We start from the raw sequence: 272,671 nt of genomic DNA, 5'->3' as shown, positions 1-272,671 counted from the left end.
TTCTTTTTGACCGTATCCTCACTTTACAGCATTTTTACACAAGTGCCTAAAATGTGCACCGTACTGTAGCTTTGCAGGTTTCTTTAAGCGTTTTGGAAGCATTGCCACAGTTCTTCTGGATTGAGTCTGTCTCAGTTTGTTCTGTTTCTTCATGTTATTCCAGACAGACTGATGATGATCAGATCAGATCTTTGTGTGGAGCACTGGCTGCTGTCAGGACTCCTTGTGAAAACAAAAATCTCCCTGGATTATTACAATTAATGGCAAATATAAGGTTTGGAAATGTAAACTGATATTTCCTACTGACACACTACAGGAAAAGATAGAAATAACTAACTTAAAAATTTTTGTTGGTGAAAATATTAGTTGTCTAAGACTTTTGCAAAGTACTGTGTATATATACGATACAATATTTAGTCTTGTTTCCTGGGTAAACAAGTAACATTATTTACCAGCGGGGTAAGAATGGAAACAAGATGATTTTTTTTTTTTTTTGTCAACAGGCCACTTTAATTTTCATCATGCAGACACGGAAAATGTGACAAATGCCTTTATATAAGAGATCCTTTAGATGAGGAAACTGCATTATTTCACAGGGAGTTACATTTATATTAGGAGAGGATTTAATTTAATTTATTTTGCCATATCAACATGCATTTTATTCGAAGGATACCATCATTAAATGGCGTTCACTTGATAACATCTCGTTGCAACCTCTAAGTAACCTAATAATTAAAATTTCCTTTAGGATTTCCAGTGGGGTTGGATGCATTGATTACACAGACATTCTCATCATCTCACCTTACAAAAATGATAACTGTATGGAATGGAAGGTTGCAAGATTGAGGTCAAGATATATGCCATAATCGCCACCACAGCTGTTAAATAACACTAATTATACACAATTTATTTGGTAATTTTTATGTTCTACAATTACAAAAGCAATAAATTATTATTTTCCCTATTGGAATTTAATTATTGGTATTGTGGCCATATCCTCTTTATCCGTCAGTGATGGTGCAAGTTGTCCTCCCATTTTACGAGTCCTTGCCTTCTTGCTGTTGGCTTCTGAATAGATTTCAAATGTTTTTCCATTAGCCTAATTAAGAAATATGTTGGATTAGAGAACATTTGATTATGTGAAAAAGCATTAGACTGTGGGAAAAGCTGCAGCACATTGAAATGGATGTACATTTGAATGATATTTATTGAATGCCAAATATTTGTAAAGGGTCTGTAATGTTAGCCTATTTCACGTTTTAAACTTTACCTGATTGAATTATGATTGAATTGTTTTTCCTTTTTTGCCTGAGAGATGCCATGAAGATGAATATTAAATTAACTAGATTTCACCTCTGATAACATTTGATTTAGAATTAAAGTTAAGCATTCTATAGTATGCAGAAGTGTTTTTGGCGGGAGCTGTTGCCATGGTGAATCATAATTTCAGAGCTTCATTGATCATGGCTTTTCATAGTTGTGATGTTCGCACTACTAAAAATCAACCTACAAAGAGTGGATTGAGGTTACTCTGTTCAGCTGTTCAGAGTTTCACAACTTAGGGTAAGTCAACTCAGAGTTCAAGTTTTAACTCTGAGTTTGTTGAAACTCCTTTCTGGAATACACCACAGATCTGTCAACAAAAGGCTCTATATTAACAATAAGGTATATCATCTACATTGATCTTCAGTATCCTACTTAACCTGAGGTACATTTCAATAATGTTCATCCAACTCGGAGTTGAAATTTGAACACTTGAGTTGACTTACCCTGAGATGGGAAACTCAGAGTTTTCCGTTTCAGAACAGCTGAGTTAAAGTTAGTTCAGTTGACTCTGTGTTTAGCTCGTGCACCAAGACTATGAAAAGCCATGGCATAAATAAAGATTTTAATGAAAAGTAATCATTTGTTTTGTTACATTCAATTGTGAGTTCATATTAATGGTCATGTTATTCAAAGAAATGTTTGCAAAAGATCGCTAATATTTGCTAACGTCATATCATCACAGAATGCATGATCCATTTTCTCAAATATTGCCTATTCGAGAGAGAGAGAGAGAGAGAGAGAGAGAGCGAAAGAGAGAAATGGAAGTTGTGTGTATTCGTGTCTGTGCATGTATCTTTTTAGAGTGAGTTTGCTTAAAAACAGCGATTGTTTCCTCTCATCGCTGGAAAATATAATGTAGCGATTCAGTATTTAAACTGTGTTTAAAAAAAGTTGTGGGGCAACGTTGACAAGTTTTTTTTCTCCTGGATGTTTGAGCTGTGCGATTTCCGATATATGTGTGTGTCGGGGTAGGGGAATAAAATAGAATTGGGATTGGGCTTTTAACTCTTAATCACTAGTATAATATCAAAGGTAAAATCTGGCAAAACCATAAATTAATAATATTGAATATATATATTGAACTAATATTCATGTTCATGGTATCCCACAGGTAAAAAATAAAATAAAAAACTTAAGACAAATTTTATTTACTCATTCTAGCAATGTACAGGATTTGCCTCAAATGATCAATCTATATGACCAGAAATTTGAAAGTGTCATGTTATAATTACTTAGATGAAAAGCTCACATTTAAACCCCATGTAGATAACTTGGTGAAAAAGGCAAGAAAGGAACTTGTTGCTGGTACCTTTTTATCTGTTGTAGACTATTGAGATATTCTGTACATGCATGCAGCAAAGTCTGTTTTACGCTCTTTGGACTCTGTATACCATTCTGACCTACACTTTGTCACTAAAGCTGAGTGTTTTACACATCATTGTAGTTTGTACCGCTTATCAGGTTGGCCTCCACTCTCAAATCGTAGACCGCATCACTGGCTTATTCTTATTTTAAGGCAGTGATAGGACGGTTGTCTTAAGTTTTCTCTTTTGTAGAAAACAGTAAATACAATCTTTGGTCTAAAAATAGCATTCATTTTACTACACCTGGTGTAAAAATCTGAATTTGGTAAAATCGCCTTCCATTACAATGCTCCTTCAACCTAGAAATGCTTTGGAAAAAAAACTGAATGATTTTAAATTGTCACAGAAACTTTCAGCTATAAGTCTGTGTACTTTCGTATAATTTTTAACATTTAATATTGAAATCTGAAAAATTAAAAAACGGAAAATATTCAAACCAAAAGAAAAATCAAGACTTTGGCTTCATTTTTACATTTTTTTACGTTCAGGGACAGAAAAATAATAACTTTACTATTCAATCTCTACATATGGGTGGGAATGAATCGCTCATCTTTTCTAATTGGTCAACCAAACATTACGACATAATGATAGTCCTAAAACATAATAAGAGTCCTAATCTTCTACATATTCTTAATGTGTGTTTATTTCTACTACATTTTCTCTTCATTAAACAGGTTTCCCTGATAACGATTGATCTTGGAGCTTAAGAGCGTTTTCTACAAGTCAATTTTGCGATCGTTCATTATTGTTGAAACCGGTTGAAATAATAACTTAATTGCAGTGTGGCTTTGCAATCACTTAACCACGCTGGGCACTTTGTGATTATAATTTATTTATATATAGTATAAAGAAAATACATTTACTTTATCCATTTTTTTTTCCCTGCTGGTCTTGCTTGGATGTCTTCTCACAACCTCGACTAGACGTGTAAAAGACGTCAGTGCACATCTATTCACAACCTCTTTAAAACCTCTTAAAAACATGTTGCACTTTAATTATTGCAGTATTAACCAAGGTATAAGCACAGCTTTTGCATATTCCACAAGAATTTCACAGAGGGTCATGATGATGGACGTGTAATACATGTGTAAAAGACGTCACCTAGTGACGTCCTCTCACAACTGATTCACGACAGGGTATATACCGTATTTTTCAGACTATAAAGCCCTATTCGGACGGGACTAGTTTTACATGGGGTCGTTAGAGAAATCTGCGTTTCACAGACGTACTTGGTGATTTTAATCCCGTCCGAATCTGCCACGTCTGTGTTTTTCTCACACAACCTCTGTGATAATTCCAGAGCAAATTACCTACCGTTTTTCAGCAAACTCAGTGATCCTCTGAGAAAACTAATCCCGTCCGAATCCGAATGTCTGTGATTGCCGGTGATATTTTATTTCACAACGCCTTTCCTTGTGTGTTTTGGCCAACGTGAATTACCGTAGATGCTCTTACCGCGCGGATGTTTGATAGATTTGCTTAGCGGCAAATAAATAATAATAAAAAATAATACAAATAATAAAATCAAGAGCAAGATCGCGTAAACTGTTAATACCGGCTATTGTAATATCAGCATCAGGTAAGATTACTCATGATCATTTATGTACTCCGTTACATAATGTTTAAATTACATTTAATAAAAAAAAGGAAAACAAGTTAAACTAAAGGAATCACACATTAACATGGTTTTGTTATACTAGCCATTTAGTATTTATTGTGTAATAATACTAAGGCAATCATTCTGAATGAATGCAATGCACGCATACAGAGCGCGTGATCTCTGTGACGCCCAGATGCACAAATCAGACCCTCCCACCTCTGTGATAAACACGGAGATGTTAGTCCCGTCCGAATTGGTACATGAAAATCACAGACGTCAGGTGGTAAGAATCGAAACTCAAACGTAGTTTAGAAAACTAGTCCCGTCCGAATAGTGCTTAAGTCGCACTTGAGTATAAGTCACATCAGTCCAAAATACGTCATGATGAGGAAAAAAACATATATAAGTCGCACTGGACTATGTCGCATTTATTTAGAACCAAGAACCAAGAGAAAACATTACCGTCTACAGCTGCGAGAGGGTGCTCTATGTCTTCAGTGTAGACTACAGGAGAACTGAGCAGCATAGAGTGCTCTCTCGCAGCTGTAGACGGTAATGTTTTCTATTGGTTCATATCTCTTGGTTCATTTCTCTCGGTTCATGTCAAATTAATTTTGATAAGTCGCACCTGACTTTAAGTCGCAGGACCAGCCAAACTATGAAAAAAAGTGTGACTTATAGTCCGGAAAATACAGTATTGAACTGCATGTAGCTAAAAGTCAAAGTAACAATTATACATGCAACCCCAAAGAACTATAGACATGTACAAACCTATCTGAATGCATTTTTAGGAAATGTTCTGTTACATATTTCTACCGTATTTATGCCATCCTACCACAACACTTTTTGGCCGGGGACACGATGTCGCCGTCGGACCAATGTTTGCTGGGTTATTGCTTTTGTACAGACAAATTCATACAAAATATGTCATTTGTTCGAAAAAAAACTGTCGGGGGTTTTAAGTGAAAATAAACAGTTGAGAAAGAAATTTGATGTGTATCATTATAATGGATGCATTGTCTCTCAAAGTGACTGTGCATAATTTACTAAATCTGCTGTCTGTGTCCTTCACTGCTCTTGACTGAATTACTTTGTAGTTTTAACCAGACTTCATCCACCTCCAACCAAAAATTCAGACACCAGATATAATTGTTTACATCGTTTTACTAGTGGGTGCAGGACACTATAGTTTAAGTATAGCAAAATAAAGTACTCCCATATTATACCCAAAAATTATTTATATTGTGCCAGTGACTACCAGTGAAACTGATAAAAACAAAATCAAATTTTGTATGTAATTGATAAAAATTAATTTTGATTTTGACAAATTTTGCATTTGAAATGCACTCCACAGACTGAACAAAGTTAAGCATTGCTAGGTAATTGTACAACAAAGTATTGATAGTTTTGTAAATTCTAAATTTTCATACTAACAGTTGAAGTTTTGGTTTATTTTATAATCCATTACATACCTTTCTATCAAAGTTATCTGACATTATCAAGATGAATTTGTTCTGACACAGCTTAAATCTGAGTTTAGTCATATTTTACAATAGCAAATAAACGGTAATAATGATACATTTTAAAATTGTCTGAAAAGATTTTGGTTTGACTGTATATTTTATTTTACATTTGAAAATTATGCAGTGTTATTTTATATTTAATTATTCATTTTCACCTGGATGCCTATAAACTTGAAAAAACTTAACCACTGTGTAAATAGCACAAACAAATAAATAGAATGGACACACAAATTAAACTATTTCAAGCAGGGCCCTCTGGTACAACCTGCACCGGGGCTCCTCTATAACCCCAGATTCGGCCCTGCACCATATAATGTTAAATAAACGTTACATATTTCAGTCTACATTGTACTTTTTCTAAGAAAGATAATAAATACATTTATTTGTTTAACTCAAAATGAAAAACAAAACTTAAAACCGCTTTTATGTTGGTTTAAAATTACAATTAAAATGCAAGCCTACTTTAATACATTTGCTTTCAATACAAGTGTTCCTGTACTGTTCAGAACTAGTCAGTAAAGATGTGGGCTCTTAAATATATTGGGTTATTTTGCATCTTTTCCAAATAATCAGCAACTCGTGAAAATGAAAATCTTACTGTTTAATCTATTTTGGGTGACCATTTCATACACAAGTAATTGTACCTTTATGGGGGGATTAAATGGTCCAAACATGGACTCTCTGACAGTTGAAAACATATTTGTACCTTTTTTTTACCCCCAAATGGTACATTTACAGTGTTTTTTAATTGCTAGCATCCGTTTGTCCAATCTGTAGTCACATTTTCAAAACACTATACACAATTAGCATATATTCAGTAAATTAACACATTTCTAAAATGCTAACATTTTATATTCACAATCTTACCCCATACCAAAATCAATCAATCAATCAATCAACTTTATTTATATAGTGCTTTAAACAAAATACATTGCGTCAAAGCACTGAACAACATTCATTAGGAAAACAGTGTGTCAGTAATGCAAAATGATAGTTAAAGGCAGTTCATCATTGAATTCAGCTATGTCATCTCTGTTCAGTTTAAATAGTGTCTGTGCATTTATTTGCAATCAAGTCAACAATATCGCTGTAGATGAAGTGACCCCAACTAAGCAAGCCAGAGGCGACAGCGGCAAGGAACCGAAACTCCATCGGTGACAGAATGGAGAAAAAAACCTTGGGAGAAACCAGGCTCAGTTGGGGGGCCAGTTCTCCTCTGACCAGACGAAACCAGTAGTTCAATTCCAGGCTGCAGCAAAGTCAGATTGTGCAGAAGAATCATCTGTTTCCTGTGGTCTTGTCCTGGTGGTCCTCTGACACAAGGTCTTTACAGGGGATCTGTATCTGGGGCTCTAGTTGTCCTGGTCTCCGCTGTCTTTCAGGGCAGTAGAGGTCCTTTCTAGGTGCTGATCCACCATCTGGTCTGGATACGTACTGGATCCGGGCGACTGCAGTGACCCTCTGATCTGGATACGGACTGGATCTGGTGGCTACGGTGACCTCGGAATAAGACAGAAACAGACAAATATTAGCGTAGATGCCATTCTTCTAATGATGTAGAAAGTACGGTGTTATGTGAAGTGTTTCCGGTTCCAGTTTACCTAATGAATGCAGCCTAAAAATCCTTTAACGGATTTGGATATTAAAAGCATATTAGTATGTTATGTGTATGCCAGGTTAAAGAGATGGGTCTTTAATCTCGATTTAAACTGCAAGAGTGTGTCTGCCTCCCGAACAATGTTAGGTAGGTTATTCCAGAGTTTAGGCGCCAAATAGGAAAAGGATCTGCCGCCCGCAGTTGATTTTGATATTCTAGGTATTATCAAATTGCCTGAGTTTTGAGAACGTAGCGGACGTAGAGGAGTATAATGTAAAAGGAGCTCATTAAAATACTGAGGTGCTAAACCATTCAGGGCTTTATAAGTAATAAGCAATATTTTAAAATCTATACGATGTTTGATAGGGAGCCAGTGCAGCGTTGAGAGGACCGGTATAATATGGTCATACTTCCTGGTTCTAGTAAGAACTCTTGCTGCTGCATTTTGGACTAGCTGTAGTTTGTTTACCAAGCGTGCAGAACAACCACCCAATAAAGCATTACAATAGTCTAACCTTGAAGTCATAAATGCATGGATTAACATTTCTGCATTTGACATTGAGAGCATAGGCCGTAATTTAGATATATTTTTGAGATGGAAAAATGCAGTTTTACAAATGCTAGAAACGTGGCTTTCTAAGGAAAGATTGCGATCAAGTAGCACACCTAGGTTCCTAACTGATGACGAAGAATTGACAGAGCAACCATCAAGTCTTAGACAGTGTTCTAGGCTATTACAAGCAGAGTTTTTAGGCCCTATGATTAACACCTCTGTTTTTTCTGAATTTAGCAGTAAGAAATTACTCGTCATCCAATTTTTTATATCGACTATGCATTCCATTAGTTTTTCAAATTGGTGTGTTTCACCGGGCTGCGAGGAAATATAGAGCTGAGTATTGTCACGGGGTGAAGAACCACTCGACAAGAGGTACGTGAAATCAAAAGCCCCGGAGGGTGGGTTTATTGAAAAGTGAAGGGTGCCTGGTGAAGTGTCCTGATCTGCTTTCCGCTGGTTGGTGCTCCCCGTGTGCTCTCCGTGCTCCTCTGTGCCAATCAAGGGGAAAGTGGGTGTCCAGACGTGCTCCAAAGGGTGTGGGCTGTCGGTCACTCGCTGCTTTCTGTGGGGATAGGAGAGAGGGGTTAGTCCAGCTTTGCGTTCTGTTTGAGAACCTCTTCTCAGTGCAACATGTGCTGCTTTTCAATGTGCTGGCTGATGGGGAGCAGCTGTGACCGATCAGCCGGTGACGAGGACGTGCAGGTGTTTTGGTTTGGTTTCCAGGGCGACGCTGATTCCTCTGGGAGTGCTCGTCACACCCCCCCCCCCTAAGCGTCGTTCTGGTCCTGCGAAGACATGTAGAAAGTAGGGGTGAGATTAGGGGAGGGTGGGGAATGACCCCTGACAGACCTGCATAAGCTGTCCAGATCCGGGAGAGGCCATCGGCGTTCGCGTTGGCGGCCCCAGCTCGATGGCGGACTTCGAAGTGGAAGTCCTGGAGCGCTAGGAACCAGTGAGTCACCCTGGCGTTGGTGTCCTTGGCGCGGGCCATCCACTGTAGGGGCGCGTGGTCGGTTACCAGGGTGAACTTGCGGCCCAGGAGGTAGTACCGGAGCTCCAGGACTGCCCACCTGATGGCCAGGGCTTCCTTCTCCACAGCGGCGTATTTCCTCTCGGCGGGGGACAGCTTCCTGCTGATGTAGATGATCGGATGCTCCTCACCTTCCTGAATTTGGGAGAGGACCGCTCCTAGTCCTGTGTCGGAAGCATCCGTCTGCAGCAGGAAGGGGCAGCTAAAGTCCGGGGCGCGGAGTACCGGCGAGGACGTGAGTGCTGCTTTCACCTGGGAGAAGGCTTCTTCCGCCGACGGGGTCCAGCATACTTTCTCCGGCTGCCCCTTCCTGGTCAGGTCTGTCAGGGGGGCGGCTAAAGAGGAGAAGTTGGGGATAAAACAACGATAATAACCCGCCAACCCCAAGAAGGCTCGTACCTGGGTCTTTGTCTCCGGTCTTGGTGCGGCGTGGATGGCCTCAACTTTCTTGTCCTGCGGCCGGATGAGTCCCCGGCCGACTTGATAGCCCAGGTACTTGGCCTCAGAGAGGGCTAGGTGGCATTTTCGGGGGTTGGCGGTAAGTCCAGCCCGCCGGAGCTCCGAGAGCACCCTCCGCAGACGATCCAGATGTTCGTCCCACGCCTCGGAGTGGACCACGACGTCATCCAGGTAGGCGGCCGCGTAAGCTTGGTGAGGCCGCAGGAGGATGTCCATCATCCGCTGGAACGTCGCGGGGGCCCCATGTAGGCCGAAGGGAAGGGTCCGGTACTGCCAGTGGCCACTGGGGGTGGAGAAGGCGGTTTTCGGCTTGGCGGCCTCGGAGAGCGGTACCTGCCAATAGCCCTTGGTTAGGTCTAGGGTGCTGATATACCGGGCCCTTCCTAGCCGGTCCAGCAGTTCGTCCACCCGAGGCATGGGGTACCCGTCGAATTCGGAGACTTCGTTCAGGCGGCGGAAGTCGTTACAAAAGCGGAGGGTGCCATCCGGCTTTGGGACCATCACAATGGGGCTGGACCACGGACTCCTGGATGGTTCTATTACCCCCAACTTTAGCATCTGTTGGACCTCTTCCTCAATAGCCTGCCGACGAGCCTCCGGGACTCGGTAGGGCCGTTGCCTAACGACGACTCCTGGGGGCGTCCGGATATGGTGTTGAAGCACGTTGGTCTGCCCGGGCTGAGAGGAGAACACATCCTGGAACTGACTGACCAGGTGCTGCAGCTCCGTCTTCTGGGCAGCCGAAAGGTGGGGGTTGATATCCACAACCACGGGCTCGGTGAGGCTTAGGGCAGCTACTTGGTCCCGGGTCCCCACCCATTTCTTTAGGAGGTTGACGTGGTAGAGTTGCTCCGCCTGCCGTCGTCCCGGCTGTCTCAGGCGGTAAGTGACCGGTCCAACCCTCTCGACGACCGAGTAGGGCCCCTTCCAGGAGGCCAGAAATTTGCAGGCGGAGCTGGGGACCAGGACCATGACGCGGTCTCCCGGTTGGAACTCCCGTGGCTGGGCTGTCCGGTCATAATGACGTTGCTGCGCTTGTTGGGCCCTGGTGAGGTGTTCCCGGACTAACGGCATCACTCGGTCGATCCGTTCCCTCATTTGCCGGACATGTTCGATGACGGTACGATGCGGGGCCGGCTGCTGCTCCCACGCTTCCCGGGCCACGTCCAAGAGGCCCCGGGGTTGACGGCCAAACAGGAGCTCGAAGGGGGTGAAGCCAGTTGAGGCCTGGGGAACTTCGCGGATCCCGAAGAGCACGTAGGGGATCATGAGGTCCCAATCCCGCTTGTCCTCCGCCGCCACACGTCTGAGCATTTGCTTGAGGGTCTGGTTAAATCTCTCTACGAGGCCATCAGTCTGGGGGTGATAAACAGTGGTCCTCAACTGCTTCACCCGCAGCAGCCGGCAGAGGTCAGCCATTAGCCGGGACATAAAGGGGGTTCCCTGGTCAGTCAGGATCTCTGAGGGGAGGCCGACTCGGCTGGCCAGCAGAAACAGCTCCTGGGCGATGGACTTTGCGGTGGCCTTCCGCAGGGGGACTGCTTCTGGGTACCGGGTGGCATAGTCGACGATGACCAGGATGTGCTCATGCCCTCGGGCAGACTTCGGCAACGGCCCCACTATGTCCATTCCAATCCGCTCGAAGGGCACCTCGATGATAGGCAGCGGGATGAGCGGGCTGGGGGGAGGAGTCCGCGGCGACGTGGCCTGACAGGTCGGGCAAGCCTGGCAGAACCGCTTTACCTCGGCGTCCAGGCCCGGCCAATGGAAACGGTCGCGGATGCGTTGGGCAGTATTGGCTGCCGCGAGGTGTCCTGCCATGGGGTGGGAATGGGCCAGCTCCAGAATGGTCTCGGTCTTGGCACGAGGCACAACTAGTAACTTTTTCTCCTCCCCCCTACGCTGGGCGACACAATACAGCAGGCCATTCTCTACGACAAAATGTGGGAGAGGGTGGGGCCGGGGGAGGACGTCCTCTCCATCCACGACTCGCACCTGGCTCCAACAGTGCTTGAGTCGGTCGTCCTCCCGCTGTTCCTTGGCGAAAGAGCCCCCTCCAGCGGCCTGTTGGTAGACATCATAAAACAGATTAGTAGATTGGGAGGGGGCCTCACCTTCTCTCCCACTGTCGGAGACGAGCAGGGCCGGTCGGCGGCGGGGTCCAGGCGGCCGCCTCGGTCTTCGACGGTTCCCCTTGGGGCGGGCAGGCTGGGTAGCGGCGGACAGCAGCTTCTCGAAGCCGGGCCAATCCCTTCCAAGCAGTACGGCCACCGGCAGGTCCTTCACCAGGCCTACCTCCACTGGCCAGGTGCCTTGGGGGGACGAAACGACCATTTCACGGGCCGGTACTTGACGAGTGTCTCCGTGCACACAGGTAATCGGTAGGAAGTTTTTCCGGCCGCTTCGCGGGGCGCACAGCCGCGCCTGGATGAGGGTGACCGCACTGCCTGAGTCCAACAGGGCCCGGAACCGTCTTCCATCCACCTTCACATCTGCTTCGGGGGCTCCCGCCGGCACCCGTTGGTGAAGGATGCAGCCTGCCAGCCAGGCTCGCGGAGGCGACGGTGGTTCGGCACTTGGCATGGGCTCATCTCGCGGTGGGGGAACCGTCGGCCTGCTGACGGGTCGCGCGGTGCCTTCGAGCGGGCGTCGCTCCTGGACCACCCTCCGGGGGAATGGCGGCAGCCGGTCCCCTGCCCCGCTGGGATGAACGGCATCCGCCAGCTCGATCGCCTCCACTAGTTCCCGGACGTCACGTGGGTCCCTCATGCCGACGGCCTGTCGGTGGGCGCGAGGTAGTGCGCGCAGGAGGCGATCGACCACCACTCGTTCCGCTACCTGTGTTGGTGTGGGGTTTCCTGCCAACAGCCAGTGCTGGGCGAGGCGGCTGAGTTCGGCTGCCTGGGCACGGGCTGGCACCCGGGGCTTGTATTCCCACTCGTGGAACTGCTGGGCGGCACTTACAGGGGAGAGGCCCAGCCTCGCCAGGATCTCTCGCTTCACTTCGACATAACTGTCGGCACTCGTCAGGGGGAGCGAGAAGTAAGCCCTCTGTGCTTCACCGGTGAGTAGGGGTGCCAGCGCACGTGCCCACTCGTCCTCTGGCCATCCCTCTCGGTGGGCAGTGTTTTCGAAGACCTGAAGGAAGGCTTCCACATCGTCATCGGCCGTCATCTTGGGCAACAGACGGGTGGCTTGTGCCCGAGGCTCAGGTAGCGGAACGCGCTGGGCCGCGGCCGCCCGGACGGCGGCGAGTTCATCCTCCGTCCTGCCCAGGCGAGTGGCGAGGTGTTCCGCTATTTGCTGCTGGCGGATGCTAACCTCAGCGAGGCGTTGTAAGACGTCCTCCATCGCGGGGCCGCGCGTGCCGCCTTCCGTGGTGCTGCTGACAGAAAGCAAAAAAAAAAATTAGGAGTTGGGGCGGTGACCTTGTCGGTGATTCCTCACTGTTCTGCCCGCATTCTCCACCACTGTCACGGGGTGAAGAACCACTCGACAAGAGGTACGTGAAATCAAAAGCCCCGGAGGGTGGGTTTATTGAAAAGTGAAGGGTGCCTGGTGAAGTGTCCTGATCTGCTTTCCGCTGGTTGGTGCTCCCCGTGTGCTCTCCGTGCTCCTCTGTGCCAATCAAGGGGAAAGTGGGTGTCCAGACGTGCTCCAAAGGGTGTGGGCTGTCGGTCACTCGCTGCTTTCTGTGGGGATAGGAGAGAGGGGTTAGTCCAGCTTTGCGTTCTGTTTGAGAACCTCTTCTCAGTGCAACATGTGCTGCTTTTCAATGTGCTGGCTGATGGGGAGCAGTTGTGACCGATCAGCCGGTGACGAGGACGTGCAGGTGTTTTGGTTTGGTTTCCAGGGCGACGCTGATTCCTCTGGGAGTGCTCGTCACAGTATCATCAGCATAACAGTGAAAGCTAACACCATGTTTCCTGATGATATCTGTGATCGATATGATACATCTTCATTCACTGCTACGAACTGATGGCGGTCATATAAGTACGATTTAAACCATGCTAATGCACTTCCACTGATGCCAACAAAGTGTTCAAGTCTATGCAAAAGAATATTGTGGTCAATTGTGTCAAACGCAGCACTAAGATCCAATAAAACTAATAGAGAGATACACCCACGATCAGATGATAAGAGCAGATCATTTGTAACTCTAAGGAGAGCAGTCTCAGTACTATGATACGGTCTAAATCCTGACTAGAAATCCTCACATATACCATTTTTCTCTAAGAAGGAATATAATTGTGAGGATACCACCTTTTCTAGTATCTTGGACAGAAAAGGGAGATTCGAGATTGGTCTATAATTAACAAGTTCTCTGGGGTCAAGTTGTGGTTTTTTTATGAGAGGCTTAATAACAGCCAGTTTGAAGGTTTTGGGGACATATCCTAATGACAATGAGGAATTAATAATAGTCAGAAGAGGACCTATGACTCCTGGAAGCACCTCTTTTAGGAGCTTAGATGGTATAGGGTCTAACATACATGTTGTTGGTTTAGATGATTTAACAAGTTTATACAATTCTTCCTCTCCTATAGTAGAGAATGAGTGGAACTGTTCCTCAGGGGATCTATAGTGCACTGTCTGATGTGATACTGTAGCTGACGGCTGAATGGTTGCAATTTTATCTCTAATAGTATCGATTTTAGAAGTAAAGTAGTTCATAAAGTCATTACTGTTGTGGTGTTGGGAAATGTCAACACTTGTTGAGGCTTTATTTTTCGTTAATTTAGCCACTGTAATGAATAAATACCTGGGGTTATGTTTGTTTTCTTCTAAAAGAGAAGAAAAGTAATTAGATCTAGCAGTTTTTAATGCTTTTCTATAGTATATGCTACTTTCCCGCCAAGCAATACGAAATACCTCTAGTTTTGTTTTCCTCCATTTTTCGGGCTGCTCTCTTTAGGGTGCGAGTATGCTCATTATACCATGGTGTCAAACTGTTTTCCTTAACCTTCCTTAAGCGTAAAGGAGCAACTGTATTTAACGTGCTAGAAAAGAGGGAGACCATAGTTTCTGTTACATCATCAAGTTGTTCTGAGGTTTTGGATATGCTAAGGAATTTGGATACATCAGGAAGATAACTCAAAAAGCAGTCTTTTGTGGTAGAAGTGATGGTTCTTCGATACTTGTAACAAGAAGTAGAATTTACAATTTTGGCTATATGAAGTTTACACAGAACTAAATAATGATCTGAGATATCATCACTTGGCTGAATAATTTCAACACTATCAACATCAATTCCATGTGACAGTATTAAATCTAGAGTATGATTTCGACAATGAGTAGGTCCTGAAACGTGTTGTCTAACACCAATAGAGTTCAGAATGTCTATAAATGCTGATCCCAATGCATCTTTTTCATTATCGACATGGATATTAAAATCACCAACTATTAAAACTTTATCTGCAGCCAGAACTAACTCGGATGTAAAATCACCAAACTCTTTAATAAAGTCTGTATGGTGCCCTGGTGGCCTGTATACAGTAGCCAGTACAAACATAACAGGGGATTTATCATTAACATTGGTTTCTCTGGATAATGTTATATGAAGCACCATTACTTCAAACGAGTTATACTTGAAGCCTGCCCTCTGAGAAATCCTGAAAACGTTGTTATAAATTGAAGCAACTCCTCCCCCTTTGCCTTTTAGACATGGCTCATGTTTTTAACAGTAATCTTGGGGGGTGGACTCATTTAAAATAATGTAATCATCAGGTTTTAGCCAAGTTTCTGTCAAACAGAGCACATCTATATTATGATCAGTTATCATATTATTTACAAAAAGTGTTTTCGTAGAAATGGATCTGATATTCAATAAGCCAATCTTTATCATTTGTTTATCCATATTGCATTTGTTTTTTATTTGTTGAACCTCAATTAAATTGTTAACCTTAACTTGGTTTGGACGTTTTTTGTATTTTCTAGTTCGGGGAACAGACACAGTCTCTATAGTGTGATATCTAGGTGAAAGAGTCTCTATGTGCTGAGAATTAACTGACCTCTGTGACGGGAGGCAGCTAGCAGACGGTCGGTTTAGCCAGTCTGTCTGCTTCCTGACCTGGGCCCCAGTTAGTCAAGTATAAACACTAAGACTATGTGCCATATTTCTAGACAGAAGAGGGGCGCCACCCCAGGAGGGATGAAGACCATCTCTTTTAAACAGGTCAGGTCTGCCCCAAAAGCTCGTCCAATTGTCTATGAAACCTATGTTATTCTGTGGGCACCACTTAGACATCCTGCCATTGAGTGATGACAATCTGCTATGCATCTCGTCACCACGGTAAGCAGGGAGGGGACCAGAGCATATTGCAGTGTCTGACATCATGCTTGCAAGTTCACACACCTCTTTAAAGTTATTTTTAGTGATCTCCGACTGGCGAAGTCGAACATCATTAGCGCCGGCATGAATAACAATCTTACTGTATTTACGTTTAGCATTAGCCAGCACTTTTAAATTTGCCAAGATGTCAGGCGCTCTGGCTCCCGGTAAACATTTGACTATGGTGGCTGGTGTCTCTATATTCACGTTCCGTACAATAGAATCACCAATAACTAGAGCACTTTCATCAGGTTTCACAGTGGGTACATCACTGAGTGGGGAGAACCTGTTTAATGTTTTGATCGGAACAGAAGAGCGGTGTTTTGACCCATGACTACGCTGCCTCACCGTCACCCAGTTGCCCTGCTGCAGGGGCTCTGCTGGAACCGGACAATGTACAGGAGTCCCTGATCTAGACGCATCCAAAGCCGTATCTAGAGCCCTAACATTCTTACTGTCCTCAATTAAAGTTTGGATGCGTGTCTCTAATTCTGAAATCTTCTCTGTCAGCCTAACTATTTCCCTGCATTTATCACATGTGAGTCCCTCATCAGCGACAGAGATAGATAAACTGTACATGTGGCAAGAGGTGCAAATAACGATAGTAGGCAAAGCCATTACTCACCGTGCTTGATGAAATATTCTTACTGCGGTTGTTTGATGAACTTGTGAAAAACTGGAGCGAGAGAGAGGAGAGGAGAAAAGAAAACGCTAATGACAAGCTAACGGGTGCTAACGCTTTGCAGGTGTACTGCAGTCACGTAAGAGTGAACGATCAAAGTTAATCTGATAAGATTGATTGATAATATCAGAAATATGGTGTGAATTAAGTTATATTTTACAACTTAAAAAACAAACAAACAAACAGACAGTGATAGTAAGAAAGATTATAGAGAAAAAATATAAAATAAAAACAGCTACACGGAGCTATGATTAGCTACAGAAGGCCAACAGGAAGTAGAGAAAACACTGTCCAACCATCATATCAAAAACATCAAAAATCATAGAACTTTATCTTTTTACAAATGCTTAAACACAGCATGACATAAATTTAAGATTTGGTATGGTTTTGGTAAGGCAGAAGATGTGAAAAGAAAATGTAAGCATTTTAGAAATGTGTTAATTTACTGAATATTGTGTGAAAACATGAATTGTTAAAGGTATGTTCACAACAGACTGATGTTGTGCTAATTGTGTTTAGAGTTTTGAAAATGTGACCACCCCTGTTGTCACTACTGGCATGGCTATGGATAAATAGGCACCGGGAGAACATGTCATTCACTTCTTCGTCTGAAGCTTGCGTCCGAAGCAGGGCAGGGAGCTAGAGGACACAGTGTCATTACATTGTCATTACAAATGAAGACCTAATGTTCCAAACATTAAATAAAGTGTAAAAACTATACTTTTGAAACAGCAGCAACTCAAACGTATTAAAATATCTCTATATAAAATATTGTAACAACTGATAAGCATTATTAAGTAACAGATCACTAAAATATTTAGAAATAGCTGATTCCAGTCTGGGAGGAATAGTCAGGTGTTGATGATCTTTCCATTAAATCAACATAGAGTAAAAAATACCTCTTTGAATTGGTTTTGTGGATGCAATCAACACAAAGAAGCAGAGAGACAAAAAAAATCATGCCTGGGAGTGGGAGAGGAATAGTTGGAGGGAGAAGAGAATTTGGATCAGAAGAAGATAAGTAAGGGAGAAGAGGTAAGGGAGGGGGAAAGAATGTGTGCTGGACTGTATATGTTTGTTTGTTTTTCCCTCTTACACACGTGGAACCTATGAAAGCTTTTTTCTGCCATGGAATATAAAGGGTAATTGTGACTTTTTGTTTTCATCTCGCAGTTCTGACTTTTATTTCTTGCAATTGTGAATCTAATAAAGTCTGAATTACAAGATGTAAACTAGCAATTCCAAGAATATAATTTCTTGGCATATCAAAAACCTCAGAACAACTTGATGTAACAGAAACTATGTACTCTCTCTTTTCTAGCATTTTAAATACAGTTGCTCCTTTACACTTAAGGAAACCAGTATGACACCATGGTATAATGAGCATACTCGCACCCTAAAGAGAGCAGCACAAAAAAATGGAGCGCAGCTGGAGGAAAATAAAACTAGAGTTATTTCGTATTGTTGGCGGGTAAGTAACCTATCCTACAGAAAAGCATTAAAAACGGCTAGATCTGATTACTTTTCTTCTCTTTTAGAAGAAAACAAACATAACACCAGGTATTTATTCAATACAGTGGCTAAATTAACAACGAATAAAGCCTCAACAAGTGTTGACACTTCCCAACATCACAGCAGTAATGACTTTATGAACTACTTTTACATTGACACTTCACTTCTAAATTCGATACTATTAGAGATAAAATTGTAACCATTCAGCCGTCAGCTACAGTATCGCATCAGACAGTGCACTATAGACCCCCTGAGGAACAGTTCCACTCATTCTCTACTATAGGAGAGGAAGAATCGTATCATAGTACTGAGACTGCTCTCCTTAGGCTTAACTTTTCCAGTCTTCTCTGTTTCCTCGATGACTTGTTGGTCTTCGCTCCATCTGAACAAGAGGCACTGAGGTGCTTGGAGATCGTATTTTCTCGATTGAGATCCAGCAACCTAAAGCTAGCTCTTAAAAAGTGTCATTTTCTGAGGAAGTCTGTAACGTTTCTGGGCCATGTGATAGATGGTACTGGTGTTTCAGTAGATGTAGAGAAAGTGAAAGTCACCTCTGCTTTTCGAAAAGAGGATCTAATGAATGAAGATGGAACCACACCTTCACACAAGAAAATCTGATAATTTTTCAGTATGGTCCTGTACTATCAGGCCTTCATTCCAAGTTGTTCTCGTATCGCCAGACCCTTATTCAACCTGACAGCTGGCCTGAAACGTTCAGTCAAAGGTGCTGGTGGTCGTAGAAGAGCAGGCACTTTTCGGGAGTTGACATCTCAGGACTGGACCCCGGACTGTGAGGTGGCCTTTGATAAACTGAAACGGGCCCTTGTCGATAGTGTGGTGCTGGCTCATCCAGATTTTGAGCGTCCATTCCTGCTCTGCACTGATGCCTCTTTAGACGGCTTAGGTGCTGTACTCTCTCAGATACCTGCAGGTGAATCGCAGCCAAAAAAAGTATCCTGCACACAGATTGGAATTCTTGGCTCTTAAGTGGCAGTGTGACAAGTTCAGTCACTGGCTTAAAGGCCATGAATTCACAGTGTGGACGGATAATAATCCGCTTACATATATTATGACCAAGCCGAAATTGGATGCATGTGAGCAACGCTGGGTCTCGAAACTTGCTCCATATTCTTTTGAAATCAAATATGTCCCTGGGAAACTCAACGTGGTGCCAGGTGCACTCAGTAGGGATCTGTTTGTCAGGCCAGTAAGTCAGCGGCTTCTGTCAGAGCCTTATTCTGAACTGTTGAGGCAAGTACACAGTGTTGAGGATGGAAGTGTGCAAGAAGTGTTCCGACTTACCTGCCAAACATTAAGGTCAGATCCATTTGATGTCAGGCTGGATACATCATTGTCTGCTGAGGACGTGTCCTCAGTTCTGTCATCCTGTGATAAATGGGAAATAGGAACTGAATGTAGAGCAGCATCATTCACAGAACATCTTAACTCTTTGATCAGCGGTGATGAAGTGTTTCATTCCCTTTCCCTTACTGACTTAAGAGAACATCAGCATGAAGAACCTGTCATTGCAAGAGTGTGGTATTATGTTGACAGAAAGCGCAGACCATTGAGACGTGAACGTGTCAATGAAAGTGTGAATGTGTTGCGGATTCTAAAGCAGTGGGATAAACTTTCAGTGCTCAATGGAATCCTGTACAGAGCTATCAAAGACCCGCTCATCAGGCACAAGAGATTTCAGTTTGTTGTGCCCGAAACCTTGAAATGTCAAGCACTTTCTGGTGTTCACAACCTAGCTGGTCACCAAGGGCAGCCATGTACTTTGTCTTTTGCCCGTTAGAGGTTTTTCTGGCTTGATATGGAGCATGATGTGCGTGACTTTGTGAAGAAGTGTACCAGGTGTGTCTTCAGCAAAACTCCAGAGCCTGCAGCAAGTGCCACCTTGGAGAGTATCAAAACCACAGCCCCACTGGAGCTCGTTTGCATCGACTTCTGGTCTGCTGAGGATCGGCATAACAAATCTGTGGATGTTTTAGTTATCACGGATCACTTCACAAAGCTGGCACATGCTTTTCTGTGTCCAGACCAAACTGCAAAAACAGTGGCCAAGAAACTGTGGGACGGCTTCTTCTGTGTCTATGGACTTTCCCAATGTATCCATTCTGACCAGGGGGCTTCTTTTGAGAGTGAACCATTAGCTAAGCTTCTCGAACTGGCTGGCATTGAAAAGTCTAGAACCACTCCCTACCACCCAATGGGGAACGGTGGTACCGAAAGATTCAACCGAACATAAGGTAACATGCTGAGGTCTCTTCCACCTAGATCTAAGCAAAAGTGGCCACAGTTGGAACAGACCATGACGTTTGTGTACAACTGTACAGCACATGAAACTACAGGTTTTGCCCCATTTTACTTAATGTATGGCAGAGTACCATGGTTGCCAGTTGACCTTATGTTCCAGAGTGTTCTGCGGGACAAGTCAGTTTGTGACTACAACCAGTACGTTAAATACTCATGGGTGACGCTCATCAGTGATCTCCAGTCTGCTATGTCAGTGGCGCAGAAGAATTCTGTTCAAGAACCAAAACACCAGTCCAACCAGTACAACAAAAGAGTTAAAGGCCTTCCTCTAGCCATTGGTGACCAGGTGCTCGTGGCTAACAAGGGTTGTAGAGGGAAACGGAAACTTTCTGACAGATGGGAGCCATCTGTATACACTGTCATTGCCTCAAAGCCTTCCATACATGTCTATAAGATCTGTGACAGAGCTGGTAATGAGCGAACAGTACATCGCAATCTTCTTTTGCAAGTGAACTTCCTCCCTTTGCATGATACGGACTCGGATAGTTCTGGTCAAGAGGATGCTGGAGCACCTACCTGCAGTGTCCCTTTGCAGTCTGATCCAACATGCTCTGGTGGTCTAACTGTCCAGACCCACAGTAACGCTTGTTCCTACGCTGCCGAGATTGAATCTGCAGATGATGAGCGGAATGACACTGAGGATCTCTCACAAGCAGACTCAATGTCCAACATCTCCAATGTAGCTATATGCGATGACGACCGCACTGCTTCATGGGTGCAATCTCAGTTGCCCTGCTAACAGGAGCCAAATTCACATCTTGCTGTGCCAGTGGCTGATGACAATACTGTGGCTGGTGCTGGTGCTGATCCTTTTCCCCAAAATCCTGTCTGTGACAGTGTACCTGTTATGCAAGGTCCTGTAGCTGGTTTAAATACTGCTGATCATTACTCTACCAGGTTTGGGAGAGTTATCAGACCTGTGCGCAGACTTATTGAATCCATGGTTCAACTTGAGACCCTGTTAGGTTTGGATTCTGGGTCAACAGTAATTCATGTTTGAATTTAAACTTTGTCTCATAAGTGCATGCAGTTTTTGCAACTTGCTTTTGTTTCTCCTTTTTCTAAGTAAAACTTGCCTTAATTGTGTATGTGGTCTAAGTGTACGAGGTGTAATGGGCACCTTGATGAAGTCTACAGAATGTGATGAAATTTGGCCAATTTCAAAACATTTTTATCCTTTCTTTGGGAAGCTTTTGATTGCTGCCTGCCTTCACTGATTGTTTAGAGTATGGACCATGTAATTCTTTGACCAGTGTACAGTTTTTCATGTTTTTGAATGTTCATTTCATATATAGAATTACACAAAAACTGTTCAAAATGTATACCTGAATATGTATGTCTGTGTGTGCACTTTCCCCTTTAAATTTCTGATGGAAGAATTGATTTTAATTTCCTGTCTTTGCGCCTCCTCTTCCCTTACTGCGCTGTCTGTGCATGGGAGAGGTGGGTTTCTAATTGGCTCTGATCAATCTAATTCCATCTTTGCTTTAAAAATCACTTTTATACTTTAATACTCATTTAAATCATATATTATATTATTTTACATGCATATTTGATTATTTCTGTATTTTCACTTAGTTTAATCAGTTTTCTGTGGATCGATGCACTTGAAGCATGTGCTAATTGTGTTCCACTTGACCTCCATTTAACAGAAAAGACAATGGCGAAAACACACTGTTAAAGACTTGTGATATGTTTTATTAGGTATGTTGTTTTGTCACTTGTTTAATTTTGTATGAAAATTGTATACCATTTTCTCTTCCCTTTCTGCGCTGTCTGTGCATTGGAGAGAAAAGACAAGGGCGAAAACACACTGTAATAGACTTGTGTTATGTTTAACAGTAAATGAAGAACCGTCAACTGATGTCCGACTTGTTACTAAGGAAAAAAAAAACCACAACGCAGATTACACCGGTCACACAGGGATGAACTGCTAATCATTTGGCAGAACACCCCACAGGATATTTTTCCGGATTTCTATTATACAGACGTTTTACTGAACATTGTTATCGGAGGAGCAGCGGCGCTGATCAAACGCTTCAGGACGCGCAGACGGGGAAAGCGAGCGGGAGCGCTCGTCAGACTCAGGAAGCGCGGATTTCGAACACCGTTGCCTAGCATCCATCTCGCAAATCTCCGCACTCTACCTAACAAAACAGACAATTTCCTTCTGCTCTCTCGGACAAATAAGGATTTCTCTCACTCTGCTGCTTTGTGTTTCACGGAAACCTGGCTGAATGATGCCATACCGGACAGCGCGCTCCATCTACCGGGCTTTCAGCAGTTTAGAGCGGATCGCGAAGCAGAATCAACGGGGAAATCGTGCGGCGGCGGGACATGCTTTTACATCAATGAACGGTGGTGTACTGATGTAACTGTGTTAAAGAAGATGTGCTGTCCTGATCTAGAAATGCAGTTTGTCAACTGCAAGCCATTCTATCCGCCGCGGGAGTTTCACTCGTTCATTCTGGTCAGTGTTTACATTCCTCCGCAAGCGCATGTGAGCTCAGCTTTACATAAACTCGCTGATTAGATCACAGACACAGAACAACAACACCCGTACTCTGTTTTAATCATTCTTGGGGACTTAAATAAAGCCAATCTCTCCCGTGAACTGCCAAAATACAGACAGCATGTTACATGTCCCACCAGAGACAGTAATATATTGGATCACTGTTACACTACAATAAAGGATGCATTTCACTCTGTTCCACGAGCAGCTTTGGGACGTTCTGATCACTGTCTGGTTCATCTTATACCGACCTACAAGCAGAAACTTAAATCAGCTAAACCCGTAGTAAAGACTGTGAAGAGATGGACCAGCGAAACAGAGCAGGATTTACAATCTTGTTTTGACCTCACTGATTGGAGTGTTTTTGAAGCTGCTACCACCGATCTGGACGAACTCATAGAGACTGTAACATCCTATATTAGTTTCTGTGAGGATATATGCATTCCTACCAGGACCATTCAACAATGATAAGCCATGGTTTACAGTAAAACTCAGACACCTTCGTCAGGCCAAAGAGGATGCCTACAGAAATGGGGACAGGGTCTTGTACAATCAGGCCAGGAATACACTGAACAAAGAGATTAGAATGGCTAAAAGGACCTACACTAAAAAGTTGGAAGACCAGTTTACTTCCAACGACTCAACTTCAGTTTGGAGAGGACTGATAGCCATCACAAACTACAAGACACCATCCCCTTGCACTGAGGCTAATCAACGATTAGATTTGATTATTGTAGATTTGAAACCCCCAACACCCATTCTGACCATCTCCCTACACATCCATTTACACCTCCTGCCATCCCCCTCTCCATACCTCCTGCTCTTTAAATCTGTGAAGATGATGTGCACCAGGTCTTCAAGAAGAACAAAAGAAGAAAAGCACCAGGCCCAGATGGTGTTACACCAGCCTGTCTGAAAACCTGTACTGACCAGCTGGCCCCCATCTTTTCACAGATCTTTAACAGATCCCTGGAGTTGTGTGAAGTGCCTTCCTGCTTCAAACGCTCCTCCATAATCCCCATTCCAAAGAAACCCAAGATAACAGGACTTAACGACTACAGACCTGTGGCTCTAACGTCTGTCGTCATGAAGTCGTTTGAAAAACTGGTTCTGGCTTATCTGAAGGACATCACTGGACCCTTACTGGACCCCCTGCAGTTTGCTTACCAAACAAACAGGTCTGTGGATGATGCAATTAACATGGGATTGCACTTCATCCTGCAACATCTGGACAAAACAGGGATTTATGTGAGGATCCTATTTGTGGAGTTTCGGCTTTCAACACTATCATCCCAACAGCCCTCCAGACGAAACTTACCCAGCTCTCTGTTCCTAGCTCTATCTGTCAGCGGATCACCAGCTTTCTGACAGATAGGCAACAGTTAGTGAGACTGGGGAAATTCATGTCAAACAGCAGCTCCACCAACACTGGCACCCCTCAGGGATGTGTTCTCTCCCCTCTGCTCTTCTCCCTGTACACCAATGACTGCACCTCTAAAGACCCCTCTGTCAAGCTCCTGAAGTTTACAGATGACACTACAGTCATCGGCCTCATCCAGGACGGTGATGAGTCTACTTACAGACAAGAGGTTGAGCAGCTGGCTGTCTGGTGCAGTCTTAACAACCTTGAGCTGAACACACTCAAAACAGAGATGAGATGATCGTGGACTTTAGGAGAACCCCCCCCCCCCGCACTGAAGTGGCAGTGGAGTCATTCAGATTCCTGGGAACCACCATCTCTCAGGACCTGAAGTGGGATAATCACATTGACTCCATTGTGAAAAAGGCCCAGCAAAGGTTGTACTTCCTTCGCCAGCTGAGGAAGTTTAACCTGCCACAGGAGCTGCTGAAACGGTTCTACTCAGCCGTCATTGAGTCTGTCCTGTATACCTCAATAACTGTCTGGTTTGGTTCAGCAACAAAATCAGACATCAGAAGACTACAGAGAACTGTTCAAACTGCTGAAAGGATTATTGGTGCTCCTTTGTCCACCCTTCAAGAAATGTATACATCCAGAGTGAGGAAAAGGGCTCAGAAAATAACTCTGGATCCCTCACATCCAAGTCACCCCATCTTTGAACTTTTGCCATCTGGCCGGCGCCTCAGAGCCGCAAATACCAGAACAGTCAGGGACAAGAACAGTTTCTTCCCCCAGGCAATCTACCTCATGAACAGTTAAATGTTCCCTACTTATGCTTATAAATGTGCAATATCCTTATATTTATTTGTTAACCCTCCATCCTAGAACATTCCTGCATCTCACTCAATCATATTCCATTACCATTTATAGCACAATTGTTTATACACTTATTTATTTGCCAATTTGTAATTCTCTTTTTTTTTCTGTGTGTTGTTGTCTCTGTGTACTGGAAGCTTATGTCACTAAAACAAATTCCTTGTATGCGCAAGCATACTTGGCAATAAAGCTCTTTGTGATTCTGATTCTGAAACTTTACACTGGATCTCAAGCAACGTGGATTGTGTGCCTCTCCTCTCTTCCTCCGGACTCTGGGACCCTAATATCCAAAGAAAATGCAAAATTTACTTTCATCAGAGAACATAACTGTGCACCACTCAGCAGCAGTCCAGTCCTTATTGGCTTTAGACGCTTCTGACGCTTGTCTGTTATTCAAGAGTGTCTTGACACAAGGAATGCGAAGCTGAAACCCATGTCTTGCATACGTCTGTGCGTTGTGGCTCTTGAAGCACTGACTCCAGCTGCAGTTCACTCTTTGTGAATCTTCCCCACATTTTTGAATGGGTTTTGTTTCACAATCCTCTCCAGGCTGCGGTTATCCCTATTGCTTGTACACTTTTTTTCTCTACCACATATTTTCCTTCCCATCGCATCTCTATTAATGTGTTTGGACACAGAGCTCTGTGAACAGCCAGACTCTTTTGCAATGACCTTTTGTGTTTTGCCCTCCTTGTGCCAGTGGTCAGTGGTCATCTTTTGGACAACTGTCAAGTCAGCAGTCTTCCCCATGATTGTGTATCCTACAGAACTAGACTGAGAGACCATTTAAAGGCTTTGCAGGTGTTTTGAGTTCATTAGCTGATTAGAGTGTGGCACCAGGTGTCTTCAATATTGAACCTTTTCACAATATTCTACTTTTCTGAGATACTTTGAGATTTTCCTTAGTTGACAATTGTAATCATCAAAATGAAAAGAAATAAACATGTCAAATATATCTGTCTATGTGTAATGAATGAATATAATATACAAGCTTGACATTTTGAATGGAATTAGTGAAACAAATCCAACTTTTTGATGATATTCTAATTATATGACCAGCACCTGTAGGCTACATAATAAATATACATCGTACACACATATTATGTAAACACAAACTTTTTAGAGTTTTTACATTAGGGATTGTTTGACTGTTATTTATTTAAAGAAAGCAGATCCAGGAGTAAGAAGAGTAACATGATTTGAAGAAAAAAAAAAGGTTATTGTGGACAGTTTTATAAATTGTAGATTTATAGATACTAATGAGATGTGAGGAATGATCAGGAAGATAGTTACAATAGTTTACCAGTTTAATTAGATTAAATTAGAATAGACAGGCAGACAACTGTGGCTTGGTCGCAAAAGAAATGAAAAGCAGGTTTCAATAAAGTTATAATAAATTTTTCCTTTTTAAATTTTTTTTTATTATTTTTTTTTTATGTATGTAAAAAAATGGAAACATTTGTCCATGAGTGGGGTGTGTGTCACTGCAAGCTGAAAAATACACTGGCAGTTCCCTGGCCATGTTCAAGTGATTCCAAACTCAATCCGGCTTCACTCTTCAGGACACATAACATCAGTAAAGCTCCACTCCAAACTGCAGCTCATGATTGTTCCTTCTGCACCGAATAGCCATGAATGCTACAGCCATGCAGAAATAGCATTGGATGACACAGAATTCCCCCACTGTAAAGCACTCTCTCTCTGGAGTCTCTGGACTCTATATCTAAGGATGTCTCTTATCTTAGGGGATCTCACTGGGCTGTCATTAGTAGCTTTGTTATAAAATGCTCCCTGGTATTTAATTCTCGTTAAATGTAAAGGTGTAACGGAACGATGCACTTTAAAAAAAAAAATCCTCTTTCAACAAAGGAAAAATTGCATTCAAATGAAGATCTAGCCTAAAGCTTTACAAATTATCTTTAATAATTTCCACCACCAAAAGAATAATGGTGATGTTTTTTCATTCACAAATAAAGATTCCCCCACTTATATGTCTGGTGCCCAAGTTAACACTTATATCATGATAAAGTTTTTTTATAACCACTATGAATTATGTATTATATATTGTGGAAATGCCTAGGTATTGGTCATCACCCAAAAAAGTATTTTAAATGAGTTAAAGTTAACTCATAATGATTTAATCCCAACTAAGCAAGTCAAAGGCAATTGTGGCAAGAAAAAAAGGATAGGATTTTGGTGGTAACAGGAGAAAAAATATATAATTTTGGAGTACCCAGGCTACACCGGGGAACTAGCTAAGCATTTTAAACAGTCAGTTTAAACAATGACAACAAGTGTCTTGAAGACTTGTTTCTGATGTACTGAAGCAGTCCATGTGGAACACAAAAGGGCATGTAGACAGCCATAGGTTTTGCTCTGGGGGTATTCCTTGGGTATATTTAAGGGTGAGTAACCAGATAACTTTCACTTTCAGGGAATGCAAGTAATGTTAGCAACTTATTCTTCAAGGTGCAGGGGAAAAGCTGTCCCTCTTCTCCTGCAGGACTAGACTATGGAGTTATCAAACTTCAAAGCATGCACCCACCTCATAGAGGTCGCTCTTGCCTGCATGACAGTGTCCAGGGGCCAGATATGGAAGTTCCAGAATATTGGGGGATAGATGCCACAGCCACATTTGGGCCAATCACTGAGACTAAGCTCAGACTACCAACTCTCGGTGGGTCACTCTCTTAAAAATAAATAACCATTTTTGAACCAAAACTATAGAAGAAACACTTAATAATAATAATTTTAAAGGACATTTTAAAAATCTAAAAAAAACTTTTTTGACTATAAAGAACCTTTTCTGGATTCAAAAGGTTCCATGGATGTCCAAGTTTCTTCATAGAACCATTGATGACAATAAAGAACATTTATTTTTTCAGAGTTCAATATGGCACAACCAGCAGGACCAGTGTATCCTCCTAAAAACATCCAGCATTGTTGGTCAAGTCAAGTCACCTTTATTTATATAGTGCTTTAAACAAATTACATTTCGTCAAAGCAACTGAACAACATTCATTTGGAAAACAGTGTATCAATAAAGCAAAATGACAGTTAAAGGCAGTTCATCACTGAATTTAGTGATGTCATCTCTGTTCCGTTTAAATAGTGTCTGTGTATTTATTTGCAATCAAGTCAACGATATCACTGTAGATGAAGTGACCCCAACTAAGTAAGCCAGAGGCGACAGCGGCAAGGAACCAAATCTCTATCGGTGACAGAATGGAGAAAAAAACCTTGGGAGAAACCAGGCTCAGTTGGGGGGTCAGTTCTCCTCTGACCAGACGAAACCAGTAGTTCAATTCCAGACTGCAGCAAAGTCAGATTGTGCAGAAGAATCATCTGTTTCCTGTAGTCTTGTCCCGGTGCTCCTCTGAGACCAGGGCCCGTATTCATAAAGATTCTAAGAATCCTCTCAGAAATCTCTTAATTTAGCTTCAAAACTTTTACGTAGGAGTCTTAGCTTAAGAGCGATTCGGGACCGATCTGAGAGCAACTCTGAGCAAGGAAAAGACAAAAACTTTAATCTTAATGAGGAGGTGGGGTTGACCCTGTTGCTATGTATGACACAATCTTTTGAAGACTGTGATTGGTTGGTTGTCCAAGAAGGAAAAAAAGAATGATTTTAAGTATAGGGTCTATTATAATTCTCACTTTGAATTTACATGAGTAATTTTTCTTATTTGACTGTTCTCTTTCTCACACAAATCCTTTTTTTTATTTACCATGCTTTTAATTTCCTATAATGTATTTGATTGGCTTAGAATGATAAAAACTGTTTCACTCTTTCCAATTACAATGATTGCTGTCCTATTTAAGTGGTGATTTGAATGTTGGTTTTAATGTATCAAACATGGAATCAAAACCAAGAAGGGCGAGAAAGCCAAACTGGACAGAAGAACAGTGTTTACTGTTAGCCCAGTTAGTGGATGAACACAAGGCCATTCTTAAAGAGTGTATAGCACAAACTATTAACGGTTCATTCCCTGCTTGTGCGCACCTATAAGCCTGCAATATTCATAAATGCAGTTTTCTGAGCCTGCAAGGTGTGAATGTGAAGTGGAAAATGAAATGAACTGCGACACAATAAGATGTTCTGAAAGTGCTGTAATTGTTTGTGTCATCACTCTGCTTACAGAAGGTTGTGAAAGACCCAAATCATCACTATTGCATTGTTGCATTTTCCCAGTTGCCAAATATAGTTATGTAGTGATTACTTTAATTTCTCGCACTATGGCATTTCACTGTGTCTGAGATGTTAGCACATCTCTAATAAAATGTCACAAACATGATCCCTGCATCATCTAATCTATAGCGTCTTATTAACTCCCTGTAGCCATTTTCTCCTCTGCTAAAGAAACTCTTAAGCCTTTTAAAAGTCCTCGTCTTTGCTCCTAACAAGTTTGACCTTAATACCTCTTTTAAGGGTTAAGGTGCTTTCTGAATTACTTTTTTCTTTACTAGGATTTTTTTTCTTTAATTTTAAGAGTAAACGCCCACATTTCTAAGAATTTTCTTAGAATTTTGTCACTAGGAGCTTTATGAAGATTCTTTATGAATACAGGCACGGATGGCTACGGTGACCTCGGAATAAGAGAGAAACAGACTAATATTAGCGTAGATGCCATTCTTCTAATGATGTAGCAAGTACCACATGTGTTATGGGAAGTGTTTCCATTTCCAGTTTACCTAATTAATGCAGCCTAAAAATACCATAACCGATCTGGATATTAAAAGCATATTTCAGGCAGGAACCACTTTGGCAAGTTTACTTGAGTTTATTGAAAACAATTTATCTTTGGCGGTATGGTTCCTTATTGGGGTTCTTGCTCCCAGAATAATTGAACATACAAGAGCTTTAACATTAACCCCCCGGAACCATGAATTTAGAAATACATAATAATTAAGACTTTTAATAAAGTCTTTAAAGCAAACGGTGATAATCATATAGATGTGGCAGTGGTACGTCTATCCTGTAGCCTGGTTATGAAGATGGGTGTCTCTCCGCAAAGAGGTCCATGCCAGCTAAGATTTTTGGAAGCCTTAGTGATCTGAAACAAACAAGACAACAGCCAGAAGGTGCCCAGTAATGTGCTCATGCATATAATGGGGAGGGAGGGAGGGTTGCGAGTTGTTGAGCATACTTACTGAGCAGTAGTGGCACGTATATATATGTCCCGTGTCTAATAGGAGAGATGTGGTGATTGGAGCGATTTGACAGCTGACCGCATCAGCTGTTCACAGCCTTGCCTCCGTGGCCTGACTGAACTGACGCTGCGCTCGATTTCAGGCAGGAACCACTTTGGCAAGTTTACTTGAGTTTATTGAACACAATTTATCTTTGGCGGTATGGTTCCTTATGGGGGTTCTTGCTCCCAGAATAATTTAACATACAAGAGCTTTAACATTAACACCCAAAACATAATGAGAGTATTACTGCCTGAAGAAGAACCCCCAAAACCAACCTTGTTCCAGTCCTGCAAAGAGAAAGACAGTGTTATTGAGATATCCTTAATGTAACCTACTGGCTAGCGAAGGGGTATCTCCCTTCTTATGAGGCAGAAAATAGCGGGCCTCTCTATAATTAAGGTAGCTGGTAATAGCAGCGAGGGTATTTTCTCCAGCGGGAGAACCGCAAACGAGCAGCATGTCCCTAAGCTTGGTATGAGTGGTAGGAGAGTAGCGTTTCCTTGTTTCCTTCCTGCAAAAGAGAAAGATAATGTTCTAGAGATGTCCTTAAGCAGCCTATAGTAGGAGAGGCGTGTTCTCATGTCTAAAGCGAGGGAGAGAATAGCAAGTCCCCTCTTATTTTAAGTAGCAGGGGTGTTCATCCTCTGCTGTAGGATGAACAGCAGTCCCCTGCAGCCATAGCAGCAAAGGGTGTTCTCTCCAGCTGGAGAGAACAGCAGGTCCCTTTCTTCTGAGGGGGAGTTCGTCCCTCGCTTGAGGGATAACAGCGGCCCCCTCAGGTATCGCAGCAAGGGGTGATCTCCCAGCAGGAGAAAACAGCAGCCCCTTTTCCTTTATAATTTATATATTTTATAATCTCCTTCTCATTCAACTTTGCCTTCTCCATCTCCATTAACAACACAGCAGCCCCCCTTTTTTTATTTTTATTTTTTATATATAGCAGTGAGGGTTTTCTCTAAGCAGCAGTTCCTTCCTCATTCTTCTCATTCTCCATTCCTTCTAATTCGCCTCCTCATTCTTTTCATCCTCCATCTCCTTCTTCTCCCCCATTTCCTTCTTCTCGTCCTCCTCCTCATCCTTATTATCCTCCTCATTTTCCATCTCCTCATCCTCTTCCATATCCTTATTATCCTCCTCATTCTTCATTTCCTCCTCCTCATCCTCCTCTTCATTCTTCATCTCCTTCTCATCCTCCTCCTAATTCTTCTCATCCTCCTCCTCATTCTTCTCATCCTCCTCCTCCTCATTCTCCTCATTCTCCTTTTTCCCTTGCGGTCAGTGTCGTATTTTATTATTATTAAATGTACGTAGTACAAAATATCCACTGGTTATAACCAACGCTCTTATATTTAGCTGTAGATCAGCTAAAAACATTACTCTGCTTCAGAAGCCTGTCCAAAAACGGTTCATAAGGAGAAACAGACATGTCTATAATCACATACTTATCACTATGAATTATAAAATGCAGATTGTCAAATATGCAGTCGTTTCAGAACATTTTGTGAGCACAAATACTCAACACTACTTAATACGGTGCCATAAATTCCAAGAATAAGGTCACTTGATATTTTTTTTTTTTTTTGGGATGACGTGTCTCAATACAACAGCTGACTACATGAACGCTCTTACCTTCAAAACGCAGAATTGTGGCCATTTTTTTGGACTGAAATGTTGAGTAACCCCGAAACATACGTGAACGTTGTCATGTGGTGAGTCTGGCCAATCGTGAACAGCTGTATTGTCATCGGTGCTCCAGCTGTCACTCTGGAGAAGTGCAGGCTGAATCAGCCGGCTGCTCTCGAACACTCTCGCGATACTTGATGGCACACGTCATGTGCGTCGGCGCAGTCTTAGTCAGACAATTCAACCGGTATGCACTGCTTCGTCAGATTTGCGATTGGTTTGCATGGTGCTGGTGAGTCGAACACACCTGAAGCTCATCGAGTCAGCTGCTCAAGATCGGATGCAGCCAGTAATTCTCACTAATGATTCCCGATGGTTTCGGAGGATGGTCATTGTCGCCCTCTGTTTTCCAAGAAGGTACACCAGGGTTCTTATGGCCTTGAGTAAATCCAAGCACTTCCGAGACATTTAATTTTCCAGCACTTCAGACTGGGTAAATTACCCTTTGTTTTTTTTTGTTTTTTGTTTTTTTTCTGCATAAATACTCTTACCTTAGTTAAGCAGTTAAGCACATGCACAGAAACCCAACGGACACCCTTACTTGTAAAACGTTTGGATTTTAAGGTGCATAAGCAATTTCATTGTTCTAGACAAATCATCAAATTACCAACAGGTTGCGCACTTGACCCGGTACAGCGGTTTGTATAGATGTCCTTCAAATAATGATGCCCTTAGATCTTGTCCCAATAACGATTAATGTTTGTGGGAGAATGACACATGTTCATACGTCCTTCGATATGTGATTTTGTAGCATGACAGATGGTTAATCCATTCGGGATTTAATTTACAGACTTGCACATTTCCCTAATTGATGACTGACGATTCCACTGCATTTTGCGGACTAGCCACAAATTAATTCTTGTTTACATTATTCCGCTGTTGTGATGACGATGTTCGAGAGAGTCCTGTCCAGTGACATGATCTGACACGACTGTAGCATTCAACACCATGTGTGATTATAAAATGGCAATAATACCTCCCTGATGCTGGGGAACCCTGCATATGATTGTATGCATTGCAGTCTTAAGGCGGGCGTACACGGTGCGAATTCGGATGGTCGGAAGATCGTATGTCCACGCACATGGCACGAGTGAGTTTATCTGAAAATCGTACGGACGAGATGATACGACACGATTTTACAACCTGCGAATTCCAGAAGCAATCACACGAAGTTGATAGACGCGTTCGGCTTGAAGCAGCGCTGCACGCACAGGTGATCATTCTGTGCGTGCAGCGATGCCTCAAGTGGATCGCGCCTAATATAACTGCTCTCCCTCTCTCATAACTGCAAATAAAATATTGATACGAACCGTGACTGTTTCCTACACGTACAGGTTATTTTTCAGCAATAGGAAACCGGGACGTTTGGTTACCCTGTGTGTGTGTTCTTGTATATGGTTTATAAATATCTGAAATGGGTATTAAAATTTAAACATGGTTTGTGAGGACAATTACTGTGCCCTCGTAAACCAAATGGCTTTAAAAAATACTATACGGTGTTTAATAGAAAACATTCATTTTTCGTGATGGATAGAGGTAGTGTATGGGGATATAGCCTACAGTATAAAATACCGTTACGTTTATGGAGAGTCCCTGTAAACTACATATGCGTGTGTGAGCGAGAGAGGGAGAGAGAGAGAGAACTAAAAATGCATTGGAATACGTTGCTAGAAACATCATACAGCGCTCGCTGTTCCTGACAGATTTCAGCTGCCGTCTTCGTATTTCTTCTTCTGTGGTTTTCCTAGTTCGTGATTGGTCAACTTCAGATAAATCAACAAATCGGCTCGTTCAACCGCACAAATGGCACGAATTCAAACCGATAGCTCACAAACTTTTTAGACATGTTTAAAAATGATCGGGAGGTCGGGAAGTGCTCGTAAGCCACTCTGCTCGGCTCGTAATTCATCGCAAATTATACGAGCCGCGACCATACGAGAATACGCGATTTCCACACGATTGAAAAAAATCGCATGCGAACTCGTACGACAGCAAAAATCGCACCGTGTACGCCCACCTTTAGAATGTAGTTTAACTGAGCAGGGAATTTTTTTTTTTTTTGCGTAATAGAGCACTCCACAGCAACAGGTGCAGACTCGAGCGGAGCTGCTTATAAAATGAACCATGGTTACCTATAAGAGCAAATATTAACTCAAATATGCGCATTTCCAGGCAATTATTGAATCCAAGCGCTTATACAATTAACCCTGAAAACACTGCATTAATTTCCAGAATTTTCGAGGATTCGAACACCGGTACTATGACCCTGTACGACGGCGAATGTGACGCGTATGAGCCAAAGAGTTAGCCAAGCATTTGATCAGGTGCGCGCTCAGTCAGCGGAGGCTCGCAGTTAAGCCGGCAAAAGCATTAATCCCTCCGATGCACGGCGGGACTAACACGTGATTTTGGACAATATAAAAACCTCACGAGCAAGCAGTCCCATATCTTGATAGCTTTAAACAAATATCTTCTTAGTGTGTGGAGTGGGGCGGGATCTCCCGCAGTCGGAAATAGGACTAGCGAAGGGTGCTCTTTAAACAGCTGAAAATCAGCGTGCACCTGTAAAGCAGGAAGCCCTTTTTTTTTTTTTTTATCAGACTTTAATTTAGGCAACAGCATAAACCCTTGTCGGATACGTTTTAGCATTTATATGAGCAGAATTACTATCTGTACATGTAGTATAGAGCACTTCGTTGTGTTGAGCAACAGCAAATCGCGGATTAAACCCAGTGTGTTGTAGTTGTCAGAGAAGTTTGATGAAGCATCCCTGAAGCAGCAGCCGTTGACCACAGATTTAACGAGGCTCGTGGGTATATTAACTGTGTTACCGGTGTGGTGATAGCATGCCTCACAACGAAACTGAACAACAGCTTTTCAATAACAATGTCTGAAGCATGTTCGCCAAATAGGACTAGTTTGTAAATAAGAAATACTTTGCTTAGCTTCGTGAAGACGTCCAAAGATGAATTAAAGTTGAAATGGTCAGTTGTTCGTGGATGCTTTGGTTTGTTGAATATATAGCTTCTTCCAGCGAGGAGTAGATCTCGTGTAGGTTGTGATTCGGTCGTATTAGTACACACTGACGATGAATCGCGTACTAAAAGTCTATATCAAGCTTACTTGTATCAATTCAGTCTGTTGCTTGACAAACAACACGGCGAATTCGCTTAAGTTCGCGACTGAAATCTGGTGAGATACTCTGTGGGAATCCTGCCAAACCTGATTTGACGCTTCGTATGGAGATAGGTTCGCCGTCTGATAGTTCCTGAGCGAGCAAAGGCTCTCGTGAGCAGTTTGAGCCTTGCGAGTTGTTGAGCATACTTACCGAGCAGTAGTGGCACGTATATATAGGTGATTGGAGCGATTTGACAGCTGACCGCATCAGCTGTTCACAGCCTTGCCTCCGTGGCCTGACTGAACTGACGCTGCGCTCGATTAGTATGTTATGTGTAAGCCAGGTTAAAGAGATGGGTCTTTAATCTAGATTTAAACTGCAAGAGTGTGTCTGCCTCCCGAACAATGTTAGGTAGGTTATTCCAAAGTTTAGGCGCCAAATAGGAAAAAGATCTGCCGCCTGCAGCTGATTTTGATATTCTAGGTATTATCAAATTGCTTGAGTTTTGAGAACACAGCGAATGTGGAGAATTATAATGTAACAAGAGCTCATTCAAATACTGAGGTGCTAAACCATTAAGGGCTTTATAAGTCTATATGAAGTCTAAGGCCCCATTTACACTGCATGGTTCAAGTGACCCAAATCCGATTTTTGCATGGATTCCGATGTTCTCAGATCGGATTCAGGCCTCATTCATATGTGGTAATAAATCGGATATGAATCAGATACGTGCATTTGCGAGTGCCATATACCCCAGTAAATGCGAGCCTTACATCATTAAAAAAGTGACGTCAACTCAGTTGGACACCACCAACTGAGATCACATGACTTATTATAGGCGTGATGGAGGATGAAGGACACACACAGTGGAGCAATGCTGAGGTTTCATGTCTTTTAAGTCTTTGGGGCGAAGAGATGGGGCAAAAATGCAGGGTTGTTACATAAATAAAGGGCTCTCCTTTTTTTCTCCGTCATACGAGACCAATGTTTTGCTGATATTTTTTTTTTTTTTTTTTGACTTTTCAAAATGTTGTGGAAAGCAAAACACTGTATGTATAATTTTATTTACATCTGCATCCATTGTATTTCATGCTGTTTTACTTCCTTTTCTGGGTCAGATTTTCTACGTTTGGTAGTTTCAGCAGTGTATAGTGTAAATGCAAAAATCGGAAACGGGACACTTTTAAAAGATGATGTAAGTGGGTCGTCAAAAAAATCGGATATATTCAGTAAACCGGATTTGGGCATCAAGACATGCAGTGTAAATGCAGCCTAAAAGTCTTTATAAATCTATACGATGGTTGATAGGGAGCCTGTGCAGTGATGACAGGACCAGGCTAATATGGTCATACTTCCTGGTTCTAGTAAGAACTCTTGCTGCTGCATTTTGGACTAGCTGTAGTTTGTTTACTAAGCGTGCAGGACAACCACCCAATAAAGCCTTACAATAATTTAACCTTGAGGTCATAAATGCATGGATTAACATTTCTGCATTTGATATTGAGAGCATAAGCCGTAATTTAGAAATATTTTTGAGATGGAAGAATGCAGTTTTACAAATGCTAGAAACGTGGCTTTCTAAGGAAAGATTGCTATCAAATAGCACACCTAGGTTCCTAACTGATGACGAAGAATTGACAGAGCAGCCATTACGTCTTAGACAGTGTTCTATGTAATTACATGCAGAGTTTTTAGGTCCTATAATTATTTTCAGAATTTAGCAGTAAGAAATTACTCGTCATCCTGTTTTTTATATCCACTATGCATTCCATTCGTTTTTCAAATTGGTGTGTTTCACCGGCCCACGAAGAAATGTAGTGTATCATCAGCATAACAGTGAAAGCTAACACCATGTTTCCTGATGATATCTCCCAAGGTTAACATGTAAAGCGTGAAGAGTAGTGCCCCTAGTACTGAGCCTTGAGGTACTCCATACTGCACTTGTGATTGATATGATACCTCTTCATTCACTGCTACGAATTGATGGCAGTCATATAAGTACGATTTAAACCATGCTAATGCACTTCCATTAATTCCAACGAAGTGTTCTAGTCCATGCAAAAGAATGTTGTGGTCAATAGTGTCGAACGCAGCACTAAGATCCAATAGCACTAATAGAGAGATATAACCACGATCAGATGATAAGAGCAGGTAATTTGTAACTCTAAGGAGAGCAGTCTCAGTATTATGATACTGGAGCTAAAGACCAGTTGCCCAGTGAAGCTAATTAGGGCTGAGCCTCGTCAGTACCTGGATGGGAGACTGTCAGGAGAAAATGGTTCAGATGATTCAGATGCGGGTTTACGCAAGGCTTTATTTAAAGCAGAGGAGGCAGATCAGATGAGTCACGTTCACAGGATTACTCGTAGTGACTGGAAGAATAGTCGAAGCAGATGAATCAAACCGATGAGTAACGTTCCACAGTTATTTGTATGACCGCTGAGACCGGAGGGATGACACTGAAGCTTCCAAGAGCTCTGCGCTGGGGAACAGGGGGCAGAGAAAACAGCTAAACACACTGGAGCCTGAGGACAAGACACGACAAAGGTGAGTGCCAAGAATAGCTAGAAGATCGGAGCTATTGATACGAGTAACAACAGTCTGACAATAGACAGAGAAACACGGGGACTGATAAGGGGAAAAAATTAGAAGAACATAGAAAACAGGTGGTGAGTAATTAGGGTTCACAACACTGAAACAAGGAGGGCGGGGAAAACTCAAACAGGTAGACGCGGTGAGCTGACAAGAGACCCAAACACACACAAAAGGCAGGTGATTAGCCCCGAGACCCGACAGGAGACCTCCTGAGAAAACTAGTTTGCTGCTGGAAGAGGTGCTAGTGAGGCAAGCAGGGGGTGCTCACCCTGTGGTCTGTGTGGGTCCTAGTGCCCCAGTGTAGTGATGGGGACACTATATTCTCAACGAGCACCATCCTTTGGATGAGACGTTAAACCGAGGTCCTGACTCTCTTGGTCATTAAAAATCCCAGCATGTCTTTCGAAATGAGTAGAGGTGTGACCTCGGAATCCTGGCCAAATTCACCCATTGGCCTCTGACCATCATGACCTCCTAACAATCCCCATATCTGCTGATTGGCTTTCATCACTCTGTCTCCTCTCCACCATTAAGTTGGTGTGTGGTGGGCGTTCTGGCACAACATTTCTGCCGTCGCATCATCCAGGTGGATGCTGCACACTGGTGGTGGATGAGGAGGTACCCCTGACAATGTAAAGCGCTTTGAGTGCCTAGAAAAGTGCTATATAAATGTAATGAATTATTATTATTATTATTATTATTAAATCCTGACTGGAAATCCTCACAGATACAATTTTTCTCTAAGAAGGAATATAATTGTGAGGATACTACCTTTTCTAATATATTGGACAGAAAAGGGAGATTCGAGATCGGTCTGTAATTAACTAGTTCTTGGGGGTCAAGTTGTGTGTTTTTAATGAGAGGATTAATAACAGCCAGTTTGAAGGTTTTGGGTACATATCCTAATGACAATGAGGAATTAATAATAGTCAGAAAAGGATCTATGACTTCTGGAAGCACCTCTTTTAGGAGCTTATATAGAATAGGGTCTAACATACATGTTGGTTTAGATGATTTAACAAGTTTATACAATTCTTCCTCTTCTATATAAGAGAATGAGTGGAACTGTTCCTCAGGGGGTCTATAGTGCACTGTCTGATGTGATATTGTAGCTGACGGCTGAATGTTTGCAATTTTATCTCTAATAGTATTGATTTTAGAAGTAAAGTAGTTCATAAATTCATTACTGCTGTGATTTTGGGAAATGTCAACACTTGTTATTTTTCCTTAATTTAGCCACTGTATTAAATAAATACCTGGGGTTATGTTTGTTTTCTTCTAAAAGAGAAGAAAAAGTAATCAGACCAAGTAGTTTTTAATGCTTTTTTGTAGGATAGGTTACTTCCCCACCAAACAATATGAAATACCTCTAGTTTTGTTTTCCTCCAGCTGGGCTCCATTATTCGGGCTGCTCTCTTTAGGGTGCGAGTATGCTCATTATATCATGGTGTCAGACTGGTTTCCTTAACCTTTCTTAAGTGTAAAGGAGCAACTGTATTTAACATGCTAGAAAAGAGAGAGTCCATAGTTTTTGTTACATCAAGTTGTTCTGAGGTTTTGGATATGCTAAGGAATTTGGATACATCAGGAAGATAACTTAAAAAGCAGTCTTTTGTGGTAGAAGTGATGGTTCTTCTATACTTGTAACAAGAAGTAGAATTTACAATTTTGGCTATATGAAGTTTGCACAAAACTAAATAATGATCTGAGATATCATCACTTGGCTAAATAATTTCAACACCATCAACATCAATTATATGTGACAATATTAAATCTAGAGTATGATTGTGACAATGAGTAGGTACTGAAACATGTTGTCTAACCCCAATAGAGTTCAGAATGTCTATAAATGCTGATCCCAATGCATCTTTTTCATTATCAACATGAATATTAAAATCACCAACTATTAAAACTTTATCTGCAGCTAGAACTAACTTGGATGTAAAATCACCAAACTCTTTAATAAAGTCTGTATGGTGCCCTGGTGGCCTGTATACAGTAGCCAGTACAAACATAACAGGGGATTTATCATTTACATTTGTTTTCTGTGGATGTTATATGAAGCACCATTACTTCAAACGAGTTATACTTGAAGCCTGCCCTCTGAGAGATCCTGAAAACGTTGTTATAAATTGAAGCAACTCCTCCCCCTTTGCCTTTTAGACGCGGCTCGTGTTTATAACAGTGATCTTGGGAGGTGAACTCATTTAAAATAATGTAATCATCAGGTTTTAGCCAAGTTTCTGTCAAACAGAGCACTATATTATGATCAGTGATCATATTATTTTAAAAAAGTGTTTTCGTACAAAGGGATCTGATATTCAATAAGCCCAGATTTATCATTTGTTTATCCGTATTGCATCTGTTTTTTATTTGTTGAACCTCAATTAAATTATTGCTCTTAAATTGGTTTGGACGTTTTTCGTATTTTCCAGTTCGGAGAACAGACACAGTCTCTATAGTGTGATATCTTGGTGAAAGAGTGTCTATGTGCTGAGAATTAACTGACCTCTGTGACGTGAGGCAGCTAGCAGATGGTCGGTTTAGTCTCTGTCTGCTTCCTGACCTGGGCCCCAGTTAGTCAAGTATAAACACTAAGACTATTTGCCATATTTCTAGAGAGAAGAGTGGCGCCACCCCAGGAGGGATGAAGACCATCTCTTTGCAACAAGTCAGGTCTGCCCCAAAAGCTCATCCAATTGTCTATGAAACCTATGTTATTCTGCGTGCACCACTTAGACATCCAGCCATTGAGTGATGACAATTCTTACCACAGTTGTTCGACAAGGTATGTTTTTCATGTGTCTCATGTGACAACAACATGCTTGGATTCTTGCTCAAAGCATTCTCTGCCTGTAGAAATGCAAGGTCTTACAGAGGGTTGAACATATGGCGACAGATCGGTGTGATGCGATGCATGCCACAGTGCCATGCCCATCTCAGTGCTTGAGTCTGAAGCAATCTCATATGCATCACAATTGGTTCCAACTCCGACCTGAGAACAGAAATGCTCATTACTGGGTAGAGCTTGTTCTTTTCCCACTTGACTTAAAGCCCCAACTGGGTGTGGTGTCTAAGCACAAGGACCCTGTGCACACACAATACATCTTGAGAGTGAGCTAGAATAAGCAAAATAAACGCAAGATTATGAGCTCTTTTCATAGTACAGTTAATAATAACTTGCAATTAATGCTGAATGTAACTGAATGTATGTGCTGTTCATTTCATCAAAGGCTGTGTGACTGTAAGTCAGTTGTATACAGGTGACCAGCAATGCAGGATTCTTCAGCAGGGCTTACTGGTATCCCTGGCCCTCAAAATCAAATGTTTAGTTGTAAACTAATGAATCCCTTTTTGGGGTTCTTGGCGCCCACCTAGTAAACAGGCTGTATTGCTTTCCTGCAGGCAGCTATGTTTTACCTCCTCTATCCACTGGATGGCAGTATCATATACTATTAGTTTTACACAAATACCATAACAAAATATATTTCAGCAGTTCAGACAGTTATATAAACCTACCATTATACAGCTGTTTATTTCATTGCTGTACAACAGGTGAATAACACATATCACTGGCCTGCAACAATTACAATAATTTGTAATATATATATATATATATTTTTTGTGTTTATTTTCCTATGCCTGAAACGTCTCATAGTTTGTAGTCAAATAATGGGTGATAGAACACAATGTACTCATAATATGGCTTTTCAGTGCTATGAACTATATGCCAGACCTATGGTGTGAAAATACTGATTATGTTTCACAAAAAAAAAAAAAAAAAAAAAAAAAAAAAAAAAATATATATATATATATATATATATATATATATATATATATATATATATATATATATATAATAATAATAATAATCTCAAATATTCATCTAAAGTTTTATTATATGATTAAGGAATGAATATAATCATTGTGATTCAACTAAGTCTAATATTGCTATTTATTGTATTACTAAATAAACTATATTATAATCTTCAATGCAGTCTTCTTCACTATTCACACAACAGTCATTCTGTTTCAAACAGCAATTTAACAGAATAATATAGCTCAATCTCCATTGTGCGTGCGTGTGTGTGTGCGTGTGTGTGTTTATATTAGCATTTAGGTAAATGTTTTGAGTCAATGTTATATCTGCTGATTCAGATGACATAGCAAGATACTTCTGGGGTTGTTTCCTCACTCTCCACTTTTGACGAAGCATCGCTCCATGGTCTGGTGATGAGCTGGAGACAGTGAGGATGAGTCCTGGGGAATCAGACATATGGACTGCTGTTGAACAGATATTGTGCAGAAATGAATGGAGAAAGGTCATACTGTGCTACATATCATTTTTCACTGATGTGCCTCAAAATATTTCTAATGGCTTAATGTTGATGGTTCTTATGTAATCTGACTTATGCATACAAAGAACTGTACAAAAGAGTCTGTGCTTCAAAGAACAAATTTGCCCCTTTCCATTAAATGTGCGTTAGAAATCTGGAAAAACTTTCAAATAATTTTGTAGCTGGCTTTTATGGATATGGTTAACATTCCTGTATTTCATGTTTACATAAAGGCACTAAGCCCAAGACATCTATAAAAAAACAGCACACAATAACATCAAAAAAATTATTTGCACTAATTGAAAGTTTAAAAAATGTAAATGTATATTGTGTTTTGAATGGACAGGTTTATATTTGAAATTACGTTTTTGTTAGTTTTCTTTTCATTGCAATCTTTCACTGTATTATAATAAACTGACACTGCCACATTGCTACATTGGTTTTATCAAATAACATACCTGAAAATCCATAATTGATTAGATTTTGCTGTGAAGCCCAATAAAACTATATGCAGAATTCTTCTCTTAAGAGTATTTCACTCAAATAAACCACTGAAAGCATTTCGTACCTTTCACATTTGTTGGAATTCCCAGCACATAATTTCCCTGTGGGATTGCTTATTAATAATGTTCATTCTACATTGATGCACTGTAGGGGGAACAACCATAAAATGCCATATTAAGGCATTCCAAGTCTGCAAAGTATTACTTGACACCCAGACTTATACTTCCAAAGCACAGGCCAGAGATTCAAAGAATGTTATAAGTTATGTTTCTATTTAATAGTATGGTCTACATATAAACATATCCATCTGCTGGTTAAATATATGCTTCTTTTTGGGAATCATATGCAGAAGTGGTTTTGGATTCTAGAAATTCCTTGAATCAGACCAATCTTTATCATCACCTTCACATTCGGTTGAAATAAATAAATAAATAAAAGTAGAAAAAAAAAAACAGAAAAGGTACTAGTGATTTGTGCCATGGCTTTATTTGTTAGATTGGACATCCTTTCATATTAGCACAGTGCATTGTGCCCTTTTTCTTAGATTGTGGAGAATGTGTGTGTGTGTGTGTGTGTGTGTATATATATATATATATATATATATATATATATATATATATATATATATATATATATATATATATATATATATAATTGCTCTTTTGTTGTTTTTGATTGCTTCCAACGTCCTCATTATTAAGTGTTTTTTTTTTTTCTGTTGTAGTGTACTTCAGTATGTGTTTTTACCATTTGTTGGTGTGGCAGACCTAAAGTTGTTCTTCACTTTTGCCGCTGGTCACAGTGAGATTCTGGGATAAACTCATTTGGTTACACAACCGGATTTGAGCTGAGCTCCGAGTGCATGGTAAGCAGTTCTGCCCTTATGGAGAAAAGGAATAATTGGCCAAAATGTTGCCAGCTAAGTGTTTCCTTTTCTTTTTTTTTTCTGGAAGTCATTCAGAGTGTTTTCTAGTTTCAAGCCCTGAGCAAAATAAAGGCTGTTTCTCAATCCGTGCACATGTTTGTCCCTGTGTTTATTTGTGTCTTACTGTAGGCTACCCAACTGGTTTTGGTTTAGATGTCTTTTCCTGTTATAGCTTTGGAGAAACAACAAACGGCTCAAAAATGTCTCACATTTAGTTTTCATACTAAAACGTTTTTGTCCTTTTACTGATATATTATTCTTCACTCTCACAGTGATCAGAACATATGTGAAAATTAAACTGTAGGCTACTAAAAAGGACACTATAGAGTCTGTTCTGTTTCTTTTTTTTATTAGTTTTTTTATGTAAAAAAAAAAAAAAGAGAATGTTTTCTGTGAGTGTGGTGTTTAGAGTTATGTTTAAGATAACAGAAAAAAGTTTGTTGCTACAGCTGTGAAAACATTTCCCCCTTGAAATATATGAATACAGTTGTAATTTGTACTTTGTCCTTAATATCATTCTCATCCTCATTAACAATAAACAACGAGAAGAACCATCGTTAAAGTGTAGCTTCATTAAATGTAAAATTCTTAAAAGTTCAAGTAGGCTATCACAAATATTGTTCCTTTGCTCAAAATAAGTCATTTCTGTATAACCACTTTTGGTGTTTATGTTCTTAAATTAGAGGTAAGCTTCAATGGCATCGTTAAAACTCTCAAAGTAGTCCGTTTCGCAATAATAAATCTCTAATCTTTATGATGCATTAGAGGTGTCGTATTTCTCTGCGTCGACTCAACGCATGCGGCGCTGATTGGACGAGACCCTTTTTCGACGTCACTTGAGCCAATTACGAAGCTCCGCGCTTGTCCATCGAGTAACAAGAGGATGGAGCTCTTCTACTGACGTCACACAGCAGCCAGTCGAGCGCATGATGAGAAGTCCGATTCATTCTTGTGAGTCGGTTCTTTCGAACAGTTTGTTTGATTGGACAAGTTAGTCGGTTCTTTTACGTCCACACGTGACATTTTCATGCTTCAAACATGTCGATAAATATATTTGTTTGTAAAATACGAGCTTGGCACTCAGTTATTGCCTCATTTTGTGGCAGACATGACTAAATGAGTGGTGCAGTAAATTTGTAGTTATATTATTTTATTATGATAGCTACAATAATTCCTATTAAAATGCAATAAAAACACGAACGGATTTATTTTTATTATTATTATTATTATTATTATTATTATTATTATTATTATTATTATTATTATTGTTATTATTATTTAAATAAAATGTGACTATAACATGATATTGAAGGGTTTGATACGTCCATGCAGTATGCAAATCACTTGAGAAACGGTCTTACAAGAGCAGCTGGATTTCTGGAACCGAGCTATATCCGACTCGCGATCCGGTTCACGAGTCCGAGCATCACTAGTTCAGGATTGGACCACACAGTTCGCCCAATCTGTGTTACCAGCAGCAACAGAGAGAATCGGCGCACATTCATAGGTGTCACTGGCACTGAGCGGAGCGCTGGCTGTCATCCTCAACAAAGGAAGGCTTTGAGCGCGCTGTCTCCATGGTGACTGATGCCGTGTATCAGACATATATCATCCATAGGTTGTGCCATGCATTCAAGGAATACGTGAATCGCGCGTGCCAGAAGAAGCCTTTTGCGCCAGTGTGCGCATTTGGAGAGGCGCATCAGCCGTGATCAGACTGCAGCTTTACTGGATCGTCCGACTTTGCGTTGCATTTATTTTGACTCTTTTGTTCCCGGCCTTTTCTTCTGTTGAAATATAATGTTGCGCTACACAGCTGGCAGGCTGCTTGTCGGATTGTTCTTTTTGATTTTTTTGCACACTTTGCAGGTGGTTCTTCCAGCAAGGGCAATAGATGGTGAGTGTATTCATCATACATCACACACAATTCAGCAACTGTTGCCGTGCATGTAGACATCATACTAATACAGAACATCCAAACTGCCTTAAATCGGAGTTTCTTTCGCTATCCGAACCGATTGTCACCAGTAAGAAAAAAAAGGTAGATGTCAGGTCTTAAAATGGATTAGATAACGGTTTACACTGAAGTAGCCAGCGCGTGCATCACATAACCAGCTGAGGAGTGCAGATACATTGATAATCAGTGGATGAACCATCACAGCGCACATGCCCAGAATACAACGTGTCACATGCAACTTTTTCACATCATGTGCACTGATCTGACGCCAGACAAAATGCCTTTTATTGACCATTTGGAGATGCAAATATATAAATAAAGAAAGTTTTGCAGAGGAGGCTTTGCCATGTCCAGCCAGTCATTTTGATGAGGTCTAGTCCTCCTTTAATGAAGGAGATTGTTTGTTTAGATGTGTTTAGTTGAATCAGAACTACATCTGTACATCTCTCCTTCAATGACCTATGCATTTGTACAGGAAAGGAAGAAATGGTGATCTTGGACTGAAGTGCATTTCGGATTGCTGCTTCTTTGAGCCTTCATGTCTCTTTAAAGGCTTTGCCTTCTGTCTGTTGCACATCATTTTCACATATGAGGTCTACTGAAGCTCAGAAGTTGAAATGCTTTGAGCAGACAAATGCAAGAGGCAAGATTTGTGAAATGGATATATTAGGAATCGTTACACACTGTCATCTTGACATGTTCTTCATTCTGCTTTTAGTGCTGGAAATACTGTTCTGAAGTCAACAAATTGATGATGAACATTGTTTGAACTTGTGTGCTCCTTCAAAACTTAAAAATGTACACCTTTTATTAATTATTTTGACATTAAGAACACCCCAAAAGGGAGCAGATTGAACTAACTTACAGGAATAAGTTTTTGTCTACAAAGTATCTTCGCATAAATATAGCATTCCATCATTTGCTCTGCAGTGAATGGGTGCCGTCAGAATGAGAGTCCAAACAGCTGATAAAAACATCACAATAATCCACAGCACTCCTGTGTGTTTCTGTCATGAAGATTGCTTATTTAAGGCTAAAATATTTCATAATGTTGCTTTTTTCAGTGAAACAGTTGTCTTGTCTGAATCAGGAGAGAAATATGCACAGTTCAAGAAGTCCAAAAACAAATATGTGGCTGAATTTTGATGTGAGAGGAAAGCAGGGGATGGACTTTTTCACTGGAAGAAACATTATTATGAATAATGAACCGCATAATAGCAACAGTTTAAATGTAAAATACCTTAATGATGGATTTATTTATTTTACTTATTTCAAACACTGCAGAGAAACCATTGGTGAACAAGTTATATAATGCTACATTTCTTCATGTTTGCAGTTAAAATGACTCTGACTATAACACAGTATTTTCTCACAATGGCTTTTACCGCTGTATAGAATATGCATTCTCACTGAGCTGAAAGACTTCATGTTCAGTTCAGCGGCTAAGCTCATCAAAGGTGTTAATTAATGGGCCACTATCAGAGAAGTACACAGAAGGTTGCTTTTGTCCCTTGGGTCCTTTGAGGTGACACACACTTTCATCTCCCTCTTAAAGCAACCTCTAAAACAAGGAATTAAATGACTACAATTCTTTCAAAAGTATCGTCTAGTTTAAAGCATGCCCTGATGACAGGCAAATGTATAGTTTAATTAAAAGTGAGTAATGACAGACAATTATTTTAAGATGATTAGTTGTGGCTCACCTGGCTGTGGTCCAAAATCTGTCGTCCGTAGATAGATAGATTAAAAAATATATGACACATTTTTAATGACTTTCGAATTAATATGGCATAAAATTGGTTTCACTTGGTTGAAAATGGAGCATGTAAGGTTAAAATACGTTGTCGTATCCCAGCTTAACTTGCAAGTATAAGAAAGCAATTTGTCCTCTGGAAAAAAAAATGCAAGTACTCTGACTCTGTAACACTATCTAAACATCCTGAGCAGCTCAACGCCAACACTGGCTCAACCCTGAGTTTGGAGAGCCTTTTGGAAAATAGTTATTTTTTTTGCAGTTCCATTTGCTGATGTTAGTGATGTGAAAATTGCACTTTATCTGTTATTTTAGCTATTTATTGTACAGCACAATTGCTCTCGTTGAATTGTGTTATGTATATTTTGCCATTATGTAGGCCATCCAGCCATATATGTTCTCCAGAACTGCTTATCCGAACCAATGGGACATTACAGTGGGTGCTTTGATTGAAACCGAGTAGAGATTAAAGGGATCATTTACTCACCGTTCTATAGATCTGATCTTATGGCTTTTCTTCTCTCACAAAAGACATTCTGCAATTACAGTGATAACATATGATGACTCAAATCCCTAAAGTTGTTCATACGACCCATGCGCTATATTTCAAGTCTTCTGAAGTCATATGGTTGCTTTTTTTACTGTTGTGGTTGGGTTGAACAAACTTGAGTCCATTCAGCCAGTTTCGTTTGCAGCCAGTGTCTTTATATTTCCTGACAGGTAACCCTCCCCCCGAGGAGCTTAAGCTGATAGGAAACTCTTAATAAGAGCTGAAGAGATATTATACTATACATGTTCTGCATAGCCCAGGAAAGACAGAGAAAGGAGGAAATAAACAACGCTGAGACAGACGAGTGTGTTCCCCACCCCCAACCTCCGTCTCCTTCACTCAACTGTGAAACACATCTGGATGGGGAAAGGTCATTTGTTCGGAAGCATACATGTGGAGAGGGTGGATATACTCCTAAACACCTTTTACACATTGATCGCACCCTTAGGCTCTTCGTGCATTTGTTTTGAAAAAGATGTTTGGTGGAGAATCCTGCAATCCCAGAAATGTAAAATATAGGAAGGAAGGAAGTAGCTTGGATTGGGGAAGGGTGCATGTGAGATCTTTGAGCTGAAGTAAGATGACAGGAGAAAGACTGAGCTGCACTTCCTCCTCTTTTATCCATCCTCCCCCTTGGCTGTGTGGGTAATGTTGCATGATGTGCTTTAATGATCTTAACTAGATAATTAGGTTTGGTGTGTGATTAGGGCACTTTGTTTATTCTATAGATTTAAAGCTAAACAGAAGAAGGACAATCTGTAATCACTAGCTCATTTTGTATGACTGTGTTTCTGTAGAAAGTGAAAAAAGGAGAAATTTTGAAGAATGTTCACACTTTTCTTTTCCACACAATAACAGCAGTAATGACCAGGGACTGTTAAGCTGTAAAACACACATACACATACTCGTGGTTTAAATACAAACTGTATTTTCTATCACCCTACACCAACCCCTTACAGAAAACTACTTTTGAATTTCATAAAACATTGTTTTGTATGTTTTTTAAGTCTTATGTTTTATGGGGACACTTACGGATGACCATCTCAGCCCACAGACAGCGTTTGCCATCTATAACGTGTTAGTGAGGGTGAAAACTGTTTTACCAGTCTTCATGACAACAGAGCTGTTCTTGGAGCTCGCAGAGCTGGAAACACTGAGCTCACAGGGCCATAGCTGTCACATTACTCAGCCGCAGAGATGGAGGAAAACACCGAAGCAGGAGCTGAGGGAACACTCATGCAGTGACTGTCCTTGCGTCCCATAAACGTTGAACTGTTTGAGATTTGGGATTGTTTTTAGCAGATAAGGCTGAGGCAGGGACTGAAAAAAATGTCTTCCTTTGAAAATGGGGTGTAAGAGTAGAGTGTGCTTAGAGGAAAAGCCATTTCCCATCTCGAGACAAGACACAGCACTTCTGCAGGGTCGTGGTAGGGGGTATTGATTCCTCAAATTACCACTGATTGGAAAGAGCAAACACACAGTAGTTGCTTTGGTAACATCCACTTTACAGCTGCTGGTTGTTCTTTCCCTGTCAATTGTGATGATAGATTTGAAATTCACTAATTTTCCACTTAATTGAACATTTAAGTTAATTACTTGCATGTCTGAAATGAAATTGTAATGTAAATTAGTATTGAATATCCATTGTAATTATATAGCTATTGAGTTAACCAGAATGCAACAATCCTGTCTCTACCTGAAGTTCAATGTTTAATCAGTTGCATTTTTTTATTTGGTTTTGTGTTTGTTTTATTTTATAAGGACAGAAACTTAACATTTTGAGGTTTAAAGTCCACTGCCAGTAAATACTTGACTAGACTAGACTGGTGTCTAAACAGGAGGCTATAATAGGTTTTTGAGACAGTCTGTTGGTTCTTGAAAATCTTAAAAATTCATTGGAGTAATCATTGTTAATTTGTGATTTTGGCCCATTCTTCTTGGCTTTGGATCTGAGTGAGTCTATGCCACTGTACATTCCTATCTCACTTGTAATGTGAATTTATTTTGGGGGATTATTGTCCTGCTGACAAATGAATTTTCTCTAGACTTGTCTTGTGCTATTCTCTGTATCTTCCACTAATTCCGAGCAGTTCTCACATAGCAGATAGTGCTGTTATTTTGGGCATAACTGGTTAATTCACATAACTGGATCACAATGCATATAGTTTCAATTAGGACACTTGGAAAATTTAGATGTAACCATTCACTAGAAAAGTCTGAGTTGGGGAGGTTTTTATTTTTTTGTGAAGGCCTATGACTGGGAGCTGCTTTCACCTGGTTCTCACTGAGTACTGGGATTTTTAACATCTTATGACGACCAATTCTCCTTAATGATCCTGACATAATCATTGGTTCTGGATATTCCTTATATGTTTTCATGAGATCACGCCCAAGCAAAACAACCTGAAATCATTTTTGAATGACATCATTTTTATCTTCCATTTCCTGTGTCACAGTGACTTATAGACTACTACAAACAAAAATAGTTAGTTAGTTATGTCTTACCAATGTAATTTGAAGAGTGTGAATACCATATACATGGACCACACGTGTTCTTTTAACAGTCTGGCGATCTTGCTCTTGCCATTCAAACAGTCATGATAATGAAGTTAAAAGACTGTATACATCTTTGCCCAGTCAAAGTCAGTAAGCCAGTCATTTTATCAGACTAGTCTCATGATAGAACCTCTATGTGGAAAACGTTTGTCTCACAACATTGTGTATTTGAGGTTTAATGTGTTGCCTCATTTACTTAAGCAAATTTTCATCAAAAATATCTTAATAGTCAGTGTAAATTGTTATAATGTCAGAAAGAAAAAAAAGTATATGCTTAGCATGCAACTAAGGCCCTACCTTCAATTGCTAAAATAAAATAAAATAAAATAAAATAAACTATATTTGGTCTTAAATGGTTAAACGCTATTGGAGAAACTTACTAAAGCATTTTAAACATAAAATGTCATGTGCTGTGAACATGCTGAGGAAGAAATTGATTCATTCAGATGGACTACGATTAAAGAGAAAGCCAGATAAAACAACTCGATTTCATACTGATCTTCAGGAATCTGATATAATGGTCTCTGTGAAACGAAACAGCCTAATAAAAAGCATGCAAGATCTCACTACATTTAATATTGGCAGCAAAATCATTTTGAATATATCATGACTATTCTGTCACACTAAAGGGAATACAGGCAAATACTGATAGAGTTGTCTAATCACTGACAGAAAAGGGAGAAATCATACTGTTTGAGCTGAAGGTTTTGTTCTGTGATGGTTTTAAAAATACTAAAGCCAAATTCTATAGAAATGTAATAAATCAAATAAACTTTAAAACCCCATCAACAGATTTTCCTGTGTCATCATCTCCAGCAAAAATAACAGGTTTGTTACCTCTGACGACTCAAATAACTCATATCTTGTCAAATGATTTTGGTCACGCCACCCAACCTTACTGTTCAGTATTAATGGGGATTTTTCTTCCAAAGAAGTATATTTGCACCTTCTGGCATGAGCGTCTGTGAGACTGTTTGCTTTTTCACACCTGTTCAGGCTGCAGAAAGATATTATCGGTTATTTTTCAATTTAATTGTGGCACAAAGTTGCCAGTACTCTCCTGTGGATCTGACGTGTGTGAACCTGTGATTCTGTTGAGTTATTGTTTTCCTTTGCCCTCGGTTCTTTCCTCCTTTTCTTTTACATTGTCTCCAATTTAGCATTGTCTTCATCAGGCAGGAAATTCACACCAAAGGTGTCTCCTGTAGAAGTGTGGCAGTTATTAACAAAGAGTTATATTTATCTAGCACAAATACAACAAGGACCAATATTTTTCATTTACTAAGCTATGGTATTTATATATATTAGGGGTGTGCGATATGACGATTTTTAACCGCGGACGATAAAAATGTCTCCACGATCTGCTTTTTAAGAAATATTGTAGTATCGTGCTACAGCGCACATTCTATCGGCTGCAGTTCTGGCGGCTCCGTCGTATATTGTACAACTGCATACACCCTACACGCACTAAAGTCTGTCAAACAGGGCCTGATTATTGACCTAAGTTATCTTTTTGTCATTATTTACTCACTGTCACATTGTCCCAAACCTGTATTAATTTCTTTCTTTTACTGACCAAAAAAGCAGATATTATGAAGAATGTGGGTAACCAAACAGTTGCTGGTCCACACTGAATTTGATAGTAGCAAAAAATACTCTGGAAGTCACTGTGGACCAGCAACTGTTTGGTTTTTCACTTCCTCAAAATAGCGTTTACAGGTGCTGGTCATATAATTTATTTCACTAATTCCATTCAAAGTGAAACTTGTATATTATATTTATTCATTATTCACAGACTGCTATATTTCAAATGTTTATTTCTTTTAATTTTGATGATTATAATTGACAACTAAAGAAAATCCCAAATTCAGTATCTTAGACACCTGATGCCACATTCTAATCAGCTTATTAACTCAAAACACCTGCAAAGGCATTTAACTTGCACAAGGAGGCCAAGCCACAAAAGGTCATTGCAAAAGAGGCTGGCACACCATCCACGTTGCTTGAGGTCCAGTGTAAAGTTTCCACAGTCAGTGATGGTTTGGGGTGCCCCTGACATCTGCTGGTGTTGGTACACTGTGTTTTCTGAGGTCAAAGGTCAACACAGCTGTATACCAGGAAGTTTTAGAGCACTTCATGCTTCCTGCTGCTGACCAATTTTATGGAGATGCAGATTTCATTTTCCAACAGGACTCTGCACCTGCACACAGTGCCAAAGCTACCAGTACCTGGTTTAAGGACCATGGTATTCCTGTTCTTAATTGGCCACCAAACTCACCTGACCTTAACCCCATAGAAAATCTGTGGGGTATTGTGAAGAGGAAGATGTGATATGTCAGACCCAACAATGCAGAAGAGCTGAAGGCCACTATCAGAGCAACTCTCATAACACCTGAGCACTGCCACAGACTGATCCACTCCATGCCACGCCGCATTGCTGCAGTCATTCAGACAAAAGAAGCCACAACTAATATTGAGTGCTTTACATGCTCATACATTTCATGTTCATACTTTTCAGTTGGCCATTTCTTTGTATTGGTCTTAAAGGGTTAGTTCATCCAAAAATGAAAATTATGTCATTAATAACTCACCCTTATGCTGTGGATTAATGCATATTAGCAGGGACGGACTGGCAGGGGCGTCGCACCCGTGGGGGATGTGGGGGTTTTAACACCCACACTTTTCCCGGTGAGAGGGTTCGACACCCGCACATTTTCTGCAGTTTTTCCGCAGTTTTGCACAAACGCCTTACTACAGTCGTTCCTCCGTTTCTCTGACCGCTCTGTGTCTGCGCTCGCCGCGTCTGCCTCCTCCCCCCTCCCTCTCAAACTTGACACCGGCTTTGAGTGTGACCGGCTGATGATTGGCTGTTCTGCCTTAAGTCCCGCCTCTCTTGGGGTGTTATCGGTCAGCTCGTGCCGAGGAGGCGGGAACTTATGGTTATTTACATCCCCCTTATCCAGGTACTTTGAATGAGTGTTTATGCTTTAGAGGTTTTTAAATAAGCTTGATATGTGTTTGGGAAGATGTTCTGTTAATCGTTTTGTTGACATGTCGAGTGTTTTCGGTATTATATTTCGTTTTTTAGACTAATGCTAATTGCTATTATTGGGTTATTGTTTGCATACCTGTTGAAGAACTATGAAATAAAAGTGTATATTATTTTAATGTTTAAAAACAGTAAATTGTTACATTATTTATTTCACCAGAGAAAAAGCTTTGTGTGGGCGTTTTTTTCTCCCCTTTTCTGATTTTGCGTTTTGTTTCTCCCCTTTTCTGATTTTTTTTTTCTTTTTTTTTTTTTTTAATGTAGGATTATTTTTTTCCCAGCCCTTTTTAAGCCCTGCATTTTGTACCCCTCTGTCAATCAATGTGTTCATAATTTTTATTGTTTATAAACAAACCACATCCATCCCCCACACTTTTGAAAAGCTTGCTACGCCCCTGCGGACTGGGACTAAAAAACGGCCCTGGACTTTGACTAGGCCCGGCCCAAAGCCATCGGCACGTGTAAACTCGACAACAACAACAATAACGCCTGGCATGAGTGTCACAAGACTTTAATTGTGGCTCATGATACTATACCATCCAAAGTATAACAATAGCACTGATGTTGACTAGATGTTGAGCTGGAGTGGGTGTTCTCTGCTCTTGGTCTAAGCTCAACCAGAATAAACAAACGATGGAATGGATAAAAAAAAGAGAAAAAAAAAGGTTTTATTCCATGCTTTCTTAAAATGAATTTATAACTTAATAATCTTAATTGATGCAGTAATTAATCTTACTGCACAGATAATAATACCACATCTAAATGAAAATAAACCATTACAAATGTAACTTCTGTATTCAAAATCGGAAACAAGTTATATGAAAAAGTTTGTAAGCATTAACTGTAATGTTACCAACATTTTTAAAAGTAAATGCACAACATATTTTTTTTTATATTAGCTACTGAATGTCATTTTACAGCTAAAATGTTGAAGTTTAGCTGTTTTAACTACTGTGATCATTAAAAATGTAGCAACCTGAATATCACTTCTTAACATCATCTCTAGCAAGTACCTCTCTTTCTCCTCTCATGTTCCATACTCTGGATCTGGATCTGCCTGTAGAACCAGCTCATCTTTCTGTTCCTCATCATCACTGGTGGCATGTTGCTGCATCTGTCTGGATCACTTCACTGCTGCTAATATTTAACTGTGAGGTGCTGCTGCTGGAAAATATTGCTATATATTTCAGTTCGTTTGGGACATTTAGCGGATTCAGTTTTTTACCCGCGGCAGCGTTATGCATATTGTTTGTTTGTTTGTTTCTATGCTTCTTCTATCTAACGTTAACGTCTTTGCTGTTCGTTTCTTCCTACTCTTCCACTTCTTTTTTCTTCTTACTTTGCGGCCGCGGCCAGTGCAGTTGGCATCCAATTTAAAGGTGCATTGCTGCCACCTACATTACTGGAGTGTAAAACAGATTAGTGGAGGAAAAAAACGGTGATGACAGCATGCTTGGCAGGTGGTGGGCCGGCCCGCTGGCCGCCCTGGAGTACCGGCCGTTCTGTGATTCTCCAGATCACACAGATGGCCAGTCCGCCCCTGCGTATTAGAGATGCGAACCGTTTAAAACGATTCAGTTCAATTTGGTGAACTGAATGATTCGTTCGCGAACCAGATATCACAAACTGCTTTGTTTTGAACTCTCTCACACAGACACGGAAGAGAAGACAATGCTGAATAAAGTCGTAGTATTTGTTATTTTTGGACCAAAATGTATTTTCGATGCTTTAAAAAATTCCAACGGACCCTCTGATGTCACATGGACTACTTTAATGATGTTTTTCTTACCTTTCTGGACATGGACAGTAGACCGCACACACAGCTTCAATGGAGGGACTGAGAGCTCTCGGACTAAATCTAAAATATCTTAAGCTGTCTTACATGTTTTGAACAGCATAAGGGTGAGTTATTAATGACATGATTTTCATTTTTGGATGAACTAACCCTTTACATAATATTCTAATTTGGGATTTTCCTAAGTTGTCAGTTATTAGCATCAAAATTAAAAGAAATAAACATTTGAAATATATCAGTCTGTCTGTAATGAATGAATATAATGTTTCACTTTTTGAGTGTAATTAGTGAAATAAACAAACGTTTTGATGATATTCTAATTATATGACCAGCACCTGTGTGTTCAGAAGAAGAAAGAAACTCTTTCATATTTAAAAACAGTTTTGATTGAGTAAATGGTGGTATAAAAACAAAACACTATGACAGAATTTTTTTTATTTTTTTTTTTATTATTATTATTTTTTTGGTTGAACTATTTAACATTAATAAAACAGCTGTTGAGTGAAGAAATTTAATGCAGTTGCTTTTTTTAAAGTGTAACCCAACTTTTTAAAAAAAGTTGATTAGAGCAAAATCTTGTCTAATATAGTGAATAGAATCTATAATTATGACTGATTAGTAACACATGGGTTCACTGTTAAATGTTTTAGGTTGTGGCAACAGAATAAAACTTTTGTCCAGTCAAGTCACCTTTATTTATTTAGCGCTTTTAACAATATAGATTGTGACAAAGAAACTGAACAGAATTAAAAAGGAAAATAGTGTGTCAATAATGAAAAAAGGCAGTTCCATCATTGCTTCAGTGATGTCATCATCCAGCTCAGTTCAGTTTAAATAGTATCTGTGCAATAATTTGCATTTGAGGCGACAGCGGCAAGGAACCAAAACTCCATCAGTGACAGAATGACAGAACCATTCAGGGTTTATAATTAATAAGCAATATTTTAAAATCTATATGATGTTTGATAGGGAGCCAGCGCAGTGTGGACAGGACCGAGTTAATATGGTCATACTTCCTGGTTCTAGTAAGAACTCTTGCTGCTGCATTTTGGACTAGCTGTAGTTTGTTTACTAAGCGTGCAGAACAACCACCCAATAAAGCATTACAATAATCTAACCTTGAGGTCATGAATGCATTAATGAATGTTTCTGCATTTGAAGAGCATATGTCGAAATTTAGATATATTTTGAGAAAGAAAGATGCAGTTTTACAAATGCTAGAAACTTGCAAGGTAAGAATAGCACACCTAGGTTCCTAACTGATGATGAATAATTAACAGAGCAGCCATCAAGTCTTAGACAGTGTTCAAGGTTATTGCATGCAGAATTGTTAGGTTTTGTGTGCATCTATACTACACTAAAAAAAAAAACTAATAAAACTACGAAAAACACACTAATTGAACCAAAACAGCAGTTTTAATATATATATTTTTAGATTGCATAGGTGTTTTGATTACAGATTATATAGCCTGATGTCCTGTAAGTCTGGAAACATGCATTAAAGTTGACATTTTTTCTAACTAAAATGACACATATTGCAGTTAAGTAATTATCTTTGAATTACAGGACTCTTTAATTATTTATATAATTTTAATTGTGAATCTGTATCTGGATTGCTATCGCAGTTTAAAGTCAGTTATTCATCTGTATTTAAAAGACATTCTCCGTCATTTCTGAACGGCACACATCCCTGATTGATTGCATGTGTGACATTCTCCTCCATTTGTTCCCTTCTATTATCTTCTCTTCATTGTTCTTTTCCTTTGCTCTGATCCAATTTTCTATATTCGTAATGTAATTACAGTCACATAGCGTCTGCAAACTACAGCCTATTACTCAGAGTATTATTCACTGTTCACCTACTTTACAGACTCCAGACGAGCCAATCATTGCTCACCCTTAAGAAAAATCTGTGATTGTTTTCTTCTATGATGAATGTCTTTGATTATAGTTAATGGGATCGCTTAGTTTAATTCAATCTTTATATTGCGTTGTAGTTAGAGCTGTTATATCTTCATCTACTTGAGTTCTGAGCTTGAGTTCTACCATATGAGCTTGCTATTGTTTCTTTAACCTTAGAATACTGAAGACTTGAACTCCTAGACATGTCATCCCTATATTAGAAAAAAAGTATACATACAGCAGATAATAATAATAATAGAAAAGAATATATACATACAGCAGATAATAATAATAATAGTAATAATAATTATTTAGAGAGCGACAATTTAGTCTTTATTTGTCTTCATTTTATTATTAACTTTTTCTGACGCAATGCATGCTTGGTTGAAAAATACTGTACTTAATGAAAATGAATGACTGAAAATAACAACTTTAACATATGTGTTATTGTGCTATGTGAGCTGTGTCAAAACATACTAATACTGAGTAATACTGAAACCAAAGAGAGTGTTGACAATTTTCACCAATGTTGTTGAAGGGCTAATTTAACCTCATTTATGAGTCAGGCTTTCTGAGGATGTGTTTAAGTGAAGTGTGGCAGATAACCTCCTAACCACTTCCTCTCTCTGGCTGCTGCTGGTTATAGAGTCTGATTTATGATGCCACGTAAATGCTCTCATTCACTCCACTGCCGTTCCAGCTGCTCTTCACTTTAGCACTGCGTACACACACTTCAGTGTGAGGAGCCAAGTATCACAGTTAGCATGTGTAAAGTCACTGAGGTAAAATGAACCAGAAGAACAGACAATCCATTGATGGCGTTAAGAGTCAGAACTCTGAATAATAATAGTTAAACGCAATGATCGTTTTCACTCTCATGATCTAGACAGTCTTCTTTAGTTTTGCGGTAGTCTGCACTTTTTCGTCACTGACAGAAAGCCTCATAAAGACGGCCTTCATGTCTTCGCAGCCCTGGAATGCTCTGAAATTACCAATGGTCAGGCTTGTTTAAGAAAAATATATACGGCATAACAAATAAATAAACACTGTGTGTGTGGTCACCTTAAAGAGAAACAGACATCTGGGAACTTTTAGTGTTTAAAACTGTGTTGGTTCATTTTAATTTCCTGCCACTAACATTTTTGAAACATTTCAGAATGTTCTTGCATTTTTTTGTCAGCATTTTATGTAATGTCATTCATTAGACATCAACAAACATTCACCAGTGTTATTTTTTTTTTTTTTTTTGAGATTTCAGAAATAAAGATTACTGAAGTATATTTAACAAGAAAATACTGTTTAAGTTTTTCTTCTTCAAAATACACATTTAATTAAGCTGTTCCTTGTAATTGTGTGAGGAATTTACTAACAATTTCTGAATGAAAATTGCTAACATGGAACTGGCAACGAACACACTGAAATGAACGTGAAATTTTTGAAGAAGAAAGACTGAAATAGTAATTTCTTGTCAAATGTACTCCAGTAATCTATAACGTAGAAGAGAATCTCACTGGACATCTTTTGAGCTTCCACCCTCTTTTCCTGCAGATGGGAAACTCAGGGTTGTGGAGGAAGTAGCAGCTGATAGCCAGCTCTGCTTTCCTTACTGTTCATGTCTGGAGGTACGGTGCCGATGGCAGACTGGAGGTTTTTAGAGAGCTTTTGAGAAGGTGGTCTGGAATGAATTCGCACTTGATTCCAAATACACGACCAATGAAAAGCAGTCACATTTTTTTTTGCTTCTTATGCACCTAAACCAGAACAAGATGTGCTTTGATGGCCTCTAGACTCGTTGCATCACTGGCACTGGTGTGGGAACACTGACCCGGATGTGTGGAAGCATGCGGGTCTGACTGCAAACACGGACATTCAGGAAAAGAGCGGGAAACTGCTCAACACAGACTGCCTGCTTTTCCAGTGGCTTTGCTTCTGGAAATACTTTTCCCATTCATTTTCTCCATTAGGCATTTCAGACATTTCTTCAATAAAGTGTACTAAACCTTGAACCAAACCAACTCTGAGATGAGTTCGTTATTACATCATATTAATATATACACACTCAGACTAGGGGTACATTTACACAACAACAGTGTAGTCAGAAACAGAAAAAGTTTTCCCCTTGCATTTTTTAAAAGTTTCACATATACACAACAACATTTTCAAAATGATTTGCATTAACACGTATCCGCGAAAAAAAAAAAAATGCTGTATTATATTTGCCAGGCCAGTAGTTGGCGCTGTCACCAGTAACCAGTACCTGCAGGAAAGTGATGATTATATGTTATATATGATGCGTCTCTGCTGTTGGTTGTAATATTGGTGAAGTAAATCCACACTTTGCTGAAGAAGCGTCAGCAAACTCTTAAACAGCAACAGCAGTGCCATGTACTCCGCCATTGCTGTGTATGTTTGTTCGCACTTGCCTTTAAAATTGACACGTACTGCGCATGTCTACATACCTAACACGGCATGACGCCACAGTTTTCAAAGATTTTTGGATGTTTACACAGAAACGTTTTTCAAAAATATATGTTTTCAGCACCTAAAACGCCATTGTCTTATAAACAAACAGGCAAAATGCATAAAAAGTTCCCAGTTTTTGGCTGAAAACATTGTGTAAACAGCCCCCAGAAAAGTGACAAGCAGTAATTTACTTATACAATAATGTTGAATTCTGAAATCACACTGGGAATCATTCTATTAATGAGTCCATCAATTTGACTGACTTTTAGTAAGAGTAGATTTTAGATGGTATTTCTTTTTTACTTATTTTGAGCCATATTGGACCAGAATAGAAGTCAGACATCAGCCTGGTAAGGGAAATGGTCAGGCTGGAGGGAAAACAGACAGGCTTGGCTGCGATTATTTTGTTTTGAAACAGGCATCAGCGCTTGGCGTCCTCGTATTCTGCCAAACTCTGGCCAGACCACAAACATTCTCATGGGCTGTTTGATTTCTAATGAGTATGGACACACATGTGTCACATATATGCTAATAGCTGAATGCATTGCCGAGACACCCACTCCTTCTTTGTTTTGCCTCTTCTTTTTTGTAGCACCAAAAACCTGCAGCCCCAAGCAGTTTGTTTGCCGGGATCAGGTGACATGTATCTCAAAGGGTTGGCGGTGTGACGGGGAGAAGGACTGCCCGGACGGATCGGACGAGGCCACAGATGTCTGTATGTATCACTGTTTCTCTGGCATCAGCTGCTTTCAGGTTTTATTTGCATTTTAAACCTTGAGTGCATTGATAGTCTCACAGGGCCTGTGAATAATCGTTGCAGTATGTACAGGTAATCACTGCAGTTTTGCATTTCTTTCTGTAGCATCAGATTTTCCTAGAAAATGTCTTCGGTTTGATTGCCAGCTGGAGGCCTTAAAAGTTTGCTCTCTGTGTGCTTTGGTCTGCTCTATGATCCAAAGACACTAAACTGGAGACAGTCGATAGGTGTGTGAGTATGTCTGTCTGTGTCTTATCCTTCCCAGAGATTAGCAACAGCATAGCATCCACAGGAAAATGGTTGGATGGATTTGGTTTTTAGATTTTAGATATTTCTCTGGAAGTCCCTTTAGATTGTTTTTTTTTTTTTTTTCATGAAAACACTAAAAAGCAACAAAACGCAGCAGAGCACTTGAGCACCTGCTTTATGCACTAAAACAATTTCCTCATGCACGCACCCAACGCATATGATGAAAAAACAAAAAAAAAAAAAAAACATTTTGAGGTACTTTTTTCAAACATGTAATTATTTTTCAGTTAAGTATATTTTTTTAATTAAAAAAACAAAACAAAAAAAAACAGAATGCCTGATTGCAATTAGTTGTTTTCCATAACAAAAACGTGCAAAGTCTATTTATATTTATATGATTTTTAAAAACAACTATATTGGTCTCAAACTATATTGTCATTAATAAATGCATCTTTTGGACCTCTTTGCCATATATATATATATATCCTTTTTTTTTTTGAGAGATATAGTGGTTTGAGATTTGAATGGAATCGGATCGTGTTTAAGTCCCATCACAGGCTGTACGCAGCTGTTACGTGTTTCTGATAGGAGCTATCACTGTTTGGTTTCTGTGAGTGGTCATTCTGTTTCCCAGATTACTTTGACCTGAAGCGCACATTCTTTCACTCTTCTTGTTTAGTCTGATCAGTTCTAATGACATTGACTTAATGTAGCCTTGTTGATATCTGTTTACGCTATCAAGAGTACTAGACCTGTTTTCTGATTCCTTAAATTTTGTGCAACACAACAAATTTATATCACTGATATAAATAACACAAGCAAAATGCCTTCAGTTAACGGACAACCTCTTTCTATTATCCACATACCCACTCCAACTAGTATTTCACAGTCTGAGAAGAATATAATTGCTTTTTCCAACAAAATGAGACAGACTCAATCCACAAGAACTGTAGCAATGTCTCCAAGACACTTCAAGAGACCTGCAAAGCTACAGTACTGTGCAAGGTTTAGGCACTTGTGTAAAAATGCTGTAAAAGTTCAGTTCTTCCAGACAGACTGATGATGATGAGATCAGATCTCTGTGTGCAGCACCTTGTGAGAACAAACATCTCACTGGATTATTACAATTAATGACCAAATAATGAGTAACATTTAAACTGATATTTCCTAATGAAACACTGAATCAAAACATTGATATAACTGACTTACCATTTTTTGTTGGTGAAAATACTACTGGCCTAAGACTTTTGCACAGTACTTTATATATTTGAGTTAATAGTATTTTGAGTCCTTATGTATTAGATAATAAAAACCAGATTATATTTTGCTTTGTTAACGGAGAATACAATCTGAGGTGTCATTACCAAATTAAACATGCTCTTAAGGTCTGCTATACATCGTTAATGTATCCTGATGTACACTTGCTACAGAGCATGTTAAAACACTTTCACTCCCTTATTTGCTTACAAAATATTGTCTGGTGGCCAATTAGATATTTAGAGAGCTTTCAATTTTGCAAACATGCTTCTTTCCTAATAATGATTGCAAGTGTTAATGTACTTTTTGGCCAGAATAGTCATCATTGGAGCGCTGAGGTGATGGTGTTTTGTTTTTTTGTTGTTTTGTAAGCCAACATGTAAGTCAGCATCACCCTGGTTCCATTGACTAAGCCCCCATAGATTTTTCCAATTAATTTTGGATAATTGCAGAAAATATGCTCTAGGACTAACAAATGTCTATGATTCTTACATGTTTCGTACATCATAGTAATATTCAGAAATTAACACAAGTTTTATGAATTTTGAGGGCTAAATAATGTCAGCAGAATTAAAAAGGTAAACATAGGCTATAAATGAACTACACCATGGTCACATTTTCCCTGAAGGTTTGTGTTGAATAGTTCTGAAGAGCACGGTTATAAACACAAAGCTGTGAAATGGCTAGTAAGAAGATGAATTTAACTCTTTTGCCACGATGACATGACTTGCAGCACCATTTAGTCCCTTTTTCAAGACAAGTAGACGCGTTAAAGACATCACAGAGCAGTATTGCTGATGTATTTTATGTTGAATTAGAGAAAGCGAAGATCAATTTAACAACAGCTTCAAATCTCACGTCAGGGTGAAAGTTTTCGACTCTCAGTGTGCGAAGTATGTGAGTGTGAAGTATCTTTCCATTCACACCCTTTCTGGCAGGCCCACCTAATAGAAACGCGTTAAGCAGTAGTGTGCCGTCAGTTTATCATGGGGCGAGCGGGGGAAGGGGGCGACGTAATTAGAATTAACTCGCTACTTGAAATCTGGCCCTGGAAAACAATGGCGCAGTTCATGAGGCAGCATTAGGACTTAAGGAATGTTTGTAGTCCTTCGTCACAACTAATTACATGCTTTGAAATAATTTATCTTTCTCTAAAGAGCTGGCGTGGCTTCAGAAGTGTTGGGTAAGAGCAGAGCTGAAGTACAAGCAGTTCACAGAGACTGAATCCGCTCCATAAGAGGAGGAGAGGAGAAAGAGAAGCTGAGCTGCCTTCAGTCTGGAAGTCATTAAAACCCCGTCCAGAGGAATGGAGGAAAAGTGCTGTTTTTTCATGACCTGCTTTTCTCAGCTCAAAAGTTTCTCTCTCGCTCTCTCTCTCTCTCTCTCTACTTCTTCTCTCAACACACATACACAACTGACAACCTTCTCTTTAGCGTTCTCTATTTTTGATGTGCTACAGGGTATTGACTAAATTACGCTTTTTGCATTAAAATTAGACAGTCTTTTCTTAATACTTTGAGAGCCGATGTGACGTCTTACTCGCTGCTTTAGTAAAATGTTCCACTGCTCTGAAAAGGATGAACATTCTGTCATCGTTTATTCAACCTTAGTCGAAACCACTAGGATTTTATTGTGCCATTGAAAGCAAAAGATGTTTTGAAGAATCTCTTAGTTGCTCTTTTCTATACAAAAAACATGTTTAGTGACTAGTTACCTTGGGATTAGAATATGTGGGGAATACGTTTTACATATTAGATTGAGTTTTGTTAACATCTACACTTACCCCAACCATAAACATACCCCTTACAATATTGGGAATACAGTAATTATTCTTACAAACATTACTTGATATTGATGTGTGGATGCCCGGTAGCTAGGGCTGTGTATTTCCAAGAATTTGGCGATATGATTCGTATCACGATACAGGGGTTGCGATACGATATGTTGCGATACATTGCGATACTTTAAAGGGTAAGTTCTCCCAGACAGCAAATTTATGTAATTAATAACTTACCCTCATGTTGTTTCAAACCCGTAAAACCTCCGTTTATCTTCAGAACACAGTTGAAGATATTTTAGATTTAGTCTGAGAGCTCTCAGTCCCTCCATTGAAGCTGTGTGTACGGTCTACTGTCCATGTCCAGAAAGGTAAGAAAAACATCATCAAAGTAGTCCATGTGACATCAGAGGGTCAGTTAGAATTTTTTGAAGCATCGAAAATACATTTTGGTAAAAAAATAGCAAAAACAACGAATTTATTCAGTATTGTCTTCTCTTCCGTGTCTGTGTGAGTTCAAATCAAAGCAGCTGGATTTCCGGTTCGCTAACGAATCATTCAGTTCACCAAATCTAACTGAATCATTTTTAACGGTTCGCATCTCTAATACGCATTAATCCACAAATGACTTAAGCTGTTCACTTTTTTAATGTGGCTGACACTCCCTCTGAGTTCAAACAAACCAATATCCCGGAGTAATTCATGCACTCAAACAGTACACTGACTGAACTGCTGTGAAGAGAGAACTGAAGATGAACCAATAAAGCCCATTACAAATGAAGGGTTTGTGGGGACAAATGACTGATTATAATGACTTATACAGTCTTTTTACGTGTTGCGTTTCATATTGCGTCACGTAAACATAATACCAAGTCTGCATTTGTGATCAGAGAACCAACAAACAACAAGCGCTACTCTACACTGCTCAAAACTCACGTTTGAATCATCAGTGGTAAATTCTTTAAATATGAAAACATACTTACAGACTGTGAGTCAGAAGCACCAGACTGTCCTTGCAAAGTTGGAACTGCTCCACTTTGTAGAAACAACTCTCTGGTTCAGGAAACAGTCCTCTGTAATATGTGCTGCAAACATCTGAATATTACTGTTCTGGGACAGTGATGTAAATACAATTGAATCACTGATTTCTAGTTGTGTCCTCTTTTGATCAAACAAAGTAGTTTTGCTTTCACAACAAAACACACAGCAGCTCCACAACATGTCAGCAGCTGCAACAGGGAGAATAAAAGTTACGCCTTCTTTTTTTTACTGGAACATTTTGGTGGCTATATGCAAATCTTCCCACATTGTGATGTAGACATGATCCCTTTTAGGAGGGTGTGGACAAGTCTTTAGTTTTATAAAGAATATCTCTCTGCGGTTGAGACTTAATTAGTGAATTTGAATGAGTTTCTCACTTTCTTGAAACATCAAAGCATCATATGACCCCATGAAATCCCTAATACAAACAAAGCCATCCAGCTATATTTATAAGACATTATACATACAACGTATATTCCCTGTCTTTGGAAGCCATACAAGGAGCAGAGTTTTAACTGTAATTAACTAGAAGTTTGAACATGCTCAAAAATTCACAAAGGCCTATATTCAAATATGTTTCACATTTGGTTGTGAAAAACAATGCAACCCTTTTGGCAGCAAGAACCATTTTTTTTCACTCTCTAAGTGAAAAGGTTCCATGGATATTAAAGGTTCTTCATTGAATCACAGATGCCAGTAAGAACTTTTTTTTTTTTTTTTTTACTTTTTCATGATTTCATTATTAGAAAAAACAGCAGCTCAGATATTCTTTGAATGTTATATTTTGTGTTCCATGGAAAGCAGAACGTCTAATTTAGACTAACACTATGAATATTGGTCCGAATAGAATTTAAACAGAAAATATCACCAATATCATGCTTAACCAGGATGTGTGTGGAAACGTGCTCTGTTTGTGGATCCATCAGTGCAGATGCCTCAGATCATTGAAGATCTGCCCCATGAAAGAGGTTTATTTATTTACGTGGCTGGATTTCACTGTGTCTCTTGTGAAAGTGGCCACGGCTAGCATTGAAGTCTGTCGCTGTGCCCACTGCAGCTGCTGTGGATGTCCTCTGTGGACCACTGCAACACAATAGACAGCTTTGTACCACAAATCCTGAGCTTCAGTGAGATGAGGATAATAATATGCCTTTAGGAACAAAGTAAATATTATCCTTTTATCATCAAATGTCAAATGTGTACTTTATATAATAAAACATGCATTATGATTGTTTGTCATGGGAATATCTTTCTACTTGTCTACTTATCTATCCACTCATCTGTCGACTATAGAAGAGATCTTAAATGAGGTCTCACTCAAAAGAGGCCAATATTGTCAGTTTTCACAAAAGCAGAAACATATGCAATGGGTCTAAGCCATATATTGTATACTTTTCAATATATTCCATATTGGTTTTATGAAATCACATCATGAATATCATCATGAATTTAATTTACTTTTAGTTTGGTCAGGTATTTAAAGGGGGGGTGAAATGCTATTTCATGCATACTGAGTTTTTTTACACTGTTAAAGAGTTGGATTCCCATTCTAAACATGGACAAAGTTTCAAAAATTAAGTTGTACATTTGAAGGAGCATTTTTGTTCCAAAAATACTCCTTCCGGTTTGTCACAAGTTTTGGAAAGTTTTTTTCGAGTATGGCTCTGTGTGACGTTAGATGGAGCGGAATTTCCTTATATGGGTCCTGAGGGCACGTCTGCCGGAAGAGCGCGCGCTCCCGTATAGCAGAGCACTGAGAACACAACAGACTTCACTGATCAGAGCGAGAGCGTCACGAAATGTCACAAAAGAAGTGTGTTTTTGGTTGCCAGGGCAAGACAACCCTGCACAGATTACCAAAAGAGAAACAGCATTAAGGGAGCAGTGGATGGAGTTTATTTTTACAGAGCATCAACGGAGTTGTGCAAGTGTTTTTGTTTGTTCCCTGCATTTCGAAGATTCTTGTTTTACAAACAAGGCCCAGTTTGACACCGGATTTGCACATCGTTTATTTCTTAAGGATGATGCAGTCCCAACGAAAAAGGGTCACGATCGTGTGTTGGAACCACATGCGGTTAGTAAAACTGCTTCAAATATCTCTGTGTTGTTAACTTATCTATCAGCGCGTAAGCACATCAAGTAAACAACATGCGATGTTGTCATCAAACTGCACTTTCCACATTTACAGCTTAAAAAAAAAAAACAAAAAAAAAAAGATGACATAAAGTGGAACTTGGTCATTTTCCAAAACCGCTAAGCAAATATATACAGTTTCAGTACATACCACATAGAAGCCTACTGGCGCTCGTGATTCTTTAGCTCCGCCCACACGTCACGCCTCCAGCCAGTCGTGTTTTTCCGGGAAAAATCGGTACAGACTATCTTTCTCTTATGAACATAATAAAACTAAAGACTTTTTGGAGTTATATAGGATGCAGTACTACTCTATAGGTACTCAAGATTAACAGGATAGTGAAACAGTGAAAACGAGCATTTCACCCCCCCTTTAAAGACATTACTGGTAAACCCATTTCTTACCTCTGCCTTGTAGCACACTTCACCTGTACTAAGAAAGAGATAATTTAAAAGAGAGAATATAATTTAAAAATTTTATCTTTTTTTTAAGCATTTTGAATCTAATTGGCAACAATAGCTCTTCAGTTGAAATGATGGTTCCTCTGGTTAATCTTTATATAATTTTGAAGTATAATAATACTACTAATAATTTTTTATTATTGTTAAAGAGCCACACAGATGGGAAATCAAAAATTACCTGTATTACAGTGTATGATGTAGCTGTCCATCAGTGTAAACAATGTGCAAAGTAATTAAACCAAAAAGTACACTATTTATAAAGTTATTGGCTTTTAAAGGGGGGGTGAAATATATATATTTCATGCATACTGAGTTTTTTACACTGTTAAAGAGTTGGATTCCCATGCTAAACATGGACAAAGTTTCAAAAATTAAGTTGTACGTTTGAAGGAGTATTTCTGTTCCAAAAATACTCCTTCCGGTTTGTCACAAGTTTCGGAAAGTTTTTCTCGAGTATGGCTCTGTGCAGTGTTGGGGAGTAACTAGTTACATGTAACGGCGTTACGTAATTTAATTACAAAATAAATGTAACAGTAATCAGTTACAGTTACTAAGAAAAAATGAGTAATTAAATTACAGTTACTTATGAAAACTGTAACAATTACAAAGAGGATTACATTTGAATATTTACACACATCCACATACAGCTTATTTCTTTCCCAAATTGCACTAAGACATATGGCCCATGATCTCCGCGAGGCGGAGAACACATTCGTAGAATTCAGTCATAAAAATGGAATTCAGCCTATAACGCGGACGAAATATGCCACATTTTGGATGAATAAAGCAAAAGTAGGTCGTACACTTGAATAAAAACGCGATATGGACTGGTGTCTGTGATTATTAAGCCGCAAAAAGACTGAATATGAATCCTGCACGTCCTGCGTGTCTGTGGAAATCAGGCGCTGACTGGACATCGGGAGAACCGGGACTATTCCCGGTGGCCCGGCAGACGATTTGACCCTCTACTTAAATATTGTTATTGTATAATTGCAGGCCGAATATACTAAAGCGATTATTTCCGAATCTCTATTAAATCATGAATCGGCAATGATTCATGACTGGCAATGGTTGGGCTCGCGCGCTCTCTGCGCCTCCGCCGAACGGTTTGGATCAGACTCAATGCGAGAGAGAGAGAGACCGGAGTGAACTGTGTAAGCGCACAGCTGGAGCAGAAGCGACACTTCTGTTCAGGGTTTCAGGTATAGGTCAGTCTCATCTGTAAATATGCTAATGTAGTTTTGTCTTTTCGTCAAGCAACAGCAGCACATTGCTCACACTCACTCAAAATACTGTATAAACGACGTCATTATTATCTATTGTAATGTTACAGCAGTAATTTAGCAGACAAATCATCATATTTTATCATAGGTTTAGGGGGAGCTAGTGCATACAAAAACACAACCCTTAGGAAAATTTATGTAGCCTATGGTATGGTACTAAGCGTGGTTTAACCATGGACTTTGTAGTAAAAATAAATACAAGTGTTAATTTATTTGCCAAAAAAAAAAAAAAAAATGCACTTACAAAACATGGTAAAAGTCAAATAAAAATCTTCAGTATTAAAGTCATGAGAGAGATGGATGGATAATGAAAGATTTGGTTTCAAAAACAGTATCTATAAACTATTTCTTTTAATTTTAAATCTGCATTGAACTTCAGATCTCATTGAAGTAAAAGGCAGTACTAAAGTCTGATTGTGTGGTGGATGTGTTCAAATGTGATCATCTTAATTCAAGTGATGAAGGATGGTGAAAGTCTGACAGTATTGAGCTCTACTTTAAGGTTAAACCTGCCTGGTGTAAATAGTGGAAGATGATTAACAGTTGCAAATAAACATTCATTAGAAATTTATAAAAGTAATCAAAAAGTACTCAAAAGTAATTAGTTACATTACTTTTTTAAAGTAATTAAAAAAGTTACACTACTATTACATTTTAAATAGGGTAACTTGTAATCTGTAACCTATTACATTTCCAAAGTAACCTTCCCAACTCTGGCTCTGTGTGACGTTAGATGGAGCGGAATTTCCTTATATGGGTCCTGATGCACTTCTGCCGGAAGACCGCGCGCTCCCGTATAGCAGAGCACTGAGAGCACAGACATTCACTGATCAGAGCGAGAGCGTCGCGAAATGTCACAAAAGAAGTGTGTTTTTGGTTGCCAGGGCAAGACAACCCTGCACAGATTACAAAAGAAAACTAGCATTAAGGGACCAGTGGATGGAGTTTATTTTTACAGAGCATCAACGGAATTGTGCAAGTGTTTGTGTTTGTTCCCTGCATTTCTAAAATGCTTGTTTTACAAACAAAGCCCAGTTTGACGACGGATTTGCATATCGTTTATTTCTTAAGGATGATGCAATCCCAACGAAAAAGGGTCACGATTGTGTGTTGGAACCGCAGGCGGTGAGTAAAACTGCTTAAAATATCTCTGCCTCCTTGTTAGTGCGTCCGCCTCCCATCGGAGACCCGGGTTCGAGCCCCGCTCGGAGCGAGTCGTTGCTGCTGCTGCTCTCGTTCAGTTTCAGTCTCACAGCTGTCACAGCTTCCAAACGCTCTCAACGTAACTGGCGCTCGTGATTCTTTAGCTCCGCCCACACGTCACGCCTCCAGTTGGTCATGTTTTTCCGGGAAAAATCGGTACAGACTATCTTTCTCTTATGAATATAATAAAACTAAATACTTTTTGTAGTTATGAAGGATGCAGTACTACTCTATAGGTACTCAAGATTAACAGGATATTGAGTGAAAACGAGCATTTCACCCGCCCTTTAAAGTAAGGAGTCGACTCTGAATCGCTGAAACGAGTCGTTATAGATTTCAAAACTTTCTCCATCTCTATGTACGTCACTAGGAACACTTTGCATAATAATCTCCGCCTACCGTCTTGAGAGAAACGGAACTCTGACCTGCTCCACCCCCCCACACAGACGCTCTGTTTGGTGTGAGAGCATCATGTCGAGGAGACAGTATGTTTTTAATTGTAAAGGCAAGTTTGTTTTATTTTCACTGCCAAAGAATGAAAATCAGAAGAACCAATGGCTAAAATTCATTTTTACCACAATACCAGAGCAGAACAACAAATCCCTTTTGTTGTGTTCACAACATTTCACTGATGACTGCTTTTCTAATCTCGGTGAGTACAGCGGGATTTTCAAAGCGTTTGGCCATTAAAGAGGGTTCATTACCAACTTTATTTAGAACAACGAGCATCTCCGAATCACAACGTGAAGTATGATTATGAAGTTATGTGTCTGTTTTCTCCCGAGCGTCTTATCAGTATGTGTGCTGTCTGCAGCCCTTGTTTGTGCTGATCGTCATGTACAAACACGTCATTAAAATGAAGTGTAACTCCGTGAATACTCAACGAAGAGACATGAGAGAGATATCTATAGAAAGCTTGACATGTCTACTTTAAAACTAAACAAGTGCTGTGACAAGTGAAAACAGATATTCTGTGATAAAGTAATCCATATGAAAACAACGCGATGTCAGTTTTTCACGTCTCTGTGAACACGCCCCCGCGCTGAACGCACTATTCAGATTCAAACTGAAGCGCGCGGCTTGAATACACCCACACAGAAGAAAAAGCAGCGAGACTGTTCAAGTTTTTTTATTTTACTGTTTGCTTAGCGGTGAGAGGAATAAGACATAATTCACCCCAAACAAATGCTAACGCATAGTTTACCGTGGAGGTGTGTGCGGAACAACCAATCAAAACTATGTTAGTTGACCAATCAGAACACAGTATGCTACCGAAAGGTGGGGTTTAAGGAAACTGAATCTTTTGAACAGCTTCGCGCGAACAGTTTGGGGATCTCTGAGAATTGAGGTAATTTTAAAATGATATTTTGACAAAATGACAATGTTTTTTAACCTTGGATGGATTTAAACCTAATGTACAGGACTTATAAACAGTGATAGGAAGCTTAGAATTTTCATCTTACTGGCTCTTTAATAGTTATGCTTGGCAAATTAAAATGTGCCATATAGTAAACCACTAAAATTCTAATTGGATTTAATTAAATAATATAAAATTAGGAGATAGAACAAAAAATAGCTCTTATATGCAATACCTCGCACTGTACCCTTTACTAAACCTCACTTCATGAGGCTGTGAGCAGCCTATTGCAGTAACGTGTGTGCAAAAGTCATTTAGATCTGTCTCACGTTGAGAGGGTTGAAGGTCTGAGCTGTGATCTCACAGTGGAGCTCTGACCCGCTGTGCTGAGATGAGAAGAGTCTGTTGTTTAACATCTGACAGCTGGAAAAAATGAACCAAGGATAAAATATCAGCTATGTGTTTAGCTTTAGAGGTTAGATTATATGAAATGCCTAATCATTTATACACTACTTGCTTGGCTGACTGGTAGTGCATTGAAGAGTTCAAAATCTGTGCTATTAAAATGCAGAATTAATGATTTTCATCCTCTAGCACAAAGGGCGTCAGCAGTTGTCTTTGTAAGAGGTGGTGAATCTGCTTCAAATCAGTAATGCCTAATTAAACAGTTGGATAATTTTTTACACAGGGTATTTGACCTGATCTGTCTGGGATCTGTTATTGGTTTTTCTTCATCCTTTGCTTTTAATCTAGCAGTACTTGATCATGAACTGTAACTGGAGTTTTTTTTTTTTTTTTGCATAATACACTACGTTTTAGTACTCAAAATATGTATTTTTTAAAATCCGAATTACAAATATGACTTGCAGTCTACTTCCTCCATCACTGTGAAACCTGTTAAGATATGACTGCACCACAGCAACACATCAACGTCTACTACACAATATTGCCTTTTAATGCCTATTTACAATCATTATTTACATTTACACAGTGGGATATAAAATATTGATTGACTGACTGCAAAACAGTTCTGACCTATTAGGTCCAGTCCAATCCAATTTAAGCTTCTGGGGTTTTGACTTTATGTTGCTCTAGGTACACATACCTAAACATTTTATGTGATATATTATGGAGTCCCCCAAGGTTCAATGCTGGGTCCTTTATTGTTTTTTATTTTCATTTTTATTTTATTACAAATATATGCTTCCATCATTAGCAATTTTATTCGAAATCTATACAACTTAATTAATATTGAGTATTCTCAGATAAACATCTATTATGCCTTATGTAGACTCCTTGTCTCTGAAGCACAATAATCACATAAAAAATTATCATTTTCTTATTCTTAAATTCTTATTTAACATCAACTTTAGTTTTAAGAAACCCTCAACACTTTTTATAAAACAGTATATTATCATCTCGGTTGCATCTCTGAAGTATTCAAAATTCTCTCCCTACTGAAAGTGAGAAACTCATTCACACATTTATGCAAGACTTAACTGCCGCAGAAGTGTTTTGACCAGCTTATCAAAGAGTTTATGCATGAACACTGACTCATACTCGACTGAGGTATCACATTAAATCTCTTCATTGGCTACATGTGTCCCATGTTTTCATTCATTGTTTAGCTGTTCATAGGACATTTTTACTACATATTTTACTCAATTTTAGAACTATGAACACACACACACACACACACACACACACACACACGTTTGTTTCTGTGAATTGTGGGGACTTTCCATAGACTTCTATTACTTTTATCCTGACAAAATAATATTTTCTATCCCTTAACTCTAAACATACCCCTTACAGAAAACCTGTTTGCATTATTACACTTCAAATAAAAATAATTAACTATTTTTAATCATTTTTGTTCCCTCACAATGTCAAAAATTTCAGGTTTTACCATCTTTTTTGAGACATTTGGTCCTTAAAATTTAGCATAAATAAGTACACACACACACACACACTGTGATATATATATATATATATATATATATATATATATATATATATATATATATATATATATATATATATATATATATATAAATATAAGAACATTAAACTAATGTCATGGAAATGTTATAGTTGCAGTTTTTAAATGGTATTTTAAAATAGACAAGGTTGTCTGAGGTTAAGCATTCTGGGTTTCTAACGGGTTTAAGTGTCCCAGCTGCCTAAATACTTTGATGATCTCTAGAGAGTTGATCTTTAACAGGGGTCCAAAATAAAGATCCATTCTGACAGAATCTGACCATCAAACTGACCCCTTCACCGAATGATCTTCAGATTGATCCAGGGGCAAGAAGAATTTCAGAAGCATCCTGCCAGTTCACACTCTTGGATTGGCCTTTAAACATTCAGCCATGACGTTATGTGTCTGCTTTGCGTGATGTTGTGATTCATGATGTGAAATGGATTCTTGTTATGGATCATTTATTCAGCTGGAAACCATGGACAGCCAGGGAGGGATTGAGGAGAAACAACTCCCAAAGAAACACGTGTTAATAAAAGTTACTGTGGTATTATATTTTGCTTGGTCTTTCCAGAACACACGCAATGGACAGAAACTGTATTCTATACGACACAAACTGTTACTGTGTTTGTGATTGCTTATGGGATTTTTAAACAAAGGTGCCCTTCTGACATCAGTTAGGAAATGCTTCATGTCTGTGTATAACATTTTATTTGGCAAGAGAAGCTGTGATCACTGCTGATGATCCGTCTCATGCGTGGAAACATTCTCATGTTATGTTTGGGCTGCTTTGTAAGTAATGAACAATTAAGGAGAGTAGAAAGACATGCATTGATCTTATTCAAGCATGAATGCACCGGTGACTTGGAACAGCCTATTACCATGCTATTACATGCAAGAGTTGCCTGACATGGACAATTTGAGTTGGAGATTTCCTGTGATATGAGTCTTGGAGGTCAGGTGTTGTGATATATGCAGAAAAATATACATCTAGCTAAATTGTAGATTACTTTCACTATCGCTCACACTTAAGGTTAAATATAATCGTAAGTATTGAACTGTGATGCATAGTAACTCATCGTGCACCATCTGACAACCTAAAAAACGAGACTTGTTGAGAAGAAGTGCTATTTTGTCTCAAGACACACTGGCAGACAAAAATATTCCATTTATATTGAAGCAGAGACCTGAGCCATATCTACATGGCTTTATCACACATTTTGTACTCTAATGGTGTGTTATACATTTGAACAAATACATTTTTCACCAGATCCCTGCCTGCTACCCTGATAAACGTCATAGCATTATGAAAACTGGATCTGCCAAATCAGCATTGGGGCAATGACTCAACGCACTTCAGTTCACATGTAGCTGATTGAAGATAAGCTAATTACAGCGCTGGCCCTAGACATGCCATTGCTTACTGTAATACTGTATCTCTCATTGCATTGGGTTTAAATTGGTTGTTTTTGTTTTTTTATCCAGTATTAGGAAGGAAATGTTGAGATATGACAAAAATGAAAATCAGCTTTCTTTCAGGACTGGATGCCACACACTGAATTAGAATGCTGAGGGAGTAAAGCATAACTTTTTACTTACTGTTTTGAAAAGACAGTAGGCAGTATACAGTACAGTGCATGTGGGCCAGTATTCAGGAAGCAGTAAGATAGTATTCCATTCGGAACACAGCCGGTGCATTGTATGTCTGGCTGCAATATGGTTTGTTTTCCAGCCAGATGACAGTCAAAGATTTATTATATGGCTGACCGGTGGTGGGTTTGGGTTAGCCACAGACTGCAGAATAGACCAGTTCAGAGTAGACATCACAGTAACGTCACTTGCAGCTGCGCGTGCATAGTGGTTGCAGAAAAACTCTGGGAACTAGTGGTGGCTAATGGGTAAAATTCATGGAATAAGAGAAAAATAAATAAATAAATTGTGCCTTTTGATGTCAAGATTGGAATGCAAATATTTTTTATAGAATATATTGTCGTCAAAGATGACATTTGAAGCTAAACACAGATGTTTAATTGGACATACAGTACTATGGATAAAAACAGCTATGATTACTTTTAAAGCATACATTTGATTTAAACAATTTACATTTAAAGAAAAAAATTAAATCTAATCAATATAATCTATAATCTTTTTAAACCAAACTATTTTGTATGGTAGCCGTATAATTCCCAGGTTACCTGCATGCATCCTGAATGTTTAAAAACCTAGAATTGGTCTATAGAAACTAGTCTAAATTTGACCAGAATTCATACAGAGAAACTTCAGTGATACACCCTTTTACATTGATTGATTAACTGACTGCCCGATTTATCTTTTTATTTATCTATTTTTCTTTCTGTCAGTTTGTTTTACTTTTTTTCAGTCTTTTTAATGCTGTTAAAATGTGCATTGATGTGATTTTCATGTGATTTTTGTCATTTTAACAGATAATAACTTGTATTTTCTTATTAAAAAAAAAAAGCAAGCCTGAGAGGAGACATATATTTTTAGTGCATTCCAGTGAATTATTAATGGGATACTACGTAAATTAAATTGAAGGAACAGACCACCTAGAATACTGTATGTTGTCTTTTTCATACTATTACAGAGGAATGCAAAGGGGAAAAAGGAAATAATCACGAGCAAAAGAATGCTGAGACTGAAAAGAGCTCTTGCCATAGATATTCTTGTTATAACGTTATTAAAACATCAAGCATTACGTTATTCTCACAATGGCTGAAAATAAAGCTTGAAAGAAAATCGACAGCTCATTCAGTCAAATAGACGGATACGATTTATTTGTAGGGCAACCTTATGATTTGAAATGGAAGTGCCATACAATCCAAAATGCAGTAGGTTTGTCAGGAATAAGGTGGACACAAAATTACAAAACACGTGACAGCCTGATATTTAATACAAATAACTCTGGTATTAGAACAGAGTTCAGCCTTTCAGTTACAATCTGCATTCACTAAATATTTGACCCTTGTCCTATATTGCTTTACCTGGTTTGAGTTTTACTCAAGCATCTGTTATCTATAAATGAGAGAAATCAACTAGCTGTCAGAATGTGAAAACTGCACTAGTCTTTCTTATTTTAAAATCTCACTCTTTGCCTCATTTGTCAGAGTGGCATGTGGTCTTGTCACAGGGGCCCAGGTCACGTTCCCCATGTGATGGGTCTTATTCTAGAGTTTTCCATGTGGCTGAGGTTTTCTGACCGAGCGTTTCCCCTTTGACGAGAGTTTCCAGCTCCAGATCCTCTGGAACGCCACATGTGATCATAAAACAAGAGGCTTATGGTCTCAGCACACGCCTGTGCAAGGTGTCCACAATCCCTCACGCTTACAGGACCCCTGGGAGAGCAACAATGCCAAAGCTAGGCTTTCTAATGTCCCAGAACAGCTGCAGTTTTTAAGGTTTCAAACTATTTTGTAATATTATTCAAAGCTTCTCACTCTAAAAACCATTACTTTTTTTGTGAGCTTTTTTCCATAAACATCTAAAATGACATTAAAGTAGAGAGTGTGTAAAAGCTGCGGTAGGGAACTTTTGACGCTCTAGCGGTTAATAAACCGAACTGCTTGCGTCTTGCGGAAGAACATCGTAGCCGGAACTACTTCTCTCTGTTTATGTCTATGAAGAATCACAAAGGTACTGGGTTACTCCGCCGCGGTACCCCCGAAGCAATCGAAAATAGTCTGAATATAAACACTTATTATAGGTGCACCCCAGTGATTCAGGACAAGCTAAAAACACGGATTGGAAAATGGATTCATGGTGTACTCGCTTATTATATACATTTTGTAAATTTTGAACACAAACAAAGTTACGGACCGCAGCTCTGATTGGTTATTTTTTACCAGGAGCGATGTATTCCTGTAAATGGCAATAGGACACTGGGAGGAGCCAGAGGAGCTTGATTTTTTTCACAGATTATCTGGCTCATATTCTACTGTCAGGACATAATGACAGGTTTAAAAAATATGTAAAATTTTTTTACAAAAGTTACCTACTGCAGCTTAAAGTCAATGGGTGTAAACTTGAAAAAAATCGGTCTGGCATAAATGTATTCTGTGTTACATGTATGAACTAAATTATGAAGAAGGAGGCATTGAAGATGCTTTTTTGTTGTACATGAGTTCTGCAAGATATATTTTCAGTGGCTTTTTTTAAGTCAGTTTGGCAAATGACACTTGTGTTGTAAAGAACTTTTTCCTTTTATTTGCTATTATTATAGTTGTTGAAATTATATTTACATACATTTTGAAGAAGAAGAATTTTATGAATTGTACAAAGCATATTTACTTCTTATAAACTATAAAGGCAAAATAATTACACTTAAAATGGGCTTTTTTTGTGTGTGTAGGTATCACAATTGTGCCCGTGCCCGAGAAATCATGGAAATTAACAGATTCCTTTGACAATTTATGGAAACAACATTTAATACTATTTTTTTTTCTCTAGTTACTCTCTGAAATTGCTCAAATTTGCTGTTTGTGTAAAAGATGTGTTTTTCATTTAGTTTAATTAAAAAAATTAAAACGTCTAGGTAATTAATTGGCCAAAAGGTTGATAATTTAAACAAGTTAATTTACAAGTTTTACAAGTTTTGTATGGAGTATGTCAATATTCTTATTTTTTATTTTTTATATATAAATGTAACAATGTGAACTTAATTTAATCTAGTTCAATCAACAAAAAAGTGTGTATTGTGTGTATTAAGCTTTACTTAAAAATGATTTGTTCAGCCAACATTGTTGCATAAAAGTAACAGATTAATAAAACCAATACAGACTTGCATCTCATTGGCTGAGGATTTAGCAGTGTATTATGGGTAATTGCTGTCACCCTCTTGCAGAAGTGTAGCACCATTAGGTAGGTGAGCAGTAAATTGCAAAGTTTGAGTAAATTAACTTCTTTTGATATATTTTAGAACAAAACAAGCAAACAAATAAACAAACTGCTTGAAATTAATTGTTGTATTTCAAATATGTTTGTGACATGTTTGATAAACTGTAATTAAAAATAGGCTTATATGATGAGTTGTGTTGAGCAGCTGTACATTGATTGATTCAGCGTTATGGACTCATAAAATCCTTATTAAAGGGGTTGGTGTTTCTAAAATGGCATTATAAAAATGTTTTTGTAATCATTACATTTTTCCAGGTACAATTTAATTAATTGTCGTTTGTTGACTTTACTAAGGTTTGTTAAGTTTACTTAAACTTCTTTTGTAAATTGAAGTAAATTATTAAAAACATTTTCCAAAACATTGCAAATTAGTTGGGCTGACATTATTAAATTAAACTGTGCCCAACCATAATAAATAAGTTGAATCAACCTTAATAAATTAAGTTGACCCAACGTAAGTACATTAAATTGGAATAACAGAATTGCATAATGCTGAAATAAAGCAATTTAATCAAGTGGAAATCCATGATTTTTTATGTTAGTTCAGAGAGTTTTTTTTTTTTTTTTTGAGTGTATATGTGGTCATGAAGTCTTTTGATAGACTGTAAAATATCACTGGACCCTTGCTGGACCTTTCAGTTTCCTTTTGAACAATGCTAACCTTTACAACCCAGGTGTTTATGGAAGATCCTTTCTGTGGTCTTCAGTTTGCTGTCAACATTTGCATTTTGCATGAATGTGTTTCTAGCTTTGTACTAATGTCTGGACCTTTGAACCAGTAGCGTAGCCAGAAAAGAGACTCTGGGTGTGCATGTGAAAATCTGGGTGTGCCACATTTATTGTCAGATTAGTGTGCAAAATTATGGGATAGTATTTTTGTCGCACTGCTTCCGTCCAAACATACTCTTAGTGGTAATTTGCAGGTCGTGTCAAAATGTAGTTAATTGTTAAATGTAATAATTTTCTTCCAAATACGATAATTTTGAACTTCTGGTACGATACTTGGACATTTCCAATCTGGCAACACTGTCTGTTGATGTTGGGCCCGGGGAGGAAGAAACATCCTCATCAGGTGTAACGTTAGGCCTTGTGTCCGGCTGTCCATCAAGCCGAGGATTTTGCTAAACAAAAAAAATTAAGAAAGGAGCTCTGCGACATATTGCTAGCTAGCAATGTGCAATCAAAAATGATCTTTTAATATCATAGTCATAGACTGCTGGGGTCACAGTCAACTGCTGTGTGCTGATTGGTTGGCAGTCCGAATGTCGGCAGATATATTTTAACAAAAATAATTTAAAATGTAAATTACATTTTAACATTTTTTTCATTATTGCACCATATATTGGATTCTTATTTCTGTGCCCCTGAGAGTATGATTTAGAATGTTCAGTGACGTCACAGAACTGAACCAGATTCAAACAGCTTTCTCGCGTTGGCTGGCACTGAGCCAGAGACTGATGCACACAATGTTTAGTTTAAGTTTCATACATTTAAATATACATAATCACTAGTAAAAAAAATACATTGGTAGTTTGTAAAATACACACTGATGTCTATGGAAGCAGCAAAAACTATCTAATCAAATGTAATTTGCAGACGTGTTTTATTCATATATCAGACACACATAGCAGAACAATAAAGTTTAATCTATTCTTCGTCCAGTTCAACAGCCACTTACTCTCATGTATTTCGGGAGAAACTGGGGAATTCAAGTGATGTAACTGTACGTTAAATCCGGCTGACAGGACTCTGAACTGCAGCGTTCATCTCGTTATAGATCAAGATCATTTATAAAGGTTTTTAAACGAAGAATCGGAATATCAGATAGTTGACATGGTAAGCAAGTTTGTGTATATATTTTAATAAAAAATGAAAAATTAAATAAAAAGAATAACCATACATCTGTTAGTGGCTGCGTTGTGTCACGTGACAATCATGACGCGTCGCCATGGAAACAAGGGGTCAGTTAAAATATTTGTAATTTACGCGTGAAAGGGTTGATTTAAAAATATATATATTTTCTAAGTAAAAAAACAATAGCCCAAGTTTAGTAAACATTTTTTATTGAGACTATAAAAAATAATTCCGCATCTATTTTTAGGTGTGCCAGCTGCCACTGTGGGTGGCACAGGCGCACCCTGGCACACCTGTGGCTACGCCACTGCTTTGAACACTCTACTGTTGAGATCTTGTAGTTGATGGTCTATGGTCATCAGACCTAAAGCTTTCTGGTTTGCTTGACCACCAAGTTGGACAAAAAATGCTTTAACAGATCTTGAGGATTGCTGAAAGAAAGACTGGTGTCCCCTGACCCTCCTGCAGGACTTTCAGACCTCCAGAATGAGGCAGAACACAAGCAGAAACAAAGAAATCATTACAGATAGCACATTCCCAGATCTCAATGTATTTTGGCCTCTGTCAGGTGCTACAGAGCGCTAAGAACCAGAAGGACAACAACAACCAAAAATTGAGCAGCAGTGTTACCAAGTACTTTTACACTTTTTCTGCAGGTTAAATGGGTTGAATGCTATTTTGATGGAGTTGAAAACTTTAGTTTGAGAATGGTTTTGAATAGCAGTTGGGCTGGTTTTCTTTTGCAAACCTGGCAACCCTGGTATTTAAGTAGTAGTTAATAGGCTCTATCAACAAACACAACTACAAGACAAGTATACATTGAATGCTTAATTGTACTTTAAAGATCATATTTCAGTCAAAAAAAAAAAGTATAGGTCAAATATTTTTTCTATTTTTAGTAATATTTTTATTAAAATACTAATATTTTTCTCTCATAAAAAGGTATAAATGTATACTCTCTGTAGCAAACTTGAATAAATATCAAACATTTGTCACCCGTCTTATCCTCTGGAAGGTTAATATAATAAAATAAAGAATATGATTTGAGATAAAATTCATGTTGGTACTAGTGCCCTAAAAGTTTCATACTTTGAACATTTCCTAAATCTTTCCTTGTTTGGTGCTGAACTCATTGGTTGAACAAGAAGTTGACATGCTGCTCAAATAAACAGAGAACTATCCTGAAAGTGCCAAAGACTCACTTCAAGATGTCAATATATCAGACTGAAACTGGGATATGAGAATGTATTTTGACAGAAGACCGGACACATTCTCTCCCACACGCTTTTTAAAAGCCTGTGTCATAGAGTACTAAAGCAGTGACTTAATACAGCACTGCTGATATGTGTTTGTACTGGCACCGTATTCACCATCTCATCTGTAAACTAGACAGTCATGGAACATTTATTGTTTAAACTCTAGTGTGTTGAATTATCTTTCTGCAATAACACGTTTGCTCATTTCTGGTCAATAATTTGGAGAATTTTGGTCTATTTTTACTCCACACCCAGCGTTCTGTCCACTCCAGAGCGGATGAGAGCCCAGACACACAAACACAGCTCATCCAGTGACTCCGAAACAAACACATGACTGCACACTTATGGACACAGTCATAATAAAACCATAAACTGGGATATTTAACCAACTGTGTTTGAAAGCATGAAAGAAAATGACACAGATGCATCTTTTATATGAGCTTAAAGCTGCAGTCGTTAACTTTTGACGCTCTAGCAGTTAATAAAGAGAACTGCTTGCGTCCTGCGGAAGAACATTGTAGCCGGAACTACTTCTCTCTGTTTATGTCTATGAAGAATCACAAAGGTACTGGGTTACTCCGCCGCGGTACCCCCGAAGCAATATAAAATAATCCGAATATAAACACTTATTATAGGTGCACCCTAGTGATTCAGGACAAGCTAAAAACACGGTTAGGAAAATGGATTCATGGTGTATTCGCTTATTATATACATTTTTCTACATTTTGAACACAAACAAAGTTACGGACCACAGCTCTGATTGGTTGTTTCTTAATGGGAGCAATGTATTTCTGCAAATGGCAATAGGACACTGGGAGGAGCCAGAGGAGCTTGATTTCTTAACAGATTATCTGTCTCATATTCTACTGTCAGGACATAATGACAGGTTTAACAAATATGTAAAAAATATATTTTTACAAAAGTTACTGACTGCAGCTTTAAAAAAAGAAGTATTTTTTTTGGATTGTTACAGGAACCAGTTTCTAAAATAAGAGATGCTAGTAAATTGTAATATTCCTTCAATTTATTATCCCTACACTTAAAACAAATGAATTCTTGTTCCAGGGTTAATTAAAATGTGGCACATAATGCTACTGAGCCATTTCAGCAGATCACCTGGAGGTTTAGATGCAATCAAACATAGGATGCTGTTTAGTATCATCATCTTTATGCTTGTGTTTGATCTGCTCTCTCTCTCAGGTCCTCATAACCGTGTGTCGCGGTGTCCTCCTAATGAACATCAGTGTCTGGGATCAGACTTGTGTGTTCACATGAGCAAGCTGTGTAACGGCGTCCCCGACTGCACCGATGGAGGAGACGAGGGCCCGCACTGCAGAGGTAATGACTTCAAACACTGCTTGGTTATAAATTGCTATATATAATTGCTATAAATGCTATACTGTATATAAATATTACTAGTAATAATAATAATATCAGTCTTTCTGTGGAAAATAAAGCTTGGGGCCTGAAACAGATACTAGTTGAACTTCAAAGTTGAAATTTCCATCGAAATAAACCACAGGCCAAACAGCGAAAATGATACTTTAATAGATTTTCCAGTAAAAACGTCATACAAGATAAATGTACTTAATGAGCAAAACTGCATGAGACATTAAGGGTACTTTTTCAATGCACACTTGTACTATGCCCTTAAAGTAAGTATTCTTCACAAAAAGAACATCCCAATATTTTCCCTACTCTGTTACACACTGAAAAGTGTTGCGTGTCTCTCACATATCATCTTGTCACCGTAAACTGCCCTGTCAATCATCTTGTGACAGTTAACATCCTCATAAACACACTCCACATTCAAAGAAAAGAGAAGTAGCAGGCTGATCTTCCAGATAGAGAACTCTTTCCATGTTTTTGTGTACTAGTGAATACAAAAGTTAATGGCCTAACAAAATTCCTGTATCTAAATCTCACTCATCAGCTGCCAGTCTCATTTAGTTATCAGCACTTCCCTATAGAAAGAACACAGAGCTGGGAAGGCTCTATCAAAGTCTGGGCCTTTATCACCTCTGTTTGTGGATACTAGCCATGTTTCAGTCAAAACGTCTGATAAAAAGATGTTGATGCTCACAACGCTGGAATACATTAGAGAGGTATCTGTGAAGAGTCTGGTGTCCATCAGGTACAGTAGATAGCTGGAAGAAATTCACCACCATTCCTGAAAAAAAGTGACCATCCATAAACGCGAGATGTATAATATAATAATATTCCAGAAGGTCACAGAGAGCTTCAGGGTAACAAGGGTCTCCAGGGGTCTCTTGCATTGGCTTCAGACAAACACTGAACATGAATGATGTGCACAGCAGGAAACTCCAGCAAGAAGGAAGCCACTTGTTCCAAGAGGAACACTTATTGCCTGTCTAAAGGTTGCCAAAAACCACAAGGATAAGCCAGAAGACTACTGGAAGTATTGATTTGTTGATGGATGAGTCCAAAGTAAAACAGTTTGAAAAATTACATTTGGCAAAACCAACACAGCACATTCAATAACAGCAACCGCATCCCGACTGTAAAGCACAGGGATGGCGGTATAATTATTTGGTTTGTTTAATTACACTATTTGCTTTCCTGCCTCTGGACCAGGACAGATTGCCATCATTGATGAAACTATGAATGCTTTCTTATGTGAGAAATTCCTCTGATGAAGAAGACTGATCCACATTTACTGGAAACTGTGTGAGCATAACCCCAAATAAATCAATAAATAAACAAACAAATACAAATCTGCTGATTCCCCCCTAAAATATACAATGTTTAGTAGTTACACATTTTTGAGATATGACCTCAATATAGTTCAAATAGTGTATACAAGGACAGGAAAATTCTTAATGTGTTTTTATATTACGAATAACCTTGATTTACCTTTTGCACACACAGAGCTGTAGTCATACTTTTTAGAAATTCGTCTTTCGTTATTTAGGGATTTTTGATGTTGTAAGTAACACCTGATACGGTGATCATCTGTAACAATTCCAAAACTAAAACAGTCCTCCTCTCCAAGTTATTTTTTATTTTAAGTTTTAACATTTTGTTTTTGTGTAACACACACTTTCCCACAGTGCCACTCCTCATAGCTGTGGCTTTATGCCATATCCAGTCTTACCAGAGGGATTGCTTAAGATTTTGTTATTGCTTGTTTATTTGCTGATAGTGACATCAGAGCTGATAATTTTCCGTGCCTGCCTCTCTCTTAACTCCAGCCTCACCCACAGGTCTGTCTGCATGAGGAGATAAAATAAATATCTGAGTGAAATATCTTTAAAAAAACGATTTACACTTAAAAATGTATGGTGTTGACTGATAGATGAGTGCAGACAGTCTAGTCCTTATAATGTTTGCGTGGCTGAATGTAATGATGCTGGAAAGCACTTTGGTCAGTTGCAGTGGTTTTAAATGTGCTACAGAAATAAAATGTGTATAGTTGTATTGTATTGTAATGCACACCTCAGTAATCACCTTCTGTGTGAATAAGTATTAATATTAATGATTAATAATTTAGAATGACAACAGTTCATTTCTCAGTATGCACTTAGGTCTTTAAGTCCTGCACAGTTGCAAACTCTAGTATGTAATGTCCACTTTTCATGATCTAATCAAATGGATTGTTAATATAATTTCATATTGTTTCTACATTATGAGTAACTTTGTAAGCTGTAGTTGAGCAGTGTCTTCCCGGTGCTGTCCAGTGGCAGAAGCAGTGAAACTAAACTGCCTCCCTTCATAAAAGGCATTTTCTCCAAATTTGGATTGCTTGATTATCAAATTTGTGATTTGGAAACACTTTTAGCTCTGCACTGCTACATGTATGAGGACTTGTGTCACTTTAGATACTCATTAAAGAGTCGGTCCTTGAAACTGAAGACTATGTGGTCTGACCTTATAGCTTGAGGAACAGTGAACAGTTCAGTGGTCAGCAGAAGGTGCATTAGAATACTGGAACAGATGTTTGAAGACACTTTTAATCAAAGCTAAATCTGTAAATGTTTTGACAATATTCACGTCTCCTGGAAATCAAAATTCTGATGTCAAAATGCTGATTGTACACTCATTTTTTATTGCCATTTTGATAATGGTGAAACATGGAACTATTTAGCTTCATTTTGGGATGTAACCTTTGTGAAAAGTGTTTTAACCCATCATAGTACTTGTTACCATAGTGTGGGGAAGTGTGAAGTTAAGGCAAAATTTTTAGTACGTTTACACTCATCCACACACATACCTACTCAAAAATGAAACACACACTCATATACTTTATGTGGTAATTGTATATTGACACAGAATGTGTGTGCTGTTTGCTCTGTCACAATAGTCAACTACCTCACTGTCTACCAACAAAGGTGGTTGTCTTTTAAGGCAGCATCAGAAATGAAACCGAACCTCAAAAGCCTTAGCATATATAGGCTATGTTTGGACATTTTGGAGCAGTGTTCATGTCAGAAGTGGGCTTTTGATCCCTTAAAAGCTTCATACATAGACAGAGCTCACTGTTTGTGGACCAAGCATATGATTGGTATAAGGCTGTCTACATAAGGAGCTGTTAGCATAAACTATTAGATTAGCTTCTGCGAGCTGATGCAGTTTATCTAGAGGCTCACTTGTTTCTGACTGAAGGCTCAACGCCACTGTTGCCAACTCTCTCAAGACAAATAAGCAAAAAAATAACCTCAAGATAAAAGAAATGTCTGTAAGCCTAATGGATAATGTCCTGGCAGAAAATTACCAGTACCATTTATAAGCCTTAAAGGTACAGTAGGTAAAGTCTGGTTAATTATAAGACATCTTTAGTTAAAAAGAAATCCAAGTTTACTTGACCAGAAACAAATACCTAAAGAAGTCTTTATAAATTTTAAGTATACAGTAGTTAGAGATTTTGCATAATCGAAATGGGAATATACTGTATATAGAATGAAATACAAAAGTGCACTTTGGCGAATTATTGTATGTTAGATGTTAGCTTGATTCCAGTGTCTTTAGTCTAGCATGTCTTAGCATTGTCATTTAGCATGTGATGCAATTCTGTTATTACACTAAGTAAAAAAAAAACGTATGTGATTTGTATATCATATTCTTTTATGTGATATTTATCATTTGCGTTTTAGACCATGTAAGATATTTTCTGTTGTTGTTTTGAACTTTGCGGTAGTGAGTGTTGATGGGCAGTGTGAGTCTGTTTGGTAATAGATTGTGTGTTGTTTGACCTCTAGCCGTCCTCTGCTCTGATCTCTGTAGAACTGGCGCTCAACTGTACTCTCACTGGTTGCCAGGACAACTGTGCTGTCACACGCACCGGCCCCATGTGCTACTGCAAGAGCGGCTACGAGATCAGCCAAGATGGAAAGACCTGTAAAGGTCGGTTGCATTTACACACACTCTCATGATTATAGACTTCTATGAATGCAACAACATAGACTTACAGCGGAGAATGATAGAAGATCATTTTAATTGTATAATCAGTATGTATACTTAAAAAGATGAACAAAACATAGAATTAAGTAACATAAATCAGGTATTTTGTAAGGAAAATATACAGTCAGCCGGTCATTGTCACAAAATATTTTCCTATTATGCCATTTTAAGCCTTCTTTTTTTTAAGATTATGAAAGTCTGATTATACATTATTGTGCATATTACATGGCTACTATATATATATATTAATCTTATATCATTTCGTGTGGGTTCAGATTTTGATGAGTGCACGGTGTACGGCACCTGCAGTCAGACGTGCACAAATACAGATGGCTCGTACACCTGCTCTTGTGTGGAAGGTTATCTAGTTCAACCAGACAACCGCTCCTGCAAGGCCAAGAACGGTAAGACAAACATAACAGTCCAAGAAAACATTAAATATAGCTTCTCCATTTCTGTATTTACCTCACATATATGTATCCGCAGCAGCCAACACTTGAATTCATTACTACTGGGTGAACTGTTATTATATTTGAGATGAACCCGATCTCTTCCTCTGTCTGTAGTGCCTGTGGATCGTCTCCCTGTCTTACTCATCGCAAACTCTCAGAATATCCAGATCACATCTCTGAGTGGCTCCAGCAGCCCATCACTCTACATAACCACCAAACAAACCACAGCCATGGACTTCCTGTACACGCAGGAAACAGTTTGCTGGATTAATGTGGGTGATTCCCCCGCGGGCACACGACTGAAATGTGCTAAGATAACAGGCCTCAAGAGCTTCACAGATGAGAGAACCATCAACATCTCCCTCAGCTTACATCGTAAGTCACGCTGCTCTGATTCATTATACAATTCACATTCCTTACACAGGGTTGTAATAATTAAGGAAATTTATGCAAATCTTGGAAATGTTAATATAGTTCTTGTGGATTGAGTTTGTCTCAGTTTGTTTTGTTTCTTCATGTCATTCCAGACAGACTGGATGATGATCAGATCAGATCTCTGTGTGGAGCGCTAGCCGTTGTGCAAATTAGTGGCTAAAGGAATTTTTGGAAATGTAAACTGATATTTACTACTGACACACTACAGCAAAAGATTGAAATAACTGACTTAAAACCATTTTTTAGTTTGTGAGAATATTAGTGTTATTATTTTAGCCTCCACTGTATACCATGAACAGTGCATTTTCTAAAACATACCCATCCCATGCTGAATGTGTCATCATTATTGTTGCATTCAGCTTTAAAGGAATAGCTAAAGATTGTCTTTTTCCCTCCATTGAAAGTCCATTACACTAAAGCTTCCAGGTGTAAAAAGTTCATAAAGAGTTCTAAATCCAAATAGCTTTATATAATTTAATTTAGTTTTTTAATTCACAAATAAAAAATTATCAATGCACATGCTTAGGCGGCATAAAACATGGCAAACAGAAGCTCAAACATGCCTGTGCTATCTAAGTAGCCTATGGTTAATCTTCCATTGACCATATTTTATGTGTCTTAAAACCACTCAATTCATATAGATTACGTTTACAATGCCTTTTTTCAAGTAGGGATGCATGATATAATCGTAAAAATATTGTAATTGGCTGATAACAGCTTCAAACATAAACACAGACATTGGCCCGATATGAAAAAAATATATATAATAATGTTTATATTATATATATATATATATATATTATTTTATTTAAATGGGTTATGAAAGTGAAATACAAGGAGATCTAAAATATTTTTATTCTTAATACTCATTTGCATTAGACCATCTACAAAATTCTTTACCCTTCCCTTCTTCCCTTCCGTGGTAAAAGAAAGCAGACATTTTACTCTCTATACATAACAGTGTCACATTACATGGGGGCGAGGAGCAAGGAGATGCAGAAGAGTTCTTCAACGCACAATTTTAATTCAGAAGACAGAAGACATTTAACAGCTGAAAGTGAACTCAAAACTGGAACACTACTTATGCAGGACAAGACAATGTGAAAACGAGACACACCTGGTATCAAATGAGATTGCACGGGGAACACCTGGGATGAAATCAGTCAACACAAGACATAAACTAAGTCATGGAGAGAAAAACAAACACAAAATACGGAACAGAGTCTAACATAACAGCAAACACGCCAACATCCAATGGGGAGGGGAGGTGGGCGATGTGGAGGCCCTTTGTGACAGACACAAGGCAGCGGACCCCATTCAGGGCACCATGGGGGAGCAGGAGACTCGGGAGGCCATGGCGGAGCAAGAAACAACTGTTTCTCAATTCTGTCTGTCTGTCACCTGGCCTGATCAAGGTTTTGTCTAAGCCTTGTCTCCATTGTTCTGCCTTGCTGCTATCTGACCATGTATTGTCTGACTATTCTCAATAAAGCTGCAAATGGATCTAATGTCTTCTGATGTGTTACAAAAGAAGACTTCGCCACATAGCAATCCAGCAGCGATCATGCAACTATCTACGGAACTCTCTGCTCAGGTGTCTCAGCTCTCCCTGCACCAACACCAGTTAAACTGGCTCACCACACTAACCGAGGATCTGGTCGGAGCATTGGAAGGCCTCAGTCTGGCTCTAATTCTTCACCTGTTCCTAGCAACCCACTCCCGGCCCACTCCCGGTTCTGACACCCCCAGTCAGCCCACAACTCGCTTTCCCCGAGAGATTCGATGGAGAAACCGCTAAATGCAAGGGCTTCTTACTTCAATGTTCGCTATATACAACAGATTCCAGGCGCATTGCTTTTGTTTGTTCACTGCTGACCAAAAGAGTATTGGAATGGGCTACCGCTGTATGGAGGACTGATGGTTCATTCTTCTCCACCTTCAAAGCCTTTCTCAAAACTTTCTGTGAGGTTTTCTAATAACCGGCTGAGGGGAGAAGCGCACGTGACCTGTTATTAAACCTGACTCAAGGAAGGAGGTTGGCAGCAGAGTATGCTCTGTCATTCTGCACTCTGGCCATTCAAATTGACAATTTGATCCGTTCTCAATGTTCAGCTCGAAACATGCCTCATTCAGCCAATGAAGCCATCAGTGGGGCTGAACCTATGCCATTGGGATACACTCACCTCACACCTGAAGAACGAGAATGCTGTATGCAGAATCAAGTGTGTCTCTACTGTGGTCAGTCGGGGTCACTTGAAAATCTCCTGCCTGAACATTGACCGTGAAGACTCCCATTACAACCTCCATATCCAGCATAAACTTACCTGTTAAAATCCTTGTCAATGATGTTGCGATTAGCACCACCACTCTCTTAGACTCAGTTGCAGTGGGTAACTTTATCAAACGAATTTGTTCAGCGCCATTAACTGAAATTGACCCCTTGTTACTCTCCCTTGGCAGTGGAGGTGCTGGACGGATTCTACGTCGTCCTCTCACCCAATCATACCATTATCCTCAGACTACCATAGTTATGGACACACAATCCACTCATCTCTTGAAGGGAAGGACAGCTCACTCAATGGGGCACCACATGTCAAAAACAATGCCTTGTCAAGAGTTATGCGAACCTCCAGTAATGCATTTCTCTTTTCATCTACCGACACTAATACTTCACATCTGGCCCCAGAATACCCAGAACTTGCAGACGCCTTCAGTAAGAAGAAAGCATTACAACTTCCCACTCATCACTCTGTGAATTGTGCCAATCTGATGCCCGGCACCACTCCTCCTAAAGGCCGGATATTCCCGTTATCTCAACCTGAATCCGAAGCCATGAAGCATTATATTGACAAAGAACTCTCCAAGGGATTCATTCGGCCCTCCACTTCTCCTGCCTCAGCTGGGTTTTTCTTTAAGAAGAAGGATGGAGGGTTACAGCCTCAATGATATCACCATTGGTAGGGGTGTGGTCACATTCGGTCACATTCGGAGAAGCCGGCCCCTCGACCTTGTGGAAGACCCCTGCGACACCTGCTTCCTCACGTCAGGAGCAGCTTGCGGGGAGGGGCTCTGTTACAGAGGAGGTTCCTGTACCGCTGCCTCCTCACCACCAGAGGGATACATCCCCTGACTATTAACAAACTCTGATTCAGACTCCATTTCCCATCATTCCTCATACCTGGGACTGATCACTCACACCACACCTGACTACAATCACACCTCAACACTCTCCACACCTGCACCTCATTTACATGTGCGTGCACACACACACACACACACACAAACACACAAACACAAACATAATGACATATAAGCAGTCACCTAACATGAAGTCTTGATTTGGCCCGGCTGTCTCTTCTGAGCGTGATTGCCCGTGTTTGTTTTGTAGTGTATTGACCTTGGACTGTTTCTCGATTACCGAGTTTGTTACCTGCCTGCCCCAACTTGGATTGCCTTCTCTGAACTCTTATCTGTCTGCCGCCTGCCCTGATCTCTTGCCTGGTTAAGGTTCTGTCTAAGCCTTGTCTCCATTGTTCTGCCTTGCCGGTATCTGACCCCATGTTGTCTGACTATTCTCAATAAAACTGCAAATGGGTCTAACTCCACCTGATGTGTCACAACACTGTGTATCCCACAATTTCTTTATTTTAAGGTAATATTATGCCCATTGTTACATAAATCCCTAAAAGGGAGAAAGCACCACTTAACCTTCACCAGTACAAAAGACTGCATTCTCAACCAGCATACATCTATAAATGCAAAGCTGTTAGAATGGCAAACAAAATCAATACTGCTTTCCATGGGCATCACTACTGTAGTACATTAAATGCATCACTGACCTGTGTGGTGCAGTGTTACTTCAGCACATGTAGCAGCTAGCTGAACTGGTGTGCGTTTCCCAAAATCAACTATGGTTGCAAGTTCTGTCCTTACCAATCAAACTCAATGGAACTAACGACCATAGTTAGCTAAAAATGCTTTTGGGAAACACATCCCTGAACTGCAGGTGGTTAATGAATAAGATGTCCTTTTCATACAGAAATTGAATGCAAAAGAGTGACACTGTTTAGTAAATTCAACTCTGAGTTCTATGAAAGAGATGGAGTGAAAAAAGTCTGAAAGTATATGAAAGAAACATATTGAAAGATTTCTTAGGGAAGAGAACAGAAAAAGTTTGTATTGTTCGGGAAATAACTAGAAACTTGAATTGAAAAAGAGTTACATCATCAGAAATTGAAAGATGACCTGTGTTCCATATGCAAAAATACTTCAGATGCAAAGATGTTACTTAAAGTCTTAGGGCCCTATTTTAACGATCTGAAACGCAAGTGTCAAAGCGCGAAGCGCAAGTAACTTTGTGGGCAGGTCTCGGCGCTGTTGCTATTTTCCCGGCGGGATAAATGGCTCTTGCGCTCGGCGCAAATCTAAAATGGGTTGGTCTGAAGTAGCTTCATTATTCATAGGTGTGGTTTGGGCGTAACGTGAAATAAACCAATCAGAGCGTCATCCAACATTCCCTTTAAAAGCAGGTGCGCAAGTTCCATTATGGATTGCTATTATTATGGCGTATTTACCAGGCGCACGCCAGGAGTGGTTCACAGCCGAGGAGACTGGTGTTCTTGTAAGAGCAGTGAAAGACAGAGAAGTTGTGTTGTATGGGGATGGGAGAATAATTAGCCTGAATAATTTGTAAGCTAGATTTATGCCTATTTTTTTCACATCTTCGTGGCACACCACAATGATTTCCGTCATCTCATGTGTTAATATTTCTTTTAGTGTAACAATTTATGATTTGCAAAAATAACTGTTGCATCCGTGTAGATTACATGAGCAAAGTGTATGCGCGTTGTGCACGCTATACATTATGGTCAGGCATGCGCCCTTAAAATAGCATAATGAACAACGCGCATAATGAACAACGCGCAATGCGCCACTGACTTTAGACTAGGTTTTTTCTGGTCAGTGGCGCAATTGTTTAATGGAACAGCAAAATAGCACCAGGGATTGTTTGCGCCGGAACACGCCTCCTTTTTTGCGCTGAACCGCCCAGGGATCGTAAGTTCATTCACTAGTTTAGCGACGTGCTTCTGTGGAGGGAAAAGCGCGCTTTGCGCGGGTGCAAAATAGGAATGACACATGCGTCGGTGTACAAAGTCAATTGCGCTGGGTGCAAGATAGGGCCCTTAGTCTTAAAGGAGACCCCAACCATTTATTAAATAAAGTTTAATACAGAGGGCAAAAATAAAAATGGCTTTCTATTTATAATTGATGTCAGTTTTGATGTTAAAATCCTACTAACGATTTAAGTGCAATTCGGAAAACAAAAAATAAAGAATGCATTTCATGACATATACTTGTAAAAGATCTTCATTGGACTTAAACCAATGATACTGTTTTCTGTTAAATAAAGAATCCACCAACTTAACAATACAGTTATACTAATATACAGTACTTAAACCTGTGTGTGACAAAAAGTGATCAAGCACATGATGTCATCTTATGGTTTTAGACAAGAATATACCAAATAAATTATAATGATAATACTCATCATCATCATCATTTATATCAAAATTTTCACATTTTATCATTATTTTATGAATTTAATAATACAATTTTTAGAAGTGTTAAAATGTGTGCAATCTGTATTAATAATTTAACATTATAATAATCATTCATTGTCATTTAAATAAAAACAAGATGATTCCTGATTTAAACAATGATTGCAAAATAATTGTAAATGTTTTACCACTCTATAATCACCACTATAGGAATATTGTATTAGAACAACTTAGTTTTTGCTGTCAGCTGGTGCAGTTCCAGCATCAGTAACAAAGTATCAAAGATCTGCTGAGTAGCCGATTCATGCACTTATTTGCAACAAGATGTGGCTATTAGTGACAAGTGAGTGTGAAATCTAAGGCAGCACTTCCTGAATTCTCTTGTAATCCCAGAATGCACTGTAACTTTTGAAGTGAAAATAAATGTTTGAATAGAAGTATTTGTCAACTAAAACCACTCTTTTACTCAAATGTTTTTTTCTGTTTTGGGCCTGCTTTCTCTGTTATCTTCAGTAGTTGGAACACAGTTTTAACAGGAAATATTTCTGCTAACCTGGAGTTCATATTTTGGGTCTTACGACAACTCTGGCGCTCAGTTAACGGCCAGATGGAAATATAGGCCAGAAATATACTCTAGGCAAGGATGCAGACATGCAGAGTGTTTGTGTTCACATACTTTCTTAGAGTTCATTTCAGACCTGTCTCTTGTTGAGTTTGTGTAAAATGTTTAAGTGCTGGTTTAAGGTTTAAGTGCTGGTTAGTTTTAAAGCAGCCTCATTTTTCAGTGATTTCCATGTTCATGGCAGTTTGAACACGTTTCTTAGACACACGTTCACAGGTCAGTGGTCACAGGCGTGTCTGTGGCATTGTGCCCTTGCTAAGAGGGGATAAAGAGATCATTGGCTTCCTGTTGCCAGTTATTGAGTTCTTGCCCTCAATGTTAAAGATATGCCTGCCTGCTGTGCGTATGAGAGGAATAAAAACTAAACGGAGAATAATAATGAAGAGGTGGCATTTCTGACAGCTGAAGCATTCTGTAGAAGTGCCGTCATGAACTCGGGTTCAGATTTCTTTTGGCTGGTGGGTTTGTTGTGGCGGTCATACAGGAAATGTGTTTTTCTGTGATTCATGACCTCAGCGTGACACGCAGATGAGACGACCAGATGTTTTCCACTCTGCCTCTACTATTCTCTTTTATTTTTACCACACTGCAGGATAGTGCTGTATTCTGTATTTACTACAACATACTTTGTAGAATTCATCGAAATATAAATGTTAATGCATAAAGAATGTTTACCATGCTAGTTAGAAATCACAAATGATGACTAATATCTGTTAGATAGCAATATTAATATGATTTCTATAAATATATTGAGTTGAACCACTTATAAACAGCGTTTATAAGTTTACTATAGTCAAAACCTCTCTGTCAGGTATGGTAAACCTTGATCCCTGATAGAGGGAACGGAGATGTTGAGGGTACAAAAATAACGGTCGTTATTGAGAGCCCAAACACCTTAGGTGTGCAGAATTTGCATAGTTGGCCATGCCCATACATCTGGGTATTAATAGGCAAGCATGCTATCTGCTATCTGCTGAAGCTTGAAACACAGAGCAGCAGAGTGTGAGAAATCCTTATTTGTCTGGGAGAGCAGAAGACGTTCGTCCATTTTGTTGGGTAGAGAGTGGATATTTGCCAGATGGATGCTAGGAAACGGCATTTGAAATCAGTTTGATCAGCGCCGCTGCTGGGGAAGCACAATCTGGTTATTAAGTTCCTCAGAGGTGCCCGGAGGTTGAACCCTCCAAGGCCATGTCTAGTTCTCTCTTGGTATCTCACTGTGGTCTCGCAGGCCTTATAGAAATATCTGTTTGAGCCCCGTCAGTCAGTTGAGTTCAGTGTCCTCTCTATCAAGACAGCCCTCCTGACTGTGCTCACTTCTGTCAAGGAGGCCTACCTTGCCCACTGGGAGTGAGGGCTCCCTCTACCAGAGACATGGCTGCACGAGCAGCCCTGGCGAAAAGGCCCTCTCTATGAGATATCTGTAGAGCAGCAGGTTGGGCTACACCTAATACATGTGCTAGATTTTATAATCTACGAATGGAAATAGTTACCTCTGGAGAAGTTACTACTTTGGGAGACTGGCAGGGTGTAGAGCTTGCTACCAGTGCTACTCCCCCAGGGTAATTATTCCATTCATAGATTATAAAATCTAGCAAATGTATTTGGTGTAGCCCAACCTGCAGCTCTACAGATATCTGATAGAGAGGCCCGTTCGCCAGGGCTGTTGGTGCAGACATGTCTCTGGTAGAGGGAGCCCTCACTCCCAGTGGCAAAGGTATTCCTCCGGCCTGATAGGCTGTTAGGATCACATCCACAATCCAGTGGGAGATCCTTTGTCTGGAGACAGCATTCCCCTTCTGCTTTCCTCCAAAGCAGATAAAGAGCTGTTCAAAATGTCTGAATCTCTGAGTGTGATCTAGGTATGTGTATAGGGCTCGCACTGGGAGCAACAATGTTACCACCTGTCCCTGAGAGGAGTGGTGGGAACCTTGGGCACATATCTAGTCCGAGGTCTCAGGACAACGTGAGAGTTTGCCACCCTGAACTCCAGGCATGTTTAGTTAATGGAGAGGGCTCTGAGATCCCGCACCCTCTTGACAAAAGTGATCACAGTCAGGAGGGCTGTCTTGATAAAGAGGGCACTGAACTCAACTGACTGACGGGTCTCAAACATATATTTCTATAAGGCCTGCAAGACCTCAGTGAGATACCAAGAGGGAATTAGACATGGCTTCGGAGGGTTCAACCTCCGGTCACGTTTGAGGAACTTAATAACCAGATTGTGCTTCCCCAGCAGCGGCGCTGATCAAACTGATTTCAAATGCCATTTCCTAGTGTCCATCTGGCAAATCTATGCTCTCTACCCAACAAAATGGACGAACTTCTTCTGCTCTCCCATACAAATAAGGATTTCTCACACTCTGCTGCTCTGTGTTTCATGGAAACCTGGCTGAATGATGCCATTCTGGACAGCACGCTCCTTCTGCTCAGCTTTCAGCTGTTAAGAGCAGATTGCGATGCAGAATCAACTGGGAAATCAAACGGTGGTGTAGCATGCTTTTACGTCAATGAAAGGTGGTGTACAGATGTAACTGTGGTTTGAAGATGTGTTTTACTGATCTAGAAGCACTCTTCATTTACTGCATGCGCCGTGGGAGTTTCACTTATTTCATTTTTGGTAGTGTTTACAAAGTGTTTACAATACATTGACTCTGTTTTTATCATTCTTGGGGACTTTAATAAAGTCAATCTCTCATGTGAACTGCCAAAATACAGACAGCATGTTAAATGTCCCACGAGAGACAGTAATATACAAGATCACTGTTACCCAGCAATAAAAGATTCATGTTCTGTTCCAAGAGCAGCGTTGGGGCTGTCTGATAATTGCCTGGTTCATCTTATACCAACCTACAGACAGTAAAGATTGCATAGAGATGGAGCAATGAAACAGAGTGGGCTTTAAAAGCCTGTTTCGACCTCACTGACTGGAGTGTTTTTGAATCTTCTACCTGCTATCTGGACGAACTCACAGAGCCTGTAACATCCTATATTAGTTTCTGTGAGGATATATGCATTCCTACCATTACTTATCTAAAATTCAACAAAGATAAGCCATGGTTTACAGCAAAACTCAGACCAAAGAAGATGCCTACATAATTGGGGACAGAGTTTTGTACAGTCAGGCTAGGAACACACGGAATAAAGAGATTAATTTAAAATTAAATTAAATTAATTAGATTAAATTTATGCATTTAGCAGACACTTTTATCCAAAGCGACTTACAGTACATTCAGGCTATCAATTTTTACCTATCATGTGTTCCCTGGGAATCTAAAAGTTGGAAGATCCAGGCACAAGAACAGCTTCTTTCTCCAGGTAATCTTCCAAATGAATAGTTAAATGTTCCCCACTTATGAAATAAAAATGTGCAATATCTTTATTTATTTGTTACCACCTCCATCCTGACCTGAATAGTGGTATTCACCACTGCTGGTGAAAGATCTGAGTTCCTCCTGGTTGTGTATAGGGACCAAATATGAAGGTTCCAGAGATCCGGGCACGGATGCCAAATTGTGCCCTTCCCCTGAGAAAGGAGGTCCTTCCTCAGGGGCATTTGCCAGGGAGGAACTGATGCCATGAGCACGAGCTCCAAGTACCAGATCATGTTGGGCGAATAAGCGGCCAGAAGCAAGAGCTTTTCTTCGTCTTCCCTGATTTGCACAGTGTCTGTGCAATGATGCTCACTGGGGGAAATGCATACTCGAGTAGGCCATTACATCCGTGCCGATGGGTGCCTCGGTCAGGCAGTACCACAACTGGCAATGGGTCTAGTCCGACAAAGCAAACAGGTCCACCTGTGCCTGGTAGAACCGACTCCAAATCAGCTAAACTGTTTGGGGGTGAAGCCTCCACTCGCCCATGAGCGAGACCTGTCGCGAGAGGAGATCCGCTACATGATTGAGGTTGCCCAGGATATGAGTGGCATGCAGAGACCTGATTCTGTGCTGGCTCCAAAGAAAGCGATGGTGGGCAAGTTGTGACATGTGGTGGGAGTGAACACCATCCTAGTGGCTGATGTATGCAACTATCGCTGTGTTGACTTGGATCAAGGGTTGAAACCTCCTCAAAGCCAAAAGCACTGTCAACAACTCCAGGCTATTGATATGCCAATGCAGCCGAGGGCCTGACAAGATGCCTGATGTTGCATGCCCATTACACACAGTGCCCTAGCCTGTCTTGAGAGCATCTGTTGTAACAACAATGCATATGGACATCTGTTCTAAGGGCACTCCTGTCTGTAGAAAAGATATGTCCTCCTAAGGACTGAAGGTACGGCGTCACAACGGTGTGATGTTCATGCGGTGTCAACCATGACGTCATGCCTATCTCGGAACTTGGGTACCAAGCCAGTGCTAAAATGGTCTCATATGCATCAGTCCCAGCAGTGTAACTGTGGGCTGAGAGTGCCATATGCCCCAGGAGCCTCTGAAAGTTTTTGAGGCACCGCTGTTCTCTGCTTGAGAGCCCTCAAGCATTTCAGCACTGACTGAGCACCATCCTGAGCGAGGCGTGCAGTAATCTAAACCAAATCCAATTCTACAAAGAGAATAGAGATGCTCTACACAGGGGAAAGTTTGCACTTTTCCCATTTGACCCAAAGTCCCAATCGGGCTAGGTAATCAAGGACCATGTCCCTGTGTGCTTAAACCGATTCTCGCGAGTGAGCTTGGATCAGCCAGTCATTAAGGTAATTGAGAATACAAATCCCCACTTCCCTAAGAGGGGGAAAGGGCAGTTTCAACAATCTTCATGGCAACCTCTGTCTGAAGAACAGCCACAATCTCGCCTCGTGCTGAGGAAAAAACAATGCCCCTGAACTTGTGCATCCGCCTGTCAAACTAAATCGCATAGCTGAGCTGAATGGTTCTGAAGACCCATTGGGAAGGATTGGAGAGGCTTAACCAAGCATCCAGATACCCTGCCAACTAGGGTTGTGAACCTACACTTGTCTCACGGTTCGGTTCGGGCTACGATTATCATGTCATCGATTTGGTTTAATTCGATATCACGATGCATCACAATGCATCACAATGCATTGACAATGCACTGCAATCTAATTTTTAGTTTTTATTTTACTTTACATTTATAAAATTTTGTAAAATACAAGTATAGATATATAAACTGTTCATGACCTGGTTTCCTAATTTAGTGGTATTACCCCCTGCTAGTGATGTGAGATTTGAACCAAGGCATCGGAGCTTGTGTCGAGAATAAATGGGCATGCCTGATGAAGCCTTGATTCGAAGCTTGTGTTGTGTTGTTAATTGTCACAGTAAATCACGTGAACAATAACAGAATAAAACACCTTCTAAAAGCCCTATTTGCCCTATTTTTTTTTTTTTTAGTACCTTGAGGGTCTGGCCAAAATTTCAATTTTATTATGATACTGTAAGTACAGACATTTGATGCAACTAGATCATTTTATGCTAAGTAAAAGGTTACTATTATTATGTTAATAATTTATCAAAAATATCCAAAAGGGTTAAAAATGGAAATTGTACTTTATAGGAAATCATGGGACAGCGAAGTGTACCTTATTTGTGGAAAGTGACTGATTGTTCCACCCAAGGGAATTTAATTGGCTTTCTAAATCACTCTCACACACTTGTGCTCAAATGTGTGGCCCGAATCTGCTGGGATGGGTTAAGTTGAGCCTGTAAGATACAGCATGCACTCTTCCGGAAGCCATTATCCGTATGTATATATGTCTCTATATTTATGTGTGTGTTTTATGAGTGGTTTTTGTAGGTTGCTGGGGTTTGCTGCAGCATATTTATATTCTGTTTTGTGGAACATTTTCCAGACACTGTGGTCGGCATGTAGCGACCCAACCCCCACCACCACCATCAGTCTGCGGCTGTGGAGTTTTATCATGAAAATATGAAAACTGACACGTACAGGTGGAGATGTTTAGACCATCTCTCTCTGCAATCTTTTCGTCATCACTTTGTGATCTCTTAAAGAAATGTATGTGTCTCTTAGCATCTTGGAAAATGACAAAGTGACGTGAACCAAAATGTCATGTACAAGTTTTTTTGTCAGAGATGTCAGAGTGTTATTGAGTTGCAGCATTCCAGTAAAGTTATTTCTTACATGTAAATTTGGTGTGTCTCAGAATAAATAGAGGGAAAACAGGATGTGCGATGAAGTAATGTGGAATAAAGCAGAAGGGAGCGGCTCTCTGACATAAGGTCTGCTTGGTGAAGAAGTTTCCAGAAAGCCTCTTAAACAGTCTTGTGATTGAATCGGCTCACACTCCAGGGCTTCCGCCACATGTTTTTGGCTCTGCCAAAATTCAGGGCATTGTTTTGGTTTTAATCTCTCTTGATCAAACCCTCACCCTTTTTCTCTAGCTATAGTTGTGACACTATGAGGCTTTTGGAGCTAACTGAGTTTGACATCAGACTTTAATTCGTTACACTGGTGTGCAGTCTGACCGCATCTATTGGAAGCAATCCAGCCTAACTTGAAGAATTGCTATTAATGCTTTTTATGCTAATTATGGTACAATGAATTTTAATTGCTTAGTGTCTTCAGTCAGTAGTTTTTACCAGTCAAAATCAACATCATGTGTGTTAAAATTCGATTGTACAACCATAGAAACATGAGGGAAAAAAGGAAAGTTAACAATGCTTCCCATTTTTATTGTTTCTTATCCTTGGTTATTACCTACTTTGACACAGTTGCAAAGTGGGGATTTTGTGCATTTTTTTTTTGTGAAGACAGTTTGAAAAGAGATTGCAAACAGGATTGGGGCAGGATCTCAATCCAACTCATTATACACTGTAGCACAGCCACAATGTAGTGTCTAGTCAAAGCAATAATCTCTGAGAATCTGTGGTTTACAGTGATCTTAGAGCATGTAGTTCTTCAGCAATGTTTAGCAGATCGATTAGCGCTAAACACTTAGTTGCAGCAACACAAAACTGATGTGTGTTTCTAGTGTATTTTACAACATCTTCAAATGTGCTCAGCCCATCATAATCAAGAAAAATTTTGTTTTACAAACTTATCTTGATGAGACAGAGACCAGGAGAGGAAGAGCCAGAGGGTGGTAATCCAAATCAGAATGATCTATAAAAGTTCACAGTGACACACAATAGAATCCAACTGTTTGCTTGGTGCAAGTGTCAAATACGTCCATCTAGCACAATGATTAAATTAACACCATTTGAATAAACCATGCTTAAAAAACAAAAAACAAAACTGATAACACTGAGCTTTCTATTTTTTATAATGCAACATAATTTCAGTATTTAAAATGTAAATTTTAATTAATTTAACAAAAATGTGTTCAGTGTGGACTAGCCCTAACACTGGATCTTAACCTGGTGTAACAACTTGTTTTACAAGAGGCTTTTTTCCTGCTTCTAATACTAGATGTGACCATTATGATTGCAAGTGACAGTGTTTAGTTTCTATTTGTGAAGTGTCATGCTGGGTAAGTCTGAAATACCACCTCAAACATCAAATATGTTTTTCTTTGATTGTCACACAAAATTTTTGCCTTCAGTGTGGACAGAAATATGACTTATGTCATAGCTGTAAACCTGGTTGGCCAGGACAGATGCCAGATCACTTGACATATTGTCAGATGGCCTTAGTTTTGAACTCCAGAAATCATTCTTGAAATGTCACACTGTCTGCAGATTGCAGCTTTAAACAAAGTCCACTATTAGTAAAATAAAGTTTCAACATGTAAACACAGTTTGTTAGCCTCAAAGTATGTTCATATGAAGCTGTCTCGGGCAGTGACATCTAGAATCATAAGAGCGTTTGTTTTCCTTCAGTGTAGAGGGAAGGTTGTGTCACAAATGGAATTTTTTACCCTCCTTCCACTGAGACCTACAATTTTACTAGGAATTACAATGAGAGCGAAGCCAGGTTCCTCGGCCCACTGTTTCTGTGGTTTGTCTCTGTGGCGTTCCTCTATTCTTGCATTGTTCAGACAGCAGCAGCTGCTCTAAGACCCATTCGTCTTCCTTAGCCTTCATTTGTACACTTGCTCTTTTCTCCTTCTTTTGCTGTTTTTGATCTGTGTTTTTAATCACTGGCTTTCAGTCCGGGCAGCTGGAAAAGTTTAAGCAGGACTCGGCTCTTAAGTAAACAACACCTTTGGGGATACAGCCCTTGATTCCGGTAAACGTCTGGCTCTGGCACAATGGCCAACTTTCCTTTGTAGAGGCCAACACTGTCTCTGTCTCCACCCCTCAGCCTTCAATCGCTCCAACTGTCTGGATTTTCCTGCATCTCCCGCACCATTTTACCCAACAGTCACCGGTTCTATGTCTTTCTGTGCCTGGTTTTTACAGCCACTTAATGGTTAAATGAGCAACATCTCATTAAAAGATTTGGTATGTCTGAGGTTAAAGTAGGGGAGGTTCAGATACTTTGAAACTTTTGACATTTTAAGGTTAGAATGAGGTGTATTGAGGAGGTGGGAAGCTGCAAAAGAGCAAAAACCCATGGTTAGCCACTGCGATAGCAGCTGTTAAAACAACTATTTTGGAAATTGCGTAACATGCACAGGCTTCCACAGAATCCCCAGACTCAGCTATTTAAAATAGAAAGAGCGTCATTGTAGAAGTGAAAAAGGGGAATGTGTATGCGAAACCACAGTATTATTATCATTAGCACTATTTTAAAACAGATTCACAGAATCATTAAATCATAAAACTTCTTGAGTTGGTATGTGAACACTTACTCTCAACTAGTCAAACACCAGTGTTTATATGCTTTTACCTGCACATAAATAAATTTACATATAGCATGCTTTTGATTAACTTTCTTAATAAATTTAATCTTAGTGGACAAGATTTTGTTGAGGCTTGAGTCTGAGTTAAGACTGAATTAACATGCTCTCAGTGCCATGACAAGATGAAGAAAATTGTGTCTTGGAGACTCAAGAACAAGACCAAAAACCTAGTTTTTGATTTTTGTCTTTGGACTCATTCTTGACTCAGACTCAAGAATTTATTTTATTTCTATATTTTAATGTTTAAAATGGTTTATTCTGCAAATAGTTTACAGTCTTGTTTTACAATTATTTCAAATTAGTCCTCACAATTTAAACTGAGATAATTATTTGGACTGGACTGTATGTTTAATTATAATATTCAACAGAGATTTTACCCACAGTAAGCAAAATTGTATGAACAGGTTTTACTTACATTTCTCCCCATTCCCCGTTTTTTACAGATGTAGAACAGATGGCAATAGACTGGCTCACAGGAAACTTCTACTTTGTTGATGACGTGGATGATCGAATCTTTGTGTGTGATAAAGATGGAGCCACATGTGTGACACTGTTGGATCAAGAACTCTTCAACCCTAAAGGCATTGCTCTGGACCCAACTATGGGGTATGAACATGTTCAAACTCACACTTCCTCCATGTACACAACTAGCTACCTGAATATTTATAGTATTTGCTAAATAGTCATTTGAGGTATACTGTACATCAGGATTACTCAGGAGTAACCTTCCTCAATATTACCTTCAACAGAAAGGTTTTCTTCACCGACTACGGGCAGATCCCGAAGGTGGAACGTTGTGACATGGATGGACAGAACCGAACAAAGTTGGTGGACAGTAAAATTGTATTCCCGCATGGCATCACCCTGGACTTGGTCAGCAGATTGGTCTACTGGGCTGATGCTTATCTGGACTACATCGAGGTAGTGGACTATGAGGGCAAAAACAGACACACCATCATTCAAGGACTGTTGGTAAGGAGCAAATACCAAGATCATTTTAAGATGTCCTTAAATATCCTGATGTTCTAAAAACACACTCTTATAAGTTGGTAAAAAATATTACATGTAACTCTGCAAGAATGTGTTTTGCTCAAGAACTAATTTCCCTATTGTTTTGAATCATTTAATAGAAAGTGAGTTGCTAAATATAACATTTAACAACGGACAACTTCCCTTTATTACTGCTCTACAAATTATGTTTTATTTACAAAGTTTGACAGGGGAACATTCAGATAATTAAACTAATTAATACAAGATGAGCACAATTCACAAAGTAAGAGCTGTATATGTACACAGCAGACTTAACTCTGTTCCTTGACAGTTTTTCAGCATCCCTCAACCAACCCATCTTATATCTCAAGTACTCTGGGTTTGGGCCAAAATTCCAATATCAGAGTCTTCCCCTCGGACAGCATGCCAATTACACATAACCTTTACTTTGTTTATGATATGTAAGTTTGAAATTGTGAAACATTGGGTTTGTAGATAGCATGAACATGATTTTATTCTTCTCAAAATTTCAACAAAGTTGGGGAGGGGAACAATTAAACTAATTAATACAAGAAGAGCACAGCTCACAAAGTAAGAGCTGTATATTTGCATGTTTCAAGTCAACAGATAAATATTCTGTGCATTTATCCCAAACATTAATGTAGAAAATTTTAAATAGAAACTTACATTTTCTGTAAAGCTGCTTTGCAACGATTTGTATCATGAAAAGCACAATACAAATAGACTTGGATTGAAATTTGAATTTATCTCTATGATTCATCTTTTCTATTCGTCCACCAACCACCTCTTAATCTACCCATCTTCTTAAAGTTTATTTATTAAGCACACGTAAAAGCAACAGATGTTGCACATAACTCATTACAATAAAGACAAATGCAATGCTATCCATCCAAACATTTACCACACAAACATCCCTCCACACATTCATCCTATTGCACTTCAGTCCAGATGTCAGGCTCTTCATATTCTCTTCAGACATGTGTCCAAATTTCAATTAATAAATTAATTCATTCATACATTTACTATCCATCCATCAATTCATGCATCTGCCCATTATCTACTTAAATGTCTATATGTTCAGTAATCTGAATTGTACCTTCTAAATATCCATCCATCATTTCATCCATCCAAACATCTAGCTGTTAATTCATCTGACTATCTATTAATTTGTCCATCTGTCCATCCATCCATCCTCATGTCCATCATCCACCTTAAAATCCACCAGTTATTCAGTTCTGTTATCTGACTCTGTTCATTTGCCCATCCATCCATCCATCCATCCATCCAAAAATGTGGCCACCATTCATTCATCCATCTCAATGTCCATCAGTTCAAAAGTCCATCTCTCCATCTGTCCATCCCTCCATCCATCCATCAGTCCAAATGTCCATCCATCATCATCCACTTTAAGATATGTTCAGTAATCTGTCCATCCATCCATCCATCTGTCCATCATATCTCACTGCGTTGAGGGAGTCTCTTATATTGGATAGATATATGTACTGTGAAAAATGCTTTAGTAGGTGAAAGAGACAGTAGAGTTTCATTACTGCTACTGAGTCATTTTATTAAAGCTGTTTATGTCAGTGCATTAGCCTGATTCCTTCCTCTCTGTTTGAGTTATGGCTATCATTTAGTTCATTAGCCCAAGGCTAATTGGTGTGTTTATGCTTGTGTCTTGCTCACTCAAGCCAGCAAAGCAAACACAACTTCCCAAATAATAGAACTAATTGAATAATGGTTCTTTTTTTTCTCAGATTGAGCATCTTTATGGGCTCACAGTGTTTGAGAACTATCTATATGCCACAAACTCCGACAATGCCAACATGCAGCCTAAAACCAGCGTGATTCGCGTCAATCGATTCAACAGTTCAGATTATCATGTGGTCACCCGTGTTGACAAGGGAGGAGCTCTACATGTTTACCACCAGAGACGTCAACCCCCTGGTATTGAACTGTGACTCTTCTAATGTTGTTGAATACAAATATTGAACTAGTATATTGCAGTATACTTGAATAAACTTTTAAAATGCAGCCATTACACTGCAGTCTAGCTCCATCTCAGCTCAAGCTCAGTCTAACTCTCCTGTTCTTCTTCTTCAGTGCGGAGTCATGCCTGTGAGCCAGATCAGTTTGGAAAAGCTGGAGGTTGTTCAGACATCTGTCTGTTGGGCAACAGCCACAAGAGCCGGACGTGTCGCTGTCGGTCTGGCTTTAGCCTGGGCAATGATGGCAAATCGTGCAAGAGTGAGTGACATTGTAATAGATTCTACTCTATCTATCGATTCACCAAAATAGTTTAACTTAGTTTTGCCTAACTTAGAATTTTACTCAAATGAGAGTTAAACTGCCGAGTTCAATGTTTATTAATTATGATGTTTTTTAACTAGTTGCTGTAGAAAGGTGACTATGGCATTATTGTAGATTATTGTAGACATTTTATTTGGACGTTTCAAGGTAAAACCATAGTATTCTTCATGATATTTTAATGTTGTTACATAAAGTTATGCAAATTCTTAAGTTCCAGTTGGTCATGGAATGTGTTCCACTTGCCCTGTATCTTGTTGTTATCAGATGTTATTTCCAGTCAAAACACATTTCACTCTGCAGGGGTGTATTCCAGAAAGCAAGACTTACCTTCACATATTCCCTATACTCTTGGTTGATTAACCCAAACCTTGATTACTTGAGGTATACTGGTTCCCAAAACGTGTCCAGGAGTAAGTTCAGTCAACTCAGAGGTGCATCTCCACCTAGTTGTTGGTTGTGCAGTCATTTTCATATTTTATTATATTGTTTAATATTTATCGAACCTGAGCTGCTGCGCTAAAAGCACCGAATCCTAAACACTAGCCCACCAGGGATGGGCCCGATTATTATGATGTGTCGATTAATTAATGTAATTAATTGCAAAATAAATTTTACTGTGAAAATACACACAAAATAATATTTAAAGCATTTTTTATGTCAAATGAGAAAGTACTTGACAAATTGTAGCTTTAGAAAGAAATATTTTATTTGATTTAACATAAAATGTTTTATACATAGACATTTAAGGCTATAGTGGCCTAACTTTGTTACATCATTAACTATAGAACATAAAATAATATAATTTGAGAAATTTTTTTTTTACCAAGAATGTCACTAGAAACAAAAAACAGCTTTGTTACCAACAGTCTTCAAAATACCTTCTTTTGTTTTCCACAAAAGAAAGGTTTGAAATGAGATGGTGATTAAGTTTTTATTCACACCTTGTTTAGTTCCATTGACTCAAACTCAAGTTTGTTTCCCCACTTAATGGGGACTTAAAATCGTGCAGTGTAATGTCAGTGTAGTCACAAATAAGCAGAATCAATGATAATCAAGTAAACTACTACCAAAGTAGGAGCAAACTGGGTGAAGACATGCTTTTTTTTGGGGGGGGGGGGGGGGGGGGGGGGTGTTTCATATTGTCGTAAGTACCAGTAAACTGACTATCCCAAACCTTAGCAAATCACCTTGCATGATTCATTTAAATACTCTCCTCCCATAAATTTTGCATCTAAACAGGAAACTCCCAATAATAAAAAAAAAAAAAAAAACACAGTCAAACAAAAACGCACCTTCTCATTGCTAAAACTTCATAGTCACTCTCTAGAAATCCTGTTGAAAAAAACAAAACAAAAAATGACAAAACCTGTATGCTGGTTAGGTTTGTTTTGAAGCATGGAAGCTGATTTGAGCTGGTTTAAGCTGGTTATGAGCTGGTCCTGATCAGGAGCTAGTTGCTTAGGACCATCTTAGGACCAGCACATGACCAGCTTAAACCAGCTCATAACCAGTTTATAATCAGCTCAAACCAGCTGCCATCCTTCAAAACATAGCTAATCAGAATATGCTTTTTTCAACAGGGAAATCGTGACATTATGTTTTTAAGAGCAAAAGAGAGATTGCGCTGGTCCAAGCTGTTAGTAAATCCACTCCTAAGTCTGCTGTGGAGCTCAACTCAAAACAGTGAGAATATTTCTTAAAAACCTAAAATGACAACTGGGACAACCTACAATCTTTACAGACATGTGTAGACAGCAGCCATTGTAAGTCCACAAGACTACAAGTGCACATGAAGTGTATCATTGAAATAGGGTCCTTATGAGGTAGTGACTGAATTATTCATTCAAACATGTTCCTTTAAAATTTGCAATCATTCATGTGTTGCTGGAAGACACACAATGACTTTGTTGTGAATTTGTTTGGAACTATTTGGCACTATGTGTCAAAATTCAGTTTAAAATGTAATCTACTCGGATGTTGCTTAATTAAATATATGAGAATCATGGGTTTCAAAGGATGTAGTTAAGCAGTAAGGAATGAAATGTCATGATTTATGGTGAAAGGTTATGGCTAGATGCACATCCATTTTAAAGTTGGGCCACATCTTTTGTTCATTATAAAACTGGAAAACAGCCTTATTGAGCATTAATAATTTTAAGCTTTTGCACATTTCTTTTCTTATAGTTCTTTGTGTTGATGCATATCAGTGAGACTGGAGGTTTGAAACACACTTTAACTGAATCAGTTTACAAAGATGAAGGTCTTTCCAATTATCCCAAATATTGATTTCCAGTAGTTTGCTTTGAATATGCAATGAACCATTGATAGCATTGATTTGTGACTTTTCAGTGACCTCTGAATACATGACCTTGAAAAAAACACGAAAAGGAATTGGAATTGATTGTACGAAAGACATTAATACCATCAGCATAGACTTCCTCTTCACCAGATGAATCATTCTGATAAATTTGAATTAATTTGGAAAAGTTTAATGTCAAGCCATATAAAACCACGTAATACCAACATGAATACAAAGAGAACATTTCTACAGCCCAGCAAATCTTTCAAACCTTTTGTTTGTGATTGACTTTCTTACAATATGACCCTAAACCGACACATTTGAGTAATACTCTATCCTATCTGAGCCGAAACATTAATTGAGTTAAATATTTATATTCAATTATTTATCTGTTTAATTATATTTTTGATATCTATTAAATCCCCAGAGCCTGAGCATGAGTTATTCCTGGTGTATGGCAAGGGTCGTCCAGGCATTATCCGTGGTATGGACATCAACCCTAAAGTTCAGGATGAATACATGATCCCCATCGAGAACCTGATGAACCCTCGAGCTCTGGACTTCCATGCACAGAGTAACTTCATCTACTTTGCTGATGCCACCAGCTATCTGATTGGCCGACAGAAGATTGACGGCACAGAAAGAGACATCATTCTTAAAGAAGGTGCTGTTTTTTTTTTTTATTTCCAATTTGTCTTATTACTAGTATTATTAGTGTTGTTATGACTTATTCTGTAATTATTCTGACTTATTCAAAATTTTCAGGTATTCACACTGTTGAAGGAATCGCTGTGGATTGGATGGCCAATAATCTTTACTGGACAGATGATGGTCCCAAGAAGACCATCAGTGTCGCTCGGCTTGAGAAAGCTTCTCAGACCAAGAAGACTCTCATTGAGGGCAAGATGACCCATCCTCGAGCTATTGTGGTGGACCCTCGGCACGGGTGAGTTCCTGATCTAGAATAAATAAGGTGATGAAAAAAACTCTACAATTTCAGAATGCACAACCACAAGAGACTTATAGCATATATATATATATATATATAAAAACAGCAGCTACAGCAACATAACACAAGACACAATTGCTAAAGCAACCATTCAGTTTATAAACAAGGATCTTTCAAGTGTTGAAATATTTCTTCCTCTTTTAGCTGGATGTACTGGACTGACTGGGAGGAGGACCCAAAAGAGAGCAAGCGAGGGAAGATTGAGAAGGCCTGGATGGATGGAACCAACCGGAATGTTCTGTTGACTTCTAAGACTGTTCTTTGGCCCAACGGCCTGAGTCTGGACATCCCTCAGGGCATCCTGTACTGGGTGGATGCTTATTATGACCGAATCGAGATGGTCTATCTCAACACCAGTGCACGCAAGGTGCTCTCACACTGCTGATTAAATAGATAATATTACAAAATATTAGACAATAGAGAACATATGTATGCATTTAAGAATGGAAAACAAGAGATAACGCTGAAAACACTAGAACAGGCAATTCATTCATTAGTTGTCAATTACATAATACCATATTCTTTCTTCTTAGACGGTTTATGATGGGCAAGAGCTGAATCACGCCTTTGGCCTGTGCCACTACAAACACTTTCTGTTCTGGAATGAGTACCGCAGTGGCAGCATCTATAAACTGGACCAGAACACCAAAACAGTCACTTTGCTACGCAACGAACGGCCACCCATCTTTGAGATCCGCATGTATGATGCCCAACAGCAGCTAGGTAATTTAAAATGTTTTTTTGTAGAATGCCCATGCAAGACAAAATTTCCTAGTAGGAATCCAGAAAGTTTGGCTGTTGAATGTTAATCAGATGTTATCCCTACATCACAGGAAGTAATGCGTGTAGAGCAAATAACGGCGGCTGTAGTAGTCTGTGTTTGGCCACTCCCACAGGCAGGTCATGTGCCTGCGCTGAGGACCAATTACTGGATCCAGCAGACAACACCAGCTGTAAAGGTAACGTAGACTAGCAAAACATCCCACCACTCACTGGTGCACCCATGTCGCACACAAAATTGCAATTCAGCGTAATACTGTCTTTAATCTTTGCCAGCATTATGAATGTGGACAGGATTCACAAAGACGGGTCGCTCTCTTGGTTGTTTTGGTAACTAACACTGTTGGGAATGTTACTTTAAAAAACTAATTAGCTATAGTTACTCACTACTTCAACCAAAAAGTAACTGAGTTAGAAACTGAATTACTCTATAATAAAAGTAACTCGTTACCAGGGAAAGTAACTATTTGCGTTATTGTTTTTTTATTTTTAAAGTTGCTATATGTCAAAGAATTTGTATTTTTTGAGCAGTTTTAACAAGTCAGTTGGAATGAGTAGAACAGACAGGTGTTCGTACATAACTTTCGATATTTATTGCACGTCAACAGACAGCAAGAGTTTTATCCTGCACTTCAAGTATTTGTAAGAAAAGTCTTTTTGGCCTCTAGCTTTGCAGATGCGTGTGTCATTGTGAGATGCTTCATTAAATTAGAGTTGCTTACAACGGATGTTGAAGTCTTCGCTCCTGGACATAATGTACACATTACATGCACGTTCTTGCCTTTGACCACAATGAATTTGAAGTAGTGCTTATGTCTTCACCTTGAAAATGCCAACTTTTCATAGGATTGCTCCTAATTCACCATCTCTGCTTCTGCTGCGAATCTCTGTTTAGCTGTTGCGTGTGTGTGTGTGTTTGGCCGCTGGCACCTGTGCTGGCATGTGTGTAAAATGAAACACATGACTCTGCCTTAGCCAATCATAATCGCTTATTTCATTATTAACCCACCTCCTCACTAGCTGTGTGAACCAGGGGTGCGTTCGGATTATACAGTTTATTCAATCAATGCATAGTAACGCACCGCATTTAACGTCCAGTAATGTTAACGGCGTTGTAACGATGGGAAAAGTAATTAATTAGATTACCCCGTTACTAAAAAAATAACATTGTTACCTAACGTCATTCTTTTAAACAGTGTTATTCCAAACACTGGTAACTAAACATTAGGGGTGTGATGAGACACTTATCCCATGAGACGAGACACAAGACTGGGTTCACGAGACGAGACAAGATTTTGAGAAATCTTCAATGATGAAATATATAGGGAAAACTTTGTCTTTTATTCAACTGAAAAACACTAAATGCAAAAATTTTTGGTGCATTTTGAAATCAGCTTTATGAAATTAAACATTTTTATTAATGTTATGAAGTAATAAACATCATTTAAACACTGCACAAGGTTTTGCCACAAACTCAACTGACAAGTAATTGCACATAAATTCTTAACACAAATATCCCTTTAAACAGGAAGTGAAGCAGTCAGTCAAGTTTATTATTTAGTAAACTGATTTCCACTTTATATATATATATATATATATATATATATATATATATATATATATATTAGGGATGCACCGAAATTTCGGCCACCGAAAATTTTCGGCCGAAAATGGCCTTTTCGTTTTTCGGCCGATAGACTTTTATCACCGAAACAACACGGCCGAAATGTTGTGATGACGCAAACAGAAACCGCGACCTGCACGTGCACCTGCATAGCGCAGACCACGAGCTCCCCGCGACATTCACTTAACACCAGTGAGAACATTCTCTCTCTTCTTACTCCTTTATTCGCAGCACTAAAGCGTCTCCTAACAAAGAGATTAAGACGGACCACGAAGTGAAAACAAAGAAAAGTACAGTCTTATAGAGTCTGTTAGCACACGTCTCACTGAGATCTTGTCGGATCCTCTGCACTTCATCGCGAATGTGCTTGATCCGCGTTATAAAGACTAGGGCTGCACAATTAATCGAATTTGTAATCGCAATTACAATTACAGATGACACAATTATGTAATCGTTTAAAGGCACAATTACACAAAAAAAAAGTTCACTTACATCATTCTGTGTGCATAAGATATGTTGTTGTTCTCTCTACAGATTATCTTAAGGGTTTTTTTCCCAATTGTTTGAATTTCTTTGTTTTAATATAACATAATACCATGCATATATTTACTTTGGTTTGGTTTCTCAGAAAAAATAAATAAATAAAATAATAATAATAATAATTATATATATATATATATATATATATATATATATATATATATATATATATATATATATATGATATTTGAGGCTTAAAAAAAGGGGTGCATTAAATCTAAATTGTGCTAATCGTAATATATAATCGCAATTACAATTTCAAGGGAATAATCGACAATTATGATTTTTGTCATAATCGTGCAGCCCTAATAAAGACCATTACTTGGATGCGGAAATAAGGCAGCGCGCACGAGAAATGATCCAGGCCGCGCTGGATGCGGAGAACCCGTGTGGAGACGGAGAAGCGCCAAGCGCAGGAGACTGATCAGAGCGCAGAAAAGACTGGTCTCTGCACCAGATGAGTGGCATGCACCCTCGTTGTCTGATATGTTCAGTGAAATTCTGCAAGAAAGTGCCTCAAATAATAATAATACGTTGGCTATTTTGTTCTTAGGCTACTATATATATATATATATATATAAACACACACAATATATACACACACACACACACACACACACACACACAAACATATATACATACATAATATCAGATTGTAGCCATATTTATGCTAGATTTTCTGCTAGATTTCTGCTTTAATTTGATAAAAATGTTTATTTATGCCCTGGCCCTATTTAAATACACTCTCTCAAATATTTCTCAAATGTCAGGCAGATGACAAGCTCAACTGCTCAACAGCTAGATGGTTATCTGTCTGAAGTCCCCATCCCCAGAAGTGATAACAGTCTTGCCAACTGGAGAAGTAATGCACTTTCTAGTCCTACATAGAAAAATTTCAAATGCACTTCACCTAAATGCACTTTGTTTTTATGAGAGAACTGTTCATTTTAAAACCTTTCTGCAGGCCAGTAGGCCCATTATTATTAAATATACACATGAGTGGGATAAATTTTTAGTTTGAATTTTATTTTATACTGTGCATTGTTGCAATGTGCTTAATAAAATTTGCATCATTTGTAATTATGTATTTTTATGTTTTTTTAAGTTATGTAATTGTAATTATCTTTGAAACTTTAATATTAATTTATGCAATTGCAATGTCTTAATTTTAGTAAAGTTAGTACACGGTCATAGCAATAAATGCAATGGTACTAATAATTGGCATAATTTCTTTCGGTGTTTCGGTTTTCGGCCTTGGTTTTCTCTTTTTCGGTTTTCGGTTTCGGCCAAGAATTTTCATTTCGGTGCATCCCTAATATATATATATATATATATATATATATATATATATATATATATATATATATACAGTATGTAATAAACATGATTTATCCATTTAAAATAATAAATCAGTGGTTCCCAAACTGGGGGGTGCAGCAAGGCTAAGGGATAGTTAGGGCCCTATGAAATTCATTAGATGTTTTCCTAAATTCCGTTTTATTTCATTTTTCTAAAAAAACATTTTTCCATTTTGATTATTCTTTATTGCTTTATTGTTTCTTTTTTCCAGTTTGAATTAATAGTTAAATTAAATTTTATCAATTAAAAGCTTGTCTTATTAATCAAAATCATGAAACGTATACATTTTCACATCAATTTATTAAAAGTTTAACAAAAATTACAAGTTTAGGGCCCTATGAATTTTTTTTCTCACTATATTATTTTATATTTATTATTGTTACCTAATTCTGTTTTAGCATGACATTTCTGTGACATTCCTTGCAAAACTGTGAATTATGTTTTTATGACTGGATACAAACTAGACTGTGTAATTTTCCCACTTATCATTAGTCCACTTGCCTGATGTTAACAAAAAATATCTTACATACCACTACTGGTGAAAGGGCTAGTGTAATGCAAATATACTTGAAAGGTCTGTGAGGATATCATAACGTTCTCGCGAGACCAGTCAGATCTTGCCACATCGGATCTCCTACTAAACATGCATCTTAATTTTATAAAAAATAAACACACTACAACACAAAAACTATCTTTAGATTTATTCACTCGGGTGGTCATCATAAATGCATTTCCAAATGTATCCATTTGAAAGTTTAAAATGTTTGTAACATTATTATTGTTGCCCAAATAATTACAATAAGAATATTATTGGGATATCTGTTTTGAAAAGAAAAATGCTATGATGTCAGTCAAATTCCTCTTTTGCATTGTTTTGGCCAATGAATCACATCCAAAATATGACTTTAGGGAGGAAGAGAGAGAATTTTAACCATAATTGTACAAAAACAAAAAAAAAGTACTCTTAAACACCACTTCTTGCAGACTTGGGGGTTTAACAACCCATCTTTTTTGAAGTATCTCATCTTCTGAAATACGTGGCAGATTGCGTCATCTTCTTCTACTTGTTCTTCTCCATTTTATGACAGGTAGCAAACAATATTTTAGTACTGCCGCGTAATATGCTGGAAGACAGGCAGTAGTCCTGGATTAATAACGATATTATCATATGAGTAGCATTTGTTTCATTTTTTAAACAATTGCATTATTGTCAAAGCCTGCATGTTGCAACACTTCTAATTTAGGTATCAAAGGTAATTAACTATGGTGGTTTGCATGTTACTTTGTACCATGAATGGTTGAAAATGGCTTTTAAAGATTGGTTCACAAGAGGATTAAGTAGTGCTGAGGAAATCACAATGCTAGAAACCTCCATTCAGAGCGACCCAGGTGAGAGATGTGAGGAATACAGCAGGATAAGAGTTCATTCAGTCCTGACAAAGAACAAAGCAAGAAACGCTTGCTGAGCTGAAACAAATCTGTTTGTGCCAGCTGCTAAATCATACTGGCAGATAATGCATCGTTTCTAGGGTTTATCTTGTGACTGACTGTTGATACAATCAGCTGAATTGAACACCAAGCGGTTTGGTTTCTGTATCTGAATATTTGAAACAGAAACTCTTCAGATGTTTCTTTTCAAAGAGCCTGGCTTTCAGCAGACTTATTTACATTCTGTGTGTGTGTGTTTCTCTACAGCCAACCCGTCTTACATTCCCCCTCCGCAGTGTCAGCCGGGAGAGTTCGCCTGTAAGAATAACCGCTGTATTCAAGACCGCTGGAAATGCGACGGGGATAATGACTGTCTGGACAACAGCGACGAGGCGGCTGAACTGTGCCGTGAGAACACACTCATGTTTAACTTAAAACTCCCTCCTTGTGTCAAGCTACCAAACACATACAGTGCTTATTGTTTGTCCATCTGTAGATCAGCACACATGCCCTGCAGACCGCTTTAAGTGTCAAAATAACCGCTGTATCCCAATGCGTTGGCTGTGTGATGGAGACAACGACTGCGGCAATGATGAAGATGAGTCTAACACCACATGCTCAGGTACACACTGTAATCTGAATTTGCAGCACTATGACATTATACAGATAAAGTCCAAAGATTCAATCTGTTTTGATTGTATTTTGGCAACTTTGATGTCAATAAGTGTTTCTGCGGTGTGCTTTGCCCTGTGGAACCTATTTTAAAATGCACTTCATTTGACAACTGAAATGCCCAGAATTGACCTTTTTTATATAAATCAAGAAAATGTCTTAAATAGTGTCATGACTATCCCAAATGAAGGGCAGGGATTACATTCCTAAAACAATGAATTTCTAATTTCTGAGTCATTGGTAACTGACAATGGACTGAAAAATATGAATTAGCCTATGTCTTGGAGAAGTTTCCTATAATTAAGTAAACGCTCATAAACTCCACAGTGGAAGGTTTTGTGCGTCACTCCAGAATAATATCTAAATTGATAGTAGGTGCAATTAATTAATTAATAACAATCAATAAATCAGAAGGAGGTAAGCCATTATATAATGTAGTTACAAGATTGGAGATGAACGTTTCATCCAATTAAAGAATTGAAAACAACAATTTGGAATTGATTCCCAATTCAGTTCAAAGACTAGCAATCAGAATCTCGCCCTACTACCTGATGATAAATGCCTTTTTACAGTGTGTCCTAACTGGGCTTTTTTTTTTTTTTGTTCACACTGCAATCCAAATTCAGAACATTTACTGTGTAATATGCAATTAGGTGGAGCAATGAAGTTTCACTATGGCCAAAGCTTTCCCTGTACAATACCATAGAAATAAAATCCTAGTCACCCAAGAAATGCTTCTTTTGTAGTGCACTTTAAATGCACACACACACAAAGGTCCAACAAATTTGGTTTATCTCAGACATGAAGTCTCTAAGTTTAAATCGACATTAATCACACTGATAATTGGAACTTCAACTGTTGTGCTATATTTTACTTCATGGCTGAATTGTTTGGTTTGCACTCTTTAATTTAGACTACATCTGTTTTAAGGATATGGCTGACTATGATGCTGCATTTGCAAGTAATTCTAGACTGCAATAGAGCCATTGCATAAAAATATATATTTAGATAAAATGTCGTAATTAACTGGGAAACTGAGTTGGGGGGAAAAAGGAAATGGTTTGAAAACATAGTTTTCTTTTATCTTCAGACATATTTGTAACATTCAAGTGCAATATTTAGGCCCATATTTCAGTCTTGAAAATTATCTGGAATTATTTCAACATGTTAATGGACATAAAAACTGTTAGTGCATTTGTTTTTTTTTTATGTAGTTCTGCTACACACTGCATGAATATGCATAACAGGCTTATGTAAATCACATAGCAGTTCTAGACATGTGGAGCTGGGGAGGTGGAGGGTTTCCAGAGAATACTTAAGAAGAAACAACTTACAGCAAACATTGAATTTAAATAAAGGGTGTCCATTCGTGCTTCATCAGATTGTAGCTCCAGTCGGCTCCAACACGCTTGCCTAGAAGTTTCTAGCGAGTCCGAAGGCCTTGATAAGCAGGTTCATGTGTTTAACTGGGGTTGAGCTAACAGCTGCAGGAAATGACACTCCAGGAGAGGCCAATCAGCTTGTGCCATGTAAATTCAGTTAGGTTAATCTTAAAATCAGTTTATACTTACAAACATTCACAATTATAACAATGCAGTAAGATTTTTGTATGCATAAGAAGTCCAGAAATAATACACTACAAATGCTTGTGAAACAGATTTTTTTCATAAAAAAAACAAAACAAAAAAACACCAAGGTACATATGTTCTACAAAAGCAATATGTAATTGCAGATAAATTGAAGATTAATTATTTCCACAGAAAAGCAGTGGAAAATGGATTTAAATTCTTGGAAGAGAAGGACTATACATTTTCATGTTTATATCTGCTGCTTTTAAATTTTGAAAAAAAAAAAAAGAAAAAAAGAAGAAGAATATTTTACTGGCATACAGATAATTTTAGATTACATTTAGATTTGAGAGTTTTGGTTCTCTGTTGCAGCTCGGACTTGTCCTCCCAATCAGTTCTCGTGCGCCAGTGGCCGCTGTATTCCCATCTCCTGGACGTGTGACCTGGATGATGACTGCGGGGACCGCTCTGATGAGCCTGTATCCTGCGGTAAATGATGCCCCTTTATGCTTATGGCAGTTTATTAATATTTATACATTTGACCATTACTATGCATGTAATACTTTTAGAAAAACTAGTTCAGAGAAGGTTTGTCAGATTCAGTTTCAAGAAATGATTGACATTTTATGAATTTATTCATTTTATACATTTGCATTTTGTAAATGTTATCAACATTTAGAAATACATCTATTTCGTTTATCAGTGTAATGGCTCATGTCGCAAAGAAAATTGATCTTTGATCAATTAAAATCAAACCTTCCTATTATAACTATTGATAATATTATTATTGCAATTTTATTTACTACAGCTCTTATACTGTTCCTGCTATTTTGTTGTGTAAAACACATACTGATAGGGCAATGTAAATAATAAAAAAAAGATTATAGAATATTTGTGAAATGAATCTTGTAAAGCGTAAATTCACTAAGTCATACATGTATTATATACATGCAACATGCAACAAAAACTTGCACTTGAAATACTACTGTTTCATTTAATTATTATTATTCTTCATTATGCTTTTGGTTATATGGGATAAGGAGTTTTAGTTAATGTTATTTGTTTATTGATTATTCATAATGATGTTTGTGTTGTCAGCATACCCGACCTGTTTCCCGCTCACTCAGTTCACCTGCAATAATGGACGCTGTATCAACATCAACTGGCGCTGTGATAACGGTGAGCTGCTGACATCTTCTCATCTCTTTCGTTTTTTTGTGTCTGTTGCACTGTTTCAACAGATTTCCCTCATTTGTCTTTGTTGATCATTTCATGTGTCTTTTGTGTAACGTCATGTCCTCTTCTCTTGACCATTTGCCCCTCCCCCTGTGTCACATGGGCTGTGTGTTGCAGAAAAGGATTGTGGGGACAGCTCTGATGAGTTCAATTGTCCGAAACCGACCGGTTAGTGCATAGATCAACATGCACCATAAATTTACTTGTGTTATAACAATATAATAAGGTCTGAACAGGATTTTCATACACATTTAAGGCTGTGGAAAAGTCTAAAATATCTGCAGCAATTCATTATTTCTAAGACATGTCTTACATTATGGAAAAAGCCTGCCCCGCAATAGTACAAATATAATAATAATAATATTAATAATAAAATAAATATAAGTAAATAAGCTAGCAAGCCGCTGGCCATCTCCCTTTAACTAACATCTCTGGTAACATCTATAAGAATAGACTAGTATTAAATATTAACCAGTGTTTATTCCCAATGGTGCATGTGTGATCTATGCAGTTTCTGTGATATTTATTATTCATTTTTTTTGTTGCAAATTGTTAACTGTGAAATCTGTTTCTAAAGAAAAGTTGCCACATTTACTACATTGTATTGATGTGAATACTCATATTTCAGCCTATATTGTTTGCATATTTGTATTATAAATGGTTTGTATTAAATCATAGCCTGTAGCTCTCATGGACAAGTATATCTGGGAAAAATATTTCCCATCATTTCTGCTACTTTTAAATTAGTAAAGTATTAAAAGTACCTAGTTTTTAGTTTCAGTCAAAAGTTTGGATACACCTTTTCTATATCTTTGCTATTATAAATTATATTTACTTTAATAAAGTATATTAAAGATAATTTGAACGACACAAATTATAGTATGGGACTTATGTAATGACCGAAAATAATTCCACACAATCTTATATTACATCTCAAAAAAATCTGTTCATTCTCTTAACTTTGTGAGGCATTCTGGGATGCATTTAACCAATGTTGGGATCCCAAGTATTTTTCTGCAAAACTAATTTCAATGAAAATTTGTTATATCAACAAGTTTATTATGATCATAAACGTGTTCAAACCTTTGGCTGATGATGTACTTTAAAACATGGCTTACTTTAAATTTTGGATGTTGATAGCATATATTTGGCAATTGAACCTCTTGCAGACAATGACTGTGGTGACAACAGTGATGAAGCCGGCTGCAGTCATTCATGCTCCAGCGCTCAGTTTAAATGTAACAGCGGTCGCTGTATACCTGACTACTGGACCTGTGACGGAGACAACGACTGCGGTGACTACAGCGACGAGACTCATGCCAACTGCACTAACCAGGGTGAGTTCATGACACACCATGCAACACTAGACAACAAAATTGTGCTGCCTTCTTTTGGATTAATTCTCAGGCGGCATCAATGTGTTGAAGTAGGAATGGAAAATATTATGAAAGCTGTTGGATGTTTAAGCAGCACCTGCTTTTGGTTCAATTGCCAGGAAGTGAGAGCTACACCAAACTCCTAGCGCACTGTTTAGAAAGAGTCATCTCTCATAAAGGAACTCCAGGCAAAACAAATATACACAGAATACACAGAGATCTATCTATATATATATATATATATATATGTCTGTCTGTCTGTTCATGTATTCATTCATTCATTTTGGTCAGATGATACCAGGAAGCTTTGCACCAAAATCTTACCTTACAAAAATTAACTTTAAAAATGGATTTATCACAAATAAAACCAAATATATATATATATATATATATATATATATATATATATATATATATATATACAGTAGTTTCTGTAGGATAACCATGGTAAAATCAAATTAACCATGTTTTTGCTACACTAACCAGAGTTTAACCATATATTTGTTATTTTTAGTAAAAGTGTGGTTATATACAGAAGGAAATCAATCTGCTAAAAAAACATAGCTACTACACTTTACTATAATAAAACCATAGTTCATTTTCTTAAAGGAAAATGTATAGTGTAAGAACCTTCATTCATTCTTCTTTCATTGGACAGTGATCCAAATAGAAAACATCTCAAATATACAGCGTTATGTGTGCTCCAGGACCAGATTCATGAAACTTAAGCTGTTTCTCACCATATACGTGTCTCTTAGGCTTTGATTTAGTGCTGCTCTTTGTAAGTCATGGTGTGAGGTTTTTACTATTACAGATTACATGTTAATTAGGAATCCTTGCATTCATATACACCACACCTATTTTTACCCAAATATTCTCTCTCCCATGGGGATACACGTCTTTGCCAGTGGTTCAGTTAGTTCCGGAGTCAGATATGATCCACATTACAGGGTGATAATGATTTAAAAAAAAGATTAATGCTAAAAAATTAAATAAAAAAACATTTCACACAACCACCCCAATAACAGTTGTATTTGTCTTCAGATGACTCACAGTGTTAACCGTTGTTAATTTTTATTCAAAGTGAATAACAAATAAAGAATATAACAATGCAAGTGATGCATCTTAAGTAGTGCTGCAGCTATTGATTCTTTTTGTAATCGATTAATCTAGCACTTAATCGATTAATCAGATACATTTGTTGTGTGTGTTTTTAAATAACAAAAACAAATAATGCATAACAAAAATGATGTGGCTGTAAAATGATCAAGCATTTGGCTTTTATTTCTTAAAAAAAAAAAAAAAACAGAGGTATTGAAAATATTTGTTTTATGTAGATTTCTACACCTGCAGCATTTATCATTAAGCTACTAACATATAATATATAATTTCTGGGGTGAGCCAATTTGCTATGGTTAACCTAGTAACCTTTGTGTGTGTGTGTGTGTGTGCGTGCACGCGTGCTGTGCATGAGGAAGAGTGACGTCCCAGTCAGGCCAGTTGCTTCATTGCAGTTTGTGTGTGTGTGTGTGTGTGTGTGTGTGTGTGTGTGTGTGTGTGAGAAGGGGTTCTTTTTTTAGGCTATACTCTCTTGCAATTGAATGTGAATACATTTACTACTTAAAAACATCAAAGCTAAACATCATATCTAGTCAAACTGCATCACGACATCGCTACAAATACATTATGGGATTAAAATCAGCGAACATCAATATATAGGCTTAGACTGTGTTTTCAGCGATGCTTGGTGAAACAGCATGGAGTGGATGTTTTCGGTTCAGATGCTGAATTATTGAAGTCGTATTGCTGTGGACTGCCAGGTCTGCTTTGCGGTAGACACATTGCACCTTGTTCTCTTCTTTTTTAAGAATGTAATGATCCCAAACTTTAGACATTCTCTGCGGTTTATGGACATCTTTACTCTCTGCCATCGCCATCGCATTCAAAATGTATCACACACCATGGTGTGCTTCCTGAACATTGAACAATGGTCTGTGTGAATCAGATCCCTGTGCGTATAGTGTGCATCATAGGAATTTAATGAGGCTTTGAGGCAGAGTTTTTGCCTCTAGGAATTTTTGTAATCGAGTTAATCGAGTAAGTCAATTAATCGTTTCAGCGCTCATCCTAAGGAAACAGAAACAGGAGAAGTTACACAATACATGTGAGTTAAAGAAAACTGATAGAGATGTGAATGTAACAGTTAAACTACGGGGAAATAGTAGGAAATTGTATTAATAAAGTTCCAGACATTGTAGAACTCAAATCTTACTGTGATACTGTGCTATAGAAATGTTATCCCAAATTTCAGAGCTCACTTCTTGTTGTTGAAGTGATGTAATGTACAATTGCTAGCTAGCTGGGAAGATGAGGGGCTCTGTCTTCACTAAGTTGGAAATGGAAATGACATTCAAACTGAGCTGTTGGTGTAGTACTGATAGGAATAGGTCCTTGTGATGTGGTGTGTACTGATAAAAAGGAAAGGGCCAAGCACAGAACCCTGAGGTACACCCATGTTTTTTCATATGATTCAAACACTCCTTCTCTACAGGTTAAGCTCTCTGGGATCTTTTGAAGAGTGTATACTGTTACCAAGTATCTTGTATGAAAATTATGAACCTAAGGATTGTGTAGTTGTTTATACTTCAAATATTGCCATACAATCTCTATTTAATTCTTCTTTTTCCTGTCCACAGCAACCCGTCCTCCTGGTGGCTGTCACACAGATGAGTTCCAGTGTCGTGTGGATGGATTGTGTATTCCCCTTCGATGGCGGTGTGATGGAGACACTGACTGCATGGATCTGAGCGATGAGAAGAACTGCGAGGGTGTAACACACATGTGTGATCCAGCAGTAAAGTTTGGCTGCAAGGATTCTGGTAATGATGACGAAATTATATGTTATTTGTTCAATTTAATAGTCTGATATTCTCAGAGGAATCAGAAAACTGATTCTATCTTATCTTGAGATTCAGTGATCCATGAGTAGACTTAGTTTATGAGTGAATGGTTCATAATCATCACAATCTTGGTAATTTTTTTCTGAATTAAGTGAGGTGAGGCAATAATAAAACATTCTTATAAAATGTCCTCTCTCTTTTAATGTATTGCAGGGTTTTCAGTTTATAATAGAAGTTTATTCAGATATTTTATTTACTTATTTCTAAAAAGAACTGACCGAATCAATTAGGTCATCATTCAAAATTGCTTCAACACTTATTTATTTGATGATTTAAATAAAAAAAGAATGATTCACCTTATAATGTATGAAGATGAGCTCTTTCCCAGATTTCATTGTTCACATGATCAATGTGACTTGTGTCAGTTGTCATGCTAACAGGCATATCTTGTGTGTGTTTGTTACGTAGCGCGGTGTATCAGTAAGGCTTGGGTATGCGATGGTGACAGCGATTGTGAAGATAACTCTGATGAAGATAACTGTGAGGCGCTGGTGTGTAAACTCTCCCATCACGTGTGTGCTAATGACACCAATATTTGTCTGCCGGCTGAGAAACTGTGTGATGGCAAAGACGACTGTCCTGATGGTTCAGATGAGAAACTCTGTGGTAAGATTTATCACTGTTACATGAGGCTCAGTGCACCCTGAGATGGTTTTCATTGAGTGCAGACTGAAACTCACACTATCAGTACATGGATGAAGTAATTACTGGTGCCTGATACTGTTATTGATGTTTCTAAAAGCTGCATTGTAAAAAGCTGCATACACAGAATTCATAGTAAAGGTATCATTTATGGAAGTAAAGCATTTTCTGTTCATAGTTTTATTAATTCAATGATTTATTTAACTGATATTATTAAATTATAAAATGTATTTAAGATATTAAACATATCTTATTATAATGAAATATTAGTTCATATTTATTCTTTAATTGGTAAGTATACTGTAAGTAAAAAATGCCTTGCTTCATAGACTTGGTTATACATCTGACTTAGGAATAGTATATTTATAAAGAATAATTGCTGAAAATGTTAAATGCAAAACATTTAATAGTAGTCATTAGTTATACGGTAGAAATGTTTAATGATTGACTTTTTTCTCATATATGGTAATTTACAGCTAGAGACAGACAGAAAGAGTTGCACGTGTATCTCTCTCTACAAACAATGAAGCTGTGAGTTTAGTTACTTCAAAAACAGCTATTTGCCCTTGTTGTTGAGAAATAATTCAGCATTGAAGCTCTTTTATTAATAAAAGTCACAGGTTACTATGCTCGTGGATGTTTCTGTGTGCACAGTGCAATCTCTGATCTCTCTCTGTGTGTGCATCAATTAGTTCAGCTCATTATTATCATTACAGTGATTAAACTGCGATGAACAAACAATCACATCTATATTTTGAGTGACATTTGTTTGTGTTGGGGGTGGTTAGGCATCATAATGTTAATGTTTCATCCTAGGATTTGACCATTTAACGGCATTGTTTCTTGGTTTAGATCTGTGTTCTCTGGACAATGGTGGCTGCAGTCATAACTGTACAGTGGCCCCGGGTGAGGGCATTCTGTGCTCGTGCCCACTGGGAATGGAACTGGGCAACGATAATAAAACGTGTCAGATCCAGGGCTTCTGTGCCAAACACCTGAAGTGCAGCCAGCGCTGTGAGCAGGACAAGTTCAACGTGAAATGTTCCTGCTATGATGGCTGGGCCCTCGAGCCTGACATGGAGAGCTGCAGGAGCACAGGTGAGATCCGCTCGTCCAAAGCCTACTAAAAGATGAGAAGGCTTTTTTTTTTTTTGCATATATGTTTAAGCTAATGAACTTATAATGTGATAATAAACTAATAAATGTAATGCATATTTGTTTGTCTTACATTTAGTCTTATAAGTCTCACAGGTTTATTCGTTTGTTATTAGTTTATGTTAAAACTGTGAAATCTGAAATTAATGGTTTTGTTTTTCGCCTTTATTTCATTTTGGCCTTCAGAAATGCTTTTTCCCTTTTTTCTGGAATAAGCACTGATGCTGGAAAATAAAGTAATGCATGCATGCATACATAAAATGGAACTTTTGAAATGGTCTTGGATTGATAATTGTTTGAAAATATCCAGTATCCCAAAATATATCCACAAACAGATAAAAATGAATAAGTTAGGGTAAGGATTGTGAAAACTAGACTAGATATGAAAATGGTTAAGGTTCACAATATTTGTCAGAATATCTATGTGTACTGGCACATCAGTTTCACTCGCACATAGGAAGTGGTCTTCTGTAGAATTACTACAGCTGGGAGTGATTTTGTTTTCCTACAAAGAAGGTTTTAGTTTAAGATTTGGTCTGTGACAGAACAAACGCAGAGAATTGCGAGGAACTGTTCAGCAGTATAATAGGTGGTTTATTTTTGTAATGAAAGAATGCAAATGCCAGAAGAAGGAGGTGGGGTTGAAGATTTACTGTGACAGGAAGAGGCACAGCAGCCCACTCAGCCAATCAAACGATGAATTATGGATTGTTGGATGTATTCCACATTCCTTTCAGAAATAAAAACATTTTATATAAACAGAGGTAATGTCACAGGCGTGTATGGGATTGCCACTCTCACCTCATTTTACAGATATGTTGTGGAACAGATGATGTTGGAAAATATCAGAGCTTTGGCCCTTACTTAAGCGAGTCATGAGTTATGGCATTCTTTCAGTGAGTCCATTGTTTTTCCAGATCCATTTAAACCCTTCATCATCTTCTCCAACCGTCATGAGATTCGACGGATTGATCTTCACAAAGGAGAGTTCAGCGTGTTGGTGCCAGGCCTGAGGAACACCATCGCACTCGACTTCCACCTCAACGAGAGCTCGCTCTACTGGACTGATGTTGTTGAGGACAAAATTTACCGTGGAAAGCTGTCAGAGAATGGTGGTTAGTTATATGTACAGTATATATATCTATTCTGGTGTTTTAAAATGTATGAATTTCAGGACTTTTTAATTTCTCCACGATGAATTCAGACAATGAACACATGCATAATCATAATATGGATTTTTTCAATGTACTAATAGTTAGGTAAAAAAGAATGTTTCCATACATATGTTTTCTGTGTTGCCCTCTCTTTCTTCCATTTTTATTTCACACAGCAGCACTGACCAGTTTTGACGTGGTGATCCAGTATGGATTAGCTACTCCTGAGGGTCTGGCTGTAGACTGGATCGCCGGAAACATCTACTGGGTGGAGAGCAACCTAGATCAGATCGAAGTGGCCAAACTGGACGGGACCATGCGCACCACTCTACTAGCTGGAGATGTGGAGCATCCGCGGGCCATCGCCCTGGACCCCAGAGAGGGGTGAGCAGCCCATCATTATTAGTTCAATACTTCTGAAACTTGTATTGAGCCTCATCAGGATATTGTGTCATTGTAGTATTGATTATGTAATTGTAGGATGGTTCATAGATACAGGAAGAAGGAGACTCAACATAAACATAAACTTTCATTACAAACTCATGATAATTTCATCTTGCTTTCCTTCCGGAGCTCCTCCATGAAGCTCAGTAGCACTCGCACCAGCGGCCACACTTGGTTTTTTTATTAACATTTTGAATTAGATCTCATTTTTAGCCAATTTTCAGGTTTCTTTTTAAATTTAATTTAGGTTTTATCAAATTTGTTATGTGCTATTTAATATTATTTTTGATATATTTCTATACTATTCTGAATTTATATATTTTAGTAGGTACATTTAACTTTAGGTAGCCAAGCAACATTTTTCATCTTCATTTGTGTAGGTTTAAGTTTTTCATCATTTATATTTAATGTAATTTCTAGTTGACACAAAGGTAATAAACATTATTTAAAATGTTTAATTTTAAAACCAAATAAAAAAAAAAAAAGTTAATCTAACAATATTTATATTCAAAAGAAACGTATGTGCAAAATTGGAATATTGTATAAACACGTCACTTCCTGATTAACTTATCTAAATATCACAAAGAAAAAAAGATTTGCATCAGTGGGAAAAGGCACTGTATTTAATAATGTTTCCATACAATAAATGACAAGCGTCAGAGCATGCAGACGGAACGCGGTCATGTTATCTTATTTTCTTATAGAATTTATGTTCTAAAGAATGGATGGTCTGGATGTGGATGGCGTTTCCATCCAGCATTTTATTATGTGATATTCCAAAATGCACATGAAAGTAGGTCAAGGGGAACATAGCTGATAACAACAATGTTTTAAGATTCCTGTGTAGGTGCTTATTTCTGGATAATTGTTGTACTTTGTTTTCAAGTGATCTCACTGTATAATCACTTTTTGATTTTGAATGTTTCAAGTGCTCTTAAAGGAATATTTCACCCAAGAATAAAACTGAAAAATGGAAATGGAAATAATTTACGTTGTTCCAAATACAAACAAATTCTAAAGAACGTTGATTCTGCCCATTTCCAAACAACAGAAGAATACAAGCTGTATAAAGAATGCTGGCACCAGAACACTTTTGACAGCAGCATTAAAAAATCATCTGTCCTTTGATTCTGTAGAATCCTTTTCTGGACAGACTGGGATGCCACAATGCCCAGAATAGAGGCTGCATCCATGAGTGGACATGGCAGGCGCACCATTCACAAGGAGACGGGCAGTGGAGGATGGCCCAATGGACTAACTGTGGACTATCTGGAGCGCCGAATTCTGTGGATAGATGCCAGGTAACATTTGAAGAATCATGAACATACATACTGCCGATAAATTCGGCTGTTCTGTACACCTGCAATTCAGTCATTTCCGGCAGTAATTTACCGCATTCTACAACTGAATGGACTCCTGGAAAATGCAGGTAGTGACAACCGCATTTGAAGAAATACGATGTAGGTACATCTTGACTCTGTGTTGACAGATCTTGATCAGAAATGAATGACCATATACATTAATTATTTATGTCTTGTGTCTCAGATCTGATGCGATCTATTCAGCCAAGTATGACGGGTCGGGACTGATCGAGGTGCTCAGAGGACATGAGTATCTCTCGCATCCGTTCGCTGTGACGATGTATGGAGGAGAGGTTTACTGGACAGACTGGCGCACAAACACACTGGCCAAGGCCAACAAATGGACTGGAAATAATGTCACAGTGGTTCAGAGAACAAACACGCAACCTTTCGACCTGCAGGTGTACCACCCATCTAGACAACCGCAAGGTAATCTTCAAACTTTATTTTAAAGTTACTTTGATAGCGATGTTACTAATGGCTATTTCACAGTGGTATGTATCAAAGTTATTACCATCTAATACCGTCAATGTACTGTATAGTACCACTACAGGATTTTTTAATAGATTATTTAATTTTAAGAGTATCTGATACAAAATGCTTGATTCTAATGGATTCCAAAGGCATGAATTTTTTCCCCAAACCAGTTAAATGCAAACCTCTCATCCTGAAGATTACATTGGTCATATCTATCACAGTGCTGAATGTCTACATAAAACTGAAAAATAATATGCTAACTCCTAGGGGTGGAATGGTACACAGATGTCACGGGTCGGTATGTACCTCTGTTCAGGGGTCAAAACTAAAAAAATCGACTTTCTTTTCATTTATTTTGAACAGACAGTGGTACAAATTATATTTTTTTCAACCTAAATGTGAAAATACAAAATATTAGTACGTTATGTTAAATATATATATAATCTGCAGTACATGTACATATAAGGAATAAATTCTTGAAATATATTTGATTTAGTTTACAGATAAACAAGGGGAAAAACGTAGCCTATATATGCTGAGTTTCAGTTAATTTTTGTGACATGCTTAATTTGTTCAAAATGGCATAAAGTGATATCCTAGTTTTCTTTATTTTACAAAAGCCCAATGTTTTGTTTTCATAGTGAGTGTTCATATGATGAGGGGGTGGGGCCGAGAGACGTGGGAACGGTGCACCCGCGCCACTCACTGGTCCAGTCCCATGGAGGAGCTCTGGAAGGATAAAAGGAGAGAGGACCAGCCCTACACTCTATTTTTTCTTTTGTGTGTCGTCCAACGAGGGGATGCCACTTTAATTTCATTTTGTTAAAATATATTTGCTACATTGGTGTCGAAGGAGGAGACGGGACCCAGCGAACACTTAAACAAAATGTAATAATAATAAAATGAACACACAACTTAAAATTGTGTTACAGCCCCTCACAAAATAAAGTCCAGGCCTAGTCCTCTCATCTTTCACTGGTCGTCATTTTATCCTTCCGGAGCTCCTCTGTGGGACTCGAGACCGTGATAGTTTGGTACCAGTACATGTATCGTTCCAGCCCTGTTTGGCCGGGTTTGAGCTTAACTGGTTTGTGATTGTAATTGTTTTATTAATTGAAAGATCATAGGTCAAATTGAGGGAGGAGCCAGTCACTTGATGGACACATGTGCTGATGGTGTTTGGCGCCTAATAAAGCAATATGTGAATAAACTTGTCATGACAGTTTAGCTCAGCGACTTCATTTTATTGAGGCAGACATCCATTTATTCATGTCTGACCGGAGCAGACACACGAGATGAATTGGTTTGGATATGCTTTCAAAGGATCCACTATCTGCTTTGAACCCATAACCTTTGGATTTCTTATTCTTACTTACTTTTTCATACATCCTACCCTTATCAAACTGCATAGATACAGATCATGAATCATTCAAATATGCACAAATCTCGGCCAATTCTTCTGCATTAGTCTGTCATTGGTTCCTGTCTCAGCTGGTTTGGTTTCTTGGTGGTGGCAATTCATTTGAAGGTGGTAATGACACAATAAAGCTCAATACTTCACCGCCTGTCATCTCTCTCCAGCGCCGAACCCGTGTGCTGCTAACGGTGGTTTGGGCCCATGTTCTCACCTGTGCTTGATCAACTACCATCAGACGTTCTCCTGTGCCTGCCCACACCTCATGAGACTGAGTGAGGACAACCACACCTGCTACGGTATAAACTAGAGCTCGTCTTCTGATTCATTCACAACCTGATGGAATCTGGAATGGGTTTCTTGATAGAGTCCTGCATGGATTAAAACAAGCAGAGATCATTTTAAATCAAACTAAAACTATTACAAATATTTTCTTGTTAACTGAAATAATTAATTAAAATATAAATATAGATGCAAGCAACAATTAAGTGGCCAAGCAAAATTAAGGTCAAATTAAGAGCTAAAGAACTGTCTTTAATTATCCAATCCTGGTACTGGTGTTCCTACGGAGCCCCGCACATGACATGCAAGAAAAAATAAATAAATTGTGCGCACGATTTACTAATTCGTTCCCTCAATTTACTAAAACTTGCACACGATTACTATAGCGTTCCCTCGATTTACTATTGCATTCGCTCGAATTGCTAAATCGTTTGCACGATTTAGCAAATCGAGGGAACAAAATAGTAAATCGTGTGCACAATTTATAAATCGAGGGAACGCAATAGTAAATCGAGGGAACGCTATAGTAATCGTGTACACATTTTAGTACATTGAGGGAATGAATTTGTAAATCGTGCACATGATTTAGCCTTATATTTTTTCCTGCGTGTCATGTGCTTTGTTTGTTTTTCTTTCAGTGCAGAGTGCTTAAAAGATTCTAGACACACAAATGTATCATCCTTTCTTATAATTAATAGATTTATGTTTTAGGTTGACATTCCCATATGGATAGTCAAGCCTGCTGACATTGATTACCACCGGGGAATCTTTCTTCACTGTGACCTTATGTCTGGTTTGATTCCTCTCATTTTTGGCCCCAGTCATGACGGGTGTCTCTGTGTCTCTTCCAGAGTCACGTCAGTTCCTGCTGTACGCCCGTCAGATTGAGATAAGAGGAGTGGACATCTATAATCCATACTACAACTACATCATCTCCTTCACCGTCCCTGACATCGACAACGTCACGGCTGTGGATTACGACGCTCTGGAGAAGCGCATCTATTGGTCTGATGTTCGGACTCAGACCATCAAGAGAGCCTTCATCAACGGCACAGGAATAGAGACGGTGGTGTCTGCAGGTACAGCGTTCATTCAGTCTGACTTCAGTTTCAGTGGAGTTAAAGCAGTTGCACTTGTACAAAAGAAAATAACTACTTCAAACAGTGCTTTTATTCGTTATGTTTTGTAATTACTTTGTTCTTTGGCTAGTGGATTTGCTACATGGGATGAATATTTTAGAAATGCACTTTGCTGGACACTTAATTGCAGGTAATGTCCTGCAGTTGATGTTAACTGCTACACAAGCTGTTCCCAGCATTACCAGACTAGCACATAATTACATTTTGTGTAATCAGAAGTTTAATTTTAAAGCACTATCTTTCAAAAGTTGGGGGTCAGTATGTTTTTAGTTTTTTTTAAGAAACTGATGCTTTTATTAAGCAAGGTAAATTAAATTAGTCTAAAGTCACAGTAAATGCATTTATAATGCAACAAAATATTTCTGTTTCAAATAAATGCGGTTCTTTTGAACTCTCTCCATTAAAATAATAATAATAATAAAATAACATATATGACGGTTTCCACAAAAATATTCAGCAGCACATCTTTCAACATTGATAATAATCAGCAATGATTTCTGAAGATCATGTGACACTGAGGACTGAAGGAATGATGCTGAAAATACAGCTTTGACCACAGGGATAAATTACCATTTACAATGTACAGGATTCACATATTTTTATTTTTTTAAATGTATAATATATTTACTGTGTTTTTTTGTCATATTAATACATTTGCCGTGATGTGCGGAAGAGACTTTTTACCAAAAAAAAAAAAAAAAAAAATTACTTTTGAGAAGTTCAGGTTAAAAAGTTTCAATTTGAAAGCAGAAGCTGGTTATGATTGATTGTTATCACAGTCCAAATGTAATTGTAACTAGTTATTCTGTGGGAATAAAAGCATACTTGGCTTTATATACTGTAGTATATGAATACTGTATGAATCTTCAAATACTATAACCAGTTTGCTCAATTGAGAGGAACATCTTCAACCAAATCATGGTTGTCGAAATGACAGATGCTTCTGTATAATCTGTACGACATTCCTTCTTCTGTGGATCACAAAAAGTATATATTCTGAAGAATGTCTTAGTGTTTTTTGTTCATACAGTGCAAGCCAGTGTTGTGTTGGACCCCACTGAATTTCATTACATGGACAAAAAGTCAAACTATTTAAAAAAATATATATAATTTTTTTGTGTTTCTCAGAAGTCTGTCATTATGTCAACTACAAGATAAAAAAAATAAAAATAATAAAAAAACACATGAGTGCAAATAAATGATGACAGCATGTCAGATTTTGGCTAACTATCCCATTGAGTTCAATCCCATAATTTACACAAGAACTTAGAATATGAGGATGTTGTTGTTAAATCTAGTTATTGTCATCGTGTACAGTGCAGAACTGCTGTCGTGTTTACAGTCAAGTGTGGTTTTAGAGAGTGCTGTGTAAGTAAAATTAGCACAGCCCTCAAAACCAAATTACAGACATGTTGGGTTTTACGATGAAATAATGACTCACATATTACCATCCTCTTTCTCTTCATCCAGATGTTTAACCCTGTGGAAATGCATGAATGTTTAGATTTCTTTGTCTTTCATCTGATTATGTTGATTTAAAGAATTCATATCTGGAAATGGTTATTTGGTGTGTCTTGCGTGTGATCAGATATTCCCAACGCACATGGTCTGGCCGTGGATTGGGTGTCACGGAATCTCTTCTGGACCAGCTATGATGGCAATAAGAAACAGATCAACGTCGCCAGACTGGACGGCTCCTTCAAGAACGCTGTTATTCAGGGCCTAGACAAACCCCACTGCCTCGTGCTGCATCCCATACTGGGGTGAGTCCACACGTGCCACAAACACTAGTGACATTTACCCCAGAAAAACTAACACAAGAACACATCCCACTTCCTAAAGGCAGGAAAACAGGATGCAACCACATACACTCTGGTTTTCTTATTTTTACTGGAAGACAAAATGACATGGAGTATAGGCTTTAGGAAAGTTTCCATTTGATTGTTTTTGCATGAAAGTGAAAAATATATCTAATATGCAGCAACATTTTCACATGGGTTTTTAAATGGGCATAGGGCCCAAACTGCTTTTCTCATTGTTCTTTGTCATTGTCTATCACGCTGGTGGCAGTAAAGCATGTAATGAAATGCAGTAAAATCATGGAGTGAAATAGTCACCCATTATTATTATTATTATATATATATATTTTTTTTAATAAATCAAACCTGCAAGTGAAACATGCACCATGTTTATTGTTTTACTATCATTGATATGAAGCACTCAGCACATGCTGCTTAAATAATGAAATCATGATTTTATAATCACACAAGGCCATATTGTGATTTCAGTTTAATTCTGATTAATTAAGTTGAATGTTTGGTGAAAGGATAAAACCTGCTTAACATTCTTCTTTTCTTAACTGTCTCATGTCCAGGAAACTGTACTGGACTGATGGAAATAACATCAGCATGGCCAACACGGATGGCACGAACCGCACCGTGATCTTCACCAATCAGAAAGGACCAGTGGGTGAGTGACATCTGAGACAGAAGAGACCGTGCTCTCGGTCATTTCCCTCTGGTGTTCATTCAGGCTCAGAAAGCGTATTACAGGATCATACTGTGTTGTATCTCTAATTGGATGGATACATTACTTATGGGGATGATATTAGAATCCTTCCCTAATTATCATTTCCTGTGTGTACTTCTGAGCTAACAACAACCATTCACCAGAATGAGAGGATCAGGTGTTTTCAGTGTTTTACATTCTTCAAATTTTTTGATAGTTTTTATTTTGGTCCTTTGATACATAAAATGGTAAGCTGACAGGAAGCAGTGGGTGGAGAGACTGGGACAGAATTAAGAAAGATCTCTAGTTGGGAATTCAGCTCGCTCAAACCATCCTGAAGACTTGGCTCCAACATGTTCATGCCTTTTTATGTTATTTTGTAACAATTTATTTTCATTTTTAAAATTAAACTTTTGATTTTCTAAGACATTCCTGTTGTAAAAGTAAAAAAAAAAAACTTGTTTTGGAATTTCCAAGATGGCAGTATTTTAATATCTTCTAATATCAGTCACCTGTCACCGCCTCACTACATTTCCCAGCACCCTTCCTGACTCCCCCCTGCACACACACCTGCCTTCAATCACCTCGTCACCTCAGTCAAGTCTGCACCACACACTCCATCGCTGAGTCCCAATTCACCTACTTATACTACGACCTAAAAGTATGTACTTTTTTTTGTGAGGAAAGAGTACATACTTTTGAGTGTGTAGCAAAAGAGTATGCACGTTCTGGGACATACTTCGATGACGTCATGCAACATGAATGACAACGTGGTTTGCCTAGTTACGCACACCACAACTGTTAACGTTTCATTCATTCTTTATGTCCAATAAAATTTGATTTAGTTTTCCCATCTTTTTTTCTCATCGTTTTTTTTTTTTCACAATACATTTTACAATGTGTTCTTCTACCGAGTTGAGGAGTGAAGAAGCAGGACGGTGTCGTCGTAGAACCAAACGCAGGTCGTTTGTGAGGCGGCTGGTTCTGACGTTCATGTGCAATGTGTGTAACGAAATAACATATAACTTTAATTAGGGTTAAACATTTGAATTCTTACACTTAAAAGCTGAGGGCGCATCTCCGCTGCTGCATCCGGGTGCCATGTTTACATCACCGCAAAGTCATCGCAAAGCTCCTGCCTCCCGCATGCAATGGGTTGTGGGCAATATTTGCACTTAGAGTGTGCATTGATCTGCAATTCGAATTCACTTCGCATTGATCTGCACTTCGGAAATAGTAGACCATCCAGGTATCTTTGGAATACTCTTTTCAACATACTACGATTTGGGACGTACTAATTCTAGTTTCGGATACTATTTAGGACGGATAGTATACGAATTGGGACTCAGCACATGATTGTGTGACCTCTGGGTACCTAAGCCACAGAGGTCGATCAAATCTCCTGTTCTAATAGTTCCTTCATCACAGCCACACATGTGGATCCTAACTCCTCTATTTCCTGTGTTCCTAGCTCCCTTGTTATGGCCATGGAGGCTTTATCTATAAATTCAGGTGGTCTCCAGTACTGCCTGCTCCTCCATGGCCCACCCTCCTTTCCTGGAAGAATTCTGTTTCTGTAGGTGTGAGGTCATGCTTTCCAGGAGGAGAAGTACTGTCATGATCACCTCTCCCCTCCCTTTCCTGGTTCCCACCTGCACGCACTTGATAATCACTCTCACCTGCCTTCAAACACCTCATCACCTCGGCCCTATATATTTCTGCACCACACACTCGATGATGGTCTGGTCTGTGACTAGGACTGCTTCTATTACTCCAGCGATCTGCACACCTGGATTCTATACAGAACTGTAAACATTCTATACAGCTGGGGTGGATGTTCAAGTTAGGGCCGATTGAATCTCCTGTTTTCCTGGTTCTCTCGTCACTGCCACGAAGCATGATCAAATCTCCTGTTCCCCTAGTTCTTTTGTCATGGCCACGTAGGTAATTCCTAACTCCTGTATTCCCTGTGTCCCTAGCTCCTTTGTCACAGCCATGAGGGCTTAATCTATAAATATGTGTGGCCTGTTACCGCCAGCACCACCTTGGCCTCCAGTACTGCCTACTGTTCCTTCCCTCCCTGGTTGGATTCTGTTACTCTAGGGTAACACCTTCCAGGAGGGTAGGAACTGTCACAATCACCTGTCATCTCTGCACTAAACTTCCCAGCACTTTTACTAGCTTCCACCTGTGTGAACTCAACAATCATCGTTCCACGCCTTTAATCTCCTCATATGTCTGCACCACGCACTCAATGATTGTCTGGTCTGTGACTAGAACTACTCCTGTTACTCCCATGATCTGCTCACATGCATACTTACCTTGTGGATTCTTCCTCCTCTCTAAAGCAAGCTCTTCCTTAAATGCCTATACCAATATGGCACCGGTACCTATGGAACCGGTATGCACTGAACAGAAGAAGAACGCAGATTTCAGTGCCTCATTTCGGTGCCTCTTAAATGCCTGAGCGATTGATTGAAATATGTGTCCTGGTTCTCGAGATTTACACAAGAAGCACAGGCGTCGCTAGGCTTTTTTAGCGGGGCTATAGCATTTAGCTCCATAAACTGAACACAAAGTCGCGACTGCCTCAGAGTCAATCCGCATAAATGACATTTGAAAACTGCGGCAGACCTGTCTCCTCCGGTCTTTCGGCACGCTCTTCAGACTGCAGCGGATCAGCGCGAGCGAACTAAAAGACCACGAGGGAGAAGTCGGTTTCCCATTTACTGTAAAGTTGATTCATCATCACACGCAGCTGTTTCCTCCAGCGACAATCTAACCATTAACACATATGAACACATACTTTAATTATACATATTTAAATATACTTTATACATACACTACTGTGCAAAAGTCTTAGTCTAGTCACTTAAATAAAGTCGCACTTTATTTAACATTTTTTGGACTGTTGAACAGAAACACCTGTCCACTGCAATGATAGAGCTTAGAAGTGGCTGGACAATTTTTAATATAACTATAATTCGTATGAAAGAAGAAAGTCATATACACCTAGGATGGCTTGAGGATGAATAAATAACAGGCTAATTTTCATTTTTGGGTGAACTAACCCTTCGATGCAATTTCCCTTTAGTGAAATAACAATAAACAATACATATGTTGCAGTATTTATTAATCTTTTTCAACGTTAAAAATGCATAGTTCATGCTAGCTCGATCCATGAACTACTGTACCATTGCCAGAAGTAACTACCGAGCTAGCAATGACATGTGGGGCCCAGATGAGGGCTTCATGGGCGGCAAATGTGGGCCCCATTATGGGCTTGCACCCGGGATCCATATTGGGGCAAGCCATGGAAGCCCAGACGTACTAAAAGTGGGACCTGTAAGGGTACTGCATGGGTCTCCATAGGGCAATTCATGTCAGACCCATTTGGCCCCCACCTGACTAAAGGGGTTTACATTTACATTACATTTATTCATTTAGCTGACACTTTTATCCAAAGTGTCTTACAATTGATATTTATGTCAGAGGTCTCATGCCTCTGGAGTGTCTTGCTCAGGTACATTGGTGTCTCACAGTGGATTTGAACCCGGGTCTCTCACACCATAAGCATGCGTCTTATCCACTGCGCCAACACCACCATGAATGCCCCTATGGGCTTAAAGTGGGCTCTGTAAGGATCTTTAAACCGATACCGATATTTACCGATATTGAATTTTAAAGCCAATATTGGCCGATAATTCAACACAGCGTAAACTTTGACCTATTTTGATGTATTTTACATTTTTGGGAAGTTACATTTTTCATTTTCTGCACGACTAACAAAAATGACTGATGGATTGTTTTGGCAAAAGATCTACATGTGTGCAATGTCTGCTCTTTGGTGACTAGCATGACTTGAAATGTATTGAGTTACAATTACTCAATCTCAACATGCTTGATTAGCCTACATGTAGAGTTACTACAAGTTACTAAAAATTGTACAGTAAGTAATTACATAGCTCTATAGGCCTACATAGTTACTTTGCGCCTCTGCCATGCAGGACCCATGTGTTCCCAGTTCAAACCCAACTTGGACCATAAATATGCCATTCAAGACCCATATATGCGTTCCCAGATCAAACCCATGCCCACTTGGCCCATAAATATGCTATGCAGGACCCATATATGTGTTCTCAGTTCAAACCCATGCCCAGTTGGCCCATTCCTGTCCCTTAAGGGGCCCATGTAATCAGCTCATATGAGCTTCCTATGTGGGACTCATACTACAAAACCTACATGGGACCCACTGATTTCACCCAGTCAAAGCCCATGCCCACACAGTAACCATGGAACCCGTACTTAACCCATCTGTGCCCCACATGTCATTGCTGGCTGGGTATTAGTTTTTGGAATGTATAATTTTATAGAAGTATTTAAACTATGACAACTAATGTTGTTAACAAATGGAACCTTATTGTAAACTTTTACCTGTATGTTAATATGTGTGGTTAGTAAATGGGACCCAATGTGTCTGATGACCTTCTTTATAATAACTGGTGCAGGGCCTTAGTATAAAACAGTAAAACATGTTTAAACAGTTCAGAAACCATTGAGAATTATAAAGCACATCTGCATTCTTTTGAGCTTGGTCTGTGTCTGTACTGCAGGTCTGTCCATAGACTATGACAAGGAGCACCTGTACTGGATCAGCTCAGGAAACAGCACCATTAACCGCTGTAAGCTGGACGGGTCAGGGCTGGAGGTGTTAGACGCGGTCAAAGGCAAACTCAACAAAGCCTCTGCACTGGCTATCATGGGCAAGTATAGCACTGATTGTTTGATTGGCTGTCTTTTTTGAAATACTAATGTTTTGACTGCTGTTGTGCAGGTGATAAGCTGTGGTGGGCGGACCAGGGCACGGATGAGATCGGCACCTGTGATAAGAGTGATGGAGGAGACTGGAAAGTCTTGAGAAACAGCACGTCTCCCATGATGCACATGAAGATCTACAATGAGACCGTGCAGACAGGTTAAACAATCAACTGCATGCAGTGTCTAAGGAATTAATCAGTTGACAGCCAAAAAAAATCTGTGCAAATTGCAGTTTTCAGGCTAGTTCCTTGTGCCTACATTGAGTCTCATTAGCATTGGAAAAAAATGTATGTTTGTGATGAAAACAATGACCTTGACTTAATTTAAAGTGATAGTTCACCCAAAAATAAAAATCGCTGAACATGTTCGCACTTTCAAGCCATCCAAGATGTAGATGAGTTTGTTTCTTCATCTGAACAGATTTCAAGAAAAGGTATCATTACATCTCTAACACACCAGTGGATCCTCTGCAGTGCATGGGTGCCATCAGAATGACAGTCCAGACAGCTGAAAAAACAACACCACATGAATCCAGTCCATCAGTTAACATCTTGTGAAACAAAAAGCTGCATGTCTGTATGAAACAAATTCATCATTAAAGTGATTTAACTTTGGCTAAAATACGAGTCTGTAATATTAATGCTTGCTCCAGTGAAGAACTCCATCCCTTGTTGTCCTCTCACATCAAAATCCACCCACAAATTTGTTTCGATCTGTTTGGAGCAGATTTTGTTTGTAAACAGTGCTTGATCTGTGCAGATGTCTCTTCTGATTTAGACCAGATGAATTGTTCACTGGAGAAAGTGATTATGGACTACAAAACAATGTCTTAAAAATGTTATAATGATGGATTTATTTCTTAAAAGCATGCATCGTTTCCGTTCACCCGATGTTACCTGATGGACTGGAGTGGTGTGGATTATTGTGATGTTTTTATCAGCTGTTTGTACTCTCATTCTCACGGCACCCATTCACTACAGAGGATCCATTGATGAGCAAGTGATGGAGTGATACATTTTTTTCTCTTAATCTTGGATGGCCTGAGGGTTAGTACATTGTCGTCATGCTTTCATTAACTACTCCTTAATTGAAATTGCACTTTACCTTACAGAGTTAGTGCAGTTGACCTCTGGTTAAACTGAATTGTGGCTGGTTGGTTAGATGCAGGGGATTTGCACTGAAATCTGTGTGTGTTGTATCATCAGGTTCAAACATGTGCAGTAACAACAATGGTGACTGCTCTCAGCTGTGTCTGCCCACGTCTCCCACCAGCCGCTCTTGCATGTGCACCGCGGGATACAGCCTGAGGAGCGGACAGCAGTCCTGTGAGGGTACGGACAGAACACACACCTGACATCCAGACTCCCAATCATGTGTCACTACTTTTTGGAAAAATTCACAATAGACCACAGTGTTTGCATTTCCTTCAGAGAGCAGCTGGAAACACAATACCAAACTTACAGAGGAGCAAAAAACAGCACAATAATATCAGAAGTCAGTTCAATACTGTATAGCTTTTACTAGTTTTTCTGCAAATCTCAATTTATTAGTTAAAGACTCTATAAAATGTTTTGTAGTCAACAACAACAACAAGGTTTTAAATCTTAAAAACTAAATACTTTTAAGGCTTCAAATAAGTTTTTAGAGAATAAAATGTCAAAATTTGGTTGAAATAATGTTACATTGTCATTCAGTGTAACACAATATTTATGCAAAAATTCAAACAACGTGCTTATTCTGACGTGTACATATTAAAATATCTAAAAGAATAATGGAGCATACTAAATTTTAGAACAAAAGTCTTACTGACAAATGGGCAAAACCTAGGATAGTGGCAAATGTTAAAAATGTAAAATTACAACTCATTAGTATTTGGGGTGAAAGTAATTAGTCTTTTAATATGTCATAAATTGATTTTTGTTTTAAATATGCCTGAAAAGATTGTTACACTGAATGACATTTTACTGGGTGTCTTCTGTAAATCAGGGGAAAATGTATGATTTTATTTTTTTTGCTCAGAAGAACAAAAACAAAACTGCAATTAAATAAAACAGAAAACTTTTTGCATTTTTTGGCGGGAAAAACTACAACAGTTTAAAGCAGTATTGCACTTTCTTTTTATGCTTAAACACTTTTTCATCTTTGGCCCATATATATATATATCACACACAGTAAACTGTAACAGCATAAATGCATGGGTGAATCCATGGCTCCTGCTTCAAGTCGGGATGTTTTTACAAGACAAATAATGAAACAGACGCATTTCTCTTGCTATCTTTATAAATATAATTTTTAGTACACATAATTAGACTTCACAGTTGTTCTAATTTGTACAATTTATAACTGTTTTTTGACAAAGTAGAAATTCAGCAAGTACTCTTTGATCAAAATTGACATTGAAGACGTACTGTATATAATGTGTATATAAAATAAAATGTATTTCAAGTAAATGCTGTTCTTTTGAACTTTCTACTCATCAAAGAATAGGAATAAAAGTATCACGGTTTACATAAAATATGCAGCATCGTCTGTTTTCTGGAGTAATGATGCTATAAATTCAACTTTGATCACAGCAATCAATTACATTTTAAAATAAATTACAGTTGAAAAAGGTATAACAATATTTATGTTATTATTGTTTTTACTTCAACTTTGGTGAGCAGACCTTCAAAACTTTGAACAGCAATGTATATTAAGACTAGTTTTGGAGGGAAATGAATGAATGAACATCCTGAAGCGTGGTGATTGCTGTGTTGGTTTCAGGTGTGGGCTCTTTCCTGCTCTACTCTGTTCATGAGGGCATCAGAGGAATCCCACTGGACCCCGCTGACAAATCCGATGCCCTTGTACCGGTCTCAGGAACATCACTCGCCGTCGGGATTGATTTCCATGCTGGTGGGTCTCAACACTGATGATTCATAATCCCCATGATTTCAGATAATATGATCAGGTGTTTAATTGGGCTGGAAAAGTCTGAAACAAATTACAAATAAGAGAAAAAATTTGTTTGTCTGTCAGTAAATTATATAAATATGTTCCAGTCTGGTTTTTGCTGTTGTAGTACATATATTTTGGCTTTTAAAGTCTCTTATATATGTTGTGATGTATGAACAAAAAAAGGTAAACACAATTTACTTGATTTTTATCCTTGTATATTTAAAAAAAAATCATTATCTTGCCTGTAGTTTTACCTTTTTGAATGAATTTTATCATTATACACTAATAATTACTGGAAGCATTTTTTGTCTTGGCTTCATTCTGTTGCTTTCTTCTTCCTCTTTTTTTTAATTTGATATTTTTGAGTGAGTTCAGTAACATATTGTGGCTTATTTTTTTATGATATTCAAATAGGTATGAAGAATTGTAAAACTATTCTGGTTGCTGATATCTACTGGGATTCTGATATTGGGAAAACTGTTTCATGCTATATCTGTGATTATACTGTGTTATTTAGCATTGCTGGAATAACACCCAGCAACTATCTAACAGCCATACAATGTATTATAAACATAAAAAAAAAAAAAAAGAAATCCAGAACTGTAAAAGACTTGTTTTCCCCAGTAAACTGTCTTTAATCTTTCGAATAATTCATCCTTGTGTCCGTTCTGTTGTCATGTAGATAATGACACCATCTATTGGGTTGACATGGGTTTGAGCACCATCAGCAGAGCGAAGAGAGATCAGACGTGGAGAGAGGACATCATCACTAACGGCATCGGCCGCGTGGAGGGCATCGCTGTCGACTGGATCGCCGGTCAGTCTCAAACACAGACACTTTTGCCTCTTTCAGGTGCATTTAGAGCTGTATTACGATTCTGATGAGCACAACCTTGCCTTGTTCCTCTGTGTGCTGTAGGAAACATCTACTGGACGGACCAGGGCTTCGATGTGATTGAGGTGGCCAGATTGAATGGCTCGTTTCGATATGTGGTCATCTCCCAAGGACTGGACAAGCCTCGGGCCATTACTGTACATCCTGAGAAAGGGTGAGATCTGAGTAACTTCCTGTCTTTGATTGAGGAATGAGTGAAGCAGCGCTCTCCTCATGGCTGGTTGTGTGTGCAGGTATCTGTTCTGGACCGAGTGGGGACAGTATCCACGCATAGAAAGATCTCGTCTGGATGGATCCAACAGAGCCGTGCTGGTGAACGTCAGCATTAGCTGGCCCAATGGCATCTCCATTGACTATCAGGTGCGCAGGGCACGTTCATGTCAACCCTCTGTCAGTCTCACAGTACACATTGCTAAACCTATTATGCAATACTTTAGTAACCATAAAAGTACGTATTGCAACATATTGGATGAAATCCATTTTAATTAGATCACATTTTTTGTTAATTTCTGTATTCATTCATTCATTCATTTATACATTTATTTATGATGTTTTTCTCACTTTGTCTACCTTTTCCATCTGCAACAGTGGTAAATGCAAACCAGTTAGCACCAGTGCTTAATAAAGCTGAAATTATGTCATTTTCTCTTATAAATGAAGATGAACAATAATTAAATTAGATAATAAAGTTTGACAAGGCAAAAAAGTCTGTTCAGAAAGTCAGAAGTAGATTTAGTATCTGGAAGTCTGAAGATTTAAGGTTTGAAGCAGTTTTAAAAGTTTGAAGTTTGAAGGATTTAAGACCTTATGAGACATCAAATTGATGGATGGATGGATAGATTGATAGATCATAAAAAAATAGTGTTTAAAACGTGATAATAGCATGTTTCTAGCATGATTTAGTACATTGTTAGCATGTTTCTATCATGAATTCACACAATGCTTAGATGTTTTAGCATGTTTCTAGCATGATTTACTGTAGCACAATTGCTAACATGTTTCCACTGCTTACTAGAGTTTGGAGAAAAAGTTGCATATTACATGAAGATGTGTACTAGAAATTTCAAGCTAATTTCTCTTATTAACTGACAAGTTGTTATAGACGATAATAAAAAACAAAAAAAAAACCACAAGACTAAATTTGTGATCATGGTCTGTGTCCTGTAGGAGGGTCTGCTGTACTGGTGTGACGCACGCACGGATAAGATTGAGCGCATTAACGTGGAGACTGGCGAGAACAGAGAGGTGGTGCTTTCCAGCAACAACATGGACATGTTCTCTGTATCTGTGTTTGAGAGCTACATATACTGGAGCGACCGGTCAGTGCAAGCTTGTACACATCAAACTATTCATTCCTCATCACCAATATGATGTTTAATCTACAGCATTGAGTTTTGTTCAATCAGCTGAAGTGTCCAATTTCTATATGTTAAAAGTATTATATAGAACTGTGCATATGTAAACTGGACATCGCAATGATTATTTTATTTATATCTAAAAAAACATGTTATTTCTTTAGGACTCATGCGAATGGTTCAATAAAGCGTGGCAGTAAAGATAATGCAACTGATTCGGTGAGTCTGAGGACAGGCATCGGTGTCCAACTCAAAGACATCAAGGTCTTCAACAGAGCACGTCAACAAGGTGAGTCTCTATTGACTTTGTTCTTGCAAGAATGAAAAAAACAAAAACTCTAACACAATATAAATTATCCAGAGACATGTTTATATTTTCCTTTTTTAATTTTTTTTTTTACTATATATTACCATATATATATAAATATATGTGTGTGTGTGTGTGTGTGTGTGTGTGTGTGTGTTGGCTGTATGTATCTATTTATTTTGATTGACTGAATAATATAATACATAAATATTAAACTCATTGTATTTTTGCTACTGGCCAAGGCAATAATTTCTCATTTTCATTTTGTTTAACCTGATGTTACTAAAATAACTACAATTAATGCTTAAATAAACCATTTAAAAAATATCTAGACCAAAAAATAACAAAATATTGCTAAAACTTTAATCTAACTCAATGATTTTTAAAAACAAATACAAAATGTATAACTCAAAATAACAGCATTGAGTGAATGAACTCGATTCATATTTGTCTTAGTTGCAGTATTTCTTAAACACTTCAATCCAATCTCTCTGCAGGAACTAACATCTGCAAGAACAACAACGGCGGCTGCCAGCAGCTGTGTCTTTACCGGGGTAACGGACAGCGAACGTGTGCTTGCGCTCACGGGATGCTAGCCGAGGACGGTCAGAGTTGCCGTGATTACGACGGATACCTGCTGTATTCAGAACGTACAATATTAAAGAGCGTGCACTTATCAGATGAATACAACCTCAACGCACCCATCAAACCATTTGAAGATCCTGACCACATGAAGAACGTCATCGCGCTAACGTTCGATTACCGCGGAGGCGGCGGAAAAGGAGCCAATCGGATCTTCTACAGCGACATCCACTTTGGAAATATTCAGCAGATCAATGATGACGGGTCCGACCGGAAGACAGTGGTCGAGAGTGAGTTTCTACCTTAATTCTCTTTTATTTTCTCTAATCCTTTTTTGTTTGTTTCGCTTTTCTTACGGCTAGGTGAATACTTGATGTACTAAAATAACTGGAACTAAAACTGACATAAAATTAATAAATACAATATAGAAAAATAATAAAAAAGACAAAAACACACAGCAGAATTCTTAAAATATTACCAAAAATAAAAATTATAAAGGAAAATCGTACTTAATTAAAAATATCCCTGGTAAAAAAAGCATTATATTTACAATACATGTATTTCAAACTAAGCATAGTTCAAATCTGTTAGCACATATACTGTTAATATTATATACTACGGAGGCTATTATGATGTTGATTAATTAATCTAATTAATGGCAAAAACATTTGACTGTGAAAATAGACACACAAGATTATTTAAAGCTGTTTTTGTGTTAAATGAGATCATTTGAGAAACATCTCAGTATTTTTTGTTCAAACAATGAAAGTCTTTGGTGACTAAAACAGCTTTAGTCTTCAGAATACCTTTTTTATGTGCCACAAAACAAAAAAAAAATGGTTTGAAACGACATGAGGCTGAATAAATAACTTGTTGGAGGTGAACTATCCCTGTGATGTTTAAGATTATTAGTAGTATTAGTAGTAGTATTTATTTTTATTTTTATGAAATTATACTCTAAATAAGAAACTAAATCTGCCAGCAGGTGGTGGTAAATGTCTTAATTCGATTTGTTTATTCGTTTAACTAAATGGCTCTCTCTATGAATGGGCATTTGAATCATTGATTCACATGATTTGTTCAAAACGGCGATTCATTCAGAAACGAAACACTGCTGTGTTGCTCAACAGTTGCTCTTGCTTTAAAGGAAATATGTTCTCTGCAAAATTGAGCAAAAACATATAGTATTGTGTTTAAAATAGGCATGTAACAATTAATCATGAGCTGGTTGAAAATCGATTCAAATATGTGATGATTCAGAGGTTTGATTCCAGCACTAACTCTCCATTACCAGCTCACAGCTAGAGAGAAAACAGCACAAAGCCAGTGGACACACAATCAAACCGGACTGGGAAGTCTGAAGTCACGGCCAGTTCCTTTCTGAAAGCACAATAAACTCATTCTTTCATAAAACATTTGGCTCAAACAGCAGGAGAACTGAGCAAAGAAGGATGTGCGTATCTGTTTATTCTTCTGTTGCCACAAACACCATATGAATGAAGGGTAATTATGATAATTGCAAACTCTCCACCAAAATGCCTCCTGAAGGAATGTTGACTTCCTTTTGCTGAAGTGAAAAAGTTGTTCTGTCTGAAACAACAATCGAAACCAGATGAACCAGAACTGCTTTGGTTTATTTACTCTTATTTTAGGCAGGACTGTGGTTTTGAACAATTATGTTTGGATTTATAGATACTGCCCAGTACAAATATACTGTATTATCCATTTGTTTCTACTTTTAAGTTAATAGTTTGTTTAGATGTAGTAGACCCTGTCAAGACCCTGAAATATAGTCATGTAGTATTCATTTACTAGTATTATCCAGCAATTAAAAGACTTATGGCAAAAAAAAAAAAAAAAAAAAAGATTTGTTTGTTTGTTTTTGCAGTAAAGCTGTTTCCATCATTTTCAATATGTATTCTTTTAGGCTTTTTTATTTCTTACCATGTGTTTTTCATTAAACTGGTTATGAACCATTATTTAGTTCAAGTCAGGCGTAAATCTAGCAATTCAGTTCTTACATTCTACACATCTGTCTTTGAACCGTCATCAGTAATGAATGAACGAACAAACAATGAACAATTTGTTTTCAATTTCAATTTCAAGTTTTTTTTAGGGTTGTTTTGGCCAGATATATTTGACCCATGACTAACACGCGTATTTGGATATTGCACGTAAACATGGTGCAAAATAGAGCACCACTCTACACAACAAGCTAGTTCCACATGGATGTGAAGCTTTTCTGCAGACTTCCTTCACGCTCAGTCAAATCTTACCTGTCCCGAACCATTAACTCAAGTTTATTCATCACAGTTTTAGTGTTTGGCATTTCATTTATTTATTTATTTTTTCATTATTTTTTTTTTTCATTACTTTATCATAGTTGCGCTCGGTTTTGTTATTTCTATTTGTTAAAGGGATAGTTCACCCCAGATTAAATCTCTCACCATATACTCACCCCAATGTTGTGTTAAACCTGTTTGACTGACTTTCTTCTGTGAAACATGAAAACAGAAATTCTGAAGAATATCCTTGTTGCTCTTTCTTACAGTTGTAGAAGGTGACTGCTGATCACCTAAACCCACAGAAATATTGCCTTAATTTGTGCATTAAAATCAAGTCATATTCCATATGATTTATTATGCATTTTTCTACATTTTTTACTTTGTGCATCACCAAGACACATGAGAACCAATGCTATTTGAGATTAAACAGATGTATATGCTGCACTGAATGTGAAGTCACATTGTGAACGTGCTATTATTGTAACAACACATTAAACATTAACTAAAGCATAAAGAATTGACAGTATAGTTTGCACACATTGTGTAGTAGTACTTTTATTTCAGGACAGAAGGTTTCCATAACGAAAGCAGTTTCTCATGGTTTTTGTTGATAGGCCTATATGTTTAAATTCTATAAACATTATCCAAAATATGTAAATTTTTAGTTTATTTTTGCATGTTTCTGTCAACATAATTGTTGTTGACTAATATTTAGTGCAGTTTGAGACATAACATGAAGAAATATTAATTCAGTTTAAATGATATTTCCTTCAAAAGTTAAAAACATTAACAAATTTATGATGGTAAATATTTTGATTAGATTTTATGATCTTTAGTGTAAAGGGCAGAAAGAATGAAAATTCTTGTTAATTGCAAGATTTAGGCTTTGTGGTATATAGAATAATTTAAATAAAATATAAAGAATTCCTAGAATTCTAATATAATTACATTTTGGAATTTTTGTTTTTTTAGTCTCTCTCTCACTCTAAAATGTATAGATATATGTTTACAAAGTCAATGGGTAGTCAAGTTAAATAATCACAATCTCAATACTGACCAAGCAGACCAACCGAGCAGCTCAACGGCCTGTGATGAATTCCATGAAAATTTTGTCTAGGATTTAAAAAATGTTTAGGGCCCTATCATACACCCGGTGCAATGCGGCACAAGGCGCTCATTTTCCCCCGTCCTGCCCGCGTTGTTTAAATATAAATGCATCCATGTCCATTTGTGCACCCATGGGCATGCTGGTCTAAGAAAGTGGTGTGTTCAGGTGCATTGTTGGCACATTGCTATTCTGAGGAACTGAAAATAGACTGCACTATAGACCAACTCAAACCTGGTCTAAAGTCTGGTGCAATATTTTTTCTTTGTTATTTAAAGAGCGTGTTAGTAATATGCGGCAATAGTGCAGAATGCGTGCACACTTTGCTTATTACACGCACAGGGACGCGCAGCAGCGCACAAACAATTTTAAAATTGATAAATTACATTCCGCCATGTACGTAGCAAACCCGCCATTGCACGAGCGCAACTAGCTTTTAAAGGGGATGGAAGATGACACTCTAATTGCATGTTACACCCAATTTCACTCAACCTTGTGTCGTTCCAAACACCAATTTCTCATTAAGAGAATAGAAACAACCCTTTAGAACATGTGCCCGGGCATGCTGACCATTTTCCCATCGTTAAACTAGTAGAAGTGGATTCTGACACGCCCTGAGTGCACCTGCGCTGTGTGCTTTAAATCATGTGCTTAAATCGTTAAAATAGGGCCCTTCGTTTTTTAATCATTCCCTTATGTTTCTGTCTGCAGACGTTGGGTCAGTGGAGGGGTTGGCGTATCATCGGGCCTGGGACGCTTTATTCTGGACAAGTTACACCACGTCCACCATCACCCGTCACACTGTGGACCAGAGCCGCTGGGGGGCTTTCGACCGGGACACTGTGGTCACCATGTCAGGAGATGACCACCCACGGGCGTTCGTTCTGGATGAATGTCAGAAGTGAGATTTTCATTTCGTAACAAACTCATTATTTCAACATTCAAAACAGTATAATATTCACATTCACTAACTGTTCCCTTTTGAAAGGGATGTCATGTTCCTTTCAGGATGCCGCTACTAGGAAGACGTGAAGATGATATCACACACACACTTTGCCATTGACTCACATTCCTCTGGTTTTCCCCAGCTTAATGTTTTGGACCAACTGGAATGAGCAGTCACCCAGTATCATGCGCGCCCAGCTGTCTGGAGCCAATGTCCTGGTGATCATCGGCAGTGACGTCCGCACTCCCAATGGACTCGCCATCGACCATCGTGCCGAGAAGCTCTATTTCTCAGATGCTACGCTTGATAAGATTGAGCGCTGCGAGTATGACGGCTCCCATCGTTATGTAAGTCAAAACTTGCACTCATGAGTGTCCGTTTTGCTTGCATTTTAATAGCTTATAGAAATCTCACTCCAAAAATGTGCTGTACGTCAATGATAATATTAATAATGTTCAGTAGATGATGGCTTAATTTTAATTTTTGGTTGAATTAGGGCGAATATCAGTATTAGTTTAAGTTTAATTGTGCAGGGCCATCTTGAATTTAGGGGCATTTTAGTGGGATTTTTACCAAACCTGCTGTACAGTAAACATCACACATATTCTGATTGACAGGGCCCTAAATAGGTGTTTTCCCCTAACTACTGCATAATTCCAGCCAAAATGTTCAGAAGAAGAAGTTAATTTGTTCTCAGATGGAAAAATCAAAATGGTGGAGAACTTTTGAAACATTTCAACAAACCAAACGGTTTCTTTCCATCTGTTTTGGCGTCTGTAGGTGGTTTTGAAGAATGAGCCCGTGCATCCTTTCGGTTTGGCCGTGTATGGTGACCACATCTTCTGGACAGACTGGGTCCGCAGAGCCGTCCTCAGAGCCGACAAATATGTTGGTGGAGACATGAAGGTGTTAAGAGCTGATATTCCACAACAGCCAATGGGGATCGTCGCTGTGGCCAATGACACAAATAGCTGTGAGTGAACGGCCAAGCATGGTCAAGAGTACTGTAAATCAACTGTGTGAGAGAGCGTTTGCCTTACACTGCCCTGTCATCTCAACCATGTAATTATGTGCCAAAAGTAATCTGTGATTGTCACGGAACCAAGAAAAACTCTAGAACACTTGGGAATGACACAATCAATATCTTTCATCATGCTTATCTGAGTGTGATAGAAGCAATTCTCAAGCACTCAATCCCCCAAAGACAGCATCTCTGCCTGCTCTGAAGCCCCTGTTTACTGTCCTCCCAACTAAAACGTTAACCCAAACAAAACCCAACAAAGAACCATAGCAGCTAGATTTTTAGAAACTAAGTTTTTTTTTACTTAGTTAAAAAGTCTAACTAACTAAGTTAGAAACTTAGGGACTTCTACAGCTTGGCAATGCAGAAACTTTCATCTGCACACCACGGTGAGAACTACTGTTTGAGTGTTTACATCTGTGTTCTGTCAAGGAAATAATTGTCTGTAAATATGTGTGCAAGTGGGTAGTGAATGTTAAGTGGGTTATTTGTATCTGTTTGTGTTTCATGAATGGCTGCATAACGAGCACACATTATGCTTCTCGTGACTTCTCAATGTCAAGAGCTTCTGTGGATGATAGATTCCTTTGTGTGTGTGTGTGTGTGTGCAGGTGAGTTCTCGCCCTGTCGGGTGAATAATGGAGGCTGTCAGGATCTGTGTCTGCTCACATCAGAAGGACGGGTCAACTGTAGCTGCCGCGGAGAGAGGAAACTGCTGGAGGACAACACCTGCATAGGTGAGACACCACCAACCAATCAATCACAGACTTCATACAACATATATCTGCTTATGCAAGTATTCTCGTTAAAATACAGTGTTAACAGTTAACTGATCGCATGGAGATGAACAGAGTCTCAAAGCAAGAGGCAGGTTTGAATGTTCCTGCTCAAAAGCACAGTGACAATAGCGAGTAAATTATATCACTGATATGATCCAAGACTGGAAATCTCATTCATCTCTGGGTGATTTGGTGAAATAAACACTCTTATTAAAGGGATAGTTCACAAAATGGAAATTGTCATATTTGAATAGTCGTATTGTAAAAACTAGGGCAGCTTCAGACTTTTCTAGACTGTTGAGCCTTGACAGTTTTGAATCATGATGTATAACTCTATAACAGCAAAGATGACCGCATATTTTAAGTTGTTTTCTCTGTTATCAGGAAGAAAATGTCTCCGTGTCGTTGCAGTATCGCACTGATAGCTTGCACGCTCCGCACAAACATTGGATATGCACCTAATAGCACACATTTATCCAGGCTGATGTTAGAGCAAACAGCCGTGTAAAGTTGCTACTACTTACGTGTTTCAACAGTAAGCTATATTTGGGGTCAATTAATGATTTCCTGCCTGATATATTATAATTATCTCAAAGACTAGCTGTTAAACATCTGTCCATCGTGGACATAGACAGGTTTTTTCTGCGATTAACCAATATCTTTTTAGTCGTAGCAGCCCCAGTTAAAAGTCTTCAAAACTCATCTAAAAGTCATCTTTGAAACCCAAATGAAGGTACTTTTACTAATAATCTTCAGTTTGGTCTTTTATTCACACTTATTGAAGAGCAGACAAAGGGCACACAGAAGCTCGGACGTGTTTGCTCTTTTTTTATCAATTGTTGAAACCCCTTCGGCGCCACTCAGAAAAATATCTCTAATAAAATGTCTGCATTTAATTGTGTTGATATCCTAAAGCTGATACTAATCTAAAACAATATATCAGTGGAGCAGGGTAAACACTGGTCTTTTGACAAAATATCACTACATGGCTGTACATGAAAAGGTAGTGATCATGCTACAAGCAGGAATATATATTGGCTAGCATGTTGTATGTTAACATATTGTATGTTAATAGCTGTCATCTTGTGTCTCTCAGCTCAGAACACGTCGTGCAGCAGTATGGATGAGTTTGAGTGTGGGAATGGAGACTGCATCAAATACACACTTACCTGTGACGGCATGGCCCACTGCAAAGACAAGTCAGACGAGAAGCAGTCCTATTGCAGTGAGTGTGATATTCTGAATGTTCGCGGCTCTTCTGAAGGCCTGCCACTCTTATCGCTCTGTGTTTGTGTCCAGCTAACCGTGTATGTAAGAAGGGCTATAAGCGCTGTGTGAACGGACGCTGTGTCGGCCACAGTTCCTGGTGTAACGCGCGAGATGATTGTGGGGATAACTCCGATGAACTTTTCTGTAATGGTAAGTCCATCTGTTCATACACATTGTATTATATTAGAATCCTCAAATCTCTATAGCTATAGAATTCTATAGCTTTCAAATGTTCTGATGTTGTACAGTTTGGTTTTCCCCTTCCTGCTCTGTTGCAGCGGGTTCTGTTGTTGTTAAGCCTGCTAAAAACATCAAATGAAACACTAAAAGTCAGTACTTTATGGGTGAACCATTATGTCTCACCCCAAAATAAAATATGAAATTAGAAACTATAATGATTCGTAACATTTGGTCGGTTTTATTGTCAAGTGGCTGGAATGTATGCGTGACTGTAGAATATTGTTTGACTAATCTGATGTGGATGTTTTGCAGCAGCTGAATTTATGAAAAACATACAGTATGTCATTTTTAGTTTTAAATAAAAAAAGAAAAATGAATGAGTGAGTGAATGAATGAATGAATTAATTTAAAAATGAATGAATTAACTAATTAATTAATTCATAAAAAAAAATTACATTGTAAATGTTAAGTAATCATTTGCAGAATAGAATGAAGTCACCATTGAGAACATTGAGAACTATCAAAAAACAATGGTTAGGACCATTGTTGCGGTCCTAAAATGTTGTATTATTATTGTTATTATTATTAGTAGTAGTACTATTCGTATTTATTTCTTTAGCACAGGATTTTGTGAGTTTATACACTTTTTGTACTGTATGTGTTCCAGCAACCCTGTGCACAGCAGATCAGTTTCAGTGCAGAGATGGATTATGTGTGTCAAACTCCAGTCGCTGTAACCAGGTGCTGGACTGTGAGGATGCCAGCGATGAAATGAACTGCTGTAAGTTTGTTCATTAAATCCTCATGAAATCAAAATGTACAATATGTATTTTGTTATCGCACATTGTTAGCCTTAAGTTGAACATTTAAGCTGTGCAAATTAATCCACTGAAAAAAATAATTGTTTGTGATGTAATCTTTAATCAAAATCAGATCCTTTGCTTTCTCTCTGGAATGGTGTTCCTTCTCTGATGATGTCAGTTTGAAGGCTCGGGCAGAATATGCTTAACAACGACCCTCCAGCTGTTAGACTGCTGCAAGTGAGACATGAGAGGAGGAGCACAAAATTAAAAAAAACCACCCTCTATTCAATATTATGTCACCGTACTGAAATAAAGGCGGCAGCAACTTCCGGGTCAAACAGACTTTAATTAATTGATTTATTCACATGTAGATGAATAATAATATTTAGCCTTTTACTCAAAGTTCAGATTTGGATTAGTAAATGTACATATGACATGCTGTTGATTACAAAAAGCAATGATTTTAACATCCCTCAGTTTATAAAAATAAATAACCAAAACATACATGGTAACAAGAGATGAATGCATATACAGTACTGTACCGTTCTTTGATTTCTTAAAGGGATCACCCAAAAATGTAAATTCTGTAAATTAGTTACTCACCCTTGTGTCGTTCCAAACCCGTAAGACATCCGCTCATTTTCAGAACACAAATTAAGATATTTTTGATCCATTACGAGAGCTTTCTGACACTCCATAGACAGCAAGGATATTACCATGATCAACGCACAGAAACGTAACAAGGAAATCAGTAAAATAGTCAACATAATTTATTCAGCATTTCTTCTCCCTAATTTACTGTTTTCCGCCATTTTGGAGAGTACCCCAGAATGTAATCAACGTAATCAACATGGTTTATGTTCAGCCTGCACATTCTAAACAACAGTGTAAACAACACTGATTATTACGGTAACTCAGAGGAGAAGAACTGCTGAATAAATTATATTATTATATTATTGTTTTCTTTGCACACAGAAAGCATTCTCGTAGCTTCGTAAAATTATAGTTCAACCTCTGATGTCACATGGACTGTTTTACTGATGCCTTTGCTACATTTTTTGTGCATTTATCATGATAATATCCTTGCTATCTATGAAGGGTCAGAAAGCTCTCAGATTTCATAAAAAATATCTTCACTTGTGTTCCGAAGATGAACGAAGGTATTATGGGTTTGAAACAACATGAGGAATAATTAATGACAATATTTTCATTTTTGGGTAAACTCCTCCTTTAAGCCTTTGTCGTATTTCTTGTTTTTCAGCGGCCTTTGATTGTTCCAGTTATTTCCGTCTGGGTGTGAAAGGCGGGACCTATCAGCGGTGTGAGTACACTACGCTGTGTTATGCTCCATCATGGATCTGTGATGGCGCAAACGACTGTGGAGACTATTCAGATGAGAGGAACTGCCCAGGTGAGCACATGCATACTTCAGCTGTAAGTTGCATTTTAGACCCTGTGAAATGTCTGGGTTATGTATGTAACCCTTGTTCCCTGAAGGAGGGAACGGAGATGTCACGTTGGATGACTGACCAATTTGGATCTTATTCTTACTTAGAGAGATAATACACTTTGAGTGTAAACTAAACAATCCAATACACATTGGTATTTGATTATTGGATCCAACTGCTGCTGATCACAGTGTGAGTATAAGTAGGCAGCAGGTGCAGCGCATATTCAGGTTTTCACTGAATGAACCAGCTGCTCAGCCGTGGTACACCAACCGTGGTGACAGGACGTGACGTCTCCATTCCCTCTTTCAGGGAACAAGGGTTACATGCGTAACTGAGATGTTCCCTTTCAATCGGTCACTCTCAACATCACATTGGATGACTGCTGAATTGGGATCCCTACCAAAGTGCCATGGATATTGCCCCTTCAAGTGTCCTGTGGAAACCTCCTGTGCCCCTTCTTTTTGGAGTAAGTCAAGGCTTACCACAACAAGACCAGTTACTGCTGCTATGGCACTACCCACTCAGAAAGTCTGGATAACACGTAGAAAATGTGCCTGTTTCACTTGGAACCAGAACGTCACAGAAGCCCATCCTTCCCGAAGGAGGTTTCAGAAGCAGTCACACATAGGAACTACCGTCTAAGAGCATATGGAAAATTAGAGGTGATTGTAACCCTATTGGAAAATAGGCAGGATGGCTGCCCAGGGAAACACGAGCTCTGAGGCTATACCGTGGACTTTACACATATAAGATCCACTTAGGTCTCTACATATGGAACCCAGCCCTTTAATAGTTCTCATGGATTTATTGAGTGAGGGCCTGGTGCCAGTTGCTCCACCACTTCTGGCTGCCAAAGGGAAAGAGGAGCTTCGGCAGGGTTTACGATATGGAAGCTAGGGCTGGATAAACGCTTGCAGGCTCACTATCTGACTCTTAAAGGGAGCAATGGAAACCTTGGGCACTTAGCCGGGCTGGAGCCTCAGGATTACCTGGGAGTCAGCCGGCCCAAACTCTAGGCATGAATCGTCGAGCACATATGCTTTCAGGTCCCCTACCCTCTTGATAAAGGCCATTGCAAGCAGGAGCAGAATTTTCATTGATAGAAACTTCAGCTCGACTGTCTGCAAAGGCTCAAATAGGCCCTGCTGTAGTGCTCTGAACACTAGAGACAGGTCCCAAGAGGGTATAAAGGGAGGGCCGTGGAGAATTTAGCCTTCTCGCCCCCCGTAAGGAACCTGGTGATCAGGTCATGCTTCCCCACGGACTTCTGTTCCATGGGGTTGTGGTGCACATAGACTTAAGGGTGGAGGGAAACAGCTTTCGATCCAACCTCTACTGCAGAAAAGACAGCACGACTCTGATCAGACATTTCCGGGGGTCTTATTGGTAAGAAGAACACCATTTGATAAACAGGTTCCACATCATGTCGTAAACATCTCTTAGACAGTGCGCTCACCGAAAATAATGGTATCAACAACTTCTTGGTGTAGGTCACCTAGAACCCAGACACAAAGTTTCCAGAAGTCTGGATGCAGGTGCCACAGTGTGCCCCGTCTCTGAGTCAGTAGAGCCTTTCTCAGAGGAATTTGCCAAGGAGGGGCTGTAACATCAGTTCTCTGGAACCTAGTCCGAGTGAGCTAGTAAGGCACTACGAACAGGAACTGCTCCTCGTCCTCCCTGATTTTGCAAGAAGGCTCACTGGGGGAAACACTTACTTGCGAAGGCCCCGCGGCCAGCTGTGTGTCAGTGTGTCCTAGCCGAGTTTTCCCTCGGCCAGGGAGTAGATCAACTGGCAGTGAGAGGTTTCTGGAGAGGCAAACTGTTCTATCTGAGTGGCTCTGTAAGGACTCCAAATCTGGTGGACCTTTTGAGGATGGAGTCTCCATTCTCCTGGGAGTGCAGTTCGTGACAGCACGTCGGTTGCCCCGGTTGTGCAGACCAGGAATGTAAATGGCATGAAGCAAGTTGGGACATGCAACAGGAGTGTAGACCACTTTGTCAGTTGATGTACGCAACGGTCGCAGTGTTGTACGTGTGGACCAGAATATGCTTGCCTCGTAAGCGCCTATTGAGCCCACCTCAGGACTAGGCCATGGAGCCAGTGTTAAAGCGGTCTCATATGAAGCAGCCTCAGAGGCGTTACTGCCGCTGCAGCTGTCATATGCCATATGCCCCAAGAGCCTTTGAAACTGGTTCAGTGGGACCGCCATCCTGCACTTGAACATATTCAGGCAACTTAACAACCACAGAGCACATCATTGCATGAAGCGTACTCGACCAAATCTAACCCCATACTAGGAAAAAAGATTCTCTGCGCCGGAGAGTTTGCTCTCCCAACTGGCTGAGGTGCGAAAGCACCAAGTCCCTGTGTGCACACAACTGATCCTGAGACTGAGCTATTATGAGCCATCATCGATTTAGTTGAGAGGGCGAATGCCCTGTTCTCTCAGGTGAACAAGTGCTGCCTCCACAACTTATGTGAAGACACGGCTGAATCGTAGGGTCATTGATGCTCTCTAAACTGCCCACTGCTGCCTGATGATGAGAGAGGAGGATGAGTGTGGTTCGGTGTTGGTCCGTCAGCGACTCTTTATGCCCACTTGGGACCCAGAGGCAGAGAAAACCACACTGAGAACCAGCGCGGACCACTCAGAAGAATCAATGGTCCAACCTTGAGGGCTCAAGACACAGTGGAGGTCTCCACTTGAGCCCTACCCTCACGGCACCATCGGAAAGCATAACCATTATTTCCAGATACAATTCAGGCATTGCTACAGTCCCAGAGACAGCAGCGCAGTCAAATCTTCCTCTCCAGAAAGCTCAGACTCATCTTCCTATGCAGCAATCGACATCCAGTAGTCGGGAGAACCCTCAAAGGATACTGCTGGTTCACTCCTTGTAGAGGGCTCATCACTTTGCATTGGCAGCTCAGTTGATTGCGGAGTACAAGAATATTGATGGTCCCACAATGGTTGGTTCCCTGAAGGGATTGCCATCACTGTTATCCTCAGACCTGTTACACTGTTACTCTCCTGACTGCCACCATGATGAGAACTAGATTGAGCCAGAGGCAACAAAGCTCTGCCAAAGTGCACAGGGGAGATGGTCACCTCCAACACAAACAGGGGGTAGTGCAGCCTGATATGTTCAACCCACTCAACACAGGAAACCACCACTGCTAAAGCGCCGTACTGCACCTGTTGCCTATTTATACTGGTGCTGTGATCAGCGGCAACTGGATGCAATAATCACATGCCAAAGTGCAGTGGCTTGTTTAGTTTACACTCGAAGTGAATTCCCAATTCGTTGGTCATCCGGCGTGACGTTGAGAGTGACCGACCTGAAAGAGAACTGATGTCTTTCCTGGTCCTTTTGTCTGTCTTTTACTTTTAAAGTAATGAAACAAAAATGTAATTAGATATATGTACAGTAGCCTTCAAACCTCTAAACATTTATCTCTTGTTTCTTTTCACTCATCAGATAAGAAAAAGAGAAAATGTCCATCGAACTTCTTTGCTTGTCCCAATGGTCGTTGTATCCCTATGAGCTGGACCTGCGACAAGGAGAACGACTGTGAGAATGGAGATGATGAGGCACACTGCGGTGAGTTTGTATTTCTGTCATCATGAGAACTTTCCATTGGCTTCTGCTGTGGTTACACCGTCCCCTAGCACTATACTATCCATTATTTTTGCAATTTTTATTATTTAGACATTATTAATAAACATATTAAAGTTTATTACTCCTTCAATTTAGTATTTAAAATGGGGACATACTGTTGATTTGATAGTTTTTATATAAAGCTGGATAAAATGACTTATCCTAACCTACAACCTAAAAAACTAACTAGGATAAAAAAATACTTTTTATAGGATTCAAAACATTCTTTAGATATAAATGGACAACAGGATGAAGTGAATAAAAGTGTAATTGTATTCATTAAAAACTGCATCAAGTAGTACATTTTAAAGTGTAATGGATTGTGTGAATAAAGACACAGACAGTAGGAACATAGATCCAGACACAAGGAAAAGCAGAATCCAAATGCTTGAAGTTTAATAATAATAATAATAATAATAATAATAGTAAAAATAATAATCAAAATACAGAAACCAAGAAAACGGAACTATACTTAACTAACTTAACTACTATGTATGCATTGTTTTATTTTACTCAGTTTTTAGTAAGTGCCTCGACAAGCTTTCTTTAAATAATTAAGAATTAGGCATCAATATCTGCTTTATAATTACTAATAAACCTCAATTATGCTAGTAATATGCATGATAATAATCAACAAGTTTATAGTGAGAACTTATAGTGAGTGTTACCAAACTATTCTTTATTAATAGTTGTCACATTCTCAGTCACCTTCCCTCTCGACAGCTGTACAATATATATATATGTGTGTGTGTTTGTGTGTGTGTGTGTGTTTTCCATCATCATTTAGACAGGCCCGTAAAACTCCACTACTTCAACCCATCTCTTTTAGAGAACTACAGACCAGTTTCCCTTCTCCCTTTCATTGCAAAAACACTTGAACTAGCTGTGTTCAATCAAGTCTCTACATTTCTCACAAAAAAACCCTCCTTGACAGCAACCAATCTGGCTTCAGAAGTGGACATTCAACTGAGACTGCCTTGCTGTCAATTGTTGAAGCTCTAAGATTGGCAAGAGCGGAATCCAAATCTTCAATACTTATCCTGCTTGATCTGTCCGCTGCTTTTGACACGGTTAACCACCAAATCCTCCTATCAACCCTTCTGACAAAGGGCATCTCAGGAACCGCACTCCAGTGGTTTGAGTCTTACCTATCAGATAGGTCCTTAAAAGTATGATGGAGAGGTGAGGTTTCCAAATCACAACATCTAACTACTGGGGTGCCTCAGGGCTCAGTTCTTGGACCACTTCTCTTCTCTGTCTACATGGCATCATTAGGTTCTGTCATTCAGAAACATGGCTTTTCATACCACTGCTACACTGATGACACTCAACTCTACCACTCATTCCATCCTGATGATCCGACGGTAGCTATTCGCATCTCAGCTTGTCTAACAGACATTTCTTCCTGGATGATGGAGCATCACCTTCAACTCAACCTTGCCAAGACAGAACTGCTTGTGATTCCAGCAAACCCTTTGTTTCATCACACAATTTCACCATCAAGTTAGGCACATCAACCATAACTCCTTCAAAAACAGCTAGAAGCCTTGGAGTTATGATTGATGATCAGCTGACTTTCAAAGAACCCCATTACTAAAACTGTCCGATCCTGCAGATTTGCTTTATTCAGCATCAAGAAGATCAAGCCCTTTCTTTCTGAACGTGCTGCACAACTCCTTGTTCAAGCTCTTGTTCTGTCCAGGCTGGACTATTGCAATGCCCTCTCAGCAGGTCTTCCAGCCAGTTCTATCAAACCTTTACAATTAACCAAGAACACGGCAGCAAGATTAATTTTTAATGAGCCAAAAATAATACATGTCACACCTCTGTTTATCAATTTGCACTGGCTACCAATTCCACTGGCTACCAATAAAATTCAAGGCATTGATGTTTGCCTACAAAACTACCACTGGCTCTGCACCCATTTACCTAAATTTGTTACTTCAGACTTAAGTGCCCTCTAGAAGCTTTCGTTCTGCAAGTGAATGTCACTTGACTGTGCCATCCTAAAGAAGCACATAGTCACTTTTACGGACTCTTAAATTAAATGTTCCTTCCTAGTGGAATGACCTCCACAACTCAATTTGAGCAGTCCTTAGCCATCTTCAAGAATCGGCTTAAAACACATCTCTTCCATCTTTATTTGACCCTCTAACTTTAACACTCACTATTCTAATTCTATTCTTTAAAAAAATCTAACTACCTTTCTAATCTTTTTGTATTCTATTTTATTTTCATTTATTATGCAATTGTGTGTGTGTGTGTGTGTATACACACACACACACACACACACACACATATATATAGTGTATATAGTGTATTTTCGTAATACCAAAAGTATTTAAAACATTTATAATTTTTTCCAAATTAGGTTTTTCCAGGTTAATATAACTTAAATTTTGTTCCCAGCATTAAAAAAGTTAATCTGAGGTCAGTCTTTCCAGAATGTCTTTCTGTGAAGAATCTTTTGAAAAATGTATTAACGGCTCACTTAATGATTCTACTCAGATAAGTTCTGCTCGGCGACACAGTTTGAGTGTGGGAATCATCGCTGTATTTCCAGCAGCTGGGTGTGTGACGGGGCGGACGACTGTGGAGATGGAACAGATGAGGACAGCAGATGCAGTGAGTACTGATCCTTAAAAACAGCATGAAGAAGAACATTTCAAAGTGTGACCAGTAGCGTGACTGATGAATCAGAGAATAAGACTGCAGACATTTATCAACATCATTAATGAAAGTGAATTTTTCTAGAAATTGTTTTATATGTTGCTGAATGGTCTGTGTTCTTAATTCAGAGAATAAGACATGCAGTGCGGATGCGTTCCACTGTCCCGACTCACACAAGTGTGTCCCGCAGCGCTGGGTGTGTGACGGGGACAGAGACTGTCCAGACGGAGCCGACGAGAGCATGAAGGCTGGCTGTGGTGAGTAAAACACGTACATTATTCCCTTTGGTGCAAATACAGAGGGAATCGCTCATGTTCATGTGTATTGTTGTTTCAGTGTTCAATTACACGTGTAAAGCGGGAGAGTTCATGTGCCAGAACAGACAGTGCATCCCCAAACACTTTGTGTGTGACCATGACAATGACTGCGGCGATGGCTCCGACGAGTCTTTGGAGTGCGGTATGTTCCTGATTATTTCAAACCATGATGATTATCTCATAATTACCAAATAATGAGATGAATCATGGATAATGATTTGTAAGATGTCAATACTTGACTCTCACTTGAATTCAATCAAGGCCCAGAAGTCATACAACACAAATGTAAGTACAGAAGAATTAGAATTGTTCAGAGTATTTGTAGAAAATTGTCTCTCTAAATACACATGAATAAATTAGTTAGCATTTTTAAATATTGCATATTTAAACTAAACCAGCCAGAGGCGACCAGAAAATAAGCAAAACTCTACCAGTGACAGAAATGGAGAAAAAAGTCAGGGGACTGAAACCAGCATGGCGTGGTTTGATTCCAGATTGCAACACAAGTCAGAATTGTGCAGAGGATAGTATATATAGTATATCAATGATATTAAAATAACACTGACTTTAAATATCTGTTAAGTTATTTTGCAGTGTAACCACACCTCAAGGACAATATTGTTCAAACTATACTGAAAGAATCAAGGCATAATCCATGGCTATTTATGCATTTATTAGCACAAAAGAGCACAGTGTAAGAGAAAATGAATCATCAGGGAAGCTATCTTATTATTTTGGCAATCATAATGACACAAGCATGTGCATGTTTTTATTAATTTCAACTTCACAGTATTATTTGTGCTCATGAGTCTGTATTTGTCTTTACAGAGTATCCTGCGTGCAAGGCCAATGAGTTCCGCTGTGATAACGGCCGCTGTCTGATCCAGAAATCCTGGGAGTGTGACGGAGAGTTCGACTGTCACGATCACTCAGACGAAGCTCCCAAAAACCCTCACTGCAATGGGCCTGGTATGAACTAAATGCTAATCCGGCTGGATATCTCTGGCCCCGCTCCAAATGACAAAGCTCACCATCTGTTCAGCAGTCTATGTTGCTTCATTCTACCAAAGTGTGAAGGAGAACTGAAAGAACTGAGAGCATTTAGGATGTGGCTAAACTAGTGCTGAGTCACAGAGCAATGCAGACAAACTAATAAATGATGCTATTTCAAACTGAGGATATTAGAAAAGGCTTTGGTTACAATAAAAACTGCAGGGCCGGTCGAATCCGTGCTTGCATTTAACGGTTCTCTTTCTTTGTCTTTCAAGCAGAAAAGAAATGTAATGACACGGCGTATGCATGTGGGAACGGTAAATGCATCAGTGAGACGTTACTGTGCAATCGCAACGATGACTGTGGCGACGGTACGGATGAGCTGAACTGCTTCATTAATGAATGTCTGAACAGTAAACTGAGCGGCTGCTCTCAGCTGTGTGAGGACCTGAAGATCGGATTCAAGGTAAAGATTTCTAGATCATGTCAGTGATTCACTTTGTGTTTTACAGCATACTATTTAATTGTTCTTTCCTTTCACAATTCATCATTTAGTAAATCTGCCCAATGCACTGCCAATATTTTTTCTCTTAATTAGAAATTACATTTCTCTTCCCCACCTGCATTAATAAAAAAGAGCCAACACTAGCATTTTGATCATTTTTCACAAAACTTTCATGGCCCCCAAAACAGAGAGTCTGCCTATAAATAATAATAATAATAATAATAATTTCTAGCTTCATACATTAAAGCATGTTTCATTAAAAAAAACATTTTGTACAAAAAACGGAGAAAGACTACATCCAGATTGGATTCAGATTGATGATCAAAATATCCAAACTTCACAGTCCTAACTCACTTCCTGGGTCGAAATTTCATTTGGTAACATCAGGCAGATTTGATTTATATGCTGTTTAATGTGTCATGATTGTTATGTTTTACATATGCATTTGCTTACATGCGCAATCTTCTGTTTCTGCTTCTTCTTTGCCATATTTTGATCCCGAGATTCAGTGCTCTTTCAGAAGATGTGTAATAGCGTGTAATAGTACAACACTGAAAATATGGAAAATGGGAAATCCCACCAATAGCAGGGAAAGAGTTAAATATCCCTAATACAACATAAATTTAGCATTTTTATTTTATTTTTGCCTTGATGGATGTAAACTATGGTAATGCACAATATGTGGTTTATAAGTATTAATAGACAGCCAACATGTTAATGATAGTCAGGCTAATGAACTAATAGTGAGAAGTGTTACCAAAGTTTTGTAACAAGACAAGGGTAAAACAATGAAGTCTAAAATAAAACAAATTTATAAAGTAGCAAAAAGTTCATTAAATATAAATAAATCAGAAAAAAGATTGTCTGAAGGAAAATAAGCATCCTTTTGTACTTCTGTTGGTTCTGTCATATAAATGCAATCAACACTAATGAACAGGTCAGTAAACACTCAAACTGGAACAACCCGATGCTTACCCTTCTTGTGTGTTCCTCTCTCCAGTGCAGATGCCACCCTGGCTTTAGACTGAAGGATGATGGGAAGACGTGTGTAGATGTGGATGAGTGCTCCACCACGTATCCCTGCACACAGCACTGCATCAACACACACGGCAGCTTCCGCTGTGTGTGTGTGGACGGCTTCCAGCTTAGCCCTTCCGACCCCACTGTCTGCAAGTCCACCTCCGGTACGAGTCAGATTGTGCCATTACTGTCAGACAGTTGCATTCTAGGATGGTTAAACTAGATACTTGGCTTGTGGAAATACGAAAAGTACACTTTCCAAAGGAATTCACCACTGCATTTGCCATTTGCAATGTAGATCAATCATTATAAAAGAAGCATTCGGATCAGCTACAAATAGTTCACTTTTTAAGTAAGTGTCATGTCATGTTGTTTCTTTTTGTTGTCACTGGTCTTAACTTTTCTCTCACTTCATTATATAGACGAGGAGCCATTCCTCATCTTTGCTAACCGGTACTACCTGAGAAGGCTCAACTTGGACGGCTCAAACTACACACTTTTAAAGCAGGTATGATTTGAAATTAGTTTTTCAAACATTTTGTTCCAGCTGTTTTTCCTGGTTCCTGATGAATGCTCTTCATCCCCAGGGTCTGAACAATGCTGTTGCTTTAGACTTCGACTACAGGCAGCAGATGATCTATTGGACGGATGTGACGACTCAAGGCAGTATGATTCGACGCATGCACATCAACGGCAGTGACGTTCAGGTGATATGCATGCAGCTGCATTGTGTTTTGAATATTAAAGGTATAGTTCATCCCAAAATGAACTTTTGTTAAAAAATGTACTCACCTTCAGGCCATCCAAGATGTACTGTAGATGAGTTTCTTTCTGCTTGGGAACCGATTTGGAGAAATGTAGCATTGCATCAGTGTCTCAGCAATGGATTGTCTGCAGTGAATGGGTGCCGTCAGTATGAGAGTCCAAACAGCTGATAAAAACAAAATCCACAAGTGATGCACACCACTCCAGTCTATCAGTTAACATCTGGAGAAGACACAATCTGTGTTTGCAAGAAAGTCCTCTATCCTTAATATTGCTTTCTCCAGTGAAAACGTAATCTCGCCTGAATGGGGAGAGAAATCTGCACAGATCATGCACTGTTTAAAAGTCTTAAACAAATGTGTGTGGTTTTTGATGTGAAATACAACAGGATATGGACTTTTTTATTATGCATTATTGAGTCGTATTTTGGCCCAAAACGTTAAAAAGCCAAGACGTTAACTGATGGACTGGAGTCGTGTGGATTGTTATGATGATTTTTTCAGCTGTTCGGACTCTCATTCTCATTTAAAATCTAAATCTTTTCTGAAGCTGGACATTGGTTTGACTGCAGGTTCTCCATCGCACGTCTCTCAGCAACCCCGATGGTCTGGCTGTTGATTGGGTTGGGGGGAACCTGTATTGGTGTGATAAGGGGCGGGACACTATTGAGGTGTCGAAGCTGAATGGAGCATACAGGACGGTGCTAGTCAACACGGGACTAAGGGAACCCAGAGCCGTAGCTGTGGACGTCCGCAATGGGTAAACACTGAAAATGCCTTAATTGCTTGCTTTTTTGCTAATAAGGATCAAATAAGGACTAATAAGTGTCTGTCTTTGTCAGGTACCTGTACTGGTCTGACTGGGGTGATAATCCTCACATCGGACGCATAGGGATGGACGGCACCAACAGAAGTGTGATCGTACAGGACAAGATAACCTGGCCCAACGGCCTCACTCTGGACTTCATCAACGATCGCATCTACTGGGCAGACGCCAGAGAGGACTACATCGAGTTTGCCAGCTTAGATGGATCCAACAGACATACAGGTGAAGACCAACACTCAAATATAAACTAATCTGTGAAGGGGTCAAGGGTCATCAGAGCTGGAATTGATTTAGGTAACACTTTAGTATAGGGTCCAATTCACACTGATAACTAGTTGCTTATTAGCATGTCTATTATTAACATATTGGCTGTTTATTAGTGCTTATAAAGTACATATAATGCATGACATCCATAATCCTACCCAATACCCTAAACTTAACAACTACCTTATAAACTATTAATAAGCAGCAAATAAGGATTTAATTGAGGCAAAAGTTATAGTTAATGGTTAGTTAATAGTGTGAATGGGACCCTAAAATAAAGTGTGACCTTGATTTTTATTTATTTATTTATTTATTTTTTGTAGTCAGCAGGACTGACTATAAACTGTAGTTAAGAGGATAGTATAAAATAACTTACACTTTAGCAATTTACCAGTTTTAGCATCACTTCCATATGACTGATAGAAAAATAAGCAAAGCAAGCTTTTCATGATTGGATAACATAAAATCATAAAATAAAAGTATATACTCTATATACTTATTAGATAAAAATACAACATCAATAATAATATTTTGAATTATTATTATTATAATTGACCTGTTTTCCATTTTTATATATTTTTTTATGTAATTTATTTATGTGATGCACAGCTGTATTTTCATCTTTATTCCTCCAGTCTTCAGTGTCACATGATCTTCAGAAAGCAGAATAATATGATGATTTACTGCTCAAGAAACATTTCTGATTATCAATGTGGAAAACAGATGTGGTGCTTCATATTTTTTGTAGAATAGAAAGTTCAAAAGACCAAAATGAGTTTGAAATATAAATAATTAAAATCAGCTACATTTACAGTTAGACATTTATAATGCATCATTGCTAAATAAGACTATTTATTCTCACTTACCCCAAACTTTTAAACAGTAGTATATAAAATAATTAGTGCTCTCAAATGATTAATCGGTATAAAGATGTTTGTTTATATTATACAATTACAATTTATATTATATATTAATATACTTAATATATAAACATAACATATTCTTATTAAATATATACATGCATATGTGTGTATTTATATACAGTATACGTAATAAATATACACAGTACATATACATATATTATGTAAAAAAACCTATTTTGGATAAGATTAATCATGACTACAAATTATATATTATGTAATAATATAAAGTCTTTTAAAGTCTGGATTAAAGTAATAATTATAAAACTACTGCAGAGTGCTTCAGTGAACTCTTAATGTGCGTCTGAGGAGAATATTTTATGTTTGATTACACAAGGTCGCTGTGTGATGTTTGTGTAGTAAATAATCCCTGTGTATGTGCTGCAGTTTTGACTCAGGACATCCCGCACATATTCGCCATGACTCTTTTTGAGGAGTACATCTATTGGACCGACTGGGAGACCAAGTCTATCAACAGAGCTCATAAAACACTGGGCACCAACAAGACCATGCTGATCAGCACCTTACACAGACCCATGGACGTCCACATCTACCACCCCTACAGACAGCCAGAGGGTCAGGACACATCTGTCAAAGACACACTTCACAGCTTAAACCATCTTGTTTCTGCCTTGATGTTATCCGTCTTGAATTGTAAGAGTTATAGTTTTAATGTAGCACTCTCTTGTCTCCCGATGTAGTCACGAATCACCCGTGCCAGACAGACAATGGCGGCTGCAGTAACTTGTGTCTGCTCTCTCCGGGTGGAGGTTATAAATGTGCCTGTCCCACTAACTTCTACCTGGCCGCTGATGGGAAGCAGTGCATGTCCAACTGCACCGCCAGCCAGGTGAGACCAGATCATGACCTTAAACTTCCCAATGACACGTACCATTTCTCATTTCAAATATCTCCCTCCATATCTCTCATCAGTTTGTCTGCAAGAACGACAAGTGTATCCCGTTCTGGTGGAAGTGTGACACCGAGGACGACTGTGGCGACCGATCCGACGAGCCTGCAGAATGCCGTGAGTGTTGTGGATTGTAGGAGACACGATTTCTCCCTTTAGCATAACTAACAGATGTGTAATAAATACATATTTATACATATTTCTTTCAACAGCTGAGTTTAAATGCAGACCGGGTCAGTTCCAGTGTGGTACTGGGATCTGTACAAACCCAGCGTACATCTGTGATGGAGACAATGACTGTCAGGATAACTCTGATGAGGCCAACTGTGGTATGTTTCACCAGACATCTGTGCAAAATGTCAAATTGATTTTTACTGTAACTTTACTGTACTTAAGTACATTTTTTCAGATATATTTTTATTTTGGAAAACATTTACTTCACTATAATCCAAAACATAATATCAAACTTTTTCCTCCACTTGAATCATTTATGATCTAATTGTGGCTGTTCTAATTATTTAGTAAATATCCATGCACTGCTATAACAGTTCATGTAATGATGTAATGAGATATATAACCATTATATTTGCAAATCATTCTTCCTAAAATATTAACACATTTTGTCCTATGTGACAATTTTTAAAAAATGTTTTGATAATAAAATAAAACTCTTGATTATTTGCAGATCAATATCAATTTAATCTCTCCATCCACTTATCTTAAATAAGTAAAACTGCAAAATAAACTAGAAAAAAAAGTTTGTTGAGACAAACTTTAAGTTGGCTTGAGAAAGCTTGAGCAGAAAGTTTGAAGAAATTTAAAGAAGTTAGTAAGTTTAAAGTTAGAATGATAGATTAGTTCAAAGAAAGACATATTAGTCAGAAAGAATGATATAAATTAGTTCAAAAGAAAGAATGATAGATTAGTTTGACCGAAAGAATGTATGCGACTAACATGTTGCTAACATGATTAGCATGTTGCTAACATGTTTCTAGCATGATAAGCATGTCGCTAGCATGTTTCTAGCATGATAAGCATGTTGCTAGCATAATTAACATTTTGCTAGCATGTTGCTAGCATAGCATGCTGCTACCATGTTGCTTGCATGTTTCTAGCATGATTAGCAAGTTACTAGCATGTTGTTAACATGACTAGCATGTCGCTACCATGTTTCTAGCATGACTAGCATGCAACTAACATGTTACTAGCATGTTTCCAACATGATTAGCATGTGAATAGCATGTTGTTAGCATGACTAGCATGTCGCTACCATGTTTCTAACATGTTTCTAGCATGATTAACATGCTGCTAGCATGTTTCTAGCATGATTAGCAAGTTACTAGCATGTTGTTAGCATGACTAGCATGTTGCTAGCATGTTTCTAGCATGAATAGCATGCGACTAGCATGTTGTTAGCATAGCATAAAATACTTTATATTTCTGCCAGTTCTAAGATCTAACTGCATGGTTGTAAAATATCCAGAAAAGTATTTACATTATAGTATTGTTCTTTAGAATATTGCTATTGCTGCTGTTTTTGTAAGAGCTTTACTTTGTGCCTAAGTACACTGTTTATAAGTGGTAAGATTGCGGTAACGTTACCACTTGAGAATAATTGTTTTAATATGTTTCTTTCTTTCTTTTTTTTCTTTTATGACTTTCCTTCAGCTGTCTCCAATAGAGCAATAACCATGTCACCTCTGTTACTGCACTAATGTGTTTGTATGTTTGTGTGATTTGCAGATATTCACGTGTGTTTGCCCAGTCAGTTTAAATGCACCAATCCCAGCCGCTGTATTCCTGGAATATTCCGCTGTAACGGCCAAGACAACTGTGGGGAAGGAGAGGATGAGAAAGACTGCCGTGAGTTTCATTATAAGACAATAAGACATAAAAATGAGAAGACAAAAAATTCCTTTTGTGTTTTAATAATCTCACAAAGCCATGCTGTGACTTTGATTTTAATGTGATCAGCTGTATCGCCGCACACACATACATACATCACAGACCTTATATTATTGTCCTCTGGAAGATGAACATGTAGAGAGTTTGCTCCTCCATTAGATCATAGGGGTCAGTTAGATATTTAATATTTTTGTATTTCTTTTTAAGAAATTAATACTTCTATTCAGCAAGGATGCATTAAATGGGTCAAAAGAGGTCAAATATACTTCAAAGTAAAAGTCCCTAGAAACATAGAACACAGCTTGCACAATAAAATGAAAGCTAAATGATTAAATGTAAATGTAAATGAAAGTAATGTCCAGGTCAGAAGAAGGTAATGGTGGTTCCCAGTAGCGTTGGGTCTGATGGAGCGATGGCTGATTAGTTTCACTTTAACTTTCAAGACATTACCACACATTTTACAAATGCTTCACCATCTTCCTCAGTTATCTCTCGTTACTTTGTTTATGTGCCAAGTGAAATTTGATGTACTGTAATGTAACAGGCAACCATTAGCAATTGATGTTTGTTTTCCGTGCATTTCTGAATATGGATTCATGCTTCCGGCACACCCCCTAACTCCCCCAACACCCCAGCCCCCATTGCGATGTTTCACTGTAGACATCGTCAGATGCCAGTTGTGTAGACATCACCCAACCCTAGTTCCCAGGTGAGGAAAGCCAGGACCACTGAACGGGAGAGATCTGAGGCAGAGCCGGGGAAATTGGAGGAACATGGCAAGGTAAAGCCGGTGTGACTGAGACAGTGAGACTGAGACTGGGGAGAACTGGCAGAGCAGCAGCATTTGGGGGAGTAAGGGTAGCTGATGCAGAAGATCCTGACTGAGGAGGAAGGACTAGGGAGATGGATGGGACTGGTGAGTCATTTGTGCTGGATGGAACCAGTGGAGGGGAGCCAAGGAAATGGCTAGAACCAAGTTGAACTGAAGTCAACCATGCTGGATGAAATAATTAACTGCTCAGATAGGACTCTACGGATGAAAATAATATTGGGAAAAGTATGGAGTTTTGACCTGACTGCAGGTGTTGGTTCTGGGATGGACAGGGAGCTTGGCGCTGACTCCCGGATGGACAGGGCGGTGGGAGATGACTCCGGGACAAACCATTCGTGGGTTCTGTCTGTGCAAGAATGTGAAAAAAAAAAAAAAAAAAGATCAATTCAAAGACTGGAGCAGACCCCCTTGAATGAGCTCTGGGGCTGGAGTGGATATTAGGAGGTTGGAATTCTCCTCCACCTCACCCAGCTCTACAAAGTCACAACATATCTCTCAAAGACGTAGAAAAGGGAACTTTTGGGACCTGTCCAGTAAATACGCAGAGTTTGCCAGATGGAAGGACTCACCGGTGTGGTTTTCAGCGTATTGAGCATCCTAGAGTTGTTCCACTGCTAGATCCAAAATATGTTTGGTCCAAACATCTGTCATGGTTTCCAAGCAGACATGGTTTGGATCAAAGTGCAGTTTTAATGTAAACATGTAGATGACACAGGAGTGAATTTGCAAATGTCTATATAGGAAATAAAGAGGGGCTAAACAAGAAAACAAATGTGAACAATCAGAAACCATGGAAACATAATCAGCAGCTCCGAATACTACGAGGAACAGAATCTAAACATAGGAAAACTGGAACACAAATATCAAAAGGATGAAAATCTACTTCAGTCCATAGTAAAAGTCTTTGGAAACAGAATGCAGATGGAACCTGAGATATCTATTCCCAAAGCAGATTATTAGAATGATTTCTGAAATTTTCTTAGTAATGATGCTGAAAAACAGAGGGATCTTTGCCATCACAGGAATAAATAGCATTTTAAAATGTATTAAAACACAAAATATTTATTTTAAATTATAATGTTACATCTTATTGTATTTTGATCAAACAAATGCAGCCTTTGTGAGCAAACGAGACTTCTTTCAAAAACATATAAAAATCTTACGGACACAAATCTTTTGAATTTATGTAATGTATTTACACACAAGTATAACACTAAAAAACACATGAGGTACTTTTTGTGTGTGTGTGTTTGGTTTAGACATTTTATATATATTTTTTACATATTTTTTTTTTCTTTTGAAAATATGATTAAAGTATAATTTGTTTATTTGTATGTAGCGGAAGTAACATGTGCACCTAACCAGTTCCAGTGTACCATAACCAAGCGCTGTATCCCACGTGTGTGGGTGTGTGACCGTGATAATGACTGCGTTGATGGATCTGACGAACCTGCCAACTGCAGTAAGTGGAACTGTTTTTTTATTGAACATGCATTATATACATTTATTTTTATCAAAACTCACTGTACATCATCCATTGCCAAGCCTATTAATAGACTGAAACAGGAATGGTTATGTTCCAAAATAGCTTAATATCTGCTAATACTATTGTTTGAACACTGTGTATCTCCAGATTCATGTCATGGATTTCATGTTTTTCTTTATTTTGGTGTGATATTGTAAAGCGACCTTGAGGTTGCAGAAAGACACTATATAAAATAAAACTTATTACTATTATTGCTTCTGCCAATTAGCACATATCGATTCAGTTCTTTCTTATATCTCTTTCTGTAGCTCAGATGACATGTGGTGTGGATGAGTTCCGCTGTAAAGACTCCGGCCGGTGTATCCCAGCTCGCTGGAAATGCGACGGAGAGGATGACTGTGGTGATTCTTCAGATGAACCCAAAGAGGAGTGTGGTCCGTCCATATGCTTATATACAAGACTAGCAAATTAAATATATTATAGTTGTATAATTAATTAAAATTAAAATTTATATTCAAATTTAAAGGGATAGTTCATCAAGAATGTCTCAGTTTATGTCTGTAACCATGAATTCCTGAGAGGAAACAAGATGCCACTTCAAAACACTGTGGGAAAGTGATTCATCTTGAAGCACATGTGAAATCAGTCCAATGGAGTGGTGGGACACCACGGGCAGAGTGATGTAGAAACTAAAATGTTTAAAAGCACATCCGGAACAAATAGCATTGTTTTCTAATAGGTCAAAGCAATGTGCTAAAAGGGGTATAGGCATTATAGCAGGGGGACAAAGTGTCTCGTACCTTTTCAGGGATCTGAGTACAGACATAACCTGAGACGTTCCCTCTCAAGGGAACTCGAAGCAATATGGGAAAGACAATACCTGCTTTGCCATACTGACGAATACCTGTCTACCATGAATCATGGTGAGCAAAGCTAAGGGAGGAAGACTTAAAAGCTTGGCCGAGATCCCAGGTCTAAATAATAGAACCTGATGAATGTGAGAGAGGAAGAACAGATGGAGATGATGTTTCCCTACAGACCCTCAGCTGAGCGAACAATTCATGATCGCTCCTCAGCCAGTGAGGGATTCATCTTTTTGTAAGCATTACGTGAGGACAAGAAGCTCCCAACACAAGGAGCCTGGGACAAGAACCAAGGCTTCTTCATTATCTCTGTTGAAAAAACATAATATGCTGGTTACGTATGATTTGAAGCATGGTTGCTGGTTTGAGTTGGTTTAGCTATGTTATTAGCTGGACATGAATTGATTTAAATTGGTCCTAAGCAACTAGCTCCTTCTCACAACCAGTTTAAGACCAGCACATGATCAACTTAAACTAGCTCAAAACAGCAGACATGCTTCAAAACATACCAAACCAGCATATGCTGTTTTTTTAACGGGTGTGTGACCTTGATCATGCGAAGTGCGTTGCCCCTCAGGGAAAAACCCTTGGATCTGAGCCACCACTGCAAAAGGTATCCTGGACAGCATGCAAAAAGGTATCACATTGGATGCTGTTGCCATTAGACCCAGCAGTCTCTCTCAGTTTTACAGTTAGCGACTGGCCTAGCCTCACTCTGTTTATTGCTACAAGAATCGAATCGATACAAACAGGAGACAGACGCGCCTACATCATCGTCAAATCATGACAAGATAAGTGGTCCTCTGTACTGGAGAAACATACTCTTCTTGGCCTGCAGGCCTAGCCCCAGCTCTTTTATCTGGGTGAGGCATCACGGAAAGCAAAACTCTGCTTCTGAGTGGTGCAGTACCAAGAGCTTTTTCCTCCCAGCAGCCCCAGAGACCTGAGGTCGGTGAGGAAGGTAGTGCTGGAATGCTGCTGCCTGCTACTACAACCTGTCCAAGACTAAGGTGACAGTGGCACTGAACAGGCCAGAAGATGCAAGTGGTCCATCCAGGAGGAAACCTTGTCCTTCTGTCTGATGTCAGACAAGTTCACAGTTTCCAATCCAAGGCCACCAGGGCTTCCATAGGATAGCTGATGGCTCTGGCCGTCTTCTTATCGGACCAAAGAAACAAATCAGTGGCCTGGTCCAGTTCTTGGATTGTGTCCAGACATATACCCCCTCTTTCTCATCAAGGTCTTTTAACAGGTCAGCCTGGTATGCCTGCACACATCCCTTGGCTTGATCTACCACATTACCCACCAGAGCCAAATTTGTTCTACATGGCTTGGTGGGTAATGATTGAGACTTAAGAGACGATGTTGTATCAAAGGACAGATCGCTTGCAAGTGTCTGCTCCACCCTAGGCATTGCCCCATAGTCCTGCTCATTCAACCCCTTGATGTTTGCATAGTGTGATAAATCAGGGCTGAAGATCTGGGCTGAATATGGTTTATTTTATATAAGATCAGTTTGCGAGTCCCTCGGTCTCGATCGCCGGTCTGCCTCGACTGCAGAGGGACCGGAATAGTGTGTGCTTTCACCCATAATATAGGAAGGAACACACAATCATTTAGATTTAGGCCTTATTTAGGTTCTTTGCTTACCATATTTGACTTAGTTTGACATTGTGCACTGGCACAGACAAACAAACATAAACTCCGACAGACTTACAAAGAATGCTTGCAGAAGACAGAAGCTAATGCTGTTTTTTCCAGATGTGCTTTCAAGCGTCCTGGTTTCTAAATGACCCTGCCCGTGACATGTGCTGCTCCACTGAACTGATTTCACACGATTCAAAAGCCAGAGGCGCTCCCACAGTGTTTTGATGCAGCACAAGTTCCTTTGAAAAATAAAAATAAAATTGTCATCATTTACTAACCCTCATTTCGTTCCCAACCCATGAGACTTTGGTTCATCTTCGAAACACAAATTAAGGTTGAAGCTGAACCCTGCAGGGCTGTGACTCTCCAGGACCGACGTTCGCCTACGTATGATGCACACACAAGCTTCTGCATTTACTATATGTGATTCACTCCATGTACCGTAGTATGTGTGTTTATTTTAATACAGATATTATATTAATACACACAATCCTAAATTAAATCCTGCATTGTGTAAAGCAGTCAAAACTTTTCACAAGATTTGAACGTTTCTGTTTTGCGATGCTTTTCTGACATTTTCTAAGATTTCGTTAGCTGGACCTCAGTGGGGGGACAAAACCTCTTAGGTTTCATTAAAAAAAAGATGTTTTCAATGTTTTGATAGAGAAGATTAACCAAATTGTTATGGGTTTGGATGACATGAGGGTGAGTAAAATGATGAAAGATTTGTGATTTTTGGGTTAACTATCCCTTAACTTGTAAAATAGTTATGTATACGCTGCCACTGCAGAATTGTGCAGCATTAATGTTGTGGCTATATATGCAGATGAGAGGACGTGTGAGCCGTATCAGTTCCGCTGTAAGAACAATCGCTGTGTTCCCGGCCGCTGGCAGTGTGACTATGACAACGACTGCGGGGACAACTCAGACGAGGATAAGTGCGGTAGGTTTCCACTGCTGCATCTGAACATCTGAGACTCCACAGGTCCGGATGAACATCACACACACACACACACACACACACATCCACCTTACATCACAGCAATGGCAGCAGGAACAGAACGTTCTGAAAGAAAGCCCTACTGTTCAGCTCAGACAGCGATACGTAATGAACCAAAAACCTGATCGTTGTCATTCTCATTTATGTGTTCATCAGCACATTTTAATGAACGAGAGAACTTTTTTTTTCTTTCTTTGTGCATGTTTTTGTTCCGTCCAGTCATTCACATGTCTACATCTTGTTTATTCTTCATATCACACTGCCACATTGATGTGGGTCAGAGGTAGGTTTGCATTTTCAATGTCCACTTCAGTCCTGAACATCTCCGTCAGTGGCTCCTCGCTGGGGACACTGGGAGGCTTGTTCTTTTCTCTTTCACTATGCATGAAAAACTGAAGACAGCAATTGACAGTACATGCAAATGGTTAAATGCTTAAAGAAGATATGACTATGATAATCTATGATTAATATCGAGCCTTTTCCAGTACTCAGCAGCTAGCCACTGTCAAGCCCTTTCCTGCAGTTTTTGAGCAGTTATGGTTTGGATTTGATTTTTTTTTCCTGCTGCTCCCAAACACCCAAAGCTCCATCTGTCCTTGTGCCTCTGGTTTAAGAATTTATTTATTTATTTATTTATTTTTTAAATCCATGCCATATTTCACATGTGGCATACAGTTACCTTTTGTTTTTAGAAAATTAAACTTGTTTTGGGAACATGAAGGTTTTTTGCACAATGTCATTATTTTGAATGACAACCAAGCACGTTTTCCTGCTAAACGTCTCACTGTAATTTTTTTCCAGACTTTTAACTTTTGAGTTTGTTTGCAGTTCTTACCATTATCAGCGGCGATTCTTATTCAATTCTTATTATTGTGATACATTTGATCTTAATGAGCATAAATTATAGACAATGCAGCAAATTGTTATTATTCTGATTTCTGAAAGATCATGTGACACTGAAGACTGGAGTAATGATGCTGAAAATACAGCTGTGCATCACAGGAGTAAATTACATTTGAAAATATATTACAGTAGAACATCATTTTAAGTCTTAATTCCATTTTAGAATGTTACTGTTGAGCTTCTGGCTGTATTTTTAATTAATGAATGCAGCTTTGGTGAGCATAAAAGATGAACAGTTGTGCATTTATTTATTTTTTAATTAGTGTAATGAGAATAAGCATTGTTTTTGTACTACAAATGATAATTGGAATGAAAACATGCTTTATTGTCATAAAAATAATACTAATAATGATAATATGATGTCAAAAAATCTTGAGCCAAACAACAGTTTTTGTTTCATGCTAAATATGAATAGAATCTCTTTCTTTTTTGATGTAGTGAAATGTGACCTGGATTTGTTTTGACTAAGATTCACTCTACCGTATTCTAAAATATGACAAGATGTTGTTGAACTCTAACAGACGTGTGTGTTGTGTGTGTGTCAGTGCCCAGGCAGTGCTCTGAGAGTGAGTTCTCCTGCACCAGCGGCCGCTGTATCGCTGGCAGATGGAAGTGTGATGGAGATCACGACTGCGCTGACGGGTCTGATGAGGCAAGTCACTAAACCATCTGTTCACACCTGCTTCAGAAAAACACACACTTCAGCAGAATTCATCAGTGATAATGCTTCTGAAGAGCGAATACTCACGGCAGTATGTAATGTGTGTGTATTTTGCAGCACGGCTGTGACGTGAAGTGTGATAATGACCAGTTTCAGTGTAAGAACGGTCACTGTATCCCGTTCCGCTGGAGGTGTGACGCTGATGCCGACTGCATGGATGGCAGCGACGAGGAGAACTGCGACACTGGAGGTTAAAACCGCACAAAAACATGCTAAATATAGAATTAGCTTTAACAGAAACAGGAGTATTTCACCCAAAAAAGTGAAAAATTGCTTAAAATGTACTTAGCCTCGAGTCACACAAGATTTAGTTGTTTGTTTCTTTATCTTATTGGAGAATTACATCACATCTCTTTCTCACCAGTGGATCTTCTGCAGTGAATGGGTGACGTCCGAATGCAAAAAGCTGCATGTTTGGGTCAAAATTTAGGCCAAAGCATGAGACCTTAATTCATAACACTTTCTCCAGTAAAAAAGTCCATCACCTGTTGTCCTTCAAATTCACATGCATATTTGTTTAGAGCTGTTTTCATTCATAGTGCTTGATCTGTGCACACTTCTTTGCTGATGTACATATGATGATATTTCACTATTGGGTGAACTATTCCTTAAACTTGGTTTCTAACTTGACCTGTATGCTGCTTTTGAACATTTTTGAAGAATCTCCTTATACTGTAGATCTTTTCTATGCAATGATAATTTATAGTGACCACATCTGTCAAGCTCCTTCAAAAAAAAATCCGTAAGGTTTTTGCGCTATATTACATATCTTCTAAAGACATACAAAAGAGCTTTGTGTGAGAAACAGACCAAATGTCATTAATTCACTAATCTTAGCCTGTGTTCTTGTTTAGATTCTATGTATGTACAGTATGTATGTATAGTTAACACTGATGGTCCATGAAGATGAAGAGGTTCAACTCGAAATATAGTGCACAAGTTGTATGGAGCGCTTTTATTGTGTTTTTGGAAATAGCAGGAGAAAAAAAAAACATATTTAAAAAAGTATGAGTGAGTAAATAATGATATCATTTTTATATATGGTTGATCTCTTCCTTTTAAACAACAGCATTACCCATAAACCAGTGCCTGCAGTATTAATTAGAGTCATCAGACTCTGGAGAGGGTTTTAGTATTCAAGGAGGCCTTTCTGATGATGCCTTGCCAAGTGTTTTACACACACACACACGGTAATTGCTGTGTGTTTGTGCTGGAATGAATACAGATGAGTTCCCTGTGTGTGTGTGTGTGTGTGTGTGTGTGTGTGTGTGTGTGTGTGTGTGTAGTTGGTCGATTCTGCCCTCTGGATGAGTTTCAGTGTAATAACACTCTGTGTAAGCCGCTGGGCTGGATGTGTGACGGCGAGGACGATTGTGGAGACAATTCAGACGAGAACCCAGACGTGTGCAGTGAGTATTTTTATTATTATTTTTTTAGCTCAATTAGCACTTCATATTCTATTCAGACTCCCACTGAAATATTTCCCAGACCTGTGGTACATGCATGAACAATAGTGGTGGACGATATGAGGCAAATCTAGCTTTAGGCTTTGTCATTTTATTTGTGGGAAATTAAATCCAAGATGATTTATATGTTAAATCCCCACCTGCCAGTGCCTGTTTTTGAGTAACTGAATTAAACATTTCAGAGACCAAAGATATTTTGCATTGTTCAATAATTAAAAATCCCAGATAAGGCTGATATCATACTGCTGTCACATGTAAGTAATTTGATGGAATTCTGCCCATTACACACTGTAAATATTTATTAATATAAGCCTCATGGTTTAAATGTAAAATAGGATATTTCCTGGATGCTGGTCAATGTTGCATTGTAAGTTTAATTATATAAACAATATAGAAACAGCTATGACACAATACACCTGTTCAGCATATTACTGCACAACCTTTATGTGTCATGGACTTTAGCTTTTGCATAAAGTGTGAATTTTGCAACCTGTTAATTATGTATGTGAGAAAAAGTGCGATACAGCCCTTAGGATTCTTCATGTGCATTAACAGTGTAGCTTCATTAATATCATAATTTACATTGTTTGTGCAACAGTTAATGTCAAATTGAGCTTTTGAATGTTTGGGGTTCAGTCTGACTCTGCTGGTGAAATGTTTTTATTTTGTGTGTTTCAGAGAGATCCCAGTGTCCTCCCACCAGACAGTTCCGATGCCATAATGACCGAGTGTGTCTGCCAGTGTCTAAACAATGTGATGGTGTGGACAACTGTGGAGACAACAGTGATGAACTCAACTGCCGTGAGTAATTGCTACTTTTCTCGGCTGATTTATTAAAAAAAACAAAAATAAATGCATTTAATTTCATTTTGGCCTGTGCCATTAAACTAAGCATTTCACATCCTTTTCATATACGATTTCTTACGGAAAATACTAGTGTATGTACATATGTACATATGTGTGTATTTAAAAAAAAATAATAATAATACAAGACGTAGTCAGCCAGACGATGAACATTATTAACAGCAATTATTATATGATGCAGTCACATTTGTAGCAATAATTATTAGTTCTGTTTGTTGATTCAGGGTTAGTATCATCGGGGGTCCTCTGAGGGTCAGCATCATCTCTTCTCAGGTGTTCTGGATCCAGACTGGAGCTTGTGTAAATCCCGTGGCAAAACAGAGAAACACATAGAGACATCATTAGCTGCTGTTCCAACAAAGTAAAATTAATTAGTTTAACCCAAGCTAAAGAATAAAAATGCACATTTGATCAGATGCAACTACACTCACAATTTTAGAGATGCATTATTCGTATGCTTTGCGAAAGAGATGTGTTTTTAATCTAGATTTAAACAGAGAGAGTGTGTCTGAACCCTGAACATTATCAGGAAGGCTATTCCAGAGTTTGGGAGCCAAATGTGAGAAAGCTCTACCTCCTTTAGTGGACTTTGCTATCCTAGGAACTACCAAACATCCAGCGTTTTGTGACCTTATGGTGCGTGATGGGTTGTAACGTGGTAGAAGGCTAGTTAGATACGCAGGAGCTAAACCATTTAGGGCCTTATAGGTAAGTAATGATAATTTGTAACTGATACTGAACTTAATAGGTAGCCAGTGCAGAGACTGTAAAATTGGGGTAATATGATCATATTTTCTTGACCTCGTAAGGACTCTAGCTACTGCATTTTGGACTACATGTAGCTTGTTTATTGAAGAAGCAGGACAACCACCTAGAAGTGCATTACAATAGTCCAGTCTAGAGGTCATGAATGCATGAACTAGCTTTTCTGCATCAGAAACAGATAACATGTTTCGTAGCTTGGCAATGTTTCTAAGATGGAAGAATGCAGTTTTTGTAACATTGGAAATATGATTTTCAAAAGACAAGTTGCCGTCTAATATAACACCCAGATTTTTGACTGTAGAGGTAGTAACAGTACATCCGTCTAGTTGCAGATTGTAATCTACAAGATTCTGTGTAGTGCTGTAGGTCCAATAATTAATATCTCTGTCTTATCCGAATTTAATAGGAGAAAATTATTGGTCATCCAATCTTTTACATTTTTAACACACTCTGTTAGCTTAGATAATTGGGAAGTTTCATCTGGTCTCGTTGAGATATATAGCTGAGTATCATCAGCATAACAGTGGAAGCTAATTCCGTATTTTCTAATAATATTACCAAGGGGCAACATGTATATTGAAAATAGAAGGGGACCTAGGACAGATCCTTGTGGCACTCCGTATTTTACTGGTGATAAATGAGATGCCTCCCCATTTTAATAAACAAAATGGTAGCGATCGGACAGGTAGGATCTAAACCATCTTAGAGCCTGCCCTTGAATACCTGTATAGTTTTGTAATCGATTTATGAGTATGTCATGATCTATGGTGTCGAACGCAGCACTAAGGTCAAGTAAAACTAGCAATGAGATGCAGCCTTGATCTGACGCAAGAAGCAGATCATTTGTAATTTTAACAAGTGCAGTTTCTGTGCTATGGTGAAATTCTTCATACAGATCATTTTTGCAGGAAGGAGTTCAATTGAGCAGACACAACTTTTTCTAAAAATTTTGACATAAATGGAAGATTTTAAATAGGCCTATAATTTGCCAGTTCACTAGGATCTAGTTTTGGTTTCTTAATAAGAGGCTTAATAACAGCCATGATTGATATATTATATATATAAATCGCTAACCGCTAACACTAACCCTAATGTGTCACAATAAGTTCAGTAAGGAATTAATATACTGTGCATATTATTTGAATAATAGCGCAGTTATCTGGTAGTAACACTGTCCTTTACACATTGGATTTTGAAAGATATATCAATAACCCATGGAGCTTCTCTTTCAAAACATGTTTTGTGTATTTAAACCATTACATCACATGTTTTTGGGATTGAATATTTTGAGATGAAGATCAGTGCAAAAATTGTGCAGCACCCAAACACACGATTCACAGTGAATATTTTTCTTTAAATTTATAGCAAGAAAGATCTGAGGTGAAATATTGAGATTGGCTAGAATGACAAGACAAGTGCAAATTATGAAATTAAAAAGGACTGTCAAAGAAACCTAGCTAATGTTGACATCCTTTAGATATATGTCTATCAAAGTTCATTTTTCTCTGTTCCCTGTCAGAAACTCCTGTGCCTGCGGTCTGTGGAAAGGGTGAGTTTACCTGCAGCACTGGAAAGTGTATCAGCATTAACCTGCGCTGCAATTTCTTCAACGACTGTGAGGACTACGGCTCTGATGAGATCAACTGCAACAAGAAAAGTGAGCCTATTTGTTTATTTGAGCTTGTTTTGTCAAATATAGAAGATGGAGGTTTCACTGAGTGTGTATTGGTGGTGTTCTGTGTCTCTGAACAGATTCGGGTCTAAATGAATGCCGTAACAACCACAGTATTTGTGAAGATGAAGGTCACTGTGTGGTGAATGGAACCGACTCATTCTGCTCGTGCAAACCCGGTTTCCAGAAAACACACCCACAAACCTGCACAGGTACCAGTACAGCACACACATGCTGAGAACCAGAGGAGACTAAACTGTTAACAAAACTCACAAAAAAAAAGCTTTATCAGCTACAGAAGACAAAGTTTGTACTCATTGTTAAATCAAAGTTGATATACAGTATAGAGGTGCAGCTCAAAAAAATTTGTTATTTCAAAAAGTGAACGTTTCATTTATTCTAGATTCATTACATGTAAAAGTTAAACATTTGAAAAGGTTTTTTTTTTTTTCATTTTGATGATTAGAGCTCACAGCTTATGTAAGTAAAAAACCTAGTATCTCAAAATATCAAAATATTTGAATATTTACATTTGAGTTTCATTAAATTACCATCCCTTCAGTATAAATTCCTTGTATAAATTCCAGTATAAATATCTTGTTCTTTGATCCCACAATAATGGGGAAGACTTCAGACTTGGCAATGATCCAGAAGACAATCATTTGCACCCTCCACAAAGAGCGTAAGTCAGAGAAGCTCATTACTGAAAGGACTGGCTATTCACAGTGTGCTGTATCAAAGCACATTAAATGCAAAGTGGATTGGAAGGAAGAAATTGGGTAGGAAAAGGTGCACAAGCAACAGAGATGTCCGCAAGCTTGAGAATACCGTCAAGCAAAGCCCATTCAAACACTTGGGAGATCTTCACAAGGAGTGGACTGAAGCTGGAGTCAGCACATCAAGAGGCACCACACTCAGACGTCTCCAGGAAAAGGAGCCACTTCTGAAACAGAAACAACTTCAGAAGCATCTTACCTGGGACAAGGAGAAAAGAACTGGACTGTTGCTGTGCTTGCCCTGAAACCCATATGCAATCTATTTTTAAGAGAAAGATGAGAAACAGTCGATCCGAGCTGAAGGCTCAATAGTGCTTCAGTAGTGCCACAGGCTGATCGCTTCCATGCCACACCCCACTGATGCTGGAGATTGTGCTAAAGGAGTAAATACTTAAAAAAATTTTTACTTTTTTGTTTTGCAAATCCTTTTTTATTTTGGATTGATCTTGGGAAATATTCAAATATTTTGAGATAATAGATTATTGATTGAGCTGTAAGCTGTAATCATCAAAATTAAAACAAAAAAACTTTTGAAAGGTTTTACTTTAAAATGTAATAAATCTAGAATATTTTAAAGTTTAACTTTTTGTTAAAAAACTTTTTCAGGATATTCTAATTTTTTAAGATGCGCCATGTAGTGTCTATTAGTGGTGGCAACAAAAATGAATCACAGCTCAATATAGCAACTAAAACCAAATAAAATTAGAATTGAAAAATAATTTTTGTCTTGTGCTAATAACAAACCATACCAGCAGTGTCAAACAAGAATGAATCCATCATATAACCACTCAGAAGAGATGATTGTAAAATCCCTTCTAATGTTTTTGTTCCTGTCCACGTTGTCATTTTTCTCTGTCAACAGATGTGAACGAGTGCAAGCAGTTCGGGATCTGTTCTCACATCTGTAACAACACCAAAGGCTCTCACAAATGCAGCTGCTACAAGAACTTCATCAAAGTGAACGACACCTGCAAGGCTGACAGTAAGTTTCAAAATACAGTCAAGTCAAGTCGATTTGTATATTGCTTTTCACATAACACATTGTTTCAAGGTAGTTTTTCAGAAAAACTTGAAATTAAAATATCTTCATATATTAATATCATAATATCTTCTTAATATTAGCAGATTTGAACTGAACAATAATACAGATTATTTTGGACAACATTAAGTTATATAAGGTTTATAGTATAACCTATGTAAATCTCTTAGTAAGTGAGTATACTGTATATATGCAAATAACGTTGGATGTACCACAGTATATATCCAACATAAAATATTTTGTTGTGGAATAATATAGTTTATGTTTTGCGATTAAAAAAAAAAAAAATCCAGCAGTGGAGATGTTCTATATTTTTCATATTAATTTATGAGAGTATATTGTATGTAGGTAAAAATCTAAATAATTATTTTAGGTTTATTGCTGTTATCTTGATTTCAGTATTACATTTCCTTTCTGTCATTGTGCTGTGACGCCCCCTATCTGTCATTCTAGGCAGTGACAAACAGGCTCTGTACGTGGCAGATGATAATGAAATTCGCAGTTTGTATCCTGGAATGCAAAACTGGATATATGAACAGGCTTTCCAAGGAGACGCAAATGTACGAATCGATGCCATGGACCTGCACATCAAATCCAAACGGATCTTCTGGACCAACTGGCACACGGGCAGAATCTCATCCTTCGAGCAGCCTTCTGCTGGACCCGCCTCTCCAAACTCAAACCGCAACCGAAGACAAACCCATTCCAGAGTTACTGATCTAGAGGTCAGCTTCTTATAGCACATGTGTGACTTGAATGTGAGAGACTTACAGTTTCAGTTATTTACCTGATGAAAAAAGTCTGTAGCTAATTGATATTCCAACCGGTTTTTGTTATCAGAAGTCTCCCTAAAAAACAATAATAATAAAAACATGAAAAAAGTAGTATTATAAGTAACACAAGTTACGTACCATATTTTCCGGACTATAAGTGGCACTTTTTTTCATAGTTTGGCTGGTCCTGCGACTTATAGTCAGGTGCGACTTATTTATCAAAATTAATTTGACATGAACCGAGAGAAATGAAGCAAGATAAAACATTACCGTCTATAGCCGCGAGAGGGCGCTCTATGCTGCTCAGTTCTCCTGTAGTCTACACTGAGCAGCATAGAGCACCCTCTTGCGGCTATAGACGGTAATGTTTTTTCTTGGTTCTAATTAAATGCGACTTATAGTCCAGTATGACTTATATATGTTTTTTTTTTTCCTCATCATGACGTATTTTTGGACTGATGCGACTTATACTCAGGTGCGACTTATAGTCCAAAAAATACGGAAATCAGATTACTTTGTTTTCCCATTAACCAATGTTTTTTTTTATATATATATATATATATATATATATATATATATATAATAATGCATCACTTTTAAAAATAGTTTTCCCCAACACTGTGCATAACAGATTTGACCTTTCATTTGTTGTAGATCCCTGGCCTGAAGATGCCTCGTGGGATTGCTGTGGACTGGGTGGCCAACAACATCTACTGGACCGACTCGGGTCGTGATGTCGTCGAGGTGGCGCAGATGAATGGACGCAATCGTAAGACGCTCATCTCAGGCATGATTGACGAGCCCTACGCCATCGTGGTGGACCCACCGAGAGGGTGAGCGGATAATCAACAGAAAGTAGACGCTTCCCCAGCATTCTTTAGCATCAGGACTAGCTCTGTTTGTGTCAGCATATGTTTGCTTCACAACATTGCATTTATCAGTGGTACTTGTCAAATATAGAGTTAATAATTAGGGTTAACAGTCTTGAAATAAGTATTTGGATTTCTATTAAACCTATGCTTACCATTGATTCTTGAAGTACCATGTACTGGGCTGACTGGGGAAACCACCCTAAGATCGAGACAGCCGCAATGGACGGCACCATGAGAGAGACGCTGGTGCATGAAAACATCCAGTGGCCCACAGGTCTGCCATCATGTGAATCAAACACCACTCGCTCAGATTCAAGCACCTGTGACACCAGTAACATGACTTATGTTGGGTTTGTTTGACAGGTCTAGCTGTGGATTACTTCAATGAGCGTCTGTACTGGGCTGATGCCAAACTCTCTGTTATCGGGAGCGTCAGACTGAATGGAACAGATCCGCTCATAGCTGTCTCCAGTGTTAAAAACAGTTGAGTCACTCGCTTGATCAATTTAGGTCAAAACAAAATTGACACATTACTCACGTTAGCACAGTTTATTTACTATAGATTAGAAAATGGTAATAAAACATGACAAGAACTCTATGAAGACTATGACAAGGTATGTAATGAATTACAGTCAACCAAAAACTATAGGGAACGAGACGCTGTGTCAAATCGCTATGGGGAATGCGTTAAGCGTGAGCGACTCTGAATAGCATATCGAATTTGTCTTGTTGAAGTGCGTGACGTCACGGGCGGGGTGATGTAAGTGACCATGAAGCTATAAAGGCACGAGCTGCGCAGCTGGCATCAGCTTGAGAACCAGCAAGCTCCAGCAGGGGTGCCGGGGTTATGGCCTCTAGACGTAGCGTATTGTTCCCTTGAGGAACTAGGGTTACATACGTAACCTAGAGACGTTCCTCTATAGGAACTCAAGCTTCGTCGAAGCGCTATGGGGAACGATGTACCCACGCTGCCAGACTACCAAATCCCTGCCTAGTGTGTATCCGAAGAGCACAGCTTAGGACGAGAGGACTGAAGCACCTAGAGTGACTGGCATATCTAAGCCATAGAACTTTGCAAAAGTGGAAGGCGTGGACCACCCCGCAGCATTGCAGATGTCCAGCATGGACACACCTGCTAGAAAGGCCTTGGAGGCCACCATACCCCGTGTAGAGTGAGCCTTGGCTCCCGACAGCGGGGGAAGAACAAAAGACTCATAGGTGGCATTGATAGTCTCAACTATCCAATAAATAATAGTCTGCTTAGAAGCAGGAAAGCCCCTCTTGGGGGGACCGTGGCATATAAGCCATTGGTCAGTTTTTCTCCACAGGGCAGCTCTGTGGACGTATGCGTCCAGCGCTCGAACTGGACATATACAATTTAGCTTCTTTTGGTCGGGCTCCCGAAAGGGAGGAGGACAGAAGGCCTGCAGCACTACAGGTTGTGGTGTGATAGAGGGAGCCTTAGGAACATATCCCGCTCGAGGGTAAATGAACGCTTTGGTCATGCCAGGTGCAAAATCAAGATAGGTAGGGTCCACTGAGGGGGCCTCTAAATCTCCTACTCAGAGAGGTAATAGCCAACAGAAAGGCGGTTTTAAGGGTCAGATGTCTGTCTGAGAGAGATTTGCAAAGAGCCTCTAACACCACAACTAAGTCCCACGGGGGAATACGGGACCGTACTGGAGGTCTCAGCCTCAGCGCACCGCGGAGGAAACGTGTAACTAAGGGGCGTCTTAACAAAAACTGACCATCGAGAGGGGCATGGTAGGCCGCAATGGCCGCCACGTAAACCTTCAGCGTGGAATGGGTCAACCCTGCAGAGAGCCTGGCTTGTTGAAACTCCAGAACTGTACCAACTGTGCAGTTAGCTGGGTCAAGCTGGCGGTCTCTGCACCATGAGGTGAAGAGTTTCCACCTCAGAATGGTCTCAACAACCTCTGTTGAGAGACCGGATGCTATGAGTTGTGCCCCCTCAGGGGCCACACCCACACTTTCCATATCTCCAGGTGAGGATGAATTATGGTGCCTTACGCCTGAAAGAGTAGGTCTGTCCTGATCGGTATCTCCCATGGAGAGCTGTCAAGGAGCAAGACCAGATCTGTGAACCATACTCGGCCCGACCAGAATGGGGCTACTAGCAACAGACTGATGCCAGCAGCGCGGCTCGGGCCTTTATAGCTTCCTGGTTCCTTACGTCACCCCGCCCGTGACGTCACGCTCTTCTATAAGACAGATTAGATATGATATTCACAGTCACTCACGCTAAACACGTTCCCCGTAGCGCTTCTACGCAGCTCGAGTTCCTGAAGAGGAACTATAGTGTGTTGCACCCACTAGTGAAAAAAATATAAAAAATTATATCTGGTGTCTGAATAATAAACAGAATAAAACATTAGAGCCAAGACGTGTGAGCACAAACGTTTCATAATTTACTGCAATAATTTTCAAAATCTTATGAACAAACAACCAACACATTAAATGTGTGGACGTTTGACTTTTTTTTTTTACGTTTTTATATTTTATTTTATTTAGGTTATTTTTTAATCCTTTGTAAAGTTTTAGTTTTAGTTAACTATAATGTTTTAAGATTTTTTTAAGATACAAGATTTTTTTATGCAAAAGAATCACCAAAGTTTGAATGAGCTTATTTAAAGCTTGATATATATAAATTAACATTTTTATCTCTCTCTCAGATTTGCACCATCCTTTCAGTATTGATATCTTTGAGGATTTCATATATGGTGTGACCTATCACAACAACTTTGTCTTCCGCGTCAACAAGTTTGGCAAGAGTGCAGTGGAGCATCTGACCACAGGAATAAACCATGCCACAGATTTGGTCCTCTACCACCCTTACAAACAGCCAGAGAGTAAGTCTGTCAACCATCCAACTCTTACATATAACTATATGTGAACTCAGTCACAAAACATAATTAATGTAGGTTTTTTCCTTGACTGATATAAGAATAGAAAAAAATACTGGGAGAAATTGAGATAAAAGATTTGATGAACTTTTAATGATATGGAAGGTTAGTTTCATCGTTCATATATCATGTGCTGTTTTGTATCATAGTGGCCAACCCATGTGACAGGAAGAAGTGTGAGTGGTTATGTCTGCTCAGCCCCAGCGGCCCAGTCTGCATGTGTCCAAATGGCAGAATCCTGGACAATGGCACCTGTGTGGAGGTTCCCACCCCAACGCTGTCCCCTGTCTGTGAGTATTGTGATCTTTTACCTGTGACTGCGCAGTCAGTCACAGGTGCAAGAATAATACAATGATTTGGAAATATGAAAAGCTCATTACTATATAAAAATTTTGTTTTCTTTGGGGGGGACTGTAAAGCCGTGATATCAGATGGCGGTAATTAACAAATTTAGTCTGTGATCTAGTCAGATGATCTAGCCACGTCATAATGGTCCCCACCTCATTTTCGTTCTCTTCCCCGTGAAGATCTAAACTGTTCACGGACAAGCCGACTTTTAGGTACTTCACTGAAAGCGGCTTCTTTTTGGATGGGAAAATCCTGTTATAGTGAATATTTTCTTTCTGCTGTTTTTGTTTCGCAGTGGGGACCAGTGCATCAAGGTTCTAATATCTTTATCAAGCAGTTACAGCTTTTTTCTCTTAAGTATTCCCTCACGTTAAGTGGTGTGACTGGAATAATTTGCTGTAAAACCCATTATCAAAAGGCAAGTTGTGGTGAACTAGTTAATCTCTCGGTGTTCGTATCTCTGTTATGGCGACTGCAAGCCCATCCAGCAGCACAGAGAAAGGGAAAGATCCCTCTCGTCCCTTCACATGTGGGTGGTTGATCTTGTCTAAAGACTCTCACCCTCTGTGCATAGCATGTTTGGAAGTTAGACATGCACAGGCTGCGTTCGCTAATCCCGAGTGCTGCCCGCGCTGCTCTCAGTTCATGTTAAGGTTTTTGGAGCTCTGAGTGAGAGTCGCGTCCGCGAATAAAGTGGACTTGAGTTTTTGAACGAGGTTGATGGACGAGATTTCTCTGGAACTTCCTATATTCTTTGAATCAGACCATTTGGCAGGGGACAAAGAGGAGGATGGAGATGATGAGACCAGCTCATCTCTTAGAGGAGGATTTGTAGAAAGATGAAGAGGATGCTATCCTCCCTCCTAATATTTCTTCCAGCCCTGGCAGTGCGATGGGTGTGTTGGGGGAACTGGACCTTATTGAAATGTGTAGAAGAGTGACTGCTAAACTCTCTATTGACTATTGGATACAGAGAGGGAATTATATGATGGGAAGAGGCTGACTTCGCACACTTCCCCAGTCAAGCAGCTGATACAGCCATCCCAGCATCTTTCACAGAGATGCAGCGCTACTGAGACAAACCCTTCTCACACAGGGTTTCTGTTAAAGGTTTTTCTCGGCTGGACGTGAATAATATGTAGTTGGGGATGTCCAACCCACCTCCAGTCGAATTGTTGGTGGCAAGTCACCTCCACCCCAATCGACAGGCAGCCCTATCCTACTCCTCTACTTCTCTGCCAGAAAGGACAGAGATGTTGTCTGCTTCTCTTTTTCAAAAAATACAGTTCCTTTGCCTTAGCTGTCAGAGCCATAAATGCCATCTCACCACTCCCAGCGGTTTCTATGTTTCGCATGATTTACATCCCGTGGTAACTAGGATTTACACAAGCTCCAGTCTGGATCCAGAACACCTGAGAAGAGATGATGCTGACCCTCAGAGGACCTCAGATGATGCTAACCCTGAATCAACAAACAGAACTAATAATTATTGCTACATGTGTGACTGCATCATATAATAACTTAATTAATAATATTGATAGTTCATCGTCTAGCTGACTACATATTGTATTATTATTATTTTAATTTTTTCTAAAATCCTGTCAAATATGCACAAACTACTAGCTACTACTAAATATTGTAGAAACATAATTTTCTGTAAAGTTGCTTTGTAACGATTTGTATTGTAAAAAGCGCTATACAAATAAACTTGAATTGAATTGAATTGAAAACCATAGCGGAGGAGATCGGGAGGCAGACTGATGCTGGGTCACCCGATTGGGTGAAAAATTTTGGGTCAAAAGAGAAGGCACAGCACTCACAGAGTCTCTGTTGCACCCCTCTGCATGACGCATGAGTCTTGTTCAACCCCTCTGTCAAAGAAGCATTGCAGTGTGATTCAAGAAAATGTTTCAAAGGATGGAAGTTCTCTTGCTGGAGTGTAAGCACCAGTACATGTTGTTTCCCTCCTCTCCACTCGCAGGGTAATGCTAGAGACAGGACTAAAGTTTACACAAGTGTTTCCATTTGAAAGAAATAAAAATGTTTCCTGTGCATCCAGGCAGTGGGCCAAGGGCACAAACTTTTGTGAAAATAAAAACAAAAATACATCCAAATCCGATCTGCAATCGCTAGCTCTGCCACTTCAGTGAGCGAGAGCTGCAGTACAGTGGTTCTCTCTGCTCACACAGAGAGTTGGGGCACATGTGCAGTACACCCTTGGGTATTATCCACGATAGAACGGGGTTATCGTCTACAGTTTGCTGTAAAACCACCACTTTTCAATAGTGTGTTAATGTCAACAGCAGAAGGAGAGTCAGCTCGGATTTTAGAGAAGGAAATAACCTCTCTATTGAGCAACAGAGTAATTTTGGGGGTGCCACTGGAGGACAGTCAGCACGGGTTTTACTCCCGGTAGTTTGTCATTCCCAAAAAAAAGGCGGGGGTCTCCGTCTCATCCTGGATTTGCGGAACCTCAAAAAACACCTCAGAAAGTACAAGTTCAAAATACTCACTGTCACATAAGCATTTATCTGGCTCACAGAAAATTCCTCAGGTTTGCATCAGGGAAGAACCTATTAATTTTTGACGGTTCCGTTCGGTTTGGCTCCACAAGCTTATGAAATGCATCAAGGCAGCTCTAACATCACTGAGAATAGCGGGTCTCAGAGTGTCAGCTTATTTGGACGATCTCCTTCTCTTTGTCCCATCATGGAGGCAGGCGGTGATAGATAAGAATCTGCTTGTGTCTCATTTAAAAGACTTCAAGATAAACAGACGAAAAGCTGCTTAGTGCCCACGCAGGAAATAATTTACCTAGGTCTCAGGCTGAACTCTGTACCAGGCGTTCTTATCAGAGGAGCACATCAGATCAATTCGGGGTTGTCTCTCTCTTTTCCAAAAAGGGAACAAAGTCCCATTAGGACTATGATTCAGACTATCTTCTAGGCCTGGTGGCCTTGGTAGTGTCGGTCTTCCCTTTGGGACTGTTACGAAATAAGAGAGTTTCATAGCTGTGTAGCGGCACAGCACTTCTGTCCGAAGCTCCACCTCAACCGCAAAGTGATGGTGTCGTCACACTGCTTGCGCACTCTCCGCTGCTGGAGGGATTGCATTTCACTGAAATCAGGGAATCCGCTGGGAACTATTTCTCTGAGAAAAGGGGTAATGACGGATGCGTCATTCACAGGTTGGGGAGCAATGTACGAAGGTAGAATAGCAAAAGGAAAATGCCCCATCTTGCTACAGAACACACATATAAACTTCCTGGAGCTGTTAACAGTGTTTCTAGCATTGAAATATTCCATGCAGTTTATACACAATCATCATGTTTTTGTCAGATCGGACAAAACAATGGTGGTGACATATATAAAGCACTAAGGGGGAACACGTTCTCCCCAGCTTCACAGTCTATCACAACGACTCATTGTGTGGGGCTTGAAGTCATTTCATAATTCCGATAACTTCCCTCCAGCAGCGGAGAGTGCGCAAGCAATGTGACGACACTATCACTTTGAGGTTGAGGTGGTGCTTCGGACAGAAGTGCTGTGCCGCTACACAGCTATGAAACTCTCTTATTCGTAACAGTCCCAAAGGGATGACCGACACTACCAAGGCCACCAGGCCTAGAAGATCTGATGCACTCCTCTCATAAGAATCCCTGGTACAGAGTTCAGCCTGAGACCCAGGTAAATTATTCTCTGACAAAAAAGATGAGTCTTTAGATGTTTTTATAAAAAATTAGTAAAGACTCAGCTGTTCGAATTGAGATCGGAAGTTCATTCCACCAGCTGGGCACAGTCCAGGAAAAGGTCTGTGAGAGTGATTGTGACGAGTGGGGCGGGGCCGAGAGGCGTGGGAACGAGGAGTGAGGCCAGGTGTAGTGATTGGAGATGAGCTACACCTGCGCCCCACCGCCGGTCTTGAGTCCCACGTAGGAGATGGAAGGATATAAAACTGGAGTGACGACCGTGAAGGACGAGAGAGGACCAGGCCTGGGACATTAGTTTATGTGTTTGGCTTTTATTTGTGCGCGTCAGTCGCCGTGAGGGGCTGACGCACTGTTTTGTTTATTTTGAATATTAAAGTGTTTTGATTGTCCGCCGGTTCCCGCCTCCTTCTTCCCGATGTATATGGAGATTTTATTGTTACAGTGATTTTGAACCTCTTTGGGATGGCACCACAAGGCGTTGTTCACTTGCAGAATGCAAGCTTCTGGAGGGCGCATAAGTTTGAACTAGTGGGTTTAGTTATTTTGGTGCGATGCCAGTGGTCATCTTGTTTGGCAAGCATCAGTACCTTGAATTTGATGCGAGTGGCTACTGGTAGCCAGTGTAACCTGAGGCTTGATAGTACGCGCAGGAACCCCAACCAGGAGAACATTACAATAGTCCAGTCTGGCTCATGGTTGAAGTGAATTACAAAGATATTCAAAGTGAGCTGTGTTTACATTAATCTTGCATCATAAAAGCTCATGTGCAAGTACATTTAAACACCCGGATGCAAAAGCACCCTCTTTCATGAGCATTTGAGTTTGCAGTTAAAATCTAGCCTAGAGTGCTAAAACTAAAAACTACGCTCAGAATCTATTCGAGAGAGAATCGTGAATTGCAATGCACTGATTTATTGTCCCAGCCCTAGTGTTCCTGTAGCGCAAACAGTAGAGCTCAGCAATGTCAATCCCAAAGAAATAAATGTTTTTTAGTAGAGATGACTTTTCCACTGAGGTCACTGATGGGTTGTTGGATAATGTTGTCCTGTGACAAAATAGATTTTAAATGGTTTTTAGCAAACAAACTATTTGGTTTTGCATAATTTCAGTTTGGCTGGTAGCACCCATTTTAAAACATAAAAAATAGCTATCAAATTAATTCCCATTCTACATTTGATTCTGGTTGAATATCAAGATTGACTCTGAAATGCCACATGGAATATGGAAATGAATGGAATATGGAAATAAAATGGATTGTTTATTTGGTTTGACCTCTTGTAAAACAAGCTCTTTTGGTCTGTTTCTTTGTCTTCCCTCAGCTCCCAGTGGCACCTGTAATCTGATGTGTCTACATGGTGGAACTTGTGTCCTGAATGCCAGAAAACAACCCAAGTGTCGCTGTCAGCCCAACTATGGAGGAGAGAGATGTGAGCTAAACCAGTGCAGAGACTACTGCCAGAACGGAGGAACATGTACCGCATCACCCACAGGTACAGTACCACAAAAACACACCATATGGGCTTTAAATATGCTTTACAACATGTAATTGAATCCTGGGAAACATTGATCACCTGCTTCTGTGCTCACCTGACTCTCCAATCTCTCCAATTCCATGTTTGTAGTAATGGTGGCTAAAGATGCTGTTGACGTGCAAAAAGGTTTATTACATTATAATTACAATAATAAAACAAAAATAACTTGTCTTATAATGTTTTCAGGAGCTCCGACTTGCCGTTGTCTGGCAGGCTTCACAGGACCCAACTGTAACCAGCGCACATGTGAGAACTACTGTAAGAATGGAGGAAACTGCACAGTTAATCGTGGAAACCAGGCCACCTGCAGCTGCCCTGCAGACTTCCTGGGAGACCAGTGTCAATATCGTAAGTACTATAGAAAAAAATGAGTAATTGTTTAAGTCTTTCCATTTCAGTAATTTCTACTGGACAAATGTTTAATATTAAACCCACACATTGGATAATTAAAAAGGGGAATAGGGCCCTTCATCGTGTGCCGGGAAGCATTAGCATACTAGGTGTGAACAGGGTCTAAAGCGGATCTTCAAGCCATGATGAAGAAACTAAATTAGATGAAGTGGGATGTTAATCAGTGTCCTCTACTTCTCTAACAGGGAGATGTGATGGATTCTGTGATCATGGAGGGACATGTATGCAGTCCAACGATGGGTCGAGACAATGCCACTGCCCTCCACGCTTCATCGGAAACAACTGTGAAGTGGACAAGTGTCACTACTGCCGTGATGGAAAGTGTATTCCCACCAACATCTACCAGCCGCATGGAGACGTTACATGCAGGTACACAATCTCATGCTCTAGTACACATATACAAATGTTAGAGGTACATAGAATTAAAACTGATCCATCTACTTTCTTAATCTCAATTATCATTCAAATGTCTCATTCAACATCTTGATCTTGAAGCCCTTTACAATCGAACAATGCTATATAACAGTCAGATGATTCTTACATGATTTATTCATCATTATCATCTTTACAAATGAACACAGCTTGTTTTAATTTTGAAGACTAAATGCAATTGCCAGAAGTAAGTTAAATGAACCACACCACAGTTCAACATTACCATCAATAAGCTTTAGGAAGTTTTTTAGTATTTAAAAGTTTTAAAAGTTAAAGTTTGGGATAGTTTGCAAGAGTGTAAATGCAAACACAACAAGGCTGTGAAACTGACTAGTGAGTACATGGGTTTACCTGTCCCAAACAACCTCTGTAGTCCTGTTTAGCCCTCGACTAAAGATTTTTCTTGTCGGCTAGTAGTCGTTCATTTAAGCATTAGTCGACCAATCGCGTGCTTATTAATAAATCAGTTAAATCATATATATGAGCATTTAACTGCCTACTGCCTACCATTTCTTCTGGACTAAGCAACTAATAATATAACATTGGCCATATGCATTCCCTTTATAATACATGGCACATGCCCAAAAGGGCATCCTACATCTTTTCACTTGCAACATCTACAACGAGACCTTGCTGTTCAGTTGCATCTATTGTTGATATCAATTTGATTCTTGGAAAACTGAGTTCAAACTGGAACTTCTGAAGTAGACATTTACATTTTACTTTTCAAACCCTCTCCTGCCATATTGAGACAATGTTAAAAGAACACCTGTTTTTGCACTGCAGCAGTGTTGTTCTCTCCCGACGTGCCTCCTGTGTCAGGGTTATGGACCTGTCTGTCTGTGTGTGTGTGTGTGTGTGTTTGCTCCCTGTGACCCAGTTTCTGTCTCCCGTTGAATGTGTTAATTTGATTCCAGGTGTGTCTAGTTCTTCCACAATTATCCTGTATTTTAAAAACCTTACTCAGCGTTTGTCGGTTCTAAACGTCTATCCATGTGTTCCCATGTCTCCTACATTCCCTGTGTGATTGGATTATAAAAGACTGTGGTTTTGAAGAACCCGTTTCCTCGTTCCTTGCTCCCAGAGTGAAATGTGACAGAAGAACCGACCGAAACAGTTACCTCCATTTGTCGCTTCTGCTTTGTTTATCTTTTTTACTCAGTTTTTTGTTTCCATTGTGTTGTCCGATGGATCCCCTCCTTTGCCCAGAATACCTGGAGCAGAGGGAGAAATTACTGGAGGGCCACACCAGACTGTTCCTGGTCCTGGCAAACCTCACCAACTACCCGGACACATGCTCTGTGCATTCTACGATGCCAGTTTGAACATCGCAGTGTGAGCACAGAGAGGAACTCTGCCTCCTGCATCGCGGCTGAGGGTGAGCTGAGTATGGCGTCGCATTGGTGCCAAAACGAAGAGAATCCAATTCAGAGTGCCCAGTAGTGCCCGCCCCTCGAAAATAAAGCCCTCCTGCCTTCTCCAGCCTCCTCCACCACTGCCATCTGGCAACCCCTCTGCTCACCCTCATCCCACCATTATTACGGTGCGAGCCCTGTGGGACTGCCATCCTCCAGTGTAGCTGGGGTCAGAGTATCCTTCACCTCCACTTCCAGCCTCCGAGGTCCAGACATCCCCTTGGCCCACAGACCCAGCGGCTCCACCTCGGCTCCTAGCTCCCTTGCCTCCACCGTCCCATCCGCTCTGTTGTGCTCCTGCTAGCTCCAACTTGGTCCTCAGTCGCTCCGGCTCCACCTTGGCCCCCCGGATCCGCGACATCCCCCTAACTCGTTGCCTCTCTGTCTCTGCCTCAGGCTCTTCCTCCACCTGGTCCTCCTTGGTCAGCTCTCTGGAGTCGATGGCCATCCCTCTTCAAAGATACCCATCCTCCTCCATAACCTCCTCCAAAGTTCCCACCCATGTCTCCCTCTATTTTTGCTACGGTGCGAGGACACACCTTCCATGAGGGGGCTTTATGTCAGGATTGTCCCGTGTCTCCTATGTTCTCTGTGTGATTGGATTTTTAAAGACTGTGGTTTTGAAGAACTCCTCGTTTCCTTATTCCTTGCTCCCCGACTGAATTTTGACACCCTTGTTTGTATGTTTGTGTTTTTTATATTACTGATGTGCATAAGTTCACTGTGTGTTAAAGGTGTACCAGTGGCAGAATCCAGCAGAGCTGTTATACATGTGAAGGATACTGTGCTAATGGGCAGTGCTCCCTTAGTGCCACAAACCTCCCACAATGCAAGTAAGCAGTGTTATTTTAGTAATATTTATATATTATTACAGTATATATATATATATATATATATATATATATATATAATTTATGTATGTACTGTATATATATTTCTAGTTTGATTTTATTTTTATTTAAATTTTAGTTTTTTTTATTTTAGTAACTTACATTTTTTTTTGTTAAGTTTTTCAAGTTTAAGTTTTTCTTATAATATTTTATATGCTTTATTTTAATTACTGATACTTAATAGTACCACTTGAACACACAATCATATGTCCTTCAACTCTCCACCAAATGATTTTCAATCTACACGGTTCTTTAGTTTGTGTAGCAAATCATTGGCTAGAATGGTGTAGAATGGTGGTGCAAAACTACTGTCTGACTTCAAGACCAAGCAGACACTGGCATTCTCTGTAAGTGTTTTAGTGGTTTGTATGCTACCTGTACAACATGTCTCCTCTTGTAAATTGGACAGGTTCTTTTTGCTTACCATATGCACCTTTGCACTGGAGTACCACAAGAGTCGATGCTTAGGCCCTTATTCTTTTTCAGCTCACCAGGCATAACTCACATAGTTGATGCCTGCAGATGAGTTAAGAAGCTTGGTGTGGGGACCACATTATATCCTGCCATTTCATACTCCATTAGATTCAGGAATTAAATAACCTTCTCAAGATCTTTTCCATATAGAAGTGACCCGACAGCGGCAAATCATATACCATTTATATACTGTAAATTCCTCTGTTTCTTCACGTAGATGTCCTCTGGGATGGGAGGGTCATCGCTGTGAGAATCCTGCTCCTGATGTAAATGCTGAATCCAATGGCCGTACGTCTTTTTAAGTTTTTGAATTCTACAGCTATATTACAATCTTAATAATGCCTGTTATAGTAACATCCATTTCTTTTAGGAACAGCTTCAATAATTATTGCATTGGTTTCACTGATACTGCTGGTTTTGCTGATTGGAGGAGCAGTATTATGGTACAGGAAAAGAATGAGAGGGTGAGTATTTTATAAAATTGTATTTCTGTACTTCTCTTGCAAAAGATTTTCACCTCTCTAAAATGTTGTACTGTTCAGAATTTAAAATATAAGCAACTTCCCATCCCAAAACACCTCTTTTCTCTCCTTCTTTCTTGGTAAACCGCATCTGCTCTTTTCCGTAGGCTTGGCAAATCCCGCTCCAAGCGACCGCGGTAACGGTCCTTCTCCATTATGTCTTTATTTTGTCTCTCTCCCATTCTGTCCATCTTTATCGCTGGTTTGGAGAATTGTGGTCCAAGTGTTCTTGTTGTCTTCATGGTCTCACCTGATCTCTTTCTGTCATACCTCTGTCAAACCATCTGACTAAACCCTGCAAGTGGTTTGTGCCTTGTTCAGATGAGAAGGTGGTAATGTGTTACCGAGAACAAAGAAATAGATCCAGTTGTGTTAGACTGTGAGAACCTATCATATTGTTTTCATCAGAGCCACACCGGTCCCGCTGTAATGCCGTATGTTTATGTACGATCGGTTCTCAGCAGGACTGCATCTGTTGAACATGTGCCATGTTCAAAACCCAGTGTTTATCAAGACAATGTGGCCATTGAAGGCCTTCACTTAAAGGATTCGTTCACTTCCAGAATGAAAATCTCCTGATAATTTACTCACCCCCATGTCATCCAAGATGCTTGTGTCTTTATTTCTTCAATTGAAAAGAAATGAAGGTTTTTGAGGAAACCATTCCAGAATTTATCTCCATATCAGTTACAATGGAGATCGACTGGTTGAAGGTCCAAATTGTGGTTTCAGTGTAGCTTTAAAGGGCTCTACATGATCCCAGCCGAGGAATAAGGGTCTTATAAAGCGAAACCATCACTCATTTAAAGAAAAAAACATGCTATTGAAAAAGATCCCCATTGAGGTCCACTGTATGGAGAAAAAAAAATCCTGGAATGTTTTAATTTCTTTTGACTGAAGAAAGACATAAACATCTTGTATGACATTGGGGTGAGTAAATTATCAGGATTTTTTATTCTGAAAATGGACTAATCCTTAAAAGAAAGTGTTAATCTTATCATCTTTTCATTTGCATATTTTACTTATTTATTTGTACTAGGGAGGGCAGTAAGACCTGAATCCTACATCATGATATAATTGTTTTTGCTATTTTAAGATTTAATTTAAATAACCTTGGTTATTAAACAATGTGGTAACCCGTTATTGTATAATGTAGTGATTGGTTTTTACACACAACTGAAAAGTACTTCTCATTTGATTAAAATATTGTGTTATTGGGAACTTGATATATGTGAATTAAAAGATCTTATAATTCATGAAAAATTAGCCATCCCTGCAAAAACAGTTTCACTTCAATGTGTTTCAGTTGATAATTAATAAAATGCATTTAGCTAAACTTGACTATTGAAATAACTTACTAAATAACTGTACTTAATTAAAAATGATATTGCTGATTGTCAGTTGAAGACATTTGAGACACTTTGTCCCGTTTATTACTGTAAAGTTGCTTTGTATAAAACTGGACTTGACATTTGCATAACACTTTAGTTTTAAAGACTTTTAAAGAATTATTATTATTATTATTATTTTTTTTTTTTTTTTATACCGAACTAAGTAGTTAAATACACATATCAATAAACATAGGCCTGTGACCACAAATCATTTAAATTGAATTAATTTATATTACAGGGTTAGTTCACCTTAAATCATTTACTTACCCTTAATCCCTTTAAATATTTATTCATAGTTGAAACAAAAATGAAGATATTTTTACTAAAACCTGTGAGATTTCTGTCCCTTAAATGAAAGTCCCCTCAATCAAACGTTCAAGCCTCCAAACCTTTATATAGAGATTGTAAAAGTAAACCATATTCATCGAGTGGTGTCTCTTCCTAAGAGATACGATCAATTTTTATATGATTAACGGATTTAATTTAGATTTTTATTTGCATAAACATTGACATACTGCATAAAGCACATCAAATATGGTAAAAGAAAGCGTTTACAGTGCCTTTATGAACTGTTTTTGAATTCTGGTGAAATGGACTTTCAAAGGAGGGACAAAAATGAAAAAAGTTTCATTAAAATGTATCTTCATTTGTGTTTTGAAGATGAACTAAAGTCTTCTAGTCATACAGCCCAACCCTGTTTATACACATACTTTTACTCTTGTACTTTAAAATTTAATTTCTAATCATTTATCAAGTTGGTTGACTTAATTTGTGGTTACAGGCACATATACTATGTATTTTGGTAAATGCTGGGTTTGTGATGGTGTTGCTTCATTTTAGGTTGTTCCAGTGACTGTTAGTGGCATCCCTCTGTGTTGTGGCTGTATTTCTCCCTGTGCTGCTTTGTACTGTGTAATACTGACCTCACAACCTCATCTCCTGTGAATCAAAACTGTGCATTGTGTATCTGCAGAGCCAAAGGCTTTCAGCATCAGAGAATGACAAATGGCGCTATGAATGTTGAGATTGGAAACCCAGCCTATAAAATTTATGAAGGAGAGCAAGATGATGATGTAGGAGAATTGTTGGATGCTGACTTCACACTGGATCCTGACAAGGTAAGATGACAGAAAATTGCATATTTTCTGAAAGATGTCCATGCTTTATTTCACTACTCAAAAACAAGTCTAGGAGAGTTAACAAAAAAACCCAAAATGTAAAATTCCATTCATCCATTTCAGAAAATGACACAGTTATTGTAATGATTGGGCTCTGGAAGTTGAAATCCCAAATATCTTTCTCCCTCCTTTTTTTTTTTTTTTCAAGAAATTAATACTTTTATTCAGCAAGGACACATTCAATTGATGATAAATGACAGTAGCCATATTTATGACAAAAGATTTCCATTTTAAATAAAGGCTGTTCTTTTGAACTTTCAATTCATCAAAGAATCCACAAAAATATTTTCAACACTGATAATAATCAGAAATGTTTCTTGAGCAGCCAGTTATTGACTATTTGCCTTGCAAAACATTACACGGACCACTTGAAATGATCTTTTATTATTGTAGCAATACTTTGCAACATGAATCGCATAATTACCTTCATGCAAATACAGAAGAGCAATACTCCCGACATACACAGCTACTCTCCTCAGAGTTGCCACCCATCTAGAGGGCACAAGGTGTCTTTAAAGGCAGCATATTAATGGGAACAATCTTTCTGTCAGGAGTGTGGATACGATGCCTTCAAATGCTGACTATGTTTGGTGAGCACAGCTGTGGTCTTTCAGCTTAAGAATCAGCCTGATCCCATATATTTCCAACTTTTTCTCTTGTAGCCGACCAACTTCACGAATCCTGTGTATGCTACTCTGTACATGGGAGCTCACAACAGCCGCAATTCCCTGGCCAGTACAGATGAGAAGAAAGAGCTGCTATCCCGGGGCGACGAGGAGCCCCTGGTGGACCCCCTGGCTTAGACTGTCCGTCAGTTTGATACATACATGGAAAATACCATTTGCCTTTTTGAGAAAAAGAAGAAAAAACTCAAAGTCAATGATTAAGTGTTAACACTGTATAAAATGTACAAAATGAAGGACTACTTTTGTATGTGATTGCAGTATTACAGTTCGTTCTTTTACAATTCCTCTGGTCACAACAAAACATCACAACAACTTTTTTTTTTTTTTTTTTTTTACTAGAAGATCCCTTTTTTGGTCTAAATTTTTAGATCACCTGCCCTTAACCTTGATAGCCACTACCTCTGTGCAATATGGAGTCAAAGAAGGAAAAAAAAGATACAGATTGGAACAATGACTTTTTTTTATTTTTGTATGAGATGTATAGAAAAAAATGTTCCATCAGTAATGCCAATTGTTTGTTGTATGTTTGACTGTGTGGAGAGGGAAACGTTGACATGGAACAAGTGTTGTTTGCTTCAGATTTACTACAGTATCAATCAGATGTTATCAGTTTGATGTGCCAGTTTTACTACTCCCATCGTACGTTCATAATTATTTACAACGATAATCAATTTCTTGTGCACAGATCCAAACCATTGCAATATTACATATGCTTATTACTGAACCAATTTTTACAGAACAATTTGTTTTTAAGTGAGAATGTCAGTGTTCTGGAGTTGGACACTTGACAGAAATGTTTTAATGTTCTTAAAAACCTTTTGATCTAAAGGCTTCTGCTTAACTGCTTTAAATTAGTTTTATAGACAACAATACATTGTGCCTATCTATGAATCTCTTTACAAAACTTAAAATGCTTTGTTAAAAATAAAATGAAACGTTTAGTTAGAAAGGATAGTAAAAGAAAAGCAGCCACCAGGAGTCCAGTACATATGAGAACTCCCTCAGTATGGTTTGAATTAAGAGTGAAAAATAAAAAATGAACATAGTGTGCAGAGCTGGAATCTAGACAACAGTTTTGGTCACTACGTAATTCCCATACTAAAAGGGTTAGTTCACCCAATAATCAAAATTATGTCATTAATAACTCACCCTCATGTCGTTCCAAACCCGTAAGACCTCTGTTTATCTTCAGAACACAGTTTAAGATATTTTAGATTTAGTCCGACAGCTCTCAGTCCCTCCATTGAAGCTGTGTGTACGGTCTACTGTCCATGTTCTTCACTCGTGAACGAGTCAGTCTATTGTTCGTTATCTGGCTGGGCTCGGTGTTCATCTTCAGTTCTCTCTTCACAGCAGTTCAGTCAGTGTACTGTTTGAGGAAATGAATTACTCTGCGATATTGGTTTGTTTGAACTCAGAGGGAGGGTCAGACACATTAAAAAAGTTAACAGTTGAAGTCATTTGTGGATTAATGCGTATTAGAGATGCGAACCATTTAAAACGATTCAGTTCGATTTGGTGAACTGAATGATTCATTCACGAACCGGATATCACTAACTGCTTTGATTTGAACTCTCTCTCACACAGACACGGAAGAGAAGACAATGCTGAATAAAGTCGTAGTATTTGTTATTTTTGGACCAAAATGTATTTTCGATGCTTTAAAAAATTCTAACTGACCCTCTGACGTCACATGGACTACTTTGATGATGTTTTTCTTACCTTTCTGGACATGGACAGTAGACCGTACACACAGCTTCAATGGAGGGACTGAGAGCTCTCGGACTAAATCTAAAATATCTTAAACTGTGTTCTGAAGATAAACGGAGGTCTCGCTGGTTCGGAACGACATGAGGGTGAGTCATTAATGACATAATTTTGATTATTGGGTGAACTAACCCTTTAAGTTTGATTTTATGTTAATAGTAAAGATTGAGTAGGTGTGTCCCAACTTTTGACTGGTACTGTATTTATTTCCAGATGAATGGAGTAAAGCCTGGATAATTGAAAGTGAACATTCTTGTAGAAAATAAAGAGCTGCTTACAAGGAAATCCCAAAACAATCAAATTCACATTTGTGCATTGGTTGTAGTGACACGTTTGAGCACCTTTAAAGCTGCACATACTCCTGAAGAGGGTTTTTGACAGAAGAAAGTGAATTTTTACACATTGTGATTGATTTTAAAATGTCACAGTTAAAAATGAAAAAAAAAAACCTATGTTCTAATGTTGACACACTTTCATCTTGTCTTTTGTAATCTGCCTCTGAAATATACCATACATCATGTTGCTTTTACTTTTAAAATGTATGTTTTTTTCTTCAGTAAATCCATATTGTCCTACTCAGCTTGTTGCTGACATGCTGCTTTTGTCAGAATCATTAGCTGTAATGTACAGTAACCCATGAAAAAAAAAACAACAATCAAAAGTGCGCTCATCATCTCAGATGATTTACTAATGCCACGATCCTCAGTTGATCTTTTGTTGAGAGATGACATCTTTTGTAGTACAAAATGCATGGAAAGTTTTATGCATGGTTTATTCTTACCATTAAATTTCAGGATCGTAAAATCACTTGTGAAGGGCTTGGGACTGTGAACACCCCTGAGGTACAATCAGTGTTGTCATTCCCTGATTATTCATTTTCATCTAGAGTAAAAATCACATGACATTTACAAGAGGGGTTATTAACTCCAGAACTCTAGTGCCTGTGAGCAAGCATGACAGGTGGCATATTTAGAAGAATGCGGATGTTAAATGGGATTTATTTGGTAGATAGGAGCTATATGACTAGAAATGGCCACCTGAGGATATTGTCAGTATGGTAACTATGAAATTACTTACCTTAAGACTTAGACCTATTTATTCACATTCATTTACGTAATTGACACTCGTTAGTACACAGGCACCAGTTGTCACAAAAGGTTGTAGAGACGATGATGAAGAAGGTAAAGTTCCCAAAACAAGATTGAATAATATCAAAAGGTAGTATATACAAATATTAGCAGGCAAATATAACAACCATAACACAAATGGCCACAAGTCATATCACTTTGTAGCTCAAGAACGGTGAAGCGAAGCCCGGTTGAGCCTGGTCAGTACCTCTATGGGAAAACTCCTGGAAAGATCTAGGTTGCTGCTGGAAGAGATGTTAGTTTGACCAGCAGTGTGTGCTTACCCTTCAGTCTGGGTGGGTCCTAATGCCCCAGTTTATTGACGGGGACGCTACGTTTACTTCGGATAACATCTTAAACTGAGGTCCTGACTCTCTGTGGTCATTAAAATGGCAGTTGGCACTTCTCATAAAGAGTTTGTAAGCCTGGCGTCCTGGTCAAATTCCCTTCACTGGCGCTTATTAATCTTGGCCTAAAAATAATACCCATCCACTGAATTGGCTGTATCTCTCTCTCTCCTCTCCACCTATAGGTAGTGTGTGGTGAGCATTCATTCATTCATTCAGACAAAGGAAATGAACTAAACAGGGAGTATAAATAAGAACAAACTAATGAGTTAATGATGACATATAATGGGGTGAATATGATAAAACAGACTAAGAAACTTGGTCAAACATTAAGACAGAACCAAAATACATAGAAACAGAACATAACTGTGACATAACGCCTCTGGGAAGGTGTTGCCATGCAGTGTAAACTGGCTGAGGAGGTGGATCTGGGGGTGGATGGTGAAGGACAGGAGACCAGAGAATCCAAAGAGTAGATGACGGAAGGACCCATTGAGGCAATGAAAGTGGGAGAAGCCATGGAGAAGTGAATTGTGGAAGGACCCATGAGGGATTGGATGGCCAATGAGATCTAGAGTGACCCAAGGGATAGCCATGAGAGAGATGACCCATGGTGGAACTGATCTAGGGAGGAGCCAAGGTGGAAACCGGGAGATGATGAGGCCCGGGTGGCATCTGATGCCTTGATAGTCCCGGTGACACTGAAGGATCAGGAGGCCAAGGGGAATTTTTGGTGACAAGCAGCTGCAGTGTAGCCAGTGTGTCGGAGGACTGCATTGACTATGGTGCAAGTGATGACAACAGTTTACCCTAAGGGAAGGAGGAGGGATAGTGGAGATCCCAGAAAACCGTGGTGATGGTGAAGCGATGACTGACCAGAATGGAGCCAGGAGGACAGGGGAGTCCATTGGAACCAAAGGGATGACAGTCTCAAGGCAGATCGGGGCAGCATGTCAGTGCTTATGGTGGAGCTGAGGGGCTGAATGGCACCAGCAGATGTGGAACTTGAAGAAATGCCTGGCTTCAGTGGAAAATGCAGGAGAGGAACACTGGGTGAAGTAGAAGGCTAAGTGATATATAGTGTGACTAGGGGTGTAACGATACGCGTATTCGTATTGAACCGTTCGGTACGACGCTTTCGGTTCGGTACGCGGTACGCATTATGTATACCGAACGGTTCGTTGGAGTAATTAATTATATTTGAAAAAAAAAAAAAAAGAGAGAGAAAGAAATATAATGATATGCGTTCAACAAGGTAGCCCAATAACCCAAACAACGTAACAGGCAACGCCCCTGACACTCCCGAAGAAGAAAAAAACACCATCTTATATGTTTATGTTAGGCTACTCAGCAGGCGCTCGCTCACTCAGTACGCGCTGAAGGCTCGTTGCAAAAAGCCAATGCGTTTAACAGACTAGAAATGAGAAGATCCTCCAATAACCAACAGGTCTGGTGTTTGGGTGCACTTTGGATTCCCTTTAAGCTATAATGGTGATGGCAAGAGAGTGGTGGATAAAAAAACAACGGTATGTCGCATCTGCAACATGACAGGGTACACCAGCGGGAATACAAAAAAAAAAAAAAAAAAAACCAGCGGGAATATCTGGGATATATGCGTCAGTACTATCTGGGAAAAGACGAAAAAAAGGAGAAACATGCACGCAGCAAACTATCCCTGCAGCATTTAGACACTATAGCTTACAGGGAATCCAACCCAAACACCAGACCTGTTGGTTATTTTAGGATCTTATATTTCTGGTCTGTTAAATGCATTAGACATTTTGCAACGAGCCTTCAGCGCGTGCTGAGTGAGCGAGCGCCTTAGGGGCCGTTCACATATCGCTCCTAAAAACGCGTGGAAAACGCTAAGCGCGTCTTTCTCCTCCTTTCCAAAGCGCTCGGGCAGAAGCGCTCATGAGGCGTCTGTCTTTGCTAAGCAACAATGACGTGCTCTCTCCATGAGACGCGGAAATTTCAGCGAAGGATAAATGGATTTGCAGCTCTAAAAATCGCTTGCAGTAGCTCTGCTACTGAATTTATTTCAAAATTGCAATCCATATACAACTATGATCAGCTGTTCCTTCATCTTGGCTGAGCTCTCAACGTTGTTACGGGAAAGGATGAAGCTGATTGGTTGGTTCTTGTCACATGACCCGCGGTGCGCTTGCGGCATTCTGAAAAGTTGAGATGTTTTTACATTTTGCTGTATCTAAAACGTATCGAACCGAACCGAACCGAACCGTGACATCAGTGTATCGTATCGAACCGAACCGTGAATTTTGTGAACCGTTACACCCCTAAGTGTGACATATAGTAACGTGACATACAGCCATGTATGGTGACCCATACTCGGAATTCGTGCTCTGCCTTTAACCCATCCAAAGTGCACACACACAGCAATGAACACACACACACTGTCAAGTCAAGTCACCTTTATTTATATAGCACTTTAAACAAAAAAAAATGCTTTTGAGCTGAACAACAATCATTAGGAAAACAGTGTGTCAATAATGCAAAATGACAGTTGAAGGCAGTTCATCATTGAATTCAGTGATGTCATCATCTCACTTCAGTTTAAAAAGTATCTGTGCAATCATTTGCAATCAAGTCAATGATATCACTGTAAAAGAAGTGTCCCCAACTAAGCAAGCCAGAGGCGACAGCGGCAAGGAACCGAAACTCCATCGGTGACAGAATGGAGAAAAAAACCTTGGGAGAAACCAGGCTCAGTTGGGGGGCCAGTTCTCCTCTGACCAGACGAAACCAGTAGTTCAATTCCAGGCTGCAGCAAAGTCAGATTGTGCAGAAGAATCATCTGTTTCCTGTGGTCTTGTCCCGTGGTCATCATAGACAATCTTTACAGGAGATCTGTATCTGGGCTCTAGTTGTCCTGGTCTCCGCTGTCTTTCAGGGATGTAGAGGTCCTTTCTAGGTGCTGATCCACCATCTGGTCTGGATACGTACTGAATCCGAGTGACTGTAGTGACCCTCTGATCTGGATACAGACTGGATCTGGTGGCTATGGTGACCTCCGAATAAGAGACAAACAGACTAATATTAGCATAGATGCCATTCTTCTAATGATGGAGCAAGTACATCAGTGTTATGGGAAGTGTTTCCAGTTCTGGTTTACCTAATTAATGGAGCCTAAAAATCCTTTAACGGATATGGATATTAGAAGCATATTAGTGTGTTTTGTATAAACCAGGTTAAAGAGATGGGTCTTTAATCTAGATTTAAACTGCAAGAGTGTGTCTGCCTCCCAAACAATGTTAGCTAGGTTATTCCAGAGTTTAGGCTCCAAATAGGAAAAGGATCTGCCACCCAGCAGTTGGTAAATGGACTGAATTTATATAGCGCTTTCAACAGACCACATGGCCATCCAAAGCGCTTTATAATTTTGCCTCACATTCACCCATCGACGGCGGTGTCTGCCATACAAGGCGCCATCCAGCTCGTCGGGAGCAGCTGGTGTTAGGTGTCTTGCTCAAGGACACCTCGACACTTGGTCAGGTGGAGCCGGGGATCGAACCACCAACCTTCCGGTTTGTAGACAACCTACATGAACCACTGAGCCAAAGCCGCCCTGTTGATTTAGATATTCTAGGTATTGAGGATGAGGATGTGGAGGATTATAATGTAACAAGAGCTCATTCAAACACTGAGGTGCTAAACCATTCAGGGCTTTATACTTAATGAGCAATATTTTAAAATCTATATGATGTTTGATAGGGAGCCAGACCAGTGTTGACAGGACCGGGCTAATATGGTCATACTTCCTGGTTTTAGTAAGAACTCTTGCCGCTGCATTTTGGACTAACTGGAAGTGTGCAGAACAACCACCCAATAAAGCATTACAATAATCTTACCTTGAGGTCATAAATTCATGGATTAACATTTCTGCAATTGACATGGAGAGCATTTTATATCGACTAAGCATTCTGTTAGTTTTTCAAACTGGTATGTTTCACCGGGCCAAAAAGAAATATAGAGCTGAGTATCATCAGCATAACAGTGAAAGCTAACACTGTGTTTCCTGATGATATCTCTCAAGGGTGACATGTAAACCGTGAAGAGTAACAGCCCTAGTAGTGATTCTTGAGGTACTCCATAGTGCACTTGTGATCGATATGATACCTCTGATGACCATGCTGACACACTTTAATTAATGCCAAAAAAAAGTGTTCTAGTCCATGCAAAAGAATGTTGTGGTCATTAGTGTCGAATGCAGCACTAAGATCAAATAGCAGTAATAGAGAGATACAAGCACAATCAGATGATACGAGCAGTTGTATATAAGGTCATTTGACCAAGACCACTTCTGAAACAGCAACATCATTTGATGGCCCAAGTCCAAACACACCATCAAATGATGCTTACCCATTTCCAAGAAACCCTGGATACCCTTCATATGATGAAGTGGTTCACCACTGTAGATCTAGCCTTTGGGTACTGGCAAGTAAAGATGACTTCGGAGGCTTGACAGTCAGCTTCATTTTGTAGTTGTTTGAGTATAACTTTATGCTATTTGACATTTGTAATATCCCAGTGGTATTCAAGGATTTAATAGATGCTGTCTTTGCTGGAATGCAGTATGAAATATGTCTTGTCTATTTAGTCAACATCATTGTAATCAGGATGGATGTGGAGGAAATGCTCTGCCGCCTGGTACAGGTTTTTATGCCAGGCCTTCTTAAAACTTAAACTGCAAGTGTTGCCTCTTCCACTGTCAAGTGGCTTACCTGTAGCACATCATTACAAAGACTGTCATTGCCAGTAACCCCCAGGGGGTGCAGAAGATTTGAGATTGGCCACAGCCAATGAATGTTAATGATGTCCAACAATTTACTACAGACAATTTGCCAAAGAGTTTGCCACAGTGGCCAAACAACTTTATACGGAAGTCAGAGTTAAATACCAATGGAGCAGAATTACTGCACCACAAGAAAGGTATTAATGGTTGTAGTAGAATTCACAGCATGCTTCTGTCAATACCAGCTTTTATCATGCATATAGACCATAGTAGCCTACAGTGACTAATGAAGATGAAAGTACCATATGGATAGTTGGCCCAATGGTAAGAGTTGTATGTCACCTAAGGCACAATCACGAAAATGTAGATGTGTCCAGAAGGCTATGTCACTCAACTAGCCCCACAACCTTAAAGAACCCCTTGAGGAAACCTGAATTCCATCATCAGGCAATTCTATGTGACTTTGATAACAGACCTGTAGATGATGTATATGGGATACTGTCCCCAAAGTTCAGTCAAGTCATGGTTGCAATTGCTGCTTTGTTCTTAGACTAGACTGTTTGAAGTATTGTGTTCTGCACAGGCAGATGACTTTAGACCCAATGTGTTCAGTCAAATAGTCAAATAGTCAAATAGCTCTGCCTTAATTCATGTCACCAAACGTTGGTGGATAAAGTGAAGTGAAGTGACATTCAGCCAAGTATGGTGACCCATACTCAGAATTCATGCTCTGCATTTAACCCATCCAAAGTGCACACACACAGAGCAGTGAACACACACACACACTGTGAACACACACCCGGAGCAGATGGGGGTTCGATGCCTTGCTCAAGGGCACCTAAGTCATGGTATTGAAGGTTAATAAACCTTAAATACCACAATTAAAAAACAGTTAAACAGTTAATAAAACAGTTAATAAACTGCAGAAGGCTGCATATTTTACCACAACTGTTTATGGTCAAGCAGAACATCCACCACACCTCTCTTAAACAGTGCATTTAAAATTCAATTAGCAATTGAAAAGAAACATTTTATGAACATCCTAAATAAACATTCTGAGATGGCCAGATTTTCCAGTGTGATAGATACACTGGCATCATGGTCACTATGAGAAGACATTGTTTGCACAACAGCTGGGTATTAACAACTGGAAGAGACATTGCTCACCGCTCACCGGGACCTTTGGGAACCTGGAGGTAGGACAGACGAGGCGAGAGAAAAGGAGATGGAAGGATGAGGAGCGACAGAGATGAGAGAGGGGAGAGAGGAGAAAAAAATTTCTGGTTCCCAGACGCACTGCGGCTCGGCCCTCCACCAGCTGGGTGATCTCCTCCGCGGTGCCTGAATTAAACCTTCATAATCATCGGGAAGAAGGAGGCGGGAACCGGCAGACAACCCAATAAAGATTTTTATTTTTATTTTATTTTTTGGATTAGTAATATGCATTGCTAAGAACTTCATTTTAAAACTTTAAAGGTGTTTTTCTCAATATGTAGATTATTTTTTATTTTTTACTTTTTTATATATATTTAACCTAATGAATTTAACCTAATTTTTAGATCCAGGGTCACAAAATACCTATTTATACAGTATGCAATTTCAGACTTACCATTTTTCATTTATACTTAAAGCCAGAGGATGCTCTCATGCAGAAAGTCCAAAACAGACTCATAGAAGTAATCATTTAAATGCTCCCAGCTATTGCGGCATCTAAGCTGAATAAAAAGCTGAAATGTTTTGACCAATGAAATATGATTTATGTGTGTTTATTTATATTTATACGGTTATTCTGGTAATATTGTGTATGAATAACACAGGTGCTAATTGGCATAATGTTAATTACAGTAGCCTATAGAAGCTATAAAATATATATTTTCTGACTTAATTTGTAATAAAATGGGGGTGGGGTGTAGTATATAAACAATTGTAAAATTGACATTTGGAAAGAGAAATTACAATTTCAAGAAAAAATAAATAAACTTTTAGATTTATTTTCAACAAAAAGTAGATGATTGTAACTGTAACAGTTCACACAGAGAAGTGAGTAGGCTAAAATTTGCATTGATTGGGTATGCCAGACTTTTCATAATGTACAGTAAATCCGATGACAGTTTTGAAGACGACCTTCAAACTATTTCAGTAAAGTAAACAATGCGAGCTGCTTTAGATCCAAGATTATTAGAACACAGGAATTCTTTTTCTCTTAAATGCATTCAGAGCCAGCCTTTGACAAGGACGTTCCACTCCCAGAAAATCTGATCTTGCTTCAGTTTCTATTTGATTGTTCAAGTATAAAAGTTGAGAAGCATGAGGAGAAGATGCTGTTTTAAGATCAGATAATATGAGGTCAAGCCGTTTGATGTGTGTCTCCAGAGATAAAGTGCTTCCTGTTTAGCCCTGCCTCAGTAACCAAGGCTTTACCACATCAAATACTGTCTTCATTTGTGGACTCATTGACCTCCTGAACAGCCTGTCTCTGCTAAACTATGTGAAATGATTCACTGAATTCTTCTGAATGGACCTCAGTACCATTACTGCAGTGTTTCTTTCAGGTGACAGCAAACAGAAATATCAAAGTCTGTTGAGTTTATGTACCGAACAGAGTGAAATACAAGAATTCTTTAGTGATTAGCAGGTGCAGCCCTGTGGAAGTACAGATACAAATCTTTGGGTGTGTGCTTTGGAACTTGGAGTTTTCTTTCAAAATTCACATTTCAGAAAGGATTTTGAATGCCTATGGCATTTCCGAAAATCTGGATGGAAATGTTTTTTCCTCATCTTGCTCCTGAAAGTGATGAATTATGGGATACACTTAAGCCCCACATCCTGTGTAATGTTGATATGGATTTAGTGTGAGCTAAATCTACTGAGTGTTGGCATTTTTCAAACCTGATCCAGTTTTGCTCCACAGGTGTGTGTACTGGAACAGGTCCTGTGACTATGACCATGGCCAAAGGGAAATATCCACCAGTAGAAGCTGGTGTCATGCTAATCAACAGAAGCATTGGTCAAGGAAATAAAATGTAAGACACAGACATGGAGCAAACTTTTGCTTGCTAATGCTAGTGGCAGTTTGTGGTGAACTCTAGGTGGCACCATCTAATCATCTAACCAAGCTTTTGCAACTAGATCCTACAACTGCAATCCAATATTGAGGCAGTTCACTGGAGTAACATACAGCCTTGAAATGAGTCCATAGTCCCTTTTCAGTCAGAAAAATATTGGTTCAGGTATATCTCAGTTGCAAAATTTTACCAAAAATACCCAATGTTCAAAAATGCTTAAACTGAGATAGAAGTACGAGGTGTGAATCGTGAGTACACATGAACATTTGTGTTGCTTCACTGGTGTGTTAACATGGTATTGTGCCAAGGTCATAGATCTGCGAAAATATTATTATGTTTTGTATCTTAAGAGTATGTACAATGCTCGCTATGAACGAGACAAAATGCAATTTCCAGCAAAAAATATATCTACCACAAAACACTACTAAACAGTGCTCAATTTGGAGTTATTGTAGAAATTGCATCAATCCAGGTTTTGAATTGGATATTGTTAGGTATTGTTATTAGACAAATTACATAAACTTATACAGTCACCTGTTTCAGGAAAGAGAGACAATTCAAAATTAAAAGAGAGAAAATTGAGAAAACAAGCTTTACTTGTTTTCTGTTGCTCAAGATGACTTAATAAAATTAAATGTCTAACCAGTGTGATATGGTAGTTCTTATTTTATATATACTGTATATATTTGGATACCATATAAATTTCCCTTTTTCTTATCATATTATCATTCAGTTTTCATACAGATTGAAGGACCAAAACTAGACTTAAACTGCTTGTAGACAACCAGAATACATAGGTATTGCTTAGGCGCTCAATAGCTAATTTGTGTGGATTTTATCAGACACAATGCCCATTACTGAGGGGTTTAGACCTGTTTATACCCAAACCATATCAGTCTCCACAGAGCAGCTCTCATTCACTTCACTTATCATTTCACTTCTCTGGCTGAGGCTCATTTTAAGACAACGTTCATTTTATGTTAAATTTGATGGGAATATCTGTTTAGTGGTAAAGTGATTTATACATGTGTTTTTGCTTCTTGCAGTTTCTCCAAAAGTCCTAACTCTGGAATAAAAATGGATGTGTAGGTGAAAGGTTTTAGACTAACATCTGTCAATAGTTAATTTTATTGAGCTGTCACTGTCTTTGATAACACACACTGCACAATTATCACATATGAACGAGCAACGATTTGCCTCTGATTTTGGACATTTGTCAGTGATTTCCAAAAAACCAAATTCAAAAGCGATATCCAGAAGCGAGTGAAAATCTGAAGTAAAATCGTGCGGTGTAAACCTGTCATTATTTGTAGCGCATTTCATACACCAGCGCTTTAAAAAAAAAGTTTAATTATAATGGATTGAGAGATAGAGAATGACTTTAAATGCACTTTTATCCTCAAGTACATTTATTTCTGTAGATAAATTATACACATCAGTCATGTTTCGTACATTATTGTATGAGCACAGTGTACAGATGTACTTTTTCAGGTTTCAGTGTTTGAGTGGCGCTGGCATCACAACCCAGACAGCGTTACAGAGAGACACGATTGCTCTCACAGAGACATGATGAAGTTGAAGCAATGATGCTCCTGGCTTCCATCATCACCATCCTCACCACATCTCAGTTTTTAATATTTACCCTAATGACGGGTTTTTAGGTCCAGGGTCACAAAAGACCTATTTAGACAGTATGCAATGTGTTCTTTGCCTGCTCCAAGTCCTCCTCCAGAGCCCCATCGCTCCTCATTTTGACCATTTACAGAAGAAAGAATTTTTAAAGAAAGATCTCAAATCTTGTACTTTTTTAACCTTGATAAATCCAAATATAAAAGTGGATTTTTAAACATTAAAGTTTATAATTAAAACTGAATGAGGAAAACAACTGACAAATTGATGACAAATTCACTTGAAGTGAACTGATAAATGAATGTGGCATTTAAAAAAAAGGCACATCACCAGGTATTGACAGATTAACAGCAGACATTTGAAAACACTTTTGGAGAGATATTAGAAAATCAGTATATTATGCATTAGTGGAATGCATTCAGAAAAGGCAATTATTCCCTAAACAGAAAACAGGATTGTTAACATTGCTAAACACAAGAAACAACTGCTATCATTAGATATGTGGAAACCAATAACTATAAATGTCTTGCCTTGAAGTGTGATGATCATCTCAAGACTAGTGCTTGAGAAACTTGTAGAGAAATATCAATCAGCAATTAACCAAAAAATCAACAGTTAAATATCATATTTAGCATATGATAGATTGTTAATTAATGGTTTAATATGTCAGCCTTATTTTTATAGACTTTAAGCATTTAATACTGTAAACACACATTTATTTGTACATCTTTGAATGTTTAGTTTTGGGGAAGGGTTCTGAAATTATATTGGAATTTTCTGATATAGCATTTATAGTTATATATAACTCAATCCAGGTATGAGTCCTAGAACTGAGAGATTTAGTGGAATCAGACTTAGTATGAGAAACAAAACTTACGTGTTGTTGATTTGACGGATCCCACTCTCCAACTTATACAATTAATTTATCAGGAAATTAGGGACAACATTTTCTTTTAGAGAATTATTAGTGTGTAAAGCCAACCCTCTTCTATAATACAAAACTATACAAATGTAATACAGCTAATACAAAACACTCGCACATACAACAGGGATCAAAAGTGTAACAACAAAGTAATAAATGCATGAAACTATTTTATTATTTTTATTTAAATGCACCATCACATTTATACTGACATTCCTTCATTAAATATGTATTAAGTATTTCAGGTTTTGGTTTATGTGGATGGTCTCGCGAAAAAGATGTCACTGATTATGGGTAACATAATAACACTAGGCCTAAACACTATATTAGCTACTGGACATTTACTTGTGCCCATATTCGTCGATCTGCCTGTTATGTTTTCATATGCATGCATTGTTTCTTACTTGAGTATGCAAATATAAATAGTTTAGAGAGAGAGAGAGAGAGAGAGAGAGAGAGAGAGAGAGAGAGAGATCCCGCCTGAACTTCCTCTGACTGACGTCAGCCTCTCCGCTCCGGACACCGCGCTGAGGAAAATGCTTCTCTCCGTAGCGCCGAGGACGGGAATCAACCCCTACAACGGATACAACAGCAGAAACAGCAAAAAGGTAACGCAGACGGACTCTTCTTTGTATCTGACTGCTGCTTTCCAACACCAGTGGCTTTCCGTGCGCAAATGCGAGCTGCAGTGTCCTTGACAAATCAACTGCAGCTTTCTGCGGATCATTGTGTGGATACAGCGCGTTTAAAGACGCCTCGGGATCGGCTGGGGTTGGTTGGGAATGGCGGCTTTCTTAAGTTTCTGTTAATAACAGCTGCATCCGTTTATCAGTCAACTCTTTCACATTAATACACGCATCTGTTTCCACGGGTTTACTGCCTGAGTTTCAGCTGTCCGCGGAAGAGGGTAACTTTGGTAGGCTCGTATGGAAAATTTAGCCTACTTTCTCACAGAGAAGAAAGGTTTGAAAAATGAAGAGATTGATATATTTGATCAAGTATTCAATAGCGATTCGAATCGTTAAGTGGTCAACATATTCAGTGTCGCAGCAAAGGGGGGATGCAGATGCTTTGATGTTTCTGTCGCTTTGCAGTGGGAGCGATTGCGCGAAAGTTTTCAGCGGTGGGAAAACACAACGCCCCACCCCTCGAAAACGCACCGTGACGCTCTGACTGTCGCGTTGTGGAGTAATAACATGGCACAAAGTTTCAGTTCAGCGAACTTATCCGGTTGTGTGGGCAATGTTTACGCCTTTTGTGACCGTCCATGTTTGTTAAAGGACCAAAGCAGTGACTTCGACGAACAACGCGACGCGACAGAATAGAACGCAGTCAGCGACAGTAAACAAGCGCGCGACGCAACAGAACGTACGAGAACGTTTACATTGATCATAAACGAAGCGCGAGCGGTGTTGCCAGCTGTAGTTGTTTATAATGTGAGCGTTCCTGTCGCGCTGCGTAGTAGCAGTAGATGGGGTTAAACAGTTACATAATTCAGGATGTGAATGTTTCATTGTTTCCCAGAACTTCGTTTTTTTTTTAGGAGTAGGCGGGGGCGTGGCTTATCAAATGCGACTAAATGTCACACACATTCAAAATATGATCAGTGCTCTGCATAATATTTAATATAGCTGCAACTTGCCAGTTCAGTTAGTTAATTTGTTTATTATGATTTCGACCTTAATAAAGAGCAACTGTTACTATATATATATATATATATATATATACAATTTTTGACTTTATGCTGTCTGTTTGTGCGTATATTATTTAGGTGGAGAGACATTATGGTTTATCATATACGTAACCTATTATTGACTTTAATTTTGAAGTTTCCATTATATTCAATGAAGTGATAAGGTATAACAAGGTATATACCTTGGCAAGAAAGATGCTTTTATCCAAATGTAGCATTCAGGCTATACATGTGATCAGCCCAAGTGTTGTCTGTGAATGAACCCTTGACGTCGGTGTTGCTAATGCTGTTCTTCAACCAGTAGAGCTCAAGAAGCGGCAGGAGATTGAGGAAGGCAAGCAGCCCGTGTTGGTTAGACTTCTGAAGACTGTTGATGTTATTGTGCAAGAGTCAAGAGTCTGAATATTTGACTTCACAGAACGGCACAGATAAACTATAGAAACTGACTCTTAATTTGAGACTGTCACTCGTTTAATTGCATTGCACCGATAAATTGCCAAATTACCTCATGTCAGTAAATCGATTATATATACACAAATAAAAATGTAAGTATTTTGAACCACCTTTTTTTTTGAGTACTTTGCCTTCATATAGTCACTGAAATGTGAAAGTGACATGAAATTCTGCTTGCTTTGTCGACAAACTGCATTAAAGGGATAGTTCACTCAAAAAAAAAATAGAAATTCTGTCATCATTTACTAACCCTCAAGTTGTTCCTAACTTCTATCAATGTCTTTCTTCTGCTGAACACACACACACACACACACACACACACACACACACACAGATATTTTGAAGAATGCTGGTAACCATCAGAAAAACTGTGGAAGTCTGTGGAAAACAGAAACTGTTTGGTTACTCACATTCTTTACAGTATCTTCTATTGTTTTTCAGCAGAAAAAAAATAATAATTTAGGAACAATTTAAAGGTGAGTAAATAGTTGTTGATATATTTTTAAACTGTCTTAAACACTGGACTTTGTTTGCACGCATTTCAGAGTGTTTTGGTGGTGTGATGTGTGCTTGTTCATTGACAAGGTGAGAATATGCAAATGATCAGCGACTTTGGGAGCAACTACCAATAGGAGAAGCGTACACAATCATGTCACTGAAGGACCAAGAACCAAAAATTTGTTTGGCTGCACATAATAATAATAATAATAACAGTAACACACATTTGCTATGAAGCTTATTTCTCCCATGGTTATATTTCAAAATAAACAAATGGGCTAGGACTGCTTCTGCTTCATAATAATCTAACAAATATTTCCCAGACGAGATATTTTTCACCTCGTGCTTGATTGAAATTGCTCACAACATTTCTGTATTCAGATACATTTAAAACCTGTAAGCAGTGATATAACAAATGTATCTTAAACATTGTTTTATAATGTAGTCTTTCCCACATTGGCTACGTTCCTCAGAAAAGAGAGCATTTCACAACACTATGGGCGAAGTGAACTGTTATGTTAGTGGTGAGAATGCTACTCCCATGACTAGCTGAAAAACATTTGGCCGTAGCCTGGAGTTCATGCGCAGGTTAAGTGCACATGTGGAGAATTCCAGACATATCTCCTCCCATCTCTCTGCTCGGTCTCTCTGAGCTGATCTCTCGTTTCTGTACCTGAGCCATAAGAGTCAACAAAGACCAGAACACCAAACAAACACAAGCCCGGGGACCAGAAAGGGCTCTTTGTGAGCGGGGGGCGATAATAGAACCAGATGGCACAGGGTTTGGAATGACCACACTGCTTTTAAAATGACGCTGATGACTACATTTCCCAGAAATCCTAATTCTGCTGTTCTGGTGAGATGCATTGAAGGAATTGTAAAAAAATGCTGCAGCTGTAAATTGAATCACTGCTTTCTAAACAATAATCTGTAATGGTTTAGTCATATGTGCATGTTTATGCCATAATAAAATAAGTCTATTAAGTCTATATAAGGAAATTTTAAAACTACAACAAATGAGGGGGGAAAAAATACATATCTTCATTCTCGAGTTTGATACCATATGCTAGTTTTATATTATAGACATTAAAGATATTAATGGTCTCTTTTTCTTTTAAATAGCAGGCACTTTCCAGGTCTGTGCTGGAAATCTTGCTGAAATTTGAGTATGTACCGCACAGTTGCATAGTGAAGCCCGGTTTACACCAAGAACACTGACTAAAGAAATGATTTTAGCGTGCACACTAGGGCTGCACCATGCTTGCTAAAATGTGAATCACGATTCTTCTCCAGGGAATTGAGATCATGATTCTCATTTTTTCAACCAAATTTTATTGCACTCAAGTCCAAAAAAGAAAAAAAGAAAAAACACGACATTCAGCCTAATAAAGTGCTAGAGTGACAAAGAAAATAGTCTCTTTTCTTTATTTTAGGCCCCTTAAAGTGAACAACTTAAAAGCTGTGTTTTTGAACATAAGAGAACGTTGACTAAATAGAACCTGTGCTTTTTGCTCCAATTGGCACAGAACCTTAAAGGTTCTTGGCCAAGAACATGATACAATGTTCCCCCCGTGCTAAAAACCCTTTCTGATGGGGACCACTGTGTAGCCGTGACACAGAGGTATTTCCAGTTTTAGATAGTCTCTTGTGTTCCTTCCACCAGACTAAGGGGTCATCTTCACTGTCAGTGTTTCTTGTGAGCAGATATGAGCCTAGCTCCACGTCAACATCATTCTCTTGAGCAGAAGCATCAGATGGTGCACGGGGGGCAGCGGAGGCTGGGGGCTGGGGGCAGTTCTAGGGGAACTTTGCTGGAAAAGAGAAAAGCATCTCAGCAGTTAAAAACATAGGTGGTTTAGCTAAATCCAATTTCAATTATTTGCAGCTTTAAACAGTGAAGCCTAATGTAAGTTTCTTACTCTGTGAGACAGTGTATTGTGAATCATGTAAAGATGTACTTACCGTAGCAATGCTAGTCATCTCATTCTTCAGTCTGTCCTTGACACTGACTCTGTTGTCCTCGCTGACATAGTCCAGTTTAAACCGTGGATCTAATACTGTGGCTATGTCGTGCAGCTCCTGAGTGTGTGGATCACTATACTTCTCTTTAAGGTAATGTAGGATTTTTGTATTAATTGATCGTGCAAGATCTGTATCATCTTCCTGCACTGCATCATTGTCTCAAAAGAGAGAGCATCAGTAAAGTCTGCTAGTGGGGTGAGCGTCTTGTTGATCACGTCAAGGACTTCAGTATCCCGCCAGGTTGGTGTGAGTTGTCTAGCGTTCCGGTCAGAGGAGTGAACTGCTGTTCAAGGATCCTCTGCACCATTGCTTGTTGGACACACGTTTTAAGCTGGTGTCCAGGCACTAGTTCCTTTTGGATATCAATAGCAAGCTCTCTCTTCCACTTCCAATTATGGCTGAAGTAGGCCACAAGCTTTATGGAAAGACCCACAGCACGGTCAATCTTTCAATGCATTCTCTACAAATAAAAACATGCTTTTTCATCAGATCTGCAGTAAAATAATTTAACATTTCATACATTTTCTTGCATGAAATGTTAAAATAGCTTTTTAAAATGCAATATAATGGGACAAACATAAAACAGGATAAACTTAATTGTGTGTCCTTATACTTTTATTTATTTACTTTTTTATCTAAATGTAAAATCAGTTCTTCCCAAACCTGTCCTGGAGGCCTCCCTGCTCTGCACTTTTTGCACTTTTCCTTATCTAACACACCTGATTCCACTCATCAGCTCTTCAGTAGAGACTGCAAGAACTAAACTGGGTGTGTCTGATTAGGGAGACATACAAAATGTGCAGGGGTCATTCAGGACAGGTCTGTAGACAGCGGCTTTTCATATTGAAATCACTTGTTATAAAATGCACTGTCAAGCTTAAATAGGGCTCCATAGTTCGGCTTGACCAAAGGTCTGCTGTTGCCGCAAAGTTCTGTATATTTTGCAGTTCTTCATCGACTGTCATCCGACACTGAGTATATAGACCCGACAGTGCAACGGATGAAAAATAGTTGCGAGAGGGCAAAGAGTAGCGCTTGTCTAAAGTCTTTATCATTGCCTTAAATCCCTCGTTTTCAATGCTGTTGATTGGAGCCAAGGGAACTGCTGGGAACTTGAAGGGTATGGCGATGCTCCACACAACGTCTGATTTATGAAAGTTTGTGAGGTCTGGTGGCTGGTATTTTGTTACTTTCATGACTAACTCATACTGTATTTTGTGGTGACGTTGGAGGTGATTGTAGAGATTAGTGGTGTTACCTTGAGGTGCTGCGACCATGCCAAAGCAGTGCTTACAAATTGTGACTCTTTGCGCATCGTCTTCAGGTTTAAAACTGAAAAAGTTCCATACGGTGGAATGTGCTCCTTTTTTCTGTACCAATATTGTTACATCTACACTCTCACCGTCGCCACCAGGATTTTCCACACTGGATTTCATTTTGTTCTTTACCGCTACAAATCCACCAGGTAAAATGTTTAGGTCTGCCTTCTTCTTACACGTCACGTGAGTGATAGCGGGATATGGCCAATGAGGGAGAGGAGAGAAGTGATGGAGATTTATGATTGACTGGTAAATCATTAGTGTTTTGCGATTGTGTGAGAGTGACCATTGCAGCACGATCTGAACACAGGGAAATACACGGAAGTGAATCGCCGTCATTTAGAAATGAGATCGCATTTATGTATGAATCAAGACTGTGATTTTATTTTGATTATTCATGCATCTAGTCCACACCAGCGGATGACATCGACTGTTTATTCTAAGCGCAAACACGTCTGCCGCTTTAAATTCTTCAGCTTGTGATTGTAGGATTGATTCTGATTGGGCGTCAATGATTGTATCATTGATCAGCTGAAAAAAATCGCTCTAAAAGTGATTCCAACGATATCGTTTCTCTGTGTCTTTATCGTAATAGCTGCTTTACTTTGATATTGAGAATGACTTTTAGAACTATATCTTTATTGTTATCGTTATTGTTGTAGGTGTGAACGGGCCTTGAAGGGGGGGGTGGAATGCTATTTCATGCATACTGAGTTTTTTACACTGTTAAAGAGTTGGATTCCCATGCTAAACATGGACAAAGTTTCAAAAATTAAGTTGTACATTTGAAGGAGTATTTCTGTTCCAAAAATACTCCTTCCGGTTTGTCACAAGTTTCGGAAAGTTTTTTTCGAGTATGGCTCTGTGTGACGTTAGATGGAGCGGAATTTCCTTATATGGGTCCTGAGGCACTTCTGCCAGAAGAGCGCACGCTCCCGTATAGCAGAGCACTGAGAGCACAACAGACTTCACTGATCAGAGCGAGAGCGGCGCCAAATGTCACAAAAGAAGTGTGTTTTTGGTTGCCAGGGCAAGACAACACTGCACAGATTACCAAAAGAGAAACAGCATTAAGGGACCAGTGGATGGAGTTGTGCAAGTGTTTTTGTTTGTTCCCTGCATTTCGAAGATGCTTGTTTTACAAACAAGGCCCAGTTTGACGACGGATTTGCGTATCGTTTATTTCTTAAGGATAATGCAATCCCAACGAAAAAGGGTCACGATCGTGTGTTGGAACCGCAGGCGGTGAGTAAAACTGCTTCAAATATCTCTGCCTCCTTGTTAGTGCGTCCCCTCCCATGCCGGAGACCGGGTTCGAGCCCCGCTCGGAGCGAGTCGTTGCTGCTGCTGCTCTCGTTCAGTTTCAGCCTCTGGATCTGATTCTGGATCATAAATAAATGGCTGAATCTGACTGTAAGCCATGGTTTGTTTTGGTTGTTTTTTTCCTCAAGGTAATGTCAGCTTCCAAACGCTCTCAACGCAAAAGCCTACTGGCGCTCGTGATTCTTTAGCTCCGCCCACATGCCACGCCTCCAGTCAGTCGTGTTTTTCCGGGAAAAATCGGTACAGACTATCTTTCTCTTATGAATATAATAAAACTAAAGACTTTTTGGAGTTATGAAGGATGCAGTACTACTCTATAGGTATTCAAGATTAACAGGATACTGAGTAAAAACGAGCATTTCACCCCCCCCTTTAAGTCAGCACTGCATGGGCCTATGTGCCAAAAAAAAAAGAGATGAAAAATTCACGTGTTGCTGAAGAGTTTTTTTTTTTTTTTTTTACTTTATTCATGCAATATAACACAACTGTATTCTCATAATTTGTATTTTATTTTAAAAATGTTATGACTTTAATCTCATAATCTTGGATTTATTATTTATGTATTTACTTTTAGTGTGGCACTAAAAGGCTGCCATGTTTACTGAACTACTGCATGCAAACACAGTCTTGGCAGTCTGAGTCCCAAAAATGCAAATGTATGTCAGTTGCATTCTCTGGGAATTCAGCAAATTCACAATGTCAAGCTGTTAGTAGGGATACACCCAAATGTCAGAAATATGAACCAAACCAGCTTTAGATTAGAAAACATAAACTTTGACACAGAGATAACACACTGTATCTATGGATTTGTTGGGGTAAATCATATTGATGTTATTGATGTTGTTTAACTTTTTAGCTTTGAGGAATTTATGCAGCTATAGTCATCCAGTTGACAAGATTTATTCATTTCAGGATCATAACTGTTGCTTTTGAATCAGCTTTTTATGTCAGATTAAACCCTTTCAAAGTCTCCATGAAATCAAAAGAGTTTTTTTGGCTTTTAGTATGAATATGTTAGCCTTAAGATTATCTATTAACTAGTGTGCTCTAAAACTAAACATTTGCATTTCCAAGATATATGAGGTAGGATCTGGAGCAACTTTACCACTCACAAGGTGCATGAAAACAACTGGATAAAAGAATGTGAGGACAGATTCCAGCACTGCTGACGCGTTTCAGCCTAAGGGACTTTCTCAGGGTATTAAACACACATCCCACACATTTAAAAGGCAAGCTTAACTCAAGATATAAGCATTCAACTTCTCTAACTTCAGCGTCTCATCCAACTTTCTGTCCAGTCAAGTGCTCTCTAGAATCTGAAGTCCGCCCCCTACACTCTGCATGGTAATTGGTCACTTGTTCACAGACTTAATATTTTCTGTACAGGGAAAAAGGCACATAGTGCACTATATAGGGCATAGGGAGTAGGGATGGGCATTCGATTAAATTTTCTTAGTCGATCGTCGGGAGAATTAACGATCGACTATCGATTAATCATTAATATTTTAATAATATAATTAATTATTTAATAATTTATATATAAAACATGCAATGAATACAAAAATACAGTGTGTTTTTCCTCGGTGATACCTTTATTACAAGATCAACTTGTGGCAGACAGTTAAACTACGTTCAGGCAAACCGAACATATATGCGCGTGCTGCATGCAGTGCTCTAAAGCAGCGGAACCTGCAGCTGCTAGCAGGCGTTTTTAAACAGAGACCTCATTTGTTCCAAAACAATAATAATGATAAAAGAATCATGTTAAACAATAACATAAAAAAACATTATAAAACTTAGATCGGACAGATTTTGTAAAAATGTAACTCAAAACTATCCAAGCCAGAAGAAAAGGCCAGATATTAGCCTCCCTAACAATTACGCTAACTTAAATTATGCTACTTAAAGCCTCATGAAAAATAACTAACTTTAGTAACTAGCATACAAATTCTGCACGAGTCTACGGATTTTTGTTGAGAAATACCATATAAGCATGTTGACATGATCTGGTGTCAGACGCGACCGCAACCTGTTGACCGTCAGTCCAGCCGCCGAAAACACCCACTCTGAGGGAACTGACGTTGCCGGGATGCACAGGTACATCATTTGAGTCATGGCCGTGTTGTACTTATACACGGCATCGCAATGTTTGCAGTTAACTAGTTCGCTTTTTAAATCAAAATGGTCCCACGCAACACTTCACCATGACATCTTAATGATTATTCTTTTGAAATCAAAACGTAAGATCACAGATAACCGAGTAGGGTGTCAAATATTGCACCCTGGTGGTAAAATATTTATTTGCTGCCACACTACGTAACGCAACCTGCATTAGATTACAAAAAGTGCTTTAGATTAATCGATAACAAATTAACATGATCGAAGAAATTCTGAACGATCAATTATCGATCGTCGATTAATCATGCCCATCCCTAATAGGGAGTCTGCTGTGCTAACAATGTATAACGGGCATTTTTATTCATTTGAATGGGATGATTTATGTATAAAAATATATCTGCAAATGCATTGCTAGTGGATTAAAGGGTAATGTAAGTAAATACACTTGCTCACTATTGCATCCACTGCAGTGAATGGGTGCCATCACAAAAAACAAAAGACAGTCCAAAGCAGCAAAGATGTGTGTGGATTTTGATATGAGAAAGTCTTTTCACAGGAGGAAGCGTTATTATGGATTATGGAGTCATATTTTGGACAGAAGTGAAATTGAAACTCCTTGCTTAATTAGTTTGTTACAAACAGAGCTTTTGCATTTACAAGATGTTAACTGATGGATTGGAGTCTTGTGGATTATTGTGGCCTTTAAGACATCTTTTGAAAAGTTGAAAAGCTACACAAAGCAAGCATGAAGATCAGAGAGACGGTACACTGAACGGAATCAGGTTAATGTTAGACAGCATCAGGTTTCCTCTTCTGAACGCTGTTTTACGTTACACCGCACACGGTAATGAAGACACGAGACAGACAGCGAGAGTGAGACGCAGGGGACAGAGTGAGTCTGGACTGGATGTGTGTGTGTGTGTGTGTGTGTGACAGAGGAAGTCCAGCCCCGCTCTCTCTGCTGATGATAGTTTGACACACTTTAACTGTGCGATATAAAAAACAATCCACAAATATAACAGAACATCTGAAATCCACATCTAAGATAAGTGAATGCTCTTTTAATCCATATCCCTGTGTATATTGCCTGGCCTGCTAATTGTAAAAAAAAACAAAAAACAAAAATATGATGTTTGCAGGAGCGAAATATTATGTATATTTGCAGCAGCATTTAATATGCAATTCACAGCATAATGGACATAACAAGCTTATGCTTCCCCCTTTACAATCATGTATTTGCATAAGCAGCTTAAGCAACATGCTTGTTGCAGTGCTTCCTTACTGAGTTGGGGTGATGCTTCCGTAATAAATAAAGCATTAAGCCAACATTTCCCATCACTGACCATTCAAATCGCATCAGTTGTGTTGGGGGGTTTTGACATATGGTTGTTTTGGGGTTTTTTCTTATAATAATACAAATGTTGTCAATTCAATTTATGGTAAAGCATAACAGAACTGTTTGTAGAATTTCTTAAATTTTATACCAACTTAATTAATAAGCCATTCAATTGTTAAAGAAAACTTTAAGCGTGTAAGTTTAAAAAAACAAAGGCAAATCATCGTCATGCCATAAATGTAGTCAGTTACTTAGAGCTTACAATATGCTTCAAGAGTGTTTTATTGTTGATGAGGCGGAGGAGCAGCGTATTGCTGAGAAGAAAATACATGCTTCTTATAGGAACATCCTACAAATCCTTGGAATGTAGTTTAAGGGGCCCAAAGGACACACACACACAAACACACACACACACACACACATGTAGAGAACAAGCAGACAGTAGAAGAAAAGAAGGTCAATTCTGAGAGATGTTTAAAGAGCAGGCTTGAGCCTCGTGGATATCCGGAGTCTTAATTAAGACCAGAGGAGCCAATAAAACGCTCCATGTGAAGCACAAGTTTCTATTTCAGCCCTCATTGTGTCCAGCTAGACTGTGACACAGGATTTGGAGTTCAGATCGGAAATGTGACCCTGGAGCACAAAATGAGTCTTAAGTCTCTCGGCTATATTTGTAGCAATAGCCAAAAATACATTGTATGGGTCAGAATTATAGATTTTTTTTAATGCCAAAAATCATTAGGATATTAAGTAAAGATCATGTTCCATTTATATATTAGCTTATATAACCAATTTAAGAAATTTCATTTATAAAGATGAATTCTAAGAAATTTGTAAGTTCACAAAAAACACTGTATTTTTTATGTATTTATCTTTTCTTTTTTCTTGAGAAAAATATGAAATGCTTTGGTATTATGTAAGTGTGATTCTTCCTGAAGACTGTTTTATCGTTGTTTGTGTTGACTGCTGATTATTACAGTAACCATTCTTAAAAATGTTTTGTGAATGCTATCTCCAGACAGAGGTTTCTTTTCTGTTCTTTTGTTTTTCTTTGTATTAATACATGTATTTGATACATTTTTTTCCCTTCAACATGGCCCTAATTACATCAACACTTTTAGAGTCAGTGATTATTACATTTTAATTAAATATTATTATATTAATATTAATATTATTAAGATTGTGCACTGATGAGTTGTGCACAGGAATCTAACTTAACTGGTGAGGATAGCTAAACTGCTAACCTCCACTTTTGGTTCTGAAAGCTGAGGTTACTGTCATGGTAGAAATCAGAGTTAGTGTACTTTAGGTCAGGTGAACATCAGAGCTACGTTTCAGGACAAAGTGTGAGAACACATGCTCTTTGAAAGTGGATGCAGTGATACTGTAACAGGAAAGCAGCAGGAGTGTGGGCTGCATATTGCATTTCCATGAAAAAAAAAAAAGGCATTCATTTCAAAGACATTGATTCATGTATGCACTAATCTTACAGGGAACATGTTGTCCAGGTGACTGTACCGATCTGATCTGATACCAGCACAGTTGCTTTTTTTTAAATGGGTCATATGATGTGATTTCAAGTTTGCCTTTGTCTTTAGAGTGTTACAAGATGTTTGTGAATAGATAAGATCCCTGAAGTTGCAAAGACTAAAGTCTCAAACCCAAAGAGATGTTCTTTATACAAGTTAAGACTTGATTTACAAAGCTGTTCCAGAACAATTCAACCCAAAATATTCCGATGTGTGCAGCACATTTTAAGGAGGACTGTTTCCTGATCCTGGGAGAGTAGACTACAATGGCGTCTGTTCTGACTCACAGACTGTAAGTACGTTTACATATTTAAAGGATTTGTCACTGATGATTCGATGCTTTATTATTGTCGATTTTTGGTTAGAGGAAGTTTGTTCCTCTTATTTAGTAGCATGGAAATGAATGTTTGTAATCTTTAACATTTACCATATGTGTACTTCCAAGTACACATTTCTGAGAGTGTTACATTTTATTTACGAGGCGTCTTAAATTCAGCCTTACGAAAGCTGCAGAAACCCTGTAATTGAATATGAACTGACTAATAGGAGTAGGGTTTTCTTTTCTCTGATCTTTGGGCACTGACTGCTGGCAAGGCAAATCAGAAAGCACTTTGAAGCCGTTCCCGGTGTCTAGGCTAATTATCGTAGTATTTGTTCACTGATGTGTTTTTTGGCACCTGTGTTCACCTTTGTGAGTCATTGTTGATTCTGGACACACTTTGGTGTGAGTTGGTTACTCCAATGGAAATAATGGATTCAAACAGCTCTTCAGTTGCTTAAGTATGCATCACTTTTGAAGATTTAGATGCTTTTTTTTTCTTCTTCTTTAAATAAATCAACAGACAGAGATCAGGCCACTCCAAAAGGCTGTTCTTTTGAGAGTTTCTCTTGAGAACAAGATGGGTTCACAAAAGCAGAAAGGCTCTTAATTAGCACGATTGAAGCGGGTCCCCGCAGGGCCCCCGAGCCCTTGATTTGTGCCGGTGGATCTTAAACTAGCAGGCCGTGATCTGTAACCCCGCTGGCGGCGGCGGTGTGTGCAGTCAGATGTCTGCTGCCAACTGTAATTGGATGCTTTATCCTTCCCTGAACCCCGTTTAGGCCAAACAAGGCAGCCTGAGAGTTTCCCGGAGTGATGATACAGAGTGATAGTTATAATGCGTCACATGGTGAAGCTGTGAGAGATCTTCAATTTACTTAATGTGGTTTTCTTAGTCTGCTGTTTTCATGCAGTCTTCCTGTAAATGTCTCTTGCTTTTAAAGGAAAAAGTCCATTGGTTTCTCTTGTAGTGCAGAATAAATCATTGGGTTTGGTGTAATGATTCCCACGACAGACTCTCTCAGACAAAGCTGGAAAAAAGATATAAGTGAAACATGACTTCCATAGTATGGCCTCTTATGTGACTTGTTTTGCATCAAGCATGAAGTAGAATCTTAATGTATATACATTTTCTTTTCTTTCATTTACATTAATGCATTTTGCAGACACTTTTATCCAAAGCCACTTACAGTTTATTGTATTCAAGGTATGTTTAATTTTTTGCAATGACTTGTATTGCGTATACAGTGCAATAAACCTAAAATTAACGTGTCTGTTAAAGGTTAAATAAAAATATTCTGGATTTATGATTAAATTTTTTATGATTTGCATTTATTATCAAAAACCGTGATAACCTTTTTTCTCCATTCTGTCACCGATGGAGTTTCGGCTCCTTGCCGCTGTCGCCTCTGACTTGATTAGTTGGGGACGCTCAATATCCAGTGATATCCTCAACTTGATTGCACAGATACTATTTAAACTATCTGAGCTGGATGATGACATCACTGAATTCAATGATGAATTGTCTTTTTGCATTATTGACACACTATTTTCCTATTTAAAGCTGTTCAGTTGTTTTGTTACAATCTGTATTGTTAAAAGCACTACATAAATAAAGGTGACTTGACTTGACTTGTTTAGTGCTAGAACATTGGAATGCATCTTAATTGATTTTTTGTTTTTTTAAAATAAATTTATTGCATCAGCGTATTGACACCAAAGCACCATATGTGTATTTTGTTATCTAGAGCTGTAGTCAAGTCCAGCTTTGTCGAGTCCAAGTCAAGTCCAAGTCCAGGACTAGTCGAGACCGAGTCAAGACCGAGTCCAAAGATGTTCGAGTCCAAGTCAAGTCCAGGTCCAAAAGTTTCGAGTCCAAGTCCAAGACCGAGTCCAAATGAAAGAAAAAAGGGTCCTCTTCAAGACCACATACTTAACTACTGATAATGTTTGTGATGCGAGAGAAAGCATATCTCCTATTCTAAGAAAATCATTTTACATTATTATTTGTAATGATCAAAAAGCATGTGCAAAGTAACAACTCTGTAGGACAGGGGTCTCCAAACTAGATCCTGGATGGCCAATGTTCTGAAAATTTTAGCTCCAACTAGCCTTAAAACACCTGGAAGATTAGTGTGTCTAGTAAGAGCTTGATTATGTTCAAGTGTGTATAATTAGGGTTAAAACTAACAGGGGCGTTACACAAGATCCCGGGCCCTATGCATAGGCGATCCTGATGGGCCCCCATGCCCCCCACCCATGAAAATATCCAGGTAAAAAATATATATTTCAGATTCATACTTTTCAAGGGCCCTCTCTTCCTTTGGGGCCCTGGTAATGAACACTGGTTTTACCCCCGGTCCGACCCTGGGAGCTAAACTTGGATAAACAAACAAAGGAACTGTAAGGTCAAATAATTTTTATGTACTTTATTTTTTGTTGACATTATATCTGTGGTCAAAAATGTATATGATAGATGCCTTGGCACAGTGCACAGACACACGCAAAGCTCGGGATATGACAAATGCGCGCAGCAAGGCTAGAATGGATACGTTTGGCTCTACTGGACATGCGCACATAAATACAGCCAAATTTTTGTCATACTGTACTAGTGCTTGCATAGACTACTCGGCGCTGTTGGAAACAATCGACTACTCCAGCATGTATTAACCATAATGCATACGAAGTGTTTGCAAGTACGACGTGAATTTTAGAATTACAATATTGCGTGGAGCTGTTACTATATGACCTTATCTATGTTGCATGTAAAAATAAAATATGTAATGTAATAATTAGGGTTGTGCCTGAAGCCGAATATGGCACGGATAATGGCTTAAAAAAGAATAACGCACAAGGAATAATTCTGCCTGAATACTCGGCTGAAGCTGACACAGTCTGGTGTTTGCTAGATAACAGGTGAGCCAGGGCATCAGCGCCAGAAGTGAATGAATGTAAACTTTATGAGTGAAAAGAGCGCAAATCAAACACTGCATTGTTGTCGCCTCTCTGTGCATCTCTCAGAAATCAGAGCGTTGCAAGAGTAATTTTACATATAATAATACATCATAGCTAAACGTTATATTATTTATATATATTTAAAAGGCAAATATTTAAAGCGTAGGCTACGATATGATACGAATGAATGGAATAAGCACAGCGCGCTCACCAATCAAACAGCAGCGCTGCGCGTCTCAGTCTCTCAAAAACCAAATCAGTTCTCTCTCAAGAGTAGGCTAATAATCAGCTTAGATACGGATACATTGTCTACTTGTCCTACATGTTTGCATCTTTACGTTTTGCTGGTTTGTGCGGCACACACACATCTGTTTAGTGAAGTTCATTAACATTAAGACTCGCTTAAAGTGTTCTGCGTAATGAGAATGTGCGCATTGAATGGATTCAGTCGTGTTCAAATGATCACAATGACACGTTTGTCATGACATCTCTCTGCTTGCATGATAAATATTATTTTAGAAATTAATAATTATTTCAGTTTAACACGACATACTTGTTCAGTGATAACTACGAAAAAATATATAAAAAGTCATAACAGTCTTATCAAGTAACTGTACGATGTTGTATCCGAATGCAGATAGGAAAAATGTGTGATTGTTACAGATACAAATACTGGCTGTTACATGAAAATGTAAATATGTAATGTCATAATTATAAAGTTTTTAAAATTTACATTTGTAATTGTTGCATAAGGCTATACATTAATATGCGTTTATTGATTAAAAAAAAACTATTTAATGTGTATTCATTTACAATAGCATGAACCACGAGTATAGCCGAGTAACTCAAGCATTTTTTATTAACAAAATCGACTAGTAGTAATCAGTAGTCTTGCAACCCCTATACTGTACAACAATAATTAGCTTTTCGTTATTGTAAAGGATACGTTTAAGGCTATCTAGGTGTAGACGTAAATAAAACACAATCTAATAGGTAGAAAATTAAATTAGAAACATCTAAACTTTTCAGGTCGCAGTAAGTGCACCGCTGGTCATGCACATCCTTTCCCGGAACAATACTGAAAGCTAAGGCAAGATGGAGAAACAGATGATCATAGTTGTACAAGGATAGCCATTTTTTAAATGAATCTATTAGCAGAGCTACTGCAAGTGATTTTAAGTGCTGGAATTCCATTTATTCTTTGCTGAAACTTCTGCGTCATCATTGAGAGCGGGTCATGGTTGCCCAGCAACAGCAGACGCCACTGGAGCGCAAACGCAGATTACAGAGTGCTTTGGAAAAAAGGAGAGCGGCGCGCCTAGCGTTTTCCACACGTTTTCAGTCGCGACATCATGCAAATGTGGTTTTGTTTTGAAGGATCAATTTTTTATTTTATTTTTTTGCTGGACTCGGTCGAGAACAACTAGAGACTTGGCGAGTCCAATGGCCAAGTCCGAGACAAGTCCGAGTGCAAATTCAACGAGTCCGAGACAAGTCCGAGACGACTCGAGTCCAAGACCGGACTCGAGTATTATAGCCCTATTGTTGTCTGTGCAGTGGTGTGCAGACGTGTGGCTGTATCAGATGCCCTGTGAGTGAGAACCCTCACACAACTGAATAGACTACACTTTTGAGACGTATTGGCCTTCTTTTAATTCTTTCCTCATTCCTTATCCAACAAGGAACGCTTTTCTAAAAAATAAAACACTAAGCATGTTTGGTTGTCGCCACATTCACATTACCCGTTAATAGTCTTTTACTTGTTCTAAATTCTTGTTGATGTTGCAGTTTGAAGCATTAATGTGCTTGTGATGGAGCAGTACTGGAGCGAGAGGAAACAGACACTAATACTTCTCACTCATAGCTAATTGTGCAATTCAGTTTCCATTTCCACTCTTCTTCTCTCACATACTCTGGTTTAAAAACATTACTCATATAGTCAGTCATGACTCATGTCAGTCCACATCCTCTCCCTGTCTTGGCTCAATGTTGTGTGGGCTGAAGCACTCTGTGACAGGCTTTATTACCCGTGTCCATGTCCCCCGGTTTCCCTGTCTCAGTGTGATTAATTACTGATGCATGGTGTCTTAAACCTTAGTCCTAGATGAGCAGCACATTATGCTGTCCTTCACATTTTAGTGCAGATTTCTTTCTTTTTTTTTTCTTTTTGGCAAGCATCTGAAGGTTGCTTAATATTGGTATTATTGAATGGGAGAGACAAAAGGTTAAGTCAACACACTCATGGAGCAGAGGGGAGAGGGGATGTTGAAATATGCAGCATTTTGATTCTGTACGCGGATGAATTGGCTCACCGGTCACATTAGTCAGAGCAGGTTAATATAAGGACACAGCTGTTTTGCAGTTCTCCTCTGACCAGATGAAACCAGTAGTTCAATTCCAGGCTGCAGCAAAGTCAGATTGTGCAGAAGAATCATCTGTTTCCTGTGGTCTTGTCCCGGTGGTCGTCTGAGACAAGGTCTTTACAGGGGATCTGTATCTGGCGCTCTAGTTGTCCTGGTCTCCGCTGTCTTTCGGGGCAGTAGATGTCCTTTCTAGGTGCTGACCCACCATTTGGTCTGGATACGTACTGGATCCGGGTGACTGCAGTGACCTTCTGATCTGGATACAGACTGGATCTGGTGGCTACGGTGACCTCGGAACAAGAGAGAAACAGACTAATATTAGCGTAGATGCCATTCTTCTAATGATGTAGCAAGTACATAGGGTGTTATGGGAAGTGTTCCCGGTTCCGGTTTACCTAATTAATGCAGCCTAAAAAGCCTTTAATGAATTTGAATATTAGAAACTTTCAGTGGTTTACAAGTGCTAATTTTAAAATCTATACGATGTTTGATAGGGAGCCAGTGCAGTGTGGACAGGACCGGGCTAATATGGTCATACTTCCTGGTTCTAGTAAGAACTCTTGCTGCTGCATTTTGGACTAGCTGTAGTTTGTTTACTAAGCGTGCAGAACAACCACCCAATAAAGCATTGCAATAATCTAACCTTGAGGTCATGAATGCATTAATTAACATCTGCATTTGACATTGAGAGCATAGGTTGTAATTTAGATATTTTTTAGATGGAAAAATTCAGTTATACAAATGCTAGAAACGTGGCTTTCTAATGAAAGATTGCTATCAAATAGCAAACCTAGGTTCCTAACTTATGACGAAGAATTGACAGAGCAGCCATCAGCTTAGACAGTGTTTAGGTTATTACATGTAGAGTTTTTAGGTCCTATAATTAACACCTGTTTTTTTTTTTTTTTAGAATTTAGCATTAAGAAATTTCTCCTCATCCAGGTTTTTATATTGACTCTGCATTCCATTAATTTCTCAAATTGGTATATTTCTCCGGGCCACAAAGAAATACAGTGAAAGCTAAACCCATGTTTCCTGATGATATCTCCTAAGGGTAACATGTAAAGTGTGAAAAGTAACGGCCCTAGTACTGAGCCTTGAGGTACTCCATACTGCACTTGTGATCAATATGATTCCTCTTCATTCACTGCAATGAATTGATGGCGGTCAGATAAGTATGATTTGAATAATGCAAATGCACTTGCATTAATCCCAACGAAGTATTCTAGTCTATTTAAGAGAATGTTGTGGTCAATAGTGTCGAAAACAGCAATAAGATCCAGTAGCACGGATAGAGAGATACAGTACAACCACGATCAGATGATAAGAGTTAAGATACTATGATATGGTCTAAATCCTGACTGGAAATCCTCACAGATACCATTTTTCTCTAAGAAGGAATATAATTGTGAGGATACTACCTTTTCTAGTATCTTGGACAGAAAAGGAAGTCTCGAGATCGGTTTGTAATTAAGTTGTTATTTGGGGTCAAGTTGTGGTTTTTTTGATGAGAGGCTTAATAACAGACCGTTTTAAGGTTTTGGAGACATATCCTAATGACAATGATGAATTTATTATAGTCAGAAGAGGATCTATGACTTCTGGAAGCACCTCTTTTAGGAGCTTAGATGGAATAGGGTCTAACAGTACAGTACATGTTGTTTGTTTAAAAAATTTAACAAGTTTATACAATTCTTCCTCTCCTGTAGTAGGGGATCTATAGTGCACTGTCTGATGTGATACTGTAGCTGACGGCTGCATGGTTACAATTTTATCTCTAATAGTATCGATCTTGGAAGTAAAGTAGTTCATAAAGTCATTACTGCTGTGCTGTTGTTGTTTTATTTTAAATAATTTAGCCACTGTATTGAATAAATACATGAATTGTATGAACGTGAATTTCATGTTACATTTTTTTATTGGTTGATGAGAAAACATGGATGGAAACGGCAAATACACTGTGTGATGATCATGCTGTGTCGTAGGCTATCTTTGGTCGCAAGACTGTGACAATGGCCGTCTTTGAACCTCCCTCACTGTACGACACAGGACCACCAGCCAGGAGCCATGATCACAGAAGTGGCCACAGTTGTTTTACGATGCCAATCTTTCATCTGGGACAGCCAAAACCTGTGCAGTGTGATTACTGTTTAAGGCTTAATACAGTCCATAATGTGGCAACTAGTGTTAGATTTTTCAGCTATTTAAAATTTTTGTCTTAGTCATGTGTTAAATGTCCTAGTTAGTTTTTATCATTATTTAGTCAACCTTATCCTATTTAGTTTTAGTCTAGAAAATCTAAATTATTTTAGTCTAGTTTTAGTCAATGAAAACGTATCATTTCAGCAATAAGATTATTATTAATTAACCGTACATCGATATTAATTTTGGCAGCCATTTTTTTTATTTAGTCTTAGTCTTACTATTCAGTTATCATATTTAATCACCCTTGTCCTGTTTTGGTTAAGTCAAGTTTAAGCCAATTAAAAGTATGCACATTTTAGCCAGGTTTTTGTCAAATTTTAGACACAGTATAATGGTTAAACTATAATCATGATGACTTTTGTCATTTGAGAACATCTACTTCAGTGGACAGCTGAAGCTTTTGATATTCTTCATTAGGGGTGGGAAAAAAATAGATATTGCAATATATTGTTGTGCTCTCTGTCGCAATAAATAATCGATACACTAACGGCCAATATCGATATTTTATTACAACACAAAATTATTAATTTACCCGTTTTCAGTGTCACTGTCACTACCCAAAATCTACCATTCTGTTTGCAGGGGGGCGCTGTTCGAGTAAATAGGGGTAAAGTGGTGCAAACAGCGGCCGGTGAAGAACACAAGTTAACTAACAACAACAGAGAATTGCAAAAAAAAAAAAAAGAGAAGCGAGAAGAATGGTGGAAAACAATAAAAAGCTAATCAAAGACCCACTCGCTAGTTTCCACTCTAAAGTGTGGAGACACTTCGGGTTTTACGTGACAGTCGACGGAAAGGTACCTGTGTGTGCCAGGGACTAGTGTGCCATCAGAGAGAATCTTTTCTACCACCGGTGACATAATCTCTGCTCAGAGGTGTGCTCTTACATCTGAGCATGCTGATCAGTTAGTGTTCCTCAAGTATGGCGTGCCGTCCGGTCCAAAAATAAGGCTACTGATTTGTCGCGGGAATTCACCGTACAGTTGCCAGTAGCCACTGAGTTTACCACTGACAGGCCGGCGGTGCATCAGTATACACACTCACCTCACGCAGCGAACCGACTCACTTTCCTCAGCGAACGACTCCCTTTCCTCACACAGCGAACGACTCATTTTCCTCAGTTGATTAGTTTTTTATTGTTTTCTGCCATTCTTCTCGCTTCTTTTTTTTCTGCAATTCTCTGTTGTTGTTAGTTAACTTGTGTTCTTCACCGGCCGCTGTTTGCGCCACTTTACCCCTATTTACTCGAACAGCGTGAGTCGTTCCCTGCGTGAGGAAGTGATCCGTTCGCTGAGGAAAATGAGTTGTTCGATGCACGGCCTGTCAGTGGTAAACTCAGTGGCTACTGGCAACTGTAAGGTGAATTCCCGCGACAAATCAGAAGCCTTATTTTTGGACCGGACGGCACGCCATACTCAAGAAGAATATGCCTTGATGTGTCCACTGTTTACAGTAACTTACTACTGACGTTTCAGTATTATGGTTTACACATGTTAATGTTCATGTTGTTTTGTGATGTTCATGCACTTTTATCTGTCTAGATGTACAGTGTTTACATTTAAGACCAGGAGGCAGTGAGTTATTATGCAAATGCATATTTCTTTGCACAATGTTGGAAATGTTGGCATTAATAAATGCATAAAATTTCCTTATTTCCTTATTCCTTCTTTTTCTTTTCAGTCACATATATCGTGATATATCGTTGATGAAATTTCTTCCAATATATTCAATATCGTAGATATCGCGAATCGTGATATTATCATATCGCCACAGAATTGAATCGTGAGGTACCTGTATCGTCCCACCCCTATTCTTCATATTCTGTGTGGTGGTCAGTTCACACTGATAGACCTTAATCCTTTCCAGTAAGTTTAAGTAGATTTTTATATTTTATGGGCATTTGTACCTTTTTAAAATTATTTTTTCTAAAAGCTTCCATTATTTTTGAGTCAAATTCTCACATTTAATCAGTGAATTAGAATCATAAGACATTTGGCCTGTAACCCAGAAAATGAAATCAACACAGATGCGTCTGAAGTGGCATTTAGATGTGTTTACACACTGTTTAATGCAAGATATGAATTCATTTAACTTGCAATTACAAATGCGTAAACATGTTTTGATATATTAAACATAAAACTTAAAATAAAACATAAAATTAGGTATGTTTTTTTTATGTATTTGGCCGTTTACACACAAAGGCGTGCTCTCTCAGATGTGTCTCTATGTGCGTGCACTTTGGGTGTGTGATGACTCACAGAAAGGGTCTCACAGAGAGCGTAAGTACTGAATTGAGCACTTGAATGTTTAAAATTGTAAGACTCAAAAACGCATCGCGTTGCGAGCCCCTTTCACGTTTAAATATTTGGGGGAATTTCCTGCGTTACAAGCGCAGAAACCGAAGGAATCAGTAGAATTATGCAAAATCCCTGCAATATCGTGACAAAATTCAATGTTGTAAAACACTGAATACTGATATTTGAAGTTATTTACATAAAATATACTTTAAGTGTGAAATTAAACTGGCAATAGGTGACATGTTGCTTAGAGATGCAAAACATTTTTTTTTTTTTTTTTTTTTGGGCAAAACTGGAGATGAAAGTGAAAAGTGAAATTCATGACATTTGCCAAGTATGCATTTAACCCATCCAAGAGCACACACACAGCAGTGATTAGGGAACACACACCGTGAACACACACCCTGAGCAGTGGGCAGCTATTTGCTCATGCGCCCGGGGAGCAATTGGTGGTTCAGTGCCTTGCTCAAGGGCAACTCCTGCTGGCACTGAGACTTAAACCTGCAACCTTAGGATAACAAGTTGACTCTCTAACCTCTGAACTGTTCACATCATGGTATTTTTTTTTTTTTTTTTTTGAAAAATGTCACTCATTGTTTGAAATTGATTAACTATATGAAGTGGTATAAATATATAAAATTTCTGCCCCCATGTATTGATTTTGTGATCATTCTAAATACATTTTATTAGACTGAATCCTGCAGTGAAAGCTTGCACTCTAAATGCACATATATATCACACACCCGTTACAACATTAATTTAACTATACTTATGTCATTTTTTTTTTTCAACAGCAAGCCTATGTGTCCTCCAGCCACCAGATGGCGCTGCCCAGTCCCAACACCAACAGCAGCAGCTCGAGTAGTGCGGGAGGCGGGGAACAGCTGAGCAAAACCAACCTGTACATCCGTGGCCTACATCCGGGGACCACTGACCAAGACCTTGTCAAGCTCTGCCAACCGTAAGTCTCACTGCTCTGTGTAAGCTATGAAAGGCTAGCTAACTATGGTGGGCTTGCATGTGAATGATGATCATCAGGTATAATTTTCCTTAAAAGTAGAGATGGAAGAAAAAGAGCTTGTCTAAAACTCTGACTTGAATGAAACAATTTCATGGTCAAGGCATCAGACACTTTTGACAACTGCTTGTCAGAATGGTGTAAATGCTCAACCCAAACATACGTAAAGATGCTTTTTACAAACCAATTGATGTTTCTTTTTATTTGAAAGGCTATGAAATGCGATCTACAAATCATATACCATTATAATGAAATGTGTGTATACTATGTGTTATTTTATTAATTTATAGGGATTGTTTTGTGTTTTATTGAGGGCTTGACTAATGAGGCCAATACGAGCTATACCATTAACCATAAATGGTGTATAGGTTCACTGAGATTACCCCATATTTGCGAACCATTTTTTAAATGTTTTGAAGTTTACCCTATTAATGCTTTGGTAAATTGGTGGTGAATTCTTAATAATTTGTACATTTTGAGCTGTACCAAAAACTTATCACAGTGTGTATTTCAGAAAGTGCACAAAGACTTGTGTTCCTGTAGCTCAACTGGTAGAGCACTGCGCTAGCAAGCAAGCAAGCGCAAGATTGGGGGTTCGATTCCCCGGGAACACATGATATGTAAAAAATGATAGCCTGAATGCACTGTAAGTCGCTTTGGATAAAAAAAAAAAAAAAAATAAAAAAAAAAAAAATACATAAATTTAAAGACTTCACGTGCACACTTATCATAGCATGGATTTTCAAATACTGTTCTAAGGAGGGGCTCTTGTGGCACTCTGATAGAGCAGCTCATAGATGGAATGGTGCATCTCAAAACAGTATGTTTGAGAGTCATCAACTCGATCTGTGGAAATAATGCTGGAGCGCTCTGGGGAAAAAAAAGGGAACTCAGTCTCATATGAGAGGAGAACTCCGAATTCAGAGTAGCGCACTCATAGGCGACCCTTCTTGGAAAAGGGGAGCACTGCGAAACTACCACGAGAATCACCCAAATATCCCCTCATGTTGAGGGAAGCGATGCTTGAAGTGTATAAACAAATACACACTGGCTGAATGAAGCCCAAGGCACCAAGGTCTAATCATCTCAAGAAAGGGAACGAAGGGGAGCGCGTAACCCTTACCGCTTACGTGGATTTTAGAAAGTGCACACAATGTTCACATGCACACTAACCACCATGTGGTTTTCAGAAAGTACACAGAGCTTAGCGTGTGTACCTAAAGGTTCCTAAGCATCACAGATGCTCCAGCATAGGAGACTGTAATGCAAGAGATTTCTACCTAACCTCAATCAGGTGGAGAGCTGGTGGTTACAGGGGAATTAGGAAGGGGAAGATAAAGTTAAAATTCCCCAAAGGGAATGAGCAAATACCTAGGTATCGCTCAGATTCGGACGAGAAAGCTGCCTCGTCTGGATCACATCCCTTAGGTTCTGCTTACCTCCTCGTGATCCACGATTCCTCTGACCCCTGCCTACAGGTGGGGGAGGAGCGCGCTAGATTGAGATAGGCCATGACCCCTATGTTGTTTGGGCTCAGACCTCGACCTTCATGGAACAAAGGATCTGAAAGCAGCAAAGCGCACCTTCGTCTCCCTGAACTTCTCGATCACCGTTTTAACGGAAATACCGAAAAGTTCTGAAGGTGAAACCTGAGCATCGAGAAGAAAGCCTTTTCTTTCTTCCCGATGTCTGCCAGGTTCATCCACAGATGACTCTCCACTACCACCGTGGCCTCCATAGTCCTGCCCATGGTGGAGGTGGCCTGCTTGGTAGCATGGAGAGAGATCTGCGGTGCGGCGCAGCTCGGCTACCTGATCAGGAGAAAGGCCCCCGCCTCTATCCAGGTCTCTTAGCAGATCAGCCTGATATGCTTGAAGCACCACCATTGTGTGTAATAAAGCCACAGCCAGAGCTGCTGCTGCATATGCCTTGCCATTAAAGCAAGATGTTTTTCTTGAAGGGGCCTAGATGGCAAGAAGAGAGATTAAGAGAGGATGTCTCCCCCACAGAAAGAAAGCTCTTTCTACCGGGGGCATCCTTTCTTACCCGCTTTCATGCATTGCCTCAATGTCGGCACAACTCTGATGCTGAAACTGATGGATGCAAGAAGAAAACAGCCTCTTTCATTTCTTTTTTAGATCTCTGTATAGAGATCAGGCAGAAATGGAAGTCTCACCTGAGCTGGAGGGCAATGGTCAGAAAGATAACGCCCATCGAGGCGGCCTCACGGCATCACCTTGTTAGCGCATAACCTCCAACAGCTCTACATACGCAGGGCAGGAGAATTGAATGCTTCTTCACCATCCTCAAATATCTCCTGCTTTTCCTGGGTAAAAACCCAGCAGAGCACTAACCTCAGTATCAAAAAGTGTTAAAGATAAAACATCATCCTCCCGTTGCTCTCTCTCGTCTGCCTCCATTACGAGCACGAAAGGGAAAGTCCCTCTCTGAACCATTCAGACAGATCCACCTGAAATTCTCATGAGATCGTTCTCCTCTGTGCCTCAGCAGCGGCAGGTCCTGAACCACAGGAAGCAGATGGCTGCTTTTTTTCCTTGGAAAGAGAGAGACAAAAGAGAGTGGAGCTTTTTAATTGAAAATATGCTCACAATACACGCAGATTGCCTCCTCAAAGACATCGCGTGCATGATCTTCACCCAAACAAATGACACAAAGATCGTGTGTGTCATCAGGTGACAAATAACGCCCACACGGATGCACACAATGTCTAAAATGCTTGCTAGTAGTCGCCATGATATACAGAGAAAGATAGCTCTTACCGGTTCTTTCAGATGCACGCTTCAAACAGAACAGTAAGTGAAGACGAAGAAGAGAATGACATGTTCTCCCGGTGCCTGTTTATAGTCACGCCGGTAGTGACGTCAGGGGCTGTCGGCAGCCAACTCATTGGTGTTTTTTCAATTTATTCTTCAGACACAGGTAACGACGAGGTGTTCCCCATAGCGACCCGTAGAGGACGCAGTTCGAAGTTCCCTTGAAAGGGAACACACCTGCTTTATCACCTCTTTCTGTTAGGTCTGAATTAAATTTTATTGGGTCTGAAATGATCTGAGCGAAGAAGTTTTTAGTCATCTCTCAGCTTTTAAATAGAAAATGTAACATGCCTAGTGTAATGGTGCTGGAATCTATCTTTGATATAATATTTTAAGCAATATCTTTAATGGCATCAGAAGTTTCCAACTATCACTGTATCCAGTGTTGGGCAGTAGCGTCGATATAAGCAGCGAAGCTACTAGTTTAACTACATTTCTCAGTAGCTTGGGCGTAGCTTCGCTGCTTTCTGAATCAAATAGCTTTTCAGTAGCGAAGCTCTTTTCTTTTACCAAGTAGTGCGGTAGCTTCCACACAAGCTACATTTTCGCAAGCATTTCTGAAGCTCAAACTCAAATCGGGAAATACAACTGCTAAGATCGCTGATCCTGGATCAGTAGTGACGCGATGGCGCTTCTTCATCTTGTTCGTGTTTTCAGAATATGTTTTCAGATGCTGCTTGTAAAAATTATCAGGGTCCAGCCTGGCCATTTTTTTCCTACTGTTTGGAGGTCTTGCATTTTGTTCTGCAAAGGCCTACAGTATATTAAGCATGCCCATGCAACAGGTGCATACACTTACTTGTGCGCACATTGTTAATTACATGTATTTTGATTGTTTTGTTGCCAAATTGATAAGGAACACAAAAAACTATTAAACTAAACAATTGCACCTGCCTATCTGTTTGACTGACAGTTTTAAGCACTGAGATAGCATTGACTTGTAATAAAACGTGTTCAACATAAAAATGTAATTTTAAAAGTAGCTTAGATGTAGCAAGCTACTGTTGATGTAGCTTAGCTTGCTACATTTCCCAGGGGGGTAGCTTCAGTGTAGTGAAGCTTCATTTACTGTAGAGTAACTGCTAGCTTAGCTCACTACATTTTCCAAGTAGCTTGCCCAACACTGACTGTATCTAATAAAAGGAAGATAGAAATGCTTTGACTGATTAAACATAAAGACAATAAACACACAATTGTGGCAATATATATTTTTTAGCTGTTCTCTTCAAGGCATCTTAGGTATTTTTATTTAAAAAAAATGTTTTTACTATGCATAAAAGACTTAATCAAAAAAGGCTATTCAACATAGCACGTGTAACATATAGCATACTATAAAATAATATATTTTTGGCTTCATTCTGTAATAAGAAGTAACATCAGATCAAAGAAAAAGAGCTCTAAAACCGTTTCAGATATTTCAACATCAATCGAAAATCATAATTTCTGACAACACTAATGTCTAGTGTAATGTTGTAGTAACTGTATTTTTGAAATCAGTAAAAAGATGGTCTTCTCTGCTATGAAGGAACTTTAGCATTTTCCACTTTTAGGACTACTTTTATTAAGATGCATTTGTATGTGACACTTTTTTTTTTTTTAAAGGAGCCCTTTAGTTGGATGTTTCATCCATAAACACAAACACAGAAGTCCTGCCCATTAGCTTTCTTGATAATGTGTTTAAAAATCTCAGATCTTCCTTTTGAGGATGTTTTGTTGCACAAACTACAGTGTGCTTTGAGGTTTGAACTCAAGCCATTTGTGGTTTAAAAGAAGAAACATGAGGGTAGATTCGGGAGACATGAATTGAATAGGAGTGCCAGAAAGGAAATGGTTATTTTTTCTTGTTCTGAGGTTGTCCTGTGATGAAGCCAAGTGCTTTATTTTAAAATATTACATCAAGCAACTTTACACAGTCTTTCAGCTAATTCCATATATACACACACAACACCAAAAGGGTCAGCTATTATTATGAATAATTTAATTACTTTTATTAAAAATAATTTATTTACATTTATATTCACAGTGAATTGGTGAGGTTTTATGTAGTCCATCTATGTGAGCTTTGCATGTTACGATTACAAGTCTATACTCTATCACTGTTCAGTTAATTGTGTCTCAGTATACCATCATTTACAGATTTGTAGAGGTTGAGAACTGGTTTTGCTTCTGCAAGTCGAGACGGATCTTGTTTAGACCCTGTCATTAATGTTTGAACAGACACATTCTTCAGTTCAGTTCAGATGTGGGACAGCGTTAGCACCGCGGCGAGAGAGAGAGAGAGAGATAGCTGATGCCTTGCTTCTGTTGGAGATGAACTGGAAAAGTGTGACGCTGCTCTTAGACCTTTCTGAGAAAGAAAGAAAAAAGACCCGTCTAATGCTGATTTTCCACAAACATCAGCACGGCCGTATTTAGGATATGGAAAATTCTCAGAATGAAAACACAGTCCTGAACGTCGTAGTCCTGCAGTTAAACATCACATCAGCTACTTTGGCTTTTAAATCCAGTAGGCATTCTTGTCTTTGTTTTTACTTATCTTAAAAGCAGCTTATAATAATTGAAATTTAATGAATAATCTTGGTGTACATTAATTTCTTTAGAACATGGAAAAACTAGCCAACAAGTGTCCTGTTTCCATGTATACTCCTTCATCAATATATTTGTAAAGTTCATACACATTTGTTAAAGAATGAAGCCAGTCAGTTTTGCCTTCTGTTTCACTGCTGTGCGTCTCGCCTCAGAATGCATTTGCACAGGAGACTGTAGATTAGGATCTTGGGAGTTTATGGTAATTTGGTGATGATGTAAGCTGTGTCACATGCTGTCTAGCCAACAGCCTTTTCCTGCCAGATGAAGGATGTACCAGTCTAGAACAAACCTGCGTCTGTTTGTTGTTTTGATGTGTAGTCGGCTAAACGCATGCATCATGTACTTCGGTCACAGCTTAATATGCAGAGACAACTAAATAAGTCATTCATGAGCTGAACACTGTGGCTCTGTGCAGCTCTCAACATTGCTCTTCTTGTTGAGCAGCCCAACATTTCAACTGAATTAAAGCAACGCTATGTAACGTTTTCTGTGTTCAAAATTTGTCAAATCTATATAATGAGCGAGTACATCATAAATTAATCTACCAAACTGCATTTTTGTCTTATTCGAAATCACAACGGTACATTTTTAATAAGTGATGTTTTTGGACTATTGTAGCTTGTTCGGGTCGTCACACAAACCTCATACACACACATCGCCATAGACATTAACTTGGAGAAGTAGCTCCGGCTAGAATGTTCTTCAGCAGAAGGTGTGCAGTTCTGTTTATTAAGTGCCAAAATGTACATAATGTTGCTTTAATGGAATTTATATTATTATTATTATTATTATTATTTTATTTTATTTTTTTATGTATGGACATTTTAAGTAATGTCCACTTAAGAGATGATTGGACCATCATGACATTTGATTTGGTCTGCCATGTTATAAAAGAGGAGAAGAAAATCAGGGGAAAAATGAAGAACATATTAAATGGGCCAAGAGACCTTAAGACTATATATATATATATATATATATATTAGGGGTGTAACGATACGCGTATTCGTATTGAACCGTTCGGTACGACGCTTTCGGTTCGGTACGCGGTACGCATTATGTATACCGAACGGTTCGTTGGAGTAATTAATTATATTTGAAAAAAAAAAAAAAAAGAGAGAGAAAGAAATATAATGATATGCGTTCAACAAGGTAGCCCAATAACCCAAACAACGTAACAGGCAACGCCCCTGACACTCCCGAAGAAGAAAAAAACACCATCTTATATGTTTATGTTAGGCTACTCAGCAGGCGCTCGCTCACTCAGTACGTTTAACGTAACAGACTAGAAATGAGAAGATCCTCCAATAACCAACAGGTCTGGTGTTTGGGTGCACTTTGGATTCCCTTTAAGCTATAATGGTGATGGCAAGAGAGTGGTGGATAAAAAAACAACGGTATGTCGCATCTGCAACATGACAGGGTACACCAGCGGGAATACAAAAAAAAAAAAAAAAAAAAAAACAGCGGGAATATCTGGGATATATGCGTCAGTACTATCTGGGAAAAGACGAAAAAAAGGAGAAACATGCACGCAGCAAACTATCCCTGCAGCATTTAGACACTATAGCTTACAGGGAATCCAACCCAAACACCAGACCTGTTGGTTATTTTAGGATCTTATATTTCTGGTCTGTTAAATGCATTAGACATTTTGCAACGAGCCTTCAGCGCGTGCTGAGTGAGCGAGCGCCTTAGGGGCCGTTCACATATCGCTCCTAAAAACGCGTGGAAAACGCTAAGCGCGTCTTTCTCCTGAGGCGTCTGTCTTTGCTAAGCAACAATGACGTGCTCTCTCCATGAGACGCGGAAATTTCAGCGAAGGATAAATGGATTTGCAGCTCTAAAAATCGCTTGCAGTAGCTCTGCTACTGAATTTATTTCAAAATTGCAATCCATATACAACTATGATCAGCTGATCCTTCATCTTGGCTGAGCTCTCAACGTTGTTACGGGAAAGGATGAAGCTGATTGGTTGGTTCTTGTCACATGACCCGCGGTGCGCTTGCGGCATTCTGAAAAGTTGAGATGTTTTTACATTTTGCTGTATCTAAAACGTATCGAACCGAACCGAACCGTGACATCAGTGTATCGTATCGAACCGAACCGTGAATTTTGTGAACCGTTACACCCCTAATATATATATATATATCAGAGATGGGGACTCGAGTTTGAGACTCGGACTCGAGTGCGACTTAAGTCGCACAAACAGTGACTTCAGACTCGACTTGAGACTCGTCCTCGAAAGACTTCAGACTCGACTCGGACTCGAGCTCCGGGACTCGTGAACAATGTTAATTTTTAGTAAACGTCAGATGAGCTCGCTGTTAGAGTTGTGACGTTCGCGAACGAACCGATTCTTTTGAACGGCTCATAAACATGAACGATGGGAGCCGAGTCACGGCTGGAGGGGAGCCGTTCTTTCTGTCGCTCTTTTTTCCTGTGCGTGTTTCAGAGCGCGTGTTTCATACAGATGCACACAAATGAGCTCCTCCGCGAGACAGAACAGTTATAGGGGGAGGGGCGCACCCAGCGCAGGCCAACCCTTTATAGCGTGATGATATTAGTTATTAGTTGTGCACGCATCCTTCACGTGAGTACTCCATTGGAAAAAAACCTGCGTGCCTCTGTCATTGGGTAGGAGCGGAGCCACGACGTTTTGCACAGATATTCATTGCAGCCCACTTTGTTATTGTTCATTGACTTGAAGGGGCTGATGTCCTATTTGCAAAGTTTACAGTAGTAATAGTATGTAGACATTTCCATTTTATTTATTCTAATTTTATCTACTTTAAATATTTTTGGTTCTCTATCAAAATGTTCTTGTGTGATAACAATGTTCTTGTGTGGAAGTGTTTGTAGTAAAAGCTGTTTTGCACAGAAATTCTTTGCAGCCGGCTTTGTTTTTGATGTTTATTTGTGAGTAGGTATTGTATGAATAACATAAGTCAGCGTAGCTTTGTTCATTCTTAAGCCAGACAAGAGGTGTGCAGCTATACAGCCAGGACAGACAGAAGGCCATTACTGAATCCATAAATGCAAAATACAGATATTAACTTAAAAGTAAAGCATTCTTGGTGTTTTTGTCATGTTGCAATAGCCTGTTTACACTGATTATATACCAAAATCAAAGTTGATATTGTATGCTAATAAATAGAGTTGTCATAATAACATATTACATGCTTTGAATTCCTTATACAGTATTGTTCAAAATAATAGCAGTACAATGTGACTAACCAGAATAATCAAGGTTTTTAGTATATTTTTTATTGCTACGTGGCAAACAAGTTACCAGTAGGTTCAGTAGATTGTCAGAAAACAAACAAGACCCAGCATTCATGATATGCACGCTCTTAAGGCTGTGCAATTGGGCAATTAGTTGAAAGGGGTGTGTTCAAAAAAATAGCAGTGTCTACTTTTGACTGTACAAACTCAAAACTATTTTGTACAAACATTTTTTTTTTCTAGGATTTAGCAATCCTGTGAATCACTAAACTAATATTTAGTTGTATGACCACAGTTTTTAAAACTGCTTGACATCTGTGTGGCATGGAGTCAACCAACTTGTGGCACCTCTCAGCTGTTATTCCACTCCATGATTCTTTAACAACATTCCACAATTCATTCACATTTCTTGGTTTTGCTTCAGAAACAGCATTTTTGATATCACCCCACAAGTTCTCAATTGGATTAAGGTCTGGAGATTGGGCTGGCCACTCCATAACATTAATTTTGTTGGTTTGGAACCAAGACTTTGCCCGTTTACTAGTGTGTTTTGGGTCATTGTCTTGTTGAAACAACCATTTCAAGGGCATGTCCTCTTCAGCATAGGGCAACATGACCTCTTCAAGTATTTTAACATATGCAAACTGATCCATGATCCCTGGTATGCGATAAATAGGCCCAACACCATAGGAGGAGAAACATGCCCATATCATGATGCTTGCACCTCCATGCTTCACTGTCTTCACTGTGTACTGTGGCTTGAATTCAGAGTTTGGGGGTCGTCTCACAAACTGCCTGTGGCCCTTGGACCCAAAAAGAACAATTTTACTCTCATCAGTCCACAAAATGTTCCTCCATTTCTCTTTAGGCCAGTTGATGTGTTCTTTGGCAAATTGTAACCTCTTCTGCACATGCCTTTTTTTTAACAGAGGGACTTTGCGGGGGATTCTTGAAAATAGATTAGCTTCACACAGACGTCTTCTAACTGTCACAGTACTTACAGGTAACTCCAGACTGTCTTTGATCATCCTGGAGGTGATCATTGGCTGAGCCTTTGCCATTCTGGTTATTCTTCTATCCATTTTGATGGTTGTCTTCCGTTTTCTTCCACGTCTCTCTGGTTTTGCTCTCCATTTTAAGGCATTGGAGATCATTTTAGCTGAACAGCCTATCATTTTTTGCACCTCTTTATAGGTTTTCCCCTCTCTAATCAACTTTTTAATCAAAGTACGCTGTTCTTCTGAACAATGTCTTGAACGACCCATTTTCCTCAGCTTTCAAATGCATGTTCAAGAAGTGTTGGCTTCATCCTTAAATAGGGGCCACCTGATTCACACCCGTTTCTTCACAAAATTGATGACCTCAGTGATTGAATGCCACACTGCTATTTTTTTGAACACACCCCTTTCAACTAATTCAACTAATTGCCCAATTGCACAGCCTTAACAGCGTGCATATCATGAATGCTCGGTCTCATTTGTTTTCTGAGAATCTACTGAACCTACTGGTAACTTGTTTGCCACGTAGCAATAAAAAAATATACGAAAAACCTTGATTATTCTGGTTAGTCACATTGTACTGCTATTATTTTGAACAATACTGTATATAACAATGCAGTGTTCTAATCAGCTTGGATGGGTCGTTGTACGTGATGCAACATTTATTATAACCAGAGACTTAATATAATAAAGAGACTTGAGACTTGACTTGGACTCTAGCTCAGAGACTTGAGACTTGACTTGGACTCTAGCTCAGAGACTTGTGAGCATCTCTGATATATATATATATATATATATATATATATATATATATATATATATATATATATATATATATATATATATAATATAAAGACGCATGTTGCTTAATTTTAACAGCAGTAACTTTGCAGCAGTTAGTCTCTTTGCAATTGAAATAAAAAACGTGTTTTATTTTTAGTGAGCTCAAATAATGCAAGTTCATATTGCTGATAAATACTGATGTTTTCTAAAATGATTTGGCTTGTGTAGTGTACTCAGGTATATTTCAGTGATGTCACAGCTTCATCATTAGAGTGTGGGATACATTAGTTCTGTTGTTCATCTGTAATCACATCAGTCAGTTTTCTTTGTGCTGAAGTTGGGCTGTAGATGATTTGTTAATGTCATGGGGGTGAGCGGTGCGCAGCAGACTGGACTGACGTGAGGAGAAGACGACAGGGTGAGAGGTGAGGAAGAATCAGTGGGAAACAAATACCAGAGAATGTGATGGAAAGAACCCAATCAGCAACAACTGGGTCATGGTTGAACGATAGCGGTGTCTCTACACACACACACATACACCCGCACACACACACACATACACGCGCACACACACATACACGCACACACACACACACACATGTTTGTTTTTGTGTAAAGTGTGTTCATCCCATAGGTGTAATGGTTTTTATACTGTACAAACTGTATATTCTATCACCCTTCACCAACCCTACACCTAACCCTAACCCTCACAGGAAATTTTCTGCATTTTTACTTTCTCAAAAAAAACTCATTCTGTATGATTTATAAGTGTTTTGAAAAATGGGGACATGGGTTATGTTCTCATAAGTCACCCTCTCCTTGTAATACCTGTGTCATACCCATGTCATTATACAGAGTTGTGTCCTGATATGATACAAAAACATGCCCACACACACACACACACACACATACACGCGCGCGCACACACACACACACACACCACACACACACACATACACGCACGCGCACACACACACACACACACCACACACACACACATACACGCGCGCGCACACACACACACACACCACACACACACACATACACGCACGCGCACACACACACGTTATGTTTCCATGTTTTATGGAGACATTCAGTAGGCGTAATGGTTTTGATACCAAACAAACTGTATTTTCTATGGCCCTACACCTAACCCTCACAGGAAACTTGCTGCAATTTTAGATTTTCACAAAACTTTATTCTGTATGATTTGGTTTCTGTATCTGATTCTGATATGACTGGTTACCTTTGAACGTTCAACAGGATGTGTCACAGCATAATAAGGCACTTCCTCTTTTATGTTGTTCTATCTTGTGTTTTGGTTTTTCCCCATTTGTTCTCTCTGTTATCTCACTCTCACACTTCTAAAGTGATAGCATCCCATTCTGTTGATCATTTGTTCAGGAAACGATGTCACCGTCCACCGTCTGAAAGGGTTAGCTCACCCAAAAATGAAAATTCTGTCATGAATTACTCCCTCTCGAAGGTCTCACTGGTTTGGGAGGATATGAGCCTGAGTATGACCTTTAAAGGTCCCGTTATTCGTGCTTTTTTTTGAAGCTTTGATTGTGTTTACAGTGTGGAATATAACGTGTTCATGTTTCGCGTGTAAAAAAACACAGTATTTTTCACACAATTCAGCTATCTGTATACTGCTGTTTTCGCTGTCATAAAAACGGGCTGATGTCTTCCTTCTTCTATAAAGTCCCTCCTTCAGAAATACATAACGAGTTCTGATTGTGATTCGACAGCAGCTTAGAGCACGTGGCCCTCCTGGTAACCTGATTGGACTAGAATGCACGTGCTTATAATCACAGGAGCGTTTTTACTGATGAGATGCGCATGAAAATAGCATTCGTTTTTTTGCACAGGCTTTACATCTAGTTAACAAAGCTAAACAGCGTTGCCCTTTGTGTAATAAGTTCTTATTAGCTCTTTCTTCTTCTCCGTCGGAGCGCAACAAGGCCACGCCCCCTGTTTGCGTATTCATGTGGGCGGAGGTTAGTCAAAAAACTGTTTTAGTGACGTCATTACTGCAGGAACTAGAGGGATGTAGTCTTTTTTTGTAGGCAAATTCTGTTAAATAAAATATCTCGCTTGGCATTGAACTTTGAGCTTTAGAATTTTACAGATATTATTTATACTCTAACAACAACATTACACACTAACTAAAGTTTAAAACATGGGATCACGAAGAAGGGGACCTTTAATGTGCTAATGGCATTACTGCATTCTATGTTACCAATAGCTATTTCTGTTAAATAATTGAATTAAAACCCTAGTGTAGTTCCAAAACCGTATACTGTTCAAATTTTTCTGAAGAGCACAAAAAGAAAAATGTCAATAAATGTATAGTTTCTACATCATGCATGTAAATCGAGATCGAAAGAAACTGAGCACAATCATTTGGATATAAACAATTTCTTAAACATCACAAGAACCATAAATTATACTTGAAATATATATATACAGATGAAGACAGTGGAAGCAATCAAAAACAACAAAAAGAGCAATGATAAATAAGTTCTATAACAAGTCTCAGTTAGGTTAACACAGTACACGTAGCATTGGATTTTAACCCCTTAACTGTAACCCCCCATTTTTTAAATTAAATTAAAGTGCGCTATCCAAACTAAAATTGCTGTAATTTATGAACACTTTGGAATATAAACATAAGGTTGGTCTCTTTTTAAAGGAAAAAAATAGCTGATTTTTTCCAAAAAGTGAAGTATCAAAAAGTTATAGAAGTTTAAATGTTCTGTAAATAATATGCGCAATATTAATTTTATTATATTTTATTTATTATAAATATTTTACATAAAAGGTTTGACTCTAAAATTGGAATAAAATTAAAGCCTTGTGTCTAAATAAGTTATGTTATAAATTTGAAGTTGATATGAAAAAAATTGAGGTTCCTGTGAGATTTTATTTAGGGCGTCATACCACACACAGCCACTGGGAGTCATCAAAACTATTTTGAATTTTGCTTAATGAATTCTTCTCGAGATTTCTCTGTGAATTTTACTTCTATCTCAAAATAACGACCAAATATGAAATCCTGAGCCTCAGACCTTTCCAATGATATGTTTGTTGCCAAGATTATAAAAAGTTTTGGTTCTAGAAGACCGTAATGCATTATGTTTTATGACATTTGGCCCTGCCCACTAAGGGGGAGGTGACCGCCATTAGATTTTAAAGTACCATTTCCATGGTAAAGCAATATTCGATTTCAAAATGGTTTTCACGGGATGAATCTTGGGCTTCTAAGCTTTCAAATGATATATGATTTATGATGATTACTAAAAGATTTGATAGAGAAAAAGACAAAAACAAAAAAGAGTGCCAAGCGTCCCACAGGTGGGACGGTGACAGTTATAATATAATAAATAAAAAGAAACAGATAGAATTAAAAAATAAAAGAATAGAGCAAGCTAGTTAGAGGTCTTTACACATACACACACACATACATATACAATTGCATAATAAATTAAAAGAAAATAGAATACAAAAAGATTAGAAAGGTATAGAATAGAATAGAATTAGAATAGTGAGTGTTAAAGTTAGAGGGTCAAATAAAGATGGAAGAGATGGGTTTTAAGCCGATTCTTGAAGATGGCTAAGGACTCAGCTGCTTGGATTGATTTGTGGGGAGTTCATTCCACCAGGAGGGAACATTTATTTTAAAAGTCCGTAAAAGTGACTTTGTGCTTCTTTGGGATGGCACAATCAAGCAACGTTCACTTGCAGAACGCAAGCTTCTAGAGGGCACATAAGTCTGAAGTAACGAATTTAGGTAAATGGGTGCAGAGCCAGTGGTAGTTTTGTAGGCAAACATCAATGCCTTGAATTTTATGCGAGCAGCTTTTGGAAGCCAGTGCAAATTGATAAACAGAGGTGTGACGTGTATTCTTTTTGGCTCATTAAAAATTAATCTTGCTGCCACGTTCTGAATTAATTGTAAAGGTTTGATAGAACTGGCTGGAAGACCTGCTGAGAGGGCATTGCAATAGTCCAGCCTGGACAGAGCAAAAGCTTGAACAAGGAGTTGTGCAGCATGTTCCAAAAGAAAGGGCTTGATCTTCTTGATGTTGAATAAAGCAAATCTGCAAGATCAGACAGTTTTAGCAATGTGGTCTGAGAAAGTCAGCTGATCATCAATCACAACTCCAAGGCTTCAAGCTGTTTTTGAAGGAGTCATGGTTGAAGTGCCTAACTTGATGGTGAAATTGTGATGGAACGATGGGTTTGCTGGAATCACAAGCAGTTCTGTCTTGGCGAGGTTCAGCATAGCAGTGGTATGAAAAGCCATGTTTCTGAATGACAGAACCTAATGATGCCATGTAGACAGAGAAGAGAAGTGGTCCAAGAACTGAGCCCTGAGGCACCCCAGGAGTTAGATGTTGAGACTTGGACACCTCTCCAAAATACTTTGAAGGACCTATCTGATAGGTAAGACTCAAACCATTGAAGTGTTGTTCCTGAGATGCCTTTCGCCAGTAGCGTTGATAGGAGGATCTGGTCATTAACTGTTTCAAAAGCAGTGGACAGATCAAGCAGGATAAGTACTGAAGATTTGGATTCTGCTCTTGCCAGTCTTAGAGCTTCAACAACTGAGAGCAAGGCCGTCTCAGTTGAATGTCCACTTCTGAAGCCAGATTGGTTGCTGTCAAGGATATTGTTGTGTGTGAGAAATGAAGAGACTTGTTTGAACACAGCTCGTTCAAGTGTTTTTGCAATAAAAGGAAGAAGGGAAACTGGTCTGTAGTTCTCTAAAAGAGATGGGTTGAGGTTGGGTTTCTTAAGTAGTGGAGTTATACGTGCCTGTCTAAATGATGAGGGAAAAACACCAGTGTGGAGGGAAGTGTTGATGATGTGAGTGAGTGCAGGTACAACTTCAGGAGAAATGGCTTGAAGGAGATTAGATGTATATATACATACATATATGTATGTAATTTTGTCTGCAAAAATATAACAAAATAAATGTATAGCATACATAATATTGACTTTAGTTTGCACATTGTTTGAAAGATTTTGGCAAGATGTTGAATATGTAATCAATCAAAGAAATAATCAGCAAATGAATGATCAGAATGTGTATTGCAGCCCTTCAGCAGTATATCACAGACTCGTGGATTGGCTCTTTTGAATAGTTTAAAATCCAAAGCTGGTTTGTGAGTGAACCGTAGTGGCCTTTTGATGCGGTGTTAGTTTCTCACGACAGATGAGGTGGTTGTTGTAGCAGCCAAGCGTGTGTTAATAACACTTGTACTCGGTGTAGAAAGTTATGCTTCATTCTGTCATTTAAAGCAGCTTTGCCAACAGAACTCCTCTGTGCCAACTGGCCGAAAGTCAGACTTCCCACATGTCAGCGTGATCGGAAAAGAGTCCGAGACAGACAGGAATGTCTGTGCGTATTGCCAGAGGCCCTGAAGAGTTATTTCTGATGTCTAAACCAGGATTAGAAGGACTTTATGATGAACATTTGAAAGTTATAACTATGAAGCAACATACTTCCTGGTGGAGGTGGATTTCCCATGGATGCTGGAAACATTGCCTGCTTTTTGTTCAAAGTATGCCTCAACTCGTCAATAATCGAATCAGTTTATAGTTATCTAGGTATAAGCTTTTAGATCAACATTCTTCTAGGATTTGAGAAGCAAATGAAACAGTGGTATTGTAGATTATGTAAAATATTTAATTTGGAGTGTAACACTTATTAAAAAAAAAATAATAACAATTCTGGTAAAAACACACAAATATAATCAGTGAATCCAGTGTGCACTAAGACCCAGAGAGAGAGAGTCATGATAGGTCATGATAGCATATGATGATTTATATGTGTGTCTGTGTAATATACACTAAAAAGTACTAATAAATACGGTCACTATATAGTTTTGAATATAGTAGAGTGTGTTTGGTCAGCTTTACATGCAGAAATACGAGATTCACTTGCCATCTTTTAGTTTGGTTAATAAGGATAATTAATGAGTTGCTTATAAAAATGGGAAAATGTGTTTGGTGTTGAAGTGAAAGTCATCATCTCAGGAATGATCCCAGCGTTTGCCAAACATACTCCAACTGCACAGAGATGAAGTACATCTAATGAAACATTGGCTAAATGCCATCGTATTTTCACTCATTTTTCACAGGCCAATGCATACATAATCACTATCAGTCGCACAATAATCAGCTTTTCAAAATATTGGAAAACTTCCGCTTCTTTGTTGTAATGTCATGCACACTGCTGTTCAAAATGTTAGGGTTGATATGATATAATGACAGTCGGTGTATTTTTTGAATAGGTATGGAAAGATTGTGTCCACCAAGGCTATTCTGGACAAAACTACCAACAAGTGCAAAGGTGGGTGAAGAGTGGCTTCATGTTCTCTTTAATTCTCAGTGTTTAACCTAAGCATTTGACACGGATGTATATGATTTTATGTGTTGATTTGTGTGTGTGTGTGTGTGTGTGTGCAGGCTATGGCTTTGTGGATTTTGACAGTCCTGCAGCAGCACAGAAGGCTGTGACGGCGCTCAAGGCCAGCGGGGTTCAAGCTCAGATGGCCAAGGTAGACTTCCCCAGAAAACCCCATTCAGCACATGAACCTCTGATTGTGTCTGAGACTTCAGCAGCGTGCAGAGGGAAGGTGGTGTGTGTTTACATGCCTTGAAATGTTGATTCTCAGAGCTGTCTCCCCTGATTCATCACGGTCTCCATGTGTTCACACCGCAGCGCTGCAGTTGAGAGTGCAGTCTCAGGCCTTCAAACTATTTAATAACTTCTCATACACACCAACAGAACACACACCAACTCATGTTCACTCTGTTATTTTTATAGAAAGTCTTGTATTATTATTTTTGACCCAAAATGAATTCTTTGCACATCGTGGTGAGCAGGAGAGACGTATTTCATAAACATTAATAATGTAAAGACTTGTAAACAGTGTAAAACACATTCACATGTGCATAGCACTATCACATACCTGTCGAGTAGACTCATGGACACAGGGCAAGCTTTGTGTTTGCCCATGAGCTTTGTTACCATTGGTTAGGTAATGTTTGGCAGGTTTAATCACACACACACACACACACACACACACACATCTTCATTCCCACTGATAAGATGAATTGACACATATTTGACTAGATATGTCTGTTGGCTGTCTGAATCTTTCCACTGGCACGTTTTGTGGCATTGTTTGCCATTTAGATGCAGTGTGTGTGTGTGTGTGTGTGTGTGTGTGTGTGTGTGTTATGAACGACTCTTTTGAAGTCGATCCCTCTGTGTCTCCCAGACTCCCTTTTGTACGACACGCGGGGAGTGTGCTAAGGTCACATGGAAACACACGCACACATTTCATTGAAAGAACAAACCGTAACCCTTCATTTTAATGTGATGTATTTACAAATGTTCCAAATGGAATAGCTACTTAATATCATTCTCGCAACTCAGTGAGCAATGTCTGTTACCTATTAAAAATACAAATAAGCTGTAAACATTTCCAGCAGAACTGAGAGGTCACATGACAACGCTGCATGTGAGTGGCATCTGTCATATTTCTAAGGACTCTAAATTATCAGCATGATCTGAACTTTGTTGTTAAACCGGTTTATACCCAATCTACTACATGCCTTCTGTTGTCTGATTAATAGTTCATACTCTAAGTTAAAGGCCTTTTTTATGTAAGAAAACTTCCATCTTTAGTCTTAATCTTTACTTATGTTTTCAGTTAATTTAGGACCAACTTTTATGTTGTTACTTATGTAAAAGAAGAACATTTATTGCACTGAAACAACTTTGCTTTACTTAATTTTTTTAGAAAAACCATATTCAGATGAGGAATATTTGTTTCTTCGTCTCTCAATCATCACTGTATTGCATTACATTATAGGCCTATGTTTTAAAATTACAGGACTTTAACCATAAAACTAAGCATTGAAATATCATCTTACTAAGCTATACAATTGGGAGATATAGTGACAATTTTGTGAGTAAATGGAAAAAATTGAATCTTTAGAATAAACATAATTTAAGTATCCAGATGAACAATTTTTTTTTTTTGGCTATTGCTAGAAATATATTCCAGAGACTTCAGACTGCTTTTGAGCTCCAGGGTCACATATATGATAATAAATAGTGTGTTTTTAAGTGGGACTTAACTTATAATGATTTGAAACTGTTTAAGCACTATTTCTGCCAGCTAAAAAATTTATAATTGCACCCTTGTATCAAAATGTGTTATGATTGAGTTTTTATCTCTATTAGTGTATTAGTACATTTTACTTTTTTTCTCTCTCTTTTTTTTTTTTTTACAATATACATTTCTTTAATCAAAATAGATGTATAGAAATATAGGAATGAAGGACAATGTAAAACTGCTACTGTAAACTTGTCACTCTGAAAAAGTAAAAACTGCTTTATATTTTTGATCAAATGTTTTACTGATTAGGTTATGTGTTTAATTCTAGCAACAGGAACAGGACCCTACCAACCTGTACATCTCTAACCTGCCCATGTCCATGGACGAGCAGGAGCTGGAGGCCATGCTCAAATCCTTCGGTCAGGTGATTTCCACACGGATCTTACGGGACGCCAGTGGAACCAGCAGAGGCGTAGGATTCGCAAGGTACTTTATCAATCATTCGAGCTGTGTGATCTATAAAACCGGGTGTGGAGGGACTTAAATTTACTGATGTTTTTGATTCGGTATTTTGACCTGAGTGCCATTTCTATATATCAGGGATGCACGATCATGATTTTTCTTTACCGATTCCGATACCGATTTTTTACAAGCAAACTGGCCGATTCCGATACCAATTTTTTACAAGCAAACTGGCCGATTCCGATACCGATACCGATTTTTTTTACAAGCAAACTGGCCAATTCCGATACCGATTTTTTACAAGCAAACTGGCCGATTCCGATACCGATTTTTTTACAAGCAAACTGGCCGATTCCGATACAGATTTTTTTTTACTAGCATACTGGCCGATTCCGATACCGATTTTTTACTAGCAAACTGGCCGATTCCGATACCGATTTTTTACAAGCAAACTGGCCGATTCCGATACCGATTTATTATAAGCAAACTGCCGATTCCGATACTGTTTTCCGATTTCCGTTTTTTTAATCTTTAAGCAACAAACAAGAAAGAAGGAAAGTGTGAATAAGCAAGATGTTTATTTGGTATTTAATTGGCCAAACTGGCTTTTGGCTATTAAAAACAATAACCATAACCATCTGAAATTAATGGCAGTAACTGCACAGTAAGTAGACTACATTTAATACAAACATAGATGGTACAGACATCAGCCTTTAGCTTTTGTTTTTGAATTGGGTTGAAACTACAGAGAACTGGCCTTAAATATAAAGATTAACTGTAACTATGTGATATTAAAGGCAACAACTGCATAGTTCTACAATCCAAACAACACAATCAACACACATTCAATAAGAGTTTTTTTAATCAGCATTCACTATTTTAGTTTTTACATTTGGTTTTTTTTAAGTTAAAAAAAAGTATTTACCAGTAAGACTAAATAAAAGTATGCTATATAAATACATTATTCCAAAATGTTAAAATCAAATAATGTTGGTGCGAATAAAACAAAGATGCAAAGTGTTTTATTCATCCAATAAAAAAAGGGTGATGATTCAAATCTATGTTTTTTTTACTTGAGCCAATGAAAAATAAATAACTATTGTCTCAAGTGTTAAAAAAGAAAAATATATATAGATGTGAATCATTACCCTAATTTTTTTTTAATTGGACGAATGAAACACTTTTTTTCAGTGTGCTACAGCAGGTGATTTTTAAATCCAATTACGTCGATGTAATTCTAAGGTAAAATAAAAATAATCATCCTATACAGAACTGACGTTTACTTCTGGCTTTTCAAACATGTATGCAAGTTCTACTTTACAAAAAAAAAAAAACATTCCAGTTTTGTCACAGTTTAGTCTGTTTCATTTCTCATCCAACACACAAGAAGTTGAGCTGAACATCCCTTCACTGTCTCCGCTTGTGGAGGGCGTGAACAGGTACAGTATGCTCGCGCAGGAAAGGGACTTTTAATTGTGCGTCAGTACACCAACGGCCACTTCCAGTGTTGAACGGCTGCCCATGTCCTGTGCACAGATTTCAAAATACTTCCACCCAAATGACATGATATCGAATTATTACAGTGTGCACGCAGGCGCATTTCCGGAAAAAAGCTGATTGCCGATTGCGTATTTTAAGCAAAAACCAGCCGGTTCCGATTTATGGCCGGTCAGCCAGTGCATCCCTACTATATATCCCCATAAACAATACCCTTTTAATTGTTTCTTTAATGTCTTTGTATAACAGGATGGAATCCACAGAGAAATGTGAAGCCATCATTCAGCATTTTAATGGAAAATATATCAAAACCCCACCTGGAGTGCCAGGTAGCTGAGATATCAATTATTTTAATTTATATAATAATTTTCATTATTAAATATGGAAGAATAAAATGTATGAATATTTAAAAACAAACTCTTGCTTCTTGCACTTCACCTGTAGTACCTACAGAACCGTTGTTGTGCAAGTTTGCTGACGGAGGACAAAAGAAGCGACAAAACCAAGCAAAGTACCTACAGAACGGCCGAGCCTGGCCTAGAGATGGTGAAACGGTATGAGAGCACTCTTTGTGACTTATACAGAGCTTGCACATTTTATATAAAATTTGTCATTTTCCTTTCCACGTTCAGGGAGGAATGACGCTCACGTATGACCCAGCGGCCTTACAGAACGGGTGAGTGCAAAGAGACTTCCTCGCACTCAGAGCCTGCTTTAACGGGTCTCATTTTAAAGTGCTTTAAATGAGTATTTCTCTTTACCATATTTATATATGTGCATATATAGTGCATATATATTTATATATGTTCTTATCCTCAGAAGACTTGGATTAAACCGCTGGATTCATATAGATTACTTTCATGATCTCTTTATGAAGGTTTTCATGCATCAATGTTTTGGTTTCATGGACTTTCATTCTACCAGGTTTCATTACAAATTCATTTGTTTGTGTATCAAAGTCCATTGAAAAGCTCATGGGTTTGGAGTGACAACATGAGGGTGAATAGATGATAGAATTTTCTTATTTTGGGGTGAACTGTCCCTTTAAGACTTAAATTACAGAAACATTGTGTTCTTCAAAATGACTTCCAATAGCTTTTTAAATTTACATATAATGTAAAAAAATGTGTTTCTCATGTTTCTTATTGTTTTTGCTCATTATTTTCAGGTTTTATTCTCCACCGTACAGCATCACTCCAAACCGAATGATCGCTCAGACCTCTCTGTCTCCATACATGCCCTCACAAGTACCATCCTACCAGGTGAGTAGCAATAAAGAGTTAGTTTAGCCAAAAATAAAAATTAGGCTGTGTTTTACTCACCTCTATGGCATCCTGGGTGTATATGACTTTCTTCTTTCAGACGAATCCAGTCGGAGTTATATTAAAAATGATCTTTGATCTTTCAAGCTGTTTAATGGCACTCAGCAGGTGTTGCATGCATCAGTCCAAAAGAAGTTAAATAAAAAGCGTCCGTCCTTAAAAAAAGGGGTGAACGATGTCCTCTCGTGGCGAATTGATGTAAGACATTTCTGTAAGACAAATATCCATATTCAAATGTAATGAATCACTTGAATCCAGCTTGCATCAGCAGTTATACACAGAAGCAGTTCCGGGAGCATGACGTATGTGGTGTGCTTTGCGCATCCGCCAGTGAGTCTCCTGAAATCCAACGTTTGTTTACAGGATCAATAGAAGTTTCCTTACTTTAGTTAAGGAAAACCAGTCTCCTCTTGACTTACATTGAAATCCTCCGACATTCTTCTTTACAAATCCTCGTTTTGTACTTCTCTAATTATTGACCATTGTTTTGATCCGCTGCGTTTCTGTGATCGTCACTTCTGAGCAGCACATGTGCAACGCAGACCTCATACGTCATGCTTCTGGAACTGCTTCATTTACAACAGTGAGCTCAAGCTAGATTCAAGTGATTATTAGTTTTTGAATATGGATACTTTTCTTACAAAAATGCATAGATTCGCTACAGGAGGCCTTTGTTAACCTTCTGGAGCAGTGTGAGATGCTATTTTTTTATGGATGGACGCTTTTTATTTAACATCTTTTGGACTGATGCATGCAACCCCCGCTGAGTGGCATTAAACAGCTTGAAAGATCAAAGACAATTTGTTATATAACTCTGACTGGATTCGCCTGAAAGAAGAAAGTCATATACACCTAGTATTCCGTAGAGTTGAATAAAACACAGCCTAATTTTCATTTTTGGTTGAACTAACCCATTAAGATAATGATATATATATATGATTTTATGCGTGTCATAATTGTGTTCAGTATGCAGTGATACAGCACTGTTTTCGTCCAATATTCTTGTGCAATATTCTTGAAAATATTTAAGCCATTTAAAAGGTATGAGAAAAATAGTTTTCAGTCATGTGACTGGAGCAAAAATTTGCTTCAAGCCAAGAATGAGAGAGAGATTTCTGGGCATATTTGCTTGCCTGTACATAGTATGTGTACCAATTCAGTTCTGTACCCACTAGTCAAGTGATTTAAAACACTCCTGTGGTTTCAAAAACACACACACACACACACACACACACGCACACGCACACACAAAAACAGAAGTTTATTTACAACGTGTTTTTGCAGCATTGAGTATTGTAGCCAATCACAGGCATCTCTGTTGAAAGCAATGGCCAGTCAGAGGTGTGGAAGTGATACAGAGTAAATTCGGAGTAAAAAAACTACAACAACAGCAAGTCTGTGTTGGATGAATATATTTATAAAAAAATATATTATATAAAAATATTCCCAAATATGTAATCCATTATTCTTTATTTATACTTGTTATACTTCTTCAGTACAGTACTAAAAAAAAAATTATAATAGTAATTTTATAATAAATTCAAAATCAAGAAAACTGGGGAGTGGAAATGGCAACTGAGTTAATGAGTGAATCCTCTGCTTCCATCTACTGGATTATAATGCTCATTTCATGTAATTGTCATCTTACAAGTCTTTGTTTTCCAACAGGATTTTTTGCACTTTTTTCCATGTAATCTCCATGAATGAAAAGTGAATCTTTAAAGTGAATTTTACTGCACAACTGTAGAGTTAAAAAAATTATAATAAAGGCTTTAAAATATTGTATAAGTATTTGGCGGGGATGGCTGTCTATATCACCTTTCACTCATTATGAGTTTGCATCCCTGTATTTGTATGTACAGTATATAGTTTGCATAATTAGGGGCCAAGCACCGAAGGTACGTAGGCACCTATTGTAATCTTCTTCTTCCACCGCAAGTCTATAGCTGCCCATAAAACCGATTGCGGGAAAGTTGTATATTTTGGCACACTGATAGAGGACAGTCCCAGCATCAACTATAGCAAATTTGAAGTCTCTAACTCCACTATCTAGCGCCACCACTTGTCCAAAATTTCAATATTTTTATGCTAATAACTTTTGAACCATAAGCCAGAAAATGAAAATTATTTTTCCCTCTGAATCATTGTCTCATGGTAAGCCGAATGAACCCCAAAATGCAAAAATCGCAAGGTTTATTTATTTCGCTATTTTCAATGTTTCGAAAAATCTATGTTTTTTAACTTGACCTAGACGGTTTGTCTGATTTTCACGAAAATTGGCTCAGATGATCTTCAGACAATGCTAGCAAAAAGTTATACAATTCAAGTTGATTCTTTCAATCGTATATTGAGACCAAGCTTGGTGTGTGTCATTCTTTTCCGTTCATCCATGACCTGAGACTACCTACAATGTTTTGGCGCAGCGCCACCTAGTGGTCAGGAGATATGAGAAATGCATATTTTTGCTTATAACTTCTGAATGGTTTGGTCAAAAATCACACAAATGGTCTCTTTAGATTCAGTGAGTCATGTCGAATGATATCCAATTGTCCAGTGTCAGCCATTTTAGGCGTTGGCCATTTTGAATTATGTTTTAAAATGCTGTATTTTTTGAATGCATTATTATATCATTACGAAAATAATTACAAAAATATTTGGCTCCATGCTCTGAAGATACTCAAAAAGTTTAGTGGCAGCGCCACCTTGTGGTCAAAAGTTATAATTAAATATCTAAAAAATGCTAATAACTTTTGAATACAGTAGACTATTGAAATGAAAATGGTATCCCTATATTCTTTGGTTCTTGTCGAAAACATTGATACCAATTATTTGAAACGGTTCTCATTTAGTGCATTAACAAATTTGCTGGAGGAATGGCAAAATGCATTTGAGCCTGTATATCAACAAAGCTTTGACATATTTGCACCAAACTTTGTACGTGTCATTGTCACCTCACACTGACAATGCCACATCAATTTGGTAACAGCGCCACCTATTGGTCAAGAGTAATAAACCATTAATTAACCATTAATAATTACAATTATAAAAATGCTAATAACTTTTTATTGCATTACTCTATTTCAATGAAACTGGTCTCAAAATATTCCCTGGCTTATGCTGACAACATGGATGTAAAATATGCCAGAGTAAGCTGAACTTCCTGTCCGCCATTTTGATTTATGTTGAAAACCTACTTTTTTATCTTCTCATAAACGTTGGTCTGATTTTCACCAAATTCGAATCAGATTATCTTCAGACTGTGCTGACAAAAGGTTATGGATTTTGTGTCAATAGACAAAACCGTTTTTGCATATCACAGCAACGAAATTGAGGCATGATAAAACTTTGTGTGTGCCATTGTCACCTCACACAGAACACACCAAAAAATTTTAATTACAGCGCCACCTTTTAGTCAAAAGTGGTAAGCATTTAATCATATTACTAGTGCTTGTATTTATGATTTTTCACCTATTTCAATAACAATCCTAAAATTGCTGTAATTACTCATTGTTGCATTTGGTGCCATGCTTAGCTCCTAAATTTGCCGGTGGAGTGCTTGGCCCCGTAATTGCTGCTTGCAGCTATATTTGTATACTAAATTTGGTTACTGTTTTAGTACATTCACATTTATTACAAATGTGGTAAAACTGTGGGCAGCAGAAGATAGCCTTGTTAGGCCCCTCAGGCGGTTCATGTGTCTGCTGGGACTCCTTGACTACATATGGTTCAGATAAATCATGTTTCATTGTCAAATTTCTGCTATTGCATTGAGTTTAGTCTCCTCAGCTTGAGTTATAATGGTTGATTGAAATGGTAAATGGTAAAATGCACTGCATTTATATAGCGCTTTCAACAGACCCCATGGCCATTCAAAGCGCTTTACAAGTTGCCTCACATTCACCCATTCACTCACTCATTCATACACTGACTGCTTTACTCCACAAAACCTTTTGTTAATTCACTGTTTCGCTCATTAGTTTTACAATTCCATGTCCTTAAACAGACTTGCTTGTTTGTCATTTCTAATTACCCATTTATTTGTGTTATTAGAAAATTTTAGGTCAATCCAGATTAAGTTTCATCTTTGTTGCAATAGTGATCTCAAGCTAAGTGTGTGCCAAAGCCGACAGCAGTCGGATGAAACACAGAGTGACTCACAACATGTGTTCAGTGAGAATATCAGACCGCAGTGACTCAGCTGAGCTGGGGCTTGTGGGAATTCTGACACCTTATTGAGTGCTGATGGATGAGCAGGCAAAAGAAAATAATGTACAGTGAGATCCTGTTGGTCTGGCACGCGTGCTCAAAAGGGACTGAACGGCCCATTAGAGCCGGATTACTGAGTAATGACGCCACAGCTCAGTCTGCTTGCGCCTAACATTTGTCTTATATGAAAAGTTACAAAAGAATATTTAATGGAGTAGCTCATCCAACAATGAAAATCATCATCAGTTCTTTGACAGCCGATGCCGATATCTTGAAAGCAGGGGGACCGATAGCCGATATAAAGCCCATATGATTTTTAAATTATTATTATTCATATTTAAGAAATTTGAAATCATTTGACAATGGATTAAAAAATAAATGTGTAAAATAAACATACTTATATTTAAGATGACAGTATTTATATAAATGTTTAATTAAAACAACAGGGCACTAAGTATTCTGGGACGTTTGTGTGCATTGGGAATCATATTTTTCAGATAAAGCCAGGGGCGCTCATTTTACAAACATCACACAGAGAAAATGACATGAATATGACAGTGGGCAAATGCATAAAGCAATGCATTATTTGACATCATGAGTTTAAAGTTTAAAGCATTTAATTCACACGGACCGATGGTCACACAGAGAACACAGCTGGATTCAACTAAGTTTGCAATGTTTGTGAAATTAAATGTTCATTAGCCATTCAAAGATTTGTTTAAATTATTTAAATGCGTATTTGTTTAATGCTGATGGCAAACGAGAAAGTATTATAATATTTGTCTTTCTATTACTAATAGGCCTAATATAATTAAATATAATTAAATTGTTATTATACCGTCTATATAGATTAATTCCTTAGTTTAACTGTTCTGTCTGATTATTAGACAGACTTCTGTCCGTATTAGAAAGAACTGTTAATGACAACAGTAAACCAGAGAGACAGTGTGAGCACCGTCAAAATAAAAGTCCCACATTGAACACATAGGCTGAAAGGGTCGATGCCAAAAGTTGAAAAATGGCGATATATCAGTTGACCAGTAGTCTCCAGTCAGTGGCCACATGATACTTCAGAAATCATTCTAATATGCTGATTTGCTGAGAAATACATTTTTCAAATGTTTTTAATTAATAGAAAGTTCAAAGGAAAATAATTTTTTTGTAATGGAAATATTTTGTAACATTCTAAATTAGTTTACGGTTCAATTTTATGCATCCTTGATGATTTAAAAATATTACATTTCTTTCAAAATATATATCTTAAAGACCTCAAATGTGACCCTGGACCACAAACCAGTCATAAGGGTAAATTTTTGGAAATTGAGATTCAAACATCATCTGAAAGCTGAATAAATAATAACAATGTATTGATTTGTTAGGAAAGGACAATATTTGGCTGAGATACAACTATTTGAAAATCTGGAATCTGAGGGTGCCAAAAAAATCTAAATATTGAGAAAATTGAATTAAAAATTATCCAGATTAAGCTCTTAGCAATGCATATTACTGTTTTGATATATTTACTGTAGGAAATTTACAAAATATCTTCATGGAACATGATTTTTACTTGATATCCTAATGATATTTGGCTAAAAGGAAAATAGTTAATTTTGATCCATACGGTGTATATTGTTGGCTATTGCTACAAATATACTCCAGCGACTCAAGACTGCCTTGTTGCTCCAGGGTCACAATTTTTTTAAATGTAGTGTATAAATCACCTTTAAAGGATATGCAAACATGACAGATGCAAACCCCAACCCGTTCCAGTCCCAATTAGCATCTGGCGTCAGATGAGCAGAATATGGACCCAAACGCACGTTGGAAGAGCTAGTTAAAAGTGGCTGTTATGATGCATTTTGACTATTTTGCTAGTGGCTGCATGGTGATTTTGGATTTGGAGAAACTACTAATGGGGCAAAATGAAAATTTTGAGCTGAAACCAAAAACTGAAGGCAAATTTAATTCAATGTGACATAAAACAAGCTGTTTGACGTCTTCTGTGGATGAAGCACTGATTGAGATGCCACACACATGGCAGGAAGTTGATTTAATGATCTAGGAATCCTTGTAAGTATCGGTTAAAAATGATAGCTATAAGCTGACAGGTTGCCTGTATTTTATCCACAGTGTCACTGACGTTTAATTCACTCAGTGATTTGAAAATGATGGGTTGATTGATGTGCAATGCTTCTGTCTCTGTCCTCAGGTGCACAGCCCGTCCTGGATGCATCATCAGTCGTACCTCATGCAGCCCACCGTAAGTGCTCACATATGAGCTCACATATCATTTTGCAGGGAACTTCACATAAAAGTTTCCAAGCAGCTGCTGTTTTTATTTAGATTTATTTTTATCTTAACTATCGTAGCAAAAGAAGCACGTACTATGTTGGTTTGGATATAACAATCACCTTTGATTTCTGAGCATCTCTGTCTCTGTAGGGGGCCGTTCTGACTCCAGCTATGGATCACCAGATGTCCATTCAGCCCACGTCTATGATCGGACCCCTGACCCAGCAGCTCGGTCACCTGTCGCTCGGCAGCGCTGGCACGGTTGGGGCCTATTACCATCAATTTAGAGTTTGTCCTCTCAGTAGAACCTAATTACCATCAAAACATGACGGGAAAATATTATATGTATGACTATTTATTTTGCCCTGCAGTATATACCTAACGCAGCTATGCAAGGATCGTATATCCCTCAGTGCACCCCAGTGCCTCCCTCTACTGTTACATTAGAGGTATGACCAGCCTTGGGCCACACACGCTGCTCTGAATGCTGGACACGGCCGTTTTGAAGATTTGATGCATTCTCGTTTTTGTCACGCAGGAAAACAGTGGACAGCAGCAGCAGCTTTCCATGGAGACGCCTTCAGAACACACTAATTATTCCTATCAGCACAGCAAATGAAGCTACGGTAAGACAAGAAACCAAACATGTGCTGTCTCTTTCAGAAGCAGACAGCTTGCATATAATAAACTACTATCAATTCACAGATTTTATTATAACCAGTATTTGAGTCAAAACCAACTTATGGTTGATAATTTATGTATTAACGTGTAATTAATTTGTAGTGTTGTAGAACATCTTCTCTAAAATTCCTTTAAAATTACACGTTCAAAAGTTTGGGATCAGTAAGATTATGTTTTTTAATGAATCTCTTATGCTCATCAAGATACAGGAAAATAGATCATATAATACATATGTATCCTTGCTGAATGACAGTAAAGATTCATTTAAAAAAAAAAATAATAATAATAATAATAAATTTACCAACCCCAAAATTTTGAATAGTACTTTATATTGTAACACAACATTTTTATTTTAAATAAACAATGTTCTTTGTAACTTTTTATTCATCAAAGATTCCTTGAAAAAGTTTCACAGGTCCCAACAAATATTTTACAAAATGTATTCAACAGAAAATACGTAATTGCTTTTTGCTTGGCTTTGCTTCTTGTCTAGCAGCTGTAGACTTGTGCCATGTCTCTCCTGTATATATCGGTGACTTGTACTATGTCTCTCCTGTATATATCGGTGACTTGTGTCATGTCTCTACTGTATATATCGGAGACTCGTGTCATGTCTCTCCTGTATATATCGGTGACTTGTACTATGTCTCTCCTGTATATATCGGTGACTTGTGTCATGTCTCTCCTGTATATATCGGTGACTCGTGTCATGTCTCTCCTGTATATATCGGACACTCGTGTCATGTCTCTCCTGTATATATCGGTGACTCGTGTCATGTCTCTCCTGTATATATCGGTGACTTGTACTATGTCTCTCCTGTATATATCGGTGACTTGTGTCATGTCTCTACTGTATATATAGGTGACTTGTACTATGTCTCTCCTGTATATATCGGTGACTTGTGTCATGTCTCTCCTGTATATATCGGTGACTCGTGTCATGTCTCTCCTGTATATATCGGTGACTCGTGTCATGTCTCTCCTGTATATATCGGTGACTCGTGTCATGTCTCTCCTGTATATATCGGTGACTCGTGTCATGTCTCTCCTATATATATCGGTGACTCGTGTCATGTCTCTCCTATATATATCGGTGACTCGTGTCATGTCTCTCCTGTATATATCGGTGACACGAGATATATCGGTGACTCGTGTCATGTCTCTCCTGTATATATCGGTGACTCGTGTCATGTCTCTCCTGTATATATCGGTGACTCGTGTCATGTCTCTCCTGTATATATCGGAGAATCGTGTCATGTCTCTCCTGTATATATCGGAGAATCGTGTCATGTCTCTCCTGTATATATCGGTGACTCGTGTCATGTCTCTTCTGTATATATCGGTGACTCGTGTCATGTCTCTCCTGTATATATCGATGACTCGTGTCATGTCTCTCCTGTATATATCGGTGACTCGTGTCATATTTGTCCTGTATATATCAGTGACTTGTGTTTTGGTCCCAGGTCCTCTGGAGGTGCTGCTCCGCGCTCTGGACACTCGGGGTTTACCACAGACAGAGTCCCAGAGCAATCCGGATCTTTTGTAGGACATCACTCATCTTTTGTTCGACTCCTCTCTCTCTTCAGGAGTCACTCAGCCAACGGCGGGAGACTGTGCAAAAGAGCTAGCAATCTTTCATCTATTTTGATAACAAAACCAAAAAAAAACAAAACAAAACAATGCTGATTAAAAAAAGGGTAAGGCAAACACAATGTGTTCTTTTATGCACAAAATGGCAAATTCTTATTTTTAAGTACTAATTCTTTAATATGGGAGGATAAAAAAAGAAAAAGTTAAAAATGAGAATTTTGTTTGTAAAATATGCAACTTTTTTTAAAAATTCTTTTTTTCTTATTTTTTTTTGTCAGCAGCAGTAAGATATTTTTGTACAGATTAATATGCAAACAGTGCGTTTTGTTTGTCCTCTTTTAGAATTTGTTGTTTGATATTTAGGTGTTTTGTTAAAAACATAAAAACATTTAAAGCCACTTCTTCTTCATGCTGCACCATTTTAAGAATCTTCCAAGAAATAGTGATGAAATCACTCTAATTCAATCTTCACAGACAATCATTAACTTATTACTTATTACAGAGTTTGGTGCACAATAAACCTTTGTCTTCAAGCTCATATAAAATATTAGATGCAGAAATAGCAATTCTCCAGTCATGTGTGTTTTCTTTTTAATTAGTAATGAAAATTAATCTGAATTTTATTAAAAGGTATTTTATGAGGAACATTTTAAATCGAATGATTACCTGTGGAGCAGTTTGTGCTTGACATTACAGTATTCAGGATCAAATCCTTTTTATTGCAAATTGAAATTTTTTAAAATAAATTATTTTATATTTCTGTATCCTCTTGATACTGTAGCTAAAGTAAGAGATAAAACTGATTAAGTATTTTTATACAGTAATGAAATCAAATATGGCTGGTTTTTGTGTCTAAATGTGCATGGTAATAATGCACATATGGGCTCCATTGGGTTACAGTACAGGAGTTTCGAGGAAGTGACTTTAAGTGCTTTGTTAATATCAAAAATAGTTCATAAAAGTGATGATAACACATGACTTGATGAAGTTTCCCAGTACCACACTGCTATAACTCTATAATATTTCTCTTCGTGCTGTAGTTAAGCAGAAATGTGTCATTTAAGAGTATAAATCAATCCATCAAACACCTGCAGTAGGAGAATATAATCATGAAAAGGGAAGGAAATCAAGGCATTTGGTTTCTATCTGGCTTACTTTTTATGCAGGTTTTGTAGATTATGAATTAAAAACAAGAATCATAGTATCAAGTTTATTTTTACTACCATATTGACATTCTTTATTTCCATTCTTCTTAATAATCCAATAATCCACAAGTGATCCAGTCCATCAATGATCGAAGAGAAAAGCTTGCTGGATGTGTTTCATCTTTTGTCTTCTCCAGATGTTCACTGATGGACTGGAGTGCTGTGGATTATTGTGATGTTTTATCAGCTGTTTGGACTCTCATTCTGACGGCACCCATTCACTGCAGAGCATCCATTGATGAGACACTGATGCAATGCTACATATCTCCAAATCTGTTCCCAAGAAGAAAGAAACTCTACTATATCTTAGCTTTTTCAGATGTTTTGTAAAACAAGACCAAGAAGCTGTTTTGCAGTGTGTCAGGTCGCCATGTCTTCATCAGCTTGTGTGTTATCGTGGCTTTGGTTCTGTGCAGTGCAGAGATTTGTAGAAATAACTTCCAAATGGTGCTGGGGTTATACATGAGACATGTATAGCAGGAGAAACGATTATATGGAACAGACGTTTAGGATCGAGAAGGACAGAAGCAGTTCTTCAGCGTGTGTAGTCACTTTCTTCCTTCATGCTGCTGTTTTTTTTTTTTTTATGATTTGTTTTCACTGATGTGTTTTGTTTTATCTTCTGTGAGATTAGCTGTAGTGTTTGGGCAACGCTTTACTTTCTGAAAACTGTTTCGATGATGAATTTGTCTGGTTGTGTGTGTATCGGTTGCTGTTCCTTTTTAAATCCCAGATTAATAGGATTGTTTTTTTTTGTTTGTGTGCAAAGGAAAGACTTTTTCTTGATTTTCTTTAATGTTCTTCTCTGTGCTGTTTGTTGTTTTACTTGAAATGTACTGTCTTGGTCAATCACGATGCACTTCTAAAAGAGTTTGAATATCCAAAATTATTATTATTTTTTTTTGTATCATTGATGAAAAACACCTACATATGTTATAAATGTCTTTACACTCTTAAGAATAAAGGTGCTTCACAATACCATAGAAGAACCTTAAATGGTTCCATTAAGAACCTTTAACATCTGAAGAACCAGAAAGCTTCTTTTTTGGTTCTTCAGATTATAAAAAGCGAAGAAAGAGATGGTTCTTTAAAGAGACTTAAACCGAATGGCATCGCTGTGAAGAACTGTTTAAAGCACTTTTATTTGTAAGAGAGTAGAAGAATCACTCTTCTGTAGGATAGAAACACAAGGGCTTATGTTATAACACTAAAGGCACGGGATGCAGTTCTTACTTCCTTCGTTTCAGGGCTTCCCCTTGGTGCATTTTACATTTTATGACCTTGATCTGAAAACTATTCAATGGTGTTCATTAAGAGACTCTTCTCCGTCCATGAAAATAGCTGCTAGCTTGATTACCTTCTAGGATAGTTTGACATTACATTCAAAGAAGTTGTGTTATTGAAACGGATCAATACCTCTTTACCAGTTTACCGTCACTCAGGCTGAAATCTATTGGCAGTCATTGAAATCTTTGTGATACACTTGTCTTTAGATTCCCAAAGAATGGATTCGTTCCAGCTACCAAAGATACGCCACCAAGATACAATAAAAAACAAACAAAAATCCATGCGTGAGTGATTAAGTTACTGATGAGTTTGTCAGAATCACCTTTTTCCATTACTTTGACTTCTGGTCCTTCGTCCACTTTTCAGTGTGATTTTACTGTTAATGTTTTTAGTCAGATCTTCTGTACTAAAGTTATTTCTTATGCAATTCACCTCATGAAGGAAAATGGGATTTATTTCGATAAATCGTTTCATCCATTATTAACACAAAACGTTAAACATGGTTTTGAAACTATGAAATGTGTTGGTTTTTATTCAGATTGATTGCATATATCTAAATTATTCTGGATTCTCAACAGCTGGGACGATGCTGAATGTGAAAGCCAGTGCTCTGTTCTCATCGACCGGGTCAGATTTTCAAAGAAGAGCTCATTTCATAGTTTCAAAATGCATTGCTGCTAGCATGGGGTGTTCAGGCTGTTCACCAGATGAAGCCATAAACAACAGAACCATTCAGTTATTGTAGCGCCGCTGTCATCCAAGTGCCTCAAGACGGGACCTGTGTTTAGTTGTTTTGGGTCGGTAGACAGTATCCAGATGTCTAGAGATGGGAAGTTGTGAAGACGTCAGTACTGAATACTGTTCTGAACAAATGGCTTGTCTCTTGAACAGCTTTTTTAAACATTCTTTATTTATACAATAACACATTTTGTACAGGTATCTGGAAAACCAGTTTGGTTGCATGTTAACCGGAGCTTCTAGCCGGAAATTTGTCTTCCTGTGCCACAGTTTCTGATTTTCTTGTACTTTTTTTTTTTTTTAAGAAAAATTGCAACAACAAAATGTTCTTCTGTTTTTGTTTGTGCCTTTTTAAACTGATCTCTTGAATTCCATTTTTTTAATAAAATTTTGTTCGTATTTTGTTGGTTTATTTACTTTTATTTATTTTACCAAAGAACATTAAAACATCAACTGCAGTTTTATTATTATTATTACCTGCCAGCCATTATTAATTTAGCTTTTTCTACCTTTACCTTAATAGCCCTAATTCACCAAAAATGTTTTATTGGTAAAAACATATTCCGATTCATTCAGTGTGATACTGAATATTTTCCCCCCAACCTGAATAAAACCAGTTAATTTAAATGTGAGCATCTTAAAGATGCATTTATAACTAGTAACGAGCATGGCTTTTGAAGCGTATGGATGCTGCTGAGGATGGAAATGAGGATCACTGAATAGAGAAGTAAATGAGTAAACTGTTAAATACGTCACTGATGGGACAAAAGAGCACAATATACGCCACAAGTTCAATATTCGTAAGGAATGATTTGTAAGTCTGTTCAGGTGTTCATGGGTAAATAATTAGTTTTAGATGTTGTCAGTACATCAGTATTACACGTTAAGACGCTGTTAATGCACAAATATTGTACATTTCAGTGTCTATGCAAATGTAATATAAGTTCTGACGAATACTCACAAGATCAAGATGGTCATGTATGAACATAATGCACTAAAACAAACCTAATGTGCTTCATGTGGATCATAGTTTAGACGTGAATAAAAGCCTAAATGACACATGCTCATTATATAAAGTGATGGTATCTCTCCACAAGGTTTTGGGATTTTGCCAATCGGCAAGGCCACGGCCAACTCGGTGGTGCTTGAGCGTTGAAAATCCTCAAGATTCGTGTTTGAGGGGGAGGCTTATCAATATACAGTCGTGTCTAGTGGACTGTCTCTGGACGAGGTGGGAATCTGCATTATGAATTACCTTGATGAATGGCTTGTGTTAGTCACTGACACCATTTCGGAAGCTAGAGCCTAGAGGTTTTTGTCATCCTCACGTGAGCGCTGCAGATCAGAGCAATAATTTCAAATATTTCCAAATATATTATTTCAAAGTCTGGTCATCAAGTCCCACTTGTCTATTGCACTGACGGCCTTGCCCCATTAGTGTGTTTTTATCCTGTTTGATAATTTTTTTTAGGAAACAGTATCGACTGTTAATGAACAATATAACAAATATATTTAAAGAATCTGAAACAAGAAGCACTTGAAATCTGCTAACAAACCTCTGTAGTTCACCTTTATGCACACATACCTTCATATGGTGAATGTTTCAACAGTCAAACCACAAAACAAGCAGAAAGCTGCCAGCATGTAGGAACTGTGGATATTTAAGGTGAAAGGTGATTGGTAGCCTGAACAAAGAATGACAAGCTGTTCTTCCAGTGGGATCAGACTAACACACACACACACACACACACAC

At 38.8% G+C, this 272,671-nt stretch overlaps 3 protein-coding genes across 11 annotated transcripts; all 3 read left to right on the top strand.

Annotated features, from left to right (window-relative positions):
* The first annotated feature begins 44,861 nt into the window (after positions 1-44,861).
* LOC127968142 (low-density lipoprotein receptor-related protein 1-like) lies at positions 44,862-202,359 on the top strand. Of its 7 annotated transcripts, none has more exons than XM_052569058.1 (90): positions 44,862-45,296; positions 60,017-60,139; positions 82,146-82,283; positions 86,187-86,306; positions 86,639-86,767; positions 86,930-87,190; positions 102,632-102,794; positions 102,938-103,160; positions 104,957-105,146; positions 105,303-105,446; positions 108,236-108,472; positions 108,574-108,754; positions 108,962-109,184; positions 109,351-109,540; positions 109,651-109,776; positions 114,816-114,956; positions 115,045-115,170; positions 117,161-117,277; positions 117,887-117,967; positions 119,194-119,361; positions 122,097-122,279; positions 122,769-122,966; positions 123,855-124,100; positions 125,075-125,272; positions 125,488-125,695; positions 126,892-127,056; positions 127,301-127,545; positions 129,175-129,306; positions 130,141-130,368; positions 132,017-132,191; positions 132,803-132,897; positions 137,550-137,699; positions 137,771-137,911; positions 138,960-139,085; positions 140,518-140,649; positions 141,374-141,508; positions 141,611-141,740; positions 141,820-141,946; positions 142,754-142,905; positions 143,106-143,230; positions 143,746-144,120; positions 147,932-148,121; positions 148,309-148,513; positions 148,947-149,139; positions 149,799-149,924; positions 151,063-151,191; positions 151,266-151,385; positions 152,083-152,196; positions 153,480-153,629; positions 157,150-157,272; positions 159,838-159,954; positions 160,128-160,256; positions 160,336-160,458; positions 161,145-161,285; positions 161,585-161,775; positions 162,815-162,998; positions 163,257-163,342; positions 163,422-163,541; positions 164,171-164,358; positions 164,441-164,646; positions 165,996-166,184; positions 166,310-166,458; positions 166,542-166,635; positions 166,731-166,847; positions 168,262-168,381; positions 170,595-170,717; positions 171,050-171,175; positions 174,078-174,194; positions 175,700-175,806; positions 175,933-176,065; positions 177,162-177,284; positions 178,020-178,142; positions 180,490-180,627; positions 180,723-180,854; positions 182,281-182,400; positions 182,911-183,182; positions 183,885-184,063; positions 184,270-184,376; positions 184,466-184,585; positions 186,796-186,972; positions 187,176-187,316; positions 192,403-192,573; positions 192,802-192,963; positions 193,212-193,395; positions 195,608-195,706; positions 196,455-196,525; positions 196,608-196,701; positions 196,866-196,895; positions 199,123-199,267; positions 199,990-202,359. In XM_052569058.1, exons 1-90 carry the CDS (start codon positions 45,200-45,202, stop codon positions 200,128-200,130), a joined length of 13,683 nt encoding a protein of 4,560 aa, XP_052425018.1. In that variant the 5' UTR covers positions 44,862-45,199; the 3' UTR covers positions 200,131-202,359. The 7 variants fall into 7 exon arrangements, with proteins under 7 accessions (XP_052425018.1, XP_052425021.1, XP_052425020.1 ...); XM_052569061.1 differs by having other exon boundaries at positions 44,872-45,296; positions 125,491-125,695; positions 161,588-161,775; XM_052569060.1 differs by having other exon boundaries at positions 44,872-45,296; positions 125,491-125,695.
* An 11,619-nt stretch (positions 202,360-213,978) lies between these two features.
* On the top strand, positions 213,979-267,775 carry LOC127968149 (RNA-binding motif, single-stranded-interacting protein 2). 3 transcript variants are annotated; one of them, XM_052569095.1, is made up of 14 exons: positions 213,979-214,231; positions 236,848-237,014; positions 253,800-253,858; positions 253,975-254,066; positions 255,967-256,124; positions 257,847-257,926; positions 258,042-258,151; positions 258,230-258,273; positions 258,766-258,859; positions 265,335-265,385; positions 265,568-265,678; positions 265,789-265,866; positions 265,956-266,043; positions 267,562-267,775. In XM_052569095.1, the coding sequence occupies exons 1-13, from the start codon at positions 214,160-214,162 to the stop codon at positions 266,034-266,036; spliced, it is 1,197 nt and encodes a 398-aa protein (XP_052425055.1). In that variant the 5' UTR covers positions 213,979-214,159; the 3' UTR covers positions 266,037-266,043; positions 267,562-267,775. The 3 variants fall into 3 exon arrangements, with proteins under 3 accessions (XP_052425055.1, XP_052425054.1, XP_052425056.1); XM_052569094.1 differs by having other exon boundaries at positions 214,139-214,231; positions 265,568-265,705; XM_052569096.1 differs by lacking the exon at positions 213,979-214,231 and adding an exon at positions 216,683-217,123.
* Positions 266,052-267,644, top strand: LOC127967928 (uncharacterized). Its single transcript, XM_052568700.1, has 2 exons — positions 266,052-266,927; positions 266,961-267,644. Exons 1-2 carry the CDS (start codon positions 266,610-266,612, stop codon positions 267,642-267,644), a joined length of 1,002 nt encoding a protein of 333 aa, XP_052424660.1. The 5' UTR covers positions 266,052-266,609.
* Positions 267,776-272,671: the final 4,896 nt, after the last annotated feature.

Source organism: Carassius gibelio, chromosome B11 (genome assembly GCF_023724105.1).
Source record: "Carassius gibelio isolate Cgi1373 ecotype wild population from Czech Republic chromosome B11, carGib1.2-hapl.c, whole genome shotgun sequence".
In the NCBI taxonomy this organism is placed as follows: Eukaryota; Metazoa; Chordata; class Actinopteri; order Cypriniformes; family Cyprinidae; genus Carassius; species Carassius gibelio.
The sequence above is the reverse complement of the archived record's forward strand: the minus strand, read 5'-3'. Positions and strand labels throughout refer to the sequence as shown.

What these genes read in the sequence shown, in the direction of transcription:
- LOC127968142 (XM_052569058.1), top strand. Translation starts at nt 45,200, where the DNA reads ATGTTGCGCTACACAGCTGGCAGGCTGCTTGTCGGATTGTTCTTTTTG. An exon ending in CCAGAGACGTCAACCCCCTG is followed by an intron (nt 105,147 to 105,302) that starts GTATTGAACTGT and finishes CTTCTTCTTCAG; the next exon opens with TGCGGAGTCATGCCTGTGAG. An exon ending in TGATGAGCCTGTATCCTGCG is followed by an intron (nt 117,278 to 117,886) that starts GTAAATGATGCC and finishes TTGTGTTGTCAG; the next exon opens with CATACCCGACCTGTTTCCCG.
- LOC127968149 (XM_052569094.1), top strand. Translation starts at nt 214,160, where the DNA reads ATGCTTCTCTCCGTAGCGCCGAGGACGGGAATCAACCCCTACAACGGA. An exon ending in ACAGCAGAAACAGCAAAAAG is followed by an intron (nt 214,232 to 236,847) that starts GTAACGCAGACG and finishes TTTTTTCAACAG; the next exon opens with CAAGCCTATGTGTCCTCCAG. An exon ending in CGTACCTCATGCAGCCCACC is followed by an intron (nt 265,386 to 265,567) that starts GTAAGTGCTCAC and finishes CTGTCTCTGTAG; the next exon opens with GGGGCCGTTCTGACTCCAGC.
- LOC127967928 (XM_052568700.1), top strand. Translation starts at nt 266,610, where the DNA reads ATGTCTCTCCTGTATATATCGGTGACTTGTACTATGTCTCTCCTGTAT. An exon ending in TGTCTCTCCTGTATATATCG is followed by an intron (nt 266,928 to 266,960) that starts GTGACTTGTGTC and finishes CTGTATATATAG; the next exon opens with GTGACTTGTACTATGTCTCT.